We start from the raw sequence: 288,358 nt of genomic DNA on the forward strand, positions 1-288,358 counted from the left end.
CCTCTCATTTGCAATAACATGGATGGAACTAGACATCATTATGCAAAATGAAGAAATCTGGGCACATAAAGACAAACATTGCATGCTATCACTTATTTGTGGAATCTAAAAATGAAAACAATTGAACTCATGGAGGTAAACAGTAGAAGGATGGTTCCCAGAGGCTGGAAAGGGTAATGGGGATGGTGGGGTGGAAGTGGGGATGTTTAATAGGTTTAAAAAAAAAAAAAAGTTAGAATAAGACCCATTATTTTCTAGCACTTCAGAGTGACTATAGTCAAAAATCATTTAATTGTACATTTAAAAATAGTTAAAAGAGTATAATTGGATTGTTTGTAACACAAAGGATAAATGTTTCAGGAGATGGATACTCCATTTGTCCTTATGTGATTATTATACATTGCATGCCTGTATCAAAATATTTCATGTAACCCTTAAATACATAAACCTACCATGCACCCACAAAAATTAAAAGCTGAAAGCAGCTACAAGGCAGAATCTAACGTTGTTAGAAAGGACTAAGCAATGTTCTATGCCTCACAGAAGAAGGAGAGATTAATTATATCCAGAGCATTATGAAAGGAATCATCTAAGCCTAGAGTGAAGAAACTCTAGTTTGCAAAGGCCAAATCTAGTCCACTACTTTGTTTTGTAAATAAGTTTTAATTGAGTCACAGCCATACTCATTTATTTATGTATTGTCTGTCAGCTTTCATGCTATGACAGCAGAGTTGAGTAGTTGTAACAGAGACTGTATGGTCCACAATGCCCACAATTTGCTGTATGAACCTTTTCACAAAAATGATATTTGAGACTTGCCTAAAAAGATTCTAACAAAGAGAAGAGCAGTATAAGCAGGAGACAGTATGAACAAGAGCAGTGACGTGAGAACGTCTTGGGTGTATTCATTCATGGAGATGAAATTACAGTAAAGGTCATAATATACAATGAATGATGTCCCTAAAAAACTAATTTTGTACAATGGGGAGTTACATTTTTGAGTGGTTAATGGAAGAACCAGAACTGGCTTATTCAGCTGGTCTGCTAGGTGTCTGGTTGAATAATTCAAATTTGTCCAGGTTGTGGTTTGGCAACACTTAGTAACTGGCTATATTCATTCAGGACTGAAACAGTAATTACAAGAATATCCCAACACTTGGCTCATATCTCACCAACCAAATCAATGGAGATAGGATAAGGCTGGCAACATGGGGTGTGCCCTATACCTCTCTGCTTTCCAAAATTGGATTGCTTACTTATTCTCAAACTTGACTCGCCCCTTTGACCCCCTACATCTTGCCGCTTACCACTCTGAACCAAGATAAGAGCTTTAACACCACTTCATTTGCCACTGAGCCTGCACAGAAGCTGTCAATCAGTTGACAATTGCTTAGATCCAAGTTGACTTTACTACGTGGCATGTTATGACAGGGTTTCACATAAGTTCAGTTTGGTTGGGGCATAAGGTACTTGTGAAAATATCTGGTAAAGTAAGACTGAAAACACTGTGAAAGGCATTTGGTGACATGATGAGGAGTTTGGAGTTCATTCTGAAGGTAATGAAGGAAAGATTAGATGAGGTCTTTTACATTCTTTTTTAACTAAGCAGTGACATACTCTCTTACAGACAAAAATAACAAAAGTTGTGGCTGTTTTAACTAAATAGCTTTATTAAACAATGAAAGGCATATTCAAGTATAAATGTTTGAGTTAGATATCACTCTTGGGAAGAGAACTGCCTTATACCAGAAAATGACAAGAATACCAAATTATGTCCCGTACTTTCAAGGCTATATTAATGACAAGAAGCACCTAGGGTTTATAGACACATTTGTCAGAGTTGATAAAATAATGAAAGAGGAAGATCACCAGTCCACTAGACTGTGAGCTACCTGAAGGCAGATGTTATCTTCCATGCCTGAATCTTTGGCACCTAGCAGCATATCCAGAATGTCCCGTTAATACACAAAAAGATGTAGGAAGTATAGACAACTGGCTTTACTTCAATTGATACTGGTTTTTTTTTTTTTTTTTCCCAACAACAAAAAACAAGAGTACATAAATGCATTTGATTGATATAGGCCCTGTCTTCCTGGATCTTAATTACTGAACCTAGAAATCATCCATTATATATTTACATTGTATAATTTATGTTACCCCTTGGTGACAAAGTCATCTCTTGAATGTGTGTGTGTGTTTTAATTGACAAGATCCCATTCCTATATTTACCTGCTGCTCTCTGCTGTGGGACCTTAATTGTTTTAACTGTTTTTTAGTTACTACTATACCAGATGTACTAAATACACTTTACAAGTTATTCCCTCTAAATGCGTATGGGAGAAATTTGTGAAATTCAGCTTTCTTGCCTTGCCTGTATATTTAAAGGCTGCAGGCCCACTCTCTCAGCATTGGAAAGAGGCCTTTGGCTTATTGTCTGTCAAGTATATTATTTTTATCACATAAATTTCAGCAAGTAAATAGTCCTTCTTCTTCCAGCCTTCTGATGTCTCTCCAGGGCAAGATGAAAATATTTTCTAGACTGTGCATTTCAATATACCCCTGAAAGGCAAAGCAAGGTACTTACACTAGTTTCAAATCTCCAGTTCTGTAACTACTTTAGTAGCAAACATGAATCTTTGCAAAATTGCAAAAGGATGGCATTTGACTTCACTACGCTTGAATTAGCCTGTGTAACAATTTTCTCCAACTGATTTTAGTTCACAGTGTCCCATTATGACAGTGAGCTCTAGGGAACCAGGAATTGTTTTTGCCTCTTTAGAACCTGGACATTAACTCATGCAGTAATCATCTTGTGGCCCTGGAATAAACACCAAGAAAATTTCAGGAACAGTGTTTTTGACATCACTAAACTGTTAAACCAATGTCAGTCACTGTGCTACCAATAGCCTATTTTCAGATTTCTGGTTTTATAAAGAAATATAAGCCCATATTTGTTTAAGCAACTAAACTCTGTGTTTCTGTTACTTGCAGATGACAGCAGTGCCAAATGACGCAAATTTGGTGCTAGCAAAGTAGTACAAAAAAAGTATTCTAGATGCTTTCATAGGAGGCTTTAGGACACAAGAAAAGAAAAAAGGAGGGATTAGCTCATTATTGCCTATGGGCTTCTGTTCTCGCCTTGGTTAAAATGGCAGTCATATGACCTAAATGCTGAAGCACGGTAAGAAAGCACAGGTCCTGGCATATTAGGAACAAGGGTCAAATTCCAATTCTTCCACACACTGTCATGTAACTTTACATGAATGTCAAGATGTTTTTGGAGGTTTAAAATAGTTAATAGCCCTTCTGGTGTCTCGAGGTGCATGTCACATTCAGCGTTTTCAAAGCAAAATGCCCATATTCTGGTCCTGGAATCCTAATTATATTCCACATTGCATTTTGCCTCTTCTCCCTTTCAGGCCCATTTGCCAGCTCCAAGTTTGAGATTCATTTCTCATTTTAACATCCGCTGTCAATTACAGAAGGGAAACATTAAATTATTTCTTGGAAGCAAATGTTACAGGTTTTTCTGGTTAAGGAGAGTTAATTTACAAAAGTTTTAATGAAATCCAGAGTTTATCTGAACTTTCCATTCAGTAAGCAAATGTCTTAAAACAGACTGCAACTTGAGATTGAAAGACATATCCACCTTCCACAAATCAAGCACACTTAAAAATAAACAAGTGTGAAATGAAGGCTGATTACTGATTTCACCCTGTCAGTAATTGTCACTAATCTTTAGCTACTTGTATATGCTTTGTTCATATGATTCCCACATCCTTTGCTGCTATAAATATTTCATAAGATATTCAAAGTCAGTTCACAAGCAAATAATAACAAATGTCAGATGACACATTAAAAAGATGCATTGAGATTTTAGACATAAATTCTACAGCAAAGCTTGATTAACATCTTATGGTCACTCCACAGAAATAACATGTCCAGAGAAATATGAGGCTGCAATTAGCACGGACACCCTAAGTAGCAGCCCATTCTCAAGGGAAAAGAGAGCAGAAGCTCCAGTTCTTTTCAGGCTTTCTACATATTCTCCACTCGATTAAGAACCACGAGGGTTTTTATTGCAAATATTATTTTTTTTAAAGACCAGGCTTCATGCACTACAGAGATTTAATTCTTCTTCTTTGGGTAACCCATTGTGTTCATAGTCACAGTCATAATGCTTGATGAAATGCAAGGGCTGGTCCTTGGTAATATTTTCAAGTTGCAAAGTCAGTTGAACTATTTATTTCTTTTGCTTCCCTTTCCTGTCCTTTGGCCCACCTTCTCTAAGAATACTCATAGAGTCCCTTCAGATGTGTCCACTTCAAGATCTCTTTTTATTTTACTTATCCTCAGTTTAACCATATTCATCAGAACTTCATTTTCCTGGGTCTTGTCTCTGAATGACTGGGTGAAAATTTTCTGAGAAATTAATGGAATGTCTAATTGTCAATGACTAACAGCAGTTTTATATGTTTACTTTCCTACTTAGCATGTGTGCATTTTGGCTAGGGCATTCAGAGCCATAACTTAAAGTAGTAATTACTGTGAAAATTCCAAATTCAATGTAGTATGAGGGGACAAGGGGGAGATGTTTTTAATCAAGGAGGTTTTTCCTGGCATTCTTCATGTCATATCCTCTAGATAATGCTTAATTAACCTACACATAGGACTGAACCAACTCAGCAACAATCTTCTTGAACCACTCAAGAAGGTAAGATGTTCAGAGGAAAGTCTTAAGAGCTTACCTTTCTTGACACTATTTAATAGTACTTGTTGCCATGGTCATTTTCATGATTTTCTTGCTTTACCTACAAAAAAGAGGTTGGTAAAATGATTTTTTTTTTCCTGTGCAATACTACCCTTTGCCAACTATTTATATTCTGATAGTCCTCGTTTAATAACAAATTGCTTAGTTGTGTTGCAATCATTGGCTAAATAAATGGGAATCTAGCTTCTTTAATGTTTCATTCTTCCTCTTAAATTCTCCAGGATTTACTCATTTTTTTCAGAAAAGCATTTTTGAAACATCTTCTGGTATGTCTTAGAAATTATATGAAATCTAGACAGAAAAAGATTACTAAGACATGGTTTCTGGTTTTGAGGAGTTCAGTAAAATGAAAGAGATTGTACTAAATGAAAGAGATTGTAATTAATTCATGGTGAAACAGAATGTAGTAACATCTCTGATAGAAGATACATAAGACATTCTATGGAATCTCAGAGGCAGTAAGCTGAGCTTCTGGCAGCTGGCCTTCTGAGAAGAAGGAAGTGCAGAATACTTTGAAGGGCAAGTGATTAGAGGCAGTGAGGTGTAGAAGAAAGAAAACAATTGGGTTCTGAAATGAGATAAACTTATGTAATTTCTTTGACTATTTAGTCTGAAGCCAATACATTTTACATGAAAGTTTTTAAAATTAGGATTACAAGTAATTATCAAAGGAGTCATTAATTTAGAATTATAATTCTTTTCAAAATATGCCTCAAAAACAAGTTCTGAAGTTTTGCTTAGAGGAATCTTTCAAAGAATTACTGTAGCTCCAGCTTTCTGCTCCCATTTTCTCATAAGATTATAATTATACTGAGGAACAAAAAATCTTACACTCTTAGTTCAGCGAAGGTAGGAGGAATGGAATGGCAGGGAAAGAAGTGAATGAAAGATATCTGAGATGAATAGAAGAGTGAGTATTAACCTGTTTAACAGTAAAGCAAGTGAAAATACCTTAAACTTGATCTTCTTCCATAAGAACAAAAAGCATGTTTTAAATTCTTATTAATTGAAGACCCAACTCTTTATTATGTATAGTATTTGTGATGACTCTATTTTCATTTAGGAATGCTGTGTAAGTACTCTCAGTGGGTATGCATTATTATAGGGGATGATTATAAACTAGAAAGCTATTTATATTAGAACACACACACACACATGCAGATATACACATATATATGTATATATGAGCCTTCACTCAGTTTTCTCAGGGGATTGGTTCCAGGTCTGCCTATAGATAACAAAAATCTGTGTATTCTTAAATTCTGCAGAAGCTATGAATACAAAAAGTTATCTCTCCATAAACATTTGCATTAATGTTTGTTTTCATCCTGCAAATACTGTATTTGCAATCTGTGTTTGATTGCAAATGCTAAACCCGCTTATATAGAGAGCTGACTGCAGCTATTGAAAACAATTCACATAGAAGTGGGCCCACACAGTCTAATCACATGTGTTCAAGGATCAACTGTATGGTCTATATATGCTACTAGTTTGGTAACAGAAAAATATGTTAGCAAAAAAAAAAAAATACTAAGTTTTTCTTAGGGACTGAGATAATTTTTAAAGGGAAATTTTCAGAAATAGTCAGAACCATGTGCTCAGAATCTTAGCAGGGTTCTGGAGGGAGGCATGGGGCAAACAGAAGTAAGGGCCTTGTTCCTTGCAGAGGGCTTAACAGTTGGGAAATGATTCAGGTTCTGTCTATGTGCACACCTAATGGAGCAGGTAAAAGTTTCCAGCAAATCACTTAGAACACGTTCAAGGATTGCTTTTGCCTTGAAGTTCTGCCTGCCTACATACTTAGACAGCTGCTTGGACCTTACTGCCCTCTGTAGATAATACATTTTATCTGCAGCAGTATGTGAGCTAGTAGAGAGTTGATTAAGCAGCCTTTGACTTCTCTCTTCCTATATGTCTGTGCTTCTCTGGGTCAAATAGATAGGAAAGAGAGAGGGGCAGTAAAACGCTTAACATTTTGGTCCATTTTGTGCTTCTCTGACAAAGCTCTGTAAACTGACTGATTTATAATGAATAGAAAGTTATTTCACACACATCTGGCAGCTAGAAAGTTCAAATTTAAGTCCCTGCCATCTGGTAGTAAAGAAGCCTTTCTTATTGTGTATACATGTGGTACATGTTGTGTCCACACATACTGGAAAGTGGAAGGGAGAGCTAGAGATAGAGATACAGGCAGATAGACAGATATATAGAGATGGTCATACACGCCCATGATAATGACATAATCATGAGGGAGTAGCCCTCCTGGTCTAATCACCCCTAAATGGTCCCACCTCTTAATATGGTAGCAATGGCAATCCAATGTCTACATGAGTTTGGGAAAGGACAAATATTTAAATTTTATTTCTGAAGGCCATTCATGGCCCTCCAAACCTTATGTCCTTCTCATGTACAAAACATATTTATTCCATCTCAATAGCTCCCAAAGTCAACTCATTTCAGCACCAACTAGTAAGTCCAAAGTCCAGTCTCATCTAAATCAGACATAGGTGAGACTCAAGACATGATTCATCTTGAGGCAAATTCCCTCTAGCCATGAGCCTGTGAAATAAAAACAAGTTATCTACTTGCAAAATACAATGATGGGACGGGCATAGAATAGACATTCTCATGCCAGAAGAGATAAATAGGCAAGAAAAACAGAGCAACTGTTTCCAAGTAAATCCCAAATCCAACAGGGAAAGCAAACTAAGTCCTAAAGCTTAAGAATAATCTTCTTTGACTCTACATCCCACCATCCAGACACACCCGTGAAGGTTGGACCCCCAAGGCTCCAGGCAGCTCTGCCTACATGGCTTTGCAAGACATAGCCCATGCAGCAACTCTAACAAGTTGGAGTCTTGTGCCTGCAGCTATCTCAGGCTGGTGTTGCATGCTGGTAGCTCTACAGTCCTGGAATTTCAAGGGTGGTCCCACCCACATGGCTCCACTAGGCCTAGTGGGGACTCTTTGTGTTAGCTCTGCCTCCACAGTTCCACTGGACATTGCCCTCATAGGGACTCTGTGGTGATTCCACCCCCTGCGACAAGTTTCTGTCTGGGTTCCCAGGCAGTCTGCAACATCCGTTGAAGGTTAGATACAGGAAGCCATGCTCTCAAAGCTCTTGCATTCTGCATGCCTACAGAAATAGCACCATATGGACAGTGTCAAAATTTATAGTTTCTATTTTCCAGAGGTGTGGGTCAAATGGAACCTGGGCCCACTTGGGCCATGGCTGGGAGATTGAAGAACACTGCATCAGAATGTGTGAAGCAGAAAGTGCAGGCACCCCTAGGCAGCAAGCTTCAAGGTTCGGAGTGTGCCCTAGGCCTCTCTTTTGACATATTTACTCCCCGTAGGCCTTGGCACTCTGTGTTTGTGATGGCAGGGGTGACGCTGGTAATGTCTAAGATACCTTTGGGATTATTCTACCATTGTCCTGATAAATAGACTCTGGCTTCATTCTCTTCATAATAATCTTTCTATCAACCAGTTGCTTAGCCAAACACTTGGTTTCCACTTTTGAAAATGCTCTTTTATGCTCTACCACACATCCAGGCTGAGAATCCTTTAAATCCCCAAGTTTGGTTTCTCTTTTAATTATAAGTTCTGTCTTTATATCGTTTCTTTCTCCGCACCTCTTACCATGTGCAGTAACATAGCAAGCACATTGAAGGCTTTGCTGCTTACACATTTCCTCTGCCAAATACCCTAGTTTATCATTTTTTCTACCACTTTATAACAAGGCCAACCTTTACTCCAGTTTCTAATACCGTGTTGCTCATTCCTGAGACCTTATTAAAATTGCCTTTGCTATTCAAATTTCTACCAACATTCTTATCACAACCACTTAAGTAATTCCTAAGGAGTTTCAGACTTTTCGTACAGAACTGCTCTTTTTCTAGCACTCAACTGAATCTCTCTTAACACTTCCTTCATGGAAATACAAGTTTCTTTCCAGCACTCACTTCAAAACTGTTCTAGCCTCTATCCATTACTTCCAAAGCCACTTACACATTTTTAGATGTTTGTTATAGCAATACTGCATTTATCTGGTGCCAATTGTAAGTCTTAGTCTCTTCTGTGTTGCTATAACAGAATATCACAGACTGAGTAATCTATAATGAACTGATACATTTTTCTCACATTTCTGGAGACTGGTTAGTCCAAGATCAAGGTGGTGGCAGCATCTGGTGAGAACCTTTTGGATGCACCTTCATATACTGTAAGGCAGAAGGGCGGAGACAAGAGAAAGAGAGAAAAAGAGAGAGAGAGAGAGACATGAGCCAAACTCACCCCTTTGTAATCAATCAATTTTCTTAACAGTGACATTAATTCATTCATAAAGGTGGAGCCCTCCTGGCCAAACAACTTGTTAACTGTCTCACTTCTTAATAGTGGTACAATGTCGATTAAATTTTGACATGACCTACAGGGTAACTGAGGAAGAATCATGATGCTTACAAGGGCTTTTGGGCATTGTCAGTAAAACAACAAATTGTGGCTGAATTTGTAGTTTCTAACTCATTGATAATGTAGAGATCTCCAAAATGCCAGTGATAATAACAGAACAGCAACAACAACCAGATCCAAACACTTGCAGAGTCAGTGTGTACCCATCTCTGATACTGGAATAAAAATTCACATTCACCCTCCTAAAAGTGGAGTGAGGGAGCTCTATTGGAAGGAATACTTTCAGTCTTATCTTTCCAGAGCCACTGAAAACTTCCTGACAACATAGCTCAAAATACAGTTTCAGAGTAGTGATTTCACTCTGGAATCAAGGGTTTGAAAGGATCTTAAAGGTTACTAGCCCAAATTCTGCTCAAGTTGAGTGTTGAGATCAATCTTTTTTCCCTTTATCAAAGGGAGTACGAATCCAGTTTCTAATGCAGTCTGCCATTTCTATGTCAGTTGAATGTTTTGATGTTCATAATTTATTATAAAATACCTCAGAATAGACAGTGTGATATTATGTATATTTTGTTCAGGTTAAACTTCAATTTTAGGAACAGATGATTCTTTAGATTAAACAGATTATTAATTATCATTGATATTATTGCGGGGATAATCTACATTTCAGAGATTGGTAACTAGCTTCTTTCAGAAAGGCCAGACTGCAGAGCCAGGTTTTTCAAGTGCTTCTGTTATTCTATTTCTATAAACATCTGAGGCTTTTGATAATTAGTGTGCAGAATGTCAGACAATAGGCTTTTATTGGTGAAATGTGTTACTCATTAATTAGTATGCTGGATTGTTAGAAAGGGGCTCTTCCTAGAGAAATGAAAGGAATTGAAGATACAGATATGAGTATTGGCTAAAGTATTTTAGAGTCTCTCTCCCAACTTGATGAAAGGGTTTTAGAATGTAGTGAGACATTACTGTCAAGTTGATCTCACGCAATTTTAACAGCCACTTGTCTAGGACTTAGAAGATTTCTAGTTGCTTGATGTCAACTATTAAGACAGTAATACTATGCTTCTAGAGTAGTATTGTGTCTTCCTTGAATTTTCTTTCATGCAATATAGTGGTAGAACCAACTAATAGGGCAAAGAGCTAAGCCTTTATTGAGCTTACAGAACAGATTTGTGATTGATTTAGTGACTGTTTGATAGAGAGTGTTTAATTCATGTATATCTGGCAGAATTTGGTCTGAGACTTACTCTCATTATAACCTGACAGTGAGATTGAAGAAAAGTAGATAAACCTGGCTCACCTCAAGCTTCCTTAATGACAACTCTTATCTACTAAACACAACCTAAGAGTTGTGCACAATCAAATTGGTTAAGGTCACTTTGCAACAGACTTTCTTTATAACTGCACTGATTAATAACTGTGAAGTAAAAGCTTCACACAGACCGGAGACATGAGCCCAAGAAAGGTGTTTTATTTCTGAGTTCAGTCTCCTTGTTGGCATTTGTTGAGTTAATGCCTTTAGGGCTAGCCTGTTAGAGGAAGATCAAAGTTTGGGTTCTTATGGGAAATGAACAATCTTTTCTGCCTTTCCTTGTGTATCCTTAATTAAAGCCTTTGACAAAGAGGAATGTAAGGATTAGATAGAGGAGGTTTTTGTTGTTGTGTTTTGTTCAAGAATATGCTAAATATCACAGATTTTATGCTTCTTTGTTCTCTTTCTGATTTACAACAGGAAGACCACTAAGAAAAAGTTAGAAAACCAGTGATATATTTTTAGCTTTTAGGAGAGAATTGTGTGTAGTAGAGGGAGACTGAACAACAACAACAAAAAAGGCCTGAGGTATGAAAAATGTCCTCTACATAGACTTACTGCAGTACCATTTTCTTGGCTTCTGAAATATTGACAAATGGCTTCTAAGAAAAGATAATAGTCTTATTTGATTCCATCCCCTTGGAATTATTTGAGTCAGTTAAACAAAAACAATTCTGAGTAATAAGAAAGGGACAATGGGACTTCTAGACCAAGCTGTTCTGGAGCATACCCAGACCAAACTTCAGGGAGAAAATGAAGAGATATAGAGTCAGATGTTCAGATAATGTTAACAAAAATCTTATAGATCCTAGATAACCTGGTCAACTCAATAAAAAGCAATTAAAAATATAAATCATCCAGGCTTGTTCTTTTCTGTCTCTGAATAATAACAAATTATTCCCAAAAGTTGAGATTTAGACTTAACCTCTCTATGAATATTGCCTCATTAACACTGACCCATTGCTACCTCCACTCTTTATTCTCCACAACAACCATCTTCACGTCTTTGTGTTCTAAACTCCTAAACCCTTGTATTTGCAGTTCCTTTCAGATGCATTATTTTCCATTTGTTAATATTCCTTGAACTTTTCAAATATTGTATATTTGTCTTTCCAGATTAGTCTATAAACTACCAGCTTTAAGTATTCTGTTATTTCTATTTTATTATCAAAGGCTCTAGAATAAGGGTCTAATTTTATTGCCTTGGAATAAAATATCAGAATATTGGTTAATATTACTTACATAGCCTGTTATAGATTATTTTAATTAGGAAGAGAATGGAGATTTAAAAATAGTCAGTGATTTAGAATTGTAATTCTTCAATCTCCAAGGGTCTTTTTTGTTAGCTTACCCCAGGATGAAGTTAGAGAAGAGAGAAAGAGAAAAGAACACAGTGTTGCCTTGCTTAGCATTGGTGAGAGAAGGAGACTCTTTTGTAGAACATTTTGTGGAACATTTGTTTTGGACAACTATTGGAAGGATAGGAAGATGGTGAAGACTAAGTATGCTTTTTATATATTGGTAGTCTATGGAAATCTTCCATTTTGGAATGATTATTCAAGGCATTATCAATTGTCCCATTTGGAACATTTGGAATTAATAATTCAAGGCATTATCAATTGTTCCATTTGAAAATCTCCAATTTTAATGAGCATCCTATCCTTCCCATTTACCCTTAAAGGCCTCCCAACCCATGTTCTGTATAGTTTAGTAGTCTAGTTCTCCAGAATTTACAAATTATGGCTCTTATTTGATAGTTCAAATAACTTTTTACTGGGCGTTCTTTCCACACACCTTTCACATTATGCTTTAGCTTCATAACACTAATAAATTTAATGTATTTTCCTTCCATATTGGCTATTTACAAAGATAGACTTATGTCTTTACTTCAATAAATTCATCCTTTATAATTTTCACACATGATAATCCTTATTCATAAACAATATTTTAATAACATTCATAAATACAAGTTGGGGACATTATATGATGCCATGGGGTAGAGGGTATTCTGTTTTATTTTATTTTTGATGACAGAAGAGCTACTTACCCTTATGCCCCTAACATAATGTGAGCTGATTGATTATAGGATACTCCTAAAGGCTTTAAAGTAAGCTGATTTTGAGTTGTAATAATCAAGCATTGCTTTCGATGATAGAGCAGGGAAAATGGCAATTGGCTTCATGAGCAAGTCCTTGTCATCTCATTAAAAGGCTTAATCTGTTTGTTGGTTAAATTGTTAGGTCACAAATGAGATTCTTGGTATCTTGGTATGGAGAAAATAAACCACTGTCTGGAAATAGACTTTATAGTCAAGCCATTTTATTAAGAAAATTTCTGACACTACTAGAATTAATTCCTAAGAAGGAGAGAAAATACCACAACAAAGGAAATTTATATTTTCTACTTGGGAAGCATGGATGTTGCATGCAAACAATTGAATATTTGAGGGTGTCATTTACTGAACATGTAAATATGTTGTCATTGTAGTCTTAATGCCATTAGTATTATATGTACTTATTGCGCAACTGTTTTGTGCTTACTTTAACTGCACATTGCTCCATGGTTTATTATTGCATTTATCATCTATACATAGATAACAGGCTGTGTTTGCAGAATATCAATTTGTTTGCTTTTCATACTGCATTGTGGTACATGCAGTATGAAATATGAGATAAACAGTTAAAATTTGTTAATTTGGATTCTAGCATTTGCAACTATTTAAACAAATATTGTGTGGTAAAATACTTTCTCTACATTTGGAGAAATAAAAGGGTTTCTGAGCAAACAAATATAGAAACAAAGATTAGAATGCACTGTTTACATTGCTTAGTAAAACAAGTTTTTTTGAAAAAAATTTAAAATACTTATTTGAAATCAAAACTTGGAGTCCTTCTTATTACGAATTTTTATCTTTACTTTGAAGCAGGTTTCCTAGGAACCAACTGTAGAATACCCCTTTAGGCTCATTTATATCACCGTGCCTACTTGAGATAACGTAACTACATTTCTTTACAAATATTTTGTCAATTCAAACCGACTGACATGGTTTGGCTATGTCCTCTCCCAAATCCCATCTTGAATTGTAGTTTTCATAATCTCCAAGTGTCCTGGGAGGGACTCAGCAGGAGGTAATTGAATCATGGGAGCTGTTACCTTCATGCTGCTGTTCTCGTAATATTGAGTTCTCACAACATCTGATGGTTTTATAAGGGACCTTTTCTCATTTTGCTCTGCACCTCTTGCTGCCACCATGTGAAGAAGGATGTGTTTGCTTCCCCATCCACCATGATTACAAAATTTCCTGGGGCCTCTCCAGTCATGCTGAACTCTGAGTCAATTAAACCTCTTTCTTTTGTAAATTACCCAGTCTTATGTATGTCTTTATTACCAGTATGAGAACGGATTAATACAGTGACCATTCAAATTTATTTCACTGTAGTAAGCTACATCAGAAAAAATACTAGATGAGGAGTCAGGTAACCTAGATTCTACGCATAGCTGTGACCCTTGCCAACTATATAACCTTAAAAATGTCACATAATTTCATTATCCCTTGGTTTTCTGATTTGAAAAATGAAAAATGTATCTTCTTACTCCAAAATGTAATGATTCTTTGCAGTTTCCTAAGTTAGTTAGGATTTATGTGTATATCATATTTCAGAAATAGCAAATCTATTAATATATTAGCTGTGAAAATCATGGATTTCTTGACAAATCCTTTCTCAGAAAACTTGCTTCACCCATAATTCCTAATTAGAAGGTATCAATATGGTTCCAAACCCTGGCCTTTGAGTGATTGGATTAGAGATGAATACCTGGCCCAAGGTGGACCTATTAGACAATGAGTATTTTCTCATTTTTTTCTTATTTGGATTAAGGTACTAAGTGACTAGGACAATCAAGCAAAGGGCATTTGAAGAAAAAAAAACAAATGAAACTTTGACTGGAATCAGCTCCAAGAAAAGTCTAAGCCATAGTAAGTCTGAAAGTATGAAGGATCAGAGATCCATGAGTGAAAACATAGGTCTAAACTGAGAAATTGGAGAATAAAGTATATACACAGACAGAAACAAAGACAAGATAACCTATGACCCACAAGAGCCAGTAAAAATGTTTTCAACTTCAGTTTAGGTCCCAGCATAACCAATTAATATTTTGAGCTCAGTCCTTGGATTTCTACAAGATTGTCTGTCATATCCATACACTAAACCTGTCTTGATTTATTCTACGATTGGCATTCTGATATGACATTAAGAAGATTATATAATTAATCACCAACTCATTTTTATTTAAAGTTATACATCAGCAGTGTATTAAGTGCTATGGAAGAAGCAAAATTTAAATAAAGTTCAAGACATGGTCTTTTTGATTAAAATCTTAAAAATTGTTATGGGGTGAAAAACCTAACACACTTAAAAAAGAGTGAATGCTATTTGGCAGAATTTAGTTTATTTTAAATATTGTAAATAAAAATATGTAGCACATATAAACTATAGTAATACTATAGATATGTTTCAGTCATTATAAGTGATATGTGCTTGTAATTGCTATACTGTGAATAAAAATAATTTATACGAATATATGTATATGATGTTTGCCATAAATTTATCTGTGTTACTTGGAGGATCCATAAATTTTCACTGAGATCAGTGCTTGGGGAAAAATCATGCATTGTTCTTGCAATACTAACATTTCTACTTCATGTAGAAATCAAGAAGTTAAATTGTTTTTCATGATCCACGCAGAATATGTTACATATAGGGAAACTTGAATTGACCCTTATATTGCTATGAGAAGTTTTTTTATTTATTATTTTTTCTCAACTAATTCTGTGAAGTCTGTATTGTTTATTGTTTGTGGCTGCTGAAGTCTCTATACAGTTTGCTTAGTAGTCAGATAATAATTAGACAGAGGTTTGCTTAAGTGCCTGGTACCAATATGTCTGCCATTCTTTGCCAACAGAGTGTGTGTGTGTGTGTGTGTGTGTGTTGGGGCATGCTTTTTGTAGTCAGCCAGTCAGTATACAATTCTGCCTTATCCTTCACTTTCTGCTAGTTCAGGGACTAAAGATAAGCCTGAAGTGAGAGTTTAGGTCTTTCTTGGGCATATGCACAACTTTACACATGTAAACAGCCCTAGTCATGTGTATGGACTTCTAGATTCCCGTATATGTGTCAGAGATTTTTCCCCATGCACATCTCATTCTCCAGCTTCTCCTTTTAAGTTTTTGCTTAGCTCAGTGTTTGTTCCATCTCTTATCCACTGCCTCAGCTGAGATGTTCAACAACTGCTTCTGGTGATTTTTTTCCAACAAAATCCCCAGAAAACAAGAGTGTTTGCACTGGGCAAGCTTCAAATCTGGTCACATAAGGAAGGCCTCATGATTGGTGTCCTCCAAGTAACCACAAAAAGTAATTATCCTTTTCTGGTAATTTGTCTTTTAAAGAGCTCCTAACCCTTTCTATCTTCTCTAGTTGTTGCCCAATTTCTGGTTTTCACCATCATGATGGATTTTTTTTTTTTTTTCTTAGAGCTATTATGGAGTTTGGTAGGAGGTTATAGGATAAGGCAACAAATTAAGTGTGCTGTTCTTACTGAGATTCAGTTATTTTTCTTGAATAAACACCATCTAAATTAACCAAGGCTCTGGTTAATTTACAGAGTTCTGAAAATGCTGGTAATGCCACCTTTTTTCTTTGCAGGCATTCTCATTGTTTTGACAAAGGACAGAATTTTCAGAGCTCCATAGTCTACCATTTTCACTGACATTACCTCCCCTCCTTTGTCTTTCCTTCTATTTTCTCTCAATATAGAAAGCCTTTCTCAGCTTCAGCTTACATGTAAATAATCTTATCAACCCATGTTGATAAGTTTATAGTACCTCGGTTCAAGTAGCAAGTCTGACTGAAAATGAAGCCTCACATCTCCCATTCCAAATCCTAGGGAGAGATAATCCGATTGGTGCAATTTTTATGCAATATTCAATCTTGTCCAATTAAATATGATCAGAGTGGCAGTGTTATGTAATATTAACATGGAGTAGAAGAGCATTACTCTAAGAATAAGAATGTATTTGGGCTTGTTAGGAACATCAAATGGTATCTCTTACATGATAATGTCTCTAGATGTAGTGGAGAATAGAGTCAATATACCATAAAATTATGAGTAAATGAAGCACAAAGGTAAATACTAGGAAATTTTAGTTACCACAAACTTGGAAGAAAAAAACAAACTATAAAAGGGGAAAAATCACTTTTATTATTACCATCCAGAGATGACTTATTAACATGTTGATATACACTCAGTCATCTGTATCTATGGGTTCTGCATCCATGGATTCAACCAACCAAAGATTGAAAATATTACAAAAATAAACAAAAAAAAACTGTACAACAATAAAATAATATAAATTAAAAACAATGTAGTATAACAACTACTTACATAGCATTTACATTGTTTTAAGTATTATAATTAACCTATATAGATGACTTGAAGTATACAGGAGAATGTGTGTAGGTTATATGCAAATACCATATCATTTATTTAAGGAACATGAGCATCCATGAATTTTGATTCCTATTGGTGTACTGGCACCAATTCCCCTCGAAAATGGAGGGACAACTGTATATCTTTCTAGTAATACACAAATATACGTTGTGAGAAATTTCTCATGTCGTTAAATATCCTTCTAAAATTTGAAAATTTAAGGATTCATAGTACTCTCTCTCTAATTCCAAGGTTCTCTAGGCCTCAATAGTCATGGGTAGTAATGGTTTCACCTTAACCACTATAAATCAAATTTTATGAGTTATTTTCTTTACATGCATAATGTAAGACTTCAAATATCTACAACATATTTTCAATTTTACAGGAATTATCTTATTAATGATTACTAATATTCTACATCAATTATTGTGTACATATTTATACATTTAGAGTTAATTCACAGAATTTGTTTTTACTACTTGGTCAAAGAGTATGAATATGTTTGATACTATTGTATCTTGACTAATTGCCCCTTAGACTAGGTTTTTAACAGCTTTCTTGTAATGGGATTTTCTAAAATCCGATATAAGAAACTTTTCTGGCAGGGCGTGGTGGCTAACACCTGTAATCCAAGCACTTTGGAGGCCAAGGCGGGTGGATCACCTGAGGTCAGGAGTTCAAGACCAGCCTGACCAACATGGTGAAACCCCGTCGTTTAAAAAAAAGTTTGAATTTGTTTTATTAAAATTAAAAAAAATTAAAATGAAAAATAAAAAAGAAGCTTTTCCACATGTCTAAAATCCTTCTTGTACCAACTTAAGCAAGCCGTTTTTCTGAATATTGTATTTTGTTTCTTTTTTTTTTTTTTAATTGCATTTTAGGTTTTGGGGTACATGTGAAAAACATGCAAAGTTGTTGCATAGGTGCATTCATGGCAGTGTGATTTGCTGCCTCCCTCCCCCTCACCCATATCTGGCATTTCTCCCCATGCTATCCCTCCCCAACTCCCCCCCTGCTGTCCCCCCACTCCCCCGCAACAGACCCCCGTGTATAGTGCTCCCCTCCCTGTGTCCATGTGTTCTCCTTGTTCAACACCCTCCTATGAGTGAGAACATGTGGTGTTTGGTTTTGTGTTCTTGTGTCAGTTTGCTGAGAATGATGGTTTCCAGGTTCATCCATGTCCCTACAAAGGATGCGAACTCCTCATTTTTAATGGCTGCATAATATTCCATGGTGTATATGTGCCACATTTTTCCTGTCCAGTCTATCATCGATGGGCATTTGGGTTGGTTCCAGGTCTTTGCTATTGTAAACTGTGCTGCAATGAACATTCGTGTGCATGTGTCCTTATAGTAGAATGATTTATAATCCTTTGGTATATACCCAGTAATGGGATTGCTGGGTCAAATGGAATTTCTATTTCTAGGTCCTTGAGGAATCACCACACTGTTTACCATATGCAGAAAGCAGAAACTCGACCCCTTCCTGACACCTTACACTAAAATTGACTCCAGATGGATTAAAGACTTAAACATAAGGCCTAACACCATAAAAACACTAGAAGGAAACCTAGGCAAAACCATTCAGGACATAGGCGTAGGCAAGGACTTTATGACCAAAACACCAAAAGCATTGGCAACAAAAGCCAAAATAGACAAATGGGACCTAATCAAACTCCACAGCTTCTGCACGGCAAAAGAAACAGTCAATAGAGTGAATCGGCAACCAACAGAATGGGAAAAAATTTTTGTAGCCTACCCATCTGACAAAGGGCTGATATCCAGAATTTACAACGAGCTAAAAAAGATTTACAAGAAAAAAACAAACAAGCCCATTCAAAAATGGGCGAAGGATATGAACAGATACTTTACAAAAGAAGACATACAAGAGGCCAACAAACATATGAAAAAATGCTCATCATCACTGGTCATTAGAGAAATGCAAATCAAAACTACATTGAGATACCATCTCACGCCAGTTAGAATGGCGATCATTAAAAAATCTGGAGAAAATAGATGCTGGAGAGGATGTGGAGAAATAGGAACACTTTTACACTGTATTTTGTTTCTTGAAGAATCTGCATTTATTATGAAAAATAGTATAGCTCCTTCCCCCATCGACCCTGTGAGGTGAAAAATCACCTATTGGGTACAATGTTCACTATTTGGGTAATGGGTACACCAAACACCCAATTTCCACCAGTATGCATTATATCCATGTAACAAACATGCACATGTACCCTCTCAATCTAAAATAAAATAAAAATGTTTAAAAATGATATTACAATTGTTACATAAAAATTTACCAAATCAACTTACTGTCTCATACCAACATTTTTGTTCCATTTTTGATGGTGATTTTATATTCTGTTTAATGAAACTTTGCATTTATGGATATAGACACTGTTTGTGGTATTGGAGCTACTGAAGGAATGTTATTGAAGTTTCTGAAAGTGTAGAGATGGCTATTTACTACCTCTTAATGATTGTATCTTCTCTGGGTATAAGCTCCTGTTTTAATCTTCAATTTTCAAGGCAATCTTCATTCAATTTATGCTGCTGCACATTCAGAAAGTCAATTTATCAAGAATCTCTGATCTTGGGCAATAATTATGGTATGCTCCCTAGAGTTACATGTCTTTCATTTGACTGCTTGTTTAAACTGGCAAGTCTGTGTTGTTCTTTCTTGGATCTTTTTGTTTTATTTTATAAGTGTAAAACTACAAGAAATTAAAGAGTCAGTATGCATAGTAACATCAATGAGTACAAGTTTTGATGGGAAGATGTATAGGTTTTGTTTGAAAGACTGAACTTTACCAGATTAAATTGAAATACAATTAATTTCAATATGGCTGAGAAGAAATAAACAGTCTGCAGCTGGGTAGTTCATTGCTGGGAACATTATACCAAATACTACTAATTTTAGCAATATTTTTCATTTGATTTTTTCAAGATCTAATTACTTATGTGTAAATAGAAATCATGCTAGTCTCCAGAGTCTCAAATACATATCATATTGCCTCTCTCTAAGATGTCCTCTTTTTTATCAATCTACAAATTCAAACAGATGATTCTAACAGGTGACCCTTTATATAAATTGAAACATATAAATTGAAACAGCTATGTTAATGTAGTTACTAGATTAAGTAGTATATACATAGTTAATTTACTTGCATTTCCCCAAATCTTTCCAGCCTCTGAACAGAAGAAGTAATGATATTCAAATTTCATTCACTCTTGCTTTCCTTTATGTCAGTTTCTTATACGAACTTCTCCGAGTGAGGAAATACATGTTTAGGTGTCATGGTTGTTTCAATGGACTTTCTAATCTGCTGGGTCCTAGCACCATTCAATTGGGTACTTACATACTAGCACAGCTGAGACACTGAAAATGCCACAGTATGCTGTAAAAAAAAAAAATCCATCCTTCTTTTTTTTACATTACCTTCTACTTTGAAACAGAATAATGTGAAGATTAACATCATATAATCCTGAGTGGAAGAGATATGTTCTCTTTCTCCAGAGTCAATTGGAGGCAGTGACTTGGATACACTCCATATCCCTTCAAGTGGACCGTTAAAAGTTCTAGACTGGGACAGAGAAAGGAGTTTGCAAGTTCATTTCGGTGATCTCAGAGGCAGGCAGAAAGGAAGCTCCTGCAGTGGCCCAGGTTAGGAGTCATGGTGCCTGAACTGGAGTGGCAATAGTGAACATGGAGAAAAGTAGATGGATTTGGGAAATGTTAAAGAGTTGGAAATAAGAAAAACTGGTGTGTTTGTGTGTGTATGTGTATGTGTGTGTTTGTGTGTGTGTGTGTGTGTGTTTGTGTGCCTTGTACTACATGATGTGCTAGTCATGGGGGACATGCAGGTTAGCCAAACATGGCTTCATTTAGTTTCTTTCTAGACACAGGAGTTGATTCAATGCCTGCCCTGACATCTCCTTAATAGTATCTATTTATCCCTGAACACTTCCTGGATAACTATGTTCCACACCATTCCCCACCCCACTACTCACTTGTTGTCTATCTATTTTCTCTTAGGCTAGAGAAAGGCAGAAAAATGTCCCATTTGTGGCCAAAATAGTAACAGTAATGTAGCCACTCTTCATTTTGCTGAGTGAAAGCCCAAGGAAGGCTTCATTTTTCTCATGAAATCTGAAAGTCTGAAAATGAGATATGAGCTGTTATTGTACTCTGAGGCCCACTACTTTCCCAGCTCAAAAAGGCATTCTATGCAATCAGTAATGATGTATTATACCTAGAGGTCAGTCAGAGATAAAGCCAGCCCTCTGCTTAATGTCATTTCTTTGCTCATACATATGAGCATATGTTGTTACATGCAGCTAGGCCACTTATTGAATGCTTTACTGCTTAGAAATTTCTTTCACCAGATACCCTAAATCATCACTCTTAAGTTCCTCAGATCTCTAGGACAGGGACACAATGCCGCCGGGTTCTTTGCTAACCCATAACTAAAGTGACCATTGCTCCAGTTCCCAATGAGTTCCTCATCTCCATCTGAGACCTCATCAGTCTTTATTTTAGTCCTTTAACCAGTGTCTAGGGAGTTCCAAATTTTTCCCTCTTCTTTCTGTCTTCTTCTGAGCCCTCCACGGTCTTCCAACCTCTATCTCTGTCCTTTACCGAGTTCCAAAGTTGCTTCTACATTTTGAGGTATCTTTGCAGCAATACTCCACTCTAATTTTCAATATAGTAACAATTTTCTGATTAGTCCATTTATGCTTTTGTATAAAGAAATAATAGACATGGGTAATTTATAAACAAAGGGACTGATTTGGCTCATGGTTCTGCAGGCTGTGCACGAAGCGTGGCAACATCTGCTTCTTGGGAGGCTTCCGGGAGCTTTTACTCATGACAGAAGTAAAAGCAGGAACAGACATCTTACATGGCAGGAGCAGGACCAAGTGAGGATGCTACACACTTTAAAGCAACCAGATCTCATGAGAATTCACTCACTATACAGCACCAAGGTGGAATGGTGCTAAACCATTTATGAGAAATCTACTCCCATGATCTCATCACCTCCCACCAGGGCCCACCTCCAACACTGGGGATTACAACTCAACATGAGATTTGGGTGGGGACACAGATCCAAACGATATCACTGACTTCACCAATTTAGACTAATAATGTTAGTAATGAATGTGGAGGCTTTGTTTTGATTTATACTGAAGATCTAACAAATGTCAGTTACTATGCTAGACTCCAGAAATGGAATAGTGGCAGAAATTAATGTGATACAGTCTTTGCCCTTAAGGAGGTTACAGGCAGCTGTGACTAAATAATTACATTATAATGTCATAAGTCCTATTTCACAGATATTTATTAGTGCCATGGGATCACAGTGGAGCAAATAACTAACTCTGCCTGCATTAACTAAATAATGATGAGGATTGAAATAGAAGAGGTGTTATTCTTCTGAGACCCAAAACGGAAATAGTAATTTAAAAAATTAACCAGGCTTTAAACTCATAAATGCTGTGTGTGTGTGTGTATGTGCTGTGTGTGTTTACATACAAAAGTCATGTCTGTATGTATATATACACACACATAACTGTGTGTGTTGAGTATTTCACGAAATACAAGCTATACTGTATATTTTAGAGAGATAGTACCTGTTTTATTTAAGAAAATATTTTTAGTGCTTTTATATTATTCATTTTTATTTATTTAACACAAAGTGATTATCACATTCTCCCTATTCATTAAAAACAGTTCAGAATGTTTTTTATTAGGCAAAATATCCTACCTACATTTCCTAAGTGTTGTTTTATAGATGTGTTCTTTTTAACACTAATTAAAGCCACTATGTTTAAGTTGTTCTCTTATGTAGACTTCACTGACATAGACTTACTTCACTGATATAGACTGACTTCCCTTCACTCATTTGAGCTTCAAAAGGCAGAATACATCTAGATATGTGAGTAACAAATGCAGCCAAGCTAATATATCTTAGTCAGTTCTAGGCTTTGAAGAAAACCAATTTTAACCTTGGAAATCAATTAGAAATGTGGGAAACTGTGACAACAGGAAACCAGTAACCAGGGCCACTTAAATTGAGTTATAAATGGAATTTCAAACAAAAAATGCTTTAAAGTTTGATGAAACTAAGCAATCTAGTGACTCTAGTTTCCTAGGAAAAAATGTTAAACTTCCTGACTATGGAAAAATAGCATGTCCTAAGGGAGATTATAATTAAAGCATAACAGATTGTATTTTTCTTTTTCAGAGGAATTATAAAGATCAAGATGAATTCAGTGAAGCTTCCCATAGGACTGTTCAAAGATCTTCAGGTAAAGAAAACTCTGTTTTGGAAACTGGGGTAAAAAGGAAATGGAATTAAATAAGAGTCAGCTGCACAAGTTAAGAATTTTAGAAAAGAGATAAAGGAAGCAGGAAAGTGAAATGAATTCATGCTCACAAAAGCAGTCAGAGATTAAAAAGGGGCACTGGTAATAGGAAGCCTTTATGATTATAACATAGAGAGATCAGAAAGCGAATGGATTAGCTAATAAATTGAAGAAACTACAATTAAAAATGACTGTTAAGTATGTGCATTGTCAAGTATATATTTAACAATAACAATTCATTTCTTTTCTAAGAGCTATTTGAACAAATTGGAACTAATGGATACTAGGCAGAAAAGTAAACAACCAGGAGCTAGTAATTACATGAGAAAAACATTACATTAGGGAGTAGGAAACATCTAGGTTGGATTCTCATGTTCTTTGTATAAATTCTGTTTTTATCTCAATATAAAAAGTTCAGTTCTGTTCCTAGGCAGCTAAGCAAAGTAGGAGAGTTGCAGTGAAAATCAGATGTAAGCATATTCAGAAGTATAGCAAATTCAATATGATTATGTCACAAGATAGAGATTTTACATATATTTGAGAATTTGGTAGTTATGCATAAGATAATATAAAATAATCACTGGAAAATGTGTTTGAAGGCATAATTAGTAGCTGGTCTCCAAAAGGCTGTTAATAAATACTTCTGATGGATCAGATACTATTACCTTCCAGGGAGAGCTAGTTACATTAGACATACATGTATCTCTCATGTATTTTGAAATAGCCCAAGGCATGGCAATAGAAAAGATACAAATTGAGTATTTTAAGTCTTTCTGATCCTTGTTCTTAGAATATTTCCAACCAAGCTCATCATCCAAACTTTCCTAAACCTCTTCCATATAAAAACGTTTTTTGTATATTCATGCCTCATCCTCACAGATACTTACTCTCTGCTGGACAACTAACCAATTAAATGAAACTACTGTGATCTAGTAATGCCACATACTTCTGGGTTACCTTTCTCAAGAGTAAAGAATTTGAAAAAGAGTCTTCTGGATATTTACAACCTCAAGTTAGAACAAAAATTTTATTCTGATAATAAGAATTCTAGGGAAATATGGCAGGGCATCAGGACAGATTATTCGGACAGGCAAAACTTTCAAGCGTCGTTTTAATCATATTACAGAAATTCTTTTTTGTCTTTCAAACTAAAATTTATTGAGTATTTCATTATACTGTCTGCTATAATATGTATTATAAGTGCTTCACATGACTTAACTAGTTTAATTATCTTAAAATAACTGATTTACCAATGGCGAAATGGAAACTCTAAAATTAACCTGCCTCATGTCACACAGCCAGTAAGTTGTGGAGCTGGGACTCAGACTCATCTTTGTCTGGTTCCAGAGCCTTAGTTCTTAACCACTCTTCATAGTGCTTTTATATTGCATTAACTTTTTGTGGAATGTTATAAGGAATGGGATAGAGCCAAAATATCTGAAAAATCTTTTATCCTAAATGTTGTCTATGTGTAGAAATATCAAGCAGGGAACTCCAGGCTTTTCTGCATTCCCCATTATTGTGCCTCCTACTCAGAAAAAGAAGAGTTAATTATCCAGTTGGTAAATTTTAGAGAAAGAATTGGGCATACAGAACTCAATATGCTCTCCCTTTCTCTTTAAGCTCAGTGTTTCTTCAGGGACCATCCATTTTGCTAAGATGCTTTGTGCCTTAAGTCTTTCAAGGCCAGGCTCTTCTACAAAAGAGAGGCCAGCAGCTTGCCACACACTGTCTATGACTGAGGCTTAGCATTAAGAATTCCACCTTTGATGCACATGTAATCCAGATTCTTCAATAACTCCATCAATAATAATGTCATTTAGTTCTTCAGCTGCCTTATCCTTCTTCAATCCCCAATTGGTTCAGAACTCAGTAGTGCAAAAAGGGTGTCAATTACTGATCACTTCATACCACTAGAGTTAATTGTGGTTAAGATTTAGAAATTATGTTTTTTAGTGGCAGAGAATATAGCAACCAGAATTTATTGACAGAGTGACAAACATAGAATATGTTACTTTTTCTCTCCACTAATGTATCTGGTATTGTTTTATATGTAATACAAATTCTTCTGGTAAAATTCTTGTTTACTTGTTTTAAAGTATTATTTGATGAGTTATTCCATGTGTTATTGGAGGGACAGTGTTAATTTAGTATCTTCATTTGATATGAAATAACAGTAAATATATGACTAGGTTATTTAAGAAGAAATGCTTTGCTTAAGACATTTTAAAGGTTTAGATCAACTATAGAAGAATGGGTTTATGGGGCGTAGTAGTGCCAAAATGGTCAATTACATCTAGTACTCAGTCTGGCACTTGCACCCATAGTATCTTCTTTTGTATTCTAATTATTTCATATGTTTCAGTATTATCTCCCAAATTAGATTAGAAATTTATATATACCAAGGACAGCATATGGTGATTAATTTTTATCTTTTATCCCAATTCTTGCCACTTACAAGAATCATCAAAAGTTCTGAGTTAAATAAAATGTATTAAATTGAAAAGGAAAAAAGTGTAGTCAGGTTAGTTTTCCACAAATCACCATGCTTTCTAACTTGAATTATTTAACTTAAAACCATTTTTTGATGTTGGAGAGATATGCTATATGTACCTTTTCATAATTTGGCCCTTTGGAGTAGAGTGTGAGTAGCATCTTTCATCAGTATTTATTCACACAGCTTCTAATTGGACTAACAAAAAGAGATGAAAAATTTTATATTTCCAAAACTTTGGTAGGACTGAGTAAGTTGGTAAAGATGTCATGGGATGAGAGGACACTTTTTTGATATGGAAAAGATGTACTCTTTGTCACTGCCAAGTTCAGTACCTAAGTCATCTGCCAATGTCCCTGGAGAAGTAGTGCCATTTGTGTCAAATTATGTATTACTGCTTTCAGTGCCTTCCAAGATGGATGATGAATAGAGGTGAGCTATGTGACTGATGTCAGCTGGTAGGTTTTGGTTGATATCAGACATCTAAGTTAAATAAGGAAGAGCATGCCATCTTCTTCTGCAGAATCTCAGTGTTGCCTCAACAGTTATGCTTTATATGTACACTTACTCTTTGGTGTTACATGCTGAATAACAAGCATGTGAAGATTGTACTTTTTTGAACTTGCGTTTTTTTAAAACTGTCAATTTTTGCATAGTATAATGCAAGTTCTAGTTGCCATGCCTGGACCTCTAAGCCTTACTTTCTTATTTTAAAAGGTGACAATTTAAAAATCCCAGTGGAAGTGAATTAAGCTTTGGAAAAGCAGAAAACTCTGGATCATCAGGGTTAGATGACTTTGGCTTCATGGGTGGCTATGATAGTATTTCTCAGCTGATAGCAGACCTTTTTCAGGAATTCAAATGCGAATTATTTTTGTGACTTCTTTCAAGTCTGTTAAACACTTTGTATTTCAGTTGTTTCATTTAGATATACACAATGATATTTGAAATTTACTACGTTGCACAGAACCAACACCTTCAGTGAACTTCTAGTAAATATATTTTAATAGTGTTATTAAGGATAATAAAACTTATTAAAGTAATTGGCGGGTTGTCATTTCGTACTGATGATGAAAATTTAACATCAAAAGTATAATTTGTATGTATCATTAGAGAGAGTCAGAAATTATTACATGTTAATATGAAATAGCATTATTATTTGCCAATACATAAGGAAAAGTTCTCTTAATTAAAAACAGAATTATTTATGCAAAAAATTGTGCCCTTATTCTGTAGTTTTTAAATCAAAGTGTTACAAAACAAAATTTCAAAAATGACAATTATGTACAATTCCCTGAGATATAGTTTTACTCTGATTTTTTCTTGTGAGTCTTGTAAAATACTGTTTACATCTAAAATCCACTTTGGAGTGAAAATGATTAAATTGGGTCCTACCTCCGAGTCCTTACTGTCTTATGCTATATGGAGTAAATAGGAGGTTTTCAGTTTTGCAACATCTATGAAACAATATTTGTTTTTAAGTAAATTCATTATAATGGGACATTTCAGGTCTCCAAAAGACCATAGGAGGGAAAGAAAAGTCAGAGAAAGAGAGGTAAATATTCTCTACAAATCAGCAGTTTCAACCATGGAAGCAAAAGAATGATACCTGCTACCACACAAACACACACAGGTGCATAGCCACATACCATATAAAGCATCTACACAATCAAGACTACAAAGCAACTAGCTACCAAGACCACTACAGGAACAAAACCTTATATGTCAATATTAACTTTGAACATCAGCAGCCTAAGCACTCTACTTGAAAGACACACAGTGGCAAATCAAAAAATCAAGACCCAACCTTCTGCTGTGTTCAAAAGACTTATCTCACAAGTAATGACACCCTCAGGCTAAAAGTAAAGGGATACAGAAAGATCTATAACATGAACAGAAAATGAACAAGAACAGCGATCACTGGTCCTATGTAAAATAAAATAGCCTTTGAACCAACAACGGGAAAAAAAAGATGAAGAATGGCATTACATAATGGTAAAATATTCAATTGAACAAGAAGATTTCACTATCATAAATAACTATGTACCAAACATTACAGCACCCACATTTATAAAACAATTACTACTAGATCTACAAAAAAGACTTAGACACTCACACATTAAAAGTGGGGACTTCAACATGGCACCATAAGCATTTGATAGATCATCACGGAAGAGAACTCACAAAGAAATTCTGAGCATAAACTTGACACCTGACAAATTGGAATTAATAGAAATCTAGAGAACACTCCACCCCAAAACCATAGAATACACGTAATTATCATCTGCAAGTAAAAGATACTCTAACACATTCAAAAAATTGAAATCATATGAAGCATACTCTCAGACTATGGTGGAATTAAAATAGCAACTGATATCAAGATGAACTTTGAAAACCATGAAGAATACATGGAAACAATACAATTTGCTCCTGAATGACTTTTGGGTAAACAAAGAAACTGAAGTAGAAATTTGAAAATTTATTTGAAATAAATGAAAAGAGTGGCACAATGTACCAAAATATCTGGGATATGAAAAAAAGCAGTATTAAGAGGAAAGTTTATACTACTAAACACCTTCATCAAGAAGATGAAAATATCTCAGATAATAAACTAACATTACACCTAAAAGAACTAGAAAAAAAGAACAAACTAAACTCAAACCTAGCAGAATAAAAGAAATAAATGAGATCAGAAATAAACAAAATTGAGACCAATAAAACCATACAAAGAATCAACAAAATGAACGAGTGGTTCTCTGGAAGAGGAAATGCTACCAATGAACCATTTGCTTTATTAACAAAGAAAAAATGGGAGAAGATCCAATAAAGGATAATTAGAAATGATAAAGATGATATTACAACCAATCCCACATAGATACAAAAGATTTTCAGGGATATTGTCAACATCCCTAGGTACACAAACTAGAAAATCTGGAAAAGAAAAATTGATACATTCTATTCCGTATACAACCTGTCAAAATTGATCCAAGAAGAAATAATAACTTTGAACAGATTAATATCAAGTTACAAAATTGAATCAGTAATAAAATATCTACCAACCAAACAAAAGGCCTGGACTAGATTAATTCACAGAAAAATTCTACCAGATGTACATATAATGGCTGGTACAAATTTTAATGAAACTATTCTAAAAAATTGAGGAAGAGGGACCCCTCCAGATTATGGTATCATCCTGCTATCATAATCAGGTATGATATTATTATGATAGTTTAATCTGGCAAAGACATGACAAAAAACAAAACTACAGGCCAATATTTCTGATGACTATGAATGAAAAAGTCCCCAGCAAAATATGAGCAAGCTGAATCCAGTAGCCCATAAAAGACATAATACAACACAATCAAGTATACTTATTCCTGGGATGCAAGGATGGTTGAATATATGCAAATCCATAAATATGATTCACCACATAATCAGAATTAAAAAACAAAAAACATATGATCATCTCAAGATATGTAGAAAAATCATTCTATAAAATTAAACATTGCTTCATGATAAAAACGTTCACTGAAGGAACATACTTGGAAATAATAAATGACATTTGTGAAAAGCCTACAGCCAATATCATTCCAAATGGAGAAAATCTAGAATACTTCCTTTTAAGAACTAGAAAAAAAAAGGATATCTACTCTCATCACTCCTATTTAATATAGTATTGGAATTCCTAGTCAGAGCAGTCTAGCAATTGAAACAATTAAAAATCATCTTAATAGGAAAACAAAAACCAAATTTTTTTTTTCACTGAAAATAAGATTCTATACCAAGAAAATTCTAAAGATTCTGCCAAAACACTCCTAGGTCTGGTAAATGACTTTAGTAAAGTTTCAAGATACAAAATCAATGTACAAAGTCAGTAGCATTTCTATACATCAATAGAGTTCAAGCTGAGAACCAAATCAATAATGCAATCCCATCTCTAATAGTGACAAAAAGAAGAAAATACCTAGGAGTACATCTATTCAAAAAGGTGAAAGATGTCTACAATGAGAAATACAAAATATTGATGAAAGAAATAATTGATGACACAAGAAAATGAAAAACTATTCCATGCTCATAGTTTGGAAGAATCAATATCATTAAAATGTGCATATTGCTCAATGCAATCTACAGATTCAAACAATTCCTATCAAATTATCAATGCAAATTTCCACAGAAATTGACAAAGCTCTTCTAAAAATCATATGGAACTAAAAGGAACCTAAATAGCTAATGCAATCCTAAGCAAAAAAGAGCGAAACTGGAGGAATCACATTGCTAAACTATACTGTAAGGCTATATTAAGTAAAACAGCACGGTACAGGTAAAAAATGGACACATAAATAACAGAAAAGGGTTGAGAACCTGTAAATAAAGCTACACACTTACAATCAACTTATCTTTGACAAAGTTGACAAAATCAACAATGGGGAAAGGACACCCTATTCAATAAACGGTGCTGGGAAAACTGGCTAACCACATGCAGAAGAGTGAAACTGGACACTTACCTATCACCATGTACAAAAATTAACTCAAGATTGATTAACGATTTAAATATAAGACCTCAAACTATAAAAATCCTAGAAGAAAACATAGGAAATTCTGTTTTGTACACTGGCTTAGGCAAATAATTTATGACTAAGTCCTCAAAGGCAAATAAACCAAAAGGAAAAATTCACAATTGGAACTTAATTAAAATAAGGAGCTTCTGCACAGCAAAAAAATAATAATAATAAATGGTGAAAAGACTGAACAGACAACTAACAGAATGGAAAAAAATATTTGCAAACTATGTGTCCAACAAAGGACTAATACCCATAATCTACAAGGAACTTAAACAAATCAGGGAAAAAAACAACCCATTAAAAAGTGGGCAAAGGACATGAATGGAAACTTCTCAAAAGAAGGAATACAGTCAACAAATATACTTTAAAGATGCTTAAAATCACTAAGTCTCAGATAAATTGAACTCAAAACCACAGTAAGATACCATCTCACATCAGTCAGAATGGCTATTAGTAAAAAGTCAAAAAAATTACGGAAATTGGCAAGGTTGCAGAGAATAGAGAACAGTAATCCCCTGTTGGTGGGATTGTAAATTAGTTGAGCCCCTGTGGAAAGCAATTTGGAGATTTCTCAAAGAGCTAAGAACAGAACTGTTCACCCCAGCAACCTTATTACTGGACATATTTGCAAAGGAAAATTAATTGTTCTTCTAAAAAGACACCTGTACTTGTATGTTTCTTACAGGACCATTCACAATAGTAAAGACATGGAATCAACCTAGGTGACCTCCCATTGTTGATTAGATAAAGGAAATATGTTATATTTACACTATGGAATCCATACAGCCATAAAAAGGAAGAAAATTTTGTCCTTTGCAGCACTATAGATGCAGCTGAATGTCATTTCCATAGGGAATTAACACAGAAATAGAAAACCAAGTGCCACATATTCTAACTTGTGAGAGCCAAACATTGGGTACACATGGACATAAAGATGGGAAAAAATAGACACTGGGGACTCCAAAGAGAGGAAGGGAATGAGAGGGGAAAGGTTAAGAAACTACCATGGGTATGTGACCAAATTCTGTGGAGCGGGGTAAGCTCAGCTCCCCTGAGAGGATGTTCTTTCAGGCTTTTGGTCTTTCATTCAACCCAGAATGGGAGAGGGGACCATGCCGGGTGCAGTGAGCAATTAAGTAAATATCAGACCCTAAAAAGTTTTGCATCTGGAGTCCAAAGAGGTGTGGGAGAAGGGGACTTTTAACCTGGGAGGAATTCCCTCCCCGTTTAAGTTTTCTGGGCCTATGAAAGGAGTTCCTTTAAACTTCCACTGGAGTGATTGATCTTTAATTTTTCCATGCGCGCCAAAGTTTAAACAAAGATCCTTAAGATCCCAGATGGAGAGGTGGGGGTATGGCGCTGGCAAGTTCTTGCCTTCGAAATTATACCTCCTTGTGGACACAGGAAGAGAATACATTCCCTCAGTTAATGTGTTTCACTATTTGGATCAAGGGTTCAGTCAAAGCCCAAATCTCAGCGTCATGCTATATATCCATGGGGCAAACCTGCCCATGCACCCCCTGTATCTAAAATAATTTCTAAAAATAATTTAAAAAATAAAAGTAATAAGATATTCAAATGGTTACAAAGTCAACAGTTTTATTCTGTTGTGAATTAGTTTTTTCTATCATGTGGGACTAGTCACACTGAAGTGTGTGATTAGATCATTGAAGACAAAGTGTATCCTAAAATATATGGAGACACAGAAAAGAGAGGAAAGAGCATGAAGAAGCAAACATTTCTTTGCCATACTCTATGCTAGCTGCTTTATATATGTTATTACAGATAGCAGAGACAGAGGACTGAGATCATGAGGACTTCATGATCTTCAGAGAGGCAGAAACAAGTGCTAATGACATTTATTGCCATTATCCTTCTCCCAAATGCGAATGTCATTTATTAGGCTTCCAACAGAAAACAACACAAGTTTTGCTGTCTCATATGACTCCATTCCTCCTATACCCCAACAATCTACTTTTGAAGGTTGCTGTATCAACCCTTTATTTCTGCACTCACACTGTTAAGTACATGCTGATTTCAAAATTCCTGTCTATATTACTGAGCAATAGAGTGAAAATTGACATTCAAGGAAACCATGCCTCTGGCAAGTCATTTCATCAAAATAGACTTTAGAATATATCTTAGTCATGATTGATGAATAGAGACTAATCAGGTGGCTCCTGGGATGTTGAATGTCTGCTCTCACCAGGGCATCCTACCACAGAAGGTATGTTTGAAGGTTTTCTTTTTTTAATTTCAACTACATTTTAGCCTCATGTGCTTAAGATGAAGCACCATAGAAATGAAATATGCATACTTAGAGCTAAGAGAACCAGAAGAATAATAATGATAATTAAATCAGTCTGGGTGGAGGTGGAGAGAATGATCAAGAAATAAAAAGTTATCTGGAAAGGCTGAGTTAACATCCGAGTGTTAATGGCTGAATAGTTGAGTTTGTAGGAAGAACTTTTAGATTGAGAGGTAGCATTAAGCAAAGTAGCAAAATCAAGCACCATTACAGTGTATACAAGTAAGTAAAGGGTATGGGAAATGTTGGATCATAAAGTATAAATGATGAAAATGAGACTGAAAAGGTAGGCAATAATTGGTTTATTGTTTGGGCCATATTAATCCTGTGGTAAGAATGGATTTGCAGTGAGCCTACTGTGCTGTTACTAACATGTTTTGTGACAATAGCACCTTTGGGGTAGATATGCTGTGCAAAATTTAAAGCGTCAGAGTCAGCTTGCTATGCTTGGAGTTCAGATTACCACAGTTCAAATCAATTAAAAAAATAAAATTAAGCCTAAAACAGAGTAAAGATGGTTTATGTGCTATTTTAAATTAATGTCTTATACATCTCCAGCTGAATCAAAGTTGCAAAGGGAGGAATATATATATATATACACACACACACACACATATACATTCACAACATGAGTTCAAATAACTTTGTTAGTGTTTTCCCTAGGAAGAGAATATAATAAGTCAAACTTTTGATTTGAGAGTAAATTGTAAATCTGATGTTAGTAAGTATATGTCAAGGGAATTTGGTATTCTGAGATTGAAATTATGCAATGGATAGAACCAGTTTTTAATAGCAAGGCATCTTGTAAATATCAGGAGGATGTATTTTCAGCACAAAAGTACTGACTTTGTTGCCTACACTAAAAGGAAATGCAAAATAAAAGTGAAATTTCTTTTTTGTCTGGTACTTTTTGAAAACTGTTTCTTAATCATAGTAAATAATAATACTTGAAGAAACTTCTCCGACATGTATATTTTAAAATTCTATTATGTATTCAAAAAAAGTGAGCACACCGTCAAATGAGTTGATTGTCCCTTCACAAACTGAAATATGCTTGAATATCCAGGTTTTTAATTAAATTTTTCTTGCACTTATCTATGTTCCTGTCTATATAGCTAAACAATAGAGTGAAAATGTAAATTCCAACAAACCATATATTTGGCAAATTATTTAGTTGAAACTACCTCAACATATTTGAGACATGCCTAACAAACAGAGGAAAAATCACGTAGAGTTTATGACTGGGCCTTAGAATTTGGACCACACTTCTTAGTTTTAATAAATCAAAGGGGATCCTTCAGCCACTCACTGTGAAAACTTTCTCATTGAAATGGTTCATTGGCCAAATATTATTTTCTAGGGGTGGCTTCATTTGCACATAAATATGTATTTAAATACTGCATTATCTTTCTTCTTGGGCTGCAATTTTACATCTTATTTCTTCTTTTTCAATAAAATATTTTTCTCTTATAATATCAGATAGCAACAGTTGAATAATTATTTGTCCTGAACAACAGATCTGTGTAGAGCTCCTGTTATCACATTTGCCTACACACTGGAATGCCCTATTTAAATAAATTGGCTATGACTGAAAAGGTATTTCATTATCCTATTGAATTCAGCTGAAAAAGTAGGGTGGGCTGTGTGATAGAATAACCAATAAAATTCAATTAAATTGTTAAGTTGAACATTTTACATTATATAGACAAAAAGATCTAATTATGTAATTGGATTTTCAGCTTTTTAATAGGCTCTTTTGGTATTTTTTAAAAGCAGCGAAATTCAAAGCCTGCACTCTTTTCAAGGTCTAGTGTATGACTAATCTCTAACATATCACAAAGAATGCATTCTGATGTTTCTCAGACTTAGACTTCTTCCTGCACGTGTGTGCACTCACACACATGTACACACTAGCTCTCCAGCACACATTTTGTAACACATGGACTTGATTTTTTCCTCTAATTATCTAATGGAACATCTTGCCAAATGTTTTACAAATGAGGTCCTGGAGGACAGTGGATTATTCTTTTACATATTTGAGTATACTTGTGTGTTCAGTAGAGTTGTGCACAAAATATGTGGTACTCATTAAATGAATTAATGAAATAACACAAAACACCTGAGCTATTTGAGTAACTAGCATTCTATGATGCAGTAAATTCATGGAAAAGTGCTTCTTCTGATTGTGTTCTAAGTATGATCTTCATATTATTTTCCTGAAATTCAGTGGAATTTCAGGATACGTATACCCAGGTAATGTGGATGGGGGTGATTATCTTTTTGTGTGTATAGGAATTAATTTCAGAGGACATTTCTTAAATACCCATCAGCAGTGATTCATCTCTCTCTGAGCCATGGTGAAGTATCTCTTGAGTGGAGTAATCTTTTTGTTTATGCATTCACTGCTGCAAATGCAAGGAGTCTCCAGGTGATATACCTAATTGCCTTTTTCTCCACCAAACTGCTGCACACGTTTCAACGGTTTTATCGTTAAAGGAAGCATCTCAATCTGTTTCTCTAATTGAGAACAAATACCGTCTTCTAATTAAGAGATTTGTCAATTCAAGCAATGGGTTTCTGGTGTGTACTTTGGGGCACGCAGATTTTGAATCAAAGAATGCATTACTTTTTATCACTCCAACATTGAGTCAATCGATTGTGTGGGATAATTAATTTTTCCTTTTTTTTTTTTTGCCTGCAATTCATGCATTCATGTGAGAGAGACACTTTGGGCCTACGAAATGAAGATCAATTCACGTGGAGTCAGTTCTCTTATAACTACAGCGGGATAGAACTTGTTTCTGAAACCTTCAGAAGAACTAAGCTCTAGGCAAACAACCCCAATGAGGTCAGCTCTAAGGACATATTGGGGTAAGAACTATGGAAAATTCACATGTGCTATTTCCCTATTGCTTTTAAGATCCAATTCAAAATGTTTTACCTAGCAAGAAATAACTCTCTATGACTTTGTGAAAATGATTTATACAGCTCCAGATATGTATCTTTTTGTCCTCCGTTTCCCCTCCTATTTACTCCTTCAGCCACAGGCAAATACTTTTGCCATGGCTTCTCTCTCTGTGAAATCAAACTAATATGCTAACTTTTGTTTGCTTTTCTTGTGCAACACTGCTGATGAGAAACATTTGGTTCTCCTTCGTCTCTTTCTGTTATACCCTTTTAAGACTTGCCGTTACTACTACTAATAAAAATATCTTAATGTTGGTTATGATATTGATGATGGTAACTGTAAGCTCGGCACTAGACTATTAACTCCATAAAGGCAGGAACTGTATCCATCTTTTTTTTTTTTTTTTTTTTTTGAGACGGAGTCTTACTCTGTTGCCCAAGCTGGAGTCTAGTGGTACAATCTCGGCTCACTGCCACCTCCACCTCCTAGGTTCAAGTGATTCTTCTGCCTCAGCCTCCCAAGTAGCTGGGACTACAGGTGCCCACCACCATGCCTGGCTAATTTTGGTATTTTTAGTAGAGATGGGGTTTCACCACATTGGCAAGGCTGGTCTCAAACTCCTGACCTTGGGATCTGCCCACCTCGGCCTCCCAAAGTGCTGGGATTACAGGCGTGAGCCACCGTGCCTGGCCCTGTATCTATTTTCTTTACCATTTTATAAGACAAACGCAACAGAGTCTCTGATTTGGAGCAAGTACTCAAGAAAACTATTTGTTAAATGAATGAAAATGCTAGCAGAGACCATTGGCTGAAAGTTTGCTAATATAATCCTCCTGTTTTGTTTTTACAACCATCTTTGGAAACAGGTATTGATTATACCTATTTTGCAAATGAGAACACTATCTTCAGTGGAAGGATAACCATATCTGCCTTTGAAATGTAGAGAGATGCTCCTCAAGCTTTAATGTATATTTGAATCACCTGAGGAATCTTAATAAAACACGAATTCCTAGTCAGTGGTTCTGAGTTGAGGCCCAGGTTTCTGCATTTCTTAACAAGCTTCGAGGTGATGCCCACACTGCTGTTCTGAGTGAGCCAGCACTCTGAGTAGCAATATTCCCTTAAAATTACCTGCATATGAATATGTAAAATTCAAATTATGGGTCTACACAGATATACTAAATCTTAATTCTGGAAATGAGAATAGTTGCCTATGGTACAAGCAATCTGTTAATTATTATGAAAGTTAAATGAGTAAAGTGTGTGTTGAGTGCTTTATAAACAAAAAGTAGTATATATTAGAATGACATTGTTATTTTATAATTCTTACTATTATTATTGTTTATTGGTGAGATAAATTTGATTTCTGTACCACTCCAAACATGGATATTGGTTGTGAAAGCTATTTTTACCAATATGTATCTACAATAAAATGTTCTAAATTAAATCATTGGAATATAATTGTGGCAATTTTAGAAAAAATACTGTAAAGAAAAATGTGCATATGCTGTATTTTACAATGTTGATAAAATATATTTTTCAGTACAATATCTACTAATCTCTAATAACCTCAAATTGTACTCAGCACTGATTTGTTATAAAATTGAGGACAGAAATAGTTTCATATACATGCCTGTTTCTATGAAGTAAAGTCCTACAAATGCATTTGATGCTAAATAGCAGCAAAAATAGCTACCCATAGTATATTAGAGCTTTGGAGTTCATTTGAATGAATACATGGATTTGAATGAAAGTCACGTTTGCTGTTTACTTGGGAAATAAATGAACAGGTGGCTCTCATGTCTTCCGTACATCCATATATGTCTTAACACTGAGTTAATTATCCTAAAATATACATTTTTATGGTTAATTTCCAGGTTATTTCTACATTTGACATTTACATGTTTAATTATTTATCATCACCTTAAGATTAAAGTTTTATTTCCCATTTTGTTCAGTAAAAAACACTGCTGATATAGATGTACAAGATCATTTTTTTTGAGTTATTTTTAACTTTATGGAATTCCATTTATGGAAAATCTGACATAGTGCTAAAATTTAGCTTTGGTCTGTTTTTGTCATCTTTTTCTCTTCCTCCAATCTCAGGAAATTGTGGCCTGAAAATAATTGCGTATAAATTTGACATCATTTAAAATAAAAGTTTTTAAAGGCATTTAAACCTATAATATGGAAAAGAAAGGTCACATTTGGATTATAGCAAGAGTAATTAAACTACTTTTTCTCCCATATCAATCCCAATCCGTTTGTAGTGACAACCTAGAGTACTGAGCTAAGACAGATTGTAACTAATTAGCAATGACTACTAAGGGCATGAAACAGAAGAGTGGAAGCATACATGTCAAGTATTCTACAGCTCCGAATTAGGACAAATATCTTCAAAATTGGGAAAAGCACAGGCTTTGGAGTCAGAGATATGTTGATTTATACCCCAATCCTTGGTAATGTTATCTGAACTTTTTGAGTCTCAGTTTCTACATATGTAAAATGAGAATACAGTATCTCTCTTATAGTATTATAGTGGGTATTAAATGAGAAAGCACAAGGAGAGTAACTACCATAGTTCCTGAACTCTTCTACCCAGTGCCTGTGGGAAGGGTAGTTATTAGATTAGAATTAGCAAATCTGTAATTAAACATAATTGCCACCTAATCCTTAAAAGGTCATCAGGCACTGGCGTATCATCACCTAGAAAATCTTCAAATAAATGCATTTTAATTGAGGGCGGCAGACAAAGGCCCAAAATTTTTATCTAGAAAGGTAAGATAGGGAAGTATGAGACAATGTCAGATACCAGGGAGCAGGTAAATAACTTCAAAGCACTGTTTTATTCTTCTTTTTCAAAAGACAAAGAAAAGAATAGTGCTATAGCAAATGATGCGTTCCTTCCCAACTTTTCAAGTGGTCAAGCAGGAAGTAATTGAGGATATTATTTAACCTCTCTCTGCCTTCTTTAAACTGGAGATTATAGTATACCCATGTCCAAAAATTGTGAGAATTAAATGAATCAAATAAATTAATATGAAAAAGTGACTTAAAATAGTTCCTGATGCAGAGTAAGCATTATGTAAGTATTTGCTAAATATACTTTAAAAGATACTAGCTTCAGTCAATACAGTAAATAAATACTAACTACAGGAACACTAAGCATGATGTGTGCTCATCTCTCTTTTTCTTTTCCTTCTTTCTGCCTTTCTCTCTTTCTCCTCCTTTTCGTTCCTTCCTTCCTTTCATTTTCCCTCCCTCCATCCTTTCCTTCCTTCCTTCCATCTTCCCTCCCTCCCTCCCTTCCTTCCATCTTCCCTCCCTCCCCCCTTCCTTCCTTCCTTCCATCTTCCCTCCCTCCCTCCCTTCCTTCCTTCCTTTCTTACTTCCTGCCTTCCCTCTTCTATATACTTTTTCTCTCTAGGAGTCATGAGACTCCCCACTTTGTTTTTGTGAAACAAGTAGCACAGCATTTTTCTGACTGTCAAATAAACCTTTTCTCTCAATGTTTAGAAGTAGTATACAAGATTCAAAAACTTTGAATTTCCTTTAAAGTACATTTTTTTCATGCTTAATCAACAAATTGGTCATGAACGCATTGGTAAACATTTATTATAGAATATATTTCAACTATAGTACTCTTTTCTGCATTAGTTGTGTACTGGTGAACTTGTTTATCTTTCCCAGTGCTTTAAGCTTTTTAAGGAAAGGGATTATATTTCCTTATTTTATATTCCCAGAAGCTCCTAGTACATAGTAGCTATTCAGTATATTTGTTCTATTCAATATACATGGTCCTTCCTCTTCAGAGACTAATTATAGATTAAAGATGAAATATTTTTAAAAACCATGTTGAAGGGAGTTCCAAGATGGCTGGTTAGATGCAGCTCAGGATTACAGCTCTGAGTGAAAGTGTAGAGGGTGAGTGGACACCGCATTTCCAGACGGATTTTTATTGCCCACAGACCAGAAGATTCCCAGGTGGAGGAGCCACACGGGTTGCCAGGGCGACTGTTTTGGCTGGCGCGGCTGTTTTGCCTGTGCCCCGGCACAGCAGCTCCCGATACAGAGTAAATGGGACTGTGTTCCCACTCAGCCAGCAAGGGGAGTTGAAACAGGGAGCCAGGCCAGGAGCAATTGGAAACGCTCTGGGTTGAGAGTTTCACAGTAAGCACAGCTGAACCCAGGATGGTCCAGCTGTGTAGGGGAGGGGTGTCCGCCATTACTGAGGCAGCCTGGTGTTCCTGAGGTAACCCACCATTGCCGAGGCAACCCGCCATTACAGAGACAGTCATCATTAGAGAGGCGGGCCAACATCACGGAAGCTGTTCTAACTACACCCATATAAACAGGACTGCAGGGAAGTTCATATGGCAGCTGGGTGGAGCCCATAGCAGCTCAGCGAAGTCTCTGCAGGCTGAGAGTGACTATTTGAAATATACAATGAATTATTCTTAATAGAATCACCCTGTGCTACTGAACACTAGAACTTAACTGTAATTGTTCTGTTGTACCCATTTACCAACCTCTCTCCCAAGACACTTTTTGATGTAGTAACCTACTATCTCTTTTATTCTTCTTCTTCTTTTTTTTTTTTTAAAGGTAGCAGTGCTCTGCAATGTTGATTAATGTATTCATAGTCATCTCATGTTTCCCTGCTCTCCAAACCTGGACATTAGCCAAGCTCATGGGAAAACATAAAGCAAAGCAAAGCTCAGTTGAAGCTTGACTATGAATTCATTAAGACTAATGTTTTTCCTGATTCTTCAAATTCTATAATGTACAGTTAAGAGTGTCTGACCTGAATAGGTATATATACATATCAAGTCTACTTCATGTTCAGCCTTACTCTAAAAAGTAATAAAAAGTGGTCCCATTTAGAGATTTTTTTATTTTAGAAAATGAAACTGCTACTGTCTATAGCTATCATTATGCACATATATAGTGTATTCTTGATCTGACATAGTGGTAATATCCCAATTTCAATATCTGAGAGTCCTCTAACTTAAAATGTTCTATTTCTCTATATCTTAGCAGTTTCTAATAAGTCAGTGACTTAATATTGGCCCTCTGTGAGTGCTAGAGCTACTAAACCGAATATTTTAGTCCAAAATTACTTTTCTAATTTAGAGTAATAATAAAAAAATATGAACTTTACAGGGGTACACATTTGTAGGGATAGTTCTTACAATATTCTGAACATGGTTTATTTAATGGTCCTTTGCTGGATTTTGAATATTTTGTGTAGTCTACTGTTAAATAATATTAAGTATTTTATCTATGTATATTATTGTATTTTGGTTGACATTTTCAGAACAAAACATTATTATTGCCAAGAACCATATTATGTAATAAGCCATCTTCTCTTTCTAACAGTATGGAAAATATACTCCTCAACACAAATTAACATAGAAGTAAAAATAGACGTAAACACAAGTTACAATACCATAGTAGCAATGTATTTACTCTGACCTGGCATCTCTTATTGGTAGAATTTATTTATAAATCAATTTTATTTGGAAAGACATAGCCAGTTTATTTAGCAAAATATTACCATTAGCATTGTCACTCCTGCTGATCAGTTCTAATCTCTGTATATAAGCCTATATCTAGTGTGAAAGCCTAGATATAGGCTTACATTAAAAAAAAAAGGTAAAAAAAATTAGTTTGTCTACATTAGCATGAAAAGTTTATATTTTCTTAGTTTAGTTTTATTTGAAGCAATCAGTGAATTTATCTTGTTACTATTCTTTAAGCACAGATTCTTAATTTTTTCATTTTAAACCACTTCAGAGATATGTTGTAGATGTAGCCTGAATAAAAATGTTTCAAAAATCTTGTATTTTGAAAATGTACAAAAATATAACATTCCTGAATTGTCTTCTTAGTAAGATTAAAATATAAAATGTATAGGTAAAATTACAGGAAACTAATTTTTAAAGAGAAAAAGTTACTATAATAAATAGTATCTCTTTACTTTTATGTGTTCATTTCAGTTCATTCAGTAGATTTGAGTTTGATATCATCAGACTTCAGCACTGGCATCCCTTATATTCAAGACTGAAACCTTCCTACGCTCTGAATCAATTTGACGCTATAATAGGGTAAACAGAAAGACTAATGGCTTCCTAGAGCATCAGCTTATTTGGCACTGAGTCAACTTTCTAGCTGTTCAATTTTGACCTGATACTCTCTTTCAAAATTTACCTTTTGCATTCTTTCTTGTGACCAATAACCTTCTTGATAATTTTCCTTAATTGGGTATTTATTTTGTTCTAGCCTTGATATTCATGTTCTCCAGGAATCTGGGTTCCATCTTGCTTCTTGGTCCTTCCAATTGTGCAGAAATTTTCAGCCCTATAACATAGTTTAATATTTGGGTTGCCATTACTTATTGCCAGCCTACCTGAATCCAGTGGTGTGCTGAAAGATGTTAACACTTGGCTTCAGAAAATTAAATCCCCTGATTTGTTGCATTTTCTTCAAGACTCCTGTCACTTTCTATTTGTTATAAAGGAATATCTGAGGCTAGGTAATTTACAAAGAGAACAGGTTTGTCTTCACTCACACTTCTATAGACTGTACAAGAAGCATGCTACCAGAATCTGCTTCTGGCTAGGGCCTCAGGAAACTTCCAATCATGGTAGAGGGGGAAGGAGGAGCAGGCATGTCAGATGGCAAGATAGGGAGCCAGAGGGAGAAGGGAAGATCCCAGACTCTTTTAAACAACCAGATCTCCTGTAAGCTAATAAAGTTAAAACTCATTCATTACTGTGAGGACAGCAAGAAGCCATTCATGAGGGATCTACTTCCATGGCCCAGACACCTCCCACTAGGCCTCCCTCCAACATTGGAGGTCACATTTCAACATGAGATTTGGAAGGGACACACATTTAAACCATATCATCTCCCTCTTACCTGTCAGTTATAAATTCCCTGTTTGTTTTTTGTCTAGATTTGATTAATTTGCTATTATTCATTGTTTGCTACATTCTGATGACTTGGTCTAGTTACTAGACTCGAATTTTCAGTCATTCTAGGTCTGGGTCATCACTCCTCCTCCAAAATGAGATTAAGACTTGCATTTCTGTGGTATCTGGTAATGCATGATAACTGTTATATTTAATACAATGTAATAGCTCATAAATGTAAGGTATGCCTTAAACAGAGTTTGTACTAGTATTTCAGAGTTTAATTTTAAAAATTATTATAGATACATAATAGTTCCACATATTTATGGGATATATGTGAAATTTTGTTACAAGCATACAATGTATAATGATCAAATTAGGGTAATTGAGATATTCATCACCTCAAGCATTCATCATTTATTTGTGTTAGAAACATTTCAGGTACATTATTTTAGTTATTTTAAAATATACAATAAATTGTTGTTAACGATAGTCACTTTATTGTGTTATGGAGCACTAGATGCTATTCCTTTTACCTAACCATTTCTTTTTACCTTTAACCATTCCCTTTTTATGCATTCCCTTCCCAGTCTCCTTTCCAGCCTCTGGTAGCCATCATCCTACTCTCTCTCTCCATGAGCTATTTTATTTTTAGCTCTCACATATTAGTGAAGAAATGTGTTTTGTCTTTCTGTGTCTGCTTATTTAATCTAACATAAAGTTCAGGAATTTCATTTATGTTGCTGCAAATGACAGGATTTCAGTTTTTCTTATGGCTGAATAATGCTCCATCTTGTATATGTAAAATTTATTTATTCATTCATCCATTGATGAGCACAGGTAGATTCCACATTTTGTCTAGTGTAAATAGTGCTTCAATAAATATGAAGGTGCAGTTATATTTTTGATATACTAATTTCCTTTCTTTTGGGTATATACCTAGAAGTGAGATTGCTGAATAGCATGGTAGTTCTATTTTTAGTTTTTAGAGGATCCTGAATACATTACTTATTTTTAACCCCATTTAGTTAAGGAATATTTAAGCATCATTTATTAGCAATATGTTATTATGGTTAAGGCTTTAGAATTAAGCCTGTTTTAAAATCAATTTGTGGTTACTATTTCAAATGTATGCCTTTTCACAATTTATTTGTATATCAACTAAAATGCTACAATGTGAGAAAATTTACTTATCTAAAAATAAGCTAATACTATGAATTTAATGACATTATATATGCAAAGTATACAGTACTTAGCACATAATAAGCTCTCAATAAATATTAGTTCATAGTAGTGGTATTAGAACTAGAAACACATGAATGTTGAATTTTGATTATGGTCTATGTTCTTTTATTATGTGCCTATCATATTTATTATTGACTTATTAACCACAAAATTAGTTATATATTTTGGATTTGATTTAATACTTTGAATTCAACTACTCTAACTAGTTGTTAATAGTTAATTCATTTAGGCAGAGTCAGTAACTTTGAATGAGTAAACTTTCCAGAAGTTAACATAGAACACATTAAGACTTGCAAAAAGTGGCTGTCCTTTAGGGGAAAAGGGAGCTGAGATGGATTAATATGGTTTCTTTTTTTAACATTTTTTTTATTTCCATAGGTTATTGGGGAACAGGTCGTGTCTGGTTATATGATTAAGTTCTTTAGTGGGGATTTCTGCGATTTTGGTGCACCCATCACCCAAGTAGTGTACATGGCACCCAGTTTGTAGTCTTTTATCCCTCACCTCCTTCCCACCCTTTCCCTCAAGTCTCCAAAGTTCATTGTGTCATTCTTATGCCTTTGCATCCTCATAGGTTAGCTTCTATGTATAAGAGGGAAGATATGATGTTTGGTTTTCCATTCCTGAGTTACTTTGCTTAGAATAATAGTCTCCAATCTCATTCAAGTTGGTCCAAATGCCATTAATTAATTCCTCTTTATGGCTGAGTAGTATTCCATCATATTCTATATGTACCATACTTTCTTTTTCCATGTACTGAATGATGAGTATTTGGATTGGCTCCACGTTCTTGCAATTCCAAATTGTACTGCTATAAACATGCATGTGCAAGTATCTTTTTTGTATGACTTCTTTTCCTCTGGGTAAATACCTGGTAGATACTCTGGGATTGCTGTATCAAATGCTAATTCTACCTTTAGTTCTTCAAGGAATCTCCACACTGTTTTCCATAGTGGTTGTACTAGTTTACATTCCCACCAGCAGTGTAGAAGTGTTCCCTGTTCACTACATCCATGGTAACATCTATTATTTTTTGATATTTTTAATTACGGCAATTCTGGCAGGAGTAAGGTGGTATTTTACTGTGATTTTGATTTGCATTTCCCTGATCATTAATGATGTTGAGCATTTTTTTCATATGTTTGTTAGCCATTTGTATATCTTCTTTTGAGAATTGTCTATTCATGTCCTTAGCCCACTTTTTGCTGGGATTATTTGTTTTTTTCTTGCTAATTTGTTTGAGCTCGTTGTAGATTCTGGATATTAGTTTTTTGTCAGATATATAGACTGTGAAGATGTTCTCACAGTATGTGGGTTGTCTGTTTACTCTGATGACTATTCTTTTTGTCTTGAAAAAGCACTTTAGTTTAATTAAGTCCCAGCTATTTATCTTTCTTTTCATTGCTTTTGCTTTACAGTTCTTGATCATGAAATCCTTGCCCAAGCCAATGTCTAGAGGGGTTTTTCTAATGTTATCTCTTAGAATTTTTATAGTTTCAGGTCTTAGATTTAAGTCATTGATCCATCTTGAGTTGAATTTTGTGTAAGGTGAGAAGTAAGGATGCAGTTTCATTCTCCTACGTGTGACTTAACAATTATCCGAGCACCATTGGTTGAAAAGGGTGTCCTTTCCCCACTTTATGTTTTTGTTTGTTTTGTCAAATACCAGTTGGCTGTAAGTATTTTGGTTTATTTCTAGGTTCTCTATTCTGTTCCATGGGTCTATGTACCTATTTTTATTTCAGTACCATGTTGTTTTCTTGACTACGGCCTTATAATATAGTTTGAAGCTGGGTAATGTGATGCCTCCAGATTTGTTCTTTTTGCTTAGTCTTGCTTTGGGTATGCGGGTTCTTTTTTTTATTCCACATGAATTTTAGGAGTTTTTTTTCTAATTCTGTGAAGAGTAAAATACTTGGGACTATACCTAACCAGGGAGGTGAAAGATGTCTATAAGGAAAACTACAAAACACTGCTGAAAGTAATCATAGACAACACAAACAAATGGAAGCAGACCCCATGCTCAAGGATAGGTAGAATCAATATTTTGAAAATGACCATACTGTTAATAGCAATCTACACATTCAATTAAAGTCTCATCAAAGTACTACCATCTTTTCTTTTTTAATACAATTTTCATCTGGGAAAACTTTCACTTATATCATACTTTTTTATTTGTATAAATTTATGTGGTACAAGTGTAATTTTGTTATATGCATAAATTGTGATTTTGATTTGCACTTTCCTGATCACTAATGATGTTGAGTATTTCTTTCATTTTCATTAATGATGTTGAGCATTTCATTTCCTAGTGAAGTCAGCCCTTTTAGTGTATCCATCACCAAGATAACATACATTTTGTCCATTAAGTAATTTCTCATCATCCCCCAACCTTGTCCCATCTTCCTACCCTTCTGAATCTCTATTGTTTGTCATTCCACACTCTATGTTCATATATACATATTATATAGCTTCCACTTATAAGTAAGAACATGTAGTTTTGGGCTTCTTAACATGATAACAAATATTTCAGGAAGCACCTTAAGGTTAAGCTAAATATGCCATTCTTACTGTCCCCTTCAAGTTGGCATATCATTTTAAAGATGGCATTGATATTCATCTTGATTTATATACAAAACACTTCAAACTTTTTTTCAGATTATGTGATTATCCAAATAAAGTGCCAAATGTGCATGACAGTCAATCTTGTAAGATATAAGAAATGTACGTGAGTTGTAACAGTTGAATGATTAAGTGGGAATATCAAGCATGACAATTTGGTGCTGATAGAGACACACAAACTTATTTCATTTAAAACAATCAAAACAAGGAAAAACAATATCATATATAAATCCTTAAGTTTATCAGTCATACAAATCTAACGGAAGTGATAAATTGACAAGATTTTTATTTTAGTGGAACTTAAAATCTTGAATTGTCCTATTTAGAAAAATTAAATATTCTTACCTGAACATGTCAGTTACTGTGTCTTTTCTGTTTAGTCAATTTCAAAAACAAATAAATAAATAAATAAAAATTAAAAATGCTTCAGATGGATGTATATATATATCCTAAGCTCATTTAAGTTTTGAGTAGATTAAATTATTTTCTATTTGATTCATCACTATTATTCATGCAGAAGTTGAAATTTATATCTTTTACCAAATTTTCAAGAGAATCGTTGTTGATTTAAGACAAAAATACAGTTGTTAATTAAAACAGCATTGTCTTCTTGTCTAAGAATCAGGTAAAAATGTTGAAAAATTATCATAACTAAACTTTTAATATGTTCTCAAATAAAGGTAATAAATACACAAATTTCCTACAGTGTGGCAATGCAAACATGTGAGTGTGTGTGTATGTGAAAATAAAAATACAAATTACATGTGGCACCATTACAAATAGAACAAGTCTTTCTCTCAAATAATTCATATTTTAAATTTATCCTGCAGTGGTTCATAGATAAGCTCTGAGTTTGAAAACAAGCATGATGTTTTGACTTTTTGAAGGAGAATGTTTATTATTTTTATGTAGACAAAACCAGTATACATTTCATCCAGTTTAGTGGCAAGTTATTTTAGACTTTGCCTTTTCCAGATTGACAATTTGAGCCACAAATTTTGGATCCAGAACTTCCCTCTCTAGAGATGGCAGATCTCATAATATCTGCTGTTGTGTCCACCAGCTTAGCCAGAGCTCCTTATGTCTTCAGAGTTAACCTGTGTGAAGGTAGTGGTTGTGTAAGTCCTTCTCTGGATTTGTTGTCCCATTCTGGCCTTCCCCTTGATAATTCAGTAAGGAATCTCCACCTAATATTACATAGAACTGCTTCTGCTAGAAGCATAACCAGTTCTATGAGATCAATGTTATGTACAGTCACTACCAGCTGAGCCTTCTTGTTCTCCACCCAGGGAGTGAGAATGTTAACACCTGCTGGAAGGATTGGTGGTCGCTTAATGGAGACATCCCCGTTGCTGGCAGCTTTCTTCTCTACCTAGATCCAACAGTCCCTGCTGCTTCTCTTGCTTTGCCTTTTGTCTATGCTTGTGGGCAAGCTTAAGCAGGTAAGTAGCTGTTTAGTGGTCCAAAACTGGGTGAACTGGTTAATTTTGTGAAATACTTTCAACTTCTTTTTTTTTTTTTCTTTTTTATTTTTATTTTTTATTTTATTTTATTTTATTTTATTTTATTTTTTTATTGCATTTTAGGTTTTGGGGTACATGTGAAAAACATGCAAAGTTGTTGCATAGGTGCATTCATAGCAGTGTGATTTGCGGCCTCCCTCCCCCTCACCCATATCTGGCATTTCTCCCCATGCTATCCCTCCCCAACTCCCCCCCCCGCTGTCCCCCCCACTCCCTCGCAACAGACCCCCGTGTATAGTGCTCCCCTCCCTGTGTCCATGTGTTCTCCTTGTTCAACACCCTCCTATGAGTGAGAACATGTGGTGTTTGGTTTTGTGTTCTTGTGTCAGTTTGCTGAGAATGATGGTTTCCAGGTTCATCCATGTCCCTACAAAGGACGCGAACTCCTCATTTTTAATGGCTGCATAATATTCCATGGTGTATATGTGCCACATTTTTCCTGTCCAGTCTATCATCGATGGGCATTTGGGTTGGTTCCAGGTCTTTGCTACTGTAAACAGTGCTGCGATGAACATTCGTGTGCATGTGTCCTTATAGTAGAACGATTTATAATCCTTTGGATATATGCCCAGTAATGGGATTGCTGGGTCAAATGGAATTTCTATTTCTAGGTCCTTGAGGAATCGCCACACTGTTTTCCACAGTGGTTGAACTAATTTACACTCCCACCAACAGTGTAAAAGTGTTCCTATTTCTCCACATCCTCTCCAGCATCTATTTTCTCCAGATTTTTTAATGATCGCCATTCTAACTGGCGTGAGATGGTATCTCAATGTAGTTTTGATTTGCATTTCTCTAATGACCAGTGATGATGAGCATTTTTTCATATGTTTGTTGGCCTCTTGTATGTCTTCTTTTGTAAAGTATCTGTTCATATCCTTCGCCCATTTTTGAATGGGCTTGTTTGTTTTTTTCTTGTAAATCTTTTTTAGCTCGTTGTAAATTCTGGATATCAGCCCTTTGTCAGATGGGTAGGCTGCAAAAATTTTTTCCCATTCTGTTGGTTGCCGATTCACTCTATTGACTGTTTCTTTTGCCGTGCAGAAGCTGTGGAGTTTGATTAGGTCCCATTTGTCTATTTTGGCTTTTGTTGCCAATGCTTTTGGTGTTTTGGTCATAAAGTCCTTGCCTACGCCTATGTCCTGAATGGTTTTGCCTAGGTTTCCTTCTAGTGTTTTTATGGTGTTAGGCCTTATGTTTAAGTCTTTAATCCATCTGGAGTCAATTTTAGTGTAAGGTGTCAGGAAGGGGTCGAGTTTCTGCTTTCTGCATATGGTTAGCCAGTTTTCCCAACACCACTTATTGAACAGGGAATCCTTTCCCCATTGCTTGTTTTTTTCAGGTTTGTCAAAGATCGGGTGGTTGTAGATATGTTGTGTCGCCTCCGACGCCTCTGTTCTGTTCCGTTGGTCTATATCTCTGTTTTGGTACCAGTACCATGCTGTTTTCATTACCGTAGCCTTGTAGTAGAGTTTGAAGTCCGGTAGGGTGATGCCTCCCGCTTTGTTCTTTTTGCTTAGAATTGACTTGGCTATGCGGGCTCTCTTTTGGTTCCATATGAAGTTTAAGGTGGTTTTTTCCAGTTCTGTGAAGAAGGTCATTGGTAGCTTGATGGGGATAGCGTTGAATCTGTAAATTACTTTGGGCAGTATGGCCATTTTCACGATATTGATTCTTCCTAACCATGAACATGGAATGTTTCTCCATCTGTTTGTGTCCTCTCTTATTTCGTTGAGCAGTGGTTTGTAGTTCTCCTTGAAGAGGTCCTTTACATTCCTTGTTAGTTGTATTCCTAGGTATTTTATTCTCTTTGTAGCAATTGTGAATGGCAGTTCGTTCTTGATTTGACTCTCTTTAAGTCTATTATTGGTGTATAGGAATGCTTGTGATTTTTGCACATTGATTTTGTATCCTGAGACTTTGCTGAAGTTGCTTATCAGTTTCAGGAGATTTTGGGCTGAGATGATAGGGTCTTCTAGATATACAATCATGTCATCTGCAGATAGAGACAATTTGACTTCCTCCTTTCTTAATTGAATACCCTTTATTTCTTTTTCTTGTCGGATTGCTCTGGCTAGAACTTCCAGTACTATATTGAACAGGAGTGGTGAGAGAGGGCATCCTTGTCTAGTGCCTGATTTCAAAGGGAATGCTTCCAGTTTTTGCCCATTCAGTATGATATTGGCTGTTGGTTTGTCATAAATAGCTTTTATTATTTTGAGGTACGTTCCGTCGATACCTAGTTTGTTGAGAGTTTTTAGCATAAAGGGCTGTTGAATTTTGTCGAAGGCCTTCTCTGCATCAATTGAGATAATCATGTGGTTTTTGTCTTTGGTTCTGTTTATGTGGCAAATTACATTTATAGACTTGCGTATATTGAACCAGCCTTGCATCCCCGGGATGAATCCTACTTGATCATGGTGGATAAGCTTTTTGATGTGCTGTTGCAATCGGCTTGCCAGTATTTTATTGAAGATTTTTGCATCTATGTTCATCATGGATATTGGCCTGTAATTTTCTTTTCTTGTTGAGTCTCTGCCGGGTTTTGGTATTAGGATGATGTTGGTCTCATAAAATGATTTGGGAAGGATTCCTTCTTTTTGGATTATTTGAAATAGTTTCAATAGGAATGGTACCAGTTCCTCTTTGTATGTCTGGTAGAATTCGGCTGTGAACCCATCTGGACCTGGGCTTTTTTTGGGTGGTAGGCTCTTAATTGCTGCCTCGACTTCAGACCTTGTTATTAGTCTATTCAGGGTTTCGACTTCTTCCTGGTTTAGGCTTGGGAGGAGGCAACTGTCCAGGAATTTATCCATTTCTTCCAGGTTTTCTAGTTTATGTGCATAGAGTTGTTTGTAATAATCTCTGATGATGGTTTGAATTTCTGTGGCATCTGTGATGATATCCCCTTTATCATTTTTTACTGCATCTATTTGGTTATTCTCTCTTTTCTTTTTTATTAGTCTGGCTAGTGGTCTGTCTATTTTGTTGATCTTTTCAAAAAACCAGCTCCTGGATTTATTGATTTTTTGAAGGGTTTTTCGTGTCTCTATCTCCTTCAATTCTGCTTTGATCTTAGTTATTTCTTGTTTTCTGCTAGGTTTTGAGTTTTTTTGATCTTGCTCCTCTAGCTCTTTCAATTTTGACGATAGAGTGTCAATTTTAGATCTCTCCTTTCTTCTCATGTGGGCACCTATTGCTATATATTTTCCTCTAGAGACTGCTTTAAATGTGTCCCAGAGATTCTGGTATGTGGTGTCTTCATTCTCGTTGGTTTCGAAGAACATCTTTATTTCTGCCTTCATTTCAGTGTTTATCCAGTCAACATTCAGGAGAAAGTTGTTCAATTTCCATGAGGCTGTGCGGTTCTGGGTTGGTTTCTGAATTCTGAGTTCTAACTTGATTGCAGTGTGGTCTGAGAGACTGTTTGTTATGGTTTCCGTTCTTTTGCATTTGCTGAGGAGTGATTTACTTCCAATTATGTGGTCAATTTTAGAGTAGGTGTGATGTGGTGCTGAGAAGAATGTATATTCTGTGGATTTGGGGTGGAGAGTTCTGCAAATGTCTATTAGGTTTGCTTGGTCCAGGTCTGAGTTCAAGTCCTGGATATCCTTGTTAATTTTCTGTCTCGTTAATCTGTCTAATATTGACAATGGGGTGTTGAAGTCTCCCACTATTATTGTGTGGGAGTCTAGGTCTCTTTGTAAGTCTTTAAGAACTTGCCTTATGTATCTAGGTGCTCCTGTATTAGGTGCATATATATTTAGGATCGTTAGCTCTTCTTGTTGCATTGATCCTTTTACCATTATGTAATGTCCTTCTTTGTCTCTTTTGATCTTTGTTGCTTTAAAGTCTATTTTATCAGAGATGAGAATTGCAACTCCTGCTTTTTTTTGCTCTCCATTTGCTTGGTAAATCTTCCTCCATCCCTTTATTTTGAGCCTTTGTGTATCCTTGCTTGTGAGGTGGGTTTCCTGGATACAGCACACTGATGGGTTTTGGCTTTTTATCCAATTTGCCAATCTGTGTCTTTTGATTGGGGCATTTAGTCCATTTACATTTAGGGTTAATATTGTTATGTGTGAATTTGATCCTGTCATTTTGATGCTAGCTGGCTGTTTTTCCCATTGGTTGATGCAGATTCTTCATTGTGTTGATGCTCTTTACCATTTCGTGCATTTTTGGAGTGGCTGGTACTGGTTGTTTTTTTCTATGTGTAGTGCCTCCTTCAGGAGCTCTTGTAAAGCTGGTCTGGTGGTGATGAAATCTCTGAGTGCTTGCTTGTTCTCAAAGGATTTTATTTTTCCTTCACTTATGAAGCTTAGTTTGGCTGGATATGAAATTCTGGGTTGAAAGTTCTTTTCTTTAAGGATGTTGAATATCGGCCCCCACTCTCTTCTGGCCTGTAGGGTTTCTGCTGAGAGATCTGCTGTAAGTCTGATGGGCTTCCCTTTGTGGGTAACCCGACCTTTCTCTCTGGCTGCCCTTAGTATTTTCTCCTTCATTTCAACCCTGGCGAATCTGATGATTATGTGCCTTGGGGTTGCTCTTCTAGAGGAATATCTTTGTGGTGTTCTCTGTATTTCCTGGACTTGAATATTGGCCTGCCTTGCTAGGTTGGGGAAGTTTTCCTGGATAATATCCTGAAGAGTATTTTCCAGCTTGGATGCATTCTCTTCGTCACATTCAGGTACACCTATCAAACGTAGATTAGGTCTTTTCACATAGTCCCATATTTCTTGTTGACTCTGTTCATTCCTTTTTACCCTGTTTTCTCTAATCTTGCCTTCTCGTTTTATTTCATTGAGTTGATCTTCGACCTCTGATATCCTTTCTTCTGCTTGGTCAATTCGGCTGTTGAAACTTGTGCATGCTTCGCGAAGTTCTTGTGTTGTGTTTTTCAGCTCCATCAATTCGCTTTTATTCCTCTCTAAGTTGTCCATTCTCGTTAACATTTCGTCAAGTCTTTTTTCAAGGTTCTTAGTTTCTTTGCATTGGGTTAGAACATGTTCTTTTAGCTCACGGAAGTTTCTTATTATCCACTTTCTGAAAGCTGATTTTGTCATTTCATCACGCTCATTCTCCATCCAGTCTTGTTCCCTTGCTGGTGAGGAGTTGTGCTCCCTTGTAGGAGGAGAGGTGTTCTGTTTTTGGGTGTTTTCATCCTTTTTGCGCTGGTTTCTCCCATCTTTGTGTATTTATCTACCTATCGACTTTGTAGTTGCTGTCTTTCTGATTTTGGTAATTTTAAGTCTGTAGTAGCTGAACTCATAAACCCCCTTTTCTTCCCCCTAGGTGGTCTGTCCCAGGGAATTAGGGCGTTATGATTTTCCGCTGTTGCAATGGTTTTCCCTGCCCACAAGGTGGCAGCCTAGTCACACTCAGCCTGCAGAGGCTTCGTTGAGCTGCTGTGGGCAAATTGTCCTGGGAACTGCAGGGTGTTTCCCGGTGGGTGACGCCCCTCCTCCACAGAGCTGGACCGTCCCGTGTTCAGCCGTGTTTCCGGAGGCGTCCTCTTTGCCCAGGAAACTCTTGGGTTGAGTCCCTGCCTCAGCTCCCCTTGCTGGCCCAGAGGGGATCCGGTCTCGCTCACTCTGCACAAGGGGCCACTGCTCCCTGCCTCGGGTGCAGGCAGAGCAGCCACGCCAGTCCAACCAGCGGCGCTGGCAACCCGTGGAGCTTCGCCACCTGTGAATCTCCTGGTCTGTGGGCAGTAAAAATCCGCTGCCCTGTGAGCCGCTGCATCAGCCAAAGCAGCGGCTCTGAGATTCGTGGCGCGCCCTTGCCCAGGAGTGTCCTGGCTTGAATCCCTGCTTCAGCTCCCCTTGCTGGCTCAGAGGTGATTCAGTCTCTCTCGCTCTGTACGTGGATCCGCCGCCCCCCACCTCAGGGCGTAGGCCGAGCGGCGCGCCTCTCCGCTCAAACCAGCGGCACTGGTGACCCGTGCGGCTCCTCCTCCTGTTAATCCCCTGGTCTGTGGTCAGTAAAAATCTGTCTGGAAATGCGGCGTCCACTCACCCTCTGCGCCTTCTTTCGGAGCTGCGATCCGACTTCCTCCTAATCAGCCATCTTGAAAACCTCCCCTCAACTTCTTTTTTATATATTTATTTATTTATGTATTTTATTGCATTTTAGGTTTTGGGGTACATGTGAAGAACATGCAAGATTGTTGCATAGGCACACATGGCAGCATGATTTGCTGCCTTCCTCCCCTTCACCTATATCTGGCATTTCTCCCCATGCTATCTCTCCCCAACTCCCCAACCCCTGCTGTCCCTCTCCTATTTCCCCCCAACAGACCCCAGTGTGTGATGCTCCCCTCCCTGTGTCCACGTGTTCCCATTGTTCAACACCCGCCTATGAGTGAGAACATGCGATGTTTGATTTTGTGTTCTTGTGTCAGTTTGCTGAGAATGATGGTTTCCAGGTTCATCCATGTCCCTACAAAGGACACGAACTCCTCATTTTTAATGGCTGCATAATATTCCATGGTGTATATGTGCCACATTTTTCCTGTCCAGTCTATCATCGATGGGCATTTGGGTTAGTTCCAGGTCTTTGCTACTGTAAACAGTGCTGCAATGAACATTCGTGTGCATGTGTCCTTACAGTAGAACGATTTATAATCCTGTGGATATATACCCAGTAATGAGATTGCTGGGTCAAATGGAATTTCTATTTCTAGGTCCTTGAGGAATCGCCACACTGTCTTCCACAATGGTTGAACTAATTTACACTCCCACCAACAGTGTAAAAGTGTTCCTATTTCTCCACATCCTCTCCAGCATCTGTTGTCTCCAGATTTTTTAATGATCGCCATTCTAACTGGCATGAGATGGTATCTCAATGTAGTTTTGATTTGTATTTCTCTAATGACCAGTGATGATGAGCATTTTTTCATATGCTTTTTGGCCTCATGTATGCCTTCTTTTGTAAAGTGTCTGTTCATATCATTTGCCCACTTTTGAATGGGCTTGTTTGTTTTTTTCTTGTAAATCTGTTTTAGTTCGTGGTAAATTCTGGATATCAGCCCTTTGTCAGATGGGTAAGCTGCAAAAATGTTTTCCCATTCTGTTAGTTGCCAATTCACTCTAATGACTGTTTCTTTTGCCATGCAGAAGCTGTGGAGTTTGATTAGGTCCCATATGTCTCTTTTGGCTTTTGTTGTCAATGCTTTTGGTGTTTTGGTCAGGAAGTCCATGCCTACGCCTATGTTCTGAATGGTTTTGCCTAGGTTTTCTTCTAGTGTTTTTATGGTGTTAGGTCTTATGTTTAAGTCTTTAATCCATCTGGAGTTAATTTTAGTGTACAGTGTCAGGAAGGGGTCCAGTTTTTGCTTTCTGCACATTGCTAGCCAGTTTTCTCAACACCATTTATTAAACAGGGAAACCTTTCCCCATTGCTTGTTTTTGTCAGGTTTGTCAAAGATCGGATGGTTGTAGATATGTTGTGTTGCCTCCGAGGCCTCTGTTCTGTTCCATTGGTCTATATCTCTGTTTTGGTACCAGTACCATGCTGTTTTGATTACTGTAGCCTTGTAGTATAGTTTGAAGTCTGGTAGTGTGATGCCTCCTGCTTTGTTCTTTTTGCTTAGAATTGACTTGGCTATGTGGGCTCTCTTTTGGATCTATATGAAGTTTAAGGTGGTTTTTTCCGGTTCTATGAAGAAGGTCATTGGTAGCTTGGTGGGGATAGCATTGCATCTGTAAATTACTTTGGGCAGTAGGGCCATTTTCATGATATTGATTCTTCCTGACCATAAACATGGAATGTTTCTCCATTTGTTTGTGTCCTTTCTTATTTCATTGAGCAGTGGTTTGTAGTTCACCTCGAAGAGTTCCTTAATGTTCCTTGTTAGTTGTATTCCTAGGTATTTTATTCTCTTTGTAGCAATTGTGAATGGCAGTTCATTCTTGATTTGGTTCTCTTTAAGTCTGTTATTGATGTATAGGAATGCTTGTGATTTTTGCACATTGCTTTTGTGTCCTGAGACTTTGCTGAAGTTGCTTATCAGTTTCAGGAGATTTTGGGCTGAGACGATGGGGTCTTGTAGATATACAATCATGTCGTCTGCAAATAGAGACAATTTGACTTCCCCCTTTCCTAATTGAATACCCTTTATTTCTTTTTCTTGCCTTATTGCTCTGGCTAGATCTTCCAGTACTATATTGAATAGGAGTGGTGAGAGAGGGCATCCTTGTCTACTGCCAGATTTCAAAGGGAATCCTTTCAACTTCTTATAGGAGATAGGCTTTTGCTGTAGCAACTGGACATACCAGGACTATTTGGCAAGGTGAATGAGCCCCCTTTTGGACTAGATATGCTGTCCGATACCCAAATTATTGGGCCTTTTCTCAAACAGGAGATTTGCCACCTTTTTGGCCTCCTGTTTCTTCACAACAGCAGGGACCTACACCCACCTTCTTTTTCTTGGTCTTTGTTTTCAGCTCTTGGATGGCCTACTGGAGGAGAGAGGCTTTTTTCCTTTTTTTATAAAGATGTTTTATCTTGACATCTTGTTTTTTATTTTAATGACTTACTCAAGCATTCATTCAACACATATTTATCAAGTAAACTCTATGTTGCTAAGTGCCATTTTAACACTATATTATGAGGTAAACAAAACAAGCAAGGGCTTTGCCTTCACAAGGTTTCAAATCTAAAAAGGATACATTAGTGTTAGTTACATCATACAATTTACATATAACTGCAATTCCAAAAATGTTCAGTATTATCAAACTCCTACCTAAATGTAGTCATCGTATACATGGTTTGATTTTGAGTTACACAAAATATTTCCTTTATTATTTTAAAAATACCAACTTTTGCTTTGCTAGGTAGATTAATTCTTTTCAATATGATATTCAATCAAATTCTTAAAAACATGAAGCACTGAAATGACAAAAAAGACAATAAAATCTGCCACATTAAACTCATATTTTGATATGCAGAGTTTCTGTGGTAAAAGTCATCAATGTCAAGACAAAATCAGACAAAATTAATGAGTAAATAGGGCTTCGTTTGAGTTGACAAATAGTTCTTTTTTTTTTATTTTTTTTAATTTTTTTATTTTTTATTTTTTATTTTTTATTGCATTTTAGGTTTTGGGGTACATGTGAATAACATGCAAGGTTGTTGCACAGGTGCACACGTGGCAGTATGATTTGCTGCCTCCCTCCCCTTCACCTATATCTGGCATTTCTCCCCATGCTATCCCTCCCCAACTCCCCACCCCCCACTATCCCCCCTCCCCCCAACAGACCCCCGTGTATAGTGCTCCCCTCCCTGTGTCCATGTGTTCTCCTTGTTCAACACCCGCCTATGAGTGAGAACATGTGGTGTTTGGTTTTGTGTTCTTGTGTCAGTTTGCTGAGAATGATGTTTTCCAGGTTCATCCATGTCCCTACGAAGGATGTGAACTCCTCGTTTTTAATGGCTGCATAATATTCCATGGTGTATATGTGCCACATTTTTCCTGTCCAGTCTATCATCGATGGGCATTTGGGTTGGTTCCAGGTCTTTGCTATTGTAAACTGTGCTGCAATGAACATTCGTGTGCATGTGTCCTTATAGTAGAACGATTTATAATCCTTTGGATATATGCCCAGTAATGGGATTGCTGGGTCAAATGGAATTTCTATTTCTAGGTCCTTGAGGAATCGCCACACTGTTTTCCACAGTGGTTGAACTAATTTACACTCCCACCAACAGTGTAAAAGTGTTCCTATTTCTCCACATCCTCTCCAGCATCTGTTTTCTCCAGATTTTTTAATGATCGCCATTCTAACTGGCGTGAGATGGTATCTCAATGTAGTTTTGATTTGCATTTCTCTGATGACCAGTGATGATGAGCATTTTTTCATATGTTTGTTGGCCTCATGTATGTCTTCTTTTGTAAAGTATCTGTTCATATCCTTCGCCCATTTTTGAATGGGCTTGTTTGTTTTTTTCTTGTAAATCTTTTTTAGTTCATTGTAAATTCTGGATATCAGCCCTTTGTCAGACGGGTAGGCTGCAAAAATTTTTTCCCATTCTGTTGGTTGCCGATTCACTCTATTGACTGTTTCTTTTGCCGTGCAAAAGCTGTGGAGTTTGATTAGGTCCCATTTGTCTATTTTGGCTTTTGTTGCCGATGCTTTTGGTGTTTTGGTCATAAAGTCCTTGCCTACGCCTATGTCCTGAATGGTTTTGCCTAGGTTTCCTTCTAGTGTTTTTATGGTGTTACGTCTTATGTTTAAGTCTTTAATCCATCTGGAGTCAATTTTAGTGTAAGGTGTCAGGAAGGGGTCGAGTTTCTGCTTTCTGCATATGGCTAGCCAGTTTTCCCAACACCACTTATTGAACAGGGAATCCTTTCCCCATTGCTTGTTTTTTTCAGGTTTGTCAAAGATCGGGTGGTTGTAGATATGTTGTGTCGCCTCCGACGCCTCTGTTCTGTTCCATTGGTCTATATCTCTGTTTTGGTACCAGTACCATGCTGTTTTGATTACTGTAGCCTTGTAGTAGAGTTTGATGTCCGGTAGTGTGATGCCTCCCGCTTTGTTCTTTTTGCTTAGAATTGACTTGGCTATGCGGGCTCTCTTTTGGTTCCATATGAAGTTTAAGGTGGTTTTTTCCAGTTCTGTGAGGAAGGTCATTGGTAGCTTGATGGGGATAGCGTTGAATCTGTAAATTACTTTAGGCAGTATGGCCATTTTCACGATATTAATTCTTCCTAACCATGAACATGGAATGTTTCTCCATCTGTTTGTGTCCTCTCTTATTGACAAATAGTTCTTAAGAGTTCAATCAACATTGAAAAATACATGACGTGCTTACGTATTTATTCCAAGTTGTATTTGTAGGCATTTACAATTTTCTTACAGAAGATGTGTTTGTGTCTCCTCAAAACCTTTGTTTAGTTGTCTAAGTAGTTGTTGATCTTTAATTGAATCTTATTTACCCAGAGAAGTCATATAAATGCCAAGGGTTAACTTTCCTTTTATCATGTACCTTCCCCTTTTATGTGTAAATTTGTGTGTCATATGTAACAGGTCTATGCTTTAAAAATTTCATGCTTCAGAAAGTTTATTGAATGCACATTTTGTATCAAATCCCCAAATAAATTATCTGAAGAAAGAGCTAAAAACAGACTTAAAATATTGTATAGTATTAGTTACCTAATTCCAATTAAATTTCAAGATGGTATAATAAGATGGATTTGACATCATAGTAATATATTCTTATTACATGGATTTTAATATACCAGATGACAAATCAGATTTTTAAAAGTAAAAAGACTGTTTTAAAAATACATAGATTGTACTTTACAGGTTCCTCAAAAACATTATTTTTGCAACTGGATATTGCCATAGAAGATATAGTTTTCCAACCCAAATCTCATCTTGAATTGTAATCCCCAGGTGTTTAGCTGGAGACCTTGTGGGAAGTGATTATGGGGGCAGTTTTCCCCATGCTGTTCTCAGGATAGTGAGTGAATTCTCACAAGGTCTGATGGTTTTATAAATGGTTGTTTTTCTGCCAGTGGCACTTCTCTCTTCTGCTGCCATGTGAAGAAGGTCCTTGCTTCCCTTTTGCCTTTTACCACCATGATTGAAAGTTTCTTGAGGCCTCCATAGCTATGTGGATCTACAAGTCAATTAAACCTCTTTCCTTTATAAATTACTCATTCTCAGGTGTATCTTTATAGCAGTATGAGAACAAACTAATACAGTCACTTCTCTGGAAGTTCTTGAAATTTGCTTGTTAATTAGCTACCTTATTTATAAAAAAGAAAGATGAACTTTGGAGATAATAGAAATTTGGCTAGTTATTTTTATAAAAACCAGTGACAACCTGAAATTATAGTGTTTTATTTTATTTCTAGAATATAATACAGATGTTCATGTATGGAGGACTAGATTTTATGTCATAGTAATCCATATAATCAAGTAATGTAAGAGAGAATATAAGTCACTCTGAGTAACAGAATTGATTAAACTGAAATTACAGAAAAAGGTACAAAACTGAAATTACAGAAAAAGGTACAACCCAGACTAAAAGTGTGAGCAGTCTCTGTCTAGCGTAGCATTTATTTGAGACACTGAGGGCCAAGTATATTCAGCAGAGAGATAAGCATATAGGGGCAATATTTGGGTTTCTGTTTGGCTTTGTTTCATGCAGTTTCAAGATTAACCTAATTCTCGATGATGATCAAGGCACTCAGACCTTTGCATGTAATGACATTTTTTTTTTTTTGTAGATTGTTAAAATCATGGACTTTTAGAGTTTTAATGCTGACAGTTCACTGCGAACTTCCTGTAATTTTTCACTAGCGAAAAATATTCTCCAACAATTCATCATGAGTTATCCCAGGATACCTCAGGCAATGGATAGTTCATGTGGAAGAAATAGCATGCTGATTTGCAATTATAATTGAACAAAATTGCTTGAGAGGATTCTGACAGCACAGAAAATAGGCCAATTAGTTACCCAACTCTCATCCTCCTGTGATTCATGATTGTCTCCATTTAATTTTGCTGTCATTTATGAAGTGAGGTTAAGAATAGATTAGCTTCTTTTAGCCACATCTTACAATTAGCTTACTCCTTTGCTGCTGCTGTTGCTTTTTTTAACAGTATGATTGGGTTTAAAAACCAGTGGTCCTCAAAACTGTATTTAACAGTTATTCATCATCAAGCACTTGCTAATGTTTAAAACCACTTCATTCAGCGCCATAGCCTAATAATCATGCTTAGAGTAGGATTTTTGCCACCAAAAACATCATCGAATGCGACTTTGCAACATTTAAAATCAAAGTGAAGATATAATAAGCTTTGACCAAGTAAATAAATATTAATGTTTTAAAAATCTATTTTATGAAGCAACAAGATCTTTATGTAAGAATAGAATAAAATAAAAGAATAATGTGGAAAAAAAACTATCAGTAATATAAAATCTGGCAAATAAACATTTCTCCCATCTTTCTTGCTTTTAAATATGTCAAAATCTTACTCGTGCTTCTTTTAAAAGGAAAACCGAACATGGCAAGAATTAGAATATTTTAGTTGATGCAGACATTGGAAGATCATCATATTTTCTCATATTTGTATATAAGTTGGTTAATAAATTTTTCATAACTCAATTTGAAGAGTTTGCTTGTGTGTGTGTGTACATGTGTGTGTGTGCAAGCGTGTGTGTGAAGGGTTGTAGTGTTGTCTTTCCAATGAATAAAGGCTTCTTAAGAACCAGAATAAGGCTATTGCCTATCCAGTGTTTCATCCAAGGAATCTACTCTGTCCCTGAGCTCACAGTGAGAATAAAGTATGTATGTGCAGACATAATGAATCAACAAATGAACTTTATGTACCTGTGCTAAGAAGTCATCCTGTTATATCCAGAAGCCACAATGTTATTTTTGTCACTATAATTGATTTACATCATATATGAAGCAATCTAGTGTGGATTATTTAGTTAAGCTCCCAAAAGACTTCAGTATGGAGCTATAATACTCCCTAGCTTTTATTTTTTATGCCAAAACTTTCTCTTAACATCCATCCATCTATCTATCTACCTATTTATCTAACTACCTAATCTATCTAATGTATCCATCTATCTATCCCTCTATGTATTGCACACTTCATATGTTTATCTAAATTTAAGTTAATTTATTTTGAATATTTTGACATATTTCAGAAATGGGATGACTTACAAAACCTGATAAAAGAATGTCTGATTCATACTCCAATTACACACTTAACTGAAATAATTATTTGGCAATTTCTTGAGTTTGCTGTGCCGTAATTCTAACATAGGAGGGAAGATTATTAAATTACAAGGGTTTATTTGGTTGGATATAGCAGTTCATGTATATTCAGACCCGGTGCAGAAGCATGTGATGTAACTAAACTGAATTATCATATAATGCCTAGATATCTTTTCTGGAAATCTCTGAAACCAAAGTTGTTTGTTATACAACGAATTTTTTTGTTAATAGTTCAAAAATACTTGTGTGAAATTTCATCCACATTTATGGGTATCAGATAAAGTTTGTGATTTTAACTAAACTTATGTGAATCACTTCTAAAATGTCCAGTAATGTTTTATTTATTCAAGCTAGATTTAAAAAAAAAAAAGCTTATGGCAACATCTTCTTGCTTCTCAAGATTCTATGTCTTGTACAACATGGAAAATAATACTGTGGACTGAAACTGCTTAGAGAAAAACATTTTAAATACCATCTGCAAAGTCTTCTTTGAATTTTAAAATTCTGCAGGAAGACAGCATAAAATGTGAACAGAAGCACAGAATAAAAAGAGAAATGAATTATGCATCTTTATTAAATTCACTTTTCATCTCCCTCAATTATAAAAACACATTATGGAGCAGATTACTCAACAAGCCAAGAAAACAAAATGGAAATGCAATTAAATTGCAAACAACCTCCAAACATCATCTTGTATCTTCTGATGAACAATTTCAAAGAAAATCATTAACAATATGCCTTAGCTATATCCTTTATTTTATTTCATATTTTGTTTTTTAAATAATGGCTTGCTTTATAGAACATTACAATTTATAAAATGGACAGGAAATATGCTTTGATTTATTTTTAGAGTGAATATATTTATATTTGTTTATTGTCACATATCAATATCTAATTATAACACGGTTATTCTGAAGTTAAGTACATAAGCTATAGCAAAATAATAATTTGGGGGGTTTGATCGACAGAATTACATGGAAAAATTAATTTTGTTAGCCTCAGGAATTTATAATGCTGAGGAGTCAATATTACCAGCTACAATCAATCAGAAAAATTTTGTAAATTGAACTTGTGTACTTATTTGTGTTTGTCATGTAAGTGAAAAGAAAGTGAAGGCTACAGGAATGAGCATTGCCTGAATTTGCCAGAAAAATGATTTGGGAAAAATTAAACTGGAAGGAAAAATTTAGTTAATCACTCTCATAATCAATTATGATAAGTTGAAATGTTGATGGGGGAAATCATGGTTATAAGAGCCAAATGTAGTCATTGGACCCCTCAAAGTAATTTTGAAAAACTGAAAAAGAAAAAGATTTAACATGATGTTCTTAGTTCACAAATGACTTTTAGTTATTATGACACAAAAAAACGGAAAGTGAAACATGGTTAAATTAATTATTTAACAAATTTTAAGTCAAACATAATTATTTAAATTTAACTTTTACAAGAAGATGTTAGTATATTCAAATGGATTTGAAAATTTACTTGTGTTATACTTCAGGAATAATCTATTAATTGATATTCTGACTTTCTATCAGGAATAAAGTTAAATTTGAAAGTAAATTGTAGAGAGACTTATTTTCAGGAGAATTTTACACATATACCGTATCACTTGATTGGTGAAAATTCATTGGGTGTTTCATTTTGTGAAACTGAAGTTTAATTGAATATTTATTTATTTATTCATGTAGGGCAGTGGCATAGGTTATCCATAATCCATGTTTGGTTTTTGAAGTAAATTTTAATACAACTTCTGGTGGTGACAACCTGATGCATCCATTTATGTTTCCTGTCAACCTTTTACTTAATGAGACTTGCATAGTTATATAGTTTATCATACAAATTTGGAAACTTTCAAAATTGAATGAAGACAGTAACATTAAAACTATGTAAATACAAATATTTCTATATTGCCCAACTAGTTGGTTTCATGTTATTGGTGGATCTGTACAGTTTTTCCATTCAAAAATTATATCAAAAATGAAATTATTTCTAAAAGCAATAAGTAGAGTAAAGAAAACATTCTATATGAATTATCTAAATATTAAAACTTTCATGAGCATAAAAGTATTTATTGGTATATAGTCATACACTTCAGTTGGCTTCTTTGCATGGTCTTTTTTTTAATGTCATGACAATGGTGTTTTCCTGGAAGAAGATATATTTTATATGATCTTATTTGATTTTTAGTTATGAAACGTCTTTCAATCTTCTTCAAAATAGCAACATAAGATTGGTAAATTCAATGTTTTTAACACTGACAATTGACTTACCTATAGATCATAATATGTATACCTGAGAAAATACTTTTTAATTTATTTTTATTTATTTATATTTGTATAATTGAGTCTCTGTAGAGACTGTCAAAAATTGCCAATGCCGACTACATTTCAAGTCGTCATGGCGAGGTATTGGGAAAACTTTTCAATTAGCAATAATCACACCTCGGATAAACCTCATTGGCTATGGTACTGCCACTGCACAAAGCTGAGAAAATACATCTACAGTTATAAGGTAACTGATGAACTCAGAACAAATTTTTTTTAAATCAAGGATATTTTCAATTGGTGTTTTTGTTTTTCTTTTATTATTTTGAAATGTATAAATATTTTGGCTCAAATATTTTCACAGGCACTTTCTCAAAAATCAAGCATACCTCTTCTCAGTCTCATTGAATTTCACTTCATTAGAGAGATGCCATACCTGCAATTGTTTTCACTGTAAGCCTTTCTCTACTGTGGTACTATACTCAACTCAAATTGAAGTTCAAGTTCATTTTGGTGCTATGACAATTGAAAACCTATATTTAAGATTCTTAAATGATTTTTACCAAAGTGAAACCAATATTTAATGAATTAATTGACAATGAGAAATTCAGCTAAACTGTACGACACTTAGGATGATTTAAAAAGCTGTTATTTTGGCCAGGTGCAGTGGCTCATGCCTGTAATCCCAGCACTCTGGGAAACCAAGGTTGTCAGATCCCTGAGGTCAGGAGTTCGAGACCAGCTTGGCCAACATGGTGAAACCCTGTGTCTACTAAAAGTAAAAAATTAGCTGGGCATGGTGGCGCATGCCTGGGTTCCCAGCTACTCGGGAGGCTGAGGCAGGAGAAACACTTGAGCCTGGGAGGCGGAGGTTGCATTGAGCCAAGACTGAACCACTGCACTCCAGCCTGGGCAACAGAGCAAGACTCCGTCTCAAAAAAAAAAAAGCTATATTTTGAAAACTCAAACTTTTCTAAAATTTACTTATTTTTTACTTTGGATGCAAGGGGTATATGTGCAAGTTCATTAGGTGAATATATTGTGTGATTCTGAGGTCTGGGATTCTATTGAAGACACCACCCAAATAGTGAACATAGTACCCAATAGGTAGTTTTTCAACATTGGCACCCCTCTGCCCTTCCCTCCTTTTGAAGTTCTCCAGTGTCTAGTATTATTATCTTTATGTTCATGTGTACCCAGTCTTTAGCTCTTACTTTAGCTCTTACTGCATGTGAGAACATGCAGTATTTAGTTTTCTAAATAGTAGCTTAATCACCTCCAGTATAGTGGCCTCCAACTGCATCCATGTTGCTGCAAAGGATATAGTTTTATTTCTTTTTATGGCTGTGTAGTATTACATTGTATATATATATATATACCAGATTTACTTTATCCAGTCCACCACTGATTGGCACCTAGGTTGATTCGATGTCTTTGCTATTGTGAATAGTGTTGTGTATTAGTCTGTTTTCTTACTGCTATGAAGAACTGCCTGAGGCTGAGTAATTTATAAGGGAAAGAGGTTTAATTGACTCACAGTTCAGCATGGCTGAGGAGGCTTCAGGAAACTTACAATCATGGTGGAAAGTGAAGGAAAAGCAAGGAACCTTCTTCACCAGACAGTAGGAAGGAGAATTGCCAAGTGAAGGGGGAAGAGCCTCTTATAAAACCATCAGATATCATGAAAACTCACTATCATAACAGCATGAGAGAACCCACTCCCTTGATTTAATTACTTCCACCTTGTCTCTACCTTGGCACGTGGGGATTATGGGGATTACAATTCAAGATGAGATTTGGGTGGGGACACAATAACTAACCATATCATGCTGTAAGAAACATAGAAGTGCAGGTAACTTTTTGGAAGAACAATTTATCTTCCCTTGGGTACGTATACAGTAATGGGATTGCAGGGGCAAATGTTAATTATATTTTTTGTTCTTTTAGAAATCTTCAAACTACTTTTCACAGGGGCTAAGTAATTTACAATCCCATTAACAGTATATTAGTGTGCCTTATTCTCTTGCAACCTTGCCAACATCTGTAATTTTTGACTTTTTAATAATAGCCATTTTGACTGATGTGAGATGGTATCACATCATGGTTTTGATTTGCATTTCTCTAATATTAATGATGTTGAGCATTTTTAAATTTGTTTGTTGGCCACTTGCATGTCTTCTTTTGAAAGGTGTCTGTTCATGTCCTTTTCCTACATTTTAAAGGGGCTACTGGATTTATGATATTAATCCTTTCAGATGCATAGTTTACAAATATTTTATCCCATTCTATTGGCTGTATTTTTACTCTGTTGATGATTTATTTTGCTGTGAAGAGAATCTTCAGATGAATTAGGTCCCAGTTGTCAATTTTTGTTTTGTTGAATTTGCTTTTGAGGTCTTAGTAATACATTTTTTGCCTAAATCAATATTCCAGAAGAGTATTTCCTGAGCTCTATTCTAGGATGTTTATAGTTTCAGGTAATACTTTTAATTTTTAATCTATCTTGAGTTAATTTTTGTATGTGGTGAGACATAGGGGTCCAGTTTAATTCTTGTACATATGGCTAGCTAGTTTTCCCAGTACTGTTTAAAGAATAGGGTATCATTTCTGCATTGTTTATTTTTGTCAACTTAGTTCAAATCAATTAGTCATAGATGTGTGGCTTCAATTTTAGGTTCTTTATTCTGTTGCATTAGTGAATATGTCTATTTGTTTACCAGTACTGTGCTATTTTGATTACTGCAGCTTTACAGTATAGTCTGAAGTTGGGTAACGTGATGCCTCTGGCCTTTTTTTCTTTTTGCCTAGGATTGCTTAGCTATTCGGGCTCTTTTATTGGTTCCAGATGAACATTACGGTTTATTCTAACTCAGTGAAAAAATGACATCGATAATTTGATAGCAATTGCGTTGTGTTTATAGATTGCTTTAGGTAGTACTGTCATTTTAATGAACTTAATTCTCCTATGCATGAGTGTGGAATGTTTTCCATTTGTTTGTGTCATCTGTGATTTCCTTCAAGAATGTTTTGTAGTTCTCCTTGTAGAGACTTTTCCCATTCTTGGTTAAATATATTCATAAATATTTTCTTTTTGGGACTATTGTAAATGGAATTGTACTCTTGATCCATTTATCAGGTTAAATACTATTGGTGTATAGAAGTGCCACTGATTTTTATATGTTGATTTTGTATCTCGAAACTTTATTGAAGTAATTTTGTTAGGTTTAAGAATATTTTTGCAGAATCTTTAGGGTTTTCTGGTATACAATCTTGTTGTCATCAAAGAGAGATAATTTGACTTCCTATTTTCCTATTTGAATGCTTTTTATTTGTTTCTTTTGCTAGACTGCTCGACCTACAGCTTCTCATACCATGTTGAATAGGAGTGGTGATAGTGGACATCCTCCTCTTGTTTTAGTTAGCCAGGGGAAAGCTTCCAGCTTTTGCCTATTCATTATGATGTTGGCTTCAGATTTTTCAGAAATGACCCTTATTAATTTGAGGTATATTTTTTGGATACCTAGTTTATTGAGGGTTTTCTTAATCATAAAGGGATATTGCATTTCATTGTAAGTTTTTTCTTTGTGTATTGAGATGATCATGTGCTTTTGCTTTTAATTCTGTTTAGGTGTTGAGTCACATTTATTGATTTGCATATGTTGAACCAACCTTTCATCTCAGGAATAAAGCCTATTTCATCAAAGTCGATTTACCTTTTGATATACTACTGAAGTTGGTTTGCTCAGGATTTGTTTAGGATTCTTGCATCAATATTTATCAGGGTTATTGGTCATTAGTTTGATATTTTTGTTGTGTCTTTACCAGATTTTTGTATCAAGGTAACATTGGTTTCATAGAATGACTTAGGGAGGAATTTCTCCTGAATTTTTTGGAAATTTTTCAGTAGAATTAGTACCAGCTCTTCGTTGTACATTTTGTAGAATTCAGCAGTGAATTCATCTGTTTCCAGGGCTCTTTTTGGTTAGTTAGTATTTAATTACTGATTCAATTTTGTAATTCATTGTTGTTCTATTCAGGGTTTCTACTTCTTCCTTGTTCAGTCTTAAGATATTGTTTCCAGGAATGTATATATTTCATCTAGAAAATCTGTGCACAGAAGTGTTTGTAGTAGTCTACAGATTTTTTTTTTTTTTTTTTTTCTTTGGGATTAGTTGTGATGCTATCTACGTCATTTCTAATTGTGCTTATTTGGATCTTCTCTCTTTTTTTCTTTGTTTATCTAGCCTGGTGGTCCATTCATCTTATTTATCCTTTCAAAGAACGAACTTTTCATTATGTTGATCTTTTGTGTTTTTGTTAGTCTCATTTTTTAAATTTCTGCTTAGATTTTAAGTATTTCTTCTCCTCTGCTAAGTTTGCGTTTAGTTTGTTTTTGTTTCTCTAGTTATTTTAGTTGTGATGTAAAGTTATTAACTTGAGATTATCTATCTTCTTGATGTAGGCATTTAACACTATGAACTTTCCCCTTAACACTGCTTTGGCTGCATCCCAGAGGTTTTGGTATATTGTGTCACTCTTTTCATTTCTTTCAAAGAATTCTTTCAAAGGTCATTCTGTAGCAAGTTGTTTAGTTTCCATGTGTTTTTTGGTTTTGAGAATGCCTCTACGTATTAATTTTCATTATTATTCCACTATTCTGATAAGATGCTTGGTTTGATTTTGATATTCTTAAATTATTGAGACTTGCTCTATGACCCAGCATTTGGTCAACATTAGATTATGATCCATGTGCAGATGAGAAGAATATATATTCTGTGGTTGCTAAGTGGATTATTCAGTAAATGTCTATTAGTTCCAATGGGTCAAGTGGTAAATCTAAATCCAGAACTTCTTTTTTAGTTTTCTGCCTCAATAATCTGTCTAATGCCTTCAGTGGGGTGTTGAAGTCCCCCACTGTTTGTGTGTGGCTAAGTATTTTCTTAGGTCCAGCAGTAATTGTTTTATAAATCTGGGCACTCCAATGTTTGTTCCATTTATATTTAAATAGTTAAATCTTCCTTTTGAATTGTACCCTTTATCATTTTTTCTTGCCTTTGTCCTTTTTAACTATTGTTGTTTTAAGAACCATTTTATCTGATATAAAAATAGCATCCTTTGCTCTTTTTTGTTTTCCATTTCTTCATCCCTTTACTTTGAGCCTATGGATGTCATTACATGTTTGATTCATTCCTTGAAGACAATAGAAGGTTGGGTATTGTTTCTTTAATCTAATTTGACACTCTATGTATTTTAAATGGAAAATATAGGCCATTTATATTCAAGGTTAATATTGATATGTGAGATTTTGTTACTTGTGTAGTGTTTTTAGCTAGTTGCCTTGTAGTGTCAATTCTGCAGTTGTTTTATAGTGTCGGTGGGCTATCCATTTCCTTGTGCTTTTATGGTAGCAAGTATTGTTCTTTTGTTTCCATGTTTAGAATTTCCTTAAGTATGACTTGTAGATCTGGTCTGTTGGTGACAAATTGTTTTAGTGATTGTTTGGGGAAAAAAAGAAACTTTGTATCTCCTCTATTTTTAAAATTTAGTTGGAAGAAACATAAAATTATTCACTTTCATTTTTTAAGAGTGCCAAAAATAGGCCCTGAATTTCTTCTGCATTGTAAGTTTTTCTCTGAGAAGTCTGCTGTTAGTCTGATGGGATTCCCTTTATAGGTAATATGGTTGTATTCTCTAACTGACTTAGAGATTTTATTCTTTTCCATTTTCTTGGGTCGTCTTATGATTATGTGTCTCATGGATGATTGTCTTTTATAGTATCTCTTAGGTGTTCTCTTGGTTTCTTTTATCTGCCTGTTGACTACTCTAGGAAGGTTGGAGAAATTATCCCATATTATATTTTTAAATGAATTGTTCAAGTTGCTTATACTCTCGTCTTCCAGAAATGCCAATAATTCATAGGTTTAGTCCCTTTACATAATCTCTTATTTCTCAAAGTCTTTGTTTTCTTAAAATTCTTTTTTCTTTGTTTTTGTCTGACTGGGTTGGTTTGGAAGACCAGTCTTTGAGCTCTCTAAATTCTTTCTTCTGCTTGATCTACTCTGTTTTTAAGGCTTACCGCTGTGTTTTGAAATTTCTGTAGTGAATTTTTTAATTCCAGAAGTTCTGTTTAGTTATTTGTTAATAGAGCTATGTCCTTTTTCAAATCTTGATTATTTTTCTGACTTCTTTGTATTGGATTTCAACCTTCTCTTGCATATTGTTGCATTTCATTGCCATCTGTATCCTGAATTCTATATTTGTCATTTCAGACATTTCAATCTTGTAATGATCCATTGCTGGGGAGCAAGTGCAATCCTTTGGAGGTAATATAATGCTCTGCATTTTTCTATTGCTGGAGTTCTTGTGTTGATTCCTTGTCATCTGAGATAGCTAAGACTTCTTTTTTTTGAAATTGCTATTATTTGTGTGGAGCTTTAAAATGTGTTTTCCTCTGTCCAGTTGCACTCTCATGGTTGGTGTCAGCCAAAGTGCTTCATCAGGATAGTGGCAGCAGAATCTGTGCTTGTCATGTGTGCCAGCAACTATAACAGTGCAGAGTGTTACATATGCTAGGGCCAGGCACCTGTGAGAGTGACATTGCCCGTATCCATTTGCATGTTTATGCCAGTGGCAGGAGTGGCACAGAATGGGGGCATTGCTGGCCTTTCTGTGTGCTGACACCAAGGGCATGAATGCACAGGTTGTGCATGCAGCCATGTTGGTGGGGTAGATGTGGTGAAGTCCATCTGTGCATGTGTAGTTGCAAAGCAGTGGGGAGGGGCTCCATCCCATAGGCAAGGTTGCCCTGCTTTGTCCAGGTCTGACAGCCACCCTAAGGCTAAATTCTTCTAAAGGTGCTTGATGAGCCTTGGGGGATGGGCATCCCTGGCTGTGATCTACTGCATTCATTCTTATACCAAATCCTCTCAGCTCTGCACAGGCTGGAGTCCTGCCTGTGCCACCTCTCTAAGCAGCTCTCTCTCTGCTATCTCCAGTGTTTCTGGAGGTCATGGAGTCTCCTGCTGCTACAATTTTGGAGGTCCATGTCACTTCTCACCTGTTCAACTCATCCTTTCTTCAGGAGTTGTTGAGTGACCAGGAACAAGTTCTGGCACTGGTTCCCAGCTTTGTCCCCCCTCAGCTCAGCATCTGCTTTATCCCACCATGCACTCTCAATGCCTTCCCTCCAAAGATCTGCTCAGAGTTTCGCAGATATCCAGATGTCCCGTTCTCTTGGTGGGAAATATTCCTCTTCACTTAAAATAAATATTTTATAGTGTACCGGTTTACATAATTTGTGTTAGTGTTGTTGTTTACTATTTTTAGTTATTTCCTTAATCGTTGCTCAATAAATTATAATATCTACCTTTAGTTATCATTACCCTCTCTATCTTAATTCTAGTAAAATGTAAAAATGTTCCCAACTAGAGTTTGACAACATTCCCTCATCTGTGTAATTGTTTTTTTACATACTATGCCAATATTTGACAACTCAAATCACATAATTATGTTTTATGTGGTTATCTTTCACATTTTTTTTTTTTAGAAAGAAAGAAAAAAAAGAATGAAGAGGAGGAGGAAAAAGAAAGAGAAAAAGAGAGAGAGAATGGGAGTATTGCTTTCTTTCCCAGGCCAGAATGTAATTTAGTAATGAGTTTTGAAAACCTCTTTTATACCGATAATTATACTTAATGATGTAGTCAGGAAAAAATAAGGGAAGAAAATAACAAACAAGCAGCCAACCAATATTTCATTTAAACCTATGAAATGCTATGCGATTACTGAGGAGTGATTTACTTCCAATTATGTAGTCACTTTTGGAATAAGTGTGAGGTGGTAATGTATGTTTTGTGTATTTGAAGTGGAGAGTTCTATAAATGTTTATTAAGTTTGCTTGTTCCGGGTCTGAGTTCAAGTCCTGAGTGTCCTTGTTCATTTTCTGTCTCGTTGATCTATAGAATCATTAGCTCTTCTTGTTACATTAATCCTTTTGCCATTATGTAATGTCCTTCTTTGCCTCTTTTGATCTTTGTTGCTTTAAAGTCTACTTTATCAGAGGCGAGAATTGCATTTCCTGCTTTTTGTTTATTTATTTTTACTCTCTGTTTGGTTGGTAAATCTTCCTCCTTCTCTTTGTTTTGAGTCTTTGTGTATTGTTGCATGTAAAATGAGTCTGGATGCAGCATACCGATGGGTTTTGGCTTTTTATCCAATTAGAATATATATAAGTTTAATACTGGTATTTGATGCTAGCTGGCTGTTTTGCCCATTCGTTGTGTTAATGTTCTTGCTTTTTGATATATTTTTGGAAAGGCTGATATTGGTTGTTCCTTTATATGTATAGTGCTTCTTTCAGAAGCTCTTGTAAAGCAGGCCTGGTGGTGGTGAACTCTCTAAGTACTTGTTTGTTTGCAAAGGATTTAATTTTTCCTTCGATTATAAAGGTTAGTTTGGCTGGATACGAAATTCTGGGTTGCAAGTTCTTTTCTTTAAGGATGTTAAATATTGGTCCCCACTCTTTTCTGGCTTGCAGGGTTTCTGCTGAGAGATCTGCTGTAAGTCTGATAGGTTTCCCTTTATGGGTAACCTGACCTTTCTCTCTGGCTGCCCTTAGTATTTTCTCCTTCATTTCAACCCTAATAAATCTGGCGATTATGTACCTTGGGGTTGGTCTTCTTGAAGAATATCTTTGTGGTGTTCTCTGTATTACCTGAAGTTGAATATTACCCTGCCTTGCTAGCTTGGGAAAGTTTTCCTGAATGTTATCCTGAAGAGTATTTTCCAACTTGGATTCATTCTCTTCATTACATTCAGGTACACCTATCAAATGTAAATTAGGTCTTTTTACATAGTCCCATATTTCCTGGAGGCTTTGCTCATTCCTTTTTATCCTTTTTTCTCCAATCTTATCTTCTCGTTTCATTTCACTGAGCTGGTCCTCGACTTCTGATATCCTTTCTTCTGCTTGATCAATTCGACTGTTTAAACTTGTGCATACTTCGCAAAGTTCTCGTGTTGTGTTATCTTTCACATATTTTAAAATCAAAATAAGGAAATATATTTATATATTTATTAAGTTATCTATATATTTATAATACTTTTACTGATACTATTTCTTTATGTGGATCAAGGTACCATCTAGCGTGACTGCCTTTCCCTCAGTTCTGCATTTAGTGTTTTTAGTAAGGAAGTTTTACTGGGAAAATATGCCCAGTCTTTTATTTTTAATATGGCAAAGTCCTTATTGCACTTTCTCTTCTTAAACTTTTAAATATTTTTATTGATACTTAATAATTTTATATATTTGTCAGGTACACTGTGATATTCTGATACACACATACAATGTATATTAATCACATGAGGGCAATTAGGATATCTGTCACCTTAAATATTAGCCATTTCTTTGTTTTGAAAATATTCCACTCTTTTCTTCTATTTTCAAATTTATAATAAAGTATTATCTATTGCTATCTTATTGTTTTATTGAATACTAGAGTTTATTCCTTCTATCTAACTGTATTTTTGTACCCATTAACCAAACTCCCCTCATCCCTCCTCCTCCCAACACTTCCAAGACTGATAGCCATCATTTTACTCTCTGCCTCCATAAGATCAACCTTCTTAGGTTCCACAAGAGTGAGAACATGCAATGTTCATTTTTCTATGCCTCACTCATTTCACTTAACATAATGTCCTCAAATTTCATCCATGTTGCTGAAATTATAAGCCACATTTACTTCATCCATTTACATGCTGATGAACAGTAAGGTTGTTTCCATATCTTGGCTCTTGTGAATAGTGCAATAAACATTGAAGTGTAGATATTTCTTTGATATATTGATTTCCTTTCTTTTGGATATATACTCAGTATTGGGAATGTTTGGACATACGGTAGTTTTATTTCTAGTTTTCTTGAGGAACATCTATATTGTTTTCCATAGTGGCTCTACTAATTTACACTCTCACAAAATATTTGTTATATTTGTCTTTTTAATAAGAGCCATTTTAACTGGGGTGAGCTGATATCTCTATGGTTTTGATTTGCTTTTCCCTGATGATTAGTAATATTGACTATTTCTAAAAATATACTTATTGGCCATTATCATCTTTCATAAATTGGATTATTTTTATTTTGCTATTGAGTAGTTTCAGGTCCTTATATATTTTGGTTATTAATCTCATTTCAGATGGATTGTGAATGTTGTCTTTTATTCTGTAGGTTATCACTTAACATTTTTTATTTTTTTTGCTGTGCAGAAGATTTTTACCTTGATGTAAGCTCATTTCTGTATTTTGCTTTTGCTGCCTGTGCTTTTGAGGTCTTACACAGAAACTCTGTCCAGACCAATATCCTGAAGCATTTCCTCAAAATTTTCTTCTAGTGGTTTCATAGATCCAGGACTTACATTAAAATATTTAATGTAATAGTATGGAGCCCTCTCCTCACTGCTTTGCAAGTACATGTACACAGATGGACTTCACCACCCCTACACCACCAACATGGCTGCATGTACAGCCTGTGCATTCATGCCATTGGTGGCAGCACATACGAAGACCAGCAACACCCCCATGCTGTGACACTCCTGCTACTGGCATAAACATGCAAGTAGATGTTGGCAATGCCACCCTTACAGGTGCCTGGCCCTAGCTTGTGTAGCCCTCTGCACTGTTGCAGTTGTTGGCACATATGACAAGCACAGATTCTGCTGCCACCATCCTGATGAAGCTCTTTGGCTGACCTGGGATTACAGGCATCTGCCATTTTGATTTGATTTTTGTATATGGTGAAAAGTAGGGGTCCAGTTTCATCTTTTCGCATATGAATATCCAATTTTCCCAGCACTATTTATTAAATAAATTATTTTCTCAATGTGTGTTATTGGCACCTTTGCTGAATATCAGTTGGCTATAGGGAGTGAGTTTATTTCTGAATTTTCTTATTCTGTTTCATTAATATAGGTGGACTTTTTAAAAATGTCAGTAACATGCTGATTTGGTTATTATATAGCTTTGTAGTATAGTTTGAAGTCAGGTAGTGTGATGCCTTAGCTTTGCTCTTTTTACTGAGGTTTGCTTTGGCTATTCAGCATTTTTTGGGGCTTCTTGTGAATTTTGTGATTCTTTGTGAATAACTTCATTGCTGTTTTGCTAGGGATTGCATTGAATCTGAAGGTCACTTTGGATAATATGGATATTTGAACAATATTCCTTATTCTAATCAATGAGAATGGGATATCTTTCAATTTTTGGTGTCCTTTTCAATTTCTGTTATAAGCATTTTATGTTAGACTTCATATTAGAGACTTTGGTTAACTTTATTCTTGTGTATTTTATTTTTTGGAGCTATTGGAAATTGGATTGCTTTTTTTGGTTTCTTTTCTTTTTTTCACATTTTCGCTGTTGGTGTATAAAACTGCTACTACTTTTTGCATGTTGATTTTGTATCCTGCCACTTTACTGAATTTGTTCATTAGTTCTAACAGTTTTTAGTGGAGTATTTAGGCTATTCTAAATATAAATCCTGTCATATGCAAACAAGAATAATTTGACTTCTCCTTCCCAATTTGTATGACCTTAATTTTTTCTCTTGCCTAATTTTTCTGGCTAGAATTTCCATTACAACCTTGAATAAAAGTGGTGAAAGTGGACACCCTTGTCTTGTTCTCAGTATTGGAGGTAGGCCTTTGAAATCTTCCCCATTCAGTATGATATTAGCTATGGGTTTGTTATATATGGCCTTTATTGATTTTGCAATATGTTCCTTCTATACACATTTAGCTGAGAGTTTTTATCAGAAATGGTTGTTGAATTGTATGAATGCTTTCTAAGCCTCTGTTGAAATGATCATATGGTTTTTGTTCCAATTATTTTCTCTTTTTTTCTTTTTCTTTTCTTTGACAGAATCTTTCTCTGTCACCCAGGCTGGAGTGCTGGGGTGCAATCTCAGCTCACTGCAACTTCTGCCTCCTGAGTTCTAGCAATTCTCCCACCTCAGCCTCTTGAGTACCTGGGATTACAGGCATGTGCCACCATGCCTGGCTAATTTTTTGTGTTTTTAGTAGAGACGGAGTTTCACTGTGTTGGCCAGGCTTGTTTCAAAACTCCTGACCTCAGGTGATCTACTATGAAGAAATACACAAGACTGGATAATTTATAAAGAAAAGAGGTTTAATTGATTCACAGTTCCACATGGCTCAGGAGGCCTCAGGAAACTTACAATCATGGCAGAAGGCACCTCTTCACAGGGTAGCAGGAGAATATGTTCCAGCAGAGGAAATGCTAGACACTTATAAAACCATCAGATCTCATGAGAAGTCACTCACTATCATGAGAACAGCATGGGGGAACCACCCCATGATTCAGTTACCACTCACAGAGTCCCTCTCATGACATGTAGGGATTATGAGGATTACAATTCACGGTGAGATTTGGGTGAGGACATGGAGCCAAACCATATAGTGCTGCCCCTATTCATGCCCAAATCTCTTGTCCTCACACTTCAAAACACAGTTAAGCCCTTCCAACAGTCCCCTAAAGTCCTAACTTATTCCAGCATTAACCCAAAAGTCCAAGTCCAAAGTCTCATCTCAGACAAAGCAAGTTCCTTCTGTCTATGAGTCTGTAAAATCAAAAGCAAGTTAGTTACTTCCTAGATACAACAGAGGTACAGGAACTGGGTAAATACATCCATTCCAAATGGGAGAAATTCACCAAAACAAAGGCTCTACAGGCCCCATGAAAGTCTAAAATCCAACAGGGCAGTCATTAAACCTTAAAGTTCCAAAACAATCTCCTTTGACACCATGTCTCACATCCAGGGCATACTGATGCAAGAGATGGACTCCCATGGCCTTGTGCAACTGCAGCTCTGTGGCTTTGCAGGGTACAGCCCTCCTCCCAGCTGCTTTCACAGACTGGCATTGATTGTCTGCAGCTTATCCAGGTGCACGGTGCAAACTGTCAGTAGATCTACCATTCTGCAGTTTGGAGAATGGTAGCCCTCCACTCACAGCTCCAAAAGGCAGTGGCCCAGTGGGGACTCTGTGGGGGCTCCAACTCCATATTTTCCTTCCGCACTGCCTAAGCAGAGGTTCTCCATGAGGGCTCTGCCCCTGCAGCATATCATTGATTCTCAGCGTCAATGTTTACAACTACTGTAATTCTTTCCAACAGTCACAGGTAAGATTTGGACTAAAATACTTCTGTTAAATAAATTATTGTATATTTAAATAAACTATTCTATATTTTCAATATTTTAAGGGACTTCAGTCTTGTGATCTAATCTATATCTGCTTTAGTGGGCAGCTAAGTCCAGCAATGCTGTGGTTCTTGCAGACTTGTAGAGGTACTGCAGTGGTGATCTTGGACAAGATCTGGAGCAATTTTCTGGGTTACCAGGTGAACTCTTTTTTCTCTTTCTTTTCATTCTTCAAAACAAAAAGAGTCTCTCTGTGTGTTCTGAGGCATGTAAACCTGGGGACTGAGTGACACAGGAACCCCTGTAGCCACCACCAATAAAACTGCACTGGGCCAGAACTGAAGCCAACACAGCACTGGTTCTTGCCCAAGGCCTGCTGTAAAAACTCCATGGCTACTACCCATGTTTGCTCAAGGCTCTGGTGCTCTATAATCAGTGGGGGCAAAGCCAAACAGGCCTGTGTCTTTCTCTTCAGGTTGGCCATGTCCCCCAGGTTGCAGGTGGATCCAGTCGTGCCATCTGGGAGTCAGGGAATTAGAGTCAAAAACCTTAGAAATTTCCCTGGCATTCCATTGTACTGTGGCTGAACTGGCACTCAATCCACAAGATGCAATCCTTCCCACTCTCTGCTCCTCCATTTTTAAAGGCAGAGGAGCCTCATCCCATAGTCACTGCCACCCCAGGCCATGAGGAATTCTGCCAGGTCTTCACTGATGTTCTTTTAAGGCCCACATTCTTTTAAGTCACCTTGTTGTGAATGTTGCCTGGCTGGGACTCACTCTTCAGGACAGCGGGATCTCCTCTGGCCCAGCACAGGTCTAGAAATGCCATCCAAGAGTGAAGTCCTGAAATCAGTTACCTCAAGAGCCTTCTTGCTGCTGTACTCCCCTGTAGCCATGTTTTACCTGAAGCCAGCAAGTCTCAAAGGCACACCCAAGGCTCTTGATGTAGTAACTGGGTATTGCTGCTGGTTATTCAGGGCCTAAAGGCTCTTCAGTTAGCAGGTAATGAATGCTGCCAGGACTGGGCACTTCCCTTCAAGACAGTAAAGACCCTCTGTCGCAGGCTATGTCTAGAATTGTCTTCTGGGTGCTAGGGCTTGGAATGGGGGCCTCATGCCTCTGACTATGCCCAATCTTCTCATAGATGGGCTGATATCCTAGATGTAAGATGAAGTCCTCCCCACTCCTTCCTCTCATCTCCTCTCCTCTCCTCAAGCAGAAGGAAAGAGTCTCTTTTGGAGACATGAGCTGTGTAGCCAGGGGTTAGGGAAGGGGTACCAGCACTCCCTTGGCTTCCCATGCTAGTGGCTCAGTATGTCACATGCCCCCCACCAGTTCATGGTCTCTGAGCCTAGTTCAGCACTATGACTCACCTAAGATTAGCAGTCCTTATGACCTAGACTGCCTTTCAAGATTACTTGGAGACAGAGAGCAATGTAGTCCTCATTGGTGAGGTTTGCAGGCACTCAGGTTTGGACTGATAGGTTCAATGATTCCTGTCTGGGTAGTGCTGCTTTCAGTGCTCTATCCATGGGCAGATGTTAGCTGAGTTTGGTTCAGTTTTCCTTTCTGCTCTGATATTTGCTTCTTCTTAAGGTGTTTTTTTTTTTTTTCTGTGTAGATAGTTGTTAACTTGGTATCTTTGAGGGGTTAATGATCAGTGAATCCTTTTATTCTGCCATCTAGCTCTTCCTCCTGTCTCCAGTAAACAAAATTAAATGGTCCTAACCCTGAAATGACTTCCCAATCAGGGGAGGGGGGAGATAGTGTTAATGTTGCACATTAATCCAAATATTACATATAATAACATCATAAGATTAAAAAGGTATGATAATAGTGAAGGGAATATTGAAGAAAATTTAATTTACTAGTATTCAAATATTGGTATTAAACTGTGTTTTTCATCATTTCTTGACAGTATGTTTAGTATTACTTTTAGCTATGTATGTGGACAAGAGAATACATCAGTGGGAAGGCCACTCATATCCTGTTCAAGAGAACTGACCAATTTTAGTGACCTAGGGAAGTAGACCGAATAAATGGGAGACCATCAAAGTATAACATACACATTAAATTGATTGGAAAACCATCTTCTAGATCTTAGAGTAGAAGAAAAGATGGGATGGAGTTAGCTCTTTGGATGTAACTACCACCCTTTCTGAGGCACTATGAGGGCTTCTAAATGAAATTTCTGATGTAACAGATAATAAATATCTACCTGTATTTGAAGTTGTGATATAAATACAGTTTAAAACATATATATATATATATATATATATATATATATTTTTATTGCATTTTAGGTTTTGGGGTACATGTGAAAAACATGCAAGATTGTTGCATAGGTGCATACGTGGCAGTGTGATTTGCTGCCTTCCTCCCCTTCACCTATATGTGGCATTTCTCCCCATGCTATCTCTCCCGAACTCCCCACCCCCCGCTGTCCCCCCCACTCCCCCACAACAGAACCCAGTGTATAGTGCTCCCCTCCCTGTGTCCGTGGGTTCCCGTTGTTCAACACCCGTCTATGAGTGAGAACATGCGATGTTTGATTTTGTGTTCTTGTGTCAGTTTGCTGAGAATGATGGTTTCCAGGTTCATCCATGTCCCTACAAAGGACGCGAACTCATCGTTTTTGATGGCTGCATAATATTCCATGGTGTATAGATGCCACATTTTCCCTGTCCAGTCTATCATCGATGGGCATTGGGGTTGGTTCCAGGTCTTTGCTATTGTAAACTGTGCTGCAGTGAACATTCGTGTGCATGTGTCCTTATAGTAGAACGATTTATAATCCTTTGGATATATACCCAATAATGGGATTGCTGGGTCAAATGGAATTTCTATTTCTGGGTCCTTGAGGAATCGCCACACTGTTTTCCACAATGGTTGAACTAATTTACACTCCCACCAACAGTGTAAAAGTGTTCCTATTTCTCCACATCCTCTCCAGCATCTGTTGTCTCCAGATTTTTTAATGATCGCCATTCTAACTGGCGTGAGATGGTATCTCAATGTAGTTTTGATTTGTATTTCTCTAATGACCAGTGATGATGAGCATTTTTTCATATGTTTATTGGCCTCATGTATGTCTTCTTTTGTAAAGTATCTGTTCATATCCTTCGCCCATTTTTGAATGGGCTTGTTTGTTTTTTTCTTGTAAATCTGTTTTAGTTCTTTGTAAATTCTGGATATCAGCCCTTTGTCAGATGGGAAGGCTGCAAAAAATTTTTCCCATTCTGTTGGTTGCCAATTCACTCTATTGACTGTTTCTTTTGCCGTGCAGAAGCTGTGGAGTTTGATTAGGTCGCATATGTCTATTTTGGCTTTTGTTGCCAATACTTTTGGTGTTTTGGTCATGAAGTCCTTGCCTATGCCTATGTCCGAAATGGTTTTGCCTAGGTTTTCCTCTAGGGTTTTTATGGTGTTAGGTCTTATGTTTAAGTCTTTAATCCATCTGGAGTTAATTTTAGTGTAAGGTGTAAGGAAGGGGTCCAGTTTCTGCTTTCTGCATATGGCTAGCCAGTTTTCCCAACACCACTTATTAAACAGGGAATCCTTTCCCCATTGCCTGTTTTTATCAGGTTTGTCAAAGATCGGATGGTTGTAGATATGTTGCGTTGCCTCCGACACCTCTGTTCTGTTCCATTGGTCTATATCTCTGTTTTGGTATCAGTACCATGCTGTTTTGATTACTGTAGCCTTGTAGTATAGTTTGATGTCTGATAGAGTGATGCCTTCCGCTTGGTTCTTTTTGCTTAGAATTGACTTGGCTATGTGGGCTCTCTTTTGGTTCCATATGAAGTTTAAGGTGGTTTTTTCCAGTTCTGTGAAGAAGGTCATTGGTAGCTTGATGGGGATAGCGTTGAATCTGTAAATTACTTTGGGCAGTATGGCCATTTCACAATATTGATTCTTCCTAACCGTGAACATGGAATGTTTCTCCATCTGTTTGTGTCCTCTCTTATTTCGTTGAGCAGTGGTTTGTAGTTCTCCTTGAAGAGGTCCTTTACGTTCCTTGTTAGTTGTATTCCTAGGTATTTTATTCTCTTTGTAGCAATTGTGAATGGCAGTTCGTTCTTGATTTGGCTCTCTTTAAGTCTGTTATTGGTGTATAGAAATGCCTGTGATTTTTTCACATTGATTTTGTATCCTGAGACTTTGCTGAAGTTGCTTATCAGTTTCAGGAGATTTTGGGCTGAGATGATGGGATCTTGTAGATATACAATCATGTCGTCTGCAAATAGAGACAATTTACTTCCTCCTTCCTAATTGAATACCCTTTATCTCTTTTTCTTGCCTGATTGCTCTGCCTACAACTTCCAGTACTATATTGAAAAGGAGTGGTGAGAGAGGGCATCCTTGTCTAGTGCCAGATTTCAAAGGGAATGCTTCCAGTTTTTGCCCATTCTGTATGATATTGGCTGTTGGTTTGTTGTAAATAGCTTTTATTATTTTGAGATACACTCCATCAATACCTAGTTTATTGAGGGTTTTTAGCATAAAGGGCTGTTGAATTTTGTCGAAGGCCTTCTCTGCATCAATTGAGATAATCATGTGGTTTTTGTCTTTGGTTCTGTTTATGTGGTGAATTACATTTATAAACTTGCGTATGTTGAACCAGCCTTGCATCCCCTGGATGAATCCTACTTGATCATGGTGGATAAGCTTTTTGATGTGCTGTTGTAATCGGCTTGCCAGTATTTTATTGAAGATTTTTACATCTATGTTCATCATGGATATTGACCTGTAGTTTTCTTTTCTTGTTGAGTCTCTGCCGGGTTTTGGTATCAGGATGATGTTGGTCTCATAAAATGATTTGGGAAGGATTCCCTCTTTTTGGATTATTTGGAACAATTTCAGAAGGAATGGTACCAGTTCCTCTTTGTATGTCTGGTAGAATTCAGCTGTGAACCCATCTGGACCTGGGCTTTTTTTGGGTGGTAGGCTCTTAATTGCTGCCTCGACTTCAGACCTTGTTATTGGTCTATTCAGGGTTTCGACTTCTTCCTGGTTTAAGCTTGGGAGGAGGCAAATGTCCAGGAATTTATCCATTTCTTCCAGGTTTTCTAGATTATGTGCATAGAGTTGTTTGTAATAATCTCTGATGATGGTTTGGATTTCTGTGGCATCTGTGGTGATATCCCCTTTATCATTTTTTATTGCATCTATTTGGTTATTCTCTCTTTTCTTTTTTATTAATCTGGCTAGTGGTCTGTCTATTTTGTTGATCTTTTCAGAAAACCAGCTTCTGGATTTATTGATTTTTTGAAGGGGTTTTCATGTCTCTATCTCCTTCAGTTCTGCTCTGATCTTAGTTATTTCTTGTCTTCTGCTAGGTTTTAAGTTTTTTTGATCTTGCTCCTCTAGCTCTTTCAATTTTGATGATAGGGTGTCAATTTTATATCTCTCCTTGCTTCTCATGTGGGCACTTATTGCTATATATTTTCCTCTAGAGACTGCTTTAAATGTGTCCCAGAGATTCTGGTATGTGGTGTCTTCGTTCTCATTGGTTTCGAAGAATATCTTTATTTCTGCCTTCATTTCATTGTTTATCCAGTCAACATTCAAGAGAAAGTTGTTCAGTTTCCATGAAGCTGTGCGGTTCTGGGTTGGTTTCTGAATTCTGAGTTCTAACTTGATTGCACTGTGGTCTGAGAGACTGTTTGTTATGGTTTCTGTTCTTTTGCATTTGCTGAGGAGTGATTTACTTCCAATTATGTGGTCAATTTTAGAGTACGTGTGATGTGGTGCTGAGAATAATGCATATTATGTGGATTTGGGGTGGAGAGTTCTGCAAATGTCTATTAGGTTTGCTTGTTCCAAGTCTGAGTTCAAGTCCTGGATATCCTTGTTAATTTTCTGTCTCGTTGATCTGTCTAATATTGACAATCGTGTGTTAAAGTCTCCCACTATTATTGTGTGGGAGTCTAAGTCTCTTTGTAAGTCATTAAGAACTTGCCTTTTGTATCTGGGTGCTCCTGTATTAGGTGCATATATATTTAGGATCGTTAGCTCTTCTTGTTGCATTGATCCTTTTACCATTATGTAATGTCCTTCTTTGTCTCTTTTGATCTTTGTTGCTTTGAAGTCTATTTTATCAGAGATGAAAATTGCAACTCCTGCTTTTTTTTGCTCTCCATTTGCTTGGTAAATCTTCCTCCATCCCTTTATTTTGAGCCTTTGTGTATCCTTGCATGTGAGATGGGTGTCCTGGATACAGTGCACCGATGGGTTTTGGCTTTTTATCCAATTTGCCAGTCTGTGTCTTTTGATTGGGGCATTTAGTCCATTTACATTTAGGGTTAATATTGTTATGTGTGAATTTGATCCTGCCATTTTGATGCTAGCCGGCTGTTTTGCCCGTTGGTTGATGCAGATTCTTCATTGTGTTGATGGTCTTTACCATTTCGTATGTTTTTGGAGTGGCTGGTACTGGTTGTTCTTTTCTATGTGTAGTGCCTCTTTCAGGAGCTCTTGTAAAGCTGGTCTGGTGGTGATGAAATCTCTGAGTACTTGCTTGTTCACAAAGGATTTTGTTTTTCCTTCACTTGTGAAGCTTAGTTTGGCTCGATATGAAATTCTGGGTTGAAAGTTCTTTTCTTTAAGGATGTTGAATATCAGCCCCCACTCTCTTCTGGCTTGTAGGGTTTCTGCTGAGAGATCTGCTGTGAGTCTGATGTGCTTCCCTTTGTGGGTAACCCGACCTTTCTCTCTGGTTGCCCTTAGCATTTTCTCCTTCATTTCAATCCTGGTGAATCTGACGATTATGTGCCTTGGGGTTGCTCTTCTTTAGGATTATCTTTGTGGTGTTCTCTGTATTTCCTGGACTTGAATATTGTCCTGCCTTGCTAGGTTGGGGAAGTTTTCCTGGATAATACCCTGAAGAGTATTTTCCAGCTTGGATTCATTCTCTTCGTCACATTCAGGTACACCTATCAAATGTAGATTTGGTCTTTTCACATTGTCCCATATTTCTTGTTGACTTTGTTCGTTCCTTTTTACCCTGTTTCCTCTAATCTTGCCTTCTCATTTTATTTCATTGAGTTGAACTTCGACCTCTGATACCCTTTCTTCTGCTTGCTCAATTCGGCTGTTGAAACTTGTGAATGCTTCGCAAAGTTCTCGTGTTGTGTTTTTCAGCTCCATCAATTCACTTATATTCCTCTCTGAGTTGTCCATTCTCATTAGCATTTCATCAAATCTTTTTTCAAGGTTCTTAGTTTCTTTGCATTGGGTTAGAACATGTTCTTTTAGCTCATGGAAGTTTCTTATTACCCACTTTCTGAAGGCTGATTCTGTCATTTCATCACACTCATTCTCTATCCGGTCTTGTTCCCTTGCTGGTGAGGAGTCGTGATCCCTTGTAGGAGGAGAGGTGTTCTGGTTTCGAGTGTTTTCATCCTTTTTGTGCTGGTTTCTTCCCATCTTTGTGGATTTATCCACCTGTCAGCTTTGTAGTTGTTGACTTTCTGATTGGTTCTCTGAGTAGACATCCTGTTTGTTGATGATGAAGTTATTTCTGTTTCTTAGTTTTCCTTTTAACTGTCTGGCCTCTCTGCTGTAGGACTGTTGAGTTCCATTCCAGGCCCTGCTTGCCTGGGGATCACTTGCAGCAGCTGCCGAACAGTAAAGGTTGCTACCAATTTCTTCTGCTTTGTCCCTGAAGGATACCTGCCAAATGTCAGTCTGAGCTCTCCTTTATGAGGTGACTCTTTGGATATACAGGGGTCAGCGAGCTGATTAAGGAAACAGTTTGTTCTTTATAGTAGCTCAAGTGCTGAGCTGTGAGCACCATTGTTCATTCAGAGCTTCTCAGCAGGTACATTTATGTCTGCAGCAGCAGAACTCATAAACCCCTTTTTTTTCCCAGGTGTTCTGTCCCAGGGAGTTAGGGCTTTATGAGTTTCCGCTGTGCTGCTGCCTGTTTATTTTTTTTTTTCTTCAGGGCTGCCCTGCCCACAAGGAGGCAGCCTAGTCACTCTCAGCCTGCAGATGCTTTGCCGAGCTGCTGTGGGCTCTGCCCAGCTGCCCTGTGAACTTCCCTGCAGTCCCGTTTATATGGGTGTAGTTAGAACTGCCTCAGGAATGGCAATGGCGGGTTGCCTTGGCAACGGTCGGTTGCCTCGCCAAGTGCAGGCTGCCTCAGGAATGGCGGACTGCCTCCGTAATCGTGGATGCCCCTCCCGCAGAGCTGGACCATCCCAGGTTCAGCTGTGCTTGCTATGAAAGTTTCAACCCAGAGCATTTCCAATTGCTGTTTTTTTGTTTTTGTTTTTGTTTTTGTGGGGGTGGGACCAGCCGGGCCTGATCACCTGGCTCCCTGCCTCAGAACCTTTTGTTTTTTAGTTGAACGATCGGCTCTGTACCAGGTGACCTGGTCACCTGTTGAATAGGTGCCGGGATCTGTGTGATTTCCCATGTGGTGACCCACTGCGCCTGCTGAAACCGCGTCTCTGAGATTCGTGGCACTTTTTTGCCCGGGAATCTCCTGGCCTGGCTCCCTGTTTCAGCTCCCCTTGCTGGCTAAGAGGGGACACAGTCTCATTTACTCTGCACTGGGAACTGCTGCACCAGGGCGCAGGCAAAATAGCCACACTGGCCAAAACAGCTGCCCTGGCGACCCATGGGGTTCCTCCGCCTGGGAATCTTCTGGTCTGTGGGCAGTAAAAATCCATCTGGAAATGCGACATCCACTTACCCTCTGCGCTTTCACTCGGACCTGCAATCCTGAGCTGCTGCTAACCAGCCATCTTGGATCTCCCAGCCTAAAACATATATTATTTTACATTATAGTTTCTTATAGTTAGAATGAAAATAGAATTTTCTGTTCTAAAATATAAAGACCAAAGAGGAAGAAGTCTTACTTCAGCATTTAATAGCAAAACAAAATAAACTAAGAAACCTGCAAGCTTTCTTAGCTTACATTTACCTTTTAGTTTTGATTGACAGTAAACTATGTTATTACCTCAGAATTATTTATTATGTAAATTGACAAATATAGAAAATATTTATTTGTGTTAGTTTCTAACTTGTATTTAATGCAACAAAATAAACAAAACAGCACTACACCTATGATTTATGTCAGATGCCTCGAGAAAGTTGGTCAAGTCTAACACAAGGCGAGGAACCCTTCTCACCAAGCCAAATTGTATTCAACAAGAAATATACAACTTTTATTTTCCACACCTGAATGCCTTTGCTTCATTTTGACTATCTAATAACAGAAAGTGACAGACACAGACACTTTACAAGTACCCATACAGGTAGCTGGTATTCCCAGGATATATCTGTTATCAATACAAATCATTCATTCTCAGTATCAATCAATGTTTGCAACCACTGTAATTCTGTCCAAAAGTCACAGGTGAGATTTCGACTAAAATACTTCTGTTAAATAAATTATTCTGCAGAGATCTGTAACATAAACACAGATAAAGCAAGCTTTTCAAATTTGTGTCTGTCTACTCAGAAGTGTTGAATTAACTGAATTATAGAACAAGGCATTTGGTTTTCACAGTTCTTTTGACATTTTTTTTTGAGAACTAGTGTTCCATATTATGGACATATTAGAACTGTGCTTTCCTTTCATCTGTAGTTCATGTTTTAGGTGTCTTCCATGAAAAGTCAGAATATCCTGAGTGACTGCTGCCTATTGAGTGACTGGGGACACAGCCAACCTTAAAAGATAGATTAATCAGTCATTTTGGCAATTAGTCTCATTTTCCCATTTTTATTACATTTGGTAGTCATTTGAGGATCCAGAGTTTTGAACCAAAATGTAGAAATATCAAAATGAATTATGGAATCAAGGCAACAAAGAGTTGCAAGACTTGGAGTTAAATGTTTCTCTTTTGGGCTATGCTTTATTTTTAAAAACCTCAATTAAGTTGGCTTACAAATGAAATAAGTATGATTTTTCCAGACTTATTCAAGAGGGCATGCTCAGACTCTTGGATTTAGCTCTTTTTACATCTGGTAGAAGTGGCTGTGAATTCATCTGGTTCTGGACTTTTTTTCAGTTGGTAGGCTATTTATTACGGATTCAGTTTCAGAGCTCAGTACATTATTGGTCTGTTCAGGGATTCAATCTCTTTCTGGTTCAGTCTTAGGAGGATGTATGTGTCCGTGAATTTATCTATTTCTTCTAGATTTTCTAGTTTCTGTTTAGGTGTGTTTATAGTAGTACGTGATGATTTTCATACTTCTGTGAAGTCAGTAGTAATGTCCCCTTTGTCATTTCTAATTGTGTTTATTTGGATCTTCTCTTTTTTCTTCTTTATTATTCTAGCTACTGGTTTACCTATTTTATTATTTTTTTTCTAAGAAACAGTGCCTGAATTCATTTGTCTTTTGTATGGTTTTCTGTGTCTCTATCTCCTTTAATTCAGCTCTGATTTTTGTTATTTCTTGTCTTCTGATAACTTTGTTTTCTCTTGGTTCCCTCGTAATTCTAGTTGTGATGTTACAGTGCTAATTTGAGATTTTTCTAACTTTTCAAAGTGTTTATTGCTATAATGTTTCCTCTTCACACTGCCTTAGCTGTGTCCCAGATATTCTGGTATGAATATCTTTGTTTTCACTGGTTTCAAAAAACTTTTTGATTTCTACCTTAATTTCATTAGCCATTCAATTCTATTCTTATCAAACTACCAATGACATTCTTTACAAAACTAAAAGAAAAAAATACTATTCTAAACTTCATATGAAAACAAAAAAGAGCCCAAAATAGCCAAAGCATTCCTAAGCAAATCCTACCACACATTGGAAAAGCTTCTCTTATTTGCAAAAGAGCAAAGCTGGAGGACTCGCATTGCCTGACTTCGAACTGTACTACAAGGCTGCAGTAACCAAACAGCATGATACTGGTACCAAAAACAGACATATAGACCACTGGAATAGAATGGAGAACCCAGGAATAAATAAAGCCATACACCTACAATTATGTTATATTTGACAATGTTAACAAAAACAAGCAATTGAGAAAGAACTCTCTATTCCATAAATGGTGCTGTGATAACTGGCTCATAACATGCAGAAGATTGAAACTGGACCCTTTCCTTATACCATACAGAAAAATCAACTCCAGATGGATTAAAGACCTAGGTGTAAAACCTAAAACTATAAAAACCCTGAAAGATAACCTAGGAAATAGCATTTTGGACATAGGAACTAGTAAAAATTTCAGGATGAAAACACTAATACAATTGCAACAGAAGCAAGACAAATGGGGCCCAATTAAACTAAAGACTTTCTACACAACAAAATAAACTATAAAAAGAGTCAATGGACAACCTATGGAATGGGCAAATATATTTGCAACTACACATCTGAAAAAGGTCTCATATCCAGAATCTACAAGGAACTTAAACAAATGTACAAGCAAAAGACATACAACCCCATTAAAAAGTGGGTAAAGAAGATGAACAGACACTTTTTAAAAGAAGACATACATGCAGCCAATAGACATATGAACAAATGCTCAATATCACTAATAATTAGAGAAATGCAAATCAAAACAATGAGATATCATCTCATACCCATCAGAATGACTATTATTGAAAACTCAAAAAAATAATGAATGTTTGTGAGATCGTGGAACAAAGGGAATGCTTATACACTGCTGGTGGGAGTGTAAATTAGTTCAACCATTGTGGAAAGTAATGTGATGATTTCTCAAAGATCTAAAATCAGAACTACCATTTGATCAAGAAATCCCACTACTGGCTATACACCCAAAGGAATATAAATCATTCTCCCAAATACACTTGCAAGCATATGTTCATTGCAGCATATTTACCATAACAAAGACATGGAATCAATCTAAATGCACAGCAATGGTTGACTGGATAAATAAAATGTGGTACATACATACTATATAATACTTTGTGGTCCTAAAAAAGAATGAGATTAAGTCCTTTGCAGGAACAGGGATGGAACTAGAGTCCATTATCCTTAGTAACTAATGCAGGGGCAGAAAACCAAGTACCACATTTTCTCACTTACAAATGGGAGCTAAATAATGAGAACATATGGAGACAATGAGGGGAATAGCAGACACTGGGACCTACTTCAGGGAGGGGGGTTAAGAAAAAAAAAACAGAGAGGAAAATGTTCAAAAAAAATGTTGAGTACTATGTTTAATACCTGAGTGATTAATCTTTACACTAAACCCCCAAATCATAAGTTTGCTGGTATAACAAATTTGCACATGTACCACAGAATCTAAATGAATGTTAAAATATTATTTAAAAATGAATACATTTTAAAATAGCTCATAAAAATATCAGGACCTTGTTCATAATTTCTAAAGTTTTCCCCTTACTCTTTCCTTTAGCAGGAAATCTACCTTAAGATGAAAGTTTAAGAAATTGGTATTCAGAAAGGTTAAATGAAAAAATTGGATTAAAAGGAGTCAAATCATTGTAAAAGGAAGTCAGATTTTTAAAATTTTGTTAGTAATGATGAAATCTCGATGTACCAAAGTGAGACCACAGTACAGTCAAGAGAGTGTGAAGTGAAGAAAGGGAATTAGATCTCTGTCTGGTCTGAGGCCCTGTTGTTGAATCCTGAAGCATGCTGGGCTTAGCAAAGTATTCTCTTTATTGAAAAACCACTAGTAAATATATAGTTCATTCAAATTTTACTAAATTATTATTTGTGCCATACAATGAAAGTTAAAGAGATGAACAAAAACAACTTTTGATTTGAAGGACGTTAATGGTATTTTATTAACAAACTAAATAGTAACAGCATAAGCTGGATGGGAAGCTGCTTTCACAGGCCATAAATGCTTAATGTTTATTACCAATAAAAGTCAAAGGAGCATTTAGTAAAGCAGTTTACCAAACAAACATTAAATACTTTAATGTATGAGCTTCAGTGGACAGAAGCAGCTATTTAATTAGCAATGAGTAATCTGTTAAGCTTTGATTCACCACAAATGATCTGCAGTTTAATACAAGATGAAAGTCTTCAAAAGCAAGTGATGAGTATAAAGGCCATGTTAAGGAAACAGAATGATACTCTTGAAAGCAAGGGATGAAGATAAAGACCAGTTTTAGAGTAATTGAGTCTCATACAAAACTAAAGGTGGTGGAATACTTTTGTCTTATGTTGCATGGTACCATAGAAAGAACATGTGTCTCCACTTCTGAGCTGTATAATTTATGAACAGTTTTGTTTATTACATAAGCTTTAGTTTCTTCATCTGAAAAATGAGTCCTATCTCATAAGATATCTGTGCAGATTAATAATATCATATGTATTGTTCTGGGACATAATGAGTGTCCATATGTAATTTTACTTTACTGGGTTCTTTTGTCACCTTCATTGCTTTTGTTACATACTTGCACTTCCTCCTCCTCCTCCTCCTCCTTCTCCTGCTACTACCACTACTAATGGTGCTATTTAATGAGAAAACATAAGTTAAGCTGTAAAATTCCTTTGGGTTTCACAGAAAATAAAATCACAAATTACCTTTAGTGATAGATATTTATTGCAAAGGTGCAGAATAAATAACCTAATTTGCCACTTATGAACACAGACCTCAGAATTTCTAACCCAGATAAATATTGGTCTTTATATAAAAGAGGAAAATTCATAATAACTCGAAACAGCAACTTGAGCTAAATAATATACCTTACCTTTATTGATCTAGCATTCTTACTTTGCAAAAAATATTTTGATGGTTTCTAACCATTCTCTGTGAGAGAGTTATGCCAAGCTGCTTCAAAAGTGATTGACTGTCCTTGTGTGCACTTCATATATGGGTGACTTTTGCTTGTGCATTATTCCTCAGACCAATCAGATGTGTTTGGGTTTGCAAAACTGGCTTTTCTTACATAGTACATCACATGTACCGAGCAGCTTATAAGTAGGAAAGATCGTGTTGGGCCTGCTTTTCTTAAAATACAGAGGTGTACTTAATGGGCAGATGAGAAGTTTTATTGAGATGTCTTTACCACATTTATTATGAAGACATACTATATTCCAGATAAGGCATAACAAATTTTATATGTGTTGTGTGTGTGTGTGTGTGTGTGTGTGTGTGTATATATATATATATATGTGTATGAGTGTGTGTATTATATACAAATTTATATAATATATACATATATAACATATAAAATTCATATTATATATGTGTATATATAAAATTTATGTTATATATATGTATATATATTATATACAATATGTCATGTGTATATGTGTATATATTATATACAATTTTATATACATATAACACATTTTATACATGTATATAAACACACAAATTTTATATGTGTATATATTATATATAACATGTATATATAATATATACACATAAATTTATATGTATATGTATATTTATATATGTTATATGTATAAAGTTTACATGATTTACATGTATAAAATTTGTGTATATATACACATATAAATATATAAATAACTTTCATACACATATAAAATTTGTGTGTATATATATACATATAAAATTTGTTATATGTATATAAACAAAAAATTGTATATAATATATACACATAAAGTATGTTTATTATTGTATATATAATATATACACATGAAATTTGTGTGTATATATAATATATACACATGAAATTTGTGTGTATATATACATATAAAATGTGTGTATATGTATATACACATATAAAATTTGTTTTATATCTCTCTATATATTTTATATATATTTATATTATACATTATATATATATACACACATATAAATTCTATTTCAACAACCTTGTGAGATAGTTGACTTATTTTCTCCTTCTTTTGTTTAACATAGGTTATTGCTCTGTCACCCAGGCTGAAAGGCAGTGGCTCAATCATGGCTCACTGCAACCTTGAAACCCTGGACTTAAGTGGTTCTCCCATCTCAGCCTCCCATGTAGCTGGGACTACAGGTGTGCCCCACTATACTAAGTTCCTTTTTAAATTTGTTTTTTGTAGAGACAGGGTCTCACTATCTTGCCATGGCTGGTTTCAAACTACTGGCCTTAAGCAATCCTTCTGCCTTGGCCCCCCAAAGTGCTGGGATTATAATAATAAGTCACCATGCCCAACCTCCTTTTTTTATAGATGAAAAAAAATTGAGGCCCTCAAAAAAGTTTAACAAATAGTCTAAAACAAAGCATCCAGTCAATGACATTAGAAGGATTCAAAACCAAGCTTGGCTGTTGTTCTCTCTATCCCTCAATTCTCACATAAAAGCAACAGTTCTGCCATTAATTCAGTGACCTTGTGTAAGTAACTCCCTTTTATCTAGGTATTTATTTTCTTAGGTGAAAATAAAATGTTGAATTTCATCACCAATTTTCTATTAAAAGTTGCACAGAAAGCCGTCCTTTCATTTAAAATCTTAAGTAAACATTTTTATATAAAACAAACAAGAAAAAATAGCAGAACTGCTCTTGTTGAAAGAAATCTCTAAGCTTCTGGGAAAGATTTTTTTTTCTTTGCTTGACTGCCCACCTCCATATCCATATGTCTGAATTTCATTCATTCTCAAAGCCATGCTCAAATGCCACCTCTCCACTTAATGATTCTGGATCTGGCGAGCCATAAGTAATCCCATATTCTTGTGAAAATTTGTAACATTAAACTTGTAGCTGATTATGACTATGTTATTTTCAACCTTATAGTTATTTTTATAAATTTCTTAAATTCTATGGCAGACTGAACATTCCTGGAGTGCAGGAGCTCCCTCAATTCATGTATGTATCCTCCACACCATCTGGCACAGTGTCTGACATATTAGAGTCAAGGATAAAAACTAGATTGTATCTTGTATGTCAACATCAATGGGTAGTTGTACTATGGTGACAAAGATTCTAGCATTGTGCAAGGGTTCATAAGGAATAGTAATAATGTGAACTATTGGTTAAGAGTCTTTATGTTACCCTCAAAGAATCAATTCCAAACTTTCTTTAACAAAAAGTAATTTATCAGCTCATATAAATGAATAGTTCTATGCTCCGAGGCTATATATAACTTTAGGCACTGCAATAATATCAGGGCTTCTCTTCATATTCTTTGAAATTATCTTGTATCTATCCAACACTGTGTCAGCAATATTTTCCATCGTTTCCTTTATGCTATCAGAAATGACTGTGATAGTGCTAGATGTTACCTCTTTATAACACTGCACCCAACATGTTGATGAGACCAAGAAGCCTCCAGCAATACCTCCTTGTATCCTATTATTACACATTGACTTAGATGTACATTCTTGAATTGAACACTGTGGCAAAGTGATGGGATAAATAAATTATCAATTCATAATATATATAAGCTACATGAAGGGAAAATATTTCTTTTGAGAATAGAGTCACAGAAAGGGATATGAAAAGGCTGGACTTATCAGGGAAAAGGAGACAAAAGTGTTGCAATCTTTTAGTCTAAAATTGTGACAGACAACCCTAAAACGATTTCTCAATAGGAGCAAAAGTAAAATTAGAGAATGATGAAAATGTGTTGGTTCATTTTTATTTACTGTATTTTTAACTAGTTATAGAACATTGAAAATAGTACAAAGTGTCCTCATATCCATCATTCTGTGACTTCTAAAGGGCAACAATAAGTTGTTTCATAGAATATTCCTTCATTTGGATCTTTTCAAATTTTTCTAGTGATTAGATGGGGGTCATGTTTTTTTGGCAAGAACTCCACACCAATGATATTGTGACTTTTCCAATCCAGGCTATCGAGGATTTCACGTTGTCAATATGTGTTAGTACTAGTGATGCTAATCTTACTGCCACAATCAGGTTGGTATCTATTGGATTTCTCCAATGTAAAGTTTTTTATCTTTCCCATTGTACTTTATAAATATCTTGGGGAAAATACACTGAGACCATGCAAATCTTATTTATCCTCAAACTTGTACCCACTTATTTTAGCATCCATGGGTGGATCTTGTCTATTTGATTCTGTATTTACTTCTTTTCTTTACATTCACTCATTTAAAGTGTATTGTGTGAAAGAGATGTCCCCTCCCCTACATGCACTATTCATGTATTGTTTAACATTTATTTACATTAGCATGGACTCATGAATGCTTATTTTATTAGGTTAAAATCTAATAGAATAATTATCTTGTTACTTAAATTGTTCTATCTTTGGCCATTTGCTACTTCTGGTTGACTTATGTATTTTGCTTTGTTTTGTTTTGGTTGGTGCTATTTTTCTTTCTCAGTTTTTTAATTAATATTTTTATTTTGGGAAAACTATAAATCCACATGCAATTGTAAGAAACAATGCAGAGATATCCCATATACCCTTGACCCAGTTGATGCCAATGGGCAGCATTTTGCAAAATTATTCCACCATATTATGCCCACGATATTGACAATCAACTGATCTTATTTAGATTTTCCCAGATTTGCTTTTCTTCATTTCTGTGATTGAGTGTGTGTATGGTATGTGTGTGTATTTAATTCCATGTGATTTATCAAATTTGTAGGCTTCTGTATTGAGTCAAGATGCAGAAAGTTAAATAACCATAAGTATCCCTAGTATTCACCTTTTATAACTTCTTTCTTCAAACATTCTCTCTCTGTAGTACCTGTCAACCACTACTAAGTTCTTCATTTCTATAATTTGATCATTTTAAGTGTGTTATATAAGTAAAATCAAACAGTTTGTAACCTTTTCAGTTTGGCTTATTTCACTCAGTGTAATTCCCTGGATACTCATCCAAGTTGATGCATGTATCAATAGTTTGTTCCATTTTATTGCTCAGTAATATTACGTAGTGTATTAGGTTCATAGTGAGCCTATATCAATAAATTTAGCCTGATTCAACTTTGTTTCTTCTACTCTTATCCCACACCCTTGGTATTTATTTCCAAACATTTTAATTTCTGTCTATATAAATTAGAAAATTCAAGTAAATTTGTGAGCACAACTCTTCATGGGTCACACTTTATACTCCACCTTCGGGGGCCTGCTGGAACCTGAGTCTAGTTATAAGTCTGGAAGAAAAGATGTGCGGTGGAAGTAGGTTCTGAGGAGAATCAACAGAGTGCTGAACAACTGCCCCCTGGAGGCCATTACAGTGTCCTTTAGCAATACAGGGTTAATCCTCTGAGAATGAGGTAGAGAGGCCACTTTCACAGGGGTGAGGAGGCCTCTTTCACTGGCAGGGAAAACTCATCATAGTTGAGGGGCTATATGTTCCCAATTTTATCTGGGTTTTTCCAAACGTTCCCCTTTTGACTTTTATGATACTTCATAATCAGTGTCTTCACTTTGACAGTAGGAACCTATGAGACTGGGAATGTAACTTACATTGTAATTTCATCAGTCACATCATGAGATATTGCTTTGGGTTTTTAACAATCAGCACTGTGGCTATGGGAAATAGGATCATCTTTAGGGCACATATAGAAGCTTTCAAGTTAATTATGCTGTGGTTGAGCTGGACATTGAATCCATGAGTATATTCTTTTCTTTCTCTACTTTGTCTAGGGACATTAAGAACATCCAGCCAATCTCATTGTATGTATTATTTTGATAAAAATATTTAGAATTATATACATAGTCATCTAGCTCCTTGCTTCTTTTAAGTAGTGGTTTAGGAGTAGCCAATGGTGATATTTTGCATATCCCCATTGCTAGATCATGCCGTAACTGTCAGTGCCCTCTTTACTATTGGAAATAGAATCATTAGCCTCTTTAAATCTAATCACATTATGGCCCATAAAAGTTGACATAAAAAATTAACCCTTACACATGGTATTGACATACCACAGTTTATTTAACTGTTCATCTGTGTAAAGACATCTAGGCTGATTCCAATTTTTGACTATTAGAAGTAAAACACCTAAGAAATTGTGTACATTTTTAAAAATAAACAAATTTTTATTTCTCTGGGAAATAAAGTTCAATTGCTGGGTCATAGGGGGCAATTGCATGTTTCATTTTATAAGAAACTTTAAAAGTATTTTCCATAGTCTTATTTTTACATTCCCAACAGCTACATATGACAAACCAGTTTTTCTGTACCTTCACCAACCTTTGGTGTTGTCATTATTTTTTTTATTATAGCCATTCTGATAAATTTGTCATTGTATTTAATTTGGGTTTTAATTTGTATTTCCTGATTACTAATGATGTTGAACATTTTTCATGTTCTTATTTGCCATCTGTAAATCTTCTTTGTTTAATTTTCTGTTTATGTATTTTGTCCATTTTCTAATTAGATGGTTTTCTTACCATTGAGTTTATAAACTTTTTTATATATTCTGGATACAATCATTTTATTGCATATGTAGACTGAATAATTTCTCCCAGTATCTGGCTTTTCTTTCATCTTCTGTACAGCTTCTTCCCCAGAGCAAAGGTTTTCATCTCGTTGAGGTTGTGATGATCTTTTTTTTTTTTTTTCCTTGTACAGATCATGCTTTTGGTATCAAGCCTAAGAACTCTTCACCTAGCTCTAGATTCTGAAGATTTTTTTCTGTTTTTCAGTAAATGTTTTCTAGTTTTATATTTTATACTTACATTCATGATTCATCTTAGGTCAATTTTTGTATACGATGTTGAGGTTTAGTCTTTATTTATTTTCATTTTTTTGCCCATGTATGTCCAGCACCATCTGGTGAAGAGGTGATTCTTTATCCATTTAATCATTTTTTAAAATTTTTGTCAAAAATAAGTTGAGCTTATTTTCCTGGGTATATTTCTTTTTTCTTTTTTCTTTTTTTTTTTTTTGAGACGGAGTTTCGCTCTTGTTACCCAGGCTGGAGTGCAATGGCGCGATCTCAGCTCAACGCAACCTCCGCCTCCTGGGTTCACGCAATTCTCCTGCTTCAGCCTCCTGAGTAGCTGGGATTACAGGCACGCGCCACCGTGCCCAGCTAACTTTTTGTATTTTTAGTAGAGACGGGGTTTCACCATGTTGACCAGGATGGTCTCGATCTGTTGACCTCGTGATCCACCCACCTCGGCCTCCCAAAGTGCTGGGATTACAGGCGTGAGCCACCGCGCCCGGCCTCCTGGGTATATTTCTAATTTTTTATTTTGTTATATTTATCTATGTGTTTATTCCTCTACAATACCCCATTGCCTTGATTTCTATAGCTACATAGTAAGCCTTAGTGTCTAGTAAAGTGATTCCCCTCACTTAATTCTCTTTTGTCGAGATGATTTTAGCTATTCTTGAGCCTGAGTCTTTCGATATAAATTTTAGAATAGCTTTTCTAGCCAGGTTCGGTGGCTCACTCCTGTAATCCCAGCACTTTGGGAGGTTGAGGTGGGTGGATCATCTGAGGTCAGGAGTTCGAGACCAGTCTGGCCAACATGGCGAAACCCCTTCTCTACTAAAAATACAAAAATTAGCCAGGCATGGTGGCACACGCCTATAATCCCAGCTACTTGGAAGACTGAGGCATGAGAATCCCTTGTACCTGGGAGAAGAGTACATATTTTCTTGGACCATTAAAAAAAACACTCCTCTCTATCTATCTATCTAGCCATCTAGCTAGCTAGCTACTTAGCTATATCTAGCTATATCTAGATAGAGAAAATATATACTCTATTCATGAAGGGTGGAGTGTTCTGTGTGTGTCAATTTAGATCCTGTTGTTTGAAAGTGTTATTCTTTTCTTCTATATCCTTGTGTAGTAAGTTTAAATATTTCAGGATCAAATAAGAAAAAAACGGGATTATGAGCAGCAGTAACACATAATAAGCTTTATTGGACAGCACTTAGACAGTTTTCAGCAAGAGATCCTCCAAGACAGTTGTGTGAGACCACCACATGAAGGAGGAATGGTCAAGGGACTTCCTAGGGGAGAATAGGAAATTGAATAGGAGGCTTGTTTGTTTAGGCAGTGTTACTCAGCAGCAAAATGAAAAGTCTCTTGGCAAGAGAGCTCCAAAGGGCAGCAATAATTTGGGGTCTGTCATAGGTACAGGGTTCATCTTACCTATGTTTAGCAAGTGTTGGGTGCAATTCACAGTATGCAAAGTGGATTGGCTCTAAATGGTTAAAATATGTTTTTTTTGGATTTATATACACATACATTTGCATAATTTTATAGGTACCAGTACAGTTTTGTTACATAGATATATTGTATAAAAGTGAAGTCTAGGCTTTTTGTGTATCAATCACCTGAATAATGTATATTGTATCCATTAGGCAATTACTCATCCCTCCCCCCCCACCCTCCTACCCTTCTGAATATCCATGGTCTATTATTCCACAATATGTGTACCATTATTTAGCTTCCATGTATAAATGAGAACATGCAGTATTTGACTTTCTGTTTTTGAGTTGCTTCACTTAAGATAATGGCCTCCAGTTCCATCCAATTTGTTGCAAAAGACATGATTTCACTCTGTTTTATAGATTATAGTGTCCTATTTTATACATAACAAATTTTCTTTATCCATTTATTCATTGATGGACACTTAAATTGATTCCACATCTTTGTTAATGTAAATAGTACTGTGTAAACATACAAGTACAGGTGTCTTTTTGATAGAATGATTTATTTTCTTTTCAGTAGATACCCAGTAGTGGGATTGCTGGATCAAATGATACTTTTATTTTTAGTACTTTGGGACATCTCCACATCGTTTTCCATAGAGGTTATACTAAGTTACACTCTCATCAACAGTGTATAAGGATTCTTTCTTCTCCACATCTTCATTAACATCTGTCATTGTTTGACTTTTTAGTAGTAGCCATTCCAACTGGTGTAACATGATATTTCATTTTGGTTTTAATATGCATTTATTTTATGCTTAGTGATGTTAAACATTTTTTTCCTATGCTTGTTAGCCATTTGTATGAATGGCAGAAAATAATTGCAAACTATACACCTGTAAGAGACAGATATCCAGAATTTGCTAAGAACCCAACTCAACAACAACATAAAAACAACCCCATTAAAAAGTGGGCAAAGGGCATGAATAGACACTTTACAAAAGAAGACATATAAATGGTCAACAAACATATTTGGAATATATTTTAAAGCAATCGGATGTGTGAGGATTTGAGTTTGGCATTGGTATGCTTTAGGCTAATGATCCTAGCCTGATGTGAAGTAAGCAGCAAGCCATTTTGGACCAATACCAAGAGGCCATTTCTGGTCAAGTTACATAACACTTGCAGATCTAATTAGTAGTTCTTTTCATTTTTTTGAGGAGGTTTTGAGGTCTGTAATTATAGTTGTGAATTTGCTTATTTCTCCTTTCAACTCTATCAACTTTTGTTTCACATATTTTGAGGTTCTGTTTTGTGGTGCATATACATTATAATAATTATATTTTTCTGATGGATTGATCTTTTTATCATCATATAATTTTTTTGTCTCATAAATTTCTTTGCTCCAGAGTCTATTTATTTTATATTAATATGGTCACTCCTGCTTTTTTTTTAAATAAAGATTGCATGGTGTATGTTTATCCACTCTTAATTTCAATGTTGATTTTGTTGAATTTGATGTCAGTATCTTAAAAGCAGCACAGCCTTATTTAGTGTTTTCTTTTTTACTTTATATATTAGCTCTTCTAATAATTTACTTTTAATTGTTGTATTTAGACTCTGCATATAAGATAATTTGATATGTTAGAGCTTAAGTTTGTCATTTTATTATTTGTATTGTTTGTTTTCAGTGTTTCTCAATTCTATTTCTGCTTTCTAGATTCCTGTAGGCTCTCCAAACTCGTTAGGAATCAATTTTGATTTATTTATAATGTTTTGAGGGTATATCTTTGTATTTTTTAAGAGGTTGCTCTGGGTATTACAATATGCATAGTTGACTTATCTTAGTCTTCTGGTATCCATCCATATTTTAACACTTCAAGTGAATTGTAAAAGTCTTATTCCTATTTAGTTAATTTTAGATTCTCCTCTTTTAATATTGTTTTGAGTGCCAGATTGATTTATAGTTTGTATTTTAATCATCAAATATGATTAACAAAACTCATTAATTTAAATTATATATACATATTTATTCTTTCTGTTATTTACTTTTTATACTTCAATATTCCTTATTTTATCATTTCCTTTCATTTTGAATAAATTCATTTAATACTCTTTAATAATGGGCCTACTGGGAACAAAATATTTTAATTTTCCTTCATCAGAATATGTCTTTATTTCCTTTACTTTCCAGAATAATTTTGATCAGTTGACAGTTCTTTACTTTCAACGCTTGAAAAATATGTTGCTTCCTTCTGATACCAGGGCTTCAGGTGAGAAATATATTGTTATTTGAATTGGTGTTCCCCTATAATATGTCAGTGTTCTCTGACTATTTTCAAGATTTTTTGTCTTTAATTTTCAGAAATTTTATTATAATGAGTTTTTACATTCAGTTATTTGAATTCACTTATGTGGGCTTTATTCAGCTCCTTGAATATGTAGCTTTATGTCTTTCACCACATTTGGGAAGATTTTTTCCATGATTTTTTCAAATACTCTTTAAACGATTTTCTTTCCCATCTTTGTCTGAAACTCTAATGATATAATTATTGGATACTTTCTTATTACCCCCAAAGTCCCAGAGATCCTGTTCATTTATTTTTTTTTCAGTCTAGTTTCTCTCTATTGCTTAAATTAGGTGAAATATGTTGTTTCCAAATTCATTTATATTATTCTCTATTATTTATATTCTATTATTGAATCCACATATGGAGTACTTTATTCATCTTGTATTTTTCAGTTATAATATTTCTATTCTGTTCTTTTTTATAACTACTAATTCTTTCATAACATTTTCTATTTTTTTCATTGCCTCAAGAGAATTTGAAATTGCTTTGTGAAGTTCACTTTGAATTTTAGATTCAGAAGTTACATGTAATTGCTTAGTACATGGGTATTATATGCATAATGGGAATTTGAAATATATGGGGATATTCCGAATAATGAACATCTTATCCAAAAGATCATTTTCAAACTTCATTCCTTTCCCTTGCCCTTTTAGGGTTCCCAGTGTCTATTATCTCCATCTTTATGTCCATATGTACCCACTGTTTAGCTCCCACTGTAAGTGAGAACATGTGATATTTGATTTTCTGCTTCTATGTTAGTTCACTTAGGATAATGGCTTCCAGATGTATCTATTGCTGCAAAGGACATGCCTTCAATTTTTTTTATGACTGCATTCTATGGTGTATATGTACCACATTTTCTTTATCCAATCAACTGTTGGTGGACACTTAGGTTGGTTTCATGCATTTATTATTGGGAATACTACTGTGATAAACATACAAGTGCAGGTGTCTTCTTAAAATAATGATTTGTTTTCCTTTGGGTAGATTCCCAGTAGTGGGACTACTGAGTCAAGCTGTAGTTTTAGTTTTAGTTATTTGAGATATCTCCATTCTGTTTTCCACAGAGGTTAAACTAATTTACATTCCCAGCAACAATGTATAAATGTTCCCTTTTCTCTACATCCATGCCAATGTCTCTTGTTTTTTTACTTTTTAATGATAGTAATTCTGACTGGTGTAAAGTATCACAGCATAGTTTTAATTTACATTTCTTTAATGACTAGAGATGTTGAGCATTTATTTCATGTGTCTGTAAGTCTCTTGTATTTATTCTTTTGAGAAATGTCTATTCATGTTCTTTGCTTAGGTTTTAATGGCATTGCTTTTAAAAAATTTTTGCTTTCTTCTTCAATTATTTGAGTTCCTTCTAGATTCTGGATACAAGTCCTTTGTTGGAGGCATATGTTGTAAGTATTTTCTCCCATTCTGTAGTTTGTTTATTCTGTTGATTGCTTCTCTGTGCAGAAGAGTGAATCATTGTTATGAAGGTTGCTTTAAAATAGTTGTCAGATAATTCTGATAGCTTTAAAATATGTGTCAGATAATCTTCTTAGTGTTAGGATCAGTTGTGTTTTTGCACTGAAGTTCTTACTTTCTTGGTTCTTGTTATGAGAAATGATTTAAAAATTATATTCTTGAGTTTTTGACTAGTATGTTAGAAGGATCTGGGTCTTATTTAAATATTTCAATTTAGGCAGGCAGTTCAGGTTTAGCACATAAATTACAGCCTACTTTAGTGGGATGCAGTTCCCATGGAAATATAATTTTCAGAGCCTTTATAGTGATATATTTTTTTTTTCTGTTTTGTTTATCTGCTTCTGTTGTCTCCCTGCTGGTGTATACTGAGAATACAGAATGAGCTTCCTCATATCTGGCCACCTGATACCTCTGTATGAGGAAAGGTGGTTTCCAACCTATGAAGACAAAAACACTTTTCTACAGCTAGGTGCCTGTTGTGACAAATTATACTTTTCAGAGCTATTTGGCTACTCTGTATCTCTAGGTGGATAAAGGGATTATTTTCCCATGGATAAATAGTGCTTCCCAGGCCTTAAACTTGTTTTGGTGTGGTCTCACTAACAATGCCATCCAGTCACCTGATCATGTGGTTTTTCTAGGTGGGGTAAAGGATTCTCCAGCCTGCAGGGATGAAAAGTACTTTCTGACGCAGACACTTTGGGCCAGTCTTTAGTTGATGAAAGGACTTCACAGACCTGTCAAACGAAGAGTGCTTCCAGGTCTGAGTACTTTTAAAGATGGGATCTCCCTTTCCTGAATCACCTACATCCCTGCTATCTCTAAAGAGGGGAGTAGAGTATCAGGATTGGTGAATATAATGATGCTCCCCAGGCAGGCTGTTGGCTGTGGCAAGATACCCCTTGATGGTGCTACCAGCACCACCCTCCTGGCCAGTGTCTCTAGATGTGGGAAAGTGGTATCTCACATCTCACAGAAAAGGAGAATGGTTTTCTTGACCACTTGTTGTGTATTGACTGGTGATTTGCCTTCTTGGTCAGTGCTCTTGAGTTTGCCAAGGGTTGTTGGTGAGTCTCCTATTAGATCCTGGGGAGGAATAAACCTACCAGACTAAGTTGTGTTCTATTGCTAGGATATCAAAATTTTATGAGCTTGGGCCACCTTCTGCTCTTGGGCTGAGTGTCTTCAGACACTATTTATAGAGTCTTTCTCTACTTTTGGGGCTTTTAGGCATTCTACCTTGATATTTCCAGTTTTCAGTGTTGTCCTTTGCTTTTCCTCTTACAATTTTTACAAAATTTATAGTTGTACCTTGTGAAAGAGTGGGAGAAATAAGTCTATTCCATGTGGACAGATGAGAAGTATCTCTTGTGTTCTTTTGACAGATCACATCATTTTTTGAACATTTCTTTACTTTCTTGGAAGTACCAGATATTTTAGGCTCATCTTGTATTTCTTCTGCTCCAAACCTGCATCAGCCACCACTTGTCCTACAGGCTCTGATTTCCTTTATTACAGAATGGTGTTTAGGAACCAAGATCTGGGTGCTAAGTATACTCATTGTTATTGAGATGTAATTATTTCTAACCTGTCTCAGGAGACAGGGCTAGAAATATACATATATATAGATAAATACACAGAAAAACACACATATATGCATATATATGTATATTTATACACATACATTAGTAAACCATATAAATACAAATATGTCTATATTTTTTACCCTATGTGTCTCTGTATAGGTATATATGTGCATGTATCTCTATATGTGTGTTTTTGTATGTGTTTACCAATGAGTTTATCCCTATAATTTTGATTCTAATTTACTGCCGTGGAGTTTATTTAAGAACCTCCTGTTGGTTTATAGATTTCTGTTTACACTGGGAAGCACAGATTTTATTATCTACAATCTATTTGTGTTTTGCTCTTACTTGTATCATTTATTTTCTACCTGAATCCTTTTAGTGTGATTTTCTTACTTGTTTATAGTGTTAGATCCACCTAATAATGTTTAAATTTCATTTGAGTCCCTTCCCACAATCGTGGCTTGCTCTAATTATTTTTGTATGTTTCGCATGTAAAGTACATTCCAAACTTTTAAAAAATTCTAAGATGACGACTTTCAAAAATGTGTCATTCCCTCCTGACCCATGCTACCCAGTTTCAATTCCTCTTTTCTTACCACCTCAATTTCACCTGCCACCTATAGATAACCAATTTCTAGTATATCCTTTGTACAAATGAGCAGATACATGTCCGTTTAGAATAACTTCTTGTTTCTTACACAAAGAGTATAATACTTATAGATACTCTTTTGAATTTGTTGTTTCACTTAATAGTATGTCTTAGAAATCACTCCTTATCAATTTACAGAGTTTTACTCGTAGTTAGAAAACCTTTTACTATATAAAAGTTAAAGAACTATGTTTTCTTCTGATAACTGTTTCTTTCTAAAATGTTTTTAAATGTTTTTACATACAGATCTCTACATTTCAATTTTATTATTGTGTATATTGTTACATGTGAACTCACTCATCTCTGTACCATTTATTTAAATAAATCTTTACCCAGTAATTTTAGATGTGACTCATTTTGAAGGACTGGTAGCTTTTGACTTGAGAACAAATGAACAATATTATGGCAAAATGATGCAGAGGACACATACACATGTCATACTGTAGACTAAACTACAACAGGAGTTAGTAGGGAGTCAGAGTTTTCTCAGGAATTATAGTGTGATTAAGTCTACAAATTGGAGATTAGGGGATAGGCATAAAAGGAGTCTGCTTGAGGTAGTGACATAGGAAAGAGAAAGATTGATCTAGAAATGATTTCATTAACAGCTATATTTGAAAGGTTCCATGAAATTAAAGAATAAAGAGTTTCAATTGAATTTTTTATGCTGTGTGAGCAACATCATTGTAAGCTTTTTGAGGTAGAGGGCACAGAAGGGAGAACAAGATATAGTATTGCTTTATAAACTCAGAGTTTTGGATTTTATTTCATGGACTTCCATTTTATGGAAGTTTATGATCATAACAATAATGTAGCTAATGTTCTGTAATTCAATTACTGCACTATTGTGAGCACTAACAATCTTGTAGCAAATATGAAGAGCAGTGGGACAAATGGGCAATATACATATTTCAGTTAGTTACGGCCTATTGCATAATTACCTGAGTTACCATTTGTACAAAAAACAAGGTTGGTATTGAATTTCAACAATTAACTCCATGACTAATTCATTCCCTTAAAGAAGGTAGGAGGCATTAAAAGAAGTATATAGAAGAAATTAAGAAACATATCTGAACAGCCAACACCATAATTAAAAAATACTAGTGTTTGGCTGGGCACAGTGGCTCACACCTGTAATTCCAGCACTTTGGGACGCTGAGGTGGGCAGATCACAAGGTCAAGAGATCATGACCATCCTGGCCAACATGGTGAATCCCCATCTCTACTAAAAAATACAAAAATTAGCTGGGCATGGTGGTGCGCACCTGTAGTCCCAGCTACTTGGGAGGCTGAGGCAGGAGAATTGCTTGAATCTGGGAGGCAGAGGTTGCAGTGAGCCAGGATTGCGTCACTGCACTCCAGCCTGGCGCCTGATGGCAGAGCAAGACTCTGTCTCCAAAAAAAAATGCTAGTGTTTGTAAAGTTTTAGGGTAAAATGATGCATGTTTCTTCATTGTAGTACAACTATGTTGCAATGTGTATATTAACTCTATATTTAAGTGATTCTTTGTTGTTCCCTATTTGTACTCTACTCTGGCATGTCGTTATCATGATAGACGGAGAGGATACCCTTTCTCCTTAATTAATTTAACTTTTAAATCAATAAAGTTTATGATTGTTTTAAGTGAGTTTGTTAAGGATGTATTAGCTGTTTAAGGCATCTGTTTATTTCCACTAAGATTAAAGTTTGTTGATTTAAAATATTTAAACATATTTTAGAAATCATTACATATTAATAGTATTGTTCTGATATATAATATATAGTAAATTTCTAAGACATTGAAACTTGAATATAATAACTACAGAACCTACACATTTTGTATTTTACTTATGTTCCTTTGAATGTACTTTTACATAGTTATGTTTCATTCCAGGAAAAATATATATATATATACATACATCTTAATATATATATAGTTTCTTTCTACATTGAACATTAAGATCTCTTATATTTTATATGCTTTTTTTTTAACTACTAGGTGTATATGTGTGAGTGTGTATGTTTTTTACTTAACTACTAGGTGTGTGTGTTTGTGTGTGTGTTTATTGGAAGGAGAGAGAGAGAGAAAAAGCGAGACATAAATATGTTAAATTACTCCATAAGTATAATTATGGCTTTACCCTGAAAAGTATAAAATGAGGGGTGGCATAATATGCCACACTAATATACAAAACTTGGTATAAGGATTATTTTGAGCTGAAGATACTTGAAAAATAGCAGATACAAGGTCATTTTGTTCTCCTATTTACTTCCTGAAAACAGGAGATAAAAATTCCCCTATGAAAGATGCCTTCCCTGTATTAGGAAAAATGAAGCATTCTTCAATGGGGACTCATAGCCTAGAAATTTCTGTACAAACATGCCTTGTTAAAATAAATATGATCTTCCTTTGGCCTCTGCACATAGTGTAATTGCTTTTCTGGAGTTGTCTCTCTTTGTTCAACCTGATATAAAGGCATTTGGTGCCACTTCTTTGCATTTTTATATACATATGAAAGCTTTTGTGTTACATAAAACATATTAAATTGGTATGCTTTCTCCTGCTAATCTGTCTTATGTTAATTTCTCAAGCTCAGCTGGTGGAACCTATGAGGATAGATGTAAAAGTTTGCCTCCCCTACAATGGTTTATAAACTTACATAAAAGATGGTTTGCTCTTATAGTCCAGAAGCAAAAGTGGTCCCAACTGGGTCATAGTTAAACCTAGGTGTAATTGAAAATGGGCTACTGGTTACAAAACATCACTTAAATGACTGTCTTCTGTTATTATGAATTGTAGAGTTATATTTATACTTCTTTGTAACACCCAGAGCACCTAGCACAATGCTGGGTACACAGCAGATACTCATTAAATTCTTATTGATTATGCAATAAATCTGCATTACAGTTCTTATGAGGTTGTTGTAAGGAAACTAGAAATAGATAAAAGCACTTTGTAAAAGATGTAAGTGCAACTAAATAAGAGGTATCAATACAGTAATAATACTCCCAGTAAATTGTTACAGAAAACAAAAGGTCATTCTTTGTCTTTTCTCTTTATGTAATGAGATGCCTTAAAGTTTTTTCATATATTAAGCCATTGATGATTTGAAAGAACCAATATCTCACATGACAACATTTGGAGCCGCAACCATAATGGCTCCATTAGTGGTCTTAGCTGACCTTTTCCATTTGTTAAAGTTAACCATAAGTTAATGTAACATTGCCTACATTGTCTTTGGAAGGGTAACATAATATAATGTTTTAATGATGTTTTAATGGAATCTTATGATACTTCAGGGAAAGCTACATAACTTCATAGGTAACCATGGTTCATTACTCATTGAGACATGTACCTTTGCAGTCATTCTGGAGTCCATAGTCCTCTGGAAATCATGACAATGGAAAGATTAATGTACCACACTGTTTATAAATAGTGTGCATGAGTTTAACATTTAAATCAATATTCAGAATTTAAAATAAATGAGAGATATATGCAGAACCTAAGGAAAAACATGCTGAGGTAATAAAATTAAAGTTTGACTTATTAGGTTTAAATTCAAAAATAGATGCTGCATTATGCTAAAATTCTAACTGAACTTTATGAAGCAGTATAATTAAATACTTGCTCTATGTTGCTATTTATGTAGGATGAAAAACATATTAAATATATTTACAACTAATGTGACTGTTCTATTTCTATATGATTGTGATTCTAATCTGAGAGTCTTCTTGAAATCTCTGGTCAACAGTGCTCATTACTTAATAAAAATCTATAAATGCTAATTATATTGATCAATAATGCTTTTCTTTGTGTACTTAAAAAACATTTTGTATTTTAAAATATCCTAACTCCTTACCTAAGAATTAATCGTGGTGTAAATACAGCATTGTGACTAAAGGGATAAAGATGATAATATAAAGCTAACTCCTACTAATGAAGATTTAATATGGAATTTTTTTTTTTTTTTTGCATTTTAGGTTTTGGGGTACATGTGAAAAACATGCAAGATTGTTGCATAGGTGCATACGTGGCAGTGTGATTTGCTGCCTTCCTCCCCTTCACCTATATGTGGCATTTCTCCCCATGCTATCTCTCCCCAACTCCCCACCCTCCACTGTCCTCCCCACTCCCCCCCAACAGACCCCAGTGTATAGTGCTCCCCTCCCTGTGTCCGTGTGTTCCCATTGTTCAACATCCGTCTATGAGTGAGAACATGTGTTTGATTTTCTGTTCTTGTGTCAGTTTGCTGAGAATGATGGTTTCCAGTTTCATCCATGTCCCTACAAAGGACACGAACTCATCGTTTTTGATGACTGCATAATATTCCATGGTATATATGTGCCACATTTTTCCTGTCCAGTCTATCATCGATGGGCATTTGGGTTGGTTCCAGGTCTTTGCTATTGTAAACTGTGCTGCAATGAACATTCGTGTGCATGTGTCCTTGTAGTAGAATGATTTATAATCCTTTGGATATATGCCCAGTAATGGGATTGCTGGGTCAAATGGAATTTCTATTTCTAGGTCCTTGAGGAATCGCCACACTGTTTTCCACAGTGGTTGAACTAATTTACACTCCCACCAACAGTGTAAAAGTGTTCCTATTTCTCCACATCCTCTCCAGCATCTGTTTTCTCCAGATTTTTTAATGATCACCATTCTAACTGGCGTGAGATGGTATCTCAATGTAGTTTTGATTTGCATTTCTCTAATGACCTGTGATGATGAGCATTTTTTCATATGCTTGTTGGCCTCATGTATCTCTTCTTTTGTAAAGTATCTGTTCATATCCTTCGCCCACTTTTGAATGGGATTGTTTGTTTTTTTCTTGTAAATCTGTTTTAGTTCTTTGTAAATTCTGGATATCAGCCATTTGTCAGATGGGTGGGCTGCAAAAATTTTTTCCCAGTCTGTTGGTTGCCGATTCACTCTATTGACTGTTTCTTTTGCCGTGCAGAAGCTGTGGAGTTTGATTAGGTCCCATTTGTCTATTTTGCCTTTGTTGCCAATGCTTTTGGTGTTTTGGTCATGGAGTCCTTGCCTACGCCTATGTCCTGAATGGTTTTACCTAGGTTTTCATCTAGGGTTTTTATGTGTTAGGTCTTATGTTTAAGTCTTTAATCCATCTGGAGTTAATTTTAGTGGAAGGTTTCAGGAAGGGGTCCAGTTTCTGCTTTCTGCATATGGCTAGCCAGTTTTCCCAACACCACTTATTAAACAGGGAATCCAGCACTTTCGGAGGCCGAGGCGGGTGGATCACGAGGTCAAGAGATCGAGACCATCCTGGTCAACATGGTGGAACCCCGTCTCTACTAATACAAAAAATTAGCTGGGCATGGTGGCGCGTGCCTGTAATCCCAGCTACTCAGGAGGCTGAGGCAGGAGAATTGCCTGAACCCAGGAGGTGGAGGTTGCAGTGACCCGAGATCGCGCCATTGCACTCCAGCCTGGGTAACAAGAGCGAAATAATTCCGTCTCAAAAAAAAAAAAAAAAAAAAAAAAAAAAAAAAACAGGGAATCCTTTCCCCATTGCTTGTTTTTATCACGTTTGTCAAAGATCGGATGGTTGTAGATATGTTGTGTTGCCTCCGAGGCCTCTGTTCTGTTCCATTGGTCTATATCTCTGTTTTGGTACCAGTACCATGCTGTTTTGATTACTGTAGCCTTGTAGTATAGTTTGATGTCCGGTAGTGTGATGCCTCCCGCTTTGCTCTTTTTGCTTAGAATTGACTTGGCTATGTGGGCTCTCTTTTGGTTCCATATGAAGTTTAAGGTGGTTTTTTCCAGTTCTGTGAAGAAGGTCATTGGTAGTTTGATGGGGATAGCATTGAATCTGTAAATTACTTTGGGCAGTATGGCCATTTTCACGATATTGATTCTTCCTAACCATGAACATGAAACGTTTCTCCGTCTGTTTGTGTCCTCTCTTATTTCGTTGAGCAATGGTTTGTAGTTCTCCTTGAAGAGGTCCTTTACGTTCCTTGTTAGTTGTATTCCTAGGTATTTTATTCTCTTTGTAGCAATTGTGAATGGCAGTTTGTGCTTGATTTGGCTCTCTTTAAGTCTGTTATTGGTGTATAGGAATGCCTGTGATTTTTGCACATTGATTTTGTATCCTGAGACTTTGCTGAAGTTGCTTATCAGTTTCAGGAGATTTGGGGCTGAGACGATGAGGTCCTCTAGATATACAATCATGTCGTCTGCAAATAGAGACAATTTGACTTCCTCCTTTCCTAATTGAATACCCTTTATTTCTTTTTCTTGCCTGATTGCTCTGGCCAGAACCTCCAGTACTATATTGAATAGGAGTGGTGAGAGAGGGCATCCTTGTCTAGTGCCAGATTTCAAAGGGAATGCTTCCAGTTTTTGCCCATTCAGTATGATATTGGCTGTTGGTTTGTCGTAAATAGCTTTTATTATTTTGAGATACGTTCCGTCGATACCTAGTTTATTGAGGGTTTTTAGCATAAAGGGCTGTTGAATTTTGTCGAAGGCCTTCTCTGCATCAATTGGGATAATCACGTGGTTTTTGTCTTTGGTTCTGTTTATGTGGTGAATTACATTTATACACTTGCATATATTGAACCAGCCTTGTATCCCCAGGATGAATCCTACTTGATCATGGTGGATAAGCTTTTTGATGTGCTGTTGTAATCGGCTTGCCAGTATTTTATTGAAGATTTTTGCATCTATGTTCATCATGGATATTGGCCAGTAGTTTTCTTTTCTTGTTGAGTCTCTGCCAGGTTTTGGTATCAGGATGATGTTGGTCTCATAAAATGATTTGGGTAGGATTCCCTCTTTTTGGATTCTTTGGAATCGTTTCAGTAGGAATGGTACCAGTTCCTCTTTGTATGTCTGGTAGAATTTGGCTGTGAACCCATCTGGACCTGGGCTTTTTTTGGGTGGTAGGCTCTTAGTTGCTGCCTCGACTTCAGACCTTGTTATTGGTTTATTCCGGGTTTCGACTTCTTCCTGGTTTAGGCTTGGAAGGAGGCAACTGTCCAGGAATTTATCCATTTCTTCCAGGTTTATGTGCATAGAGTTGTTTGTAATACTCTCTGATGATGGTTTGGATTTCTGTGGAATCTGTGGTGATATCCCCTTTATCATTTTCTATTGCATCTATTTGGTTATTCTCTCTTTTCTTTTTTATTAATCTGGCTAGTGGTCTGTCTATTTTGTTGATCTTTTCAAAAAACCAGCTCCTGGATTTATTGATTTTTTGAAGGGTTTTTCATATCTCTATCTCCTTCAATTCTGCTCTGATCTTAGTTATTTCTTGTCTTCTGCTAGGTTTTGAGTTTTTTTGATCTTGCTCCTCTAGCTCTTTCAATTTTGACGATAGGGTGTCAATTTTAGATCTCTCCTTTCTTCTCATGTGGGCACTTATTGCTATATATTTTCCTCTAGAGACTGCTTTAAATGTGTCCCAGAGATTCTGGTATGTGGTGTCTTCGTTCTCGTTGGTTTTGAAGAACATCTTTATTTCTGCCTTCATTTCATTGTTTATCCAGTCAACGTTCAGGAGAAAGTTGTTCATTTTCCATGAAGCTGTGCGGTTCTGGGTTGGTTTCTGAATTCTGAGTTCTAACTTGATTGCAGTGTGGTCTGAGAGACTGTTTGTTATGGTTTCCGTTCTTTTGCATTTGCTGAGGAGTGATTTACTTCCAATTATGTGGTCAATTTTAGAGTAGGTGTGATGTGGTGCTGAGAAGAATGTATATTCTGTGGATTTGGGGTGGAGAGTTCTGTAAATGTCTATTAGGTTTGCTTGGTCCAGGTCTGAGTTCAAGTCCTGGATATCCTTGTTAATTTTCTGTCTCATTGGTCTGTCTAATATTGACAATGGTGTGTTGAAGTCTCCCACTATTATTGTGTGGGAGTCTAAGTCTCTTTGTAAGTCATTAAGAACTTGCCTTATGTATCTGGGTGCTCCTGTATTAGGTGCATATATATTTGGGATCATTAGCTCTTCTTGTTGCATTGATCCTTTTACCATTATGTAATGTCCTTCTTTGTCTCTTTTGATCTTTGTTGCTTTAAAGACTATTTTATCAGAGATGAGAATTGCAACTCCTGCTTTTTTTTGCTCTCCATTTGCTTGGTAAATCTTCCTCCATCCCTTTATTTTGAGCCTTTGTGTATCCTTGCATATGAGATGGGTTTCCTAGATATAGCACACTGATGGGTTTTGGCTTTTTATCCAATTTGCCAGTCTGTGTCTTTCGATTGGAACATTTAGTCCATTTACGTTTCGGGTTAATATAGTTATGTGTGAATTTGATACTGCCATTTTGATGCTAGGCAGCCATTTTGCCCGTTGGTTGATGCAGATTCTTCATTGTGTTGATGCTCTTTACAATTTGGTATGTTTTTGGAGTGGCTGGTACTGGTTGTTCTTTTCTATGTGTAGTGCCTCCTTCAGGAGCTCTTGTAAAGCTGGTCTGATGGTGGTGAAATCTCTGAGTACTTGCTTGTTCACAAAGGATTTTATTTTTCCTTCACTTATGAAGCTTAGTTTGGCTGGATATGAAATTCTGGGTTGAAAGTTCTTTTTTTTAAGGATGTTGAATATCAGCCTCCACTCTCTTCTGGCTTGTAGGGTTTCTGTTGAAGCCTATCTGCTGTGAGTCTTATGGGCTTCCCTTTGTGGGAAGATCATTCATGATCTTAAGAGGAAGCATTCACTCTTTCATATTTTCATATGTTTTTAACTGTAGGTTTTTTTTGTAGATTCTCTTTATCACACTGAAGTAATTCCTTTTATCCTAACTTTATGAGGTTTAAAATCGTGAATGTGTTTGATTTTGTCAAATGTTTGAGTACATTTATTGAAATACCTATATTATTTTTCTTATTGAGTCTATTTATATAGTAGATTATAATAATTGCTTTTTAAATTTTAAAATATCCTTGTATACCTGGAATAAAACTTTCTAGCCGTGGTGTATACATTGCTGAATTTAGTGGATTCATATCATGTTGAAGATTTTTGTGTGTAAGCTCATGAGAGATATTGGTTTGTAGTTTTCCTTTTTTGTACTCTCTTTGTCTAATTTCAGTTATGGAGTAATACTGGCTTTGTAAAATGAGTTGAGAAGTTTTCACTATTCATCAATTTGCTGAAAAGTGTATGTAAACCTAGTACCAATTCTTTGCTTTAGTAAAATCCTGTAGTTAAACTATCTTGCTCTTAAAATATCTTTTTCAGTAACTTTTAAATGAGAAAGTTTTAAAATTGATTATAGTGGGATTAAAATTATTAATCTTGGTTGAGTTTTGGTAGTTGGTGATTTTTAAGGAATCAGTTTATTTATTCTAAGTTGTTAAAAACATGAGTGTAAATTTGTTTAAAATATTCTCATCGTTTTTATGGTTGCAGAGTTTGTAATAATACTCCCCTTTTCAGTGCTGATTCTGGTTCTTAAATGTGTATACTATTTATCTAAATTTCCCCATCAGCACTACTTTATCTTCCTCCCTCATATTTAGATACAATTTATTTTCCTTTTTATTAAGTTCTGTTTTTTTAAAAATTGGACTTCCTCTTAGGATTATGGTATTTTTAAGTATGCTGTTTAATTTCCAAGTACTTTGATATTTTTCTATTGTTTTTCTATTCTTGATTTCTAGTTTGATTAACTAATGATCAGTTAACATCTTCTCTATAGTTTCAATATTTTAACATGTGTTGATGTTGATTTCACAGCCCAGATTATGGTCAGTGAGTAACGTATGAGTGCTTGAAAAAATATGCATTCTAGTATTGTCCTTTGGAATGTCCTCTATATAGCAATTAGATCCTGTTGGTTGATAGTTTCAATTAGATTTTCTATAACAACTGATTTTCTGCCTAATAGTTCTGTCAGTTGCTGAGAGAGGATTTTGTCATCCCCAGTTATAAATTTTGGATTTGTCTATTTCTTCCTTCAGCATTATCAGTCCTGTATCATATATTTTGAGGCTTTATTGGTTGATTTGTACACATTTAGGATCATTATATTTTTCTGATGGGTTGATTCTTTTATCATTATTTAATGTTCTTCTTTGTCCCTACTAATATTCTCTCTTCTTTATCTGATAGCTATTCATGTTTGTTTTATTAATTTCTTCATAATATCTTTTTCCATTCTTTCATTTTCTTCATTGTTTAATTTTTATACTTTTAGGTCTTGCTCTGTTTTCCAGAGCATTTGTTTATTGTATTAATTTATTTATTTGCATTGGATTTATTATCACCATTGTCTTGAGTATCATATAGTATTTTAATTTGTGTTTCAATCATCAACATTATTTTAAAAATTTATGAGGAAATGGAAAGTCTACTTGATGTATCCATATTTTAGCTCCTGCCTTATATCTTCCTTTCTGATGCTGCAAGATTTCATCTTTTTCTTTAGTTTTAAAGAACGTCCTGTAGACAATATTTAAGGGTAGACCTGATAGCTACAAATTCTTTCAGTTTTTCTTAGTATGATTCTCTTTTCCCTGATTCCCAAAGTTTAGTTTAGTCAGATGTAGTATTTACAGTTGACTTTTATTTTCTTTTAGCATTTTGTAATTATTGTCCTACTTCCTCTGGCCTCCATAATTACAGATGATAAATCTACTATCATTCAAATTGATATGCTCATATCAGTAATATCTCATTGCTTCCTGGTTATTTTAAAGATTTTTTAAAATTGTCTTTACTTTTCAAAAGTTTAATTATGATTGTTTGGTGTAAATTGATTTGGGTTTATTCTTCTTGAAATTTTCTTTTCTCTTGGATCAATAGGTTTGTGCCATTCTCCATTTGTGAGAAGTTTTCATTCATTGTTTCTTCAAATAGTCTTTCAACTTTATTTTCTCTCTCCTCTCCATCTTGAACTCTGATGATATGAATATTGAATCTTTTGTTATTGTCCCATAAGTCTAAGGCTCTGTTTACTTTTATTCCCTAGTTAGTATCCTCTTTTTCAGGTAGGATCATTCTCTTTTTTTAATTTTCAAGTTCAATTATTCTACTTAATTACATCCTCACTGTACTATTGAGACCATCCAGCACATTTTTATTTCAATTGTTGTGCATTTCAGTATTTCTGGGTGAGGAAGAGAGTCTTGGACCATGGGGGACAAAATGTTTCTCAGACCTTCTGTAGCTCAGTCTGCTTTGCTGGCTCTACCTGCTTTGAATTATTTGAGCGAAAATCCAAATTCCCAGGACCAGTAAGAAAGGAGAGTACCTCCCTTGACTGTTTATTTCTGACAAGGTTCTTAATTGCTGCCATTTGCTGGTACTTTCTAATGGTGCTTTTGCTTCCTGATGTTGGAGACACTCCTGTTAACTCTAGGAAAAGAATGAACATACCTCAGCTGCTTTTTGTTGCTAAAGTGTGGATAGAGAAACACTATGTCTGAGCTGTCTTCCTTTGTTGAGCGAACAGATGCAATACGCCCTTCAGCTGTACTGTTCTTCCTGTTATGAGATTCTAAATAATAGTTCTTTTTACTTAACATTTTGCAGAATTTTCTTTTGGTTGTCTCTTACACTATTTCCAGAATTTACAGTTGTGTTTAGCATAAAGGAGAAGCTAAAAATAGATATATGACTATTTTATCTAGATTGGAAGTGCCTATAGTGTTTTTGATTGGGGAGACTTTTTTTTTACTTTGTGTGCTTATTTTCCTTTCTGATCTGTGCTTTAAATATCTTGTGTAAAAATATATATTTCTTTCTTAATTCCATACAGGTTTATTCTTTTATATTTATTTCTAGATATTTTATAGTTTTACTATTTGCCTTTATCTCTTTAATCTACCTGAAATTACTTTTCATAAATGAGAATAGATATGAATCTGATTTTACTTTTTACACAATATGCTTTAACAAACAAACCTAAAATTATCAGTGGCTTTTTACAATAAAATGTACATTGTTCATATAACAGTCCAATATTGGTGATCTCATTTAATCAGATTTGTTTTATGTTGCATCACTACAGTCTTTAGCATGTGTCTTCCAATTTTATGTGTTTTTCTGCATCAAGTATTTGATATGAAAAAAAACACTGAAGGAAGGAAGATATTGTTGGCCAGGATTAGACATGGCACAACTTGCTTTCATTTTTATTTTATTGGCTATAACCTCAGTACCATCATTACATCAAATGTCAGAAGATCCTGAGAAATGTAGTCTAAACATTAATTTTCTACATATTTGTAGGTCTGTTTTGACTATCTATTATGTATTAATAATAAATTTGTATATCTCTTAAACAATATTACAATGTCTCAATTGGTGTAATGTTGTAAAAAGTATTGAAAGCAAGTCCTGTTTTCTTTTTTTTTTTAATTGTACTTTAGGTTTTGGGGTACATGTGCAGATCATGCAGGATTGTTGCATAGGTATACATATGGCAATGTGGTTTCTTTGTGTGTCTCTTGACTATTATTGAACTCTTGTTCTTAATATAGATATTAGAATTGACTTTTCCATGAAAAATTTAAAGGAAACTCATGTTGAGAGGTCAGTTGGAAAAATATTATGACTGCAGATCAATTTTGAGATAAATGGTGCCTTTCTAATCTTCCATGAATATGGTACAGTTCTCTATTGATTTAGATTTTCTATAGTGTCTTAAAAATAAAACTTTAGAACCTATTTATGTTAGTCCATTTGGGCTACCATAACAAAATACCATAGACTGGGTGGCTTAAACAACAGAAATTTATTTTTATTTTCTCACATTTCTGGAGGCTGGACATTTGAGAGTAGAATGCCAGCATGGTGGGTTCCGGTGAGACCTCTCTTCTTGGTTTGACAATGACTGCCTTCTTGCTTTGTCTTCATAAGTTGGGGTGGGGGGGTGGCAGGTAGGGAAGCAGAGAGAAAGAGAGAGAGAGAGAGGTATCCTCTACTTAGAAGACCAATAAAGGTTATTATGATGGCCCCACTCTCATGACATAATCTAATCCTAATTACCTCCTATATTCATGTCTCCAAATACTGTTACATTGGAATTTAGGGCATCAGCATATACATTTTTGAGAGAATTCAACTTTCAGTCTATAACAGTACTTAATATTTTAATACTGTTATAATGTACCTTTGTAAAATTGCATTTATACCTATTTGGTGATATGGAAATGCAGTTGATTTTTATATTTTGACATCTATCTAAAATACTTTCTGAACAATTTTCAAAACTGAAAACTTTTACTGTATACATGAGTTTTCTATAGATATTATGTTATTATCTGGAAAAATGATAATTTTTCTTTTTTGCTCCATTTGCATATGTTTATTTTTTCTAGACTGTTTTCATTGATCGTGATTTTCAATGTAATATTAAAAAGAAGTTATAACAAGAAAATTATCATTTTTCTTGATTAAAAATGATGATACTCACACCTGTAATCCCAGCTACTCAGGAGGCTGAGGCAGGAGAATTGCCTTAACCCAGGAGGCGGAGGTTGCAGTGAGCCGAGATCGCGCCATTGCACTCCAGCCTGGGTAACAAGGGCGAAACTCCGTCTCAAAGAAAAAAAAAAAAAAAAGATGATAAATTTTTTGAATATAATTATTATATTCAAAAAGTTCTTGTTTGTTTTCTTTTAATTTAATTGGAGACTATTCTGTGTTTTCCTATACATGGTGATATTTTGTGCAATGTTGGGGTTATTATTTGTGGGAGTTTGTTTTGTAGATCTTGATTTTGTGATGTATGAATAAAGTACATTGACATATAGATATTGTGTTTTGTCAGTTTGTTTGAGGATTTGTGGTCATGTATAGACTATTTGGAGAGTGTTGTAAACAGATGTAATTGTTGGTTTTTATTAGTCAGTGAGAGTTCTATTTATTTAGTAAAGTTTAATTGACAAAGGCTTGAGTTAATAATATTAGAGCAAAGAGATAAAGGACAGGTTTTGATGTTTAAAGTAAACATTATTAGAGGGTAATATTTGGTTGACTTTTTTGCAAAGTCAGAATTGATAGTTTCTTATATGTTTACTCTATTTATCATTAAATTTTCAGAATGTGGTTTCTGCTTTACTGAAAGATTTTAAACTAATGATTAAAAAGGCTTAAACTTTTTAATATTACGAGATATTTTATATGAAATAGAGTATGCAAAATATATATGTACATTTTAAGAATAATTACAAACACACACACATTAACTCACACCAGATTAATGAATAGAATTGTGTTTACTCATTTACTTATTTTAAATTGGCAGATAAAATTTCATGTATTTATTATGTACAACATTGTTTTAAAGTATATATACATTTTGGAAAGTTTAAATCTAGCTAATTAATATGATTCCTCACATAATAAGTAGAACTTTGGTAACAGTACAGATGTATTTGAACTTCTTGAACTTCATCAGATAAAGCAAAACAGTTTCTCAATAATTTTATCAATTTACTTTTGCCCAGCAAAGAATGAAATTTTCTGTTTTTCTTCATTTTTATCAACCCTTAATAATGTCAAACTTTAAAATGTGGTCAGAGTTTTAGTCATACTTTTGACTTACATATTTATATTTTCAATCCAGTGTTTTTAAATATTGAGAGATATTTGTATATAGCAGGATGTAAGTAACCAATTTCATTTTTTCTTGAATATGGATACCTAATCATTCATGTACTATTTAATGACAAATTAATCCTTTCACCATTGATCTGCAATGCTGCCTTTTAATTTATCCTGTGCATGTGTGTGTTTGGATTCCCAATTCTGTACTTTTGATGAAATTACTTAGCTATAATACAATATTTCATTGTCTTGATAACTATAGCTTTAGAATTACTACTGATAAATTATGATGTTATTAAAATTGTATTATTTAGAAATGTTTTTAAATGCTTATTGCTGATATATTAACATGCAGTTTCTCTGTATATTGATTTTCCATCCAGCACATTTTTAAACTCTCATAATTTATACAGTTATTATGTATGTTGTTGTGTATTTTCTCTGAAAAAAAAATTTTCATTTACATATCAATTTTTTTTTCTTCCTTTCTAATACTTATACACTTTTCTTCTTACCTTGCCTTAGTGCACTGGCAGTGCTTTGAAAGCGATAGCAGACATCTTTCCCTTGTTTATTAATACTAAAGTAACACTATTAATGATAAACTGTTAAGGATATTTTGTATTTTGGACCCTTTATCATGTGAACAATGTTTTCTTATCTTTTTAGTTTATCAAATGCATTTTTCAAACTGCCAGAGTATATATTTTAACTACTTATCTTTCTATAACATTTTATATTAATTGAATTTCTAACATTAAACCAAAGTTATATTAGTAATTAAAACTCTGCTTTGTTCTTTTGTATGCATTGCTGAGTTTATTTTGTTTATATTTTAGCTTCAGATAGTTTGTCCACCAGTGTGTCAGTATGTGAGATTTGCCTGAAGTTTTTCTATCTTGTAATGTCCTTGATGATTCTTAGTAGTAACGTTATGCTAGTTTATAAGTAAGTTGGAGTGTAGTCCCTATAGTACTAATTGCCAGAAAAAAATTTTAAAGACTGTAATTATGTTTCCTGTATTATTGGTAGAATTCACTGGTGAAGACAACTAAGCCCGAAGGCTAGTTTGACTATTGCTCTGCCCTTTAAGGAATTATTCAGGCTTCATATTTCTTCATGAGTTTTTGTAATATACTATAAGACATATTGTAGCTATAAGATTAATGATAGCCAAAAAGCCCACACAAGTGTCTCACAACGTTGACGGGGTGTGTAACTTAGCAGTGTAATGCAACGTTGTCCTAGACGTAAGGAGATAAGACCACCTAAGCACAAATACAACTTTCCTAAACCTTAAAACAAAGCTTATCCTTACAAGAATAGCTTAATTACTTTTATGATAGGAAACCCCGGTAACTGCCTGGACTAAATAACAAGTATAAGAAAACGGAAAGAATTCCTCAAATTCCGAGATTGGTCTCTAAACAGTGACCTTCCCAGTCAGTCTGTCATCTGGCCCTCTGATTGTATCTGGCCTATGACACCACCCTGTCTCCACCACCCACCTTATAAGAACATTGCCAGAATAAACTCCTTGAGCATCAGATGATGTCTAAGACTCATCTTTCATACAAATTGGACCAAACAGGAGAAGTATACCCTGAGGAATTCTGTTGTGATCATTTAGTATTTTTAGACATTGCCCTGATGATTAAAAATTGAAATATGTACTTATTAAATTGGTCATAATACCCTCATATAATATTTTCAAAAATGTTTAATTAGAAATCATTTCAAACCTACACAATCTTCTAGAACAGTATGTTGAATCCCATAGTGCTATTAACCACATTGTAAGATTATTAAGATTTTGCCAAGTCATTAACTTATTTTTATTTGCTCTTCTTTCTTGAAGATTTTTTTCTTTTTTTAATTTAAAATATTTAGTATTTCTGACTACCTAATAGATATATATCATTATGAGGTAAATCAGAATCATTATGGGGTAAATCAGATCTTTTGATACAGGCATGCAATATGAAATAAGCACATGATGGAGAATAGGGTATTCATCCCCTCAAGCATTTATCCTTTGTGTCATGAACCATCCAATTATTCTTGTTTAATTACCTTAAAATGTACAATTAACAATTTTCACTATAGTCATCCTGTTGTGCTATCAAATACTAGGTGTTGTTCATTTTTTTTTCTAACGACTTTTTGTACCCATTAACCGTCCTCACTCCCCCCTAATTCCTGATATGATTTCGATCCTACATATTTTGCTAAATGTCACTAAAAATGTAAAATTGTATTTACATAACCTTTGTGTTCATTGTAACACCTAACAGTTTGACAATTATTTCTTGGTTTTATCTGATACCCAGATCATATTCAAATTTCCAAAATATTCTTGAAGTAGTATTTTTACATTTGGTTTATTTGAATTAAAATTCAAATTAGCTTTATACAATGTACATAATCGTGTCTTTTATCTCTTGCTCAGTCTAGAGCAGCACCCACTTAATTTTGTTTTTATGCAATTAGCTAGTGGAAGAAACAGTCATTTTGTAGAATATCTGACATTCTGAGTAAGTGTTTACTTCTTTAACATGTTGTTTGATTTGTATCTTTATCCTTCATGTTTTCTATAAAATATATGTAAGTGCTAAAGGCTTGATTAGATTCAAGTAGTGTTTGACGTTATCTTATTTGGTATGACAACATCTTCCAGGTTCATATTGAATATTACTTGTTCCCAACTGGAATAAGTCGTTTTTCTAAGGACCCCTAATTCTTTCAATGAGAAAATGTATTTTAACATTATAATTATATGTGTCTATGTATATATACATATATTTATATACAAATTGTATGTAGTGTTATAGTTATATAGATTTAAAGTTAAATATTAAAAATAGAGTTATCAAGTAAGATATATATATATATATATATATACAGAATAACACTTGGCATGTTTGAGTTACAGAGTCCGAGTACCAGTTACAGTGTTAGAGTTATATAGTTAGAGTAGTGTTAGAGTTACAGATTTAAATTTATAGTTAAAATAATACAGTAATGATTAAAGTTACACAGTTATATTTGTATTTTATAAAAATGTTATATAGTGTTATAGTAATTGCTAATAGTTACAGCTAAAGTTATGAATAAACAGAGGTACAGATAGTGTTATGATTATATGGTGATAGCTATTTTTGTGATTAGTGCAGACAACACACGTTTGGTATATTTACTTTTACTTTTACTTGACGTTTGATAATTCTACATATGTATGGCATACAGACTGTTATTTCAATACATATAATATGTAATAATTAAATCAGGGTAATTAGCGTGTACATCACCTAAAACATTTACCTTTTCTTTGCATTATGAATGTTCAAATTCTCTCTTCTAGCTTTTAGAAAATATGCAATAAATTATTTTTAACCATATTTACCCTAAATAACACTAGAAGTTATTCATCCTATCTAGCTTTAATTTTATATCTGTTGACCAACCTTTTCTTATTTTCCATATGTTAAATAACATAAATAACACTTTATAACACTATAGGTATAATACTAACACTGTATTACTAATACTACAATGCTAATAATAAATGTATCACCATAATTATTACCTTGCCACTATAAATACAATTAATGCTCTATAAACATAACTATTTCACTATACCTCTATCACCATACTATAGCTATAGTACTATATGAATAAAATAACTCTAGCTCCATAATAACTTGATAAGAATAACTGTAACTATATAACAATATCACTAGAACTATGACCTATAACTGAAACTATAACATTATAACTGTTACTTTGATTCTATAACTACAACTCTGTAACTATACTAATACAGCTATTATAATACTATAACCAATGTGCTTTAACTATATCCATACCTCTATCACTATAGCATAACACTATCGCTAATATACTAATACTCTTACTATGACTATACTATATATTTTATTATCACTATATACTATGCTATATATTAACACTATCTCTATTACTATTACCATATATTTTTAATTTTAATATTTTTGACTCTAAAACTATAACATTACAAATAAATTTTATTATAATAATTGTAAAAATATAATATTATTACTATGATTCTTCCAGTAGAACACTATAACTGTAATACAATAAGTATGACTATTACCATAAAACCATAACTCTAATACTACATAGTTTTAACTGTAACAGTAACACTATATCACTCATATCATAGCCACATTAGTATAACTATAATCATATCACTATAAGTTTTATTATAAAATTATCACTACTGCTATAAAATTTACCTATACCTCCATAAATATAACTATCTGACCATAAGTATAACATTATCAGTATAACAGTATTATTATTATTTTCAAAATAACCTATAACTTGAACACTAAAACAATTTTAATGTTATGATTAGAGACTTACAGTTATAACTATCACTATAATACTATCACTATAACTACAACATGATGACTATAAAAATAGCATATACCTGTAACTACAGAAATAACCCTGTAACTATAACACTAACATTATAACTATACTTCTAACAAATACTGTAAAAATAACTATAGCACTGAAATTATAACACTATCACCATAATAAATATAGCATTATAACTATAATAATAGCACTTTATAACTAGAACATGAAAACTGTAATGATAGTGCTATACCTATAAAGATAGCACAACTATAATTTACTACTCTAAATATAACTATATCACTGTACATACAAGTCTTTAAATATAACATTATAATGATGTAATTTTATAACTATATCTAAAATTTTACAACATTGTAACTATAACCCTATACTACAATACTAAAATAAAACACTAATAGTATAACTATAGCAATGCAACTATAATAATATTATAATATTATAACTATAGCAAAATCACAATCACTACAACCTATCTACTATGCACAATTGCTGTAGCTATATACCAATAATTATATCCATAGCAGTATCACTCTACCATTATATTTATGTACCATTATAACTTAAATACTGTAAATAAAACCACAACTCTATAAACATAATTAAACATTATATTCAAAAGAATGCAAGCATAACTCTATAACTATAATATTAAACTATATAATACTAACAGTATAACAATCACAATACAACTGTAACTACAACACTGCAACTAAAATCAAAGCACTATTATTACAACTTGCATCAGACTATCATTAACAACATCACCATTATATTAATAACACCATGCCTTTATCTATAACATTGAAGCTATAGTACTAGCACTATGCCCTTATGCGTAGGATGATAAGTATGATAACTATAACGTAGACCTCTAACTATAGCAGTGTAACTATAACTGTAAACCTTTAACAATAACTGTTATTCTAAAACTAAAACTATAAACTTTTAACAATAACTATGACCTTGTATTTACTTTATGACTGTAAAGAAAATTCCATAGCTATATCACAAATGTTGTAACTATAACAATGTAACTATAGCAATTTAACTCTAAGTATTGCAGTATAACTATAATACTAAAATTGTAACTGTAATGCTGCTTCTGTAACAGGCCCATCATAACTTCAATGCTAATGTTATAATGCTAACACTGTACCTGTAACCTTGACACAGTAATTGTAATACTATCACCATAATGACAATTAACACTGTAATATAACAGTATCATTGTAACTGTAGCACTCTATTGAAACTATCATGGTAACACTGTAACTATATAGCACTATAACTGTAGCACTATACTGTAACTTTAGCACTACAATAGTGCCAAAATTATTACTATATCTATACAACTAAAATTGTAATTATCAAAATACTTAAAAGGTTGTAATGGCAAATATGGAAGTAAAATAATTCCACAATTACAACACTAAAACTGTAACTGCAGTACTATAATTAAAGTATAACATGACTGCAACAGTATAACGGTATAACTGTTACCCTAACACTGTAACTACAGCAGTCTTACCAAAATACTATAAATATGTCTACAATTCCAACTGTATTTCTAACAATATTAGTAAAGCTCTGTAGCTATAACTTATTTTTGATAATAGTCATTCTGAGGTGAGATGATATCTTGTGGTTTTGATTTGCATTTTCTTGATGTTGAGCATTTTTTCATATATATTTGTTAGCTATTTTTATATCTTCTACTGAAAAATGTTTGTTTTAATCTTTTGCCCACTTTTTAATCATATTATTTGTTTTTTACTGTTGAGTTGTTAGCATTCTTTGCATATTTTGAGTATTAGCCTTTTGTCAGTTGAATGGCTTGTAAATATTTTCTCCCATTCTACAAGTTTTTCTCTTTACTTTGCTGTGCAGAAAATTTTCAGTTTAAAATAGTCTTTTTTGTCTGGAAAGGGAAATTTCTACACACTGTTGGTAGGTTGGAGGGAATGTAAATTAGTACAGGCTAATGAAATACATTATGGGAATTTCTCAATAAACTATAAATAGAATTACGAAAATATTTAGTAATCACACTACTGGACATTTATCCAAAGGTAAGACAATCAGTATGTCAAAGGGATACCTGCACTTCCGTGTTTATTTAAGCACTGTCCACGATAGCTACTATATGGAATCAGCCCACATGTTCATCAACAGATGAATGGGTAAAGAAAATGCAGCATATATACACAATGAAATACCATTCAGTTATAAAAAGGAATAATATCCTGTCATTCATGGCATAGCTACTGAGGATACTATTAAAATGGAACAAAAATTGTATTTCAGAGATAGCTAATCCCCCAGGCAAGACAATATGCTGATTACATTGAGAAAAGGAAACACGCACACAGCAAAAACCATATATGATTGACATATGAAAACATAGAGGTGTAGACAAACTGTTTTACTGACTAAAGCAACAGAAGTCAAGAAAAGGAAGAGCCTTGGGTCATAACAGTATGATCTGGTCACCGACTACAAAAAGTTGATACTGTGTTCTGCTTCATAGAATTTATTGTGAATATTCACACTAATCAGAATGGTGTCAAATATTTATTTATTCTCTATTTATTCTAATCCACTATAAATAATTTGGCTTCTGCACAATGATTTGTAATGAAGTTTGGAAACCCTCTTTGTTTGTATAAGAATATTTTGATGAGAACCACAAGATAATTTTACAGAGAACAGATTTTTAAAACACATTTATTAAAAATCCACCTGCTACTTTTGGATTTTGTAGTTTCTCTGTCAGTAGTATGATCCCCACCACTATGGTCTGTGATCACTGTACTTTGTGAAACTGTGCATGCCCTTATAGCTTTTCTCAGTGTCTGTGGTATTTTTGTGACTTCCCAATACTAGAATAAGTTTTTCTGCCAAAATGAGTGAGGCACTTGGTACACTCTAGAGGTTTCCACCTCCCAACATGGGAGAATTATGAACTTTCCATAAGCCTGTCTTCCTCGTCCTCCACATTCTTCTCCTGGTGTTGATTATTCTGGTTCTGACACAGGCCTGTAAAATGCCTTATAAAGCCTCTGATGGTTTGACCCCACCTATCTCTTCTTCAGCCCATTTTAGTTAGATCATGTCATTGTGAGGTCACCAGCCCTTTCATTTGAATTATGTGAAACTGCACAGAGCCTGTCTTTGGGTGGAACCTGGAACAGTACTATCACCATCTTCCAACCGTCCTCACCTGCATCCCTGGCACTGATTGCTTTCTGTGAAAATGCCAATGAACAGTCTCAGTATTGAACTGGCTCTGAGGAAATGGGCCAGGAGTTGTATGGACAAGAGAGGGGGATGAGAGCTGTTGGAGAACTGATAATGAGTTTCTCTTCTTTGTAACATTTTTATTATTAGTAATAAAAAGAGTGGAAAGCAGCATTTTTTTAAAAAAAGAAATCCATGTGCCAGAAAAATTCACACATGTACACAATTAATTGGCTCTTAGTATATTCATAGAATTAAACAGCCATTATAACTGATTTTAGAACATTTTAATCACCCAAAAAAGCAATTCACCACCCCTTAGCCTTTGACTTTTTTCCCCTATTCTCCCAACACCTAGCCAAATATTAATCTAATGTCTGTCTCTATAAATTTGCTTACTTTGGACATGTTGTATAAATGAAATTATACAATATGTGGTAATTGATGAACGTCTTCTTTCACTTAGCATAGTATTTTTGAGGTTCGTCTATGCCATAGGATGTATCTATATTTTATTCCTTTTAATGTTTATATATTCAACATGATGTAGATACACCACAATTTGTTCATCCATTTATTAGTTGATGGACATTTAGCATGTTTCCTCTTTGACTATTATGAATAATGCTGCAAGCATTCATGGACAATTTTTTGTTAGGATGCATGTTTTCCATTTCTGTTGGGTATATACCTGGGAATGGAATTGCTGGGCCATATGGAAATTTTGTTAAATATTTTTAGAAAATGCCAGATCTTTTTCAAAGTGGCTTTATTATCAACATTCCTGTGAGAAATTTCACCATATTGTTATCAATACATGTTATCTGTGTTTTGATTAAATCCACCTTAGAATTTAATGAAAATGTAGGTTGCATTTCATTGTGGTTTTGATGTGCATTTTCCTGATAGCCAATTACATTAAACATGATTTATGTGCTTATTGTCCATTTGTAGATTTTCTTTGGATAAATATTTGTTAATTACCTTTTCAGATATATGATATGCAAATTTTTTCTCCCACTTTAGGATTGTCTTTTAATTTTCTTAATAGTGAACTCTGAAGCATAAAATTCTAATTTTGATGATGTCATATGTATATTTTTTGTTGTTACTTGTGCTTTTGGTTTCACATATAAGAAACTTGCATAGTCCATGATCTGGAAGATTAACATCTATGTTTTTCTCCTGGAGTTGTATAGCTTTAGACCTTGTATTTACATGTTTCATCCATTTTTAGTAAATTTTTATGTATGGTTTGAAGCATGAGTTCCAGTTCTTAATTTTGCATATGAATAATCAGTTGTACCAGCAGCTTTTGTTGAAAAGATAATTCTTTCTGCATTGAATTTTTACTCATGTTCAAAATCAATTTCTGGTTATTTAATTCTTTTCCATTGATCTTTGTGTCTTTACTTATGAAGGTACCACACTCTTTTGATTAATGTAGCTTTGTTGTAAGTTTTAAAATCATAACATGTGAGTCCTCAAAATTTGTTCTGCTTTTTATCAATATCACTTTTGCTATCCTATGCTCCTTGCAATTCCATTTGAATTTTAAGATCAGCTTGTTAATTTCTGAAAAGAATGCAGTAAGAACTGTGAAAAGGGTTGCATTGAATCTGAAGATAATCAAGGGAAATGTTATCATTTCAATAGCGTTAAGTTTCTCACATTAACATGAGTTATTTCCATTTATTTAGATCTTCCTTTATTTGTTTTTTGTAGTTTTCATGGAAAAAGTTTTGAACTTCTTTTATTAAATTTACTCCTAGGTATTTTATTTTTATTCTAGTGTTAAATAATTGTTTTCTTAATTTACTTTTGTATTATTCATTGCTATAAATCTCATATCCATACACCTTAAAAAGTTGTTTATTAGTTTTAATAATTTTTAGTAGATTACTTAGAATTCCCTTTATGTAAGATAATGTCATCTGCAAATAGAAACACTTTAAATTATTTCTTTCCAATCTGGATGCCTTTTATTTTATTTGCTCATCTAACTGCCCTACCAGAATCTCCAGTGAAATGTTGAACAGAGGTGGAAAGAATGGACAGTCTTGCCTTACTTCTGATTTTAAAGGGATGGCATTCAATCTCTTATCATTAAATATTTTTGTTGTAGATTTTTAATAAGGAATTTTATCAGGTTAAAGAAATTACCTTCTATTCCTAGTTTGTTGAGTATTTTTTATCACATAATATTGTTGAAATTTATAAAATGTGTATTCTGAGTCTATTGATACAACATGTTGTTTTGATACTTTATTCTGTTGATATGGTGCATTACATTAATAATTTTGGAACTTTAAAAGACATTTAAATTTAAAATAAATCTTACTTGTTCGTGGTGTATAATCCTTTTTATTTATTTCTGGCTTGGGTATACAGTATTTTCTTAATGACTTTTGTCTTTCTATAGATAACAGATATTGATTTGTCATTTTCATTTTCTCTAGCTTATTAACAGTTTCATATGTATATACATAACCTGAATAAGTTCTTTAGCTCTTTAGTGGTAATTTGTCAGATTCTGGTACAGTCTACACTGTATCTAATGTGTAGTCTTTTATCCCTCACTCCACTCCCACCCTTTTTTTCGAGTCTACAAAGTCAATTGTATCATTCTTAAGCCTTTGTGTCTTCACAGCTTAGTTCCCACTTATGAGTGAGAACACAACAATGTTTTGTTTTCCATTCCTGTGTTACTTCACTTAGAATGCTCTCCAATTCCGTTCAAGTTGCTAAAATGCCATTATTTCTTTCCTTTTTATGGCTGATTAGTATGCCATGGTGTGTGTGTGTGTGTGTGTGTGTCCACATTTTGTTTCTTCATTTGTTAACTGATGGGCATTTGGGCTGCAAAGTTTTTTGCAATTGGGAATTTTGCTACTATAAACATGTGTGTGCAAGTATCCTTTTGGTATAATTACCTCTTTTCCTCTGAGTAGATACCTAGTAGTGGGGTTGCTGGATCAAATGGTAGTTCTACTTTTAGTTCTTTAAGAACTTCCCACACTGTTTTAGACAGGGTTGTACTAGTTTACAATCCCAACAACAGTGGAAAAGCATTCCATTTTGACTACATCCATGCCAACATCTATTATTAATTTTTGGTTATGGCCATTCTTTTTTTCACAACAAAATTTATTAGAAGAATAGTGGTTTTGAAAATCTAGCATCCAGTGAGAACTACCATACACAACATCACAGCTGGGAATGTTTCTCCAAAATGTCATGGTCAAATAATACAATGGAACCATTAAATCTTATACATGCATGAAAGAACTAGCGCTTTTGACATACAATGCAGCAAAAAAGCAGGGGGGAACCACATGGATTAACATTTTAAGTACTCATCACATATATTAAGACACAGTTTTAGTCCAGGCAACAATCAGAGCTACATTAAAAACATTTAATGTAGTGCAATCAAACCAAAAAACTTAATTTGTGATCATATGTACTCTAATATATAAACATTGATCATAGCAAGGAACAAAAAGTTCAAATCATACAATACAAAAAAACGTGTAAATAAATATAAACTATGGTACAAGAGAAAAATTATACAATTCCATCAAACTGTAAACAGTGTATTGAAATGAGGTCCATAAGAGTAAAACACGTTCCTGTTTTGTTGTATGACACTTGAACTTCTAGAAATCTGAAAGACCCCATTTTCCATGTCTCCAAAGGTTATGGGTTTTGTGTGTGGTGAGAATTTATTTTAGATGTAAGATATCAAATATTAAAACAGAGGAATAATCTATTTTGTTAACCAGAGATAGTAAGTACTGCAGAAAACAAAAGCAAATTTTTAAGAGACAAGACTTAACATTAAATATGCAAAGGACTAAAACACTGGAATTAGAACTTCACATCAGAAGAAACTTTTCACTGAGAACTTCAAGGCTACAAAATACACTGACAAAACTGTCTACTAATATGCAGACCTAGACCTCTGCTATTTTTTTTGACATTTTACATACTCAAGTTACAACACTAACTTTGGCAGAATCACTATTAATAAACTCAAAGCACTCTTGGCCCAATGGTTCCATCAGTGGCCAGTGCACAAAATTCTCTAAAGACATGATTATTATTATTACTATTATTATTTGCAGCTATTGTAAATGTGTTTGAGTTCCTGATTTGATTCTCAGCTTGGTTGCTGTTGGTATATAGCAGAGCTACTGATTTGTGTACATTAATTTTGTATACTAAAACTTTGCTGAATTCATTTACCAGTTCTAGGAGATTTTTGGATGAGTCTTAGGTGTTTCTAGGTATATGAGCATGACCTCAGCAAACAGTGACAGTTTGATTTTATCTGTATGGATTTGGATGTCTTTTATTTCTTTCTCTTGTCTGATTGCTTTGACTGGGACTTCCAGTACTATGTTGAATGGAAGTGGTGAAGGTGGGCATCCTTTTCTTATTCCAGTTCTCAGGGAACATGCTTTAAACTTCTCTTCATTCAGTATAATGTTGGCTGTGGATTTGTCATAGATGGTTTTTATTATCCTAAGGTATGTCCATTCTATGCCAGTTGTATTGAGGATTTTAATCTTAAAGAGACAGTGGATTTTTTTCAAATGTTTTTTCTGCATCTATTGAGATGATCATGTGATTTTTGTTTTTATTTCTGTTTATGTGGTGTATCACATTTACTGACTTGCCTATTTTAGTAACAGGCAAAAGATTTATACAATCTGAAGAGAAACCAGAGTATGACTTGCCTATTTTAAACCATCCCTGGTATAAAACCCTCTTGATCAGTTTTGCTCTTGTCACCCAGGCTGGAATGCAGTGGCATGATCTCAGCTCACAGCAACCTTTGCCTCCAAGATTCAAGCTATTACCCTGCTTCAGACCCTTGAGTGGCTGGAATTACAGGCACCCACCACTATGTCCAGCTATTTTTGTATTTTTAGTAGAGATGGAGTTTTGCCATGTTGGCTAGGCTGGTCTTGAACTCCTGGCATCAGGTGATCCTCCCACCTCAGCTTTCCAAAGTACTGGGATTACAAGCACAAGCCACCATTCTTGTCCTGCATTATCTTTTTGTTATGCTGTTGGATTCCATTAGCTAGGTTTTTTTGAGAATTTTGCATCTATATGTATCAGATATATTGATCTGTAGCTTTGTTTTTTTTTGTTTGTTTTATTCTTTCCTGGTTATGGTATTAGGGTGATACTGGCTTCATAGAATGATTTAGGGAGGATTACCTCTGTATCTTGTGGAATAATGTTAATAGGGTTGGTAGATATTCTTCTTTGAATGTTGTATAGAATTCAGCTGTGAATCTGTCTGGTCCTGGACTTGTTTTTGTTGGCATTGGCTTTTTGTTATTATCATTTCAGTCTTTCTTCTTGTTATTCGTCTACCTAGAGTCTCTATTTCTTCCTGGCTTAATATAGAAGGGATGTATATTTCCAGAAACTTACCCATCTCTTCTAGGTTTTCTAGTTTATGCACATAAAGGTGTTCATAGTAGCCTTGAATGATCCTTTGTATTTCAGTTATATCTGTTGTAATATCTCCCATTTCGTTTCTGATCAAGCTTATTTGGATCTTCTCCTTTTCTTGGTTAATATTGCTATGGTTTATTAATTTTATGCACCTTTTTAAAGAATCCGCTTTTTGCTTTATTTATCTTTTTGTTTGTTTGTTTGTTTCAATTTCATTGAGTTCTGATCTGATCTTGGTTGTTTTCTTCTGCTGGGTTTGGGCTTGGTTTGGTCTTATTTCTCTAGTTCCTTGAAATGCAAACTTAGATGATCTATTTGTGCTCTTTCAGACTTTTTGATGTAGGCATTTAATGCTATGAACTTTCCTCTTAGCACCACGTTTTCTATATCGCAAAGGTTTTGATATGTTGTGTCAGTATTATCGTTCAGTTCAAATAATTTTTTAATTTCCATCATGATTTTATTGCTTACCCAATGATCATTCAGGAGCAGATCATTTAATTTCCAGGTATTCACATTATTTTGAAGGTTCCTTTTGTAATTAATTTCCAATTTTATTCCACTGTGATCTGAGAGAGTACTTAATTTGATTTTGATTTTCTTTAATTTGTTGACACTTGTTTTGTGGCCTATCATATAGTCTATCTTGGAGAATGTTCCATGTGCTGATGAATAGAAAGTATATTCTGCAGTTGTTTGTAGAATGTTCTGTCAGTATCTGTTAATTCCATTTGTTCTAGGGTATAGTTTAAGTCTATTGTTCCTTTGTTGATTTTCTGTCTTGATAACCTGTCTAGTGCTGTCAGTGGAGTATCGAAACCCCCACTATTATTGTATTCCTCTGTATCTCATTTCTTAGGTATAGTAGTAACTGTTTTATAAATTCGTAAGCTTCCATTTTAGGTGCATAAATATTTGGGAGTGTGATATTTTTCTGTTGGACTGTTCCTTTTATCATTATATAATATCCCCCTTTGTCTTTTTTAACTGCTGTTGCTTTAATGTTTGTTTTGTCTGATATAAGAATAACTACTTTTGCTCACTTTTGGTGTCCAAAAGAGGCAGAAAAATATATTTTATGAAAATTAGTTTTTAAGTTTATATGAGTCCTTATGTGTGTGAGTTTCTTGAGGACAGTAGATACTTGGTTGGTGAATTCTCACTCATTCTGTCATTCTTATGTTTTAAGTGGAGCATTTAGGATATTTACAGTCAATGTTGTTATTGAGATGTGAGGTATTATATTCATCATGCTATTTGTTGCCTGAAGAGTTCATTTTATCTTAATTGTGTTACTGTTTTATAGGTCCTGTGAGATTTGCTTTAAGAGATTCTATTTTGGTGTATTTAGAGGATTTATTTCAAGATTTAGAGCTCCTTTTAGCAGTTCCTGTAGTGCTGGCTTAGTAGTGGTGAATTCTCTCAGCATTTGTTTGTCTGTAAAAGATTGTATCCTTCCTTCATTTATGAAGCTTAACTTCACTGAATACAAAATTCTTGGCTGATAATTGTTTTGTTTAAGGAGGATAAAGATAGGACCTCAATCTCTTCTAGCCTGTAGGGTGTCTGCTGAGAAATCTCCTGTTAATCCGATAGGTTTTCCTTTATAGGTTACCTGATGCTTTTGCCTCACTGCTCTTCAGATTCGTTCCTTTGTCTTGACTTTAGATAACCTGATGATTATATGTGAAGCAATGATCTTTTTGTGATGCATTTTCAAGATGTTTTCTGAGCTTCTTGTATTTGGATGTCTAGATCCTTAGCAAGGCTAGAAAAGTTTTCTTCAATTGTTCTCTCAAGTATGTTTCCCAAACTTAGATTTCTCCTTTTCCTCAGGAACACCAATTATTCTTTGGTTTGGTCGTTTAACATAATCTCAAATTTTTTGGCGGCTTCATTCATTTTTTAAATTTTTTCTTTGTCTTTGTTTGATTGGGATAATTTGAAATCCTTGTCTATCATCTCTGAAGTTCTTTCTTCTACTTATTGGGTTCTATTGCCGAGACTTTCCAGTGCATTTTGCATTTCACATTTTTCTAAGTGTGTCCATTTCTAGAAGTTGTGATTGTTTTTTATTTATGCTATCTATTTCACTGTAGATTCTTCCATTCATATTCTGTATCTTTTTTATATTTCATTAAGTTGGACTTCACCTTTCTCTGGTGCCTTCTTGATTAGCTTAATAATTTACCTTCAGAATTTTTTTTCTGGCAATTCAGAGCTTTTGTCTTAGTTTGGATCCATTGCTGGTGAGTTAGTGTGATCTTTTGGGGGTGTTAAAAAACTTTGCTTTGTCACATTGCCAGAATTGTCTTTCTGGTTCCTTCTCATTTTGGTAGGCTATGTCAGAAGGTAGATCTGAGACTCAAGGGCCTCTTTTCAAATTCTTTTGTCCCATGGGGTGCTCCCATGATTTAATGCTCTCCCACCTCCCCTAGTGAAGTGGCTTTCTTAGAGCCAAACTGCAGTGCTTGTTATTTTTCTTATGGATCTAGCCACCCAACGAAGCTACTGGACTCCAGGCTGGTGCTGTGGTGTGTCTGCAAAGAGTCATGTGATGTAATCTATCTTCAGGTCTTGCAGCCATGGATACCGGCACCTGCTCCAGTGGAGGTAGCAAGGGAGTGAAGTAGACTCTGTGAGGAGACTTTCTTGTATTTTTGTTAAGTGTACTGGTTTTGTGTTTGTTGACCTGTAGCCAGGAGGTGGTGCTTTTAAGAGCCCATCAGCTGCAGTAGTATAGGGAAGATACAAGTTTTTTGTAGCGTCATGTCATGGGTGGGGCCATAGAGCTCCCAAGAGATTATGTTCATCTTCAGAGTTTCTCTGCTGTCCCATGGAGCTTGCAGCATCAACTCACCCTCTTCATATGTCTGTGGATTCTCTCAGCTTTCCTTGAACTGCAGGAACACTGCAGTGATTTTTGGAGCAAGAGTTTACAATATGAGTCTCCACATGATGTTCTATCTGTGTGGGAGCTTCAAATTATTACTGCCTTCTATCTGCCATTTTTTCCCACACTCTGATTTGTCATTTTCTTTTCTTGTAATTTTTTTGTCTGATTTTGATATCAGATTAGTACTGGACTCATGAAATAAGTTGGAAAATATTCCACAATCTCGATTTATTTGAAAATGTTTTTGAAAAAGTAGAATTCATTATCTTGATTATGTGCTAAAATGTATCGGTGAAGACATAGGACCTGGTGTTTTCTTTTTCTGTGTTTTTATTTTTACATTAGTAATTTAATCCCTATAATTGTTATAGGTTGATTTTGATTTTCTATCTCATCCTCAGTTCATGACAGTAATTTTTATCTTTCTAGAAATTTCTCCATTTCAACCAATTTATCTAACTTGTTGACATATGGCTGATCATAATATTCTTTCATAATGCTTCTCATGTCTTTAAGGCCAAAAGTAATGTGTCCTCTTTCATTTGTGATTTCAATACTTTGAGTCATCTCTCTCTTTCTCTCTCAGTCACTCTAACTAAAAGGCTGTCAATTTTGTTCATCTTCTTAAAGAACCAAGTTTTAGTTGCATTGATTTTTCTTTAATGTTTTTATTTTCTCTAGTGTATTGATTTCTACTCTAATCCCTTTTATATTTTCCAATTTATTTGCATTTAATTTGCTTTTGTTTATCCAATGTCATGAGATTAGGCTAATACATTTAAAATTTTTTATTTTTAATGAAGATAATTATAATTTTATTTTTTTTCTAAGAACTGTTTTGCTTCATCCTGTCAGTTTTGGCAATTTCTGTCTTCATTTGTATTCATCTCCAAATTTTTTATAATTTCCCTTATGATAGCTTCTTTCATATATTAATTATTTAGGAGTGTGTTGTTTAATTACCAAATCATTTTAATTTTCCAAATTTCTTTATGATATTAATTTCCAATTTCACTCAGTTTTCATTAAAAACATACCTTATGTGATTTTAGTAATTTCAAATTTATTGAGAATTATTTTATGTCCTAGCATATGGCATATCCTAGGGAAAGTTTAATTTTTTATTTTTTTTTAACTAAAGAAAGTACTTTTCATTTTAAAAGTGTAATCTATTTTAGTTGCTCTATTTTTTTTAATTTCCTTTTTTTAAAAAAACTTGTATTTTAGGTTCAGGGGCACATGTACAGATTTTTTTATACAGGTAAATTGCATGTCAAGAGGGCTTGGTGTACAGATTATTTCATCACCAGGTAATAAGTTTGGTACTCAATAGGAAGTTTTTCAATCCATACCCCACTTTCATCCTCCACCTTCAAGTAGATCCCAGTGTTTGCTGTTCCCTTGTTTGTTTTCATGTATACTCAACGTTTAGCTCCCACTTACAAGTGATAACATTTAATATTTGTTTTTCTGTTCCTGCATTAATGTGCTTAGGATAATGGCCTCCACCTCCATCCATGTTGCTACAAAGGACCTCTCATTCTGTTTGTGGCTACATGATATTTCATGGTACACATGTACCACATTTTCTTTATCCAGTCTACCATTGATGGACATTTACATTGATACCATGTATTTTCTATTGTGAATACTGCTGCAAAGAACATACCAGTGCATGTATCTTAATGGTAGAACAATTTATATTCCTTTGGATATATACCCAATTATGGAGTTGCTGGGTCAAATGGTAGTTCTGTTTTAAGTCCTGTGAGAAATCACCATGCTGCTTCCTACAAATTATAAACTAGTTTACATTTTTCATTTCCATCAGCAGTGCATAAGAATTCTATTTTCCTGCAACCTCACCAGCATCTGTGACTTTATGACTTTTCAGTAGTAGACATTCTGACTGGAGTGAGACGGAATCTCATTGGGATTTTTATTTGTATTTTTCTAATTATTAGTGATATAGAGCATTTTTTTCATATGCTTGTTGGCCACGTCTGTGGATTTTCTTGAAAAGTGTCTGTTCACCTCCTCTGCCTACTTTTTAATGTTCTGTTTTGTTTTTTCCTTGTTAGTTTAAGTTCCTTGCAAATTCTAGATTTAGACCTTTGTCAGATGCATAGTTTGCAAATATTTTCTCTCATTCTTTAGGTTATCTGTTTACTCTGTTGACAGTTTCTTTTGCTGTACAGAGGCTTTTTAAATAAGTCTCATTTGTCCATTTTGCTTTTGTTACAATTACTTTTGGTGTCTTCATCATGAAACTTTTGCCAGGCCTATGTCCAGAATGATATTTCCTATGTAATTTTCCAGAATTTTTGTAGTTTTAGTTTTTACATTTTAGGCTTTGATTCATGTTGAATTAATTTATGTGTATAATATAATGATTGGGTCCTGTTTCAATCTTCTGCATATGGCTACTCAGTTATCCCAGCACCATTATTGAATAGGGAGTCTTTTCCCTATTGACTGTTTTTGTTTACTTTGTTGAAAATCAGATTGTTTTCAGTGTGCAACTTTATTTTTGGGTTATTTATTCTGTTCTATTGTTCTATGTGTCTGCTTTTGTACGAGCACCATGCTCTTGGTTACAGTAGCCTTGTGGTAGAGTTTGAAGTTAGGTAACACGATGCCTCTTTGTCCTTTCTGTTTAAGAACACTTTGGCTATTTGGGCTCGTTTTTGGTTCCATAAGAATTTTAGAATAGTTTTGCCTAGTTTTGTAAAGAATATCATTGGTAGACTCAGGAGTAGCATTGAGTCAGTAAATTGTTTGGGGTAGTGTGGCCATTTTGGCGATATTAATTCTTCCTATGCATGAGCATGGATGGCTTTTCCATTTGTTTTAAATCTGGTTTCTTTCAGCAAAGATAGGTAATTCTCATTGTAGGGATCTTTCACGTCCCTGGTTGACTGTATTCCTACATCTTTTATTCTTTTGTGGCTGTTGTAAATGGATCTGCATTCTTGATTTGGCCCTCAGCTTAGACATTGTTGTTGTATAGAAATGTTGTATAGAAATTGTTGTTGTATAGAAATTTTTTACAGTGATTGTGTATCCTGAAACTTTGCTGAAGTGATTTATCAGAGTGAGGAACTTTGGGGAAGAGAATGTAGGGTTTTCTAGGCATAAAATTATATCATCAGCAAACAGATAATTTTAATTCCCTCTTCCTATTTGCAAGCCTTTTATTTCTTTCTCTTGCCTTATTGCTCTATATAGGACTTCCAGTACAATGTATAATAGGAGTGGTGAGAGTGGGTCTCCTTGTCTTGTTTTGGTTCTAAAGGGGAATGTTCCCAGCTTTTGCTCATTCAGTATGATGTTAGCTCTGAGTTTGTCCTAGATGGCTCCTAATATTTTGAGGTATGTTTCTTCAATGCCTACTCTGCTGAGGGTTTTAAATGTGATGAGATGTTAAATTTTGCAGAAAGCCTTTTTTTGCATCTATTGAGATAATCATGTGATTTTGTTGTTAGTTCTGTTTATGTAATGAGTCACATATACTGATTTGTCTATGTTGAACCAATTTTACATCCCAGGAATAAAGTGTACTTGATCATGGTGGATTAGCTTTTTGATGTACTGCTGGATTTAATTTGCTGGTATTGTGTTGAAGATATTTACACCTGTGATCCTCAAAGATATTGGCCTAAAGAAAAAGATATTTGTCTGTTTATTGTGTATCTGCCAGGTTTTGATATCAGGATGATGCTGGCCTCATAGAATGAGTTAGGGAGGAGACCTTCCACCTCAATTATTTGCAATAGTTTCAGTAGGAATGGTACCAGCTCTTCTTTGTACATCTGGTAGAATTCAGCTGTGAATCTATCTGGTCCTGGATATTTTAAGGTTAGTAGGCTATTTATTACTGATTCACTTTTGAAACCCATTATTGGTCTGTTCAGGGATTCATTTTTGTTCATTATTGGGAGATTGTATATTTCCAGGAAGTTATTAGTTTCTTATTGGTTTTGTAGCTTGTGTGCATAGAGTTGGCCATACTAGTCTCTGAGTGGTTTTTATATTTTTGTGGGTTTGGTGGTAATGTCCCTTTTGTAGTTTCTGATTGTGTTTATTTGGATCTTCTCTCTCATTTTTTTTTTTTTTTTGTCTAGCAAGCAGTCTATAAATATTTTTTATTCTTTCAGAGAACCAACTCTCAGATTTATTGATCTTTTGTATGGTTTCTTAAATTTCAATTTCCTTCAGTACAGATCTAATTTTGGTTATTTGTCTTCTGCTACCTTTAAGGTTGGTTTACTCTTGTTTTCTAGTTCCTCTAATGTAATATTTAGTTGTTAATTTGAGATCTAGGTGATTACCAGTATAAACTTTCCCTTTAAAACTACTTTAGCTGTGTCCTAGATATTCTAGTATGTTGTGTCTTTGTTCTCATAAGTCTCAAAGAATTTCTTGATTTGCACATTAATATTATTGTTTAAACAAAAGTCATTTGGGAGCAAGTTATTTAATTTTCATGTAATTGTATGGTTTTGAGTGATATTTTTAGTATCAATTTCTATGTATATTGTACTGTGTCCTATGTATATTGCACTATGTGGTTTGTATGATTTTGTTTTTTTGAAATTACTGAGAATTGTTTGATGGCTGATTGTATGGTCAATTTTAGAGTATGTGTCGTGTGCACATAAGGAGGAGGAGGAGCCTGTATATACTATTGTTTCTGTTAGGTTTGTATTCATCTGTTTTCACACTGCTATACAGATACTACTAGAGACTGGATAATTCATAAACAAAGGAAGTTTCATTAACTCACAGTTCTGCATGGCTGGGGAGGCCTCAGGAAACTTACAGTCATGGCAGAAAGGGAAGCAGGCATATATTAGATGGTGGTGAGAGAGTGAGCAAACAAGGAGGAACTTGCAAAACACTTATAAAACCATCAGATCTCATGAGAACAGCATGGAGGAAACAGCTCCCATCATCCGATCACCTTCTACCATATTCTTCTCTCAACACCTGGGGATTACAATTTGAGATGAGATTTGGGTGGGAACACAGAGCCAAACCGTATCAGATCTATTTGATCATGCACTGGGGTCAGGCCCCGAATATCTTTGTTAGTTTTTTGCCAATGGGGTGTTGCAGTCCCACTATTATTTTGTGATTATCTAAGTCTCTTTGGAGGTCTCTAAGAACTTGTTTTATGAATCTGAGTGTTCCAGTGCTGGGTACATATATATCTAGGATAGTTAGATGTTCTTGTTGAATTGAACCATTTACCATGATGTTATGACCCTCTTTGTCTTTAATTGTTGTTAGCTTAAAGTCTATTTAGTCTAAAATGGAAATAGCAACCTCTGCTTTCTTCTGTTTTTCATTTGCTTGTTAGATTTTTCTTCATCTCTTTAGATAGATACTATGGGTATAATTGCATGTGAAATGGGCCTCTTGAAGACAGCATACAGTTGGGTCAGCTTCTTTATCCAACTTGCCAACTTTATCAGCTTCTTTATCCAACTTGCCACTCTATGCCTTTTAATTGGGGCATTTAGCCTACTTACATTCAAGGTTAGTATTGATATATGTGGATTTGATCCTATCATTGTGTTGTTAGCTGATTATAATGCAGACATAACTGTGTAGTTGCTTAATAGTGTCAGTGGTCTATGTACATAAAAGTGTGGTTATTTTGTTGGCTGGTAACTGTCTTTCCTTTTCATGTTTATCAGTCCCTTCAGAACCATGTGTAAGGCAGGTCTGGCAGTAACAAATTCCCTCAGCATTTTCTTGTCTGGAAAGAGTCTTATTTTTACTTCACCTATGAAGTTTAATTTGGCTGAATATGGAATTGTTGGTTGGAATTTCTTTTCTTTAAGAATGCTGAATATAGACAAACAATCTCTCTGGCTTGTGAGGTTTCTGCTGAGATGTTAATTGTTAGCCTGCTGCGGTTCCCTTTGCAGGTGACCTGTCTCTTCTCTCTCTCTGCTCATATTTTTTTTTACTTCATTTCGACCTTGGAGAATCTGATGACTATGTATGTTGGGGATGCTTGCCTCGTATAGTATCTTGCAGGCGTTCTCTGCACTTCCTGAATTTGAATGTTGGTCTTTCTAGCAAGGATTGGAACATTTTCATGGATGATATCCTTGAGTAGGTTTTCTGAATTCCTTGCTTTCTCTCTTTCATTCAGGGACACCAATGAGTTATAGGTTTGGTCTCTTTACATCATGCCTATTTCTCAGGTTTTTTTTTTTTTAATTCATCTTTACTCTTTTTTGTATGTGTCTCACTGAGTTATTTTGGAGAACCAGTCATTGAGCTCTGAGATTTTCTCCACAGCTTTATCTATTCTTCTGTTAATACTTGCAGTTGTAGTGTGAAATTCTTGAAGTGAGTTTTCCAGCTCTGTCAGATACATTTTGTTGTTTCTTCAAATGGCCATTTCATCTTTCATCTCCTCTATCATTTTATTGTATTCCTTAGATTCCTTGGACTGGGGTTTTACTTTATTTCTGAATTTGATTATCTTCATTTCTATCTATATTCTGAATTCTACTTGTGTCAGTTCAGCCATTCAGCCTGATTAAGAGCCATTGCTGAGGAATATGTATTGTTTTTAGGAAGAAAAAAGACACTCTGGTTTTTTGAGTTGCCAGAGTTCTTGTACTGTTTTTTTTTTCTCTCATCTCTGTGGGCTGATGTTCTTTGAAGCTGCAATCCATCAGATGGAGTGTTTTGTTTTTATCTTCTTTTATGTCCTTGGGGTTTGATTGTGATATGTTTGGTTCAGTTGACTAACATCATTTCTGGAAGATCTTAGGAAACCAAGGCTCACCTCAACACTCTTGGGCTGCATGCTGTAACTCTGTTGGACTGGTACCAGGTCACTTGAATTTCTCTCTTTCCCCTCAAGATTAGAAACCTGCTTCCCTGAAGGGGGTGAGGAGCTCCTGATTTGCTGTCCACAGCAATCTAATGAGTGGTGCTGGCCAAAGCACTTCATCAGGATGATGACAGTGGGATTCGTGTTTTTTCCAGAAGTGGCAGCACTGGCAATGGCAGTTGTCTGCTGGCAGGGGTTGGGCCACTGATGTCTGTGCATGTGTTAACACTGGCAGTGGCAGCAGCATGGGATAATGGGACTCTCAGTGTCTGTGTTTGTGTTCACTCTCACAATGGTAATGGTGTAACGGGGGTCAGGGTTGCTGGTGTTCATGCATGCATTAATAATGGCAGCATGGTCAGGTGTCCACATATCAGTAGGAAGGGGTGAACAGTGTAGCACCAATGCACGTCAGTGAGGAAGGGGAGGTGAGTTCTGCCTCTGTGAGCATTGGTATAGCAGTGAGAGGGTAGCTGTGGGCAAGTGCATGCTGTCAACACAGTAGGAGGATGCTTCAGTGAGGGAGAGTACAGGCGAGATGGTGCACATCAGCAGGGGCCAGTCTGCTGGAGCTCTCTGATGGTTAGGCATGGCCAAGGAAATATTATGAGAGCCCCTGGGAAGCACCCTGATTGGCACATAAGGCTGCGATGAAAGTGAGCATGGCCAGGCTGGGGCTCTGGGAGAGGGCAGCAGACAGGTGCACTCAGATCAAACTGGCTCCATCTTATGGGCAAGACTGCACTGCTCTGTCCTCATCTGACTGACACCCTAATGCTAAAATTTCTTAGAGGAGCAGGGTGAGCCTTATGTGACAGGTGTCCCTGGCCATGCTCCACCATAGAGATTCTCACACCAAATCCTGTGGTTTTCATACAAGCTGGGGTCATGTCCCTGCAACCTCCCTAAGTAGCTCTCACTGCCAGCTTAAGTGTCAGTGAGGGTCATAGGATCTCCTGCTGCCAGGATTCTGGAGGCCTGAAGCAAAAGTATGCCACTCTGCACCTGTTAAACTTACTCTTTCCCCAGGAGTTGCTGAGGGCCAGGAATGAGTCCCAGTGCTCAGCAGCACCATGCACAGTTCTCAGCTTGCTCCCACTATAGCCCAGTGTCTGAATTCTCCCTCTGTCTGCTCTCAGTGCTTTTCCTTCAAAGATCTGCCCAGAGTGTACCAGTATTCCTGATGTTCCAGTCTCTGTGGGATTGTTCCACCTGACTGCTTCTAGTCAGCCATTCTGACTCCAGTACGTTTTATATGCACTTGAGAAAAAAATTTATTTTGCTATTTTTGGATTTAGAGACCTGTAAATATTCACTGGAGCTAGTTTGTGTGTGGTGTTAAGTCTTATATTTTCTTGTTTATTGTCTGCTTATTTTTTCTTTTCCTTTCCTTATTACAAGTAATATATTCACATTTCTAACTCCTATTGTTGAAGGGTTTATTTCTACCTTCAATTTTATCCATTTTTGCTTTATGTATTTTGGGGCTCTCTTGTTAGGTCTGTATATTATTATAGTTATTATATATCTTCCTGATTTATTTACCCTTCTACTATTTTAAAATGCCCTTTTTAAATCTCTAGTAACATGTTTTAATGACTAGTTTGTTACTAGTCATTGTTATTGCCACTCTAAACATCTTATGGTCCAATATGCATAATATATTTTCCATCATTTTACTTTCAAACTATTTGAATTTCAGGGGAAAAATATGTCTCCTGTAGACAACAAGTACTTGGGATTTTTTAATCCACTGAATCTTCAGATTGGACTTTTTAATCCATTCTTATTTAATCGTACAATTCATCTAGTTTGATTTGTGCTTATCATTTTCTTCTTTTATAATTTTCATTTTTTTGTTTCTTGTAAAACAAAAACAGGATACATGTGCAGAACATGTAGTTTTGTTATGTAGGTATACGTGTCTCATGGTGGTTTGCTGCACTTATTTACCTATCCTTTAAATTCCCTTCCCTCACCCCCACAACCCCCAACAGACCCTTGTGTCTGTTGTTCCCCTCTCTGTGTCCTTGTGTTCTAATTTTTCAACTCCCACTTATGAGTGAGAACATGTTTTCTGTTTCTGTGTTAGTTTGCTGAGGATGATGGCTTCTAGCTTCATCTGTGTCCCTGCAAATGACCTTATCTCATTCATTTTTATGGCTGCATAGTATTCCATGGTGTACATGTATCACATTTTCTTTATCTAGTCTAGCATTGGTGGGCATCTGGGTTAGATCCTTGTCTTTGCTATTGTAAATAATGCTGCAATAAACATACGTATGCATGTGTTTTTATAGTAAAATGATTTATATTCCTTTGGTTGTTCACCTGGTAATGGGATTGCTGGATCAAATGGTATTTCTGGTTCTAGATTCCTGAGGAATTGCCATACTGTCTTCCAAAATGATTGAACTAATTTACATTCCCATCAACAGCATAAAAGCTTTCCTATTTCTCCACGGCCTCACCAGCATCCATTGTTTCCTGACTTTTTAAAAATTGCCGTTTGACTGGCGTGAGATGGTATTGCATTGGGATTTTGATTTGCATTTCTCTGATAATCAGTGATGTTGAGCTGTTTTTCATGTTTTTTGGCTGCATAAATGTCTTATTTTGAGAGGTGTCTGTTTGTATCCTTTGCCCATTTTTTAATAAGGCATGCAGACAAGATTAGATGAATAAGAATAAAAAGGAATGAACAAAGCCTCCAGGAAATATAAGACCTCACAAAGAGACTGAACCTACAGTTGATTGGAGTACCAGAAGGAGATGGGCAGAATAGAAACAAGCTGGAAAATATACTTCAGGATATTATCCTGGAGAACTTCTCCAACCAGCAAGACAGGTCAACATGCAAATTCAGGAAATACAGAGAACACCATTAAGATACTCCATGAGAAGATCGACCCTATAATTATCAGATTCTTCAAGGTCAAAATGAAGGAAAAACTGTTAAGGGCAGCCAGAGAGAAAGGCCAGGTCACCTACAAATGGAAGCTGATCGGACTAACAGCAAACATCTCAGCAGAAAGTCTTCAAGCCAGAAGACATTAGGGGCCAATATTCAACATTCTTAAAGAATTTTCAACCATGAATTTCATATCCAGCCAAACTAAACTTTATAAGCAAAGAATAAATAAAATCCTTTCCAGAGAAGCAAATGCTGAAGGATTCTGTTACCACGAGGCCTGTCCTGTGAGAGCTTCTGAAAGAAGCACTAAATACGGAAAGGAAAAGCTGGTACCAGGAACTGCAAAAACACACCAAAATATAAAGACCAATGACACAATGAAGAAACTGCATCAACTAGTGAGCAAAATAACCAAATAGCAGCATGATGACAGAATCGAATTAACACATTATAATACTAACCTTAAATGTAAATGGGCTAAACACCCCAATTAGAAGACACAGACTGGCAAATTGGATAAAGAGTTAAGAACCATTGGTGTGCTGTATTCAGGAGACCCATCTCACGTGCAAAGATACACGTAGACTTAAAATAAAGGGATAGAGGATAATTTACCAAGCAAATGTGCTTGTCATTTTTATTTCTGTTTTCTATATGTCTCAATTCAATTTTGTCTTCTGCTCATTTTTATTGCTTTCTTCTAGATTAAGGAAATATTTTATTCTGTAACTTTTTTTTTTTAATGATCATTTTACTATATTTGCCTTATTGTTCACTGTATTACCACATATACATCTCCAAAGGTTTAAATATGTCCCCCAAAGTTCATTTGTTGGAAATGTAAATGTCACTTAACACCATTAAGGTATTTAGAGTTGGGACCTTTAAGAATTACTTAGGTCATGAGGGCTTCACCCCTATAAATGGTTTAATCCTGTTATTGGGAAGTGGGTTAGTTATCACGAAAGCTGGCTCCTAATGAAACGATAAGTTTAGTCCCATTTATCTGTCTGTCTTGCATACTTACTTGGCTTTTTTTCCCATTCTGCTATAGAATGATGACTCTCACCAGATGCTGGCAGCATACTTTTAGATTTACTAGCTCCCAGATCTGTAAGCCAAATAAAATTTGTTTAATAATTACCTACTCATTGTTATTCTGTTATAGCAACTGTAAATGGAGTAAGATAACATCTTAATATAACAGAATGCACATTAGATTTACACTAACTTAATTTTGGTAAGATATAAAAATGTTAATCTCATAATGCTTGCCAATCTATTTTGTGTTGTTAGTGTTGTGCACATTACACCCATAAATTTTAAAGCCTTATATTGCATTGTTATAATGATTACTTTATAAAATGTTATGTTCATTAAAGAAGCTAAAAGAAGAAATGAAAGCAAATTTATATTTAGAGAGCTTATTATATTTACCATTTCTAGTTCTTTTTGTGGGTTGCTTCTCATTGTTTTCAAACTGAGGAACTTCCTTTAGTATTTGTGTTAAGGCATGTTTACTACCAAATAATTATTTTTTATAATCTTAGAATGCCATCTAATCTTATCTTAATTTTTAAAAGATTGGTTTTCCTGGTTAAAGATTCTTGGTTAACAGTGTTGTTTTTTTTTTTCACTTTTTGAACATGTTATCCCATTGTCTTCTTGTCTTTATTATTTCTGATGAGAAATCAGCTCTTAATCTTATTGCTGTTTCCCTGTATGTAGTGAGTCATTATATTTTTCTGTTTTCAAGATTTTCTCTTTTTCTTCAGCATTTTTTCTATGATATGTCTGAGTGTGGATCTCTATCTCTTTGTATGTATCCTATGTGCTGTTCATTAAGATTCTTGATTGTATAAATTGATGTTCTCCAGAAAATTTGGGAAATATGTAGCCATAATTTCTTTGAAATGTTTACTACTCCATTGTTTCTCTCCTCTCAACTGGTATTTGTATTATATTTGCATTAGTTCACATAAAGATGTGCCATATTGTCTGAGACTTGGTACATTTGTCATTGTGTTTTCTTGTATTTATATTGAATAATCTATGTTGTTTTATTACATTGTTCTCTGCCTCTTCCTTCTGCTAGCTCTAATAAACTATTGAGCTCCTTTGGTGAATATCTCATTTTGGTCATTGTAGTTTTCAACTCCAGAATTTGAATTTGGTTATTTTTTAAATTTTTATTTCTTTATTGATATTCTCTATTTAATGAGATATTGGCATTATATCCACCTTTACTTTTTTAAATCATGGTTTTCTTTCGTTTCTTGAACATATTTGGTGTCACTTCTTAGGAGGCTCAACCTTAAGCATGTACACAATCTCCCTTTAATTACAGTCATTGATTAGGGCTATTTTAGAATGCATATTTTCTCTATATCTCTGTTAATATATCTGTCTCATTTTCTATGAAACCCAGCTGTAAGACTTCATGAATTGCTCTCTGGTTTCCTGATTTTTTTCAACAATTTACTAGAATATAAATTGCTTTATAGTCTAGACCAATTAACTTCAGGTAGGGGTATAGTTTTTTTGTTGTTGTTGTTGGTTTTGTTTGTTAAATAAATTCCATGTCTAATGTTTATATTGGTTTAACTGTATTTTTTTTGAATTTTGAATTTTAAATGTTAAATGTACAAGTAATTGAATATATTTATGGGGTAGAATGTAATGTTTTGATATATGTTTATAAAATGTCAAAGGTACTTTTGGAAGTCAGTCTTTGAGATTTGCTCTAACACAAGAATAGCTCCTCTTAGTTGGCTTTATCACATTTTCAGCTGATGAATTATCTGACTCTTCATTTAGATAAGATATCTTTAAGTGATCTTAGGCTTGAATTTCCTCTCACTCTTCAAATAAAGTTAATTTATTTTGGGAATGATTTTGAGCACTCTTTTCTATGGACTTTCTTTGTATCTGGGAAAAATTCTGAGCCACTACACAGGTAATGGGTGTGGTACTGGGTGTGTTTTTAGCCTCTAGTTTTCTTGACTTTTCTCTTCTAGTATGTAATCTCTGTCCTACAAATACCATATTACAGTGCAACACTATTCACAATAACAAAGACATGAAATCAATCCATGTGCCCATCAATGGTAGATTGGATAAATAAATTGTGGCACATATATGCCATGGAATACTATGCAGTCATAAAAAGAATGAAATCATGTCTTTTGCAGCAACATGGATAAAGTTTTAAATCATTATTCTGAACCCATTAATGCAGCAAAAAAAAAAAAAAAAAAACAGACACTACATGTTCTCACTTATAAGTAGTACCTAAATGTTGGGTAAACATGGTTATAAAAATGGGAACAACAGATACTGAGGAATACCAGTGGGGGAAGGAACATGGGGAAGGGTTGAAAAAAATCCATCTAGTGGGTACTGTGGTAACCACCTGGGTGATAAATTTATCTGCAGTCTAATCCTCAGCATCATTCAATTTACCTTTGTCAGAACTCTGCATGTGTATACCTTGATTCTAAAATAAAAGCTGAGAAAAAAAAAAAGAAGCAAATACACACTCTTCATCATTTGTAGGATAAGGATATTAATAGTAGACCTATCAGAGTTGTTATGAGGATTTTTTGTGGTAATTCATTAAAAGTTCTCATCACAGTGTGTGACTCTTAATAAGTGTTCTATATCTGTAATTTAAAATATGGACTTTCTTGATGAATTTCACTAGATTTATGATATGCTATCAGAACCTAACCAGAGGAGTGAAAATCATTTAAATGAATTGTTATTTAGAACAGACTTGACAATTCAGGCAAAATATATTAATGTATGAATTTCTATTGTACAACAGCTGGCTAACATTTTATTAAGGTCATATTAAAATGTGATGGATGTTGAAATTATAGTTAAAGATCAAGTGGATTAATTTTTTACGAAGATGGTATGGACCAATTTGAAATACTATTGTAAAAAATAAAAACGTTCTAGCTTAAGCACCTGAGTCATTATGATGAAGTGTGTGAATTTAGGTCCTTGTCACAAAGGCAAAATCTCTATTCCAATATACTTAAAAATTAATTTTATGAGGTAAAAATTTCTTTTTAAATTAATTAACTTAAAAAATTTAGGTTATTTGGTTTGAAGAGATAATTACACTTGATAAGAGAAGTACAGTATGACCAGAATTACTGATAAGATGGAATTTTAATATTCAATAGTATCATATTATTTTGCCTTTTATCCAAAAGCTAAGTATTTTATTCTTTCAGTAAAATCTAAAAGTAGTTATCTAAGATTAGGGCTGCATAGTGCACATTAAAAAATAGTTATAAATTTTGTCCTGCCAGTTAATATTTCACAGAACCAAATAAGTCAATTTTGATTTAAAAATCATACCTAATGGTCACCTCTGAAATATCCAGCTAATAGATCTACATGGATTACATTAATATAATTATTACCACTTCTTTATTTCATGCTGAGTAAACAGGGGGGGTTTTGCCTGATAATTAAAGCACAGTGGAAATAGGGCTGACAATTCAGACTTTGTAGTATCACTGCCTTTTTCATCATACGTTAAAGCACATTTAATTGAAGCAGCCACATTTATGGGTTTGATGTACAGTATCCACTATATACCACACTTCACAGATTAAGTATTTATTTACAACCAATCTCTATGGAGAAAACAATAAGGATGCTAAAGTGAGAGTGAACCTATGGTCTAAAATTAATCATAGAAATACACTAAAGATATAAGAGGTGAAATTGCTTTGGTGAAGATTTACCATGCCCTAAACCACCAATTCTTAAATCTCTGGAGTTATGGTTGATTATTAATATATGTTCTACTGTTTGACTTTATCAGCTAAGCAGCCATAGGCCTCAGATTTACCTTAATGTTTACAATATATAAGGCCTTGCCATTATAGCCAAGACAATCTATTGAACAACTTAGTACATTTATAATTTCAAGATTTACAATTTAGCTCACTCTAGCACACATGGTAACAATTCCATGTCTTCAAAATCACTATTGGAAACTTTTGGTATTGCTACTTCTAAGACAGTTGATAACCCTCATCTTACTTTATTATCTTAGTCTCCTTTTCAGCACTTGACTACATCATTTATACTAAATGTACATGTTACTGGATAATAATGCCATATTTGCTCACATGGTTCCCTTTCAATTGTATTGTGATCTTTTTCTAGATATAGGTTTCCCTCAGACATACAAAATCACATAAGGACATATGATACTAATTTCCATAAATATCTGTGAAGGATTAATTGTAGGGTTGAACTAATTACTGTAATATACAACTCTAACATTCTTTGACTTACTGAAATAAGCTCATAGATGTCACGAAAGATTCTGTCTTCTCAAATCACCCAATAAAAACTAATAAATGGTTGACATTCTTGTGCACTATTAAATCTTATAAAAATGGACGAAAGATGACCTTATTCCACATTCTAAAAATTCTGAGTGATAGTTTGATCTACTCTCCTCAAAAAAAGATAAAAGAGAGAATTTTTTTATTTCTTTTTTTAATGCCGTGAAAGTAAAATATTGCCTTCAAAGTGTAGTCAAAATTTTAACATATTCATTTTGTGGAAAGAGAGTATTACCATTGTAGAATGACCTACTTGCTTAGAAATATTCACAAGTAAAAAAATTCTCAGTGAGGCTTTGGATTTTTGTTTTATATCCACATTATTCTAGCCAATTCTTCTGTACAATTATACAAAAATTTGCAGAAATCAAATATAATACAGAGCTATTTATCACTTAGTCCAACATACTTTAGATATTTTCAAGAGTTAACTTTATGGCTGAGCCTTATATGGCTAATGAGGGAGTGTTTTTTTACCGTAGTGCTCTTCTATTAATGAATCACATTAGCTTAAACACACTTATAATATATTTATTAAAGGTATTTAAAAGTAATTAGCAATTAATAGATCAATAACCCACAGAATATTTTCTTCATACATTTAAATAATAGAATTGCTTGTATTTTTAAACATTCAGTCATTCCTGTATTTTGAATCAAAAAAATGATGCCTTATATTCTCAATTAAAAGTGTCTTAGATTTGGAATTTAGGACAAATAGAAAATTGAAAATTTCAAGTAATAGTAAGTCCTTTTAATTACAGAAATAAGAACGGTAAGTATAAATAAAGACATTTACTTGGTTAGATACTTTTTAAATATAAATGACTCAAATATTTTTTATTGAGTAATCTTTAAATTTTTGGATCAGTCAGCAATGCCAATTAAATATTGTTGACTGACTTGTGTCACCCAAAATTTATATGTTAAAATCCCAACTTCCAAAACCTCAGAATGTGACTAGATTTGAATGTAGGGCCTTTTAAGAGGTAATTAAGTTTAAATGATGGGGTGGGGGGGGCTTTAATTTAATTAGACAGTTGTATTTACAAGCATAGGAATTTCTACAACATAAACAGACATGAGTAATACATGTACAAAGAGGAAAGACCGTGTAAGGAATGAGTGAGAAGGCAGACATCTGAAAAGCCAAAGAGAGTCCTCAGAAAATACAAACCTGCTGAGACCTTGATCTTGGACCGCTGCTGGTAGGTGTCTCTCAGTCAGGAGGCACAGGGGTCAGTGACCCACTTGAGGAGGCAGTCTCTCCCTTAGCAGAACTTGAGCTCTGTGCAGAGCCAACAGTTAAGAACATTTAAGTCTGCTGAAGCTGCACCCAAAGCCACCTCTACCCCCAGGTGCTTTGTCCCAGGAAGATATGAATTTTATTTATAGGCCCCTGATTAGGGCTGCTGCCTTTCTTTCAGAGATTTCCTGCACAGAGATAAGAAATCTAAAGAGGCGGTCTCACTACAGCAGCTTTGCTGAGCTACAGTGGGCTCCATCCAGTTAGAAGTTCCCGGTGGCTTTGCTTACACTGTGAGGGGAAAACCACCTACTCAAGCCTCAATAATGGCAGGTGCCCCTCCCCCCGCCAAGCTTGAGCGTCCCAGGTCTACTTCAGACTGCTGTGCTGGCAGCAAGAATTTCAAGCCAGTGGATCTTATCTTGCTGAGCTCTTTGGGAGTGAGATCCTCTGAGCTAGACCACTTGGCTCCCTGGCTTCAGCCCCCTTTCCAGGGGAGTGAATGGTTCTGTCTCACTGGCATTTCAGGCACCACAGGGGTATTAAAAAAACTACTGCAGCTTGCTCAGGGTCTAACCAAATGGCCGCCCAGTTTTGTGCTTGAAACCCAGGGCCCTGGTGGTTTAGGGACCCAAAGGAATTTCCTGGTCTGCAGATTGTGAAGACTGTGGGAAAAGCATAGTATCTGGACCAGAATGCATGGCTCCTCCTCACGGCACAGTCCCTCACAGCTTCCCTATGCTAGGGGAGGGAGTTCCCTGACCCCTCTTGCTTCCTGGGTTAGGGGTTGCCCCCCCCACTTCCGGCTTGCCTTCTGTGGGCTGCACCTGCTGTCTAACCTATCCCAGTGAGATGAGCCAGGTACCAGTCGGAAATGCAGAAATCACCAGCCTTCTGCATTGATCTCGGTGGGAGCTGCAGACCAGAGTTGTTCCTATTTGCCCATCTTGCCAGCCACTCTAAGTTTATTTTTAAATTAAAATTTGGAAAATGTAAGCCATTTCAAGTAAGAATTTGCTTATTTCCTTTTCTTCTTATTTTGAGATGCCAGTTACAAGTAATCTAGACATTGTATTATTGTCCTATAGTTTTCTTAGGCTCTGTCGATTTCTTCAATCAGTTTAACTATCTCTCCTTTATTTATTGTTTCCCTAAAACAATAATTTATTTGTTATTTACTTACATATTTTTAAATTGACACATTATAATTATACATATTTATGTGGTACAATTTCATGTTTTGATACATATATATGCTGTATAATGATCAAATTTGGGTATTCATGATATCCATCACCTCATGCATTTATTGTGTCCATAGTGAGAACACAATAGCCTCTCTTCTAGCTACTTTTTAATATACAATACCATAATCTTAACCATTGTCACCCTAGTGTACTATAGAATACCAGAACTTAATTTCTCCCATCTAATTGTAACTTTGGACCCATTGCTAAACCTTCTTCATCCTCCCCTCTCCCTCCTATTTCTTGTCTCTGATAATCATTATTCTCTTCTGTTTCTATGTCAACTCTTTTTTTTTTTTTTTTTTTTAATTTCATGAGTAAGAGAGATCACGCAGTATTTGTTTTTCTGGTCTGGCTTCCTTTACCTAATATTATGTCCTACAGGTTAATCCAAGTTGTCACAAATGACAGGATTGTATTTATTTGTGTAGCTGAGTGGTATTCCATTGTGTATGTATAACACATTTTCTTTATTTATAAATTTGTTATTGAACACTTAGGTTGATTCTATAGCTTGGCTTTTGTGAATAGTGCTCCAATAAACACAGTAGTGTAGATATCTGTTTGACATGCTAATTTCATTTTTTACATATGAATCCAGAAGTGAGATTGGTGGATCCTATGGCAGGTGGTTCTATTTTTAATTTGATTAGGAACCTTCAGACTGTTGTCCATAATGGTTAGACTAATTTATAATCCCACCAACAGTGCATGCATGTGACTTTTCTTTACAGTCCCACGAACTTTTTTTTTTTTGCCTTTTTTATAATAACTATACTAACCTGAGTGAAGTGGTATCTAGTTGTAGGTTTTATTTGCATTTCTCCGATGATTAGTGCTGTTAGGCATTTTCTCATAAGCCTGTTGCTCACGTCTGTGTCTTCTTTTGAGAAATGTCTATAATGTCTTTTGTTTTTGTGGGTTTTATTTGCTGTTGAGTTTTAAATATTCTTATATACTCTGGTTATTAATCCTTTGTCAGATTTATAGTTTACAAATATTTTCTCTTATTTTATAGGTTTTCCCTTCACTCTTTCCTTGCCTTCCACTATGATTGTGAGGCCTCCCAGCCATATGGAACTGTAAGTTTATTAAAACCTTGTTTTCTTCCCAGTCTCAGGTATGTCTTTATCAGCAAAAGTTTTTAGCTTGATAAAATCTCATTTGTCTATTTTTGCTTTTGTTGCGTGTGCTTATGAGGTCTCATTTTAAAAACCTTTATTCAGCCCAGTGTCCTAAAATATTTCCATTATGTTTTCTGTTAGTAATGTCATTGTTTCAGGTTTTAAATTTAACTTTTTAATCCATTTTGGCTTGATTTTTGTATATGATGAGAGGGAGGGATCTAGTACCATTCTTCTGTATTTGAATATCTAATTATCCCAACATTTTTTGAAGAGGCTGTCTTTTCACCAAAGTGTGTTCTTGGTACTTTGCCAAAAAAAAAAAACAGTTGGTTTTTGGGGCATGATGTAGTTTGGCTGTGTCTGCACCCAAAGGTCTTCTTGAACTTCCATGTGTTATGGGAGGGACATGGTGGGAGGTGATTGAATTATGGAAGCAGGTCTTTCCCATGCTGTTCTTATGATAGTGAATAAGTCTCATGGGATCTGATGATTTTATAAGGAGGAATTTCCCTGCACAAACTCTCTTTGCCTGTTGCCATCCATGTAAGATGTGACTTGCACTTCCTTGCCTTCCACCAGGATTGTGAGGCCTCCCCAGTCACACAGAACTGTAAATCTATTAAAACCTCTGTTTCTTCCCAGTCTCAGGTATGTCTTTATCAGCAGCATGGACACATACTAATACAGTGAGTGGATTTATTTCTGGGCTCTGTATTCTGTTCTCTTGGTCTATGTGACTATTGTAATGCCAGTAACATAGATTTTAGTTACCAGAGTTTTGTAGTATATTTTGAAGTCAGGTTGTATGACACCTTCAACTTCATTCATTTCTTCTCTGGATGCTTTAGCTACTTGAGGACTTTTGTCATTCTATATAAATTTTATGATTTTTTTTTCCATTTTGTGAAGAATAAACTGATATTTTGAAAGGGACTGCATTAAATCTGTCAGTCACTTGAATAATATGGGTATTTTGACACATCTCTCCTTTAGATTGTATTATTTCTGGTGATATATTTTCAAATTCACAGACTCATTTTGTCAAATTTATTCATCTCTTAAGTCTATCCAGTAAAATTTTTAACTTCAGGTATTCATATTTTTATTTCTAACACCTTTTTAAATTTTTTTACCTCTATTATATCACCTTTTACTGTCAGGGATTTTATTCTTCACATAGATACTTTACTTATTTCCCCTGGTAAAGTATTCTTCGTGTAAGAACTAGAACCTCTAAATCTGTAGAAATCAGTGATTTGGGTATGTAAAACACAAACTTTCCTAGTAGGTCATTGAAGGGATAATTAAGATAAGCTACTCTAGCTTCCACATCTTGGTTCCCAAGCCCATATGACATAATGCTAACTACTTGTGGCATATTATTACATTTGTGCTTTAGAGTGCATATGGTACCCTGGAACATATCATCTATACATTTATTGTATCATCTGTACATTACATTTACTACTTTAGAGTGCATATAGTACCCTGGAAAGTATCATCTATAAGCGTATACTTTTGTCTCACCTTTACAAGGTCATCATTCTCTAACAGCTTCTAAGATATGCACTATGAGACACTACTAGTAGATCCTATGGTAATGGGTCCACTTCCAGATTTCACTTGGTGTAAAGATGGTCCTTTGGTCCACAGTGAGTATATGGGGGAATTGCATATTAGGATAACAAATATTGTGCAAGCCTTCAGATAATACTGCTGCTAAGAATCTTCAGGCAGGAAAATCAAACCACTATACCCATAATACATGTCACTTCCATTCAAGATAAATTGCATGCCTTTCCAGTGCGGAGGCGTGTCCAACATAATCAACTTAATACAAAGTAGCTGTTAGGTCTCTGTGAGGGATAGTGCTGTACTAAGGTTCAGCAGTGTTTTATTTTAATTATAGGTTGAACATTTCACAGCAGCGTTTGTTAAATCATCTTTGAAGAATGAAAATTCATGATGTTGAGCACTTGCTTAACCTCCATCACTGCCATTGTGCTGCTCTATTACTACATTCATGTTTCTAGCATTAAGGTGGGTGATGCTGCAGGCTGGCTTACTTTATCTAGCCTAGTCATTTTGTCTACATGGTTATTCAGTGCCTTTCTAGTGTATATGTTCTCTTGAGGGTATTAATATGTGATACAAGGAGCTTCTCTGTTTTTTTTCTGTTTTCATAGGTCTAGCCACATTGCTGCTTCTCTAGACCTCCTTATGCAGATCTTCTAGTCTTTTTTTTTCCAGACCCCCAACTAATTATTTAAGTCATTTGTTATTGAGCATATCTATCTATCTATCATCTATCTCTATGTCTATCTATAATCTATTCATCTCTGTTCATTCTAATCCCAGACTACATTGTTTCCAAAACAGTGGATAATAAGTAATATTATTTGAATCTTTTTCTATTTAGATAATTTAACCTCATTCCTTGTGATCAAGGACTGAATTAAATGGCAGTGCAGAAACAAAACATTTTTTATTTTTAACCACATACCAATCCCCTGTGTCTTAGTCTATTTGGCCTGCTATAAACAGAAATACTATACCTGAGTACTATAAACAACAATTTATTTATCACAGTTCTGCATGCTGAAAGGTCCAAGATCAAGGTACCAAAAGATTCAGTGTCTGATAGGGAACCACTTCCTGGTTTATTAGCAGCCATCTTCTCACTTTCTATGTAAGGTAGAAGGACTGAGAGAGCTCTCTGGGATCTCTTTTAAAAGGGCACTTATGCCATGCATATGATCTGTACTCTAATGATCTAGTCACCTCCCAAAAGCTTAACTCCCCAATACCATCAAATTGGGGATTAGGATTTCAACATATACATTTAATGGGGACACAAACATTCATTCCACAACACTCTCCATTCATGAACTGAGCTTAGCTTTTCATTTCCTCCATCAGTTTGTCATAAGGGAGTCACTACCAATGTGGCCATAGCTGTGAGCTAAAGAAAGGTGCTGGTATAACAGTGTTCTGATATTTGGAGTACAAGATTATGCAGTTTATATGTGTCCTCTGGTCTTTTTCATGTATAATTCTGAATGCACCATTTTAATCTTACAATTGATTGCTAGTGGACCTTCTTGACCTTATGACTTGATGAATTCAAAAGCAGTGAGATCCTGTTGAGCAGTTCTGTCAGCATGGTCACTTGATACTTCATGATCATGTGCTCTGTTTCTAACAAAGGCTGACTGCATTCCAGAAGCAGTTTTCTGAGTGGTTCATAATCTCCACTAGTGATGGCATGGTCCTGATACAGAACTGTAAAGATTTTCCATTATCATTTTACAATTAGAGTTTTCCACAAACTCTACATATCGTGGTTTCCCACCACAGATATCTCGGTTGCATCTGTTGTGTCATATGAAACGTGTGGAAGAATATCTTGTACTGCAGCCATGGACTTAACGCAGAATTTTTTTCCCAGTCTTGTTTTACTTAAGGCTTTCAGTTTTGTATGTTACTTGGTAAATGGGTTAGTACCGTATCTAGATGTGTGAAGTATGCTGCCTCTAGAACCAAAAAAGGACTGCCAAGTATTGTCTTTCTTATGGTGACTCCTGCCAGATGCAATAATTTGTTTATTACTTAGGAGGACATCCCTTGGCATGCCCAGACCAGTGAATATCTAAAAACTTCACTAATGTTTTAGGCCCCTCAATCTGTTGATGGTTTATTTCCTTGTAGCTTATATGTCTTATGATCTACAACATAGATGCCACTTCTTGTATATTTGTTTTGATTAACATGATTTATCAATATAAAAAATATAGTAAATAAATGTGATTTACTGCAAAACGCGCAGACTGTGTAGACCCCTTAGTACAATAGTATGACGAAGGTGAGAGATATAACATAGGCTTGTGACACAGCCATGAATAAATGCTGTTTTCTGTTCTGTGTGAATGAAAACTGCTTCTAACACACATTAAGATAGAGCTGGAAAAGATCATATTATCCAAACAAATGTCTGCATACCACATATGTGAGAACATATTAATCTGTTAAAAATAATATATCAGACACATTCATTGCATTTGGGATTACTACTTGGTTTGGTTTGTGGTGGTCCACTGCCATCCTCTGAAACCAATTTATTTTTTACGTAGTCTAGGCTGTCAAATTAAATAGGTATGTGTTGGGTATCACTATTCTTATATTTTTTAACTTGAGCCATGGCATTAATCATTGCCATTCTACTCCATTTTATTTGCTGAAAGGGGGCAATTTCACAGGCTATCTCTTGGTTTTCCCCACAGAGTTAGCTTTTATCCCAATGGCCAAGTAACACATGTAAGGCTTCCTTTAATTTCCAGGAATGTCTATCTCAATATACATTTGGGGTCTGATTATTGATGAATGAATGGTTTTGTGGACTAAATGGGCTATTATGAGCTAGACCTGGCACCAGATTTCATGTACATCCTAACTAAAAGAGAAGCTATGCTGGCTCTTTGGGTCTCTAGATATCAATTTTTATTCAGATGTTATGTCTGTATTTCAACATTTCTCAAAAATGTCTGGTATTTCCTGTGCCCCAGGGTTAAGTTATCCAAGAAAATAACTATGAGTCCATTTGTAAAAGCGCTAGGGGAATATTACTATATGCACTTGTGGGGGAGACTTTATAAGAAGACAGCTTGTTCTTGAATTCATTAATCTTGGTCTAAAAACAGAAAATTGAGCAATAAATTGAGACATTGAGACATCAGCCTCCTGATTACTATTCCTTGATATATCTGGACTGTATAGATTTAGCAATACTTTGTTAGCTGCCTACTAACTTGTCTCTGGGGAGTCTATTTTGTATTAACTATCTTTATGGCTCTTTTAGGGTCAGGCTTTTCTGACTGTGACTTTTAACTTGCTACTTATTATACTAATTGAACCTACTTTGCTCATCACATGTAAATAACATCACCTAGATTTTAGTATTTCAGGAACCTATTATTGCTATTGATATCAGAGAGCCCCATACTGTAAATAGAACCTCATACTATCATTCATGACCTACAGAGGGCAACAAAGACATTATCAACAATGCTAGTAACTCTCACCATTTTATTAATTATTATGATAAATAGAGCCTTCCCAGAGAACGTAATTTGTTGGTAAATTTTCCATCTTTATGTGGTATATACACATGCAGGTCCACTTTTCTAAAACTATTGATCACTTCTTTTACTGTCTCCCATGGAAATTCATTCATTTCTACATTACACAGTATGGACCATCACTCTCTCCAAGTTTGCAAAAGTTATCCTAGAAGCACATTTACCACTAGCTCCCAGAGTTATTGCCATGCTGTTAAAATCTGTATTAGCATGTTTAACTCTTTCCTGGACAAATGATATTGTTACTGGACTATGGTTATTGGTCCGGTGGCCTGGAGCAGTGATACAGATAAATCCTGACAGGGTGTTTGCAGTCTTCCAATGCAGAGATCTTGGCATTGTCTTAATGGAAGAGGAGTGCTAGACTTTAACATGGAGCAATGGACCACCTCTGCAAAATTAGAGGTTTCATTGCACTCTGGGGATTCCAAAGTTTTAAGTGTATTTCCTTGGATGTCTCCATCCTATATCTCAGGATTTTACTTCTTTGTAAACCTGGCCTTGACCTTGGCTTAGCTGCCTTTCAAGGACTGATAATTCAAACTTATCTGGAGCTCCACTACTTATAATTAAATTCTAAACCTTCTCCTCACTTATTTCTGCCTTCTGGCTGTAAGAGATAAGAGTCTCCTTATATGCTACCAAAAAGGCCATGACTTTTGCCCTTTGCCTTATACTGTTGATTAATCATGTTTAATTGTATTTTTCCAATGCAATAATGTCACTCAGCAAGTCATCAAATTCCATTGTCCTTTTAATTACAACTGTTACAAATCTCTGAAATACAGCACTTACCAATGTATTCTTTCTCACTAGTGTATCTGTTTCCAGCTCAATATTGGTGACTTTCTTTTTTAACAACCTCTAGATCAGGCTAGATGCTATGTATTGGGTCTTCATTGCCATTGCCACCTGGCTAGTGAATGATTTTGATCAAAATCTCATTTTGCATTCTGCTTTCTCAGACCAATTCTGGGACCAACCATTTTATGTTATGTTCCCTGGGAGACTGGGAGACAGACATTAAGACAGATATTTGCATGCAGAGAATATGTTAATGAGTGCTATTTGCAGCAATAGCTGGGAGGAAGTGAGAAAAGTAAAATTAGGCCGAGCCATAAGTGTGACTGTGGTACATTTGCATAACAGGGCTCAGCTACATGGGGATCCCTAGACCTGGAATGAGTCTTCAGAGTTGTTGCAAATTGAATCAATGAGGCCAGGACAATGGATTCCCTCTTTAGGTGTCACTGGGCTCCTGTCATTTTATGTGGACTGTCTCTGGGGAAGCAGACCAACTTTTGGCAAGTTCACTCACTTTAGCTGAAAACAATTCCTGGGGAAAGCCTCAGCTGGGGGTTATTAGCAAGCAATCCTCCTGAAAAGTGTAGGTGAAAACATTGGTACTGAAGGGCAAGATATGAACAACACAACATAGCATCCATAGCCTCCAAGTAGTCAAACTACTTATCTGCCATGATGTCTCTGTTTGTACTCTTTTCTGTTTCTGTTGAAGTTCTTCCTGTATTACTGCTTGCAAGCTCATTTCATTATCAAGACAGTTGTGAGTTTCAGAAAAAGATGTATATTCATGTTTATGTTTCCCATTTCTCAGGTTCCAGTCTTTAAATCAGTACTCCCCATACTAAGAAGACCATCAAGATTTTATTGGGAACTTATTAAATTACAGGCTAGTAGGTCTAATCTTTCCCAGGTTCAGATTCAACAGGTCTCCTAACTTTTGTTATTGCTATTAGTGTTGCTTTTGTTGTTTTTATTTTTTATTACGCTTTTTTCTTTTAAAATGCACCCTAGGAGTTTCCGATACAGCCACCAGAATCTGACATTTACAAATTATTTACAAATGACTGACCTAAGTTAATCCCCTGGGAACCTTTTAAAATCTGAGGATCCATTTTATCTTGTAACAAAAGAACATTCAGTAGTTGTACAACTATTCTAGAAGTTGTAGGCATAGGCTTGTAATGATTCTCATACATTCATTTTGTCACATTTGAAACCAATACATGCATTTGGGATTAGGTATGTAATATATGGCCATTTACCAGAACAAACAAAATCCATTCAGGTTTAGAATACATGATTTAATCATCTATGTGGAGCAGTTCAGTAAAATGTCTATTCCAAAGTTCCATAGTTATCAGCCTAATTTTCTGTCCCATCCTTCATTAGGAATACACCACATTCTCATTAGCATAGTAATATACTGTGGCACACTGTTTTTAAAGCAAGAGACAACAAAATGGAAGAAAAAGGAAGTGATATAAATTTATAAAATGTCCAAAGAAGAATATCACTGCTGTAGTTAATGGGTTCAGAGGAAAAAAAGAAAGAAAGAAACAGCACTATCAATTTACAATTGGCACCAACACTTCCTTAGCAGTTAACAAAAGTAAGGGGAGTCTTAAAGTCATCGTACATTCAACTTATAATGCAGATAGATAGATAGATAAGCAATTTATTCCATTATTAACCTTTTCTAACTTATTTGATTGCTGACTTAAATATTGCTCTCTGTGCTGAGGACAACAGTAGGCCTGGAGCAAATAAAGATACTCCTTTGGCATCAGGTATTTGTATATTTGATCATATTTTATAGTGATCAACACCCCTGAAAGCTAAGACATTTAATTTTAACATTCAGACATGAATGAGAGATTTTAAAAGCCAACAATGGAGTCTTAACTGAATTATGCTTCTTTGAAATTACATTGTACCAAATAGAATGAGAAAGAGGCTTTCCTAGACACTTGGATATTTATTGGAAATAACATTTTATATTTTTTACTGGACCTTATAACTGCAGATTCTGGTAAGCTGATAAAATGGGAATTTAGATCTTCTAGATATTATATAATTTAAAAGGGAAAGAATGTGTTTAGACTATAATGTGTAATCAGAGGAGTATTACAAATTTGAATAATAAAGCCTATATGGATCCTAGAAGCTAAATAGCTTTGAATTTTTTTTTCTAGATGTACCAGTCTTTACTTGTAAAGGCTGTGTCTATCATTTTTATATTCATTCCCTGGGGTCTGGGATAGTTAGAAAGGTTGCTTAAGAAAATAAGAGTTTGCCATAATTTGATCCACCTGCCTCTGGCCACAGCTACATCACTTTAAAGTCCAAGTCTACAGGTCCACATTTGGGGCAGACACCTCTTTCTCAGAGAAAATAAAGAATATGGGGGAAGGGGACATTTTTGGGAAAATGGCAGACAGAAGACAAGACTAAATTACAGCTCCCTCTAGGATGGACAGAGCAATATGTGGAGACTCACACCATGAACTTTTGCTCCAAGAACTACCACAGGAGCATAGCAGGAAAGCTGAGAGAATCCAGATCCTTTGAAGGAAGATTACTCCTGAAGCCCCCAGTAGACAGCCAAAAAGTCATGAGTGTCAAAGTATGAAAGTGTGAAAGGAGCATTATCCACCCCTGAACACACAGCCTTATTGGGGAACCTGAAGATCCAGACCACTGGAGAAGGATTTTACCTTACCTGGAGCTGAGACAAATTTAGAGAGCCAAGTGAAATACAAGGGTAGAAGAGGTAGTGGGAAGAGTCCTGTAGGCTCTCTCATTCCCCAGGGAAGACATTTCTGATTTTGTCTCACAGAGGTCCTTGGGGAGGGCTGCCAGAGGAACTGGGAAAAAAAACACCAGGAGAATGAAACTTTCTAACTTTTTAATGTGGTCATTTAGTGCTATGCGTTTCCCTGTTAATACTTCCTTAGCTGTATCCCCAAAATTCTGGCATGTTATATCATTGTTCTCACTGGTTTCAAAGAACTTCTTCATTTCTGTCTTAATTTGATAATTTACTCAAATGTCATTCACTAGCAAATTGTTTAATTTCCATGCGATTGTATGATTTTTTTTTTTTTTTGAGACAGAGTCTCACTCTGTTACCCAGGCTGGAGTACAATGGTGTGATCTAGGCTCACCGCAACCTCCGCCTCCTGGGTTCAAGCAATTCTCCTGCCTCAGCCTCCCGAGTAGCTGGGACTACAGGCGTGCGCCGCCATGCCCAGCTAATTTTTGTATTTTTAGTAGAGACAGGGTTTCACCTTGTTGACCAGGATGGTCTCGATCTCTTGACCTCGTGATCCACCCGCCTTGGCCTTCCAAAGTGCTGGGATTATAGGTGTGAGCCACCATGCCCGGCCACTCTGATTGTATGATTTTGAGCAACTTTCTTAGTCTTGATTTCTATTTTTATTGTGCTGTGGTCCAAGTGTGTGTTTGGTATGATTTCAGTTCTTTTACATTTGCTGATGATTGTTTATGTCTGATTGTGTGGTCAATTTTAGAGTACTTGCAATATGGCAGTAAAGAGAATGTGTATTTTGTTGTTTTCATGAGGAGAGTTTTGTAGATGTCTGTCAGGTCCATTTGGTACAGTATTGAGTTCAGATGCTGAATATCTGTTAATTTTCTGCCTCAATGATCTGTCTAATACTGATAGTGAGATGGTAAAATCTCTCACTATTATTGTATGGGAGTTGAAGTTTCTTTGAAGGTCTCTGAAAATTAGCTTCATGATTCTCGGTCCTCCTGTGTTGGAGGTATATATATTTAGGATAGTTAGGTCTTGATGAGTCAAAGCCTTTACCATTATGTAACGACCTTCATTGTCTGTTTTTTTTAATCTTTCTTTGTTTAACGTCTGTTTTGTCTAAAATTAGAATTGCAACCTCTGCTTTTCACTGTTTTCCATTTGTTAGGTAGATTTTTCTCCATTCCTTTATTTTGAGGCTATGTGTGTCATTGCATGTAAGATGGGTCTTTTAAAGATAGCATGCCATTAAGTCTTGCTTGTTTATTCAGTTTTCCACTCTGTGCCTTTTAATTGGAGCATTTAGCTCATTTACATTCAAGGTTAGTATTGATATGTGTGGATTTGATCCTGTCATTGTGTTGTTAGATGGTTATTTTGCAAACTTATATTTGTGGTTATTTTGAAGTATCACTGGTCTATGTACTTAAGTGTGTTTTTGTAGTGGTTGGTGATAGTCTTCACTTTACATACTTAGTGCTTCTTTTAGGAACTTTTATATTGCAGGTCTGGTGATGACAAATTTCCTCAGCATTTCTTTGTCTGAAAGAATCTTATTTTTTTTTTTTTGCTTATGAAGTGTAGCTTTGCAAGATATGAACTTCTTGGTTGAAAATTATTTTCTTTAAGAATGTGAAATATAGGCCCTCAAGCTCCTCTGGCTTGTAGAGTTTCTGCTGAGAGAACTACTGTTAGCTGACTGGGCTTTCCTTTGTAGGTGATCTGTCCTTTCCATCTAGCTGTCTTTAGTATTTTTTAAATTTCATTTTCACCTTGGAGAATCTGATGATAATGTATCTGGGGAATGATTGCTTTGTGAAATATCTTATCAAGGTTCTCTGCATTTCTTGAATTTAAATTTTGGTCTCTCTAGCTAGGTTGGGGAAGTTCTCATGGATAATATCCTGAAATACATTTTCCAGTTTGCTTCAATTCTCCCCATCTCTTTCAGGGATGCCAATGAGTCATAGATTTGGTCTCCTTACATAATTCTATATTTATATTTATTGGATGTTTTGTTTGTTCCTTTTCATTTCTTTTTTTTTTATTCTTGTCTGTCTTATTTCAGAAAGTCAGTCTTCAAGCTCTGAGATTCTTTACTCAGCTTGGTCTATTCTGCTCTTAATACTTTCAATTGCACTATAAAATTATTGTAGCATGTTTTTCAGCTCCATCATGTTGGTTACATTCTTTTCTGTATTGGCTATTTTGTCTGTCAGCTCCCATATTATTTTTTTGTGATTCTCAGCTTCCTTATATTGGTGTTTAACATTCTCCTGAATCTTGATGATCTTTTCTATTTATATTCTGAATTATATTTCTATCATTTCAGCCATCTCAATCTGGTTAAGAATCCTTGATGTAGAACTGGAGTGATTGACATCTGGCTTTTTGAATTGTCAATTTTTGTGCTGGGTTCTTTCTTATCTTTGTGGGCTGATTTTTTTTCAGTCTTTGAAGTTGCTGATGTTTGGATTTTTTTTTCTTATATCCCTTTTGATGACCTTGTGGGTTTGATTGTGGTATAGGGTGAACTCAGTCAACTGGCTTCATTTCTGGAAGATTATAGGGGGCCAAGGCTCAGCTCTGGACTCCTGCAGTACATGCTCTAACTCTGAAGGTCTAATATCAGTCCCTGGTTTGTTCTCTAGCTCCCTGAGGTTAGAAATCTGCTGCTCCAAAATTTCAAAAATACAAAAATCTTTACTTTATAATAAAGGAGAGATTCAGCTTTTCATACAACAAGACCCACTAAAGACAGTATGAGAACAACTGACTGTCTCTTCTGTCTCTCCTCTTTTTCCTGTAGTTTAAACAAGTATTATTTATCATCTCTCAAAATTACACTTAGATCTTGTTCAAAAAGAGAAAACCAAATTTTATCTTTGCACTAATGCATTATTAAAGTTAAACCTAATTTTAAATAAAATTTTATATACAAAACTATCTAATTTAGTTTGACCATAAGGTAAGATTTTAATAAACATTTTATAACTCTTTACAATTTATTTACAGTGCAGATCAATGCCTAATAAAACTCTGCTATTCTGACACATGAGCCCAGATTCTGGCCCTGCATCAGCATACTTTTATTTTAATGTTTAATTCATGCAGAAGCTAAATAACACCTTTTTACATTTTACCCAAATTGCTCACACACTGAAGTTTTATAAGCTTAATCTTTCATAAACCTTCCACAATTTGCTTAAACCTTCAGTTTTCTTCTTTCATTTAAAGTAAAACAATCCTTAAATTCTCTCAATTAAACAAAATAACTTTTTCTTTTAAAAAAACGGATTCCCAAACCATGCCTTTTAATCTAAAACACATAATTTATATTTTTAGTGTAAGTTTTGATTGTATATCAAGTGCACAGTCTCAGTTACAGGACAGAACCCCACATAATGTCTAACTCTGCCTAGCATATTTAAAGTGCATGGCTAACTACATATGTTTCCAGGTCTTACCTAGAATCTAATGGCTTTGAGGAAGGCAAGTAAAACAATTATCAAAAGTCATAGAAACAGTGTGTGATTCTAAAATGTCTATTAAAGTCAGTATCTGACCTGACTACTTTAGAACAAATGCCTAAAGTTTGGAGACATTTTTGTTTTAGTTGTTTGTCAATAATCATTAAAACTGTCCTTATTTACCAAAGATGACTAAAGTCATGTGAACTAAAAGGCAATGAAGTTTTTATTTTTGACACAATATTTTATTTAAGCACTTATTTTTCTTTAAGCCAATTAACTAGAGCTCATTTATATAAACATCAAACACAAAACATATATAAGTACAAAGTCAGACAGACAGGAGATATAGTAGTGTTATGCATTTTTTAATTTGCCAGTTTTTAAGTTTTTCTTTGCTATTTAAAAGTAAGATTATCAGTCTTTTGATTACCTGTTTAATGCCATAAAAAATTATCAGCTAGGGAACTCTGAATTTATATATTTTTTAATTTCCAAGCTTTGGGACTACAAGTGGTTTTTGGCAACATGGGTACATTATAGAATGGTGAAGTCTGAAATTGTTGGTGCACTCATCACCTGAGTAATGTACATTGTACCCAATTTGTAGCTTTTTATCCCTTAACCCACTTCCACTCTCCCTGCATCTCAGTCTCCAGTGTCCATTATACCACCATATATGCCTTTGCATACCTATGGCATAGCTCCCACTTATAAGTGAGAACATGCAGCATTTTGTTCTTCATTCCTAAGTTGCTCCCCTAGAATAATGGCCTCCAGGTCATTTAGCAGGAATGCTGGATTGAATCGTAGGTCTATTTTTAGTTCTTTGAGAAACCTCCATAGTGTTTTCCAAAGAGGTTGTACTAATTTTCACTCCCACCTGCAGTGTATATGCATTCCCTTTTCACCACATCCACACAAACATCTATTATTATTATTATTATTATTTTACATTTTAATAATGGTCATTCTGGCTGGCATAAGGCAGTCTCTCATTGAGGTTTTAATTTACATTTATCTGATAATTAGTGATGTTGAGATTTTTTCAAATTGTTGATGACTTGTCTATCTTCATTTGAGAAATGTCTGTTCTTGTTATTTGCCCATTTTTTGGTGGAATTTTTTGCTTTTTTCCTTGCTGATTTTTTAGTTCCTTGTAGAGTCTGAATGTTAGTCCTTTGTTAGATGCATAGTGAGCCAATATTTTCTACAATTTAGTAGCTTGTCGGTTTACTCTGATGAATATTTATTTTGCAGTGCATAAGATTTTTAGTTTAATTAGGTCCTATTTATTTTCATTTTTGGGGTCTTAGTGATAAGTCTATTGCCTAGGATAATGGCCCAAAGAGTTTTACCTAAGTTTTCTTCTGAATTGTTATGGTTTCAGGCCTTAGATGTAAATCTTTAATCCATCTTGAGTTGATTTTTGTATATGGTGAGAGATAGGGATCCATTTTCATTTTTGTACATATTGGCTATTCAGTTTACCTAGCACCATTTATTGAATAGCATGTCATTTCCTCAATTTATGTTTTTGTATGCTTTGCCAAAAATAAGTTGATTGTAAGTGTTTGGTTTTATTTCTGAATTTTATATTGGTCTATGTATATACTTTTATACCAGTACCATGCTGTTTTGATTATTATAGCCTTGTATTACAATTTGAAGTTGAGTAATGTGTTGCCTCAAGATTTTTTTGTCCTTAGGATTGCTTTGAATATCTGACCTCTTTTTTGCTCCACGTTAACATTAGGAGTGTTTCGTCAAGTTCTGAAAAAAATGATATTGGCATTTTGATTGCAATCACATTGAATCTGTAGATTGTTTGGGCAGTGTGGTCACTTATATAATATCAATTTTTCCAATCCATGTGCAAGGGATGTATTTCCTTTTGTTTGTGTCATCTATGATTTCTTTCAACAGTGTTTTGTAGCTTTCCTTGTAGAGATCTTTCTCTCCTTTGGTTAACATATTTCTAGATTTTCTTTTCTTTCTTTTTTTTTTTTTTTGTAGCTATTGCAAAAGGGATTGAGCTTTTTATTTGATCCTCAGATTGGTCATTGCTGGTGTTTAGCAGTGCTACTGATTTGTGTACATAAATTTTGTAACCTGAAACTTTACAGGATTCATGTATCAGATCTAAGAGTCTTTTAGTGGAGTCTTTAGAGTTTTCTATGTATACAATCATATAATTGACAAACAGACAGAATCACTTCCTCTTTTCTAATTTGGATGCTCTTTATTGCTATCTCTTGCCTGATTGTTCTATCTGGAATATCTGCTTGGTACCAGCTCAAGATATTTTTATAACTCAAACCAATAGGAGGCCTGGGAGCTGAGGCCTGGGAGCTCCCCCTCACCTTCAGAGAATCATTCATTTCCCAAAATTTGTGTGAGGTTTACAGTTTATTTTGCTGTTTATTTTATTGATGTTTATGTTATTGCTGTTTATTTTACTTGCATCCAACAAGAAAGTAAGTTTTTCTGCTTCCATGATGATGGAGGCAGGCAACTGCTTTCTGGAGTTTCAGCTAATTTCCAAAAGTGATGGCTAATTCAAGTTTTTGTTTCTGTTTTTGTTTTTCTGCTTCTAAGATAATAGACAACAGTCTTGGCCTGGGGTCTCATTCCTAGGTAAGTAGCTAAATTAGGCTTTTTGTTTTTTTTCTGATCTTGAAAACTCTCTGTAATAACTAAAAGTTAACAGTGACAACCAGCTCGTTTTAATTTCTTCTTACCATTAGAGCTTTCAATAATTATATTTGTTATTGCTGTTGTTATTCTGGTTTTTCTCCTATCAGATTTGACCAGCTCTAACTGACTTGCTCAAATCTGAATGAGAATTTCAAATTATGGGGAATGAGGCCTATGAATTGGCTACAACTCCTTGAGCTGCAAAAAGAAAAAAAGAAAAACAAAAAAAAAAAACAAAGAATAATATGCTTAGTTTCTGTATTCACTTAATTCCTTAGAAAAATATTTTTCTTCCTTTTGCTTTTCTTTCACCCTATTCATCCTTCCTCCTTTGTCATCTTTGGCATCAAAAAAAATCTAGAGAAGGACTCTAATGACTTATACCCTTTAAAGAACTCAGAAAAATGTGCTACTCACCCTTTTGGGGATGTTGTGTTCTTTGTGTTCATACTCAAGAGTCATGGGCAGATTATCCTTAGGCCTAAAGCTCTGCTTTCTTGTATTACATTACCTGACTCTTTGGCTTTTAGGGGTACCAGAGATTACCTTGTACTGTGAGAGGATTTGACTTTGACACATGTAATGGTGGATGAGAACAATAAAGTTGGGTGTGGCCGAAGGCGGTTTACACTAAGTGGTCTTAGTTGTTTTGTTTTTACCCTAGAAAGTTGTTGTCTAGTATCTTATTTCTAGTTTAGAGATTCAGTCTGCAGAGTCTTCCCCATTGCTTTTTCTCCAAAAATTAAGCTCAATTGGCTTGTCTGCACATTTACATGAGAAACTGAACTGTCTTGTTCATAGATAAATGAGAGACTTGAGTTTCCTCAGTTCCAAAGACAAAGCACATTTTACTCCTCCCAGTCAACAGTTGCCCCTAGACTGGTCGCTGAGTGGGAGTGTCTGAATTATTGAACATCTGCAATGTTCAATGGCCCTACAGGGAATGCCCAACAAAATTAGTTTAAAAGGGCTTCTCCAGAAAATGCATATAGTAGCTTCTCCTCTGCATTTTAAGCCCTCTTATGAGTGATAGACCTCCAGAGAGAAAAACTGAGCCATATTAAGAAGCAGAAACAATTCAGTGGTGACATATTGTGGAGTCCTGCCCACAATCAGTACATTTTGTTTCACTACACTATACCCTAGGCCACAGCACAGTTCCTCATTTTAAGAGAAAAAAGGTGGACAAAATTATTTAACAATGAGGAAAGTCAAGTAGAATGACCCCCTTTTGGGCACCCCATTGTTTTTATGGCACCTCTACTAGCAAGTGATTGTGTAAGATGAAAAATTTTGGAGGCATGTCAGCTTTTCTAGTGCTACATCAGGTTTACATATTATAGTATTTTATGCACATTTTAAAGTGATGAGCAAATTATAGCAAAGAAAACTTTAGAGCCCAAATGTCAACTTGAAGCTATAGAAGTCCTAAGATCTCCATTTCTCTTTTATTTCTGCTTGAGTTACATCTGCTGTTATGTTCCTGCTAAGATAAAAACCACTATTTAGACACAATTATTTCATTTTGCTTTTGTTTTTGCAAACACATCCATTTGTGTTAATATTTCACAACTAACATTCTAAAGTAAAAGTTATAGAATCTTTGTATTTATGAGTGTGCATATGAGTATGTACATGTATTTGTAATATGTTACTGACCCCAAGGTACTAACTTGGCTTAAAATTAAAGAGTACTCATTAATTAAATAATATACTCAAATGCCTTTCAAGTTCACATGACTTAAGTAAAATCTTTAATAAATAAATAAGCTTTCTTTAAATTTACTGGTAAAATAATATTAGACATTTCTTGAGATATGTCAGCATATATTTTGTTTGCATTTATTCATTAAGCAATTCATATCTATCCCTACCAAATATTTTAAGGTATCAAAATTTGGCATAAGAATTACAAAAGTGTAAACTCAGCTCAAAATAGAATTATTTTGTTTCAGTAATTTTTGATAAATTAAACCTACAATTTAATATTGTTGGTTTAATTACAAAAGTTTAATCCTGACTTATTGGTATAATATCTATATATTTACCCTTAAGTTTCTTACTTAGGTAAACACTTGAAATTCATAGGCCAAAAAAATGGTTAACAGGAAAATAATTTTAAATAATGCCTATCAGAATTTTCATAATAATATAGGTAAACAATTGTATTAGTCCATTTTCATGCTGGCTAATTTATAAAGGAAAGAGATTTGATTCATGAGTCTACATTTCTGAGAAAGCCTCAGGAAACTTACAATCATGATGGAAGGTAAAGGAAAAACAGGCACCTTTTTCACAGGCTGGCAGAATGGAGTGAGTGCAAGCAGGGGAAGTGCCAGACACTTAAAATACTATCAGATTCCATGAGACTCACACATTAGCATGAAAACAGCATAGGGGAAACCCCCACTATGATCCAGTTACCTCCATCTGGTCCCACCCTTGTCACATAGGGATTATTACAATTCAAGGTGAGATTTGTGTGGGATCAAATAGTTGAACCATATTAATCCACCACTGCCCCCTCCCAAATCTCATGCCTTCACATTGAAAAGCAAGCATGCCCTTCCAACAGTCCCTCAAAGTCTTAACTCATTCCCATATTATCCCCAAAGTCTAAGTCTAAAGTTTCATCTGAGACAAGGCAAGTCCCTTCTACCTATGAGCCTGTGAAATCAAAAGCTAGTTAGTTACTTTCTTGATACAATGGGGAGAAAGGCATTGGAAAAATATACCCATTCCAAATGGGAGAAATTGGCCAAAACAAAGGCTCTACAGGCCCCATGCAGGTCCAAAATCCAATAGGGCAGTTTTTTTTTGGGTCTTAATAGCCTTAAAGATCCAAAATAAAAACCTTGGACTCCATGTCTTATATCCAGGTCACATTGATACAAGACTTGGGTTCCCATGGCCTTAGGCAGCTCCACCCTTGTCACTTTGCAGGGTACAGTCCTCACTTCCAGCTACTTTCATGGGCTGGCATTGAGTGTTTGTGGCTTTTCCAGGCATATGGTGCAAGCTGCCAGTGGCTTTACCATTATGGGGTCTGCAGAATGGTAGCCCTCTTCTCACAGCTCCTCCAAAAAGTTCCCAGTGGGAACTCTGTGTGGGGATTCTAACCACACATTTCCCTTCCACACTGCCCTAGTGAGGTTCTCTGTGAGGGCTCCTAGTGAGGATTCTAACCACACATTTCCCTTCCACACTGCCCTAGTGAGGTTCTCCTGAAGCAAACATCTACCTGGACATCCAGGCATTTCCATTCATCCTCTGAAACTTAGGGAGAGGTTCCGAAACCTCAATTCTTGATTTCTGGTTACCCACAGGCTGAACACAATGTAGAAGCTGCCAAAGCAGCTTATTGCCACAGCTGAAGCCGAAGCAGCTAGGACAGAGGGCACCATGTCCCAAGGCTGCATAAACAATGCAAGCCCTGGGCCCAGCCCTGGAAACTATTTCTTCCTCCTAGCCCTTGAGGCCTGAGATGGCAGGGGCTGCTATGAAGGTCTTTGACATGCCCTGCCAGAATTTTCCCCATTGTTTTGGTGATTAACATTTGGCTCCTTGTTATTTATGTAAATTTCTGCAGCCAGCTTGAATTCTTTCCCAGAAAAATGCATTTTTCTTTTCTGTCACATAATCAGGCTGCAAATTTTTTGAACTTTTATGCTCTGCTTTCCTTTTAAACATAAGGTGCAATTCCAAACCATCTCTTCGTAAATGCATAAAAATGAATGCTTTTCACAGCGACCAAGTGAGATCTTGAATGCTTTTCTGCTTCAAAATTCTTCCACCAGATACCCTAAATCATTGCTCTCAAATTCAAAGATCCACACATCTCTAGGGCCGGGACAAAATGTCACCAGTCTCTTTGCTAAAGCATAGTAAGAGTGACCTTTACTCCAGTTCCCAAGTTTTTCATCTCCATCTGAGACCACCTCAGCCTGGACTCATTGTCTATATTATTATCAGCATTTTGGTCAAAGCCTTTCAACAAATCTCTAGGGAATTACAAACTTTCCCACATTTTCTCTTCTTCTGAGCACTCCAGACTGTTCCAACCTCTGCATGTTACCCAGTTCCAAAGTCGCTTCCATATTTTCAGATACCTTTAAAGCAGCTCCCTTCTACCACAGTAACAATTTACTCTATTAGTACATTCTAACAACAATTAAATAAATTGATCATGAAAATATAAAGGAATATATGCTTATAAGCAATCTCGTCATATAATTTATAATATAAGGTTATATTGTATAATAAATATAAATAAAATGTCTGAGCAATTACCAATTTAAACTTATTAAAAAACATTTATTTTCATTTTTTACTGAATCTTTAAGATATTTCTATTATTCAGCTGTTTTTAAAAATGTTATTTTTTAAAATATATGCGTTAAGTTCTGGGGTACATGTGCAGAACATGCAGGTTTGTTAAATAGGTATACACGTGCCATAGTGGTTGGCTGCATCCATCACCCTGTCATCCACATTAGATATTTCTCCTAATTCTATCCCTCCCTTCACCCTCCACCCCCCCGACAGGCCCCAGTGTGTGATGGTCCCCTCCCTGTATTCATGTATTCTCATTGTTCAACTCCCACTTATGAGTGAGAACATGCAGTGTTTGGTTTTCTATCCTTGTGTTAGTTTGCTGAGAATGATGGTTTCTAGCTTCATCCATGTCCCTGCAAAGGACATGAACTCATCCTTTTTTATGGCTACATAGTATTCCATGGTATATATGTGCCACATTTTCTTTATCCAGTCTACCATTGATGGGCATTTGAGTTGGTTCCAAGACAGATATATAGACTAATGGAACAGAACAGAGGCATCAGAAATAATGCCACACACCTACAACCATTTGATCTTTAACAAACCTGACAAAAACAATGGGGAAAGGATTCCCTATTCAATAAATGGTGTTGGGAAAACTGGCTAGCCATATGCAGAAAGCTGAAACTGGATCCTTTCCTTACATCTTATATAAAAATTAAGTCAAGATGGATTAACGATTTAAACATAAGTCCTAAAATCATAAAAACCCTAGAAGAAAACATAGGCAATAATGTTCAGGACATAGTCATGGGCAAAGACTTCATAACTAAAACACCAAAAGCAATGGCAACAAAAACTAAAATTGACAAATGGGATCTAATTAAACTAAAGAGCTTCTGCATGGTAAAAGAAACTATCATCAAAGTGAATAGGCAACCTACAGGATGGGAGAAAATTTTTGTGATCTACCCATCTGACAAAGGGCTAATATCCAGAATCTACAAATAACTTAAACAAATTTACAGGAAAAAACATTTTTTAAAGTTCTCTTTAAATGTTGTATTAGTTCATTTGCTGCTATAAAGAACTACCCTTTATGCTATAAAAGTACTAGGTAACTTATAAAGTAAAGAGGTTGAATTGACTGAGAGTTCTTCAGGAAACTTACAATTATGTCAGAAGGCAAATGAGAAACAGTCACATCTTACATAGCTGAAGTAAGAGAAAGAGAGTGAAGGGAGAAGTGTTACACATTTTTAAACAACTAATCTGTGAAATCTCACTATCATGAGAAGAGCAAGGAGGAAATCTGCCCCCATGATCCAATCACCTCTCACCAGGCCTCTACCCCATTATTAGGAATTACAATTCTACATGAGACTTGGGTGGGGACACAAATCCAAATCATGGCATTCCTCTCTTTGCCCCTCCAAAATCTTACGACTTTCTTATATTTTACAATATAATTATGCCTTAACAACAGTATCCCAAAGTCTTAACTCCTTTCAGCATCAACTCAAAAGTCTACAGTCCAAATTCTAATCTGAGACCAGAGAAGTTCCTTCTGTCTATGGCCTAAAAAAAAAAAAACAAGTTAGTTCTTTTCAAGATACAGTGAGGTACAGGCATTGGTTAAATATTCCTGTTCCATAAGGGAGACATTGGCAAAAACAAAGGGGCTACAGGCCCCATGAAGGTCTGAAAACCAATAAGGCACTCATTAAATCTTAAGTCTCCTTTGACTCCATGCTTTAAATTCAGGGCATGCTGAAGCAATAGGTAGGGTCTGAAGGCCTTGCAACTCTACCCCTGTGTCTCTGCAGGGTACAGTCCCCACGGCTGCTTTCACGGGCTGGCATTGAATGTTGGCAGCTTTTCCACGTACTATTATTTCTTTCTAGTTTATAGATTAAGAGTTACTTTAAAATAAAGGAAAAAATATACATATAAATCTAAGTGAATAAGAGAAAAACTAAGCCAGGGTAGCAAAAGCAACCTCTGAGATCTGTGGTTCCCAAGATGATAATCATGTGAGGGATGGCAAAACCAAGTGACTATAAAAATCATAGTGATATGAACAGGAAACAGGAAATACTGGGTAGAAGAGGGTGGCTCCCTGGCAAAGGCCCCTCCCTCAAGCAAGAAGACCCATGGCTTTAAGTGAGGATAGGCATTTCTGTTTTCTTGCCCAAAAAGTTGCCTTTTGGCCCACCACACCCCCTATTCTGTGCCCATATTAACGCGACGAGACCTTAGCAGCCACAGTCACAAGCAGTTGAACATTGAGAGGAACACAGCAGTGGAGAGTGACAGAGATCAGTAGGGTGCAAGCGGAGACGTAGGGAAGAGGTGCCTGAACGAACTCAGGGGAAACCACCTTCCCACTCCATCCCCCATTTTCTGGTTTGTCATGTATCTTGCTAAGGGCCTCCTCCACCACCCAATAAAATCTTGCACTCATCCTTCCAGCCCCTGTGTGATTCAATTCCTCCAGTACACTGGGAAAGAACTCAGACTGTCACACTGGCCCCTGCCCTTGCAATAAGGCACAGGGTCTATGAGATGATTAACACAAGTCATCTGCTGGTGGTAAAACTGAAAGAGCACACTGTAATACATGCCCACTTGGGCTTCAGGAGTTGTAAACTCCTACCTATAGATGCTTTCATGGTGCCAGAGGCCCAAAGCACCATGGTCCCTGCACCTGCCCATCTTGATGCTCCCCCTAGGGGTTTGGGCAGCAGAGCAACTGAAGAAGTGAGCCACACCCCTGTCCCACGTCCTGTGACAGCGGGAGGAGTTGCCACATAATAGCTCAGAAGGCAAAGTTTCTTATTTTCCTAGCTGTTTAGGCATTCATGTACCATCCTTGATTTTGGTCTGAATTAATTCTATCCCTCAAAACCAGCCCTAACAATCTCATATGCCCATCTCTTCCTTGCCAGCTCTGGGCCTATAGGAAGGGTCAGTTGCAATGTCTTAATTTTTATTTCCAATTTTGCTCCCATAGATATTCTATCTTGGTTAATCTAGCTAATGCTCTATCAATTTTGTTTATATTTTCAAAAAAACAACATTTTATTTCTTTGATCTTTTATATGCTTTTTGTTTTACTTTTACTTACTTCTGCTCTAATATTTGTTACTTTCTTTCTTCTCCTAGCTCAGGGTTTGGATTTTTCTTTTTTCTCTAGTTTCTTCATGTATGTCATAATTTGTCAATTTTTTTAATCTTTCAGACATTTTCATGTAGATGTTTAGTACAATAAAGTTTCCTCTTAGCACTGATTTTGCTTTATCCCAGAAGTTTTGATAATTTGTGTCACAGTTACTATTCATTTAGAGAAAATTTTAAATTTCCATCTTGATTTTATTGTTCACCCAAAAATTAATTTAGAGCTATTGTTTAACTTCAATACATTTGTGTCACTTTGAGAGTTTCTTCTGGGATTTATTTCTAGTTTTGTTTAGCTGTGGTCTGCAAAGATACTTTAATATAACTTTAATTTAAAAAAACTTATTGAAACTTGTTTGTCTAGTGCTGTCAGTTGAGAGTTGAAGTGCTCTGTTGTGACTATGCTGCTGTCTATCTCTTTTCTTAGGTCTAGCAGTAATTGTTTCATAAACATGGGAACTTGAGAGTTAGGTTCTTATATATTTTAAATTGTTACATCTTGTTGAATTGATCTATCATTATATGATAACCTTTGCCATCTTTTACTGTTGTTGCTTTAAAGTCTATTTTATCTGATATAAGAATAGCTACTTCTGCTCACTTTTTATTTCTTTTTGCATGACATTTATTTTTCCATTCCTTTACCTTGAATTTGTAAGAATCCTTATGTGTGAGGTGTATGTCTTGAAGACAGAAGATATTAGGATTTTGATTTTTTTTATCTATGTTGCCAATCTGTATCATTTAAGTGGGACATTTGGAACATTTTCATTCAATGTTAATGTTGAGATATGAGTCACTGTTCACATTGTTATGTTGACTGTTACCTAGTTACTTTGTCTCTTTCATTGTGTTATTGTTTTATAGGTCCTATGAGTTTTATGCTTTAAAGATTTCCTATTGTGGTGTATATTAATCTTTTAACATTTCTTATAGGGCTGGTCTAGTAGTGACAAATACCCTCAGCATTTGCTTGTCTGAAAAAAATTTATTTTTCCTTCATTTATGAAACTTAGTTTTGCTTGAAAAAAATTCTTGGCTGGCGTTTATTCTGTTCAAAGGTGCCAAAGATAGGACCCCAATCCCTTCTGGCTTTTAAGATTTCTGCTGAGAAATCTGCTGTTAGTCTGGCAGGTTTTACTTTTTAGGTTAACAGATGCTTTTGTCTCACTCCCTTTAGAATTATTTCTTTCAGGTCAACTTTAGATAGCCTAATTACTATGTGCCTTGGTGATATCATTTTTGCAATGAAACTCTCAGGTGTTCTTTGAACTTCTTGTATTTGAATGTCTAAATCTCTAGGAAGGCCAAATAAATTTTCCTCAATTATTCACTCAAATACATGTTCCAAACTTTTTGCCTTTCTTCTCCCTCAAGAACACCAATTATTCTTAAATTTGGCCATTTGACATAGTCCTATATTTTGTGGAGACTTTGTTCTTTTCTTTTAATTCTTTTTGCTTTATTTTTGTTTTACTGTGTTAACTCAAAGCCTTGTCTTCAAGATGTAATTTGTTTTTTTTTTTCCACTTGGTATAGTCTGTTATTAAAACTTTTCACTGCATTTTCTAATTCTCTGAGGGTGCCTTTTATTTATAGAAGATCTGATTTTTTTGTAAAATATCTATCTTTTTAGAAAGTTTTTCATTCATATTCAAAATTGTTTTTAGAGTTTCTTTATGTCGTTGTTCTCCTTTCTCTTGTATCTCCTTGAGTAACTTCATAATCTAACTTTTGAACTCTAACTGGTATTTCAAAAATTTCATACTGGTTTGGATTCATTGCTGGAGAAGCAGTGTGATATATTGATGGTGTTATAGAACCCTGTGTTTTTTTAATATGGCCAGAATTATTTTTCTGGTTCATTCTCATTTGGATAGACTATTCTAATTATTTTTAATTTATTTTTTATTTGATTGTGATTCTTCTTTAATTTCTTTTTACCCCTTGAGAGTGCGACTTTAATAATTATAGCTTATTGTAGCCTAATGTCATTCTGTATTTTTTCAGTGGTAAGACAAGCCTTTTTGTGAAGACTTTCTCAGAAGCTGGTTGTAGTAGTGATGCATTTGGTGTGTGAGCAGGTTCAGTGTCTCCTGTTGGGTAGAAATGGCAGAGCTCCCATGAAGCACATCCCTTCCTCAGTGGTGTGCAATTTTATTTGTTTATTTATTTATTTATTTTCCAAGGATTTTATTCCTTGGATTAAACAGTTCATGCTTCAGGCCACTATAGGTGGTATCCATGGATAAAAACCTCCTGTGGCAAAACTAAGTGGGTACTTGAAATACCCAATGATGGGCAGAGGACCGAGCCTTGAGATAGGCAGCTAGGGAAACTCAGTGAAACACACTTAGGTGTTTTTATGGGAAAGGAAGGGAGCCATCTAAGTTTCCCTATCAGGCCAGCAGAAAAGCAGTCCACCTCCCATCGACATTCCTGATCCAGTGCTGTGGCTATTCATACATAACAGGAACCTTCTATCATCTGAAGGATATTGATGTTCTATGTAGAGAGTGATTGTGACTCTACCCCTCATGCAAGCCTGAATCTGGAGGGCACTCCTCCTGTGAGTATGAAATCACCCTGAAGAGTTTTAGAGATGCTGTCTACAAGTGCACATACACTGAATTCCCAAGACAGAAGCCCCAGCTGTGTCTGCAGTGGTGGTGGAGAGGGAGAAGCCCCATTCTCCAAGTTTCTTCATGTAAACCAGGGCTACCTGACTGTTGGGGTGGAGCTGCAGACCTTCCTCACTGAGCATAGCACTTCATCTTTGCCTCTGCTGAAATAAACTTTTCACAGGCAGAACATTTTGAGACCCAAGGCTTGAAGTCTGAATTATTTGGTCCCATGTGTTACTCCCTTCCCGTGGCACACTTCTTCTTCCCCTAACAGTAGGAGTCCGTGAGGCCAGACTACTGTGAATCCTATTTTTCCTCTGGGTCTAGATGCCCAGTGGAGTTGTCACACTCCAGGATATTGCTGGAGAATGTCTGCAATGAATCCAGTGATATGACTTGTCCTCCAGCTTCCCAGCAGTGGGTGCTAGCACCAACTCTGATGGGGGTGGCAGGAGAGTGAAATAGGCTCTATGAGATTTCCTTGGTTATAAATAGGCTTAGTATGTTGGTTTTATCATATGCCAACTGTAGTAGTAATGTTCGGATCATGTGGACAGACTTAAGACCTTTTGGTTAGCCAAAGTAATCCAGGCAATGGTAATAGGTGAGGTCACTCAAAAGTTTTGTCCTTCCTGAGTGCTGCAATGTTTTGCCTGCAGATTCTGTAATTGACTGTGTCGGTTGGGTTCAAGCTAGGAGGTGGTCCTTGCAAAGAGCACCAGGTAGTAGTGGAATTTGTGCTTGCTTTATATTACCTAGAGGACATATTCTGGTGTCTTAGGCAATGGGTTGGGTTAGGCCATGGAGCTCCCTAATGTTTCAGTCCTTTGTATTAAGGTATCACAGCAGGTTGAGGGACAAAGCCAGGTAGGACATGGGTTGGGCAAGTCCCCAATGGGGATTGGAGGGGAGTTCTCTGGCAACTAGAGTAATGTTACAGAGAGGATCACACCTGCCTCTGCTGCACAGAAGAAACTGCATTAGTAGTGGTAGGTAGCAGGCAGCTATAAGCTCTACCCAGCTTCCATGCATGTGGCAAGGCAAGTCTTAGACTCTCAGTGTTCCACTAGCAGAAGGTATCTGGGTTCCGGGCAGCCTGTGCCCAGAATTCAGAACATCCCTAGGAAAAACGCTTCCCCACTGAGACAGAAACTATAGTTTCAAGCCACACCTCTCCATGCATGAAGTAGAGATACCCAATTCCTGCACCTGTGGCTATAGTACTCATCTCCCTTACTTCTTGGTTCTGGCCAAGGGTGTTTATCCCCACTCAATATTATATTACAGATCTCAATTGAGAATGTCTCTCAATCTGTGTCCACCATCTGAGTTAGCTGGCTGACTTCCACAAGGTCACCTGTGAGGTATTATCAGAAATGGCTTTCCTACATCCCTGCTGAAGTCCAGGAGTGCATGGAAAGCGTGTCACAGTGCTTTACTTCATAACACTCTTGACATCATTTGGTTCTGTCCTCACCCAAATCTCATCTTGAGTTGTATCTTCCACAATTCCCACGTGTCACGGAAGGAACACAGTGGTAATTGAATCGTAGCAGAGGATCTTTCCCATGCTGTTCTTATGATAGTGAATAAGTCTCATGAGATCTGATGGTTTTATAAAGGGAGTTCCCCTATACAAGTTCTTCTTGCCTGCTGCCATGTAAGATGCCCCTTGCTCTTCCACCATGATTGTGAGGCCTCCCCAGCCATGTGGAACTGTGAGTCAATTAAATCTCTTTCCTTTATAAATTACCCAGTCTTGGGTATGTCTTTATTAGCAGCATGAGAACAGACTTATGCACCCCCTATAATTCCAACTCTGGGTAGGTTCAAGGCATTCCCCTATGGCCTGGATTGCTAGATTCACCAGTGGGAAAATAGATCATAGAGGCAGTCTCCCCATCTTTCACACTCTGGGGACTCACAGTTTTCTTCCTGGCTCATGGTGTAGGCTGCTGCCCACCACTTCTTTCAAAAGGTCTGTGTTGATTTTTCAGTTTTCCTGTTAAATTCCTGTGTTGCTTCTTGGAAAATATTCACAGTATGAAACTCTATAAAATATTTTCTTTCCAAGTGGCAGAGGCATGTTAGCAATGTCTCTAACATGCCATCTTGAAAAAAACTAAATGTTCATTTTAAAGGGATAAGTCTTAGATGAAGCAAGATAGACAATTCAAAATGTACTTGAACCAAGAAAAAAAATGATGTGAGTAAATGTTTATTTAAATTACCAAAAGAAGCTGACACTCTTACACATTTGATTTTTTTGATTGGGTAATGGCTTTAGGGTAAAGCCATTCTAGAAAGAGGGCCAAGAATGCAAGCAGTTAGTAGGGCTTAATGTGTGGGAACACCTGAAAGGCAGAACAGATCCCCAAAAATCAAGGATCCCATTTTTATACTGAATCCTGGGTCTTAAAATAGAAGAAAAAGCTGTGGAATGAAACAGCATAATATATTCACAGTGAATTTTATCACAATGGCATTTTCCTGGCACTGTTTGGCAACCTAATGCCTATCAGCCCACTCTGTAACCAGCTCATCCCCCATTTGATACCTTCAAGGTGTCCAAGAGCATGTTCCGCTTACCTAAGTGTACAAAGAACGAAGTATCACTCCGTAGTAACAATTCACTCTAATTAACTGTCATTAGCCATCCTTAAGGGTATATTTTCTACCTAGTTATTATACACAAATGGTAAAAGTTTTCTCATAATGTAATTTATGATGCCCCTCATAGTCAAAAAAGTCAGGCAACCCAATACAAAACAGTGTAAAGCCTTAGATTTTAAGAGAGTTCTCTCTACTTACAACTCTTGGGTTTATATGAGCAAATGAGAGCTTTTCTTACCCAAATGGGGTCTGTAGTGCCAATGGGGTCTGTGGTTGTCTCCTGTGGGCATCAAGGGGGGCAAATAAGCAAACAGAAGTACATCAGAAGTGCATGGCGAAACAATTCAGTCAACCAAGAAGAAAAAAAAAACAAAAAACTTTTCTTAACCTAAAACAAAATTGATGAAGAAAAAAAATAAAGACCTTTTAAAACTAATTTGACTTTTAGCTTTTAGCCATAGAGCTCAAAAAACAATAGGAACAGAAAAAAAAACCACTTTAGCTGGGACAGACCAGCTGACCCCTTTGACTTTTAATCCCTTTTTTCCCAAAAGCCTTTCCTAAGTGAAAACAATAAGCCTTAACTAAGATTATGACTTAACCATGACCATATGAAGTGTTTCCAAAAAGATGGCAAGCAATTTTTACAAGATTCAGAATCTCCCCTCAGGTAGCTTACAGAAAAGAAAATTCAAGACAGAAAATCAGATGCTGTCCATGGAGGGAAAAACAGTTAATAAATGACAGATGTCCCTCAAGGATCAAATCAGAAACAATTTCTTCCACAAGCCAGGAATTGAATCCAGGTCTCCATGCTGAAAGTGCAAAGCTTTAGCTACTGAGCTTTTTTAAAAAAACAAAATTTCCATTTTATTGAGATTGAAATAATCTATACAAAATTGATTTTCTTCATCAAAAATAACAGCAATGTTTTCCATATTATTTCTAGACAAATTACAAAACACTTATTTTTGTAGATTTTCCAGGTTTTGCTTATAAATCAAGACAAGGCAGTAGACAATAGTCATGGAGAAAGACAGAAAAAACAGATACATCAGTTGTTAGTATCCATGGCCTTTGATTCTGTCTTAACCATGAAACAGAAGTGTTCAACATATACCTGCTAAAAAGCTTAGAAAGATGGAAGCTCCACAAAGAAATGTAAACAGCCACAACCAGATGTGGAACAACAGTAGCCTCTTCATTGAAATTTTACCTGTAATTTGTTCCATTAAGTTCATTTGAGAAAGAAAAAATCTACACTAACATCATTGTTTGATGAGCTCACAAGCTTCTTTCTCTCCAGTAATTTCTTTTAACTATCCAGTATAGATTTTTAACAACATACTTAAAACTCCTATTAGTCAAAGGTCAATTGTGCACTTCACTGTAACATTTTAAAGAATGAATGTCTTCTTCCCACACTCCTCAAAATATATTTTTTCAAAGAACTGATAATTCAATGCTAAACAAATGCAGATCCACAGTGATAATAAATGTTATGTTTAAAATGACTTACCTAAAACAATTTCAGAGTGCTGCTAGAAGATATTACACAGAATTGAAACATGGCACTTTTAATGTTCTCTTCTGGAAGAACAGATAGATTTTCAAAGCGTCAGAGTTCAAACGGGTTATTTAAACAGGTATATTATCCGTGGGTAATGTATTCAATGGAGGCCTATAGGCTCAGATATTTTGTGATTAAGTGGCATAAATACACCTTATGGCTTTCCTTCCAAATATCACATATAAGAAAGCTTATTTTTAAAGTCTGTTAGGCATTTTCAATGGTTTCAGCTTACCTGTAGGAAGCTCTGACTTAGTTGTATAGAGTTTAATATATGTATCCACTGTGAAATCCAGATTGTGTTTTATATCAAAACTTATGTTAATCAAAGCCAAGTTACATGACCTTTGGTCTGTCGAAGTGTTCCTCTGAGGCTTAACATGAGACAGCCACCATTGTTTTTCCCAGGAGTCTACAGCAGTCAATTTTCAGCATGCAAAGGATTTAATCTGCTCAAGAGAATTCATAAAGCTGGTCATGACATTATCGTGTATCCTTTTAGACTTGATGCCTGATGGGAATTCAAAAATTCTCACCCTCCATGTGGCAGAGATCAAGAGACAGTGCCCTCATGTGGTCTCAAAGTCAAGCAGGCAAGAACGTAAAACAAAATGAGAAGGAAACCTCATCTTGCCTTTGTGTCAGGAACCTACAGCTAAGCTTGCAAATGACAAGTCTCCTGGGTTGGCTTCAAACAGTAGGCTTATAAAGGGTCCTAGGTCCTTGTGCTGTCCTCTGTTACCCCTCTCTATGACAGAACAATGCAGACAAATCATTTTTTTCCATTAATCAAAATCCTATAGAGGAGATAAGCAGTGCAGTAACTTTTACCATTCACTCAACCTGTTTGCACAGATAGAGAGACCAGAAGCCTGACAGGTAAGAAATTTTTACCCTTTTGCTGGCATACCACGGTTTTGAGTTACCTCTCTCTGCAGCTTCCAGAAGAGCAGACCAGATTTTGTTGACCTTGATGACTGCACCATAACTGTGGAGTCCAAACTATATTACAAAAGAAAATCATCCTTTTCCATTTTTTGGCATCATAGGCAAACTCCTGTCCATTTTGCAAAATGCTGTCCAGTGGGTCACACATGGGAATGAAATGTTGAGTGAAACACACACACACACACAGATGGATCAGGATATGAGTGACACAAACTCTGAACCAACATGCTGCCAATTCTCTCATGATAGACAGCACCTAAAGTTGATATGTTTGCATGCCTTAACAGACACATGACAGAAAAGTTCATAGGCTTCACTTCCCCATAAGATGTGGCACAGGGAAATAAAATAGTGAGGCATTTTGAATAGAGTTACAAATTGAAGGCCAGTGTGCTAGAGCGGGAAAGAGATAAAAAAGAGGGCGAGAGAGAGGAAGAGAGAGTTTTTTTAAGGACTCAATTTCAAACCAACTTAGACAAGGGAATGGTTGTGACTCATTTCACTGCCTGCCAGATTGATCAGAACCAGATAGTCAACTCTTTCAATTTGTCCTGCATAGTTGTCTGCTCAGGTCACCCAGAGCAGTAAAACAGAGAAGCCATTTCAACCCATTCCTCACGGATGTCTATTCAGGTGACACAAACCAGTAAGGATTAGGAGGGCAGAGGCAAAGCACTCTGAGTGACAGAAAATATAGAAAGACAAATGAAGAAAAAGAAAGAGAGGGAACTGTTGCCAGAGGTAGAGGTGAGGAGTTCCAGGAGTCTGACGAAACACTCACCAATCATGGTGACACTGAATCAAAACTTCATATGGCTCTTGTCAGCCTTGAAGGGATCTTGTCCAATAGTTCCATAAGCTTATAAGTCTCTCCCTTAGGGAAAGAAAGATGCTCCACATCCTGTGATCCTGGATAAATCCTCAAAGAATATTTACCAGTCATGGATCCTTTGGTTTTCAATGCAAAAGAAATCTACATGAGGCCAAAACAGATTTCTCAGACAAGGCTTCATTGGAGCTTATGCACAGACATAAGGGAAATAACACAAGCAAGAAAGAATTCCCCGACTGACTCTCTGAATAGGGCTTTTTTATTAGGCAAAGCATGGGAATTGACATCAGGGGTAGGTTATGTAGGCTGTACCATAAACAGCATGTGAGAAGTGCAGTATGCAGGTCAGCACTTATCTGGTTGTGATGGTTATCTTGAATAATAGGCCACCCTGGTGGTCTAGCCTGAAGCAACAAGGCTATAAATCATTGTTCTACATTTCTTCCCAAGGTGGGACACTGCACAACCTTGGTTTTCTCTTAAAGTCGGTTCCTGTAATTCTTTAAGTAAAGGACTATTAACAGTGAGGTAGTGGTGTGAGTTTTGTAATCAGTTGGAATGCATGAAGAATACTCTAATGGGGGTGAGCTGAAGCCAAGCCCAATTCCTACCCTGTCTCACTTTAAATTAGATTTCAGAGAATATATTGTAAAGCATGGATGCCTAGACTCTAATAGGGCAGTGCTGATGGGGAAATTTGGGTTTGGAGCCCCCACATGAAGTTCTTATTGGGACACTGCTTAGGGAAGTTGCAGGAATCAGGTCACCAAACCCCAGGACCCAGAATGGTAGAACTACTGGCAATGTGCACCATCAGCCTGGAAACGTTGCATTCAAGTAAAACTGTAAAAGCATCCATATGAGCTTTGCCTAAGGAAACCACAGGGGCCCAGCTGCCTGAGGCTTTTGGGGTCCATCCTTTGCATTAATGTGCTCAAGATGTGGAATATAGAACCAATAATTAGTTTTGAGCTTTATGATTTAATATTTGCTCTGCCAGATTTTAGACTTGTGTGAGTCTTATTGCCCTCTCCTTTGGCTAATTTCTTCCATATAGAATGGAAATACCCTATGTCTGTACCACCATTGTGTCTTGTTGGGATAAAATTTGTTTTTGATCTTACTGACTCACAACAATAAGAAATTTGCCTTAAGTCTCACATGAGACTTTTGACTTTGGACTTTTGAGTTGGTGCAGGAACAAGTTAAGACTTTTGGACACTATTGGGAAGGGATACTTTTATTTTGCAATGTGATAAGAACGTGAGATTTCAGAGTGCCAGAGGCAAAGTGATTTAGTTTGGATATTTGTCCAATCCATATTTCAGGCTGAAATTTGAGCCCCAGTGTTGGAAGTGGGGCCTGTTGGGAGATGCTTAGATTATGGGAGCAGATTTTTCATGAATGGCTCGGTGTCATCTTTGCAGTAATGAGTGAGTTGTCATGCAGTTATTCTCATGAGATCTTATTGTTAAAACGAGTCCTACACCTCTTCTCCTCTCTCTCATTTCCTACCATATGCTTTTTACACACCAGATCTCCTTCACCTTTTGTCATAAATAAAAGACTCCTGTGGCTCCCACCAGAAGGAGATGCTGGCACCATGCTTCTTGTAAAGCCTGAAAAACTTATCCAAATACTCCTCTTTTTTTTTTTTTGAATTGCCCAGTATTAGGTATTTCTTCATGGAAACATTAAATGAGCTAAAAGAGGTAACTAAAAATAATTGTAAAATTTAATTTTGCATAAAAATATTACAAGTTTAATTTTTATTAGCCTAGTAATATGAGATCACAATTTAAAAAGTTGCAAAAGCTACCAATAGCAATCTAAAAAAATCTGTAATTATAGGGAGAGGTTCATACATCCACAAACAAATAATGAAGTTGAAAGTCTACATGACATGATATAAAACACCTAAATGAAAATGGATTAAAGACCGAAATGTAAGATTTAAAATTATGGAACTTCTAGAATAAATCATAGCAGTAAATATTGATGAACTTTGAATAGACAATAATTTGTGTAAGTGAAGCAAAAAGTGCGTGACAAAATAAGAAATAATAGATACATTGAAATTCATCAAAATTAAAAACTTTTGTGCTTTAAAAAACACCATCAAGAAAATTGAAAGATAATCTACAGAAAGGGAAAAGTATTTGCAAGTCATGTATTTAATGTAGGGCTTGCATGCAGTATATATAAAGAACACTTAAAACTCAATAATAAAATGATAATCCAATTTTAAAAAGGAAAGAATGTAAATATCCACTTCTGCAAAGAAGATATGCAAATTTTTAAAAAGTGTAAAAAAAGTGTCCAATGTTCTGTTAATAAATAAATGCAAATCAAAGCCACAATGAAACTTCTATTTCCAAAATGGCAGTATAAAGAAAGCTGGCTTTACTCCCCTCATCCCACAGAAAACCAGATACAAATATTCACCACTGAGATTATCATTAGGAACATTTCAGAACTCAAATATAAGGATGAATTCATTCCTTGAGCCACAGATAAATTTAAAAACTTTGAACAGATGGTAACAGAATTGAATTTCCATATCTGTGATGTCCCTTTATCCAATCTGCCTAGCACAAAACACAGAAAAATTCCCCTGAGTCATGGGTTCACATTGGAAAAAGTGAGATTGAGGTGGACAACCTATTTTCTGGCCATCTATTATTCCTTGGAAGGATACTTGTCCCTGCCTCAAACCACAGGAAGAATTGCAAATGCCTGAAGGGAGAAATATTCCTGAGGACAACCAGAGACAAAAGGTGGAGGTGGGACTACCATGCCCAGCCTTAAAAAACTCTGCTCTGTAACTCAGCCAAAGAAAAGAACCAAATAAAGGCTGTATGAGGTATGACCCACAGGTCCCTTGGCTAAGAACTCCTGTCCTGTCTTTCTACATAGCTGGGATATCCCATTTTTGGACCTTGCCCATTTGAAATTGGACACAGTGTTATTGTTTGCTAGAACCAAGGCAAACCTGAGCTTAAAGTACCATCTAGTGCTGAAAAGAAAGCAGGTACCTAGTGAAAAAAATAAAAAAAAAATTTAACAGGTAAATTAGAAATAATGTCCAGACAAAAATACCCAATAAAAACTGACAGAAGCTTGAGAGAGAAGTCTAGAGTAAATAACAAATTATTCAGTGTAAAGATATCAACATGTCCCCAGAGAAACAATAGCAAACAGGGAACCCTGACCTCCCTAAATGGACAAAACTTAAACTCAGTGACTGACATTAAGAACATGGCAATATGTGAGCTCTCTGACCAAGAATTACAAATAGCAGTTTTAAGGAAACTCACTGATCTTGAAGATAGAACAGAAAAACAGTTCACAAAATTTTCAGATAAATTTAACAAATAGATTAAAATAATATTTAAAAATCAAGCAAAAATATTGGAACTTAGAAATACATTTGCTGAACAAATTAAATGGAAGTGCTCAAAAAAATGAATTAAGTAGATGTAAGAATCAGTGAACTCAAAGACAGCCTATTTGAAATTATACAATTAGAGGAGATAAAGGAAAATAATATTAAAAGAAATGAAGATCACCTAAAAGATATTAAAAAATTATCTCAAAAGACCAAATTTTTGAATTTTTGGTGTTCAAGAAGAAGTTGAATGAGAGCAAAGTGTAGAAAGTGTATGAAAGAAATAATAAAAAAATTCAAAACTTGAGAAATACTGAGGTATAGGAAAGTAAGAGAAGATCAAACAAATCTGACCCAAATAAGACTACCCCAAGGCATATAAGTAATCAAACTCTCAAGTATCAAGTACAATGAGAGGATTCAAGAAGGAGCAAGACAGAAGAAGCAAATAACATATAAAATGACTGCAATTTGTCTGCCAAAAGACTTTTCAGCAGAATGCATACAGGCCAGGTGGAAGTAGAATGACATTTCTGAAGTGCTGAAAGGAAAAAAAATAACTGCCATACAAGAATACTGTATCCAAACAAAAGCTATCTTTCAAATATGAAGAGGAGATAAAGACTTTCCCAGACCAACAAAAGCTGGAAGAATTTATTACCAGTAGATCATCTTACAAAAAATGCTAAAAAAGTAGTTTTTCAATTTGAAAGAAAAAAAACCACTAACAAGGAAAAAAAAAAAAACAACCCACATCTGAAGATATAAAACTCACTGGTAAACTTAAGTACCAAGACATAATACTCTAATAGTTAATTGTGCTTTGCAATCCACTCATAACTTTAGGATAAAACCTAAAAGTTAAATCTATTAAAAACAATAATAGCTAAAGCAAACTGTAAAGAGAAGGGCAATATAGAAATATGTAAATCAGGACAACAAAAAGTCATAATGTGTATGTGGGACAAGTTAAATTGTAGAGGTTTTTTTTTTTGAGACCAAATTTCTCTGATTCACCAGGCTAGAGTGTAATGGTACAATCTCAGCTCACTGCAAACTCCGTCTCCCAGGTTCAAGTGATTCTCCTGCCTCAGCCTCCTAAATAACTCAGATTATGGATGCCTGCCACCACATCCAGCTAATTTTTGTATTTTTAGTAGGGACAGGGTTTCACCATGTTGGCCAGGCTGGTCTCAAACTCTTGACCTCAGGTGATCCACTTGCCTTGGCCTCCCAAAGTGCTAGGATTACAGGCATAAGTCAAGGTGTAGAGATTTTTACTTGTTTTCTTTGTTTTCATGTTTTGTTTTGTGATTTAAGATAAGTTGACATCTATTCAAACTACTTGTTATAGCTATAAGATTTGTTCTGTAAGCCTCATGGTAACAATAATCCAAAAACCTATAATAGATGCACTAAAAAAATGCAACAAATGAAAACATATTACCAGAAAAACCAATTAACCATAAAGATAGTAAGAAAAAAAGAGAAAAGCAGACAAATTACCAAAAAAAAAAAAAAAAAGCAACAAAATAGCAGTAGTAAGTCTTTACTTACCAATAATAACACTGACAATAAATTGACTCAATTTGATAATTAAAAAACATAGAGTGGCTGAATGGACAAAAAAAGACCCAACTATATGCTGCCTATAAGAAACCCACAACACTTAAACGACACACATAGACTAAAAGTGAAGTGGTAGAAAAATATATTCTGTGCAAGTGGAAACCGAAATAAGATCAGGAGTGGCTATACTTATGTCAGATAAAATATACTACCAGTCAATAGCTGTAAAAAAAGTCCACAAAGTTTACTATATAATGATAAGGAAATCTAATCAGCAAGAAGATATAGCAATTATGAATAAATATGCACTCAACACCAGAGCACCCAAGTATATAAAGCAATCGTTAATACATCTAATGGAAAAGATATACTGCAGTACAGTAATAGTAAGGTACTTTAACACCCCATTCTCAGTAATTGATAGGTCATTCAAATGGAAAATCAGCAAAGAAACATTGGATTTAAACTACGTATTAGACTAAATAGGCCTACTGGACACTTATACAATGTTTTACCTAATTGATGTAGAATACACATTCTCTGCATCAGCAAATAGATCTGTCACCAGAATAGATCATATCTTAAGCTACAAAAGTCTCAATAGATTCAAAATAGGAAACATATCAAGTATATATATATTTTTCTGAGAATAATGGAATAAAACTCGAAACCAATAACAAAATGAACCACAAAAACTATGCAAAACACATAAAAATTAATCAACATGTTCCTGAACAATCAATGGGTAAATGAGATAATTAGGAAAAAAATGAAAACTTCTTGAAACAAATGAAAATGGACATGAAACATAAGAAAAATCTATAGGTTATACCAAAGGCAGTGTTTAGAGAGAGGTTCACTGCAATAAATAATTACATCAAGAAATAGAACAAGTTTAAATAAACAAGCTAATGAAGCACTTCAAGGAACTAGAATAAGTAAGAAAAAAACAAACCCCAAATTAGCACATGAAAAGAAGTATTAAAGATTAGAGTATAAATATAAGAAATTGAAACTAAAAAAATAGAGATCAACAAAATGAAACATTTTTCTTAAGAAGTAAACAAAATTGACAGAACTTCACCTAGACTAAGAAAAAATAAATAGGACCTAAATAAATAAAATCAGAAAAAAAGGAATAACAACACCACAGAAATGTGAAGACTCATTAACAGCTATTATGAACAAGTATACATCCACAAACTGGAAAATCTAGAATCATTTGATAAATTCCTGGACAATCTACCAAGATTGAGACATAAAGATTAAAAACCTCAACAAATGAATAATGAGTAACAAGATCAAAGCCATCATAAAATGTCTCTCATGAAGCAAAAGCCCAGGACTTAATTGCTTTACTGCTGAATTATACCAAACATTTAAATAACAACTAATACTAATTCTACTCAAAAAAAAAAAATAGAAAATGTTTCCAATTTCAATCTATGAGGCTAGAATTATGCCGATACCAAAACTAAACAAAGACACAACTAAAAAAGAAAACTGTAGTCAATATATCTAATAAACATAGATGCAAATATCTCCCCCAAAATACTGTCAAACCAAATTCAACAACACATTCTAAAGTTCATTCACCATGATCAAGTGGGATTCACTCCAGAGATGCAAGAATGGTTTATTTGCAAATCAGTTAACATGATACATCCTATGAGTAGATACAAGAAAAAAAGCCTCATGATTATTTGAACAGATTCTGAAAAAGCAGCTAACTTCAATATCTCTATATGAGAAAAAGCCTCATAAAACTGGGTAGAAGAGGAACATACCTCAAAATAGTAAAAGCCATTATGAAAGGAAAATAAATCTTGGAACCCCCAAATCACTAAGCCAAAGGGAAAAGTCAAGCTGGGAACTGTTAGGGTAAACCTGCCTCCCATTCTATTCAACATCATCTCTCTGCTCACTGAGATAAATACGTATCTGATTGGTTCCTTTGGAAAGGCTAACTTGATACCGGCATAAAATCAGATACATAGACCAACTGAAAAGAATAGAGAACACAGAAACAAATCCACATGCCTACAGTGAACTCATTTTTGACAAAAGTGCCAAGACTTACACTTAGTAAAAGACAGTCTCTTCAGTAAATGTTGCTGGGAAAACTGGATATGCACATGTAGAAGAATGAAACTAGATTTCTATCTCTCACCAAAAATCAAATATAAAAATACAGTCACAATGGAATAAATACTTAAATGTAAGACCTCAATGTGTGAAAACACTGTAAGAAAACATTAGGAAAAATCTTACCCCGCAAGCACAGGCAAGCAAAACGAAACTGGATCAATGGGATCATGTCAAGTTAAAAAGCTCCTGCACAACAAAGGAAACCATCAGCAAATTGAAGAGGCAACCTACAGAATGGGAGAAAATATTTGGAAATGACCCATCTGACAAGGGATTAATAGCAAGAACATATAAGAAGTTCAAACAACTCTATAGGAAAAAAATTATAGTAATTTCATTAAAAATGGGTAAAATATTTAAATAGGCATTTCTCAAGAGAAGATATGTAATGGCAAATATGCATATGAAAAGGTGCTCAACATCGTTGTTCATCAGAGAAATGCAAATTAAAACTATACTGAGGTATCAAGTCACTCCAGTTAAAATGGCTTTTATTCAAAAGACAGGCAATAACAAATGCTGGCAAGAGTGTGGAGAAAAGGAAAACCTCATATGCTGTTGGTGGGAATGTAAATTATTACAACCACTATGGAGAACGGTATGGAGATTTCTCAAAAAACAAAAATTGAGCTACCATAGGATCTAGCAGTCATACTGCTGGGTATATACCCATGTGAGGGAAATCAGTATATTGAGGAGTTATCTGCACTTCCATGTTAGTTGTGTCATTGTTCACAATAGCTAAAATTTGAAAGCAACCTAAGTGTCCATCAACAGATGGATGGATATGGAAAATGTGGGAGATATACACGGTGGAATACTATTTAGACATAATAAGGATGAAATCCTGTCATTTGCAACAACATGGACAGAACTTAAGATCATTATTTTAAGTGAAATGAGCCAGGCACAGAAAAAACAACATCGCATGTTCTCAATTATTTGTGGGATCTAAAAATCAGAACAGTCAAACTCATGGACATAGAGAGTAGAAGGATTATTACCAGAGGCTAGGAAGGGTAGTGAGGAGGTGGGGGAGAGATGGGGATGGTTAATGGATTTAAAAAAATGTAACTAGAAAGAATGAATAAGAATTACTATGTAATTGCAAAACCGGGTTACTATAGTTAACAATAACATTCTTGTGTGTATTAAAATAACTAAAAGAATGTAATTGGTTGATAACATAAAGTATAAATGCTTGAGAGGATGGATACCCCATTCTTCATGATGTGACTATTTCACATTGCATACCTGTATTAAAACATCTCATGTATCCCAGAAATATAGACACCTACTATGTACACAAAAATTTAAAAATCAAAAAATTTAAAAACAAACAAAAATAATTTAGCAACATAAAATATTATATGCTCTGATCATGTTGGATTCATCCCAGGAATAAAAGGTTAGTTTAATACTCAAAAATTAATTTTCACAACTTTTCACACTAATAAAATAAAGAAACATACTTCAATAAGAGAAAAAAGTTATTTTACAATGTTCAATAGCTCTTTATAATAAAAGCTGTCAAAAGCCTAGCAATAGTTAGGAACTTCATCAACCTGATAAAGCATATATTTATCTAAAACATATAAGAAATGATCATACTAGTGATTTTTTTCTTTCTCAAATATGAGGAAAATGGCAAAGATGTCTGCTCTTGCCACTTCTATTATCATTGGGCTGAATGTTTTAGAAAGTGAAATCAGACCAGCATAATAATAATAAGCATCTAGATTTTAAATGAAGAATAAAATTGTATTTACTTGCAAATGACAAGACTGTTTATGTAGAAATCCATAAACTATATAACAAACCTCTTGAACTAAAATAATTTCATCAATGTTACAAGATATAATATTAATATACCAAATGAATTATTACATTTCTATATGCCAGAAATAAACCATTCAAAATGAAGTTAATAATGCACTTTCATTCACAATAGCACATGATGAAAAAAAGACTTAGGAATAAACATATTAGATGATTTCAAAACTTCTCTGCTGAAAATCACAAGAAGTTGTTAAACAAATTTTAAAAGGCCTAAGTAAAAAATTTTCATATTCATTGATTGTTATACTCATTATTAACATGAAAATTACCCCCAAAGTAATTTATTGTTTCTATTTACTGTCTATTAAAATTCCAGCATTCCTTTTTTAGGAAATAATGAATTATGCCTAAAATTTTATGGAAATTCAGGCTTGTTTTGGCCCTTCTGGGTCTTTAATTTTCATATTGGGGTTTAATTATGTTATTACATGTATCAAAAGTTAAATTACATTCTATTATGGTCATGCCACTGTTCGTTTATCTGCTCACCTACTGATGGACATTTAAGTGGTTTTCAAGTTTGGCTATTAAAAATAAGCTTCCTTTTGATATTCATGTAAACATTTTATGTGGCCATATACTTTAATTTATTTTGTGCAAATATTTAAGTGTAAAATTAGTGGACCATTGCTAGGTGTATGCTTATTTACAAAAGAATGCCAAATTAGTTTCCATAGTGGTTGTGGCATGTTACATTCCAACCAGTAGTGTATGAGAATTCTAGTGCAACACATCCTCACAATCACTTGATGGCTATTCTTTTAATTTTAGTGATTGTAATAGGTATGAAATTACATCTCATCAATTTTTTATTTGCATTTTCATAATTAATAATGATGTTGATCATCTTTTCATGTGTTTATTTGCCATTAGTATATTTTTTGTTAAATGCTCTTAAAACTTTTTATTTACTGAATTTTTGCTTATTAGTGACTTTTGATATTTCCTTATATAATACAGAAACAAGTATTCTATCATATATTTTAGTTGAAAATATCATCTTTCAGTCTATAGCTTATCTTTTCAATTTTTATGATGTTCATCACAGAGCAAAGGTTTAAAGTTTTAATGAAGTTCAACTTTTCAATTTGGATCATGCTTTCGTTGTCACATATAACTGATCTTTTTCTCACTCAAGATCATAAAGATTTCTTGTATTTTCTTCTGGAAGTTTTATAGTTTAGGTTTCAAGTTTCAGTCAGTGATTAATTTTTACTTTTGTTTAGGGTGTAAGGAAGTATAGATCAAGATTTATTTCTTGTATAAGGACACAGATATATAAGTGTTTCAGCACTGTTTGTTGAAAAGACTACTTTCCCGATTAAATCTCCTCAGCCTCGTCTATACAAATCCATTAACCATTTATGTGTGGGATTATTGATAAATTCGATTCTGTTTCACTGCACTACTTTCATGCCATTATGGATATGCCAAATTGTCTTGATACTGTAGTTTCATAATGAAAATCAAAACAGTATTTCATATTGATTTGACTTCACTATTTCTCAGTCATCATCAAAATATCTACATTATTCCATAAAACTCTTCCTAGGAGAGATAAAAGTTGCAAATATCTTTGTTGTTAATTCCAGATACTTTGAAAAGATTAATCAGCTCTTTAATAGAGAGCATCAAACAGTTTATACCCCAAGACTATTTGAAACATTTGCTTCAAATCCTTGCTTTGCTGTATTAACTAATCCTAAACTATTCTGTCTTGATCTTAACCTGATCCAGAATAAATCACCATGTTAAAGACAAGCTTCAAACCACCAAATTTCAAAATCTGAATAAGCACTTTATCTTAACAAGTAAAAATCTAAACAAATTGAAATCAACAGCACTTCTGAAATTCATCAGATAAGTGAGGTCATAGGGTAAACTGCCACTGCAAAATTAGAGAGACAGAAAAGCAAATATAGAAAATTACAATTTACCAGAGGAAAACCCACAAATATAAAATTCTATGAGAATTAGTGCCATGATGTGACAACCTAAGCTATAATTGATATAATTTTTATAAAAATTAGTACATATTGTATAATTACATATTGATAAAACTCCACAAAATACAAGTTAATATGTATTGACAGAAAGCATATCAGTGGTTGCCTAAGTAAGGGGAAAAGGGCATGAGGGAAAGATTATAATGGGTCATGAACAAACCCGAGATTGATAGATATGTTCATTATGTTTGTATATGGTCTTGTGGGTATTTACATAGGTAAAACTTTTCAAACTTTATATTTAACTGCGTTCACTTATTGTGTGTCAATTATTCTCAAATCGGTTAAATAAAATGGAATTCTTTTTCTCCAAAAGTTCCTAGACCCAGCCAGTTTTAACAGACAAGTTTAACAAAAAAGAAGTATGTCCATTGTATAAATCTATTCTAGAACACATAAAGAAAAAACTTACATTAACTTATAAACCCCACAACTTACATTATAAAGTCTGCATTGTGTAAAGCTGATATCAAATACTGGTAAGTGGAGTCTGACAAAAAAAATTACAAGCATCACTTTTTAATGAATATACATGAGAAAATCATTAACAAAATATTTTCAAACTCAAAACAAAACTATTTTAACCCTATAACACATTATGTCCTCATTAAGTTTATTTCAAAAATATGGATTGTTTTAAAATTTGAACTTTAATCACTATTTTTAAAGAATTTAATATATTATAGAAAAATATATCACATTAAATATGATGGTATTAAACTATTTTTCAAATAGTATTTGAAAAAATTCAACATTCATTAATCATAAAAACTTTTAGCAAAATAAAAAGGTGGAAGATAATTTTTTAATCCTAATAATGGGTGATTTCAAAAATCCTGTATAGAAACCATCATACTTAAATGGAATTAAACTGAAGGCATTCATTTTAATTTCAGGAAAGAAACAAAGGTGCCTTGTATTATCACCCCTGTTTATCACTGGGCTGTAAGCTAATAAATAGAAAAGTGTAACAAACAGAAACTAAGCATAGAATTTTAATTAGTCACAGATGACAATGATATACTTAGACATAAAATAATCTACAGGCAAATAATCATAAGTAATATGAAAGTTCAGCAAAATTTGTGGATACAAAATCATTATACAGAAAGAAATCGTATTTCTACCCAACAGTAAGAATCTCATCTTGCAATTTTTAAAGTATAATCTGTAGTAACATGAAAAATAATTCATAATAGGAAATAAGAAAATATGAAAAAAGACTTAATGACAACTTTACCAAACAGATTGAAACATAAAAATAATAGTAGTAGAGGCTATTTTTATCATTCTTACCAGCATCATTCCTTGGTCCAAAGCCTATGTCAGCTGTTGGTTATGAAACGTCTCATGCAGATGCAAAGGTACAGTTTACTAACATTTTATTAAATGATTCTGAAGATTTAGATCTTAGCAGGAAAGGTAGACTTGCTATGTTTCTGTAGAATATTTAAGCTTTATTTCAGTATCATTTTATGCTAATTTATTGTTTTATATTCTATTGTGTGGTTGTTGCTATATCTACTGCTTTTAAGACAGGATTTGCAGTGTATTCTGAGATATCATTTGTATAACACTTAAGGATTGAAAACTGAAGCTCAAATACTGGTTAGCTCAAAAAGAGATTTATTTTATGAATGCAATTCAGTGTCTTCTCATCACGTGTTGGATGGTAAATGCAGTAAATGGCTTGATTTCGCATTTTATAATCAGAATTAAATATTGACTCTTCAAGATAAAAAAACAATATTAAATTCTAGGTAAATAATCACATCGAATGAACTGTAAATACCTTGTGATTATACTTTCATAGTACACAAATAGTCAATATTCTTTTTAGAAAGTAGGTATCTTATTTGACTAATAAGTAATAGTCATATCTTCAAATAGAATTATTTTTCTTTGTCTTATTTGCATATTGTGGTTTATTTGATGTTGCTGCTTTTGTCCTTTTTTTTTTTTTTTTTTTTTTTTTTGAGACGGAGTTTCGCTCTTGTTACCCAGGCTGGAGTGCAATGACGCGATCTCGGCTCACCGCAACCTCCGCCTCCTGGGTTCAGGCAATTCTCCTGCCTCAGCCTCCTGAGTAGCTGGGAGTACAGGCACGCGCCACCATGCCCAGCTAATTTTTTGTATTTTCAGTAGAGACGGGGTTTCACCATGTTGACCAGGATGGTCTTGATCTCTTGACCTCGTGATCCACCCGCCTTGGCCTCCCAAAGTGCTGGGATTACAGGCGTGAGGCTTTTGTCCTTTTTATATTTCTAAGGACATGCACATTAGGAGGGCAAGACACTAAGTTAATACACGTAATTTTGTTACCATACAGTACATATTTTTGGTGAATTGTGTTTTCCATGTAGTATTCAGTTAGAGGGTCCACAATTACATTAGATAAGTTCACTATTAATATTTGAATTCAACAAAAGGGAGTAACACAGAAGTGTTGACCAACTGCAAATGTTATCTCATTCTCTGTATTCACTTTACTAAGTCTCTATTTAAAACGCTTTTATGAAAAACTGCATGAAGAAAGTAAAACACAAAGATAATTCCTAGGGAAATTGTAATTTCCTCAGGAAGTGCAGTTACATTGCACCTACAAGGTCAAAGGAAAGAATGATTCTCAACCAAAGTATAATTTAATTTATCTCACAATTTTAGGAGATATTAATAATTGTGATAAAGAAAAAACAATACTTGATTCTTAGTAAATTACTGTCCCAGAAATAAGCACAAAGACTGAAAAAGTTAAGTGGGGCTAAAAGTTGTTTTACTCCTTATTCCACTTTCGTCACTACATGAAAACTTTCTAAATCAAGGGAAAATTATAGTTATTCTGGATGCATTTGAATGCAGATATTTATAATATTTGGTAATCTATTTAGCTTTTATAACAATTTTTAGAGTTTCCCTTCTAAGAAAAGAATTTCTTGCCAAAGTAATTTGCCTTCATATGACATTTTCTCAGGACAGCTTAGCTCATCTTCAATGTGATCACGTTTGTCTGTTCCCAGACTGTTGAGGAAGCTGAGGTAGCGATATATTTGACATTTTCAAGCCTTTTCACTACAGATCTTGGCTACCCAGGGGACTCATTCCTTTAAGAGTAATTATTTTATACACTGTTGGTTTATCTTTTGTTGTTATTTCTGCAGCAAAGCTCTGTGAATACAAACCACCAAATCTTTAGCTGTACTGCATTTTTGTCCTTCTATGAGATCAAATAAATCTTTAGATATTCCCTACCACTTCTCAAAATCACCATCAGTGCATATTTAATAAGAGGCTAAAGGTATAAAGAAATATAAAACACATTCTTGCTTCAATTATTAAAGCAATATAAGATAGCATTCTAAGTCTACAATGAGTGGGCTAGTTAAATTTCCACCTTTTTATTGTAATTATTCTTTAACTTATGTATTCATTCACCAAATGTCAAGGACCTATAATATGTGGATGACATTGCACTATATGTATTTCTAATGTACAAAGATGAATATGAGGTCTATTTCCCCAAAAACTGCCAATGATTTTTCCATCTTCTACATTCATCTTACACACATATCCATATCAGTACTCATCCAGACCTTAGTACAGGTCTTCCAAGCTTTCTCATCATGCAGCTCTGAACAATCTCGTGTTTTCCTCCATGAATTGTAGACATCCTGTGCCTTCTCAACTCCAAACTCTCTCTGCTCAAGTCATCAAGACTATTGAGGTCTAACTGGACTTTCCCTCTCTGCTCTGTGGCCAGGAAATTCACTACACGTAGGAAACTGGACAGTCATAAAACTAACCTTAATTGTTTCTGTTTTCACAAGGATTCCTGGCATCAATACTAATTTATGAAAGTCTGAAAAATTTTATTTAAAATACATTGTCATTTTTCCAGTTGTTTGCAGTAGGATGATGATATATATTATTCCTATAACTTTATTATGGTAAAAAGAAATAAAAAGCTGTGGTTACGTACCACTTCTGTCCAACCTGTCCATTATAGATGTCTGTTATCAGATTGAGGACTTTATGCCTTTATGTTATGATAGACATTAGGCTGTAATTTTCATTTCTCATAATTTCTTTCTCAGTTTATCATGTCAGAGTTGTTCACTTCCTAGAGTAGATTGAGAAGGTTTCCTGTCTATAGTCATAGAGTATGTGTAAAATAATATTACTTCTTTTTTAAATTGCTTAATAAAATTCAGAGTGAAATTACCTGGATCTGGGGTTGTCTTTGTGGGAGGGGATGTACATGTAAACTTAATTCATTTTAATAAAGTATTTAGGTTACCCATTTTTGAGATAATTGTAATATATTTTGTTCTGCAAGACTTTTTTTTACTTCAACCTAGTTGTTAGATTAATTGGCACAAACCTTGTACACAATTTTCCAAAATTTCAGTTAGACAGGAAGAATAAGCTCAAGTGATCTATAGCACAACTTGTGGACTACAGTTAATAATAATGTATTGTGTGTTTCAAAATTGCTGAAATAGTACATTTTAAATGTTCTTGCAACAAAGAAGTATATGAGGTGATAGTTATGTTCATTAGCCCAATTTAATTATTGCACAAAGCACACACATATATATAAATAAAATCACATTGTACCTCATAAATATATATATATAATTATTGTCAATTAAAAATTGAACTAAAAATACACTATTCCTTTATTATTACTTTTATGAATGTGTTTTTTTAAAAACAAATATAACCTTACTGTGTACAATTAATTTTACAACAAATTGATTTTGTTTAACATATCAACAAATTTCAGGTACTATTTACCCACCACACGATTCTTCCTATCTGCCCAATGCTCCTTTGGATGGCTAGACCTCCAATCATGTCTCTTCTGATGTTGGGCACTGTAGTTGTTTCGTGTGTGTGTGTATGTGTGTGTGTGCATATATTAACAATCTATGTTTTAAAAACAGTCTAGGTTTCAAGTGAAATTGTGCAGAATATGCAGAGAATTCCCTTATACTCCCTTCTCAGCAACACATTACCTCTCCCTTTGAAGTTCCATACAATTGTGATATGTTTCTTACAATCAGTGAACCAGCAATACCATATCATTACCAACTGAAGTTCCTAGTACACATTAAAGTTCAATCTCAGTCTTTTATATTCTATGCATTTTGACAAATTTATAATTACATGTAACCACCATTACAGTATCATGCAGAATACTTATACTGTCTTAAACACCCCTTGTGTTCCACTTATTCATCCCTTCTTTCCCCCAAACCCTTGGCAACAGATGACTTGTTAATATCTCCATACGTTTGTCTTTTCTAGATTGCCATATAGTTGGAATCATAGAGTATGTACATTTTTTAGATTTGCTTCTTTCACTTATTGTTATGCACATGTTTGTTTCATGTCTTCTCCTGGCTTGACAGTTAATTTTTTTTCTCTGAATAACATCCCATTGTCTGATGTACCACAACTTATTTATTTATCCATTCAACTATTGAAAGACATCTTGGATACTTCCAAGTTTTGATAATCATACATTTGTATGAAAGTTTTTTGGATGGGCATAAGTTTCAAATAATGTGGAAAAATAACAAGCAGAGGGACTGCTTGATCCTATGGTAAGAATACATTTAGTTTTGTAAGAAATTGCCAGAGTCTTCCAAAGTAGCTGTACCATCTGCATTCCCATCTGCAGTGAATGAATATTTCTGTTGCTATATTTTCTCACTAGAATTTTGTGTTGTCAGGACTTTAGATTTTTGCCATTCTTACAGGTATATGGTGCTACTTCATGATTGTTTTAATTTGTTTATATTCCTTTATTATTACACTTAATGTTCATAGGAATTACAATGAAGCAACCATTTTTACTCTTTATATTGGTAGTTTGTACCTTCTCTCTCATGTCATTGTAAGTTTTGCTATAACATTCTCAGAGAACAACTGTTTGTCTTTATATTTGTCTCAATTATTTGTCTATTTCCTGTTTTATTTGTTTTAATTCATGCCTTCACTATTTCATTCCAGCTAGGAATATTAAATTTCTTCTTTCTCAAACATCTTTAAATAGAAGTTTATATTTACTTTATAATTTTTATGTTTTATAAAATAAGGATTTAGCATTCCTATATTTTCTTTTAAGCTCTGTGGTCACTGCATCTCAAAAAATTGTATACATTATGTTTGCACTATACATTTGAAGGGACTTTCTAATTGTTCTTTTGGTTGTTTTAATCCCTATTTTGTCTATGTGTGTATTCTATTTACAAATATTTGAGGAGTCTCTGGACATATTTTAATATTGAATTCCAAATTAAATGTCAGAGAACATTCACTATATGATTTCAGATTTTTGTAATTACTTTCCACTTATTTCATATCTTAATATATGGTTCATTTTAGTAAATAGCTTCATCCTAATTTTTAATAAGGGTGCAAAATGTTGTGCAACCTCCCTTTATATCTAGTTACAAAACATTTTTCTCCCTTAAAGAAAATTACACTAACATTAAGCATTCCCTTCCTGTATTAGTCCATTTTCACAGTGATATAAAGATACTACCTGAGACTGGATAATTTATAAACAAAAGAGATTTAATTGACTCACAGTTCTGCATGGCTGGGGAGGCTTCAGGAAACTTACTATCATAGCAGAAGTCAAAGTGGAAGCAGGCATCTTCTTCACAAGGCAACAGGAGAGAGAGTGCAGGAAAACTGTCACTTTTCTTTTTTTAACCATCAGATATCATGAAAACAGCGTAAGATAAACCCCCTGATTCAATCGCCTTCCACCAGGTCCCTCTCTTGACATATGGGGATTACAATTTGAGATGAGATTTGGGTGAAGACACAGAGCCAAACCATATGATTCTGCCCCTGGTCCCTCCCAATCTTATGTCCTTTTCACATTTCAAAACCAATCATGCCTTCCCAATAGTCCCCCATAGTTTTAACTTATTCCAGGATTAACCCCAAAGTCCAAGTCCAAAGTTTCATTTGAGACAAGGCAAGTCCCTTTCACTCATGAGCCTGTGAAAAAATGAAAAACAAAATAAAAAACATGTTAGTTACTTCCAAGGGAAAATAAAGGTACAGGCATTGAGTAAATGTTCCCATTCCAAATGTCGGAAACTGACCAAAACTAAAGGGTCACAGTCCCCATGCAAGTTAAAAACCCAGAAGGGACTCATTAAATCTTAAAGCCCCCAAATCTCTTTTGACTCCATGTCTCACATCCAGGTCATGCTGCTGAAAGGAGTGGCATCCCATTGCCTTGGACAGCTCCACCCCTGTGGCTCTGTAGAGTAAATCCTCTTTAACTGCTTTCATGTGCTTGCATTAAGTGCCTATTTCTTTTCCATGCTTGTGGTGCAAGCTGTCAGTGCATCTACGTTTCTGGGGTCTAGGGGATGGTGGGCCTCTTCTCACAGCTCCACTAGGCAGTGCCTCAGTGGGGACTCTGTTTGGGGGCTCCAACCCCACATTACCCTTTCATACTGCTCTAGCAGAGGTTCTCCATGAGGGCTCCACTCCTGCAGTTTCCACACATCCTCTGAAATCTAGGTGAAGGTTCCCAAAGCTCAATTTTGTTTTCTGTGCATCTGCAGGCCCAGCAATATCACACTGAAGCTCCCAAGGCTTGGGGCTTGCACTCCCTGAAGCAATGAGCCAAGTTGTACCTTGCCCCTTTTTAGCCATAGCTGGAGATGGAGCAGCTGGGATGCAGGGCACTATGTCCCCAGGCTACACGGAGTAGCATGGCCCTGTGCTTGACACATAAAACTATGTTTTCATCCTAGACCTCTGGGCCTGTGACAGAGGATTTGCCATGAAGATCTCTGACATGTCCTGAAGACATTTTCCTCATTATCTTGGTGACTAAAATTCAGCTCCTTGTTAATTATACAGATTTCTGCAGCCAACTTGAATTCCTCCCTCGAAAATGGGTTTTTCTTTTTTACCACATGGTCAGTCTGCAAACTGTTCAAACCTTTATGCTCTGCTTCCTTTTAGACATAAGTTCCCATTCCAAACCATCTCTTTGTGAATGCATATGACTGAATGCTTTTAGAATAAGCCAGGTCATGTCTTGAATGCTTTGCTGCTCAGAAATTTCTTCTGCCAGATACCCTAAATCATCTATCTCAAGTTCAAAGTTCCACAGATCTCTATGGCAGGGGCAAAAATGCCACAAATCTCTTTGATAAAGCACAGCAAGAGTGAACTTTGCTCCTGTTCCCAATATATTTCTCATCTCCATCTGAGACCACTTCAACCTGGACTTCATTGTCTATTTCACTATCAGCATTTTGGTCAAAACCATTCAACAAGTCTCTAGGAAGTTTCAAACTTTCCAAAATCTTCCTGTCTTTTACTGACTGCTCCAAACTATTCTGACTGCTGTTCATTACCCAGTTCCAAAGTCACTTCCACATTTTCAGGTTATCTTTATAGCAGTACTCCACTATCCTAGTACCAGTTTTCTGTAATAGTCTGTTTTTACACTGATGTAAAGATACTACCTGAGTCTGGGTAATTTATAAACAAAAGAGGTTTAATTGACTCACAGTTTCACATGGTTGGGGAGGCCTCAGGAAACTTAAGATTATGGTAGAAGGCAAGAGGAAGCTGGCACCTCTTCACAAATCAGCAGAAGACAGAGTGCAGAAGAAATTGTCTCTTTTTTACCATCAGATTTCCTGATAACTTCCTCACTATCATGAGAAGAGTATGGGGGAAACTGCCCCCATGATCCAATCACCTCCAATCAGATCCTTTCCTGGACACATGGGGATTACAACTTGAGATAAGATATGGGTTGGGACACAGAGTCAAACTATCACATGCTAATTCCCTCTGCTGACAAAACATGGCCAACACCAATTAGCTTTACATTTCTATGAGTACAGCCTCTTATTCTGAATATTTCATGGAATCATATGATGCATGACCTTTTGTGTCTGGTTCCTGTTAGCATTTTCAAGGTTTATCCATCTTTCAGAAGTTCTGTATAAACTATTTTGTGGCTTATTATTCTAATATATATTAAATATTATATATAATATATGTAGACTATTATATATATATCACACAATTTGTTTATCCATTCATCCATTAATGGACATTTGCGTTGTTTCCATCTGTTGGCTATTGTCAATAGTGCTGTTAATTAACATTTGTAAAATATTATTAGTTTGAGTAACTGCTTTTCATTTTGTGGGTATATACTGAGGTGTGGAATTATTAGGTCAAATATTAATTTTATGTTTAACTTTTTAAGGACCTGCCAAAATGCTGCCAAAATATCTTTTCCACAGCACTATGTTTTGAATGTCCTCTCCAAAATTCATGTTAAAATTGAATTGCCATTTTGATGGTATTATGATGAGGACCTTTAAGAGAGAATTTGGTTATGAGAGTAAAGCCCTCATTAATAGATTAATGCTGTTATCATGGAAATGGTTTTGTTATCACCAGACTGGGCTCTTGACAAAAGGATTACTACTGTCCACATTATTTCTCTCTCTATGCCTTCCACTGTGTGGTGACCCCCACTAGGTTCTGGACCTGTTTTTAGACTGCCCAGCCTCTAGAATTGTTAACCAAATAAACATTTTTTTTTTGACTATTACAAAAGTTTATTTAACAAAAAGTCTAATATAAAATGTACATGACCTAATTTTTACATCATAGTAAAATAGGCCCTATGGTGAGAGGACATGGGTTTCTCTGCTGAACAGCCATTATTTATACTCGTTCCAAGGCTTCTAACATGATGATACTATTTCCTCGTATTACCACCATTCCAATATTGTTCTGTTGTCCACTAGTTGCCATCCCCACACATTCATCTATCACAAGATTCATAAAGGGATCAAATCCCCGCAATATTCCTTGGACATGTCTGCCATCATTTAATTTCAATGATAACTTCTTGTCCATAAATTTTTTCAACTCGTGGGGGTGAGCTTTGCTCATGATGGCTACTCTGCGGGCACACCAAACATTTTTTAAAAATTACCCAGTCTGTGATATTTATTATATCAGCAGAAAATGAGTAAGACACACACTGACTGAACCATTTTATATTACCACCAGCAATAAACGAGGTCTCCAATTTCTCCACATCCTCAACAACTCTTGAGGATGTTGGAGGCTGCCATCTAGCTCTATAACAGCCATCTTTGTGATTGTGAAGTAATATCATTGTGGTTTTGATTTGCTTTCCCTTTTCACTAGTCATCAAGGAAATGCAAGTCTAAACATAATGGGATGCCACTTCACACCTATTACGATGCCTGGAATCAAAAATGTATTAACTAGGATTGGCAAACATGTGGAGAACCTCACCAACTCTGCCATTAGGAACTTAAATGTCTCAGACACTTTGAGAAAAAGACTGAAAGTTCCAGAAATAATTAGAGTTATCATATATGACTCAGCTTTTCTACTTTTAGATATATACCTAGAAGAAATGAAGATATAAATTCAGACACAAATATATGCAAGATTGTTTCAAGCAGCATATTTTATAATAGTTAAATAGTGAAAAAAATCCAAATGTCTATATATAGATATATATATCCATTAACATGACTGATAAATGGATAAATAAAATGTGTTATATGCAAACATTGAATGAACATTGGAAACATTTCGTAAAGTGAAAGAAGCCAGTGACAAAATACCATATATTGTGTCACTGCACTGTAGGAAATATGAATAACTGATGAAGCCATAAAGATGGAAAATATTTTAGTGGTTGTTTAGGGAAATAATTTGAATAGGTGATAGCTAAAGAATATAAGGTTTCTTTTCAGTGATAAAAATATTTTGATTGACTTTTGTAATGTGCAGATATCAGCGAATATACTAGAAAACATTGAGTTATATAATTTCAAAGGGGTAAATTGTATGTTATGGTAAAATAATCTCAATAAAATTGTTTTGGAAAATGTAAGAGAAAAAATATACATTCTAAGTGTCTGCTGGAAGTGAATTACAGGTATCTCGAATCAAAAATGCACTGGTATCTAGTGCTTATTTTTTCGCCTTCAAAAGGAAGTGGTATTTTTGTCATTCTACCATGAGCAGCTCAGCAGAGCAGAGAGGAAGGACTCTGAGACAAGCCCATAGATTGGAAACTTCACTGTTCTATAAAGTGAAGAAATCTCTGCTTTGGAGTCACAGGCTTATCAAAGCTGTCTATAGATATTGTTTGCCTTCTTTGGCTTCATCTATGACAAAGTAGGGAGTATTAGTTGCTTAAAGAACCCTGCCATCTGATTCTCACTGAGGAAATTTTTGCCTTGTCTGGATGTTACAGAGAGAGCAATCATCCCTGAAATTGTTTAAGCATCTGCTTCTGGGTCTACAGAAAGGAGATAAGACTCAGGGATTGAGGATGGGTATTTTGGTGGATTGGAGGCTGCCAGCTAGCTCTGCCTGGGTGACAACCTGAGAGTTTTGGAACCCTGTGGCCTTAAAACTTCCAAAGGTGTCTGTTTTCTCATAAAGTAACCTAAGTGTTCTTTCTTTCTTTTTGGGAAGTCCAGAAAAACATGCTACAGACATGTTTAATTCACATGTATTAGATATGCCAGTTGTATGGTTTAACAATGATTCAAGATTCTGCAAAGCCAGCCTGCCTGGAGAGATTGAATGCCACCATGTCAACAACTCCATCTTGGGACATCCTAAATTTAACATGCCTTCAGTAAGACCCTACCAGAAGAAGTATTTCAGGGGGCAAGAAGCCTTGTAGAAGTATGAGGCCTTATATTTGCACTACCCCAATGAGTATGGACTGGTAACAGGATGAGATGACATAGAGAAACTCTGGAAAACATGTCTTTGAGTGGGAGTTGGGAACAAAAAAACCCAGTCAACAGCCTGTATTGACAACCGAGCCCTCTTAGAACTCTAGGGAAATTCGAGGAAAGCTTGCAGAGATAACGTTTTGAGAACTTCAGTGTGCCTGCTTTCTGCTGGTCTAACCATGTAGTAGTGGCAGCACTCTGCCTCTGCCTGTGTCACAGGCCTGATGGTGGATAGTGGAGATGGGGTCACTTTCACTGTCCCCATCTATGAGGGTTACTCCCTGCTGCGTGCATTCATCAAGCTCTTTGTGGCAGGTAGGGACATCATAGAGCACCTCACCTGGCTCCTCTTTGCTAGCAGATGTAGTTTCCCTTGAATACTCTACAAGGCCTTGGTAAACAACATCAAAGGGAAGCTGCGCAACATCACCTTGGAGCCAGATAAAAAGCTATGCACGAGGCTGGGAGAGATCCTGAGAGAATAAAAAGTGACAGATGGGAACGTCATCCATATTACAGACCAATGGTACCAAGTGTCCAAGGTTCTTTTTGCCCCTGACCAGCTGGGAATCCACAGCCCGGGACTCTCAAAAATGGCCTCCAGCCACATGATGAAGTGTGACACTGACATTCAGAAGAAGATTTATGCAGAGACTGTACTGTCTGGGGCACCACTCTCTTTTCTGGGCCAGAGGAAACTCTCATGGAAGAACTAGAACAGCTGGTTTCCAAAGGTACTCGCATCAAGATTACGGCTTCTCTGGCCGGGTGCAATGACTCATGCCTGTAATCCCAGCACTTTGGGAGGCCAAGGCGTATGAATCACAAGGTCAGGAGTTCAAGACCAGCCTGGACAAGATGGTGAAACTGCGTCTCTACTAAAATTACAAAAAAAAAAAAAAATTAGCTGGGCATGGTGATGGGTGCCTGTAATCACAACGACTTGGGAGGCTGAGGCAGAGAACTGCTTGATCCCAGGAGGTAGAGGTTGCAGTGAGCTGTGATCACGCCATTGTACTCCAACCTGGGCAATAGAGCGAGAGTGCCTCAAAGAAAGAAAAGATTACAGATTCTCCTGCTCAATACTTCTTTGTGTGAATTGGTATATCCATCATGATCTCTCTGAGCAGTTTCAAACAAATGTGGGTTACCTCTGAAAATTTTAGTGACTATGGGACATCTGTGGTTCAGAGGAGATGCTTTTAAAGATCCTTGAGCTCGGGGAACAGATTGATGGGTGAGATCACAGAAGCACCAGTGTGAGATGCCACTGTCCTTCAGGCTTTTTCAGGATGTTCAATAAAAGTGTTTTCACATTTTGTATTTCTATATATTGTTCTTTGCACATTGCTGTAAATGTTGTACAAATATCTATTTGGGTCCCTGCTGAATTCTTTCGGCTATATACTTATGAGTGTATTTTATAGGTCATTTACTAATTCTTTTTTTAACTTTTTGAGGACTGCCAGAATGCTTTTCCAGTAAACTCATAATTTTACACTCCCACCATCAATGTAACAGTCTATTTTATCCTCCTTGTTGACAACACTCTTTGTTTTTTGTTTTTTGAATAATAGCCATTCGAAAGTGTTATCTCATTGTGATTTTTATTTGCATTTCCATAATGGTTAGTGATGTCTAGCATTTTTATGTGCTTATTTACTGTTTTTATATCTTCTTTGGAGAAGTGTTTAGTCAGTCCTTAGCCTATTTTTTAATTGACTTGTGTATAGTTTGGCTATCTAGTTTAGGAATTCTTTATGTAGTCCAGCTATTACACTGCTATAATATATTTGAGTTTTATTTTCTCATTTATTGATTTGGCTTTCTACTGTCTTGACATTATCATTACATGCACCAAAATTAATTTAATAAAGTAAAATTTATTATTTTCTTCATATTCATTTGGTATCATATTTAGGAAACCATTGCCAATTTCAAGGTCATGAAGATTTACTCTTACGTTTTCTTCTGAGAATCTTATGGTGTCAGTTCTTAAATTTAGGGTTTTTATTCATTTTGAGTTAGCATTTTTTTAATGCAGCATGAGATAATTGTCCAGCTTCATTATTTTGTATATGACTATCCTGTGTTTCCAACACTATTGAATATACTGTTTTTCACATCGTATGGTCTTGACACCCTTGTTGAAAATCAATTTAACTTATGTGTATAGGTTTGTTTCTGAACTCTCAATTCTATTCCATTAATATATAAGCTTATCTTTATGCTATGACCACACTGATTTTATTACAGTTGCTTTACAGTAAATTTTTTAATTGGAAGTGTGAGTTCTCCAAATTTGTTCTGCATTTTCAAAATTAATTTGGTTTTTTGGGGGGTCCCTTGAAATCCATAAAATCCAGTAGATTTGGATTTTAGCACAGATTTCTCCATTTCTATGAAAAACACCATTAAAATTTGAAAAAGAAATGTGTTTAATTTGTATATCGCTTTTTTAGTATTGTCATATTAACAATATATGCATAAAGGATATATTTTGACATATTTAGGTATCTTTGACTTTTTTTTAGCAATGTTTTCCAGTTTTCAGTGTACAAGTTTTGTGCCTCCCAGGTTAAATTCATTCCTAATTATTTATTCTGTTGTAAATTGAATTAATTCATTTTCTTTTCAGGATAGTCTTTAATAATGTATAGAAATACAACTGATATTTGCTTGTTGATTTCATTTCCTACAACCTGGCTGAATTTGTTTAGTAGCTCTAATGTTTCTGTGTATATGTTTATTCCTTAGAATTTTCTGCATGTAAGTATATATCATTTGTAAACAGAGATAATTTTATTTCTTCCTTTTCACTTCATATGCATTTTTAAATCTTTTTCTTGCCAAATTGATGTGTACAACTTTCAGTACTATAGTTGAGTAGGAATTGTGAAAGCAGGCATCTTTGTCTTCTTCCTGATCTTAGGGACAAATTTTTTAGTCTCTTGCTATTGAATATGATATTAGCTGTAGTTTTTTCGTATGTGGTATTGGTCATGTTGAGGATGTTCCCTTATATGTCTAGTTAATAGATTATTTACATTATAAAATGGTGTTGCACTTTGCCAAAAGCTTTCTGTGCATCATTTGAGATTATGTTGTTTATGTTTTTTTATGTGTCAACTTTTTCTTCATTGTGTTGATGTGTATTTCTTTGATTGATTTTAATGTGATAAACTGCCTTTGAATACCTGGGATTAATCCCATTTTGTCATAATGAATAATTTTTTTAATATGCTGCTGAGTTAGGTTTGCTAGTATTTTGTTGACAGTTTTTACATATATATTCATAAACAATATTAATCTGTCATTTTCTTTATTGTAATGTCTTGGTTCAGCTTTGGTATTATGAAAAATTTGGTCACATAGAATGAATATTTTCAGATTTTGGAAACTTTTGAGAAACATGGTATTAATTCTTCTTTAAATGATTGGTAAAATTCATGAGAGAAGCTACCTAGTCCTGTTCTTTTTCTTTATTGGGAGGTTTTTTATTAGTGATACATTCTCAGTGCATAATCCCACTAGGATAAGCTGGCAAAGTGTATGCTTATAAATCTGTTCATAATCCAGTTGAGTATCCCATGTATGAGATAATTCACTTTTGTTACGTTCAGGGTTCTCTTTTCGTTTTGGCTTCTTTGGACTTGATTTTAATGTGTCTTGATGTGTGTCTCTTTGGATTTGTGTTCCTTGTTATTTGTTAAGAAACTTGGAATTTTATGCCCATCTATTTTCTCAAATTTGAGAAGAAATTTGGCTATTATTTATTCCAATAAACTGTCTTCTACTTTCTCTTCCACTGTTGGAATTCCCACAATATGTAAATTATTTTGATGGAGTCCTATATGTCCCTTAGTGCCTATTCACGTTCTTTATTCTCAAAAGAATAAAACTCAAATAATAAAAAACTCAAAAGTTTTTTATTCCTCATGCTTGCTATTTCCAAATGACTTGCCTTCAAGTTCACTGATTCTTTCTTCTGGCTACTTGAGTCTGCTGTTAAACTTCCAGAGTAAATTTTTAATGTACTTATTAAATGTTTTACCTCCAATTTTTTTATTAGTTGTAATTTATAATTTTATCTATTTGTTGATGTTCTTATTTTATTTATATCTTGTTAGCCTTATGCTTCTAGTTTCTTGTTCATTATTTCCCTTAGCTTCTTGTACATATTTAAGAGATTGGTTTTAAAATATTTTCTAGCAAGTCTGATACATATGTTTCTTAAAAGATGACTTCTAAAGATGTTTTTCTTCCTTTAAATAAATTATTTCTTTTTCTTTGTATGTCTTATTATGTTTTGTTAGAAATTGGGTATTAAGTAAACAGCTATCTCTCCTGGTTTTTGAAGAATGGCTCTATGTAAGATAAGACTGTCACTAACCATTCTGGCTTTAAAGTTTAAAAACCTTTCAGGCCTTTTCTGGAGATGTTTCTTTTCTAGGTGTGTGTGTGTGTATGTGTGCGCGCGCGCGCACGTGCGTGTGTGTTTCTGATCTGATTTTACCATATACATAAACGCTTTTAAATATTTTAATTTCCCTAAGAGTCTCACCTATGCTTTTTAAAGCCTTAGATATTCTATTGTATTCTTCAACTGGTAAACCACTTCACTAGGCATCTGTATGGCTGTAGTCCTTTTAAAACTTTCATGAGCCATAGCTACTTCTTCTTGAAGCTTCCACTAGCCTAAGATATAAGCCCTGCTACTTGTTATCATATGAACTCCAACCTATGCTACACTGAGAAAAATCCCTCAGGTATTAGTGAAAATTAAGTCGGCTCTACTCTCTGCGGTCAAAGAAAGGGCATTAGGCCCCTTCTTCCCATTAACTATGCTGCATTGTTCTTGGGAGGCAATGGAGCCAGGAAAAAAACCATAAAATATTTCATCATATCTAACATGACATATTTTTTGATTGGGAGTTTGTGTTGCTACTATATAGCTCTTGACTGATTTCCAGAGCTCCTGAATATGTTTTAGCCAGTCTCCAGTTCTTTATGTCATGCTTCTATGGAGAAATTAGGGCCTGTAATTTCCTAGTTTGCCATCATGCTGACATGACTCCTAAATGATAAAAAATATTAGGAGGAAAGTAAATTACCATCTAAAAGCTCAGCAACTAGATGCAACCATTATAACCGTTGGAGAACTAAATTCACAGTTCCAAGATATCTTATTTTTCTTTCTCTGTTTTTCTGTCTTTCAGTACAGTAGTAGGTGGAGAGATAGTTAAAAATAAAAATTTAAAGGTACTGATATTACCTAAAATTATTAAATGTATTTTTACTTCAATTTAACAGATAAAATTTATGAGCTCAAATATGTTTAAGTAAAGATAATATGTCAAAAATAATTTCCCTGAAGTTTGCATATTTGCATGCACACATGTGCATGTCTGCACGTGTGTGCGCGCACACACACACACACAGGCACTGGGATAACTTAACATACGTGGTTAAATTCTGCTATGGTTTGAATGTATATCACATGCAAAATCCATATTAAAACTGAATCCATATTGTGGTGGTGTTTTGAAGTGGGTCCTGTTGGGAAGTGATTAAGTCATGAAAAGTCTTCCCACGTTAATGGATTAGTACCTTACAAAAGGATAGGAAGGATATCGCTTAGGCCCCTTTTGTTTCTTCCACACTTCTGCCATTTGAGGAATCAGTGTTTGTCTCTTCTGTTCTTTTCACCCCTTCTGTCATCAAGATAGAACAATAATGCCCTCATCAGATATCAAATGCTATATGTAAATACAGAGAGAGAGAGAACAAAGTAGAATATTAGACATAAATTCAACTATATCAATAAAATATTAAATGTGAGTGTATTTTTTGTTTCTTTGTTTTTGCTTTTAAGGGATTAAGGGATACATGTTCAGGGTTGTTAACTTGATAAATTGTGTGTCATGGGGTGAGGTATACAGATTATTTCATCACTGAGGGGATAAGCATTGTCCCTAATAGGTAGTTTTTCTATCCTCACCATACTCCCATCCACCACCCTCAAGTACGCCCTGGTGTCTGTTGTTCCCTTCTTTGTGTCTGTGTGTACTCAACATTTAGTTCCCACTTATAAGCGATGACATGCAATATTTACTTTTCTTTTCCTGCACTAGTTGACTTAGGTTAATAGCCTCCAACTTCATTCATGTTGCTGCACAGGACATCTCATTCTTTTTTATGACTGTGTAGTATTTCATGGCATATATGTAATACATCTCTCTATCTAGTTTACTATTGATGGTCATTTAGGATGATTCCATGTCTTTGCTTTTGTGAATAGTGCTGCTGTCAACATAGGTGTGCATATGTCTTTATGGAAGAACAATTTACATGTTGGGAGTATATACCCAATAATAGGATTGCTGGGATGAATAGCAGTTCTGTTTTAAGCTCTTAGAGAAATTGTCAAGCTGCTTTCTACAGTGACTGAATGAATTTACATTCCCACTAGCAGTGTATGTATTTCATTTTCTCCATAACCTCACTAGCATCTGATATTTTTTAATAGCCATTATAACTGTTGTGAAATGGTATCTCATTGTAGTTTTGATTTCCAGTTCAAAAATTATGAGTGACATCGAGCATTTTCTCATCCGCTTGTTAGCCACATGTATGTCTTCCTCAGAAAAGTATCTGTTCATGTCATTTGCCCACTTTTAATGGGGTCTTATGTCTTTGCCTTGTATATTTGTTTAAGTTACTTGTAGATTCTGGATATTAGACCTTTGTCTAATGTTAGTTTGCAAATACTTTTTCCTATTTTGCGGGTTGCCTATTTGAAGTTTCTTTTGCTGTGCAGAAGCTCTTTAGTTTAATTGTATCCTATTTGTCAATGTTTGCTTTTGTTGCAGTTGCATTTGGCATTTTTATCACAAAATTTTTGTAGTTCCTATGTAGAAAATGGTATTTCCTAGGTTATCTTCCATTTTTTTTATAGTTTTTGGTTTTCCATTTAAGTCTTCAATTCATCTTGGGTTGGCTTTGTTTTCTGGCTCCTCAAGGTTAGGAATCTGATGTTCCTGGTATGTTGATCACAACACTCCAATGAGTGATATTGGCCAAAATGCTTTATCAGAGCAGTGGTTGTTGGATCTGTGGCTCATTCAGGTGAGTTAGCCACAGCAGCACAATGGGTTGCATGCTCATTAGTTACGACTAGAGTGGGGTTGCAGCATTCCTGTGTGTGACTGCATTGGTAGTGGTGGCGGCAATGGGGGCAGGGTGCTGGTGGGGGTGTGGTCATCAGCCTCCATGCATGCCTTCACACTAGTAGTGACCATGACATGGGTGTGGGGTGAGGGAGGGGGATAGGTTTGCTTGTCTCTCTGCATACCTTTGTGCTAGTGATAGCTGTGCAGCTGGATGCCCAGGTATCAGCATCATGGGGGGTGATTGGGTGTGTTCACACAGACAGCAGTGGCATGAAATGTAAATATATTAAACTGATCAATATAAAGGGAGATGGTCACAATGAAAAAAAACAAAATGCAATTATGAGCTTTCTACAGAAGATACATATTATATTTCAAGAAAGAAATGAGTTGAAAGCAAAGAAATAAAAATATATATCATGCAAACAGCAGTAGTAAGAATTATGGTGAGGCTATAAAAATAAAAGTAAATAATACACTGTAAAAAAAAGTGTTGCTAAAAATAAAAACATACCAAAATCAGTACAGTTTCTATATGCCAAGTGGGAACAATTAGAAAAAGAAATAAAATAGTTCTATTTACAATAGCCATATATAAAATTAAATAATGGATAATTAAACAAAATAGTTTAAGATCTTGACAATGAAAAATATAAAACTCTAATGAAACAAATTGGAGAGGACACAAAGAAAAGATCCTCTTTGTTCATGGATTGGAAGAATCAGTATTTTCAATATGTTTATATTACCAAAAGCCATCTACAAATTCAGTGTCATCTCTATCAAAATGCCAATGATATTCTTCAAATAAATAAAAAAAATAATTCTAATATTATATAGGACCAAAAAAGACCCAGAATAGCTAAAGCTATCATGAGCCAAGAAAAAATAAATTAAAAAAACTAAAACTGGAGGAATCACATTACCTGACTTCAAATTATACTATAGAACTATAGTAACCAAAACAGCATGATTATGGCATAAAAACAGCCACATAGATTGACGAAATGGAATAGAGAACCCAGAAATAAATCCACACACCTATAGTAAACTCATTTTTTACAAAGGTGCCAAGAACATACATTGGTGAAAAGACGGTGCCTTCAATAAATGCTGCTGGCAAAACTGGATATCCATATGCAGAAATATAAAACTAGATCCCTGTCTCTCACCATATACAAATCTCAAATCAAAGTGCATTAAATACTTAAATATAACACCTGAAACTATGAAACTGTTGCAATAAAACATTTGTGAAATACTCCAGGACATTTTTCTAGATAAAAATTTTCTGAATAATGCCCTGTAAGTATAGGCAGCTAAAGCACAAATGGACAAATGGGATTGTATCAGTTAAAAAGCTTCTTCACAGCAAAGGAAACTATCAAAAAATTGAAGAAGCAACCCACAGAATGAAAGAAAATATTTGAAAATTACCCATCTGACAAAAGAATAATAACCATAATTTAAAAGGATTTGAAACATCTCTATAGGAAAGAAAAACTAATAATCTGACTTTAAATGGGCAAAATGTTTAAATAGGCATTTCTCAAAAGAAGATATACAAATGGCAAACAGGCATATGCAAATATGTTCAACATTATTCATTATCAAAGAAAGGAAAATCAAAACTTCAATGAGGTATCATCCCACCTCAGTTAAAATGACTTTTATCCAAATGACAGGCCACAACAAATTCTGGAAAGGATGTGGAGAAAAGGCAATCCTCAGACCTTGTTAGCAGGAATGTAAATTAGTACAATGACTATGTAGAACACTTGGAGGTTTTTCAAATAACTAAAAATAGGTTACCATATGATTTGGCAATTTCACTCCTGGATATGTACTCCAAAGAAGAGAAATCAATATATCAATGAGAGATCAGCACTCCGATGTTTGTTGTAGCACTCTTCACATTGGACAAGATTTGGAAGCAACCTATGTGTTCATCAGCAGATGAATGGATAAGAAAATGTGGTATTTCTACACAGTGGAGTACTATTTAACTATAAAAATGAATGGGATCTTTTTATTTACAAACATGGATGAAACTGGAGATCATTTTGTTAAGTGAAATAAGCCAAGCACAGACAGACAAACATTGTGTATTCTCACTTATTGTGAGATTGATAAATCAAAACAATTACACTTATGGAGATAGAGAGTAGAAAGGTTGTTACTACAGGCTGGGAAGTGTAGTGGGTGTGTGGGGTGGGAGTTGGGTATTGTTAATGACTATGAAAACATAATTTGAAAGAATGAATAAGACATAGTGTTTGATAGCACAACAGAGTGACTATAGTCAATAATAATTTGATTGTGAACTTTAAAATAAATACAAGAGTATGATTCGATAAATGCTTGAGTGGATGGATACCCAGTTTTCCATGATGTGCTTATTAAGCATTGGATGCCTATGCCAGACTATGTCACATATGCTATAAATATATATACCTACTGTATGCCCACAAAAATAAAAATAAATAAATAAAAATAAGGGTATTGTATAATGATCAAAGGGTCAATCCATCAAGAAATTATAACAATTGCAATGTATATGGACATGTCATCAGAGGCTTGTCAGCCCAGGCTGACATAATTGAGAAAAAAAACATAGACGATTAAATGGTTATAACCAGGCACTTCAATGCCCCCATTTACTCTGAAGAATAAAACAACTCAGCTGAAGTGCAACAAAAAATAAAAAAATAAAATCTTTAAAAACACTATATACACACTAGACAACATATCTATGGAGAACTCCACCAACCAAAAACGAGTGCATATTATTTTTCAGGTAACAAGAAACTTTATGATAGGTCATAAAACAAACTCAATAACATTAAAAGTATTACTATCTCAAAAACTATACTCTATAAACACATTGAAATTAAATTATAATTTGATAAAAAAGAAATTTGTATAATTCACAATCTCTGGAAAATACTGAAGTCACTTTTAAATAACAAATGCATCAAAGGGGAAATCACAAGAGAACTTAGAGAATATCTTGAGATAAATTAAAATAAAAATACAATATACCAAACATATAAAATGCAGATAAAGCAATGCTTAAAGTATAATTTATAACAGTGAACACCTCTATTTACAAAAAAGAAGATAGTATCTAATATCTACTATAGACATTGGAAAAACAAGAGCAAACCACCACCAAACTTAGTAGAATGAAGAAATAAAAATCAGAGCAGAAACAAATGAAGCAGAAATAGCAAACAATAGAGAAAGCCAGTACGAAGTTGGCTTTTAAAAATGATTAGCAAAACTTTAGTCAGCTGGACTAAAAGTAAAATGTGTAAATTACTGAAATTGGAAAGGAAAGAGTATGAATACCAATTTACAAATACAAAAATAATTATTAGAGAACATTATGAACAAGAAAGATACAAACTATTGAATTTAATTTCAGAAAGAAAGAAAGCTGGATGTGTGAGAAAGAATCTGTGTGCAGTGTAATGGTAAGTCAAGTGCGTGTGGGCTTTTGCATTGGAATTCAATGCTGGTCTTGCTGTAGTCTAACAGAGAACTGGGAAAAAATTCTCAGTCCTTGACTTTAGGCTGGTGCCCACAAAGGAAGCATTTAATAGCCAGGCTATTCCAGAGGACAGTTTATCATCCCTGGGGGAGGAAACCAAGACCTGACTCATTTCACCAATAGCTGAATAAAGTGGTCTTGGTCCCTGAATAAATTCTGGTGTCAGCCAGGCCATGGGGACTGTGGTCCTTGGATGAGCCCCAGTGCTGTGCTGGTCTGGGAGGCTGTGGGCTCAGGGCACAACCCACTGTGACAAAAACTGTTGCAGCCCACATTACCCCTCCCTTAACTACAGGCAATGTAGTGTGGAGAGAGACTTCTTTTACTTGGAAAAAGGAGAGGGAACAGTACAGGGACATTTCCTTGCAACATAGTAGCAGCCCTGCTGCAGGAAAACATAGCACTGAGAATCAATGTCCCAGATTCCAGGCAGTTGCTTGAGAATAGCATTTCTAGACTGAGTCCAGGATCAGGAAAGAATCCACTGCCCCAGTGAGATGGACTCATGTCCCGGTCCACTTCACCACAGGCTGATGAATGTGGCCTCAGGCCTTGAGGAAACATCAGCAGTAGTCAGTCGGTAACAGCCATAATCTTAGGTGAGGTCTGGTACTTCATTGATATGGGAAGGTGTGGGATTTAGGTGCAACCCAGCACTGTCCAAGCTGTAGTGGCCATGGGTGTGCCTGTGTCTCTGTTATCTTCCTCAAGTTTATAAGGGCTGAGTATCTGTGAGTCTGCAAGAGTTACAATATCTCTGTCTTAGTGCATCCTCTAGTAACAGTGTAGTCAGTGTTCTACACTGTGAACACTGTAATCAGTGTTCACAGGCTAAGGAAATTCAATAGTGAATCCCCTTTTAATTATTGGAAGACTCACTGAAGAAAAGGTACAAAAAAGCCATATCGACCTAACTTGTTAATACACAGATATTGATTAACATCTACAAGCATCCAGAACTTTCAGGGAAATATGACCTCACCAGAAAATCTAAATAAAATGCCGTAGCTGACATTAGAGTGACGAAGATGTATGTCCTCTTAGACAGAAAGTTTAAAATAGCTGTCTTGCAGAAACTCAATGAACTTCAAGGAACACAGAGAAACAGTTTGGAAATGTATTAGAAAAAAATAACAGAGATTGAAATAATTTTTTAAAATCACACAGAAATCCTAGAGCTGAAAAATATAATTGAGAAAGTATGTGTCAGATATTTTAATCACAAAAGTGATCAAACAGAAGAAAGTATTCATGAGTTCTAAAACAGGCTATTTGAAAATACACAGTCAGAAAATTAAAAAATGAAAAAAGAATGAGAAAGAATGAAAAATGTTCATAAGATCTAGAAAATAGTGTAAAAATCACAGATCTAAAAGCCTTAAAGAGGGAATAGAGAAAAATATAGGAGTAGAAAGTATATTTAAAAAAACAGTAGTGGAGGCTGAGCACAGTGGCTCACGCTTATAATCCCAGCACTTCGGGAGGCCAAAGCAGGTGGATCCCGAGGTCAGGAGTTCGAGATCAGCCTGTCCAATATGGTCAAACCCCATTTCTACTAAAAAATACAAAAATTAGCCTGGCATTGTGGCACATGCCTGTAGTCCCAGCTCCTCGGGAGGCTGAGGCAGGAGAATCACTTGAACTCAGGAGGTGGAGGTTGCAGTGAGCTGCGGTCATGCCACTACACTCCAGCCTGGATGACAGAGTGAGACATCTAAAAAAAAAAAAAAAAAAAAAAAACCAGTAGTGGAGAACTTTCTAAATGTTGAGAAAAATATATAAATATCCAAATACTATAATGTCAAAAACGAAAAGCAAATTTAACTCAAGTAAAATGACCTCAAGGCATATAAAAATCAAGCTTTCAAATGTCAAAGGAAAAGAAAGAATCCCAAAAGGAGCATGACAGAAGAAGTAAATAACATATAAAGAAGTCTTATACATTTGGCAGCAGTGAAAACCTTACAGACAAGGAGGGAGTAGGTTGATATATTCACAGTGCTGAAAGTGGGGGGAAAAACCTCTCAACCAAAAATATTGTACTCAGCATAGTTATCCTTCAAACATGATGTAGAATCAGACTTTCCCAGACAAACAATAGCTGAGGAAATTTATAACCACCAGACTCATTTTATTAAAAAATGCTAAAGGAAGCTTTCAATCTGAAATAAAAGGATGTTAATCTGCAACAAGAAATCATCTGAAGATATAAAACTCACTGGTAAAAGCAGATGCAAAGACAATTCTGAACAGGCTAATACTGTATTTTTGGTGTGTAAACCATTCATATCTTTAGTACGAAAACTAAAAAATCTGTCAAAAATAATAAATATACAATTCTGCTAAGAAATAGGCTACATAAAAAATGAAACAGCAAAATATAAAGAGAGAGATGGGCTTAATGTGTAGAATATTTTAGTTTTTTCTTTGCTTGTTAGTTTCTTCTCTTTGTGATCAAAGTTAGGTTGTCATCAGTTTAAGATAACTTGTTGTAACTGTAGAATATTTTTTGTAAGCCTCATGGTAACAACAAAGCAAAAACGTATAATGTTTATACTAAAAATAAAAACAAGAAATTAATTAAACCATTGGAGAATATTACTTAAAAACAAAAATGACAGAAATAAAGAAGCAAAGACAGGGTGCTGTGTGATACCTCATTGTGGCCAAAGTTTATATAGGTTGTTTTTGGCAGGGTTGGTATTTTAGGCTTTCCTAGGTAAACAATCATGTCTCTCGTAATCATATTCTACATTTCCAAACTTTACGCCCTTAATGTATTTTTCTTGCCTTTTAGAACTAACTATGACTGACAGTGCAAGGCCCAATATTTACGATGAGAACAGATATCTTTATGGTCTCAAGATAAAACGTACTTGGCAATGACCTTTTGTATATATTGCTAGACTTTTCCCTTTAAAATTTGTTAAAAATGTGTGCTTTTCTATCATGCTAGATGTTGAATTAACATTTTTTTCTTATATATTTTAGTTTTGTTATCAGAATAACTCTGGTCTTATAGGATGTGTTGATATTTGTCTTCACTATTCTTTTCTGGAAACTTTTGGTTTGGGTAAAATAAGTACTATTATTCTTTAATTATTTGGTTGAATTTACCAAATAGTCACCTATGCCTAGCGTTTAATTTGATGAAACATATTTTACTTAGGAATGCAGCTTTGAATTTTTTTAGAAAAAGAGAACTGTGAGTTTATTGATTCTTGCATGAGCTTTGATATTCTTTCTGTTTCAAAAAAGTCTCTACTCTATCCATATTTTTTAAATTATTGGAATAAAGTTGGTAAAAATTCCATGCTTTTTCTCCTAAGATCCACAGAGAAAGTAGTAATGTATTTTTGTCGTATTGGTAATTTGGGTCTTCTTTTTATTTGATCATTCAGACTGGAAATTTGTCAAATGTATATATTCTCTGTATATATTTATGTGCTTTGATGTTGGGTGTGTATATAATAACCTTTATCTCTCTTTTTTTTTTAATTTTTGACTTGAGGTCTATTATGTCTAATACAAATATAGCTACCCCAGCTCTCTTTTGGTTTCTAGATGCATGAAATATCTCCCTTCACTATCAGTCTATGTATGTCCTTAAAAACGAAGTGAGTCTTTTGTAGGGAACATATAGTTGCATACTTTTTAAACCATTTAGCTATTCTTAAAGGTGTCCAATAAATTCTGTTGGCTTTATTTGTTTATTTTCATTCAATTTTCTTTTATTTCTTGTGATAGGACATTTTGAAATGACCTTTGAGTTCACAGGATTTTTATTCTGCTTGCTCAATTCTGCTAACACTATTATATTATATTTTTATTTAATTCATTGTATTCTTCAGCTCTACAGTTACTGTTCTGTTATGGTTTCTATATCCCTGTTAAACTTCCTTTTTGTTCACACATTTTTTTTATTTGACTGAACTGTTTATCTGTATTTTCTTGTAGCTTACTGAGCTTCTTAAAACAATTGTTTTGAATTCTGTGTCAGAAAATCCACAGATCTCCATGTTTTTGAGATCAATTACTTGAAAATTACTGTGTTCCTTTGGTAGTGTCATGTATCCTTAGTTTTTTATAATTTTGTTGCCTTGCATGGATATCTGTGCAATTGATTAAGAAATCACTGCTTGCAAACTTCTTATACTGTTTTCATTGGGGAAAGACCTTTACCTATTGTAGGTGTGAGTGATGGCTAGGGGAGTGGAGGGTGGGGGAATGCAGCAGTTCCAGCTCTGGTGAGGGTGCATCAGTGTCATCTCCATGCAGGTTTGTCATCTGTCAGTGTCAGTGAAGATCTTGGGGGCTCCTCAGCACACAAGATGATAGTTGTCTGTGGTGGCAATAAGGACCATTGGCATCTTCTGTGGCAAAAGCTACTGGCATACTCTTGATCTCTTTTTCTCCTACAAGGAAGCTGGAGCCCAGGGATCCCTCTAAAAGTCATGTACACCACATGGGTGGACTTGTGATAGTAATGCCACTAGTGTCTATGCATGAAGCTCATGGAGCAGCCATAGACTTGGAATCAGGAACACTGGCATGCAAGGAGAGACCATAACTACTGAAATTAATGCAGCACTGGCACCAGTGCACAGGGTACAGGCAACCCCACTGTTGTTTTGGTAATAATGTACAAAGTATGGGTGTTTGTGGTGCAGCTGGGGATCTGGAACCCAGATCATGGGTTCACACAGGTTATATTGGCTCTGGTTCCTGAGCATGGGAATTCTTGCTCCAGGGTGGCCCTGATGTCCAAGGCATAGGTAATCATGGGAAGATTGTGGTTCTGGGGTCTAGGGCACACATGGGGTTTGGGAGATGGTTGTTCCAATCCCAGAGCAGCACAATAACATTGCCCTCTTGAGAGGGATGGACACTGCAGCATTTCTCTCTAAAAGGAGTTCCACAACAATAATGGCTATTGGACTGCTAGGGTCCTAGAGAGAGCAGACTACTGGATACTACAGTGTCCCCTATTAGGTGACTGATATTAATAGTCCTTAACCCTTTTTCTTTGTTTCTTGGAATCTCCAGGCATCTCAGGCATACCGATCTCCTCAGCAATCCTTTCTATGTGCTTCTTTCCTTTTTCTTTTCCTTTATTTTCTTTCACAGTGCTGCTGTGGGTGGAAGGACCAAGTAAGGTTTGGGAGATGAGAAATAGATATGTTAAGGAAGCAGCAAATTACAGAATTGCCAAGCCATAAGGGATTATAGAGAACTTTTTCTTAGTTACACAGTGAGAAAAGTGAGGCTCATAGAGTTAATATCTAAGGTAGCTGACCTCTCTGGAGTCCACTGTTTTGTTCCCTATACGAGGCTGAAGGCAAAGATTGTGGGGATTGACAGTACTGGGTCAAAATTCTGGAAATTCTTTCTTCCCATTAATTCATTTAGTTTATCAACATATATTTATTGACCAACTATGATGTACAGACACTGTGCTAAGTGCCAAGGACACCAAATGATCTCTGACCACAAGAAGCTTATAGTTTATTCACTATAGTGGGAAATAGAGAAGCAGAGAAATAGAGAATCACATACAGAAAGATAATGTGATTACACATGTAGGATGCTATCAGAGCATATATGAGGTACCTCCTAACCCTCTTTTGGTGGCTAGAGATAGCTTTCTGGCAGAAGTTTCCCAGGCCAAAGTGGTACAGGTATTCCAGCCTAATGTGATGTTAAAGTATATGTAAATCTTTGAGGCAAGAACTGAAAATAGTTTTGTATGACTAGAAAGTATAAAGTAGTCAAGGCGCCTGTAATCCCAGCACTTTGGGAGGCCGAGGCGGGTGGATCACGAGGTCAAGAGATCGAGACCATCCTGGTCAACATGGTGAAACTCCGTCTCTACTAATACAAAAAAAATTAGCTGGGTGTGGTGGCGTGTGCCTGTAATCTCAGCTACTCAGGAGGCTGAGGCAGGAGAATTGCCTGAACCCAGGAGGCGGAGGTTGCGGTGAGCCGAGATCGCGCCATTGAACTCCAGCCTGGGTAACAAGAGTGAAACTCCGTCTCAAAAAAAAAAAAAAGAAAAAAAAGATTTTACATTTATTGCGGCTTTTTATGGCCCACAATATTGTCTATTCTTGTGACTTTTCTGTATAAGCTAGAAAATAATGTGTATTTGGATGTACAAAAAAATAAATTTTATAAATTCTAACTAATGCAATTACCTAAACTAATTCCCTCCTGTTATTCTGTTAATCATTTGAGGTTAGTATTGACATCTCCAACTATTATTTCAAATTTGTGTGCTTATCCTTTGTTAGTTTTTGCTTCATGCATTTTGAAACTCTGTCATTAAATTAGGAACATGTTTTGGATATTTATGTTCCTATGAAATAGCACCTTTTTATCTCTATTTTGTCTAATATTAACATAGCCATTCCAGCTTTCCTTTGATTATTGTTTGTAACGTAACTATTTCCATTTACTTTTAACATATCAATGTTCTTGTATGTAAAGTTCGTTTTATATAAACCACATGCATTTGAATTTTACTTTCATATACATTTTGATAATCTATTTTACTTAGAGAGTTTGGCTGTGTTCTTTACAATATGTTAGTTGCTAGCTACATGTACCTATTAAGTACTTGAAATATGGCTTGTCTCAATTTAGATGTATGATAAGTATAAAATAAACATGGGATTTTAGAGACAGTCTGGAGACAAATGATATGCAATATCTTATTAATACACTCTTCTATTGATTATATGTTGAAATTATGGTATTTTAAATATACTAGGTTAAATAAAATACATTACTAAAGTTAATTTAATCTTCTATGTTTACATTATTAATATGACTACCAGGAAATTTAAAATGCTATATGTGACTCACATTATATTTCTTTGAGACAATGTTTGTTTTACCATTGGGATTTAATGTACTTACTGATATTTTGTGGTTTAAATCAGTCATGTTAATATTTATTTCTCTTTCATACGTTATTTGTTCATTTTTTTTTAAACCTCATTTCTTGCTTTATTTGGAAATAATGGAAAGTTAATTTTATTTTTTCCCACCAAATGTATTATTAACTATGTTTGTTTTGGTTTTTATTGACTGCTATAGAAATTTCAATATACATATTTAGTTTATTATAGCCAATCTTTAATTAATATTATATTGCTTAATTGCCTTACAATTGAAAATTTCTATTTCACCCTCTTGACCTTTGGGCTACTAGGTTATATATTTGAATTCTATGTATTTTATAAACTGTATAATTTTGCTTTAAATAGTCAACTATTTTGTAAACAGGTCTTTAAAATGAAAGTATTTTATACTTACACCTCAAAAATCTTTTTATTTCTCTATTTTTATATATTGTTTCTAGTACTATTTATACTTTTATGAATTTCCAGATTTCCACATGTATAATTTTACATTTTCCTGAACATTTTATTAACATTTCTGTGTGTGTGTTTGTGTGTGTGTGTGTATACAGATCTAATGATTACTAATACTTTAACTTTTGTCTGAAAAACATTTATCTTTAATTTCTGAATGCTGGCTTTGTTGGGTATCTATTTCTAGGTTGACAGTGATTTCCTTTATTTTAAAAATGTCATTACATTCTCTGATGGATTGAATTATTTCTAAGGTGACTCTACTATTATCTTTGTTCTTTTGTGTAAATGGTAGTCTTTATATAATGTCTTCTTTCTCTGTCTGTATTTAAAATTTTCTCCTCAGTGACTTCAGCAATTTGATTATAATCTGCCTCAGATGGTTTCTTCATTTTTTTTTTTTTTTTTTTTTTTTTTTTTTTGAGACGGAGTTTCGCTCTTGTTACCCAGGCTGGAGCGTAATGGCGCAATCTCGGCTCACCGCAACCTCCGCCTCCTGGGTTCAGGCAATTCTCCTGCCTCAGCCTCCTGAGTAGCTGGGATTACAGGCACGCGCCACCATGCCCAGCTAATTTTTTGTATTAGTAGAGACGGGGTTTCACCATGTTGACCAGGATGGTCTTGATCTCTTGACCTCGTGATCCATGCACCTCAGCCTCCCAAAGTGCTGGGATTACAGGTGTGAGCCACTGTGCCCGGCATTCTTCATGTTTTTTAATGTAATTTTAAGAACTCGTTTTGATCAACATTTGAATGAATTTTGTTATGTTTTCAAATACATTTCCTCTTCTTTTTTTTTTTTTTTTTTTTTGAGACGGAGTTTCGCTCTTGTTACCCAGGCTGGAGTGCAATGACGCGATCTCGGCTCACCGCAACCTCCGCCTCCTGGGTTCAGGCAATTCTCCTGCCTCAGCCTCCTGAGTAGCTGGGATTACAGGCACGCGCCACCATACCCAGCTAATTTTTTTGTATCTTTAGTAGAGACGGGGTTTCACCATGTTGACCAGGATGGTCTCGATCTCTTGACCTCGTGATCCACCCATCTCGGCCTCCCAAAGTGCTGGGATTACAGGCTTGAGCCACCGCGCCCGGCACATTTCCTCTTCTTATACTTTATGATAACACATATATTTGGACATGTAATATTTTTTGCCATGTTACTTAAGCTAGTTCATTTCCTCCCATTTTTTTCTACTACTTACACATTTTGGAGATTTTCTACTGATATCTTTGACTTCTCTGATATCTTTTTCCCCTGTGGTGATCAGTCATCTCCTAGTTAATATAGTGGGTATTTTTGACTCAAATATTGCATTTATTTTTATTCTAGAGCCTTGAGAGTTTCTTATCATTTACTTTTTCAACATCAGGTTTTTGTTTTACACATGCTTCTTAAATGTATTGAATATAATTATAATTGTTTTAATATTTTAATCAATTGATTACAACATCACTATGATTTCTTAATCTGTTTCCATTGGCTCATTTTCTCCTATTTATGTGACATTTTTGTATGGCTTCTTTGCAGGACGAGTAATTTTTTAATTGAATTTAGACTTATTAAATATTATATTGTTTAGATGCATGACTTTGCTTTTTAAAAATAATTTGGGATTTTTTATGGGAAAGAAATTAATTTCCTTGTAACTAATCTGTTCATTTCTACACTTGTTTTAAGCTTTTCAAAATGAGTCCATAACAGCCTTAAGTCTAAGATACTTGGCTTCCACTATTAAAGCAAGATCCTTCGTAAAACTCAGCCTGAAGCATCATACATTTTGATATCTTTCCATTTGCCTGATGAGAGCTCTAACAATTTATATTCTTGTGTGACCTCTAAGGATTATTTTTTCAAAAATTTTCTAATGTTTCTTCTTCCAACCCCTATATTCACCCCACATACAGGTCCAGACAAGTACTCATGCAGATTCTTGTATGCATCTTCAGAGATTTAGCATTATGCCGGTCCTACCAATCCAGCATTTTATCTATTAATTGTAGATAACCTGTGCTTTCTGTGGTCTAAGCACTCTCTCTTCAAGTCATGGAGACCATTGGGTTCTATCTGGGTTCCACATTCTTTGCCCCATGGCCTGGAGACTCAGTCTAGGTAGTAAGTTTGGACAATCATAGGATTTACTTCAAGTGTTTCCGTTTTCACAGAGATCACTATTATGCACTGCCAATTGATCAATATGTGAAAACTTATCACATATATACTGTACAGTTTCCTATTTGTTTCCAGAGGGATGGTGACATATCTTATCCCTCATATTCCATTACGGCCAGAAGCAGAACTAATAAAGCTGTAACCACATACCACTTCTGATCTATTTGTCCATTATAAATATCTGTTATCATATTGAAAATATTTTCAGTTCTAGGTTTTCTGAGAATTTTCATTCAGAACAGATAATGAATATTGAAAAAATATATTTTTTGCATGTATTGTCAGACTTACCTAATTTTCCATTATTTGTTAATATAGTAAATTACATTGATCAATTTAAAATGTTAACTTGACTTTGCACCCAGGCTGTGAATGTCACTTGGTCTTGATATGTGATTATTTTTATGTATTGCCGATTTCATTTACTTATATTTTGTAGAAGAATTTTGCCTCTATACTCATAATAGATAACAGGCTGTAATTTTCATTTCTTATATTTTATTTCTCAGGTTTTGGCATTGAGATCATGTTTTGCCTTAATGTTGATAGAGAAGTGTTCCCTTTCTATGCTCATAAATGTTTGTATTAAACATATGTTTAATTCATTTTAAATTGAATATGTTAATTCATTTTAAATATGTTAATTCTTAAAATATGTTCTTAAAATATGTTAATTCATTTTAAATTGCTTGATATAATTCCTCAGTAAAACTATCTGATCAGGTGTGGTCTCTTTTGGAGGTTCTCTGGATATGAATTCAGATTATTTTAATAGATGCAGAGGAATTACATTATATATTTTCTAAACAAACTTTGTAATTTTTATTTGAAACTTTTCCATTTCAACTAGTTTTCCAGATTAACAATCACAAATTGTTTATATTATTTTTTATTAGTACTTTCTGGGCTGCTAAAGTTTACTTATAATACCAATCATTTTTCATTTATTTTCTTTATTAAATTTTATGTTTTTATTATTATAGATATATATTAGTTGTACATATTCATGGGGTACATGTGATGTTTTCATAAAAGAGTACAATGGGTAAAGACAAAATCAGAGTAAGTGGGATATTCATCACCTCAAGTATTTATAATTTCTCTGTGTTAGGAACATTCCAATTCCACTCTTTTAGCTACTATTAAATATACAATAAATATTGCTAACTATAGTTGCCTTACTGTACTATCAAACACTAAATAGTATTCATTGTAGCTAACCATATTGTTGTACCCATTAACAATTCTCCCATTAATCCTCCTCTCCACTTCCCTTTCCAGTCATTGATAACCATCATTGTACTCTATATCTACATATGTTCAATTTCTTTACCTCCCACCTTGTAGCAAGTACATGCGATATTTGTCTTTCAGTGCCTAGTTTATTTGACTTAACCTGATATCCTCCAGTTCTATCTGTGTTGTTGAAAATGGCAGGATTCTATCGTTTTCTATGATTAAATGACATTCCATTGAGTATATTCACTACATTTTATTTACTCATTTGTCCTTTGTGAACACTTGAGTTTATTCCATATCTTAACTACTGTGAATAATGCTGCAATAAACATTGGAGTGTAGATATCTCTTTGATATGCTGATGTTTTTTCTTTTGGATGTATATCCAGCAGTGGGATTGCTGGATCATATGTTATCACATTCTTTGGTTTGTCTTTTCACTTTTGTTGTTTGTTTCATTTGTATCTCTACAATATTCCTAGACCCACCGTGAGCCAGAAGGAAATCTGCCGCCCTGATAAAATGGACCCAGTTCCAACAGGGTTCACCACCTGCTGACTAAAATTATCTTGGGTTTTGAATGAATATTTGTGGCAGCCAGACAGTAGAGGCCATAGATATTTGGTGAGCCCAAGTACTGCGCTAGTCTGTTAGGCTTCAGGCATGACCGTTCACAGTCTCAGATCTGGTGGCCATAAGAGTGCTTGTGTCACTGCTTTCTCAACACCAGGAAGCCCAGCCTGAAGAGATACCTCCAATAAATAGGAAGAGAAGGAAGAGAGTGAGAGACTTTCCCTGGTCTTTCAGGGAATTCTTCTTTATGTTACCCAAGTCCAACAAGAACATTTATCTAGTAGTCTGCAAGAGCCCCACAGTTTCTGAGCTGAAGACAACCTCTGGTGCTGAAATGGCTGTAGTAAGGGCAGACTTCAATCACAAAACTCAACCCCCTCTGAATGTATGAAAAACTCTAACATGAAGGATCGGTAAAAACAGTCTCAGACTCTGAAGAATTGAATTAATACCTACCTCTTCAAAGTCCAGACACAGATGAATGTCCACAAGCATCAAGAACATCCAGAAACACATGACCTTGTCAGACTAAAGACATGTGATCTTTTAGATAGGAAATTCACAATGACTGTTTTGAGGAAGCTCAACAAACTTCAAGATAGCACAGAGAAGGAACTCAGAAATCTGTCAGAGAAACTCAACAATATTCTAGAGCTATATTATTCAATTGACAGAATGAACGACATAGAATTTTACAAAAGCAGAATTGATCAAGCAAAAGGAAGAATTAGTGAACTTGAAAACAGGCTATATATGGAAATATAAAAAATTAAAGTCAACTTAACTCAAGAAGGAAAAAAAACATACAAAACAAATATTTCTACAAGATTTACAAAATAGTCTTAATGGGCACATCTAAGAAGTGTTGGCTTTAAAGGGGATGCAGAGAGAGACAGACTGGAATACAAAGCTTATTCAAAGAAATAGTAACAGAGATTATTCCAAACCTAGAGAAATATATAGATATCAAGGTAAAAGAATGTCGAAGAACACCAAGAAGTTTCATTCCAAACAAGACTTCCTCAAGGCATATAATAAATAAACTCTCAAATGTTAAGGAAAAAGAAAGGATTCTAAAAGCAGCAAAAGGAAAGAAACAAACAGCATGTATAGAAACTTTGGTAGATTTGGCAGCAGACTTTTCTGTGGAAATCTTAATTTTAATTTAAACTTTTTAATTTTAGATTCATGGGATTGATGTGCACATTTGTTAAATGAGTTTATTGTGTGATACTGAGGTTTGGAGTATGACTGATTGCATCACCCAGGTAATGAACATAGTAGCCAATAGTATTTTGACTCTTGCCTTTCTCCCTCCCCCATCTAGTAGTCTCTAGTGTCTATCATTTTCATGTTTATGTCCACGAATACGCAATGTCTGGCTCCCACTTATAAGTGAGAACATGTGGTATCTGGTTTTCTGTTCCTGCATTAAATCATTTAGAATAATGGCTTCTAGTTGCATCCATGTTGCTGCAAAGAACATTTTCTTTTCTAAAGCTGCTTAGTATTCCATGGTATATATGTATTCAATTTTGTTTATCCAATTCACTGTTGATGGGCAACTAGGTTGATTCCATGTTTTTGCTATTGTGAGTAGTGCTGTAATGAACATGCAAATGAATGCGTTTATTTTTGGTAGAATAATTTACTTTCATTTGAATTTGTACCCAGTAATAAAATTTCCATGTCAAATAGTAATTCTAAGTTCTTTGAGAAATCACTGTTTTTGTTACAGAAAAACAAAATCTTGGGACTCCAATTTACTATGCCAAAAGTAAAAATTAAGCTAGAGCTGAGTCATGCAAGAAATTGCCTTTTGTTTTGTTCCTAAGCAGACAGCTCCAAATAAAAGGCCACCTATCTCCACAGGTAACTGCTTCATGTTCACCTTATCTTATGTAAAGTGTGGATTTACTGAGCATGAGACTAATACATACTTTTTTTCTACCTGCCTCTTTTCTCTTGCAACATATGGATTCAGTAAAATAGCCACACTTGCCCTCTTTTCCTTCTAGCACACTTTTTCCCTTTAAATATTGGAGCCCTCAAAATAATCTTTGAAGAAAGACACAGACCACAGACTGTTTCTGTGATTTATGTTTTCCTTTCTTCTGGGCATGTACTTAGTTCTGCCAAAATAAACTTCAAAACTGATTGAGACCTGTCTTAGATCTTTTTAGTTTACAAATTGGCCACCAATGGAAGGGACTCTGAATGGAGGTGGCCTTTGACAAATCTCCTATGGGTTCATGGTAACAGCCTTGAAGCAGGAAGGGGTCGCAAACAAACCTCTTGAACACCGAACTGGGAAGGAAGTGGTGTTTTATTCGACTAGGAGTTGCAGTGGCATAGATGCCTAACAACCAAGCTCCTCAACAAAGAAAATCCTTGCCCTTTTAAAGGCTTACAACTCTAGAAATTACACGTGGAAGGGTTTTGATCCATGAAGTAGGTGTGGGGTACATGTCTTAGGTGGGAGTTTGATCGTGTCTAAGTAAAAACAATGTCTACTGAAAAGATTCCTCCATACCATATCTGTAATCTATAGATGAGATTGTGGTTAGCAGTAGGGGTCTTATCCTTAACCTGGCCAGCAGTGCCAACCAGTCCCTCCTCTGGCTGACTTCTAACTTCTTCTTTTGAGATGCAAATATAGAAGGCTGAAGAGGATTAAGGGTCTCCTTCCTCAGCCTGGGTTATCTTTGTTGCTCAAGCTCTTTATTGTTCAAAGACAATTTGCCAATGTCTGGAGCTTCCCCCTCCACAGAATCTCTGATTTCACTAAATTTGCTTGAGATCTAAGGTTTATTTTGTTGCACAGCTCCTCGTTTTGGAGTTTTACTCACTTCCAACAAGGAAGGCAAATTTTCCTGCTCCCATCATGATGTGGGGCAGGCGACTCCTTTCTGTAATTTCAGCTCACTTACAACAGGGAAGGCAAGTTTTACTTTTTTCCTGCTTCTGAGATGGTAGAAAGCAGTCTTCAGCCCAGGATCCATTCCTAGGTAAGTAGCTAAATTGGCATTCTGTTTTGAAAATTCTCCTTGAGTACTAAAGATTCACAACCAGCCACTAATTAATTTCTCCTCACCTTCAGACTGTTTTGTTGTTGTTTTTATCTTCATTGCATTGGATTTGGTCAACTCAACCCAACTAGGTCAAATCTGAATGAGAATTCCAAATTATGAGGAACCAGGCTTTTGAACTGGCTAAATTTTTGCAGCTGTAAAAATAACAAATAACAATGATCAAAAGATTTTTTTTTGACTACTTGAGGGATTTCATTTACATAAGAAGGTTGTCTTTTACTAACCAAGATGTCTCTAGTTTGTTTGATTTTCTTCTAAAAGAACAGTAGTGGCCATTTCATGCTATAGTTGAGTAACTAAGATTATGCTCTTTTCACTGTGGCAGCCTGGATTTGGCTCCTAAATAAAGTCCTTTCTGGTTTGATATTTATGTTAACTTAGTGTATCAGCTGTTTGTTCTAGCTAAAATAGAGTAGTGAGAGATTTGAAAGAATTTTCTAGGAGCTTTATGATTAAAGTCAACTTAATTAAAAGCTGGTATCCATGATACACACACACACACACACACACACACACACACACACACAGAGCCTTTATCTTTATGTTTTGTCTGTTTAGATCCTGCTTTTGGGAATTTTTTTTTCCAGTTGACTGAAACTTTTTCAAGAAAACACCATGTGCTTTGTTTCTCTTTATACTCCCTTGCTTAAAAAGCTGTTCTTTCATTTACTTTTCTTCCACCTTATTCCTCTTTCCCCTTTGCCATCTTCTGTACCAAATGAAAAGACCTAGAGAAGGCTTCTAATGACTCAGACTCCTTAAATAACTCAAAATAAAGATGCCACTAACCCCTCCTTTGGGGTATTCTTCTTTCTTTGCGAAGTTGCTAGAGCCAAAGGCAGATTCCTCTCAGGTCTAACTCTGTGTGTTTTGCGTTGTGTTACCTGATCTTTTTAGCTTTTGAGGGTATCAAAAATCACTTTGCATTATGAAAAGCTTTTTATATTGGTATCTGTAATAGCTCGGTAATTGATATATTTTTGGAAATATTTAAATGGCAGTTGTTTACAGTAAATAGTTATTGCTACAGGGGCTACTCTTTGTGTGTTTAAGATAAGAAAGAGTGCAGTTCAGCCATGTAAATAAATATTTTTGTAGCAAAGTACACGGTAAAGGCATGACATGGCATAGTCCCATGATATCTCTCTCTTTTTGGAGACCCAGCATTCAGTATGGGCTCATTTGGGAGCTCAGTGGTCCAGTTAAAACATGAAGACTAAATATGGAACTACTTATTTAAATAATATTGGTTCCATTATAAAATCCTTTGGTAGATTTTTATAATTTTGTGTTTGACTTGGCATGCATTTCTCATTTTCCTCTAACATAACCAGACTCCCTCTCTCTATTTTGATATGTAAATTTTTGCCTTCTGAGTTTCACTTTAGAGTTGTTTCTTTAGTATGCAAATTTAGGGCTATCTAGCTGACAATTGCCTTGAATAATAAAACAAGTTATCAGAAAATTGGAAGTCTAAAATAAGAAAGAAAAAAACAGTATTATAAATCTCTAAGATCTCCTCCTGTCTGTGTGTCTGTATATGTATTTAGTTGTTCAGTATATAATGTTTCACTGGTATATATACATACACATATATATACACACATATATATGTGTGTGTGTGTGTGTGTGTGTGTGTGTGCGCGCTCTAATTGGTTAAAGAGATTTAAAAAAACCTAATAATTTATCAGCAAAGTAGAAACTTTAATCCTTAATGGTTTTTCAAGTTCATGTGACTTAAGTAAAAGTTTAATTAATAAGCGGAAGTTAAAATTATTGGTAAAATAAAATTAGAAATGTCTTCAGAATTGTCAGCATACATTATTGTTTAGATTTATTGGTCAAGTAGTTTTTTGCTTTATCTCTACTAAATATTATAAGTTGTCAAAATTTGGCATGAGGGTTTAAAGCTATAAATGCATCCCAAAACAGAATTATCTTTGTTTGTGTATTTTTTTTTTGATAAATAAGACATTTAATAGTGTTGTTTTAATGAAAACAGCTAAATCCTGAGTTATTGGCAAAAGACCCATTTATTTAACCTTCAGTTTCTTACTTAGGTAAACACCAGAAATTCACAGGCTCTAAAAATGATTAACAGGGAAACAACTTCAAATGATGGGTATTGCAATTTTCATAAAAAAAGTACGTCAACTATTAATAAATAATAAATCAATTAGGTAAATGTAAATGAATAAATGCTTGAAAATAAGCTTTTCATATAATTTAGAATCTAAGGCTATATTAAATAATATGTATTTATTAAATATGTCAGGTATTTCTAATTTAAAAATATATATAGGAGAAAAATATTTCCAAAAATATGTTTTTATTAAAGAAAAGTAATTTTATATGAGAAGGAATCTTATATGGTAAATTTTGTCCTAAAATGAAATAACTAGCTATTTAAGAAAGATGATTAAGATAAAACACGAAGTCCAAGTTTGTTGTAAATTACATGTTTAGGTCATAATAATGTTTGCATATAGGAATTTAAAAAATCTTTATCTGATTAAGTTGGCTATAATTAAAAGGAAATCATTTATAATAATTTTTCTATAGATTGAGCTTTGATATTGAAAATACAGGCATTTGGGTTGGTTCTAAGTCTTTGCTGTTATGAACAGTGCTGCAATAAACATATGTGTGCATTAGTTTTTATAATAGAATGATTGATAATCCTTTGGGTATATACCCAGTAATGGGATTGCTGTGTCAAATTGGTATTTCTAGTTCTAGATCCTTGAGAACTCACCACACTGTCTTCCACAATGGTTGTGTGACATGGTAAAAGCCCCATAAAACTGCATACCTCAAGGATACCTCGGCTTTCTGTTGAAACTGCTCTCTATAACCCAAATGTGAATAAGTAATTAAGGACTGTAATTTCCACCCTACCCAGACAATGTGTAAACAAATGCTAATCTTGACTTTTGTGAACCACTTAAGTAACAATCAGAATGTCAAAAAGTCCCCTGGCCCTCGGGGTGTCCAGAGCCCCTCACCCTCATCTTCGCCCAGGAATCCACTGGAATGTCTGGAGCCCTCACCCTCATTCCCATCCAGGAGGTGATTTATAGAATCCACTAGTCCTCAGAACTTCTGAAGCCCCTCACCCTCACTCCCGAGGTGGTTTTACCAGTATAAAAGGTCTTGACACCCTCCTTTCGGGGCCACGGGTTGGAGAGACGGGAGTCCTCCGTGGCCGCCGGCAATAAAGACCCTGCAATTTGGCACACTTTTGTCTTGATGTTGACATTCTATGCTTGGGCCAGTACAACAGTTGAACTAATTTATAGTCCCACCAACAGTGTGTGAGTGTTCCTATTTCTCCACGTCCTCTCCAGCATCTGTTGTTTCCTGACTTTTTAATGATCGCCATTTTAACTGGCGTAAGACGGTATCTCATCTTGGTTTTGATTGGCATTTCTCTCATGACCAGTGATGATGAGCTTTTTTTTCATATATTTGTTGGCTGCATAACTGCTTTTTTTTAGAAGTGTCCATCAAAAAGTGGGTGAAAAATATGAACAGACAGAAAATACACTAATATACTAAAAATGGATTAGAAAAACACAATTTTTTACAAGGTATTAATTTACTCAATAAAATTATAAGAGATTTTAATTTTAATGCAAACATTCAACTTTTATTGGTTCTCACTCCTTTCAAGTTTTTTTTTCCTCCTTTTTTAGAAGACCTGAGATAATAACTTCTCCTTCAACTTTTTCATTAGATCTGGTAATTTTCTCCTCAGGTTCTAATTGCTGTTGTAGCCTGATGTTAAAAATGTTTTATTCAAAACGTAAATAAAGACAATGTTTTCTTCTAATATAACATTCTGTACCCATCTTTTCTTAATATGTCTAAATTGGTCTATGAAACCAAAAATTCATTTATTACCCAGGATGCACTCCTCCAATGTCTAATTAATTCAAGTACCATTTTCATTAGTTTTTACTTGCTTGTTATCATAGGGAAAAGTCAACACATTGCAGTAGGTCTTTTTTCTGCCTTTTGGTAAATGGCTTAACAAGCAGATTTGATGTTTTATCAAAATAATTTCTATGTCATCATTATTAAGCTTTTGACTCAGGAAAACTGAGATTAAAATTTTAAAAAAGATTAAGGTTATTACATCCATGTACCATTCTTTATTGCTTTTAAAGTCCTTGTGCTGTCAAGTTACAAGGCTTTGACACCTGGGTCTAAAAAAAGACATCAATTCTTGCTAAATCTTAAACATTGACAGCAGTTAAAGCCTCATCTTCAAACCCCAGAGAAAATGACAATCAAAATAAACTGCATTTATGAGACACATGAACAAAACTATTCAATCTTTTAAGGCCTGTGTACTTTTACAAAAGAGCTGGGTGCATGAGAGTGTAAGGGCCAAGATCGAGAGATAAAATTATCTCAGAGGTTTTCTATAAATTAAACACTAATATCAAATGCACGCTAATGCAAACCAGCGTCTGGACTTCTATGCCTAGTTAACAAGGTTTTCTTTGAACATTATCACACCATTTCATAAATAATTATAAAACAATTGTAATAGATTATAAAAAGGTTTATGAAAATTATATCCTATGGTCAAGATGATTAAAATTTAATTGATTTATTTGTAAAATTTGAGAGACAGATTTAATTAGCCTCATACTGTCTTTATTATGACTTACTGTTTGGGAAAGTGAATTTCCTCTTTCGAAGAGTAAAGGTTTTTGCTGTTTTTTTGAAATCATAGAGTTACCATTTTAGCTAAATGAATGATTTATTTTACAATGACCTGTGACTCTATATTTTGATATCAAGTGTTTTAAACTTTTCAATGTTTCTTACTTCATTACTTTATTTTGTAACATAATATTATTCTATTATTTTGTATAATAGGATAATACAGGAAACATTGTCAAATATAAAACAATGTTCAACCCTCTTTGGATTATATTTATATAAGTGTGTTATTCATTTTTGTTCCAAAATTATATGAAATTCCTATATTCTGATATTTCTTAATGTATACTATGAAGTATTGTGGTAATTATGATTATTAGGTTAAATTGTTGTATGCCACAGAAATAACTAATTTTTCTCATGAATTTTGTCTTTAACTATGGCTGTTCTAAGACTTTTGTCATCCACAATTGTTTTACTTTAATCCTTTTATAGAGAAGTTTATAATCAGCTATAGCATTCTGAGTACTTACAAATATACGTTCCTGATAAATTTAGAGTCTGTGCCACTGGAATAAAGAAAAAAACTTCCAGGACTCTTATGCATAACTAATGTATTCATCAGGATTGCTGATACAATATTGATTAAAAATAGGGGTACACTGCACAAATTGAATAAATAGAAGAGTGAAAAGAATATTTTATGACTTTTTGTGTAAAACATTTGCTGATTCTTTTTGTTTTTTGGACCCAAGATAAATTTTTATTCTCTTAAGCTGTTTTTTTTTTTTTTTTTGAGACGGAGTTTCACTCTTGTTACCCAGGCTGGAGTGCAATGGTGCGATCTCGGCTCACCGCAACCTCCGCCTCCTGGGTTCAGGCAATTCTCCTGCCTCAGCCTCCTGAGTAGCTGGGATTACAGGCACGCGCCACCATACCCAGCTAATTTTTTGTATTTTTAGTAGAGACGGGGTTTCACCATGTTGACCAGGATGGTCTCGATCTCTTGCCCTCATGATCCACCCACTTCGGCCTCCCAAAGTGCTGGGATTACAGGCGTGAACCACCGCGCCTGGCCCCTCTTAAGCTGTTTATAGTTTTTGACAATTAAGTAAAGTAAACTCTTATGACCAATATGTAAAACATAATTTGTAAGCTTCAAAATTTGGGAGCTCTTTGTGAGAATTCTTAATTTATGACAGTATAGTTACCGGAATAAGTTAAATAAGAATCCGTTGTTGTTTTTTTCTTTTAAATAACAGGACATGTTGGAGACACATGTTATTTTATCAAGGCTTTGAGTGGAATGGCATATTTTCAGATGGCCTTGAGAAAATGAGGCTACCTTATAGAGACAATAAAAGCCTCTTGGAAAAACTGGCCTCATTCCTTGTCCTTTACAGGGTCCTGAGCTGTGGAAAGTAAAGAAAGTTACTTTCTGACAGGCTATGAAACTTCAAATTTTCTTGGACCTCAAAGAGAGAGAAATTCACCCAATTCATAAAGGTATTTACAGGCACAGATAAATCCTTGGCTGATCTCAAGGTTTTTAAAAAAGGTTTAAATCTTAGATTCCTTATGAAAAAGTTTTCAGCAAACCCATTTTTTTTAAAAAAAGATCTAATGTGGCATATTATTATTATTGCTGCATTTTGTGCATATAACCAAGCCAAATATGAGACTAAGCCTTAGTTTAAAAATAAACCGATCCTATGATGAGTTTGTCTTTTAAAAATTGTGGAATTTAATAGAGAATGTTATGTTTCTAAAACACTACACTATACCAGTTATTAGACCCTACTTTTTATCCAGTTTTTTCAATTTTTATTATTTTTCTGCAATTTGAACTGAATTCTAAAATTTTTCCAGCTATGAGTCTCCAGATTAACATTTTCTACTTTTTCTTTTTTCTTTCCATTTTTATTGATGATTTAAACTCACTAAACATCAAAGGTGTGCTTGTCTTAAAGCCCTGTAAATAGAAGCTAGACAAGTTAAAATTTAAAAGAAAATAAGAGCAACTTATTTATATACATCAACCACATATGGCCTATGTTAGTTTTCCAGGCTTGTTTTCCCTTTCTGGTTACTCCTTTTCATTGCTGTTTTCTTTCTTCCCATCCTAATTTTTCTTCATGGGATGTGAGACTCCATAACCTGCTAAAAATATAAGCTTTCCTAAAAATGTGGAATCTATCCATCTAGGAATAAAGCATCATAGCCTAGAAACTCACTTTCTTCTCAGATGTTTTCTCCAAAAGATTTAATAAACAGAGGAGGGAAAAATGTTAAAGGAAACTACAATCTCAGGACCCCAATATATCATGTCCAAAGGAAAACTTGAGCTGAAAGCTGAGTCATGCAACAAACCGCCTTTCCTTTTGTTCCTAAGCAAACAGCTACAGCTAAAAGGCCAGGTAGCTCCACAGGTAGCTACTCTATATTCACGTTTTCTTATATAAGGTGCAGATTTACTGAGCATAAAACGAATACATACTTGACTATCGATTCTCTGCTCCTTTTCTCTTGCAACATATGGATTGCGTAATGTGACCATACCCTCCCTCTTTTCCCTACATTCTCATTGTTCCTTTTAAATATTGAAGCCCTCAAAATCATCTGTGAAGAAAGGCGCAGACCACAGACTGTTTCTGTGATTATTATGTTCCTTTTTCCTGGGCATTTCCTAAATTCTGGGGAAATAAACTTTAAAATGTATAGAGCCTTGTCTTAGATACTTTTTAGTTTACACATTCTACAGTAGTTGAACTAATTTAAATTCCCACAAACTGTGCCTAAGCATACTCTTTTCTCCACAGCCTCATCACGATCTACTGCTTTTTGACCTTTTAGTAACAGCCACTCTGATTGGTGTGAGAGGATATCTCATTGTGGTTTTCATTTGTATTTCTCTGATGATCGTGACGTTGAGTTTTCTTTTCATAGGTGTGTTTGCCGCTTGTATGTCTTCTTTTAAGAAGTGTCTGTTTATGCTTTTTGCTTACTTATTAATGGGATTATTTGTTTTCTTACTATTAAATTTTTTACATTCCTTACAAATCCTGGATATCAGACCTTTGTCAGATGCATGATTTGTGAATATTTTCTCTTATTCTGTAGGTTATCTGTCTGCTCTGTTGACAGTTTCTTTTACCTTGCAGAAGATCTTTAGTCAGTTCCCACTTTCAATTTTTCGTTTTGTTACATTTGCTTTTAAGGACTTAGTCATAAATTCTTTCCCAAGCCCAGAATAATGTTTTCTAGATTTTCTTATAGGATTTTTTGTAGTTTGAGGTCTTACATTAACATCTTTAATCCAACTTCAGTTAATTTTTGTATATGATGAAAGGGAGGGTAGTCTTATTCTTTTCTATATGGCTAGCCAGTTTTTCCAGCATCATTTATTGAATAGAGAGTCTTTTCTCCACTGTTCATTTTTGCTAACTTTTTCATAGATCAGTAACTTGTAAGGCGACTGGCTTTATTTCTGTATTGCTTATTCTGTTTCTTTGGTCTATGTGTTTTTATACCAGTACAATGATATTTTGGTTACTGTAGCCTGTGAAAGGAAAATAAATCTCATGACCCCAAAATCACTAAGCCAAAGGGAAAAGCCTAGCTGGGAAGTGAGTCAGACAAAACTGTGTCTCATTTTATTTCTAAATAAGATAGCTACATATATAAAAACGTACATACCTCCCTCACAATTTGCCCAACAGGAAATTCTTTATAAGCCTAAAAATCTTTGCCCTAAAACAGTTCTGTTGGATTATACCCTGGCAATGTAACTTGATAGCTGATTGTCATTGGTGCTGAAAAAAGGACAGAACTCAAATCCATCCCTCTACTCACCTGAGAAAAATGCATACCTGATTGCTTTTTCTGACTTATTGTTTATGTAAAAATGCAGATTCACAGAGGCAAGCTTAGGCATTAGTAACTATTCCTTTACCCCCCTCTCACATGTAAATTATGTTTTCAGCTAAAGGCTGATCAAAGACCCGAAAGTTTACAACCTTTTGTCTCTTGTCTACCTATAACCTGAAAACCCCCGCTTCGAGTTGTCTTGCCTTTCTGGACCTAACCAATGTACATCTTACACATATTGATTGATGCCTTATGTCTCCCTAAAGTGTATAAAAGCGAGCTGTACCCCGACCACTTGGACACAGGTGATCAGGACCTTCCAAGGTTGTGTCACAGGTGCAGTTTTAACTTTGGTAAAACAAACTTTATAAAGTGATTGAGACCTGTCTCAGATACTTTTAGTTCACCAGCCATATAGTATAGTTTGAAATACTATAATGTGATGCCTCTTGATTTAATCTTTCTGCTTAAAATGGCTTTGACTAGTTGGGGTTTTTTTGGTTCCATATTCATTTTAGAATAGTTTTTTCTAACTCTGTAAAAAATGACGGTAGTAGTTTTATTGGAATAATATTGAACCTGTAGATTGCTTTAGGCAGTATGGCCATGTTAAGAATATTGATTCTTCAAACCCATTGGTTCTTCAAAACCATGAGCAGAAATTTTTTTTCACCTGTTTGTATCACGACTTCTTTCAGCAGTGTTTTATAGTTATCCTTGTAGAGATCTTTTACCTTTTTGGTTTGATGTATTCGTAAGTATTTTATTTTTGTGTGTCTATTGTAAAGGGGTTACATTCTTGATTTAGCTGTCAGCTTGAACATTATTGGTGTATAGAAGTGCTACTGACATTTGTGTATAGAAATGCTATGTTAATTTTGCATCCTGAACCCACACCAAAATCACTTACCAATTCCAAGAGCCTTTTGGTAGTGTCTTTAAGGTTTTCTAGGTATAATCATATCATCAGTAAAGGGAGATTTGACTTCTTTTGTTACACAGATGTCATTTATTTCTTTCTCTTGACTCTGGCTAGAACTCTAACTGTGGGTAAGATTTCTAGTACAATGTTGAATAGTAGTGGGTATGAGCAACTTGTCTTGTTCCATGTCTTAAAATGAATGCTTTCAAATTTTTCTCATTCAGTGTGATGTTGGCTGTGGGTTCATCATAGATGAATCTTATTATTTTGAAGTATGTTCCTTTGACACCTAGTTGTTGAGGGTATTATGATCAAGGGATTTTGAATTTTATAAAAAGCTTCCTCCAAGTCTATTGAGATGGTTTTATGGTTTTTGTTTTTACTTCTCTGTATGCTGTACATAACATGTATTGATTTGCATATGTTGAATCAACCTTGCATCTCAGGAATAAAACTTACTTGATCATGGTGAACTAACATTTTGGTGTGCCGCTGGATTTAGTTTCCTAGAATTTTGTTGAGGAGTTTTGTGTCTATGTTCATCAGGAATATTGAACTGTAGTTTTCTTTTTTGTCACGTCTTTGGAAGTTTTTGACACCAGAGTGATGCCGACTTTAGAGAATGAATTAGGAAAGATTCCCTCCTCTTTGACTTTTTGAAATAGTTTCAGTAGAATTGATACTAGCTCTTCTATGTATGTCTGATAGATTTGGCTGTAAATCCTCTGGTCTAGGACTATTTTCTGTTGGTAAAATTTTTATTGCTGATTCAATGTTGAAACTTGATATTTGTCTGTTTGGAGTTTCAATTTCTTACTATTTTAATCTTGGTAAGTTGTATGTTTATAGGAATTTATCCATTTCCTCTGGATTTTCTATTTTGTGTGCAGAGAGGTTTTCATAATAGACTTAGAGGATCTTCTACATTTCTTTGGGATCAGTTGTAATGTCTCTTTTGTAATTTCTGATTGTGCTTATTTTGATCTCTCTCTCGCTTTCTCTCTTTCTCTCTTTGTTAATCTACCTAGTGGTCTATCTATTTTGTCTATTCTCTCATTTCCATGATTATTTGTATTGAATTTTGGGTCTCAATTTTGTTCAATCCTGCTCTGATTTAAGTATTTTTTTCTTATGCTAGTTTGGGGTTTAGTTTGTTATGGTGTTTTTAGTGCCTCTAGGTGTGAAGTTATGCTGCTAATTTGAGATTTTTTTTTTTTTGAGACGGAGTTTCGTTCTTGTTACCCAGGCTGGAGTGCAGTGGCTTGATCTCGGCTCACTGCAACCTCCGTCTCGTGTGTTCAAGCAATTCTCCTGCCTCAGCCTCCCGAGTAGCTGGGACTACAGGCGTGCGCCACCATGCCCAGTTAATTTTTGTATTTTTAGTAGAGACGGGGTTTCACCATGTTGACCAGGATGGTCTCTATCTCTTGACCTCGTGATCCACCCGTCTCGGCCTCCCTAAGTGCTGGGATTATAGGCGTGAGCCACCGCGCCCGGCCCTGATTTGAGAGTTTTCTAACAATTTTTGGTAGATGTTTAGTGCTATCAAGTTTTTACACTACTTTAGCTGAATCCATATTTTCTTATTTTGTATTTCTCTTTTCATTCATTTCAGAACATTTTTTTATTTTTGCCTTAATTTTGTTGTTTATCCACATCATTCAGGAGCAGGTTGTTGAATTTCAGTGTAAATGTTTGGTTTTAGAAACCTTGGTACTAATTTCTAGTTTTATCCCATTGTCTTCTGAGAGTATGATTGGTATGATTTTAAGTTATTTTGAATTTCATGAGACTTTTTAATGGCTAAAAGTGTATGTAATCTTAGAGCATGTTCTGTGTGCAGATAAGAGGAATATATATTCTTTTGTTGTTGGATGGAGTATTCCGTAGATGTCTATTAGGTCCAACTGGTCAAGTGTTAAATTTAAGCCCAGAAATTCTTTGTGAGTTCCTTCCTTGATTTAACAGTATCAATAGGGTGGTGAAGGCCTTTAATGTTATGTGTGGCTGTCTACTTCTTTTTATAGATCTAGAAGTAATCTGTGTGCTCCAATATGAATGTTCTTAAATATATATTTAAGAAAGTTAAGTATTCCTGTTGAATTGAACCCTTTATTATTACATAGTGCTGCTCTTTGTCTTTTTCACGTGTGGTATGTTTAACTTCTGTTCAATCTGATACAAAGATAGTGACCTCTGCTGTCTTTCGTTTTCCATTTGTATGAGAGATATTCCTTCAGCCCTCTACTTTGAGCCTATGGGTGTCATTATATGTGTGATGATGTGTCTCCTGAAGATAACAGATAGTTGGGTCCTGCTTTTTCATCCAATGTACAATTCTGTGCCTTTGAAGTAGGGTATTTAGATTGTTTAAATTCAAGATTAATATTAATATGTGAGGTTTTTTTTTGTTAATCCAAATGTAAGGTTTGGATCCTATCATGCAGTGTTAACTGGTTGCATCACAGTTTATATTGTGCAGTTACTTAACAGTGTCTGTGGGCTATATATTTAGTGTATTTTTGTGATAACAGGTATTGTTCTTTCATTTCCATGTTTATAACTCCCTTAAGGATCTCTTGTAAGGCTCATGAGGTGGTAATAAATTTCCTTAATGCTTGCTTCTCTGGAAAATCTTCTATTTCTTTTTTGCTTATAAGTCTTTGGCTTGATATGAAATTTTTGGTTAGAATTTCTTTTCTCAAAACATGCTAAAAATCGGCCCCCAATGGTTTCTGTTGAGAGATCCACTGTTATACTGATGGGATTACCTTTGTAAACGATCTGACCTTTTTTGTTAGTTGTCTTTAAGATTTTTTTTCTTTAGTTTTGCCCTTGAACAGTTGGGTGACCACAGGCCTTCGTGTTGTTTTTATATAGTATGTTGTAAGTGTTTTCTGGATTTCTTATTTCTGGATGCCTACCTCTCAAATAAGATTAGGCAAATTTTCTTAATTATTCTCTCATGTTTTCCAGGTTGCTTATTTTTTCTCTTTCTCTATCAGGAGTGCCAACAATTTGCAGGTTTTGTCACTTTACATAATCCCATATTTATTAAAGACTTCATCACTTTTTAAAAAATTATTTCTTTCATTTTTTTCTGACTGGGTTCATTCAAAAAACTGGTCTTCACGCTCTGAAGTTCATTCTTTTGCTTGATCAAGTCTACTGATAAAGCTTTCAATTATATCTGAAAATTTCTTAGGTGAGTTTTTCAATTCAAGTAGCTCTTGTTTCTTTTAAAGATGTTTGTGTCTTCCTTCATGTCCTAGATTGCTTTGAAAGTTTCTTTGTGTAGAATTTCAACCTTGTCTTCCATCCTAGTTGGCTTCCTTGCAATCCATTCTTTGAATGCTTTATTTGTCATTTCTGGGTTTACATTTGGTTTGTTCTCCATTGCTGGAGAACTAGTGTGATGTTTTGGTGGTGTCACTACTTTCAGATGTTTCACGGTGTGAGAATTCTTGTCTGGTTCCTTCTCATCTAGAGATGGTGGCACTTCTATTTTCTGTAATTATTTTCATGTGGATAGAATTTTTCCTTCTTTCTTTCTTTCTTTCTTCTTTCTCTCTTTCTTTCTTTCTTCTTTCTCTTTCTTTCTCTTTCTTTTTCTTTCTTTTTTTCTCTCTCCTTTTCTTTCTTCCCTGCCTCCCTCCCTCCCTTCCTTTTTTCCTTCCTTCCCTGTAATTTTTTTTTTCTCTTCCTCATTCTCTTCCCCTCTTCCCTAGGATGTGTGACTGTTGAGAACGTTAGATACGGTCTTTTGGCTCTGCTTCTATAGCCCTATGCACTTCTCTCAGCAGGTTTTATATTGGGCTGTGTGGTTCAACCTACAAGCCTGTAGATGGCACTTATGGCTAAAAGCCAGCTGTGGCCAATGCAGCTGAGTATATATTTGATCCTAATTTACTGGCAGAAGCATCAGCCAACAGGCCGATCAGTGGAATGAACAGTATTCTTTGCTTCCTATATATCCCTATGGTTGCAGGGGGCAAGATGGACCTGTAAATGGGCTTACATGTCCCCAGTGTCGAGCAAAAGCGTGCGCACCAAAGGAGAATACAATGGGTAGCCACCAAGAGCCCAGTTGTGTATCTAGGTGTGGAGCTGGAAAACCTCCTTGGCTTCACATTCTCTGCATGGAGAGGGGGACATCCCACATTCCTATCCAGGAGATGCCTGGGCATGGAATGAAGTGGGCTCTCCTTCAGTGCAATCTGAACACAGAAACTGGGGTGACTTGACCTGCTGATTTGGATGAGAGGGTATTCAGCTGCCTGGAGAACTGTATAGGCATAGTGTAAAGTCCCCACTGCATCATGATCTCTGCAGAGAGCTCAGGCTGCCAATTTGAGTGAGCATGTGCTCAGAATGCCTGGATACCTGCCTGGGTATAGAGCAAGGAGGGCCTAACTTCACCACAGTCTCTGCACAGGAAGGATGAGTTACTCAGGCTACAGAACTAGGCCACCAGGTGCTTCAACTGCCTGAATGTAGGCCTGGGCATAAAGCAGAGAGAGCTCTCCTGTACCCATATCTCTATACAGGAAAGGTGGGGTGACTCAGGCTGCTAATCTAAGTGAGGAGGTTCTTCAAATGCCAGATCTGTCTAGATGTGGAGTGGAGAGGGCTCTGCCGCATCACAATCTCAGGGAAGCAGACTGGGGCATCTAGCAATGACACATGCAGACAAGTTTCAGCTTTCTAATCTGGCCAGGGCTGAAAGTCTCATCACTTAAGAGAAAACATAGCTACAGTAGCTATCCTCCCACTTAAGGCCTATGATGGGGAAAAATACAATTCCAACACCTACTGCTGAGATACTTTCCACAAATCTGGCTGTGCAGGTCCCATCCCACTCCAGAGGAAGCACTCTAATCTCTTTTCTAAGACTAAAATGCCTCGTGGCCACAATGCCAGGTCACTAAGTAATTATTGACTTTGTATGTACCTAGATAAAAAATGGTGTCCTGCTCTCACTCTTGTGTCTGGGAAAATGTTAGCAGCTTTTCCCCAGTGTCTTTCCATCTCAGTGTCACCAAGGATCTCGTCAATTTAGCTCTATGGCTTGGCAGAAACCAGGTACTTTCCCTCAGCCTGGGTTGCTGGGTTCCCCAGTGGGAAGGTGAGTCACAGAGGGAGAGCCTCTGCCTCTCTCACATACTGAGGCTTCACACACTTTAATCAGCTGGATGCTGTCACAGTGGTTATTTGCCAACATTCTCCGCCTCAGAATCTGGGGTGTTCTTCACAATTCAGGTGGATTCTCATTTTCCTTCTTAAACTGAAGCTCACTGAGTTAATCTTTATGTACTCTCTGGCTCTTTCCAAGTGATTGAGGCATCCTAAAGCCTCTAATCCACCATCTTGGAAAGAAAAAGACAAACTAGTTTTCTCTTTGCATATTTGTTTTTATATTTGCTTTTCTTAGTAAGTATTGTTAAGTTGCCATCGTTTTTATTTTAAATTATTATTTATCGTTTAAATTATTCCTTTTCATCTTTCTTTTTAAAACTAGTTCCTTTGTTTCCCCTCCTCCAGCAATGTTTATAATGAATTTATTATGCTACTTTCCATTACCCTCTAGTTTTTAAGGATATTTTTAATTTTTCCCATGAAAGAATTTGTCTAATTTTTATTTTTTATTTAGTTTTGATTTTTCAAATTTAGTATATTTTTTAAATTTTATTTCAATAGTTTTTAGGGAACAGGTGGTTTTTGATAACATGTATAAGTTCTTCACTGGTGATTTCTGAGATTCTGTTGCACTCGTCACCCAATCAGTATAAAATGCACCCAGTATGTAGTCTTTTATCCCTCACCCCCCTCCCACTTTTCCCTCAGAGTCCCCAAAGTCCATGATATCACTTATGCCTTTGCATCCTCTTAGATTAGCTTCCACTTATAAGTAAAGACATACAATATTTGGTTTTTCTATTCCTCAGTTACTTCACTTAGAATGATGATCTCCAACTCCATCAAAATTGCTACTAATGTTTGGATTTAATTCTGGACTCTCTATTCTGTTCCCCTAGCAAATGTGTGGTTGTTTTTTTTTGTTTGTTTGTTTGTTTTTTGCCAGTACCATACAGTTTTGATTATGACAGTTTTTAAACAACGTATAATTTTAAGTCAGGAGGTGTGATGCATTCAAATTGTTTTTAAGAATTTACAAATTTTAAAATGTTTATCTATTTCTTTCAAAAATGTCATTGAAATTTTGATAGGGATTTCATTGAATCTATATATTGCTTTGGATAAGGTGGGCATTTTAACAATATCAATTCTTCTGTTCCATGCATATTGACTAACTTTTTATTTATGTTTGTCCTCTTACATTTCTTTCATCAATATTGTACAGTTTTCAGTATATAGTTATTTCATCTTGTTTATATTTATTTACATGTATTTCATTTAATTTTGATGCTATTGTAAATTAGATTGCTCTCTTGATTTCTTTTTTGACCAGGTCATTATTAGATATGCCACAGATTTTTTTCCATGTTAACTTTATATGTTAAACCTTCACTGAATTCATTTCTTAGATCTAATAGTTTATATTCTTTTTTTCTTTTTTCTTCCACTGCCTGACCAATATTAAATGTCATATTTTCAAATTGATATTTGTTTTGCTGTTTAATCTAGTTTTCTATTGAAACTTTCCATCTTATTTATTTATTTATTGCAGAGATGGGGTCTTTCTATGTTCCTAAGGCTGGTTTTGAACTCCTGGCATCAAGTGATTCTCTAGCTTTGACTTCTCAAAGTGCTGGGATTACAGATGTGACCCACCATACATGGCCTTATTTTTTATTTTGTTCCTTAAATTCTTGAGCTCCAAGATTTCTGTTTGGTTCTTTTTTATATCTCTTTCTGTTGAATTTTTCCTTTAGAGAATAGATTGTTTTAATAACTTCATTCAATTGTCTGTTTCTATTATCTTATATCTTGCTGAGTTTCCTTAGGATCAGTATTTTGTATTCTTTTTCAGTCAATATGTAACTTTTCTTTTCTTTGAGACTATTTACTGGGAATGACTGTGTTCTTTTGGTAGTGTCATGTTTCCTTGCTTTTTCACGTTTCTTGCATCCCTGTGTTGATGCCTGTGCATCTAATAGAACAATCACCTTTTCTAAATATTATAGAGTGGCATTCATAAAGAAATACTACTCTCGCCTGTAGATGAGTCTTAGTGTGCTTGTTGGGAAGAGTGCAGATATAGTGCCATAGCCCCTGTGAAACACCTTCACATGTGATCAATTTTAGCAATGACTGTGGGTGCCTTAGTGGCTTACACTATAGGAGTTTTGGGTAGAGGTGAAAACAGCATAGGTTATTAGGATCCTAAGTAGCAAGAGCTTTGGGGTCCTCCTGTTCTCCTTTCCCCAGATTGAGGAGTTTCAGGGATCATCATCAGGGTCAAACCTGACACAGCCTACAAGCAGTTGCAGCTGTGCTGGGATCTACTGCACAGGTGTTCAGAGCAACAGTGGAGCTAGGATCCTGGGCTCAATGTCTAGTGAACCTAGTGTGGCACCTGGGTCTGATGTGCAGGTTAACTCCTCAAGCCAGAATTGGATGCGGGTTTCCCACAAAGCTGGAGTCTGGGACTTTATTGTGCATACCAGCAACTCATGCTCAGGAGGCTGGGTATTAGCTATGACTCTGACCCTAGTGGGCATGGTACCACACTGGCCCAGTTCTGTGAACGGAGTACTCTAAATGTTTGGGCATAAGGAACAGGGCACAGCTGCAATTCAGGAACCAGAGTCCATAAGGCACAGTGACAACTCAGCCCACATAGGATGAGGCACCACATCATGGTGACTCTGGACCCTAGGAAGGTGATATACAGCAGTATTTCAGACTCTGTGAGGCCTAGCAATAAGGACCCTAGTATGGCAGAGCACAGCTTTCACTTGGGACATGGGGAATAGAGAGCAGCACAGCAATGATTCCACTCTTCGAAGAGAGGCTTGTCTTAACAGCTCAGATTCTAGGCTGCTAGTCCAGTTCCAGGAAAGCAGGGCAGTGAGTTTTTTGGCTTGTAGAGTAGAATGTTTCCATGTAACCAATGCTCTGTTTCCCTAGGACATGAGATACCATGGCAAGTCAGCCTTAGGATACATAGGTGTTTGCTTGGGAGGTGAGGCACCTCTTTAGCTTAGGTCAGAGTGTTGTGGCTATTCTAGATGGTAAAGGCATTGCTTTCCCAAAAGTCAGGGCCCTATGTCAGCTAAGGCACAGGGGTGCATAACTGCTCTGGGCAACTAAGTCAGCATTTCCCTGGGAGGCAAGGTGCCACTTCAAGCTAGGTACAGGAGTGTGTTGTTGCTCTAGGCAGCCAAGACATGGTTTCCCCAGGAGACAGGGTACCAGTTTAGCTCAGTCTCAGAGCTATGTGATTGTTCTTGCAACCAAGGCATTATTTTCCCAGAAAGCAGGGTGCTGCTTCAAAAGACGTACAGCAGGAACTGACTGTTCTGAGTGGGAAAGGCAACAATTCCCCAGAGGTATGGCACAACTTCAGCTCAGGCACAGATTGGCACGCCTACTCTGGGCCACCAAGGAAATGTTTTCTCAATATACTGGGTGTCACTTCAGCTCAGGTATCAAGGGGCAGGGTATAGCAACAACTGTGAAGGACTGATGAAGTGGCTTCACATTATCTTGGTCCCATAGGGTAGAGTGTAACAGCAGCTCAGCTCAGGCATGGTGGGCCACCAGGTGGAGTTGGTTCAGCAACAACGAAGTTTCAAAGATGGAAGGATCCTGTGGCTATTTGCCCCCAGAGCAGAACACAATCCAGCAGTAGTTCTGGTTCCAAGATGGTGCAGTGCAGTAGCTGTGTGGGCCAAAGTGGCAGTGCACAATGTCATCTCCTTCTCTAGAGAAAAGGCAATCATACAGACTCTATACAGCTCCCTGAGCTAGGCTTAATGTTTGTGAGGACTGCAGAGGTCTCCAGTGATGATGGGAGTTTCTAAGGTCCTTTTGATTACTATTTTTTTTTTCTTTTTTCTTTTTTTTTTTTTGAGACAGAGTCTCACTCTGTCACCCAGGCTGGAGTGCAGTGGTGCGATCTTGGCTCACTGCAACCTCCGCCTCCCAGGTTCAAGCAGTTCTCTTGCCTCAGCCTCCTGAGTAGCTGGGATTACAGGCACGTGCCACCGCGCCCAGCTAATTTTTGTATTTTCAGTAGAGACGGGGTTTCAACATCTTGGCCAGGCTGGTCTGGAACTCCTGACCTCGTGATCCACCCGCCTCGGCCTCCCAAAGTGCTGGGATTACAGGCGTGAGCCACCGTGCCTGGCTGATTACCTTTTTTTTTCTTAGGGAGAAGTCCCTCTTGGTTGTGCACTGATCTCAACTGGGGGATGTGGTAGTGGAGGCAAGGTGTTTCCTTCCATTCTATATGAAGCTATCTGCATTTCTATGGTCTAAGGGGTTTTTGCTTCTCCTTTTATGTACTCTCATGCTGTTTTTTTTTAAGTTATTTTCATTAAAATATACTATAGTTATTTATTCATTATTTTGGTTCTCTTTGGAGGGAAGAGTACTAGGGGTTTCTAGTTGCTCATCTTGCTGATATCACTCTTCTCTTAAAAATATTAATAACCTTAATTTTAGAAAATTTTAGAATAAAAAATATTGCAAAGACAATAAAATTTTCATATATACCCTCGCACCTTTGGTTCCCCTTGATTTCCATCTTACATTAGCGCGGCACACTTGTTACAATTGATGATTCTATACTGATATATTATTACTAACTATACTCTGTTACTTACTTTAGGATTCCCTCCTTCTGATAAACATCCTATGAGTTTTTGAAAATGTATAACGGCATGTATCCATCGTTACAGAATCATGCAGCATAGTTTCACTGCTTTAAAAATAGCCTGTGTTTCACCTATCTATTTCTTCTTCTCAACCTCAAACTCCTGGCAACCACTGATCTTTTTACTCTCGCCATCATTTTGGCTTCACTATGTCATATAGTTTGAATTATCCAATATATTGTCTTTTCAGATTGCTTATTTTTGCTTAGCAATATACATTTAAGGTCTTTCATATCTTTGGGTGGCTTGCTAATTTTTGTCATTGAATAATATTTACATTTTTATCATATTTTTATCTTTTAATAATATTTTATTATACAGGAAGACCATAATTCACTCCATTCACCTAATAAAGAACATCTTGTTTGCTTCCAAGCTTTTTAAATTATAAATGGAGCTACTATACATATTCATGTGAAGATTTTTTTACATTGCTGTAAGGTTTCAAATCATTTAGGAAAATAACAAGAAACTCAATTGCGAGACTGTATTGTAAGAGTATGTTTTGTTTTGTAAGAGGCTGCTAAACTCTCTTTCAAAATGGCCATACCATTTTGCATTCCTATTAGCAAAGAATAAGAGTTCCTGTTACTCCACACCATCACCAGCATTTGTTGTTTTTGGTTTTTTGAATTATAGATATTTTAGTAGATGTGCAGGGGTATCACACTGCTGTTTTAATCTTCAATTCCCTGATAACATATGCTGCTTAACATCTCTACAGAATTAATATTTTGCCCTTTTACATAAAATTGAAAATACTTATAAAGATACAATTCAGTTTACCTCCATTAATTATATTATTGTTTTGATTTAATTTCCTTTGATGAACATTTCCATATCCACAATACAATACTTTGCAGTGAAAATGCTTTGGTTTGAAAAGTCGGTTGCCTTTTACAAAAATTAAAAGAAGAAAAATAATATTTAATGTTTATACATTTACCATCTCTGATATGTTTAGTTTCTCCCTGTAAATCAGAGATTGTCCATTAGCCTGAGAAACTCCCTGTAGTATTTATTTTATTGAGGGTGTGCTGGCAATAAATTCAGTCAACTTCTGTTTACCTGAAAATGTCTTCACCTTTTTTTCATTTATGAGAAATCTTTTTACTGGATAAAAATTTCATCATTCCATAGTCATCTGTCCTCCACTGTTTTTGATAAGTTGGAAAAATTGTTAATAATTTCACTCCTACATAAAATATGGCCCTTTTTGTCTGCTTTAAAAATTTCTCTGAAAATGGATTAACAACTTAAACATCAAATTCTAACATTGTAAAACTACTGGAAGAAAACTTGTAGAAAAAAGCTACCTGATACTGGTATGGACTATTACTGTTTTGGATGTGACTCTAAAATCACAGGCAACAAAAGGAAGAATAGGCAAATGAGATTACATGAAACTAAAGAGCTTCTGCATAGCAAAGGAAATAATCAAATTAAGAGACAACCTATAGGGTAGGAGAAAATATTTGCAAACTATTCATCTGATATAGGGTTAATATCCAAAATATGTTAGAAACTCAAAAAACTCAATTAAAAAAAAAACACCACACAAATAACCCTATTTTAAAATGAGAAAAAATACCTGAATAGATATTTCTGAAAAGAACACACAAAAATATGTTAGGAAATCAATCAACTCAAAAGTCAGGAAAGAAAGAAACTAATTTTTAAAAGGGCAAAACACTTGAATAGACAGTTCTCAAAAGAAGACATCCAAATGGCCAGAGGTATAAGAAAACTGCTCAGAAAAACTAATCATCAGCGAAATGCAAATGAAAACCACAAAAGGATGTCTCCTGAAACCAGTTAGAATCGTTATGATCACAAAGACAAAATAGGGTGTTAGTGAAGATGTGGAGAAGAGGCAATACTTTTACTTTGCTGTTGATAATGTACATTTATGTAGTCGTTATGAATAATGGTATGGAAGCTCCCCCCAAAATAAAAAATAGAACTGCCATATAATTCAGCAATTTCATTTCTGGGTATATGCTCAAAAGAAACAAAATCAATGTCTTAAAGAAATATCTGCACTCCCATATTTATTGTAGCACTGTTTACAATAACCAAGATGTGGACTTATCCTAAATGTCCATCAACAAATCAATGGATTAAAAAAATGTAGTATATGAATTCAATGACCTATCATACAGCCTTAAAAAAAGGAGAATACTGTCAGTTTTTCAAACATGGATTAACTTGAATAACATTATGCTAAGTGAAATAAGCTAGACGCAAAAAGACAAATTCTGCATAATCTCCCTTATGCATGGAATCTAAAAAACTAGAACGCATGACACAGAGTAGAATGGTTGTTGAGTATAGTTAATAATGCTGTATCAATGGTGAATATATTAGTAGTTAACAATATTGTATTGCATACCTGAAATTTCCCGAGAGTCAGTCTTAAAGGTTCTCAACACACACACACACACACACACACACACACACACACCCCACAATAATGTGAGGTGATGTACATGTAAATTAGCTTTATTTTGGCAATCATTTCACAATATATGTACATCAAAACATTGTGCTATATACCTTAAGTACATACAATTTTTGTCAATTATACCTCAACAAAGCTAGAAAAAATTTTCTCTTTAGCTCTTATTTTCAGTAGTTTTACTATGATGTTTTAGAGTTTTTACTGGTTTCTGATGGTTTTAAAGTATGCTACAGGCTGATATTTTTAATCAAATTTTGAATTATTTCATACTTATTTTTGAAATGCTTTTTATAAGAAATTTAAATTTGAAGACAGAAGAGTTCTCATATTTTACACACACATTTTTACCTATTATTGACTTAATTTTGTATAGTATATTTGTTATAATTAATAAACTAGTATTGATACTTTGTTAGAATTTAAGCCTATAACTTTTTCAGATTTACTGTTTTTAATTAATATCCTTTAGTTCTGCTCCAATATTCCATACAAGATAACACTTTACATTTTGTCATCAAGTTGCTTTAGGCTCTTAATTGTGACAGTTTCTCAGGCTTTCCTTGTGTTTGGTGACTTTGGGAGTTTTGAGAAATATTAATATGGCAGAATGTGTATACTTATAGAAAATAAATAAATGATTAGACTGGGGTTTACTTTTTTGGGACGATTGCTACAGACATCAATTTTCATTTTCATTATAGCATATTATACCTATTATCAATATTACTTATTCTGATAATGTTCATTGTGATTATCTGGATGAGGAAGGGCTTGCTAGGTTTGTCTACTTTATATTTATTTATTTATTTTTATTTAATTGAGACAGTGTCTCCCTTTGTCAACCAGGTTGAAGTGCAGTGGCACAAACATGGCTCACTGAAGCTTTGACCACCTTGGCTTAAGCAATCCTCCTGCCTCAGCCTCCTGAGTAGCTGGGACCACAGGTATGTGCCACCACACTATGCTAATTTTTTTTAATTGTAGAAACAGAGTCTCACCATGTTGTACAGACTGATCTTTCACTCCTGGGCTGAAACGATTCACCTCTCAAAGTGATGAGATTACAGGTTTGAGCCACTGTGACTGGCCTTTCCACTTTAAAGTTACCATTTTACTTTTTTCCATACTGTACTCTTTGGAAACAGGTCATTATATGCAGCACACATGTGAAAAGCAGAGGCACTTCACTGAATGTAGAGTATCTAAATAAGTTATTTGAAATTATTGTGCAAGCCAGATTTCTCCTTTATCCCTTATTTTAATTGTTTTCAACTATTTATTGATATCAGTATGTACTTGAAAGCATTTATTTATATATTGGGCTATAATCCCATACAGCTTTATTTATTTTGTTGCTTATATTTTCTAACTTTGGCAACTAGCTTATCCTTTTGGTCACCACATTTGACATACCCCCTACATTTTGAATTGTATCTTTAGCACTGTTTTTATGTTTTGGCACTATAAGATAATTTTTTATATTTTCTTCCCCAGTCCTAAAATCAGACATTTTTCTAATATACCCTGAATCCTTTTTGTACATTATTATTTTTTATTCAAATATTTCTCTGATTTTAATTTTAACATGAAAAATTTTATATATTGCAATTATTAATTAGTTCAGAGAAGCATATAAATTGTCTTCAAAGCTCCATATATCAAAATTAAAACATATGTATTTATTTTTTCCCAAATCAACATTGCCACGTTTTACCATCAATTTATTCTTTTCTTTTTTCTAATTAATTTTTGTTTTTTATTTCAATAGGTTTTGGGGGAATAGGTGGCATTTGGTTACATGAATAAGTTCTGTTTTTCTTTTTTTTTGGTACTTTGTGCTCTGGGGTACATGTGCACATCCTGCATCCTGCAGGATTGTTACATAGGTACATACATGCCATAGTGGTTTGCACATACATGCCATGGTGGTTTGCTGTCTCCATCCCCTCCACCCTCACCCACCTGTCACCTACATCAGGCATTTCTCCCGGTGTTATCCCACCCCATCCTCCCTGCCCCCGCTGCTGTCCCTCCCCTTCACCCCCCACCGAGCCCTGTGAGTGTTGTTCCCTTCCCTGTGCCCACGTGTACATAGGCAGGTGATGAATAAGTTCTTTAGTGGTGATTTCTAAGGTTTTCGTGTGCCCATCACCTGAGCAGTGTAACTATACCCAAAGTGTAGTATTTTATCCCTCACCACCCCCACCCTTTCTCCCAAATCCCTAAGTCCAATGTAACATTCCCATGCCTTTGCGTCCTCATAGCTTAGCTCCCACATAAGAGTTCTTTCTTTTAACTGGAGAATTATATTAGAAATCAAGATCTAAGATCTAGGTTTCCACTTTGTTACTGAGATATTACTTCTAGGCCCTCTCAGCTGATAGATCAAGAAAATATATGTTTGTATGCTAACTATGCACATATTTTTCTATATAACATCATTTGTATCTACATCAAGCTAAATATTAGTTTATACTGATGTCTTAAACTCCAGTTAATACCACATAGATCGTACTATCCTCTTGCCTTTACTTATTGGTAACCTCTCACTTCAACAGTGAGAAACCTGGTGCCTACTATCCACTATCCATTTATTTAATTGTTCAACTTTAGCATGCATATAAAGTGGTATCAGAATTGTTTACCTGTACTTCTGAAGGAAACAACCTTATTGACTAGATTACAGAGCTTATGTACAGTGTCTTTTGCATTTAGTCTTACAAATTCCACTCATTTCCAAAGTTATCTAGTTCAGCAACATTTGCCTCCACTCTCTAAAATGACAGTATTTTTTATACATTTCTAACACATTGAGGTTGTTTAGTTACACTCTGTAATCAATTCTGAAATTCCCCCAATCTCCTAGGATACGTCTTTTTCCAAAACTTTACATCCATTATAAAGTCATTAATTGTGCTATAAAGTCTTAAGTGTTTTCACAAACACATAATGTCATGTATTCACCATTACAGTAGCACACTATAGGAGATTTCTCTACTTTAAAAATGTGTGTGTGCTTCACCAAGTCAACACTCCGATTTTCCTCTTGAAGCCCTGGAAATCACTGACCTTTTTACATTTTCTATGATTTCCTGTTCCAGAATGTCCTATAAATAAAACTACACAATATGCATCCCATATATATTGACTTCTTTAACCAAAATCGGCATTCATTCATCCATGTGTTTCAATGATTTAATAATATTTATTTTCATCATTTATTTCTTCATTCATTGAATGGCATTTTGGTTTCTTCCAAAAAGCTGCAAGCTGAATAAAGCAGCAGTAAGCATACCTGTTCAGCTCGCAGCTTTTTGTGTGGACATAACATTTCAGATTGCTTAGTAAAATACAGGTATACCTTAAAAATATTGTGAGTTCAGTTCAAGTATATCACAATAGAGGAAGTCACATCAATAATTTGATTTCTTAGTGTATATATAAAAGTTATGATTATACTATAGTCTATTAAGTGTGTAATAGCATTATAAGCATACCTTGATTAAAAATATTTTATTAGTAAAATTGTTAGTGATCATCTGAAACTTCAGGAAGTCATATCTTTTTGGTGGTGGAGGACTTTGCCTCAATGTTGATGGCTGCTGACTGATTAGGGTGGTGGTGGCTTTGGAATGACTGAAGCAATTTATTAAAATAAGACAACAGTGAAGTTTTCTGCATTAAGTCTTTTATTAAAGATTTCTCTGTAACATGTAATGTGGTTCGATAGCATTTTACCCACAGCAGAGCTTCTTTTAAAACTGGAGTCAATTCTCTCAAATTTTGTCATTGCATTATCAATTAAGTTTATGTAATATTCTAAATTATTTGTTATCATTTCAGCAATGTTCACTTCATTTTAACAAGGAGAAACCACTTTTTTTTTTTAATAATGGGGCATTTAAGAATCCATGGCATCTTAGTCAATGAAATATGATATTCTTGTGAATCTTTTTTTTGTTTTGTTTTAATTTAATTTAATTTTATTGTATTTTATTTTAAGTTCCAGGATACTAGTGCAGGATGTGCAGGTTTGTTACATAGGTATAGGTGTGCCATGGTGGTTTGCTGCACCTATCAACCTGTCATTTAGGTTTTAAGTCCAGCATGCATTAGCTATTTGTCTTAATGCTCTCCCTACCCTTGCCTCCCACCACTCGACAGGCCCCGGAGTGTGCTTTTCCTCTCCCTGTGTCCATGTGATCTAATTATTCAACTCCCACTTATGAGTGAGAACATGTGGTGTTTGGTTTTCTGTTCCTGTGTTAGTTTGGTGAGGATGATCGCTTCCAGCTTCATCCATGTCCCTGCAAAGGACAGGATCTCATTCCTTTTTACAGCTGCATAGTATTCCATGGTATATATGTACCACATTTTCTTTATCCAGCCTATCTTTGATGGACATTTGGGTTGGTTACATGTCTTTGCTATCATAAGTAGAGCGGCAATAAACACACATGTGGGTCACTGCAGATGTGGTAAAAATAACAAGACAGCTGAAATTAGAAGTGGGGCCTAAATGCATGACTGACTTGCTACAAACTCATATTAAAGCTTTAATGGGTTAAGAGTGGTTTGTTCAGAAACCACTTTCTTTGCTTATCCATAAGAAACAACTCTTTACCCATTAAATCTTTAACATGAGTGCAGCAAGTCAGTCATGTATTCAGATCCCACTTCTAATTTCAGTTATCTTTCTATTTTTAGCACATTTGCAGTTACTCTCTTCTCTGAAGTGTTTAACGCCTAATAAAAGTCATCCATGAGGGTTGTAATCAACTTCTTCCAAACTCCTGTTAATACTGCTACTTTAACCTCCTCCAGTTGTTCTCAGTGGCATCTAGAATGGTGAATCCACTCATGAAGATTTCAATTTTCTTTGCCCAGATCCATCAGAAGAATCAGTATCTATGAGAACTATATCCTTATGAAATGTATATCTTAAATTATAAGACTTGTAAGTCAAAGTGACTCTTTGATCCATTGGCTGAAGAATGGATGTTGTGTTGGTAGGTATGAAAATAACATTTGTTTCCTTGTACATCTCCATCAGAGCTCTTGGGTGACAAGGCCCAGTGATACTTTGAAAGAAATCCTATTTTCTTGGCAGTAGGTCTGAATAGTGAGCTTAAAATAGTAAATCATGCTGTAAACAGAGTGCTGTCATCCAGTCTTTGTTGTTTCATTTATAGAGCATGGGCAGAATAGATTTAAAATAATTCTTAAGGGCCCTAGTACTTTTGGAATGGTAGATAAGCATTGGCTTTAACTGAAAGTCATCAGCTACATTAGCTTCTAACAAGAGAGTTAACCTGCTCTTTGTAGCTTTGAGGCCAGACACTGACCTCTTCTTTAGCGTGAAAGTGCTAGGTGGCATCTTCTTCCAATATCAGGGTGCTTTATCTACACAGAAAATCCATCTTTTAGTGTAGCCACCTTCAGCAGTTATTTTAGCTAAATCTTATAAATAACTCGCTGTAGCTTCTATATCACCACTTGCTGCTTTACCTTGCATTTTTATGTTATGGAGATAGCTTCTTTCCTTAAATTTTGTGAACCCACCTTTGCTAACTTCAGACTTGTTTTCTGCAGCTTTCTCACCTCTTTCAGCCTTCATAGAATTGTAGAGAGTTAGCACCTTATTCTGAATTAGGTTTTGGCTTAGGGAGTGTGGTGGCTGGTAGGTCTTCTATCCAGACAACTACAATTTTCTCCACATCAGCAATAAGACCATTGTATTTTCTTATAATTTATATGTTCACTGGAGCAGCAATTTTACTTTCCTTCTAGAAGTTTTTCTTGCATTCCCAACTTGGTTAACTGTTCAGTACAAGGAACTTAGTTTTCAGTCTCTCTCAGCTTTTGCTATGTCTTCCTCGGTAAGCTTAATGATTTCTGGATTTGATTTAAACTGAGAGAAGTGTGATTCTTTCTTTAACTTGAACACATAGAGGCAATTGTAGGCTTTTTAATTACCCTGATTTCAATATTAATCCATCTTAGGGAATATGAAGGCCTGAAGAGACGAAAAGTAATGGAGTAATGACCAGTTGGTAGAGCAGTAAACACATATGTATTTATAAATTATGTTCATCATCTTATGTGGGTGCTATTCAAAGTCTAGTATATTGGATCCTCCACCCTTCCTAGTGTTCTAGGGAAAAGCCATCCTTGTGTAGTCTCTGGTTCTTCTGATAGAAACTGCAAATTTAAAACACCACCATAATAGAAAATAAATTCAAAGATTTTTACTCATAAATCCTGGGCAAAGAAGGCATAAAGAATGCAAAGGGCAGCCTTCTGTTCCCAGGTCAAGAGCCAGAAATGAAGAGTCATGGTAACTGGCAGTACATACTTAAGGGAATAGACTATGGGTCAGTTTAAGTTCATGGACAAATAACTGGATCGTCCATTTAAAGTAAGCAGCAGAGGGACAGCAGCAAGCCCAGTCTGTGAGGTGAAAGAAATACCTTTACAGTTTTATCTTTTGCCACCATCTCAAATCATTTGAGTGTGGTGTAGAGTTGGATACTGTTTCAAAGGTAACTGAGCCCTGCTTCTGTTTTGAGAAAGTTAAACTTGTAATGACAGTGGAAGCTGAGGCAAACAAAATAATGAGTTCACTACAGCCTGATAAAATGAGTAAGTATTCCTTCTGCTTCTATATTCTGGAAGATATTGTGGAGAATTGATGTAATTTCTTTTTCATATGATTGGTAGGATTCTGCAGCAAACCCATCTGGGCCTGTTGCTTTCTTTTTAAAATGACTTTACATTAAAAAATACATTTAAAAGATATATGCCTGTTCAGATTGTCTATGTTGTTCTTGTTTGAATTTTGCCAGATTGTCTTTCAAGAATTTGGTCCATTGAATCCGGGATATGAAATGTGTTGGCCTAGAGTTGTTTGATATATGCTATGATTATCTTTTCAATATCCATTAAACCTATAGTAATGATCCCTCTTCCATGACCAATACTCGTAATTTGTGCCCTTTTTTTCTTAGTGTTAAATCAAGTTTAGGCTACAGTTCCCTCCTTACAAACTTTAAATTCAGCCCAAAGGTTTTTCTGTACATCATAAACTACGACAAGTGGAGATGTAAACAGAATGTAGCCCACACCTGTGCCAATCACTGAATTTCAGCCAATCAAATGTATTCAACTGATTGAACAGCATTCAAATAAGGCAAATACCGAGCTGTAACCAATCCAGTTGTTTCTGTATCTCATTTCAGTTTTCTGTACATTATTTTCCTTTTTCTGTCCATGAATTGTCTTCCACCACGTGGCTGTGCCATAGCCTCTGAGCCTATCTACCTTGGCTCAAAAGGCTGCCTGATTCACAAATTGGTTCATTGATCAAACTCCTTCAAATTTAACTTGGCTAAAGTTTTTCTGTTATCATTAGTTAGCCTTGCAAGAGGCTTATCAATTTTACTAAGGATTAGATGGCTTGTGATTACTAAATTAATCCCATTATTTGTTACAGATCTGTCCCTATTTTGTATTTATTCTTGAGTCATTTTTGGCAATTTGTGTGTTTGTAGGAATTTTTCTACTAGATCTAGATTATCTAATTGTTTGTCATTCAATTGGTCATAGTATTCCCTTACTGTTCCTTTTATTCCTGTTAGGCCATAATTAATGTCCTTACTTCATTTCTGATTTTAATGATTTTTCTATACATTTTCTTCTAGTAACTCTAGCTGTTTTGCAAGGTTTGTTGCGCTTCTTATTCAACTTTGTTTTAGTTCATTTTCTCTATTTTTTTCTTTGTCAGTTTCATTTACTTCACTCCAATCTTTATTTCCCTCCTTCCCTCTCAAAGTACTTTCTTGATTTCCTTGTGGCTTTTATTTGACCCATTGGCTATTTTCTAGTGTATTGTTAATTTTCACTAATTTGTGAATTTTTAAGTTTTCAATCTGTTATTTTTTTGTTTCATTTTATTGTGTTTGAGAAAGATACTTTTTATAATTTAAAACTTTGAAAATGTACTTTGATTTCTTAACATGTGGTTTATCCTGAATAATTTCCTATGCGAACTTCAGGAGAATGTGCACTACACTATTCTGGGACATAGTATCCTTTAGTTTGTTAGGCCTATGTGGTTTATAATGTTATATATGTCTTCTACTGCCTCTATTGGTCTTCTGTTTGGTAGGTTTATTAATTATTGAAAATACCATGTTGAAGTCTCCATTTATTATTGTAGAACTTTCTATTTTTCTCTTTACTTATGGCAGTTTTTTCTTCATGTACTTGGGGGTTCTATTTTTAAGTGTAGATATGTTTATAATTTTTATGTCTTTTAATGAATTTATAGTTTTTTCAATATATAATGTCCTTTGTCTCTTGTACAATTATTTACTTAATATCTTTTGCATCTTTTCACTTTAACTTATTTGTATCTTTGGACACAAAAGAAGTTTTTATCTGGGAATGTCTTAATTTCTCCTTATTTTTTTAGAATAATCTTGCCAGATATAGAATTTTGTCAATATATTTTTTAAATATTAGAATTTTTTTAAATTCTAAATTTCTAGAACTATAATATTATCCCACTACATTCTGGCTTTTATGGTATCTGATGGGGAATTGGTTGTTACTGTTATTGAGGATCACTTATGCATAACAAATTACTTTTCTCTGGCTGTTTTCGTAGTCAGTAATTTGATTATAATGTATATTGTTGGGGATTTCCTAATATTTATCTTATTTGGAGTTTATTGAACTTATGAGATGTGTAGGTTTATGCATTTTATAAAAAAAGAGAAATTTTTGGCCATTGTTTTTTCAAGTAGCCTTTGTGACCTGCCCTGTATCTTCTATCCTCTGTTGTTTTTTTCTGCTTTTCTCCCCTCATCAAACTGGATAATCAATTAACTCTTCTTTAAATTTGTTAATTCTTTTTTGTTCTCTCAAATGTACTTTTTAAATCTTTTAGTACATTTTTTATTTCACCTATTGTACTTTTCAGCTTCAGAACTCCTGTCAGTTCCTTTCTATAACTTTTGTCTTTATTGATAGCCTCTATTTATTGAGACATTATTCTACTATTTTATTTGCATCCTCGTCTGTGATTTTCTTACATCTCTGAATATATTTAAGACAGTTAATTAAAAGGATTTTTTCCTAAGTCTAATGTGTGTGTGTGTGTGTATATGTGTGTGTGTATGTGTGATTTGTTATGAACAATTTCTATTATTTTTTTTGAGTGGGCCATACATTCTCTCATTTGTTGCATGTTTCATAAATTTTTGTTGAAAACTGAAAATTTTAAATAATATAATGTAGTACCCAGAGATATCAGGTACTTCCTCCTCCTCAAGGTTTTGTTGTTGTTGCTTGCTGGGTCAGTACTAACTTTTTTGTTTAGTGACTTTTCTAAACTATTTTTGAAAACTGTATTTTGTCATACATGGTCTCTGAAGTTCCTTTGACTTGTGGTTATTTAGTGATCATGTAAAGATTTCTTTAAACATTTGAGGTAAATTTTTTTTTAATATTAATTTTAATTACTCTCCCAGTCTTTGTCATTTGAGCATTTATTGAAGCACTCATTCAACATATAACCAGGCCTTTTATACTTCTGCCTTAGCTTTCACTTCCCATTTATGTTAAGCCTCAAAATCAGCTATAAGTGAAAGTTTTGTTTCTTCTCGGGACTTTTCTGACCATGCCTATGGCTATGGTTGTGTTTATGGCTTTCTAAATATCCTGTTATATTCAGAAGATTTTCAAAGCCCTTATTCCCCAAAATAACACTCCCTCCAGCTTTTCCACACAGACTTTTGGAGTCTTCATTGCTTGCCTTGACTCTAATACCTTGCTCCAGGCAACAGTGGCTTGTTCACTTGCCTTTCACTGTTTTGTTTTGTTTTTTGGTTTTTTTTGAACATACTCTGCCTAGCTGCTTTTCTTCCATCAGAGAATTCCACATTAGCCAAAACAATAGCAAGAACCTTCTAGAAGTTCTTCAAGGAAACCCTAGAAAGATCATAACTGACAAACACTATTACTTGTGAATGAGGTCCACTCTGCTCCCTCTAGAGTCAGTTAACTTTATTGAGAATACTAATTGCCATCTTCAAGATTACTGCCACACCAGAGATAGGGTTATGGAAAGCTGGATTAAGATTCCACAAAGCTTTACTGTTCTCTTCATAGCACTCTTTACTTAATTCAGTGTCTGCTTGGTTGCTGTAATATTTTTTACTATTTTTCTGTGTTCCATCAAAATTGATTCTGACAAATTTTGCTCAATTTTTTAGTGTGTCTGTGGAGAAAATGTTTCTTGGAATTTCCTACTTTACAATTTTTTCTTACATTGCTGTTAGAGCATTTTTATTTGTGATATTTCCCTTTGATTATTTCTTAGAGATTTCCCCTCTCTGCTTTCATCATTTGTACATTCTTGTGTGTTTTTGCCATTCTGTTACAGCCCTAACATATCAACCATTGTTATTTTAAATTCCTTTTCTGATAATTCTCAAGTCCGTTACATCTGAGTTGGTTATGATGCCTGATTTGTCTCTTCAGACTGCATTTTCTTGCCTTTGATATGTCCTGTAATGTTTTTAAGAAAGCTATACATGTTTTTTGCTAAGAGTCCAACACTGTAAAACATCTGAAAATATTCATTCTGAGCCAAATATGAGTAACCAATGGCTCATGACACAGCCCTCAGGACATCCTGACGACATGTATCCAAAGTGGTCAGGGAACAGTTTGGTTTTATTCATTTTAGGGAGACATGAGGCATCAATCATTATGTATGAGATGTACATTCTTTCTATCTGGGAAGGTGGGACAACTCTGGAAGTAGGGGCTTCCAGGTCACAGGTAGATGATATTTTGGGTCTTTGATTAGCCTTTCACGAATACATAATTTACATGTGAAAGCGAATAGAGGAATAGTCACGTATGCCTTAGTCTGACTCCAGCAAATATGCATTTTTACATAAACAATAGGGCAGAGAAAGTAATCAGATATGCATTTGTCTCAGATGAGCAGAAGGATAACTTTGAGCTCTGGTCTTTGTCTGGCACCTGTGAAGATAAGCTGTCAATTTACGTTGTCAGGGTGAAATTCAACAGAACTGTTTTAGTGTAAAGATCTTGAGATCCACAAGGAATTTCCTTGTGGGTAAATTGTGATGGAGATATGAAGTCTTTTTTTTCCTTTGTTGCCTTTTTTTTTTTTTTTTTTTGAGAACGAGCCACCCAGGCTGGAGTGTAGTGGTGCTATCTTGGCTCACTGCAACCTTCGCCTCCCGGATTTAAGCGATTCTCCAGTCTCAGCCACTCAAATAGCTGGGACTACAGGCACATGCCACCAGGCCTGGCTAATTTTTGTGTTTTTAGTAGAGATGATGTTTCATTATGTTGGCCAGTCTGGTCTTGAACTCCTGACCTCAAGTGATACACCTCTCCTCAGTCTCCCAAAGTGCTGAGATTACAGAAGTGAGCCACTGCGCCTGGCCTCTTTGTAGCTATATTATCTAGGAATAAAATGGGAGGCAGGATTGCCTGACACCCTTTGGCTTAGTGATTTGGGGGTCCCAAGATTTATCTTCCTTTCACATGTTGTATCAATTATAGGGACTAGAGTACATAAACCCATAGTGCAAACATTTATATTATATGGCTAGGAGTTGGGGGCTATGTTTAATGATTGTTCTATCTGTAGTAGGTAAAAGCTTTAAAATCCTCTTGTGTCTCTGTTTTTGCCTCTTCTCTTGACTTTCAGCTTTCCTGAGTACTCCTTAGAGGACTGCATTTTGCAGTTCATTTTTTCCCTAATCCTCTTTTATTATACTGAAGTCTATTGATGTGGTAGTGAGGTGCAGAAGATATAAAGCCTTCTATTATCTTATGTTAAATCTCAGTGTTTAATAAACTTTTCTCTGAACTCTGACCCTCACAATTGTTTCTTCAGCAGTATGGCTCTTTCGTCTTTGGTGAAACAGAAGCCTAGAGTTGATCTTTCTTATAAAAACATCTTTTGACATGTTTTACAAGAATTATTCTTTCCAGTCTCCTGACAGATACAAGAGGAAAATCTTTCTCCAGTCCTCACTTTGATAATCTGCTGATATTCCTTGATGTAGAAACCCACATAGGTTTGTTTGCTTTTTTTCACACTAGTTTACAATCAGCCTCAACAATTTTTCAAAATTAGCACTTGAGTGTTCCAACTAATTTATGCCTCTAGTGGCTTTGGCTGTAGATAAGCAGTTCTCAGCTGTAAGTTTTTCCTGTTTCTCTGAATTTTCTAGTGGTGGTGTGCCCTGCAGCCTCTGTTCTTTGACAAGGCAAATAAAATTTACTCATTTTTAGTTTGTTCCACTTTTTCTTGCTGTAGGAACAGAAGTGATGATTAGCAAACTATTTACATAATAGAGGTGGAATCATAAGTAGCATGTGTTTTTGCTTTTGATTTTGTTTTCTTATGCTCTATTTTTCCTATCTGCTCTTTTGAAGCTATAATTTCACATTTGTTAGACCACTTGATAATTTCTACAAATCAACGTGGTTATGTTATTTAATTTCAAAAATGTAAGTTCAGAGATACATATTAGCAGTGCCTGAAAACAAATGCCTCATATATTTTATCTACTTTTGTAGTTGTTAACAGTGTTTGTGGTGGTCAAATCTAGAACTAATAATTCTACCATGAGCAGAACATATTTCTGGTTGTTGTTGCAATGGTGTTCTCTTTCTAGCTTTTCTCACAGTATACATTTAGTCTATCTCTCTTTTCTCTATTGTACATAGAACCCAAGTGTAGGAGTGCCTGAGATCTTGTTTTCTATCTGTATTTTTTACTTAGTCGACTTTATCCATTAATCTAGATTTGAATTGAAATATGTATATTTCAGATTGTGGAATTTTCCCTCAAGCCACGATATTCTCTGAATTCCAAATTTGAAACACATATGTAATTATAGAGGTTGGCTGTCTCTCCATTTTCTCAAACATGTATCAACAAATACTAGGAATTTTGGTTAGTATTATATATATCCTTATCTCTGTTAACTCCTCCTCCATATCTCTGGACTGGAAACAGACAATCTATAATATGGGAGAAAATATTTGTGAAGTATGCATCCAACAAAAGACTAAAATCCAGAATCTGTAAAAAACATAAGCAAATCCAAAGGAAAAAAACAAATAACCCTATTAAAATGTGGGCAAAGAACATGAATAGATGCTTCTCAAAGGAAGACATACAAGCTGCCAACAAACATGTGAAAATGCTGAACATCACTAATCATCAGAGAAATGCAAATAAACACCCCACAGAGATACCATATTACACCAGTAAGAATAACTATTGTTAAAAAAGTCAAAACCAACATATGTTTACATGCATGTGGAGAAAACGGAATGTTTATACACTACTGGTGGGAAAGTAAGCTACTTCACTCACTATGAAAAACAGTATATAGATATGACAAAGAACTAAAAATAGAACTACCATTTGATCCAGCAATCCTGCAACTGGGTATCTAAGCAATGGAAAAGAATTCACTATATATAAAAGACATCTGCCCTTACATGTTTATCACTGCACTATTTACCATAGCAAAGTTATGGAACCAACTTATGAGTCTACAGTTAGTAAAAGAAAATGTGGTATATATACACAATGGAATACTATGTAGCCATACAGTAGAATAAAGTCATGTCTCTTACAGCAACATGGATGGAGCTGAAGGCCATCACCCTAAGAAAACTAACATAAAAGCAGAATATCAAATACACATGTTCTCACTTATAAGCAGAAGCTAAACAAATAATACACATGGACATAAAGAGGGACAAATTATATTCTGGAGACTCCAAAGGGATGAGAGTGGGAGAAGAGGGAAAGATAAAATATAACCTATTGAATACAATGTCCAATGTTTAGTTAATGGGTACTCTAGAATCCCAACTCCCACCATTATACATGTAATACCTATGTAACAAATAAGCACATGTATCCCCCCCGTAATCGAAGATAAAATAAAAAAAAAAACACGAAAACAAAAACAATTCCAATTATTAAAAAAACCTTAGAAATAAAAAATTAACAAAACTAGTATACAAGTTTCTGAAAATGATAATATCACTTGAAGAAACTAAAATAATATGTAAGTGAATGGCAAAATAAAATCACATGTTCATGGACTGGAAGAGTTGACATTATTAAGGTGATAATAATATTCCCCAAATTGACCTAGTGATTCAAGGCAATGTCTATCAAAATTCCATGTGACATTTGTGAAGGAATTGGCAAGTTGATCCTAAAATGCATATTGAATTGCAAGGGACCCAAAATGGCCAAAACAATCTTGCAAAGGAAGCACAAATAAGTACTCAAACTTCATTAACTACAACATCTATTACAGAGTAACAGAAATCAATGCAGTGTGCTACCAGCATGATGACAGACATACAGATCAATGCAATAGAGCAGTGAGTCCAAAAACAAACCCAGGTGTCTGTTTATGGTCAACTGTTGCTTGAAAAGGGTACTAGCCATTCTGTGAGGGAAAAATTATTATCTTCGACAGATGGTGCTAGAACAACTGGATAGAACTGCAGCCAAAAGGATGAAGTTGAAAACATAATGCACACCATAAATAAAAATTAGAAAAAACTAATTAATAGTTAAAAGTTTAAAATACTTAAAAGAAAAAAAAATTTAAGAATCTTAAATTTTATAATGAATGTTTAGATATGACACAAAATATGAACAACAAATGACAACACAGAGAAACTTGACAACTTTAAAATTTAAAAGCTCTGTAATTTTAGGAACACTAACAAGAAAGTGAAAAGACAAGACAAGAATAGAAGAGCATGTATGCACATGATGTATCTGATAAACACTAGACTCTTGAATGTGCAAAGAACAGTTACAATGGAATAATCAAAAGACAACCTAATGAAAAAGGAGCAAAGAGTCTGCATAGACATTTCCCCCAAGAAGAGATTAGAATGGCCAAGAAGCACATAAAGAAGATTCTCAACATGGATACTTAAAGCTGTAGATCAAGACCACAATAAGATAACATTTTACACACACTAGAATGCCTAGAATCATCAAGTCAGATAATAGAATTTAGACGCATGTGGAGAAGTAGGAACATTCCTACAGTGACTGTGGAAATGTAAAGTGTCACCACCACATTGGAACAAAGAACTTACATAAATTAAAATCAAATGATTTAACATTGGGTTGTCACATGACTCAAAAATTCTGTTTCTAAATATATATCTAAAAAAAGTGACCACAGAATTCTGGGCAAAAGCATGTAGAATAGTGTTTCTCGCAGCTCTGTAGGTATGTTTTGACTTCTTTGGCTTCCTATCTGAGTAGGGAGTACTAGTGGCTCAGAGGACCCACCCCTGTGAGGCTCAAGAGGCCCCACCCCCGTGATGGCAAGAGCTCCCGCCCCTTTGATGCTCAAGAGGCCTCACCTCTCTGATGCTCAAGAGACCCCGCCCCTCTGAGTCTCAGGGGGGACAATTGTTGCCTTGGCTGGATTGTGACATAGAGAGCAATCACCCTTTATGTTGCCTCAGCAGGCCCTGGGCCTACAGAAAGGAGACAAGATTCAAAGGTTGAGGATGGGTTCTCCTTGTGGACTGAAGGCAGCCTACTAGTTCTACCTGGGTGATAACCTGAGAACTTCGGAACTCTGCAGCTTAAAAAACTCTAAAGGTGCCTGTCATCTCACAAAGTGACGTAAGTGTTCTTTCTTTATTTGGGGGCAGTCCAGAAGAGCATGCCACAGACATGTTTAATCCGCACATATTAGATGTTCCTGCTGTAATTTTTGACAACGGGTCAGGACTCTGCAAAGCAGGCCTGTCTGGAGAGCTTGGGCCCCACCATGTCATTAACTCTGTCTTGGGATATCCTAAATTCAACAAGCCTTCAGCAAGACCCAATCAGAAGTACTTAGTGGGGCAAGAAGCCCTGCACAAGTATGAGGCCTTATATTTGCACTACCCCATTGAGCGTGGACTGGTAACAGGATGGGATGACATGGAGACACTCTGGAAACATCTCTTTGAGTGGGAGCTGCGAGTAAAACCTAGCCAACAGCCTGTACTTATGACCGAGCCCTCTTTGAACCCTAGTGCAATTCGAGAAAAGGCTGCAGAAATTATGTTTGAGAACTTCAGTGTGCCTGCTTTTTACCTGTCTAATCATGCAGTGGCAGCGCTCTATGCCTCTGCCTGTGTCACAGGCCTGGTAGTGGACAGTGGTGATGGGGTCACTTGCACTGTCCCCGTCTATGAGGGTTACTCCCTGCCTCACGCAGTCACCAAACTCTATATGGCAGGGAGGGACATCACAGAGCACCTCACCAGGCTCTTTGCTAGCGGGTGTAACTTCCCTTGCATCCTTAACAAGGCCATGGTAAATAACATCAAAGAGAAGCTGTGCTACATCGCCTTTGAGCCAGAGGAAGAGCTACGCAAGTGTCGGGGACAGGTCCTGGGAGCATACAGACTGCCAGATGGACACGTCATCAACTTTGGGGATGAGCTGTTCCAAGTGCCTGAGGTTCTTTTTGCACCTGACCAGCTGGGCATCCAAAGCCCAGGACTCTCAACAATGGTCTCCAGCAGCATCATGAAGTGTGACACTGACATCCAGAAGAACCTTTTTGCAGAAATTGTACTCTCCGGGGGCACCACTCTCTTCCCTGGGCTGGAGGAAAGGCTCATGAAAGAATTGTTGCAGCTGGCTTCCAAAGGTACTCCCATCAAGATCACTGCTTCCCCTGATAGATGCTTCTCTGCATGGATTGGTGCATCCATCATGACCTCTATGAGCAGTTTCAGGCCGATGTGGGTCACCTCTGTGGATTTCAAGGAGTATGGGACATCTGTGGTTCAAAGAAAGTGCTTTTAAAGATCCTTGAGCAGAGGGGACATCTTGAAGTGCCAGATTAGAGGAGTCCCAGTGGGAGGCGGCATTTTCTTCTGGGCTTCAGCATGATGCTCAATAAAAGTTTCATCATTTCAAGTTTCAGTTTACTCGTAGTATCACTATGATATATGAATATATGTCAGGAATCTTTAGGTTGCTCTTTACTCTCTTCTCTCCCATAGACCTCTTAAGATGTTTTTCTCCTAAGAAAACCTTGGATTCTATGTTGAGGTTATGTTCATATACAGGACTTATAGCAAAAGGTGCCTGGGAGTCATACCTAGGAACTTGATTTGGTAGGATCCCGAGAATCTTTAAATTAAATTATTATCTTAGGTGGTTCTGATAGGCCCAGTTCCCAGGAGACTAAATCACGAAGAAAAGTGTGGGAAAAGGAAGGAAATAAAGCAGAACCAGAAATCTTCCACTAGTCTAAGGGTTCAAGTCATTTTACCTGGTTTGTACTTTAGTTAGTACAGTAAGGTTCTTGCTCTGCTGTTATGAGATCAAAACACTAATTACAATGGAAAAACAGTTGGGCGCAGAAATCACCGTTTTCTAAGGCTCGCTAAGCTCAGGGTCCTTGTTCCCAGTTGCAGCATTAAGAATCAGTACTTCTAATTTGTTGTTGTATGTTTTTACCATTTTTAATCTCAAGGCTATATATAGCATCATTTATTATGGATAAAACACTGGAAACAGTTAATAGTTATCGATCAAATGATCATGGAATAAATTATGCATACAGAAATACTTCTCATTAAGTTAATACATATATAAATAAATGGGATTTTATAATATTATAAGCATTTCAAGAAGAGTACGGAAGTAAAGACACCACATACTTTACACTTGAAGCATGGAATGAGAGGTAATGCAGTTGGAAGAAAAGGGTGTATCAAATTTTTAAAAAGAAAAGATTCTATTATAAATTTCAGCCTGAATGAAATAAAACCATTCACTTAAAAAAATTATATTTTTCACATGTCTTTTCATCTCCACTTTTAGAGATATCACATCGCTACCTAAACACAACCATGAAAACTGTCAAGCCCTATAGTTACTATAAGTCAATTCTTTTCATTTTTATATTTATTTCAGAGAGTTGGCTTAACAGCAAACTACTTTTTACGGGTAACTTATCAAAACCACAAAGAAACAAGATAGTGGAATAACACCTTCAAATTAATCTAGAAAAACGCTACTGTCAATATAGTACTATATGCTCAGGAAGTCACTACAAGAAAGATGGTAATAAAATAAGAGACATCTTTGAATAATAACTAAAAATACTTGCCGTCAGCAGACTATTACCACAGAAAGGTTTATAAGATTTACTTAAGACATAGAAATAACCCCAGAATCACCAAATATCATGTTAGAAAAAATAATGAAGTTTTAAAATGCTGAAAATGGGGGTAAATTAAAAAATATTGATGGTATAAATTTATAGTAATAAAATAGACAATAAACCTTCTGTACTACAAACATAGCCACAAATCATGAGTACTGGTTTGAATCTAAAATATTTAAATATATTTGCATTATCCAGAAAGAAAAGTACTACTTAAGTTTAGAATCTATCAGTTGAAACTGAAGAAATTCTAACTGTAAAAACCTTAAAAATTAACAGAAATACTTAACGCTTACATTTCTTAATAATTTAAATTACTTAAATAATTGACTTAACCCTTACATTAATTTAAACTCTGATTGTAAAAACCTTAAACATTAAGTTAATTTTCAAATCATGTAAAGATCAAAAGACACTTTCAAATAGAATTAGACAAAAAAAGAAATTGTAATGGATTTACATAAAAAAGTGAATGAAAACAAAATACTAGCTGTCAAGATAATGGAATACAGGTAAAACTGAAATTAGTAAGAAATGTATAGTCTTAAGTGGTTTATAAGTAAGTAAAGAAATGCTGCATATAAATATGCTAAGTACCCAATTGCAGAATTTAAAAAAGCAAACAGAATTAACATAGACAAACAACCAGGAAGTAAAAAAGCAGGACGTGATAATGAGCTATCACAGAAAGATGAGGAGCATAAACACAGAACAATTTATCCTTTATAAAGGTAAAATAAATGGACATGCTAATGAAATCATTGAAGACAGAAGCAATGAAAAGTATAATAATTAGGAAAGAATAAATACAACTGTCATTACTCACAAATTACAGAATAATCTTCAAAACACCTAAAGTAGGAAAGAGAAAGATGACTGACTGGAAGCAGCTATTCTGTGTTGTTCTCACAGAGAAGTGACAGGGTGAGGAGTAAAGCTCTTTAAGTTGATCAACCAGGAGGCCACATCAGAATTAATTAAGGAAACAATAGTAACCCACAAAGAGCAGAGAGAAAAGAGGCAGGACAGCCTCCCACTGGGACTGGCATGCAGCCAGGGGAGGTTTCCTACCATGGGGAAAAGGTAAATGAGCAAGAGTCTTTGGGGATCCACCCTTCTGCCATGGACCTTAGCAACCTTGGGCACAAGAGATCCTTCCTGACCCCTTATACCTCCAGACTAACACAGAGATTTGCCTCAAGCACCCATGAAGCTCCATGATCCTTGGATCCCTGAACACCCCAGCAGTTCCTCTCACATGCCCTAAGGATAGAGTCTGCATCCACAGTGCTGAGGAGCAGACAAACTGCAGACTGTCCTGGGACCCTGATGCAGCCTCTCCACCTCTGCCTGAGTACTCCACTTGGTAGCAGCTCTGCAATTATCTGGGATGGAGCTCCAGATGTCATTAGCATACCTTCTGTGATTGCCACTGTCAGGGTCCCTCCCTACCCTTTCTGTTCTCAGTCTGAGGAGGGAGCAAAAACTATAGAACTGTCGTGTGCCTCCAACATGCCATCGCTCTCATACAGAAAGGTGGCCTTACTATTTTCTTCATGAGTCCCTGCCCCGTCTGCTTCTCACCAAACATGGCCTTCTGGCTTGGAGCCACAGTGTAGCTGCCCCACCCCCAGCCAATCATTTTGATCAGCAGTGGCTCTTCTCTTCTCTGGGGTGGAGTTCCCACGGGCCACTGAAGGTCCGTCTGCTACTGCCAGCTCTGTGGTATCTGCTCTTGCTGTCTGCAGGTTGGGGAGAGAGCAAAGAGCCTGATTGCTTTTCTCACACCTTCATAATACTGCAGCCGCACTACAGACAGGAGGCTAGACGGTCTTCTCCAGGAGACTCGACTTCACCTGTTCTTCACAAGGCAGGGCCCTCTGGCTTCGGCCTACATCACCGCCACTCTACTCCTGGATGATCACTTTGATCAGCCATGGCTCTTTGTTTCTCTGAGGTGGAGCTCCCAAAGACAACTGAGAGTCTCTCTGCCATTGCCACCACCATGATCCCTGCCTCTTCTGTCCACCGAGTTGTGGATGGAACAAAAAGCCTGTGCTCACTCCAGGGCTGCAGTGCACAGCTCAGGAGTGCTGAACTGAGGTCTGTGGCTACCACTTGAGTGGAAGAGGATTCCAGAGTACTAAGAGGGGTGAGTTGCACAAGTTCATGGGCTGCTGTGGACATATGGTGTGACAACCTCCACAGGGCCAGTACAGAGGGGTGTGACCTATTTCCCTGACATGGCCTCTGCCCAAGGGAACCCCACAGGCTGGAACACCTAAACAAAAACTAATGCAGTGCCAGTGATTAGAGGGGCTTCCTCAAGGCCCAGGAATGGACCTGGTGAAGGGGTCCCCTTTCTTCTCACTGTACCACAGATAACTATAAATTAAAGAAAATACAGAAAAACCACATGGCTAAGAGCCCATTTACCAGCCACTACTCTTAAACACCATCTACTGTATCACAACCCAAATTCAAAGCAAAATAATTTTGCTAATATACCCCCCTGTAAAACCAAGGGCAATAATTCATCCACAAATCAAGACTCTGCACAGAGGTTTGGCCCTCTGAAAACATCCATAAATAAAGCCAACTGTGTATACTCAACTTGCACCACAATTAAATGAACATCAAAGTTCCCTCCAAGTCAAGGAAAAACAAGCAAAATAACTCAGGTAATTCAAAAATACAGAACGTCTCCTTACCTTTAGACAAGTTCGCTAGCTTCCTTGCAATGGTTCTTAACCAAGCAGAAATGGCAGTCATCTAATTTAGAATCCGGATTGCAAGGATGCTCATAGAGATACAGGAGAAAGGTGAAATCCAGTGTAAGGAATCTAGTAAAATGAACCAAGAAATGAAAAATGAAATAGCCATTTTAACAAAGAAGCAAACTGAACTTCTAGAACTGAAAAATTTACTGCAATCTTTTTATATTTACAATCAGAAGTATTAATAGAAGAATAGACAAAGATGAGGAAATAATCTCAGCACTTGAAGACTAGTTATTCTAATCTACTCACTCAGACAAAACTGAAGAAGTATTTTAAGAACTGAACAAAACTTCTGAGATATATAAGATTGTGGGTCAAGATGGCCAGGGAGCGACATAGGTTAATTCGATCTAAATAATTATAAGCTTGTCTGGCTCAGAGTACTGAAGTTTATACACCGAACTAAACTCTATTATTGGTGCAGTTAATTAGAAATCAAATGGCAACAGAAGGCCTAAGGTAAAGACCATCAGAGAGCGCAGTAACAGTAACACCGGGGAACACCTGGGGTGGTTGCAGAGCAGGCACTACTGCTCTGGTCCCACAGATGCCTTCTCAACATGGAGACTGCATGAGGGCCTCTTAAAGAGGGCTTGTGCAAAGACCTCTGAGAAGGGAGGCAACCTCTGCTCACAAGATCCAGGAGGGTCTTTGCAGATGGGAGCTGGCAAAGAGAGAAAAGTCTTGCAGGGCAGAGATCACGGAACACCTCAGGCTCTGCCTAGGCTCTTGGAATACGGAGTGATTTTAATTGCTCTCTGTCCTCAGTGCTTGGGAGATAAAAGCCCTTTGATGCATTGGGTGTGGTCAGATTCGGTGGCTCCTCATCTGCTATACTTCTGATGTAGCCGCACCCTGATAAGGATCAGTGATAAACTCAGAGCACTGGTTTAGCATGTCTTAGAAGGATCTCAAGTGCTCTCTGCCCGGGTATCTTACCTACCCCTTCACCCTCCCCTTCCATGCCCATAAGATCAATGAGATTATGCACAAAATAAAAGTATTTGGAGCCCAGAGCTTGGGGCCAAACTGGTTCCCATGCTTGCATTGGTCCCTTGGACCCATGCTGTAAATTCTACTCTTGTGTATCTGTATTTCCTTTTCTCAGTCCCTTGTCACCACTGGGACTAAGGGCACCCATGTATGGGGTTGAGCTGGTTCCCAACATAAGATTATGTGAAGAGATCTAGTCTATGGCTCATTGGCATTACTGAGAAAGTAGGAGGAAGAACAAACAACTTGAAAAATCTATTTAAGGACATACTCTATGAAAACTTCACTAGAGAATTTAACACGCATTTTCTAGTTTGTGTGCACAGAATTGTTCATAGTATTCTCTGAGAATTTTTTTGTAATGTCATTGTCAGTTATAATGTCATCTTTGTCATGTCTGATTATACTTATTTCAAGCTTCTCCATTTACATTGGAGATGACATAAATGAATGTAAAAGCATTCCATGCTTGTGAATGAGAAGAACCAATATTGTTAAAATGGCCGTACACACCAAAGCAATCTCCAGATTTAATGCTCTTCATATACAACTAAAAATATTTTTCTTCATCTAATTAGAAAACCTATTCTAAAATTTATATGGAACCAAATAAGAGCCCAAATGGCCAAAGAAATTCTAAACAAAAAGAAAAATACAGCTGCAGTTATCACACTACCTAAGTTTAAACTATATTATAAAACCGAAACAGCATAGTACTGGTACAAAAATAGACACATAGACCAACGGAACACAAGAGAAAACTCATATATAAAGCTGCACACTTAAAACCATCTGATAGTCTACAAGACTGACAAAAACTGGCAATGGAAAAAGGACCCCCTATTGAACAGTGCTGGTATAACTGGCTAGCCACATGCAGAAGATTAAAACTGGACCTTTACTTTTTAACACATACAAAAATTAACTTAAAATGGATTCAAATTGAAATGTAAGACCTCAAAATGTAAAAATTCTATAAGAAGAACTAGGAAATATACTTCTTGACATTGACCTTGGCAGAGAATTTTTGGCCAAGTCCCCAAAAGCAATTGCAACAAAAACAAGTATTGACATCTGGGACTAAATTAAGCTAAAAGCTTCTGCACAGCAAAAGAAACTATTAGTAGAGTAAACAGAAAACCTACCAAATGAAGAAAATAGTCACAAATTATGCATCTGACAATGTCTAATATCCAGAATCTATAAAGAACTTAAATCAATAAGTAAAAAACAAACCCATTAAAAATGGGGCAAAGGACATAAACAGACACTTCTCAAAAAAAGACATACAAGGTGTCGATACACATCAACAGCAGAAAATGCTCAACATCACTAATCATTTGAGAAATGCAAATGAAAACCACAATGAGATACTTTCTTACACCGGTCAAAATGAGTATAATCAAAAAGTCAAAAACCAATAGATGCTGGTGAGGCCGTGGAGAAAAAGGATCACTTGCACACTGTTGATGGAAATATACAAGTAAAACCTAAAATATTGACTATAGGTTGAATATATTGGAGAGGACAACTGGAGTTCAGCTAATATAAATTCCTTTTGTTATACAAGAGGAGGGTAATATTATTGAGTAATGATACATTTTCTCAATTTAATTGTGAATTTAAAAATTATTGGATAAGTAATACTACTGAAAAAAATAGAGTTTCCTCTGTATACATGTTAATCTCCTTTGTCACGCTTTTATTTCATTGCATTCACCTGGCAAAACTCCAATACTGGTTACATATAGATTCCACCTAATCTTTATATGCAAAAGTGTAGCTAAACTTGGCCTAGGGGGAAAAGATTCTCATGTTCACCTATTTCAAGTGAAAGTAATGTATACTCACTATTAATTCACCTTTAATGCTGTTCAGCAATCTCTTCAGCTGCTTTAAATCCCTTTTCCCCCTTCATACCTCCAATTAGGTTGCCTCTAGTTTATATCGTGCCTCTGAATTGCGGTGGCTCACGCCTGTAATCCCAACACTTTGGGAGGCTGAGGCAGGTGGATCACCTGAGGTCGGGAATTCGAGACCAGCCTGACCAACATGGAGAAACCACGTCTCTACTAAAAATACAAAAATTAGCTGAGTGTAGTGGTGCATGCCTGTAATCCCAGTTACTCAGGAGGCTGAGGCAGGAGAATCACTTGAACCCGGGACATGGAAGTTGCGGTGAGCATGCACCATTGCACTCCAGCCTAGGCAACAAGAGGGAAACTCCATCTAAAAAAAAGTCCTTTCATTAGGACTTCTTTTTCTGAGTTTAGCAAGGATTGGATATTTGTTGCCTTTTCTTGGTAAAAACTTGCCAGCCACAACCTCTGAAACCACATATGGAGGTCTTTCTTCCTCCCCTTACTGCCTCTATTCAATTTTAACAAATAACATTGTATCCTATTTATTTTGGGAAATAGAACCTGTCAGAAAAGAATATCCATGAACTACTAGTACAATACTAGTACAATATATCTTCCTGTTAACATCTGTTGACATGAATCCCCCTTGCCTATTCATGGATATCATTTCAGAAATACCCCGTTTCCCCTCTTCCAGATGACCTATATAGTACTTATCCTATATTTTTTCTACATTATTTGTTAGCATAAAATCATGTTGTAGTTACTCTCATCTTAAAAACAATCTTCTACTTGACCCAATATTTCTCTTCTGGTATGGACCTATTGTTTTCTCTTATAGAGAAATTCCTCAAAACAGTTCTCTATAGGTCCTATTTCAAATTCCTTTCTTCCTGTTCTCTTTATAAACTAATTTTTCTTTTGTCCTATCATCCCACTGAATCTGCTCCCGAACTTCCGCACTGCTAAATTGAATATTTTGTTGAGAGGGACAACTATATAGAATCACTAAATCCTAGGCACCATTAATTTTTTAAAAATACAAAAGTAAACTTATTGTGGTAAAATCCTTAAGATAATCGTACAGATTTCCAACCAAAAATAAAAGGAAAATTATAAATTCAAAAAGTGTCAGAGAAGGATACAACTTCTCATTGAGAACACTGTCAACTACAACATAGTACAATAGTGTTTATAAAATGTCTCTTTACTTAAAAATCATGTATTAAATGCCTACTGTGTACTAGTAACCATTCTAGATGCTGCAGATGGAGTAGTGAGAAATACTAACAATGCTTCTACTATTATGAAGCATATCTTTAACAGAAGAAGACAAAAGAAACAATAAACAAGTTAAAACAAAAATTTCTATATTCACGTGTTTTTTGGGTGAAAATATTTATCAGTGTATAAAAGGAACGGAGGTCTAACTGGATTTTATTCTACCTTCTATTTAACCATGTAAGTGTACGCCTTTTAAAATATAAGAGGTTTATTCTCTGGACTCAGAAGCATCAGATCCAGCCACAGGTAAATTTTGCCTTACAAACTCTTAAAGAATAACTTAATATGGACCATGATACCTCTAGCTCCTACATTTCTTAGTGAAACTTACAAAACAAAATTTAATGCAAAAGATAAAAATACCCCATAGTTACTGGCAGACGTGTGTTTTCCAATCAAACCCTATTATCTCTTGAGTGTATTTTTTCCTTTGAAAGTATCACCCATTCAAACAGAGCTTTCATTCAGCTTCTTAGTGACCCAGTCATAAAATTTAATAGGAATTATGGATTAAAAAACATTAGGAAAACCTCTAACATCATTTAAAAATAGGCAAAAAACTATAAAAGAGATTCTCACTGGAAATTGGGATAACAGAATGCAGATGAAAATTTTAAAAATGTGCAATTGGTATTTTCATAGAGCTGAGAGAAGGCAGTGAATTGATATAGTAATGTTAGTGTTCTAACTCTATAAGGTCATTCAGAGAAAAAAGTGTGGTTGCAAAAGAAATCAGTAAAAGGTTTAGAAGATGAAGTAGAGGAATTTACTTGGTATAATGATTAATTTTATGTGTCAACTTGGCTGGACCAGAGAGTGACCAGGCAATTGGTCAAACATTATTCTGGATGTGCCTGTAAAGGTGTTTCTGAATAAGATTAACATTTGAATCAATAGACGGTGTGAAGCAGAGTACCCTTCCTAATGTTTGTAGGCCTCACGGAATTCACTGAAGACCTTAATACATAAAAACAAAAAAGGCTGAGTCAGAGGAAAATCCTCTCACTTGAATATTTGAGCATGAACATTGGTTTTTCTTCTGCATTCAGAATCACACTGCAGAATAAGCTTTTCATGGGTCTTGAGCTGCCTGCTTTTAGACTGGAGCTTACATCCTCACCCTCTCCTGCTTCTCAGGCCTTCAGACTTGAACTAGGGCTACACCACTGCATTAACACTCCTGGCTCTTCAGCTTGCCAACTGCAGATCTTGAGACCTGTCAGAATTCCTAATTGTATGAAATAATTACATAAAACCTCTTATTCCCCCTCCTTTTCTCTGTCTTCCTCTTACATATCATATATATATTTGCATATATGTCTATCTATCTATATATCAATATCTATCTATCTGTCTATCTATAAATTCTGTTTCTTTGGAGAATCCTAATACAAATTTTGGTACCAAAAGTGGGTTTTGAAGAACAGAATTTTAAGAATAAAGTACTCAAATTCATTCTGGGTTTTGTGGAATAGTTCATTTGATTAGATTTCAAAAATCTGATAACTTTATTTACAAAAGTACAAAGAGCACTGATATACTTCGAATCAACCACTTATGGGAAGCAAGCAGCTCATTGACTGTTTATGTAATACTCTTGATCATTTTTTGCAAGCTAACAAATATAATGAGATTGACTAGTTTCTTCTACTGTTACTGGATAAAGTGGAAAAAGAAAAGGATAGTTCAAGGATTCTAATTCCCATCCCAATTGCCACACAAATGACCTGATATATTCTATATGTGCCCTGAAGAAGACTCTTGCTTACTGCAGCTGGAGAGCTGAGATTGCTGAATATAAAATCTAGAACATTATTCTATGACTGGATTAATTACAGCACCATCTGAACTGTCATCAACACATGGTACCTACTATTAAAATGAGGACATGAATTGGAAAGTTGAAATGGAGATATGTGTAAAAATTCTGACGAAGCTGGAGACATTGAGTTTCTAAACTCTAATGAGTCTTCTCTCCCTATGCAATAGGCTTCTCCACCCAATGGAAGCTGCCATTCTACCACCTTCATATGAGGATTTTAACCTTGCATTGCTGGAGAAAAGTGTAATGGCTTTCCTTGAAGCAACTGCTGGGAAAGACAATGCTGAATCTTGTCAGAACCCACACACAACACCCCTCCTTGCTTTTACACCTTTAGCTCAAATCCCATTGGGTCACTAAAAGTGAGATCACACTAAGTGTGACCCATAAAGAGGAGCACTATATTCTAAAATTACTACTTAAGTTTTCAAATTTATAAAGATGTAAATCTGGGAGAAACACATAGGAATAGATACAAAAGGTATGGCAAAGTGGTAGAGGAAACATAAAGATTGATAAATTTGAATTTATTGATATGTGCTCACTGAACAGAGATTCAGCATTTATTTAATGTTGCAGTTAAAGAATTTAGAAAAGGCTCTAATAGTTTGGGTGGTTGGGTGACAAAAATTTAGGCCAAAATGTGGCTCACAATGAGTAAATTGAAAATGTTGAATTTGAGTTGGTTTAATTTAGAAGAAGAGATTTAAAGCATGAAAGTGTTAAGATGATTACAATGTTAGAGAGTTGATTTGTCATTTGACACATATCCACATTGGGAGCATTCATAAGCAATAACTGTCACCACTGTTGTGACAAATAGAGGAAAGCTCCAATATCCTTGAAGAACCTGTAATAATTTTTCTCCCTATGTCAGACTTTATATGGCAACTGTGGTCATTGTATTAGGAAACCTGAAAGCAAAATATGAGAGTATTTGGATTCTGTGGTGGTAGGAGTCAAGTGGCAGTATAGAACTACCAAACATAGTCATGGCCATTAATCAATTTTCAGAGTTGATCCAGTTTACAGTCCACATCTCCATGAATGATTAGGAGGCTGAATCCCCTTAAGGAAAGACCCTGGTACTCTGCCAAGAATTTATACCATTAATCTTTCTTGCACTTTCAACCAAATGAACCTATGGTGTTTTACAAGGATAAATATGCATTGAGGAAAAGGAAATCAATCTTTCAGGGACTACTGGACACCAGCTTCAAATTCACACTAATTGCAGGAGATTCAAGACAGCACTGTGGTCCACCAGTTATAATATAGGTTTACAAAGGTAACGTAACCACTGGAATTTTAGGTCAAGTCCATCACATAGTGGACTCAGTTGGTCCTTTAACCCACCCTGTGGATATTTTGTCAGTTCCAGGATACATAATTGGAATGGAAATACACAGTAACTGGGAAAAAAATCCATATTGGTTCCCTGATCTGTGACATAAGGACTACTATGGTGGAAAAGGCCAAGTGGAAGCCACTGGAACTTCTACTAACTTAGAAATTGGTAAACCAAAAGCAATATCACATTCCTGGAGGGATTGCAGACATTAGAGCCACCATTAAGGACTGTAAAGTTAGAGGAGTGGTGATTCCCATCACATTTTCATTCAACTCATATTTGACTTGTGCAAAAGACAAAAGAACTGTGGAGAATGAAAGTGGATTATCATAAGCTTAGCCAGGTGATGACTTCAGTTTCAGCTGCTGTAGAAAATGTGGTTTCATTACTTAAGTAAATTAAAACAATTTCTGTTATCTGGTATACTGCTATTAATCTGGCATATACTTTTTCTCAATACTTGTCAATAATAGCCAGCAGAAGCAGCTTGCTTTTAGCTGCCATGGCCAGTCATGTACCTCTGCTGTCCTATCTTAGGGGCATGTCAACTCTCTAGCTCTATGTCATAGTTTGGTTCACAGATATCTTGATCATTTTTCTCTTCCACAGAGTAAAACATTGGTCCATCATATGGATGACATTATACTAATTTTTATATGGACAGGAGCAGGAAAATACTGGGTAGAAGAGGGAGGTCTCCAGAGAGGGCTGCACTCTCAAGCCTGGACCCATGGCCCAAAGTGAGAACATGTATTCCTTTTTTCCCACCTGAATGTTGTCTTTTCCAAAACCACCCTAGCACACCCTGACCCCCATTCTGTACCCATGAAAACCCCAGGCCCCACTGACAGACAGGCAGAAGGGCAGAGTGGCAGAGAAAGAGAGAATAGAAGAAGCAGCCAAACATCAGAGAGAAGCAGCTTGACTTCAGAGTGACAGTTTGATGGCAGGATCTAAAAGAAGAGTTTGGTTGGGGATGACTAAGTTCCAGGGGAAGGCCACCTTCCTACTTCATTCCCCTTCCAGCTCCCCATCCCACTGAGAGCCACTTTCACTATTCAATAAAATCCTCCACATTCACCACCCTTCAATTTACTTATGTGACTTAATTTTTCCTGGATGCTGAACAAGAACTCAGTTACCAAGAGGGCAGGTGCAAAATGCTGTCACCCTAACCCTCCACTGAGCTATTAAACACTAAAGCCATCTGTGGATGGCAAAGCTAAAAGTGAGACATGCACTCTGGGGATTCAGGGGTTGCAGATATTCCTCCCTCCTAAATTCTACTGTGAGGCTGCATAGAGTTCTACTTTTGTTGGCACCCAGAAACAGTTGTCCCATCCCCTGAACCTGCTCACTTGCATGCTCCCTCTCCCACAAAGGGTTGAGAGCTGCCAGCTGAGTAAATGAGCCAACCCCTTCATAAGTCCTGCAAAGAGGTCAAGGGAACTATTTTGCTTCATCTGGAGTCCCATCCAGGATCTATCAGAAGGTTGAGAACAAATGCAGAACTGTCAGATCTGTTTCTTTTCCAAGACCGTGCCACATCTCTCTTTCTTTTGAGTGAAAGGAATGTTGGATTGGTTTCCCTTCATGGAAAGTTAGCCATTGCATGGAGTAAGGACAAGGTACTGGAGCAACTGAGAGCATCAACAAAGACCCCCAGATTTTTCTATGGTATATTTTCTTCCTTTTTTTGTGGTTTGAAATAGCTCAAATCCCTTCTTTTATAACATCAAGCGTTTTGCTAGAAACTGCAGAGGTGTTAAGCAGAATGGGTGTTTAGCCCAGTAATCAGATATGCAATTCAGAATAATGTGATTTCCATTTGTTCTTACGGTGCCATCCCCACTCCCACCCCAGCAGCTGCAGGCACATGGCACACAGCACTTTCCTCCTCAACCACTCCCTTCCCAGCTTGGGCACCTGGGTGTGTCTGCCACTTGCCTGCACTGTGCCCGTGGCCAAGTGGGGCTGGAGTAAGCTGCGCAAACTATCCAGTCCCCAGGGAAATCTCAGAGGTCAGGCTAGGAGAGGGATACAGTGACTAAAGGAACCCATTTGCACAGAGCAAGAGGCTTTTCCCCCAGGCCCCCTCCCCTTTTTCCAATTTAACCTTTTTTTTTCCTTTTATAAGCAAGAGGATTGTTTTCCTACCTCTACACTGCTTATGATAGACAGGCAAAAGATAAACGACCCCTGTTGGCTGATGACTGTAATTTGGCAAGGCCCATCTGGGACTTAATTTAAATGAATCCATGCACCACCTGCAACGCCTTTTTGTCCCAAACTCAATTCTAAATTTTGGTTGCAGCCCTAGAAAGGAAAACTAGATTTGAGAGATCCAAAGCCAAGCAACAGGCACAGTATAAATGGGCAGGACTACTTCCTGCCAATTCATCCCCCAATTCATGGAAGGAGGACACGCTCCATGGCATAGATAAGGCCCAGGGAACTCAAACTTACTGTCGACAGTAAGGGGAATGGAATAATAGGTTAGTGCAGATAACTTCTATTCTCTAGGCCCTCCCTGCTTCATGGGTACAAGCTGCACTGACACCCATGGGGGGGTCCTGACCAGGTCACTTGGACTGAGGGACAAAAAGATGGAAGAGAAAGGGAGGACACCCATTTTCTCTCCCTCACCTCCCGAGGTTTTGCTGAAAGAAGGAAGGGAAGTGAGGGATGTCTATTTCCCCATCTTTCAGAATTAGCAACCAGCTATCTTCACTACCCTCAGTTTATACTACTCTGGGGTGTATCCTGAATCACTAGGACTGCTTTGACCGTCAAGCTCTGGAAGAAAAATGCCTCATAACCCTCTGCACTTAGGATTGGCCAAATTATGAAGGACTGACTTGGCCTCTGGAAGGAATCATTCATTTCTGTACTATCCAGCAGTTGTATCTTTTCTATAAATGCAAGGACAATTGGTCTGAGGCCAATTGTGCAGGCTTTCTTTACTTTGAAGGGCAATCCAGACCTTTTCAGACAGTATAGGATTGATCCAGCTCTCCTGTTGGCCATCTCCGGAGCGGCGGCAAGGTGCAATCTCAGGGAACTAAAGTAACAAACCCCAGAGGCCCGCTATTTCTGGAGTGTGAGCCTGCTGCATTTTTTGGACTTCCACATCATCTTTTCCTGTTTTCAATCATTTGGATTCAGATGAGAACTATCCTGTCATCAGAACTCTTGGGTCTCCAGGTTGCTGACAGCAGATATTAGGACTTGTCAGCTTCCACAATCATGTGAGCCAATTCCTTAGAATAAGTCTCTCTCTCTCTCTCTCTCTTTTCCTTTCTCTCTCTTTTTCTTTCTCATTCTCTCTCATAATGGATAGATAGATAATAGATAGATGTGTATCAAGTCCAAGATCAAGGTGTCAAAAAATAGATTTAATTTTATTCTGAAATGCAATTTTATCTTGGTTTGTGGCTGCCGTCTTCCTGTGTGATTGGTACAGCCTCTTCTTTCTGTGAGTGCAGAAGGAAATTGATATCTCTGTCCTTTTCTCTCATTATAATACTGTTTTAAATAAAACTCTTCATCAGTGTCGCTGGTAGCTACTGTCCCCAGCAGCCACCAGAGGCCCAGACAAAAGAGCACCAGCAGGAGATCCACCTGAATGAATCCCTTTGTGGTAGGCTCACTGGCAGGGGTCAGATGGCAGGCCTGGCTTCAATGATATAACACAATGTGGAAAGTTTATGTTTTTAGTACTTACAGACCATGGGAGCTACATGGCACACCTAGAGGTCACAGAGACCTAGGTCAGGGAGTGCCAGGAGGGAGAGAGAAAAAAATGCTTTATAACTAGCAGTATATATAAGGGAATAGGGTATAGGTCACTTTAAGTTTACAAGCAAATGACTGAGTGGATCATTTAAAGAAAACAATGTGTTTTTTTTTCCTTTTTTTTTTTTTGAATGGCAGATAGGAGATAGTGTTAGCGTGCCTCTTCCACTTGGAAGGACAAAATAGTGGGTAGAGATTCACACTGTGGAACTTACTAGGAAAACTGAAAATTCACAGACCCTTTGAAAGAAGTAGTAGGCTGCACCCTACTCCGTGAGACAGGTAAAAAGCTGTAAGTTTCCAGAGTGTAAGAAGGGGAGCGCCTGCCTCCAAACATACATTCTACCGGGAAATCTGAAAATCCAGATTACAAGAGAAGACCTTAACTCCACACAGAGCTGGAATGGATTTTAGGAAGTGGTGTAAAATATAAAAGTAGAAGCAGCAGCAGGAAATGCCTAGTAGGCGTTCATAGTCTCCAGCATGAAGCCATTTCTGACTATATCTCATAGGGTCCCACAGGGAAGTCAGCCAGGGAACTCAGGGAGAGGTCATAAGAGGAAAGAGTCTCCCAACTAAAAGTGGTCAAGTAATTTGAGTGAGCACAAACTCTGTTGAACAGAACCTAAGGGCCAGCAGGCAGTGTGCTGCAGACAAGAACACAGGAGATGGGTACCCAGACTATGGACAGATGGGGAGGGGTGAGACATAAAGCATTGCTTGCTATCTCTGCAGGGAAGCTTATGGCCTGGGGCAAGTCAGAGTTCTGTGTGCAAGCTCCCTGTATCTAAACCGGGTGCTGTTAGCACCAAGTCACTGCAGGAGCGAGATGAGCCTTGCTAATTGCGTGGGAGCTGTGTGAGGCCTACTGCTGCTGGTAACTACCGCCCCCCGCCGGCCCCGCCTTTTCAAACTCTTCTGCATAGCAGAGGCCGTTATACTCCTCTCTGGAACATTACCCCAGTGGCCCTTTTTTCTCCACAGTGACTCTGGCAGGCCCTGCTCAAGGAGCATCTGAGCTCAGACTTAACTAACCCTGCCCCCATCTGATGGTATTTTTCTACCTGCCCTGGTAGCTTGACACAAGTGACATAAACTTTTTGGAGATATATGGCCCGACCCATGACCTGAAAAACCAGAATACTTCCTCTAGACAACTTAGGGCCATCTCAAACCCACTGCTACTACTGCAGCTGGTGCTGTCTCGCAAGCACCATCTCCTGGCTAGACACCGATCAACTCAGGGCATTATTAGTACCTCTCAGGAGAATAACAGTGCACCCAGGATGAAGAAAATAGCTGTGAGATCCCAGAAAACACCACTGCCTGCAACACTCTGGCCAACCAGAGGTCCTGAGTCTGTCCACATGACAGTTTTACTAATAGCATAATGAATATTTGAGAAATCTAGCACACTAAGCCTAACTACAACCAGCAAATCTCACAGAATCTACATCACTCCTCTGTCACCTCCATCAGAGCAGATGCTGGTATTCACCGCTGGAAGACTTGAAGACAGGTAACATGACTGGATCCTTTGCTGACATTCCTCAGCACCAGCCCCACTGGGTGGCTAGACCCAGAAGAATAACAGTCACTGCAGTCTGCTCTCAGGAAGCCCCAGTTCTAGGGGAAGGGGGAGAGCACCACATCAAGGGAACACCCCACATGATAAAAGAATCTGAGTGCAGCCCTTGAGTTCCAGATTGTGGGAAGTTACTTACAGCAGACACAATTGCAGTGCTGGGTGCAATAGGGAAAGCCTGCACCTCTATCTCAAAGGGCAGGCAGCCTCTGTGATAATACAGGGACTTGGAGAAGGGGTCATGGTTCCCCCTGGCACACCACTGCAGACACAACTGGGGCTTCTTTTACAGGAATGCAGCATAGACGCACCTTTATATAGCCTTCCTAGAACAATTCAGCATGGTTGCTAGCCCTACAGGAGGAGCACTCCCACAATTCAGGCCTACACAGGAGACAGAGTCACAATTCCACCCTACTTAGAACATCAACTTTTCTACAGTTTCAAAGAGGTGCCTGTCTGATCTGAACAGCCAGAAAACTTGGACAGGAGTGAGGCTGTGATGTGGATAAC

At 35.6% G+C, this 288,358-nt stretch overlaps 3 protein-coding genes and 1 non-coding gene across 4 annotated transcripts; 2 read left to right on the forward strand and 2 right to left on the reverse strand.

Annotated features, from left to right (window-relative positions):
- The first annotated feature begins 34,886 nt into the window (after positions 1–34,886).
- On the forward strand, positions 34,887–208,422 carry ACTRT1 (actin related protein T1). The gene is given in 9 exon segments (XM_064384471.1): positions 34,887–35,588; positions 47,696–47,848; positions 153,347–153,410; positions 206,868–207,159; positions 207,161–207,271; positions 207,273–207,335; positions 207,337–207,799; positions 207,802–207,892; positions 208,207–208,422. Coding segments are annotated over 7 exon segments (1,188 nt in total). The 5' UTR covers positions 34,887–35,588; positions 47,696–47,848; positions 153,347–153,378; the 3' UTR covers positions 208,343–208,422.
- LOC135269432 (U4 spliceosomal RNA) lies at positions 64,022–64,162 on the reverse strand. The gene has a single exon (XR_010337726.1). It is a non-coding gene; the product is annotated as a U4 spliceosomal RNA (small nuclear RNA).
- LOC110569450 (small nuclear ribonucleoprotein G-like) lies at positions 204,936–205,317 on the reverse strand. The gene has a single exon (XM_064384464.1). It carries the CDS (start codon positions 205,293–205,295, stop codon positions 205,065–205,067), a length of 231 nt encoding a protein of 76 aa, XP_064240534.1. The 5' UTR covers positions 205,296–205,317; the 3' UTR covers positions 204,936–205,064.
- A 61,253-nt stretch (positions 208,423–269,675) lies between the features above and the next one.
- On the forward strand, positions 269,676–271,115 carry LOC105721618 (actin-related protein T1). The gene has a single exon (XM_012458714.2). The coding sequence runs from the start codon at positions 269,874–269,876 to the stop codon at positions 270,999–271,001; it is 1,128 nt and encodes a 375-aa protein (XP_012314137.2). The 5' UTR covers positions 269,676–269,873; the 3' UTR covers positions 271,002–271,115.
- The last annotated feature ends 17,243 nt before the right edge of the window (positions 271,116–288,358 follow it).

This window comes from Aotus nancymaae, unplaced genomic scaffold (assembly GCF_030222135.1).
Source record: "Aotus nancymaae isolate 86718 unplaced genomic scaffold, 86718_ANA_hifiasm-v0.15.2.pri h1tg000004l, whole genome shotgun sequence".
In the NCBI taxonomy this organism is placed as follows: Eukaryota; Metazoa; Chordata; class Mammalia; order Primates; family Aotidae; genus Aotus; species Aotus nancymaae.

What these genes read in the sequence shown, in the direction of transcription:
- LOC110569450 (XM_064384464.1), bottom strand. Translation starts at nt 205,295, where the DNA reads ATGAGCAAAGCTCACCCCCACGAGTTGAAAAAATTTATGGACAAGAAG.
- LOC105721618 (XM_012458714.2), top strand. Translation starts at nt 269,874, where the DNA reads ATGTTTAATCCGCACATATTAGATGTTCCTGCTGTAATTTTTGACAAC.